This window comes from Chrysemys picta, chromosome 15, assembly GCF_011386835.1.
Source record: "Chrysemys picta bellii isolate R12L10 chromosome 15, ASM1138683v2, whole genome shotgun sequence".
NCBI classification, from domain to species: Eukaryota; Metazoa; Chordata; order Testudines; family Emydidae; genus Chrysemys; species Chrysemys picta.
Genome location: NC_088805.1, coordinates 29,680,883 through 29,905,673, shown reverse-complemented (window position 1 = coordinate 29,905,673; position 224,791 = coordinate 29,680,883). Strand labels below are relative to the sequence as shown.

General features: G+C 48.3%; 1 protein-coding gene across 1 annotated transcript; it reads right to left on the bottom strand.

Moving 5' to 3' along the window:
* Positions 1–50,083: 50,083 nt before the first annotated feature.
* On the bottom strand, positions 50,084–189,306 carry WSCD2 (WSC domain containing 2). The gene is made up of 9 exons (XM_005298579.5): positions 188,740–189,306; positions 129,423–130,510; positions 105,967–106,081; positions 101,733–101,917; positions 87,470–87,591; positions 82,761–82,935; positions 76,635–76,799; positions 66,347–66,547; positions 50,084–53,504 (listed from the first exon to the last, which is right to left on the bottom strand). The coding sequence occupies exons 2-9, from the start codon at positions 129,802–129,804 to the stop codon at positions 53,152–53,154; spliced, it is 1,698 nt and encodes a 565-aa protein (XP_005298636.1). The 5' UTR covers positions 129,805–130,510; positions 188,740–189,306; the 3' UTR covers positions 50,084–53,151.
* Positions 189,307–224,791: the final 35,485 nt, after the last annotated feature.

Here is a 224,791-nt window from a genome sequence, read left to right as displayed (position 1 = left end):
ATATGTTTTTAAAGTGTCAATCGGTAGCATAAACTCAAGAATTAAAGGGACAGTCTAAGGTTGAATCCATCCCAGCATTTAAACTGTATGAAAACAAGCTTTAATAACCTAAGACCCATGGGAAATTGTTCCATGCACACTTAAGAAAAGAGTCTATAATAATAACAGCTATTTTCTAAAGCCAAGAGTTGTCTCTGTCTGTGAAACTGACCAGAAACAGAAGGATAGTACAGTATGGATAAGGACTCCGGAGTCTATTCCCTATCCCGCCACAAACTACTTGTGTGACCCTGTCCAAGGCAATTAGTCTTTCGCTGTGCCTCAGTTCCCCATCTATAAAAATGGGGATCATCATGTTGTCATCCCCTCCTTCCCCCTCCGTCTTACTGCACAGCAGTATGATGGCTTGGATCCTATGACAGTCCCTGAATGATCATCGTCTATGATGTGTTTAATTTCCCTCACCTCCGCCTATATAGCCCCATATTGCACCGATGGTAAAAACATAGCGTTGCTATTCGTGGCATAGACGGAGTCGAAAGCAAAGGTTCGGCCCCTGTGGGATGCAGGGTTAGATAGAGAAAGGGGATTTTGCTGATTAAGGCTCTCATCCAGGACTCGGGTCTCCTAGCAAGGAGCCTGGGGCTGCCCCAGCCCATCAGACTGCAGGACTGGCCCCTAATTCTTCATTCCCCAGATACTAATTCTAGACTCAGTTGTGCAGGGGTGTGGGAGCCTCTGGCAAGGCTCTTGAGCATGGCGGCTTGTTACCGTCGGCTACAGTGGGGTAGGCAGAGGGGCGCAGGCTGCCAGGCCAGGGAGAACCCTGTGTTCTGCATACGCACCATTAGCAGCTGTCTGGGGGAGAGGCTTTCTCGTGGGAATTGGTGGGATGTTCCCTTCCCATCTCCATGGCTGGTCCTCATGCCCGGCCTCCATCTGTTCTCACTTTCTCCGAATAGCAGCTTCTTTTTCAATTGCTTTGGTCAAGCAAAAATCCTTCCCGGGTGGCAGCAGGTCTTAGCCTTCGCATTCCCCGGGTGGCATTTAGACAAGTCGACACTTCCTCTGTCCTCATCACGCCCTCTTCCTTCTCCCTGTCAGTCTGCTCAGGCCTGGGAGTTGGCTCTCGTTGCTAAGCAGCGCGTTCATGTTTGTCCGGGCCTTGGCGAGGTGCTGGGCCTTTGAGCCTGGACGCTGTCTTGGGATTGGGACACGCTCCTGCTCTGCTTTCCCCACATCTATCCAGCCCCAGCGGTGTCCATTGCAGCGTGCTGAGGAGAGACCTGCCATTCTGTCACCTCCGCACCTGGGCCGCAGCCTGACTTACTGGACCCTTTGACTATCGGGCTAGGTCCAGGGGGCTTTTTGCACCAAGGGAGGACAGGCAGAGCTCTGCCATCGTGTCGTGGGCTCTTTAAAAGAAATCAGTGTAAAATAGCTGCATCTGCTAAAGGGGAGAGGACAGGAAGGGGGATATCGCAAAGTGCGTGCGAAAGGGACTAGCAGGCTTCTGAGAGGCTTTGCCCACATCGGGGAATGAAAGACAAACAGGAAAGGGGTTTAAGCCATGTTTGAAATTAGTTCTTGATTAGGGCTGTTGTTTAGATTTACAAGGCTGGAGGTTTTAAAGCACTGGCCTCGGATCAAGACACGTGCTCTGATGCATATCCATTCGGGATTCCGCAGTGAATAGTGTTTAGTGTTTCAGTCCATACTGTGGAAACCACAAAGCAGCTGACGCTCATCGGATCCGTTTCCTTCCAAGCCAGGTGCTCGCCCCTTCCCGCTTCTCCCATTATGCTTGGGTGCAATGGGCCATCTGGACTGGGGAGAGGCCGGCGCTGTCACTGTCACAGCATGGGGAGCCGGGCTGCAGAGGGGTGGATTCCCTCACAAGTCCGTGGTTGGCAACATGTGGAAGCTTCAACTGGGATCGTTCTCCTGGTTGTATACAGACGATCAGGCGAGTTTGCACACGCACACAGGGGGGCAGAGCAGGAACTGCCATCGTGCACTAGGAATCTTCTGGCCTGGGGACGTATCTTGAGGCACTACAATTTGTTCCACACACACTGTGCGCAGATTCTCCCACCTCTCATATTTCCGTCACCTCTTGCCTAACTCCCCACTGCAGATCTCGCCCCGTTCCCAGTCAAGTGAGAGCACGGCTTGGGCTTAGCACCTATTTTTGCTTACAGCGGGCAGGTTTCCTGTTCCCTGACTCACCCCAAGTTGTGTGTTTTTGGAGGTCAAAGGGATCTTGCAGGTTAAAAATTCTACATTTTACAACCACCACGTTGGGCCCCTCTTTGCTGTTCGCCCATCTTAGACAACGAAATAGACTGATGGAGGGGTCCCCTGTGTTTCTCGGCAGTTTTGCTTTCCATATCTGATCCATTAGTCTGACTCTGCAGCGTTGGGCCAGGAACGCATTGATACAGCATTTGCGCTGAAGGACCTCAAAGTGCTTTTAAAGAATGAAGTAAGCCCCTAAATCCTCTCCAAGATAGCTCCTTAGCTAACCCATTTTGCAGTGTTATTAGTAAGAGTAGTAACATCTTATCATTGTTTCTAAAATGTTAAATACTGTGGTGTATACAAATTCCAGTTAAACTTTACATGATATTGGCATAGAAACTACGCTTATTAAGTTTGCAGATGATACCAAACTGGGAGGGATTGCAACTGCTTTGGAGAATAGGGACAAAATTCAAAATGATCTGGACAAATTGGAGAAATGGTCTGAGGTAAACAGGATGAAGTTTAATAAAGACAAATGCAAAGTGCTCCACTTAGGAAGGAACAATCAGTTTCACACATACAGAATGGGAGGAAACTGTCTAGGAAGGAGTACGGCAGAAAGGGATCTAGGGGTTATAGTGGACCACAAACTAAATATGAGTCAACAGTGTGATGCTGTTGCAAAAAAAGCAAACATGATTCTGGGATGTATTAACAGGTGTGTTGTGAGCAAGACACGAGAAGTCATTCTTCCGCTCTACTCTGTGCTGGTTAGGCTGCAGCTGGAGTATTGTGTCCAGTTCTGGGCACCGCATTTCAAGAAAGACGTGGAGAAATTGGAGAGGGTCTAGAGAAGAGCAACAAGAACGATTAAAGGTCTAGAGAACATGACCTATGAAGGAAGGCTGAAAGAAATGGGTTTGTTTAGTTTGGAAAAGAGAAGACTGAGAGGGGACATGATAGCAGTTTTCAGGTATCTAAAAGGGTGTCATAAGGAGGAGGGAGAAAACTTGTTCACCTTAGCCTCTAAGGATAGAACAAGAAGCAATGGGCTTAAACTGCAGCAAGGGAGGTTTAGGTTGGACATTAGGAAAAACTAACTGTCAGGGTGGTTAAACACTGGAATAAACTGCCTAGGGAGGTTGTGGAATCCCCATCTCTGGAGATATTTAAGAGTAGGTTAGATAAATGTCTATCAGGAATGATCTAGACAGTATTTGGTCCTGCCATGCGGGCAGGGGACTGGACTCGATGACCTCTCGAGGTCCCTTCTAGTCCTAGAGTCTATGAATCTATGACTTCCACACCAAAGCACAGATCTCCACAGTTTACACAAAAGGGGCAGACTGCAGTAGCAGACTGCAGTAGCAGGTTACGCTAGCTGTGGACCAGCCACTAGAGGGGGGCGTGACGTATTTTACATGCGTGTCTCACGCACATTGCAAAAAAATGTTTAAATCAGAAGTTCCAGCCCTGCTGGAGCCACTCCTGAGGTATCTTCCTCCCACTCGCAGGCTGTTAACACAGAAAGGCCTGCTGCTGTTGTTTTTTAAAGGACTGACACCATAAGCCTCTCTCTGTTCGGTGCCAAGCAGAGACAGGCCGACAGGGGAGCAAGAGAAGCAGGTGTCAGGACAGCCCTGAGGATGCTTTGGACAACCAAGGAAGAAGTTAAACCACGGATGGGCCGATTTGTGCCCAGTGGGGAAAAAAAAGCACCAAAGGGCAAGGATATTTGGGAAAAATCTCTCTCCCGTTGGGTTACCCACAGCACCTTTCATTGGGGCATGTAAGCTGGGGGTGTAGTGTGGTGCACTGGAAGGCCTGCTTTCTCTCCCCAGCTCTGCTCCTGACCTGTTGTGTGACCTTGGGCAAGTCACTTCACCCCCCAGTGCCTGTTTCCCCTTCCACACTTTGTCTGTGTAGATTATTAGGGGCAGAGACTCTCTCGCACTATGTGTTCATGCAGCGCCCAGCACAACGTGGGCCTGATCTCAGCTGAGGTTCCAGGCGCTATTAATAATATCTAACTACTCAAGGGTTTTCTAAGGCAGAATCCAAGCTCTTAGCCTGCAGTGTTATTTTGAAGATGCCGAGAAGCCCTTGTAAACACCGAAGGGGGAATAGAATAAATACATAAAACCGTATACAGTGATTGACATGAAAAAAATCCCACTCCAGGAGTTTTTGCCAAAATCAAATATCTGTGATGAAAGTAAATAAAACTGCCTCTTCTGCTTGAAATATAAAGTGAAAGGTGTGTTACTAATAGGAAAGCTGCATCGGTAGATAAAGCCTTTTATCTGATGCAAGCACCTTGCATTGATACACAGGGGCACGCTGAGTCCTAGGAATTCTGGAAATCACAATCAGCTAAGAAGGAGATAGACGACAATCGCAATAAAATACCACTTCAGGTAAGGTAGAGGCACTTCAAATCAGCACCCTGTTTATCCGGCATCAGGGAAACATCTCAGCCCCGTGCCGATAAGTGAAAACAGGGACCATCTTCTTCTGCAGCAAGCAAGCTTGCTGGGTAACACCCTAATCTCTGCATTCACACCCCTCATTGCTAGAAAATGCACTTTCAAACAGCATCATGTGGCAGTCTGGGAGGGAGAGGCTAGCGCTGCTCAGCTATTCAGCTCCGCTGGCGTAGGGCCTCACAATTAGAGGTGAGAGTTAAGGAGAGAGGGTGTTTTTTCTTTGGCCGGGGTTGGGGGGGAGGGGAAGGGGAGGCGAGACCAGAAGGGTAATCTGACCTATTCTTTTGTGGTGTTGTCAACCTAAAGAGCACAAGCATGGGAACCAGGAAATGAAACTGACAATATATGTAGATATATATATAGATCTATATATAAACAGACAGAGAGAGAGTGTGTGTAGGTAACCAAACAAGATGAAGAGAAGGAAACATAATGTGAATAGCTGCTACATTGTCTGCAGGGCAGCTTTCATGAAATACAAGACAGGATGGATGAACCACCTGGAGTTGGCAGGGGGAGGCGAGAGTCAAGCCTCTCTGATTATTTTAGGTGGGTTGCAAAACTCGTTCAGGTACATAACCCTTAAACCCGGGGTTGGTTTCCAAGGATGTTTCAATGTTTTTTTAAAAAATCGATCTCGCTAAAGGCAGCCTGTTCTATGTATCTGGGGTAGGCCCAACCCCCCACAGCTGGGCTGGTCCAAGCGAGTGCCATACTTAGGGGATCCCGAGACACGTTACCTTCGATGTTTGCGCTCTCCCTGTCCCATGCACCTTTCCTTGCAGTCTCCTTCTGGGTTGGTTTTTCATTGGGTCCCACTCCCTGTGCCATTCCAAACCCTCTTTTCCAGTCCTCCTTAGCACAGGTCATGAACCCAATAACATTGATTTTGCATTTTCAACCCCACGGATGCTTAAATGGGCTTGAAATTAGCCACAGGACTTCTCCCTTGAGTACTCTCAAAGCTGGGCCCCTGCTCAGCCAGTGCCGAGGACTGGATATTCGTTATCACTGCTGATCTGTTTGCATCAGTCCTACAATAGCTACAATTGCTCCTGGCATCTTCCCAGGACACATGTATCAAGGTGCAGTGCCAATCCTGGCAAATGAGCCCAAGTAAGCAGAAAAAACCTGCTTAAATGCGAGTCAGAGCTCAATCAACTCAGAATGCCCATCCAGCCTAGAGCTGCTGGTTGCCAGGACACAGTGAGAACATGAGATCTTTATTCGGGTTACTCTCAGGCATTTAAGAATGGGAGGGTCAGGGGGATTTGTACTGAAAATCAAATTTGGTCAGCCTGAACCAAGAAGGAGGGTAATGAATATTGTACCAGACAGGACTATCAAGCAAATTAATAGAAGATAGGCTACTGCCACCTGTTGGACACTTTCCCCAATAACACTGATGGGCTAAAAGCATTTCTATTAAGGCGAGGACGGGAGATTTTTAAAAAGGGGTTTTTAGAAGAAGAGCGGCTTCCCCTAAACCTTCTTCTTTGCATGCAGTTGGAAATGCAAAGGCCTGATTTTTGACACCAGTCTCCCATTTAGTGGGCAGACGTACAGGCTGAGCCCAGAAATGAGACTAGGGTCTCAGCCCAGCCCTGGCATCTTCTGTTCATAGCACTCACTGTGCAACGGAGCTGCGGAACCTGGCTCGGGGTGGGACTGGAGGCTGCGATTCCCTTTAAAAACCATGCTGCAGTGGCAATCTTCACAGTGCATTTTCCTTCCAATGTTGGTGTGTTTACAGAACAATTCCTCCAGGAGAGGCAGGCGGGCAGGAAACTCCTAGAGCTTCTGCCTCTAGTGTGCCTGTTCTGGGGAGAAACAGAAGGATAGATAACAGAACATTCCAGGATAGTTCACCAACACTTCACTCTCTAAGAAAGAACCCCAAATTCACTAAATTTCCCCTCAAAAGAGCAGTTAGGTTATTATCTAAAGCAGTGGTCAAATTAGTGCTCAGGCTTACCCAGAAGAGCTGCAGTCGTGTGAATTCATTGTTTCATTTACTATAGTACTATTCACATTTAAACAATCGGATGGGGAAATATTTAGTTTTTATATGTATATATATTATTCTCAAAGCAAATAAGTTAATAACTTAGTGCAAGTTGACAACTTACGTGGTTAATAACACAGTAAAAGCATCCTGATTGGTTAATGGCTGTAAAAGCAGGTGCTGCAAAGAGCCGCAGGAGACACATTAAAGCCGCAGTCTGAGTGTCACTGATCTAAAGCGAGATCCAGGTATTTGACTCCTACCATTGGCATTAACCAGCTGAGGGCTGGACATTATATTGTGTTTGATGCATTGTGATGCCTCCAAAAGCAAACGGGAGTGCAATGGTATTTATTTTCAACAGCGACACCCTAGAGCTCATCCGTTGTTAATCCCCTCCCTGTACAAAGTAAGGCACAATTTACAGAGAGACCTCTTCATTGTTGGGGTTAGTCAGCTCATTGATGTATTGCTGCAAACTGGAACCTAGGCATGTCTTGCCATGTAGTAATGTGCACGCAGAGGGTGCACGTCTGATTACAACAGGAGCGCTTGTGTATCGGAATCCTGGCAGATCCAGGAGGCTCCACTCAGCAATCCGCTTTTGTAGGAATAATATCCCTTAGCTTGACATTTCAAGTGAACCCTAGTCAGTTTTGTCTTCCCCTTTAGGTCACTATTTCATATCAAGCCCAAATCATTGCAGCAACGCAGAGTCATTGGCACAGGATAGCTTTTTGGCAGTAGGATTTTCCTGTTCCCCCTCCACTCTGCTACGGGGTGTCAGAACCCTGTTGGGAGTTGCAGGTTAATTACAGCTGATTCATGGGGCAGGTGGGCTTATTCAAATGGGCATCACCCTTACCAGAGAGGGAGTTTGGGGTCTGAGCCAGCCCTCTCTCTCTCTGGGACTGCTGTGTTATTTTGCACTGACCGTTTGATGAGTAAATTGGCTGTTTAGCTCTCTGAATAGCATGCTGTGTATGGGCTAGCAGTAGGGTAGGGACTCTACCACCTAACAGGTGACTTTTTGGCCCCAGCCTAGATCCTAGCAGAAAGAGTTTATGGAAATGACTAATGTCCTGGCCAGCCAATCAGCTAGGACATTCTAAAAGCAGCACAAGATGACACACAGAATCACTGGCCAATCAGAACCAGTGACACCCCAACATTCCAAAGCACTCTGGACCTTTGGTTGGTCATATGAGTGCAGGAAACGATTGACCGCTGAGCATAGTTGCGCAAAACAGCCTGCGTTCATGTGCAGAACCTGATTTTTATGCTTATTGTATGTCCTGGGCTGTTCAAAAGGTCATGGACGAAATCTCTCCATTCAGGAAACATTGGGCTGTTAACATTAATAACTGATCATGGAAATCTGTCAGTGTCATTTATATACTTTCTTCTGTCTCCTAAAACCTCCGCTAGTTAAATGCCCTAAGGAGTAAGCTGCTCAGAGGCTCTGTGAGGCTGTGCTTACATGTTGTCATCCATTGCTTGTATTTTGTTTGGAAACACCTTCCTGTTCTTCCATCGCAGGGGAAAAATGTGTGTTTTTTTGACAGCTGGGAGAAGTCTTTGTTTGCCCACTTTCTACTGTACATAATATTTAATTAAATGCTAAAAGGTATGCTTCTGGAATCCTATTAGCTGAACACGAATAGAGGTCGAAAGCGTCTTTAAATCATGCATCAAGAACAGAAGGTTTTTATAGCTGGTAGGAGAAATAGTTCCTCAGCCTAGCACTGTAAATGTCAATCACAAATATGCATGTCATGTCAGGATTGATGGCCACCTTGTAAAGCTGGAAAAGAAATGAATAATTAGCAGGAGCAAAATATTCACCCAGTGCATGTCGGCACGTGGCAGAGTTTCAAGGGGATGATGAGAAAACAGGTTATGCCAAACCCCTGACTTTCTGGTGGTATTTCAGGCAAGCTGCTTCCAATCCCTGATTCAAAGAAGTCTTTGAGCACATGGTTAAGTCCATCCCTGTTCAGGAAAGTCAGTCAGGCTGCAATACATCCGCAGAGTTAAGCACATGCCTAAACGCTTTCCTGAATTGGGCTGTCAGAGTTCTGAGAAATGTGGAGACTAGAAACGGGTCTGAGCAGCAATGTCAGGATCCAGATCCATATTTCCTTAAAGGTGGAACGGTGCCAGGCTCCAGGGATGAGTGCGGGCCTACAGGGAGCCCAGATGTGCAAAAACACCAAATAAATGGAAGGCAATAAGTTACCCAGACGGCTTGGTACCGGCCTTGCTCTGGCTCAGGTTGGGGGTTGAAGCTATTTTTGGATTAACATGGGATTTGCTGGCTCCCCAGTTCCTTTTTCTATTTTAATTCTTTGTAAAGGTGTGAGAAAACATTGGGTGTTTAACATAACACTGTGGGTCTGCCAAGGTGCCTGGGCGCAGTCCCCTCTGTCTCCTGCTTGTGTCCATTGGGAGACATCCTCTCCACTCCTTCTGTGTCTTTGGGCTTCATCTTCACCCACTGAAGGCAATAGCAGAGCTTCCATTGTCTTCAGTGGGGGGTAGGTTCAGGACCTCTGCAGGTGTTTGGAGGGGCAGCTGGGGTGGAGAAATCTACTCTCCAACCCTACTCTCTGGAATATCAGACCATCTGTACTGATTGTATGGAACACACTGAATCCATGTAAAAGTGGATATGGGGCCTCTCCTCTGATCCTGCCCCATGACCCAGTTCGGTGGCGGCTTCTCACATTGGTCTACATGAAACCAACAAGGAGGCCCTTTGTGTGATGTGTAGGGGCCGGGGGAACCTTCATGCAGTCCTTATGCTGGGCTGCACAGCCGTGCACTGATCATCTGACCAATGGGTGAATTGCACTCTGTATGTGTGTTTGCTCTCTTCTTGGAGTTAGATGCAGTCCCCCTCCTCGGCAGCAAAGCACCAGCATGGCTGTGAGCCCCTAGAGCTGCACATGGTTTCCGTTAGGCTGTTGTTTGTTTTATAATGTGACCCTCCCGGAGGAGAAGTTAACGTGGGGAGAATCCTCACTAATTTTCACAGTTGGCTTTTTCAGCCCCATCTATCATTACTGCAAACAGCTTTCCCATAATTCTGACTTGGTACATAACCTTGGCTTAAATCATCATGATAATGACAGCTTTGGAAACCTAATATTTGATTTTGTCTTTGTAGCTGTTTGCCTATTTAATATAAAAAGTCTGTTTTACATACAAATACGGCATATCTGTGCGAAAGCTCCATGCAGAGAGAAGGAAGTTTGGAGGTTTTCAGTAGGCTGCTGTTTTATAATGCTCTCATGGATGTTTCTATTTCTAAAATACAAATGATTCATTAAAAATTAAGGGCCAGATCCTCAGCAGCTATAAATCAACATAGTCCCCTTGACTTCAACAGACACAGGCCAATTTACACCAGCTGAGGATCCAATCCTGAGGTTGCCAATCCACATCAAGGCAATATCTTACTAAATAATCATTTTAGGAGTATTGTTTGCAGTAAAATTGCTTGAATAGTGCTGCGACCTTGAGTAGAGTTGAGAGGATATTGCATAAAGACTGTCTGAATATTTATTGGAACGTTTAAATGCATATGCCTGTGCTAAATGCCGATATTCTAGCAAGTGAGTTTGCTTGAACTGAATGTTCACCAAGGGCCCAATCCAAATCCTAATTAAGTTCATGGGAGTCTCTTTATTCACTTCACTGGGCTTTGGAGTGGCCCCCAAAACAGCACGTTTTAAGTGAATGTTGGAGAATATTACCAATAAGTAAAATGCAGATAGTCACAGTTCAGGGCAACTGCACCCATATTCCCCTCTCTATGGTCCAGGCAGGGCACCCACTCTAGGCTCCTGGTTCCTCAACCATAGGCCTTCTTGGGTGGAAACCTGCGTCTCACTCCTGCCTGACTGGGGTATTTCCAGACTGCCCAGCTCCCATAAGAACACAAGAACGGCCATACTGGGTCAGACCAAAGGTCCATCTAGCCTAGTATCCTATCTTCCGACAGTGGCCAATGCCAGGTGCCCCAGACAGAGTGAACAGAATAGGTAATCATCAAGTGATCCATCCCGTTGCCCATTCCCAGCTTCTGACAAACAGAGGCTAGGGACACCATCCCTGCCCAATCTGGCTAATACCAATTGATGGACCTATCCTCCAGGAACTTATCTAGTTCTTTTTTGAACCCTGTTATAGTCTTGGCCTTCACAACATCCTCTGGCAAGGAGTTCCATAGGTTGACTGTGCGTTGTGTGAAAAAATACTTCCTTTTGTTTGTTTTAAACCTGCTGCCTATTAATTTCATTTGGTGGCCCCTAGTTCTTGTGTTAGAGAAGGAGTAAATAACACTTCCTTATTTACTTTATCCACACCAGTCATGATTTTATAGACCTCTATCATATCCCCCCTTAGTCGTCTCTTTTCCAAGATGAAAAGTCCCAGTCTTATTAATCTCTCCTCATATGGCAGCCGTTCCATACCCCTGATCATTTTTGTTGCCCCTTTCTGAACCTTGTCCAATTCCAATATACTGTATCTTTTTTGAGATGGGGCAACCAGATCTGCATGCAGTATTCAAGATGTGGGTGTACCATGGATTTATATAGAGGCAATCTGATATTTCCTGTCTTATTATCTATCACTTTCTTAATCATTCTCAACATTCTGTTCACTTTTTTGACTGCAGCTGCACATTGAGTGGATGTTTTCCGGGAACTGTCCACAATGACTCCAAGGTCTCTTTCTTGAGTGGTAACAGCTAATTTAGACCCCATCATTTTATATGCCTAGTTGGGATTATGTTTCCCAATGTGCATTACTTTGCATTTATCAACATTGAATTTCATCTGCCATTTTGTTGCCCAGTCACCCTGTTTTGAGAACTCCTTTTGTAGCTCTTGGCGGTCTGCCTGGGAAGAGACTATCTTGAGTAGTTTTGTATCATCTGCAAATTTTGCCACCTCACTGTTTACCCTTTTCCAGATCATTTATGAATATGTTGAACATCACTGGGCCCAGTACAGATCCCTGAAGGACACCACTATTTACCTCTCTCCATTCTGAAAACTGACCATTTATTTCTAACCTTTGTTTCCTATCTTTTAACCAGTTACCAATCCATGAGAGGACCTTACCTCTTATCCCATGACCATAGGTGTGGGAACTAGGGGTGTGTGTGTGTGTGGGAGAGTGCTGCAGCATCCCTGGGCTCCCAGCTGCCAGTCCCGTGTCCGGGGTCTCAGTTGCCAGCCCTGCACACCCGGGGTCTTGGCTGCCGCCCTGCTCCCAAGGCTCTGCTGCTGCTCCGTGCCTGGGGCTTTTGGTCCCAGCCTCAGCTCTGGGTGGGGGGAAAAGGGGGACATCTGGGTAAGGGGGTTGGCTTTCAGCACTCCCACTATTAAAATCACTTCCACACCACTGCCCATGACAGCTTACTTTGCTTAAGAGCCTTTGGTGAGGGACCTTGTCAAAGGCTTTCTGAAAATCTAAATACACTATATCCACTGGATCCCCCTTGTCCACATGCTTGTTGACCCCCTCAAAGAATTCTAGTAGATTGGTGAGACACGATTTCCCTTTACAAAAACCGTGTTGACTATTCCCCAACAAATTATGTTCATCTATGTGTCTGACAATTTTGTTCTTTACTATACTTTCAACAAGTTTGCCCGGTACTGAGGTCAGGCTTACCGGCCTATAATTGCCAGGGTCACCTCTGGAGCCCTTTTAAAAAATTGGCGTCACATTAGCTATCCTCCAGTCATTTGGTACAGAAGCTGATTTAAATGAGTTAGTAGTCCTGCAATTTCACATTTGAGTTCCTTCAGAATCTTGGGTGAATCCCATCTGGTCCTGGTGACTTATTGCTGTTTAGTTATCAATTTGTTCCAAAACCTCCTCTACTGACCTCAGTCTGGGACAGTTCCTCAGATTTGTCACCTAAAAAGAATGGTTCAGGGTTGGGAATCTCCCTCACATCCTCAGCCGTGAAGACCGATGCAAAGAATTCATGTAGTTTCTCCGCAATGGCCTTATCGTCCTTGAGTGCTCCTTCAGCATCTTGATCATCCAGTGGCCCCACTGGTTGTTTAGCAGGCTTCCTGCTTCTGATGTACTTAAAAAAAATTTGCTATTACTTTTTGAGTCTTTGGCTAGCTGTTCCTCAAATTCTTTTTTGGCCTTCCTAATTATATTTTTACACTTCATTTGCCCGAGTTTATGCTCCTTTCTATTTTCCTCATTAGGATTTAACTTCCACTTTTTAAAGGATGCCTTTTTGCCTCTCATGACTTCTTTTACTTTGTTGTTTAGCCACGGTGGCTCTTTTTTGGTTCTCTTACTATGTTTTTTAATTTGGGGGATACATTTAAGTTGAGCCTCTATTATGATATCTTTAAAAGTTTCCTTACAGCTTGCAGGGATTTTACTTTTGGTGCTGTGCCTTTTAATTTCTGTTTCACTAACCTCCTCATTTTTGTGTAGTTCCTCTTTCTGAAATTAAATGCTACAGTGTTGGGCCGCTGTGGTGTTTTCTCCACCACAAGGATGTAAAATTTAATTATATTATGGTCAGTATTACCAAGCAGTCCGGCTATATTCACATCTTGGACCAGATCCTGTGCTCCACTTAGAACTAAATCAAGAATTGCCTCTCCTCTGGTGGCTTCCAGGACCAGATGCTCCAAGAAGCAGTCATTTAAGGTGTCAAGAAACTTTATCTCTGCATCCCTTCCTGACGTGATATGTACCCAGTCAATATGGGGGACAGTTGAAATCCCCCATTATTATTGAGGTTTTTATTTTAATAGCCTCTCTAATCTCCCTGAGCATTTCTCAGTCACTATCACCATCCTGGTCAGGTGGTCTGTAATATCTCCCTACTGCTATATTATTATTCAAGCCTGGAATTACTATCCATAGAGATTCTATGGTACAGTTTGGTTCATTTAAGATTTTTACTTCATTTGATTCTACACTTTCTTTCACATATAGTGCCATTCCCCCACCAGCATGACCTGTTCTGTCCTTCTGATATATTTTGTACCCTAGTATTACTGTGTCCCATTGATTATCCTCATTCCACCAAGTTTCTGTGATGTCTATTATATCAATATCCTCATTCAACACAAGACACTCTAGTTCACACATCTTAGTATTTAGACTTCTAGCACTTTAAATACTTGTCACTTTTTAGCTGTCTGCCATTACGTGACATAATTGAATGGGACTTTTTTCTTTTGATTATTTCTCATCAGATCCTACCTGTATTTTATCATCTTCCATCCTCTCCTCCATACTAGGACATAGAGAATCTCCATTAATAGATCATCCCCTAAGGGATATTGCTGTCCGAACCATGTGCTTCTCCGCCCTTGTTGGCTTTCCCAGTTTAAAAACTGCTCTACGACCTTTTTTAATTTTAAGTGCCAGCAATCTGATTCCATTTTGGGTTAGATGGATCCCATCCTTCCTGTATAGGCTCCTCCTTTCCCAAAAGTTTTCCCATTTCCTAATAAATCTAAACCCCTCCTCCCTACACCATCGTCTCATCCACGCATTGAGACCCTGCAGTTCTGCCTGTCTAACTGGTCCTGCGCATGGAACTGGAAGCATTTCAGAGAATGCTACCATGGAGGTCCTGGACTTCAACCTCTTACCTAGCAGACTAAATTTGGCCTCCAGGACCCCTCTCCTATCCTTCCCTATGTCATTGGTACCTACATGTACCACGACCACTGGATCCTCCCCAGCACTACATATAAGTCTATTTAGATGTCTTGATAGATCCGCAACCTTCGGACCAGGCAGGCAAGTCACCATGCGGTTCTCCTGGTCATTGCAAACCCAGCTATCTATGTTTCTAATGATCGAATCGCCCATTAATAATACTTGTCTCTTCCTAATAACTGGAGTTCCCTCCCCCAGAGAGGTATCCTCAGTGCGAGAGGACATCACAACATCATCTGGAAGGAGGGTCCCAACTATGGGATCGTTTCCCTCTGCTCCAGTTGGATGTTCTCCTTTCCTGAGACTTTCATCCTCCTCAACAGCACAGAGGCTGTCAGACCGGGGGTGGGACTGTTCTCCTGTGTCCTGGAAAGTCTCATCTATGTACCTCTCTGTCTCCCTTAGCTCCTCCAGCTCTGCCACTCTGGTCTCCAAACCTGTACATGGGCTGTGAGGGCCAGGAGCTCCTTGCACCGAGTGCACACATACGCCACCTGCCCCTAGGGCAGGAATCAGACATGCTGCCTTGGGTGCAATAAACTGGGTAGCCCCCACTGTGTTGCTGGACTTCTGCCTGCATTCTCTTTTTACTCCTGCAGCTGGTTCCTTTGGTCTTGTTTTGTTTTTATCAGGGGGTGTTTTTGGCTTGAAGTTTAAGGAAGTTTAAGGACCCACACGGTCAGCACACAGTCCCCCAAATAAACACACCACATGGTATATTTCAGTCCGGCAGCAAGCACACCACAACAAACACAAACACAAACCCTGCCTACACTGTGACCTTCCCAGCCAACCCACTTTACTTTTCTCCTCAGTGATGGTAAACTGTGTAACAGCCACAGTTAAGCTGCCACCCAACTCTTCGTAAGCAAGCACATGTATTGAGAGGGTAAAAGCATTACAGAGACAGAGCATTACAGACTCCCATGGGCTTCAGAGAGAGTGTCTTTTTAAAATAAGCAGGATCCTTTGTTTTGTGTCCACAAGCTGGGGTCTCCTCTCCTTACCAAACTCACCTTGTGAGCCCAGCAGGGGCTGGAGATAGCCCTGCAAGGAGAACAGTGTTGGTAGATGGCTGGCTACCTGAGACCTGGGAACGCGTGAGTCACTCCTGCAGGACCTGAACTGCTTGTCACCTCATGGCAGAACACATCCAACTAATCAAAACACAGAGGTGCAACACATAGGATTCATAAACTGCTCTCTCCCACATTCTTCACGGGGCCAGAATAGGGAAAGGTCACCCTTAGCTTTTGGGAATTTCCCCATGACTGAGTGAGAGAAGCACGGGAAATGGACATTTCAGTTTTAGAATCTCAGTAACCAAAAAGCAAGCGATACTCTGCTGAACCTCTGGCAAGGGATCCTCTCCAACATCATTTGTCACTGCATGTCGCCAAATAATTATGCATTAATAATTGATTAATCTCAGAGCTTTTTTTCCCTTTTCTTCAGTGAGATTTGCATCTCAAGACTCTAAAAGGCCTTGCTGATATGGGAATGGTTTTATTCTGTTCTGTGGGTCGTGTTCTGCTTTCACTTACACCAACGGAGCTCACAGATGTTAATTAGAGCTTAGCCTTTCCAAGAAACAAAGGAGAGGCTGCAGGTAGCATTCATCACTGTAACAGCTGCTGCAGAACGCCTAGCCCCAGGAAATCAGGATCAACGGGGTGGTTTAGAAGCAGCAAAGGGTTGAGACTATGTGAGGCGAGAAGAGCATTTTGAGTTTTGTTTTGTCTTAGAGATACTACGTGGAATAAAGCTGCAGCGAGGACCAGGATGATGTCTTTCTTTTGCCAGTGCTTTCAGATCCTGGGGTTTCCAAGCCGTTCAGTGACTGTTCAGCCACGGGAAGATTAAGAGAGCAAGGCAGAGAGAGACCCCCTGACAACTGCCGAGCCCAAATCCCTGGGGAGGAAGAGCTTCAAAGTATAATATGTCTGTGTGCTATCTTGCTAACCTCAAGATGGCCCTGGGGATTCTTTCCTCTAGTCTTCAGACATTAACGGAGCTAGGAAAATAAAAGAAAAAGACTGAGGAAGAGATGTAGCATAGTAACAAAGCTGCTGATAACCCAGAGTGGGTCAGCACACTCTGTAGAGGAGAGGGGGCTTTGTTCCTTTCCTTAGTTTGTCTCCGAAGGAAAGGCTCCAAGACGCACATTAGGATGATGAGCACATCCTTAATAACAGAATTCCTTCTTGCATATCTGCTGCACGGTGCACAACTCTCCCCTGGAAGCAGAGAATAAAGGCTACGCACAGGAAAACGGCGTCCATTTTGCTCAGCAGCCTCGAAAACTCCTGGGATGAGAGAAGCTCTTTCCCCCCCACTCCAAACAGACAGCAGAAACGTTTAATTTTTGGCCTTTCTTTGATTTGATTTAATTTTCTTCTCTTCCTGGCTTCGCTCTTCCCGCTGCTTCTTCCCCACCACCAATACTCTCCAAGCACATGCGCATGATGTCAAGGAGCAGAAGTTTGTGACTTTGAGAGAGGAACAGGCAACGTGATCCTATCTAGACGCTCTGGGGCAGGGACTGGCTTTCCTGTTGGTTGTCTGTACAGTTCCCAGTGCAATGGGGCCCCGATCCTCGATTGTGATTCTGTAGTGATAATAGGGCAGGAGCGCTCGGACAATGGGCTACAGACAGTCACACAGGGCATCACGTTTAGGCATCACTGTCTCTCACTAAGCCACGCAAGTAGTAACTGAAAGTCTTTACCACCTCATCCCTGTTCAGTGGCCTACGCGAAAGGAATTGGTGGTCTCAGCCCAGTTCCCATTGGAGAGAGGTTCACTGCACTAATCTGTACCCTTGTTTTAGTCTCGCCAGCCTGTGAAGGCCACACAGACCTAAGTGCTCTCCCAGACCTGGTGGTGGTTCTGCCTAGACAGGCTGAGACGCTGAGGCAGGCAGCCCTTCCAAGGAGAACTTCCATGTTTTGCAGTAATCGTTATCCTAAGCACTGATCCTGGTTGAGGAGCACACAGGGCAGTGGAGAAGTGGGGAGGGGGCGATGCAAAGAGGACGTTAGATGCCTTGGGGCTCCCCTAATTCTGGGCCGGCTCTGCACCAGGCTAGTTCCCCAGAGTAACTCGGAGCAGCCTAAAGGCTGTACTAGTTTATGCCAGCTGCCCAGAGCCTTACCAAGCAGTGTCGGTCTGGCCACACACCCGTTCTTTGGCCATGGCCCCCTGCACAGAGGAGAAGAGCCATTATGTGGGTTCTACAACACGGAGGCTCACCCTGTGCTGGGTTGATACTCCCGATGCTCTTTAAGGTGACATAGGTGCAAAGTGTCCCAGTTGAGGGTGGGGGTGGGGAGAATCTGGACCTATATCTCAGACTCACGATACTGCGGAGTGCTTGGGTGATCACTGTGGGGTTTTGATTTGGATAGGGGAGTATGGGATTGTGCTGTACATTTCCCATGAGCGTCTTGGGCCTGCCATCTTCCAGGCTGTCACTTCAAGCCCTCTGTTAACGTTAATGCAGGCATTTAACAAACCCCAAACCTTGCAAAAGATCTGCCAGTATCCTGTGTCTACAACTCCTTTCTGAACCGGAGGCTCTCCCAAATGTTCCGCAAGGAGTCAGTGGATTTTTTAAGCACAGATGATTAATGGCTGAACAGCTCTGTTTGGATCCCATACACAAGTCCTGCTCCGCTCTTGAGACCAGCCCGTCTCCAAGTGAGCTGAGCCAATTGCAATAGAAATCAAAGAGAAAGATGCGGCGGCTCAGAGCGAAGAAACTGCTGAGAGCCAGGACTCTACATATAACTCTTCTTGGAGCTAATCTGCTCTCAGGGGAAGCCTGTTGTAAATCCTGTGATCAGCGCTTCCTTTTTGGAAGGAGGGAGTTGAACCTTGAACTTGGTCCAGTTTAGTGGGGAACGTCCCTCCGGCTAAAGTGCAGTAGCTAGTGTGAAAATGCCGGTGTCAGCTGTGTCTACACAATGTCCTGCAACATCTCAAAAGGCATCAGAGTTTTCGGTCTCTGTTAAAGGGGATCAATGCACGTTACGGGCCGATGTATGTTGTTTACTAATGCCGACCATTTCCCCCTCCACCTTTGATAAACCCGCCTGTCGCCCATGTACGTTGGTGCTTCTAATGTGCAGCATTGAAGCCCCTGTAATGAGAGTTATTACCTCATTTTAAAGAGGCTGTTGGATCCCTCTCATAGCTGCGCTGTTGTTTATTGTCAGAACATAGCAGCTGCCTACCAGGCCCGTGCAAATCCATTGTCCCCGTAGCCTGGTGTCCGGGTCTGACAGGGCCCATGACTGCTATTTCACAAGGCCGAACTCACCCCTCTGCCTCTCACCCACCCCCGGACTTAACTCCGCAGTTCTATCCCAGGGAGGGGGTGTGGAGAATTTTCTCCACCTCTCCCCCCAGGATCATCTTCTATCCTGCAATCTGAAAGCTGGTCACCCTTTGAACTTGTAGCTCAGCTGATGTCACTGTTCTTCCTTACTTCAGGTGGGAGCTGGTGAGCTCCCTAGACATGCCAATAATGTTTAGAAAAGCCTGACTCGTTTGATAAAGGTACTGCACTGTCATCTCAACCCTTGCCTGTCCCTCTCTGAGAAATATTATCTCCAGGGTGAAATGCAGCCCCTACGCAAAAGCTCTTCTAGTGCAAAATATAGCTTGAAGGTGTAGACCTCATGCCGGTGCTCTGCACTGGGGTGAATTTGCTCAAGAGAGAGCTGAAGCATTGATCACGGGCCAGTCCATTTCCAGTTCGCCCTGCCCTGAAACTGCTCTCATTCCTTCCACGTTCTGCCCCCTGCAAAGGACAGACGTGGGTCTGCCTACCTGTGTCTAACTGCATGGGTCCCATATATGTATTTTCTGCCTTGTCTGAAAGGCAGACATGTTTTCTGCTGCCCCGTGGAGGAACATGATGTAGGGCTATCACGGTGATGCTCCCTACACACAGATCCCATGGGTTGAGGCTGTTCCTCTCCCCTGCCCAATTCATTAATCCATGCATTGAGTGGTCTACAATATGTTTCTTTGTATTCATGTCAACATGATATGTTCTCTGTCCGATACGATCTGGCAAATGTTCTGTTATGCTTATTTGAAAAAGAATTATTAATGACAGCGCTGAGATTGGTATCTGGTTCGGAACAATTTACATCTTGCTCTGTTCTCACAGTATCAGAGTTGGCGACATTTCCCTCCATGCTGGGTTCGCAGGCATTGGGAGAGTTTTCGTCACTGTCTGACTCCATGCCGTGAAAGTGATTTGGCATGTTTCAAATGACCTTTCCGCTGTTTTACGGCATTGTTTCCCATTCTGGGGTTGGAATGATGGGCCATCTGACTTACTGTTCCATGTGTTCAAATGTAGACAAAAATCTGTTTCTCTCCACTGCTTCTCATTCTAATCACTGGCTACCAAATCTAAGTGTCCATTAGAGCAGACTTAACCAGTAACTAGAAGACCAACCATCCCCTTTGCTTAAGGCACTAAACTGGGAGTCAGGAGCTCTGCCACAGACTCTGAATGACCTTGGGCAGGTCACTTAATCTCCATGTTCTGGGCACTGTGGAGGCATGTAGAAGAGACGCCCCTCCCCCTGAGGAGCATACAGTCTAAATAGACTAGGCACACAAAGGGTGGAAGAAAGGCAGGATTATTATCTCCATTTTACATCTCAGATCCAGGCTGTAGTTCCTAGCTAGTGATGGAAATGTTTGCTAGCAGGAGCTAGAAGTGATTCCGGATCCAATGGACAGTTCTCTCTCCCAAAGCCTGATTACCCACTGAAATTAAGAGAGCAACGCAGAGAGACCCCCTGACACCCCAAGTGTTCACCAAAAATCACAAGATTGGCTTTAAAATCCTGAGATGATGTAAAATAATAGCATTGGGGTTCTTTTTATTTGCCTTCTGCTTTCTGAGCCTTTCAGGTGCACTGGGGTCACATTTGGAAGCTTTCTCCACAGCCACGGGGGCTAGAAACTTCAATTGTCTTTAAGAACGAAGGCTGAAATCCGCACATCTCCACTTGACTCCAGGAGCTGGGGCTTTAAGGAAAACAATAATTATCATGAGACTCATAACAAAATCATGAGAGCTGGCACCACTGCACATGTCTGGTGATAGGAGGAGCCCAAAGATGGGTGGAAGCGCGCCTGCTCCTCCTGCTTCTGTCAACAGAGGGAGAACAGGGAGACTTCCTGGTACAACAGCTGCTTTCAGTCCAAAGTATTTGTTCGTCTTGCTGGAATAACTATCAAGCACTTTAATAACGAAGGGAGAATGCTTAAAATACGTCAGTGCCCAGGGTTTGTTGCAGCTTCAGCCAGCAGCTGGGTTATACAGCCGCCATCTCTGGGGGAATGGCAAAGTTAAATGCATTGCAGTTATTCAGCCCCTTTCCCCAAGGGGTCTCCCAGCACTTTGCAAACACTAATAATGAATCCTCAACTCCCCTGGAAAGTAGGGGCATGTTATCCTCATTTTACAGCTGGGCAAACTGAGGCACAGTGACTTGTCCAAGGTCACACAGCAAGTCAGTGGCCCTGCCAGGAAGAGAACCCAGGAGTTCTGAGGTGTTGCGCTAACAACCACATCACTTCTCTGCCGTTGTTGTTTCTTTCCATATTTAGGACAGAGATAGTTATGGGGATGGATTGGGCAGACAATACTGAAGGCCGCAGCAAACCAATTTGGAAAGAACGTTGCGCAAAACATGAAGGCAAGCATCTACCCAGAACTTTTCCTCTGAGGGCTTCTGCTCTTCAGCTAACATTTTAGAAACTCGCTCATATGCCTTTGACCTTCCTCACTAGAAAGCAGGAGAAATACTAAAATACCCCAAGGAACAGCTAATCTTGTTTTCTATCCATCCTGACTGTTCAAGCAGGACTAGAAAGCTAGCAGGGAAATCCTGATTTCACATTATTACTAGTCCGGTTTTCAGATCAAAGAAGTTCAGCGAAGTGGGATAGACTCTGCGTGCTCATTCCAAACCCAGCGGAATCTCAGTATTAACTGAGCTCCCTTTCATCCCAAAGGAAGTCGGATGAAACACACGGTACCATTGATACCCTAGGAAACCGTACAAAATATAAAGTGAAATGAAGGGCCAGCCCACCCAAACATTCTACTGCTCCTGGCCCCAGCATCGGTCCAGTGGTCATCAATGAGATGTCAGCATTTGTTAACAGTTACCAAACAACGGTATCTGAGACAACAGTGTGCTTAAAATAGGAAATTGGGGTTGTCACCACGTGGTATGCATTGGCAAATATTGGATTTTTAATGGCCACCACTTTAACTTATGAAATATCAAAGGTGTCCAAAATGTGAGTATTGCATTTGTCAGGGCAGCCCAAGGCCTTCCTCCACTTCAATACACAGGTGCAGCCCCTGGGCAGCAAAGATCCCAGCAGGCAATGCTCCAGCTTTGTCCAAGCAGTCGATGCCGGCAGTCTGCTCCATTTTATTCGAATTAGGTGTGGCCCTCAGTTTGCTGCCACTCTTGCCAACATAACCTTCGGGTTGGACAAGGTCTGGTTCCCCTCCCGCATCCTTTGAGTGAGCCGCATTCGCGATAAGAATCGGCACCTGCCCTTCCATCCCTGTCAACTTCCCACCAATCACGCCTTCCCTTATCAGCATCCATCAGTCTCTGAGTACTGCATCCCTTTCATCTTCCAGGACTGACAGAGAGCATTAGCCGCTAATTACATTTCCACTATCCCAATAGTGGACAAGATTTATTCTTCTGAAGCTCGTTGCTGCAAATTACAATCAGAGAGAACAGAGGGGTTGGCTGCAGAATGAGGTCTGGTCTATACTACAGACCTATATCGGTATAATGACATCCACACCCTTGAGCGACGTAGTTATACTGAGCTAACGAGCTATGCCGGCGAGAGAGCTGCCATGAATTAGGGTCACAGGGAAATAATACAAATGCTTTCCAGTGAAGTGTATTACAAGCTAAGGCTGTAGCCTACAGGTGTTTGCTATGTAAGGCATAAATATAGGTTAAGGCAGTAACACAAGGAGCCTACAAGCCTCCAGGCCTGTACGACAATATCTTAGCATAAGCGGCTAACCAGGAGTAACCCTAGCTCATAAGATAGCACAAGAGGGAATGCTGTAATGAGCAGTTACGACAAAATTGCTGACAGGTACCCCCAAGACGCCAGCTTTTTAGGTATTTTAAGTCGGAACATCCACAGGTGTCCAGCCACAAGAATGCCATGGTAACCAGTTGATGCACATGCTAATGAATTTGAGGCAAAAGGCCTTGTAACCTATGGGAGAAGGGCACCCTCTACGTGAATGGGGTGTGGAAGTCCAAATAATGAACATGCATTAGGCATAGTGGGCATCAGCATAGAGTCTTAAGTGTTCAGTATAATTAATGCACAACCAGCAGATCAGGCAACAGGGTAGTGCGTAGACAGCTTGGTCAAGCTAAGAGCATTTACAAACTTTACCTTCACACAAAAGAAAAAAAGAGAAGAGAATCTGAGTAATAAAACGTCCGTAAATAGAAACACTCCGGAGTTAGACAGCTTCCTAATCTAACTTCTGAGTGAGCAATGGAGGGCAGCCGGGATCCAAATGCTTTGTATACCTATCTTTTTTGTTAGGCTAATATTTTTTCCCGTGGCTAAAATGTCCTGTATTTTGATAGGCTTGCCCATTGCAGAAATTCCTGCAGCCAATAGCACCTATCTGGGATGTTGAACGTGCATCATTTCAGTCACCTTTCAGATGAGACATTAAAGCTACATCCCTTTCTGTGTCTATTGCAAAGAGGGGGATAAAAATGTTTTATGGAACTCTTAAAAGTACAGGGAAGGTGGGAATAGTTATGGCTGTGGACAGTGGCATGAATTCTCCAGTATTTCTTCTGAACAAAATTCTTTTCCAAATTTTGGTATGATTTCCACAGAAGATCCGACCAACTCCTGGAGAATTCTAACCGACCACAGTGCCACTAGTTAGTGTCATTTTGCCTGTACTGTTAATGGTAATGTAAAAGCTTTTTCTCTCCCCTGGTGGAAGCATTTGTCAATTTGATCAAGCTCTGGAAGCTTGCCACTGAGAAGGACTGCCTAGCAATGCAGGATTTAAATGAGCTACTTTGGAGCAGAAGGTCTAATATATTAGCGCATTAATCCTCCAAGTCACCACGCTGACCCCAAATCAGCCAATTTCATTTATCTTATCATCACGGAGAGTCTAAAAATGTAAGTTACAAGCTGGCCCTTTGTAGGAGTTAATTCTGTCCATTGAATAAATCATGTCAAGCGGGTTAATGGAACTGGAGCGAAACCTAAAAGCAAAAATATCATCAGCGTTCAGCCGAACGCCCTTGTTCCAATGACACCGAAGAGATTTAGCACTTTGGGGGCAAAATCCGGATTTGAGCTCGATCTGACCCAAAAGGAACTGAGCAGACTTTAGAATTGTCCTAATCCTTGGTGATGAAACTCCCATTGACAAGGAGCATTTCTGGGATTTACTAGCCTCTGGCAGGATTGAGCGCCATGCCCATGTTGTGAAGGTTTGTAAGTTATGGAGAGGGCAAGAGCTTCAGGATTAGGCCCCTAGGGTTGGGTACCATCCTGTGCAGTGGGCCATTGCAAGCCCATGCATTGCTCAGACCCACTTATAATATATGGAGATAAACCTAATTCACAGAGCTAGAAGGTCATCAGGTCCTGCCCCCTGCCTTCACTAGCAGGACCAAGTACTGATTTTTGCCCCCTGATCCCTAAGTAGCCCCCTCAAGGATTGAGCTCACAACCCTGGGTTTAGCAGACCAATGCTCAAACCACTGAGCTATCCCTCCCCCTCAAAAGCTATCCCTCCCCTTCGAAAGAGGACTTTTGGCACCGGCATCCCTAGTGGTGCCATCTGCTAGTGGTTCTGAAGACCTTACTCAGGCAAAAGCCTCATTGAAATCAATGATGTGAGAATACAACTGGGACCTGAATTTCACAGGTACCAGTGGCCAGAATTACTGGGATTCCAAACCCAATCTACCCTGTGTGATGCCCAGCGTTAAGCTGTTCGAACGTAGCTTTTAGAAATGGCAGGAATGACTGTGACTAGGATAAACGAGTCACCAACTTGTTAGGACGCTTGGGAGAAAAGACTTCTCCTCACTGTCAGACCCCAGTGGATGCAGAACCATGATAACCATCCTTGACTGTGTTTCAAAGTCTGGCGTACCCTGCTTATTGGATGCTGGAAACACCAAAGGACCGATGCAATGGTGAAGACCATGTCTGCTAGGCCCTTTACAACATGCATGCAGGAAATAAAGATCCCATATTTGTTATGTCACCTTCTATTTTTGAGATCCCAAATAACTTAACAGAGTGGAGCACTTGTTCACTCCCCCGCCACTGGAATGTAACCATCTTCGGAGCTCTACGTGCTATTCCTCCCAAGCCAGAAGCACTAGGCAACAGTTTAAGACAGGAAGTGAAGAAGGTTCTTGTATCCAGTTCAATGAGGTTGATGGACTGGAACAACTATCCAAAGTGGAATTGCGCCAGGACACATATCCTTGCAAAAAGTGCCACGGACCCTTTTAATGATGATAGGTAACTCATCTCACAGGAAAGATGGCACTTCCATTCACACGATACCCCATACCCAATATTTGGTCACTACTGTCCAAGAGAGAGGAGCACTGTGTACTGAATCACTTCCTGTAGCACTGGTCTGTTCCAGCCCTGACTTCTGAGATACGGTGGGGTCGCAGCCCGAGGTGACTCAGCTGCAGATGGGACCTTGATTTTAATGTCTCATCCCAAGGACTGTTAAAGAGACACATGTGACCCCTCTAGCTGCCAGAATTCCAGAACCGAGCGCCCTCTAATAGGGTCTGGTTGGCTTCTGTTCCCCTTCCTGTAATTACAAGCAATTCTCCATATCCCTGCAACTTTTGGGTTGCTCTCATTTCACGCAAGTATTTGGAAAATTAACTCCAGAATACACAAAAACATCATTTCTGTTTAACACAATGACTGTTCTTTCCAGGGAGCTGTCAGGCGCTCGACAGAAAGCTGTGCTTTGCTTCCCTGGTAAATCACCCCTTTTGTTTGGAACTGGATTGAAGAAAAAGAAGCAATATTTTTAGCCTGTCTCCTTCCTCCATACCAGGCTGGTTGGAGCCACATTTAAAAGATCTCTGCCGCATTCTGGCAGATTGTCAACTGTAAATTTTACGGAAAATAGTAAAAGCGATAAACAAACATGTTTTTTTTTTGGTAGGGGAAGGATATGATCGCTATTCAGATTTATAACTCTCATCTCCCCTGCATTTCATTGCTTTTATAAAAATGGAGTTGGCGGCGTCTGTATTACACTGGCAAGATTTTTTCCCCTTTTCTCATTTAAGTATCAGCACGAACTGGGTCCACAATTTGAAGGAACATGGAGGGATTTTTTTTCTCTGTTGCCTCTTAATTAGGGCAGCTCCATTTGCAATACGGCGGATTTTCTCCTTTTTTACAAGGGTGTTTTGATGCTGGTGACCAATTGGTGGCATTTAGTGGTAGCCAAAGTCTGCTGCTCTCCATAGGCCAGGCAAAGCATGGGCAGTGGCAGGACAAGCTTCCATCAGCGCTGAGGTGTGAAAAGACCAGTGTAGGGGGTCCTGAGAACCTGCCGGGGAACTTCCTGTAGCAGCTTACTATCAAGGCCTGTCAGCATCATGGACACAGCCAAAACCCCACTCCCTGCAGCTGCAGCTCCCTGCAGAGGAAGCCTGTACGCTGAGCAGACAAGGCGAGAATGATTGGGGATGTGAGGGGACCCTGCCCAGACTTGCCTTGCATCAACTTGCATGGTTTGAGGACATAATTTGATCAATACAGGAGGCAGGACTCTCCCCTCTTGTATATGTCATTGCAGAATGTTGGGGTGGAATATTAAATACTCCTTAGAGATTCCCATCCAGAGGTTTCAAAGCAGTTTTGCAGAGGAAGCGAAGTATTGTTATCCCTGTTTTCAAATTGGGGAAACTGAGGCACGGAGCTCTTGCTGTGATTTGCCAAAAGGTCAAACGCGTCAGATGTAGCTTAGGTTTCCTGACTCTGAGTCCAGTGCCCTACCTATGCTGCCTCCTCCCTGCCAGGGGCAGGACGCTTGACCGGATGACTCAATGTTCTCCCATATGAATCCTGTGTTCTCATGTTCATATCCCTTCTGACCCTCACCTCCGTTGGATTGTTCAGAATACAAAGTAGTAGCCCACTTTTAAAATGATCTCTGAAAAGTGGAGATGGGTTCGGGTCACCAACTTCAGACCCCGAGGCAAAGTTGCTTAAATGTGGGCGAGTTTAGATGTAAGGTTCTGGCTGTGGCCCCTCTCTGCCCAGGGTGAAATGTCCGCGTCAGTCCCACTTAAACCCTTTGAATGATTCTACTATCACAGGTAGATCCGGAAGCCGGAGGCAGCTGGCAATGCTGACCCCAGTAGCTGTTTCAGTAAATAACACAAATCCCCACAAAGTCTCTCTTTATTAAAAAATACCCAAAGGCAGGTTGAAACCATGTCTCTTCAGTGTGAAGAGCTGAGTGCTAGAGGAAGTCATTGGCAGACATCAGCTGATCCCTTGTGAGGTGTGGGTGGGGCCCTCTGCTTTTGGTGGTCTGTCATCCAGGGTGTGAAGGTGAAATCTAATGCGTGGCCAGCCATGTGGCTGGCGCACAAACCAGCCAGGAGAAACCCGTGATGAGTTCTTGGCCTAGCAATGCATCCTCGGCTTTGTCAGTCTGCAGAGTGAAGTCTCCCAGTGCAAGGGACCTTGACGAGACTACTCCCAAGTCTGGTAGCTGGTCTGTTCATTTTGGTATGGTAGGAAGTTGGGTCCTTTACTTGTGGTATGGGGGAGTTATCCACAGAGAGCATTGCCTGTATTTTTCCCATCCCTTGTCTCACGTACAAGGTCAGTCAGGTTATACTCCACCTCCCACCCTGTCCATTTTAATATCTTCTTTTCTCAGGTGATCCATGCCAGGCCATTTCATTAACCCCGTCGAGCGAGCAAATGACAAGGTTTAAATTGTGGGTTAATCTGAAGTTAAACAAGGAGGTGATAATCCTCCTTAAGAAAATCCAGGTTTTTAAAGGCACTGCCTGAGCTTTTGTTCAGCTGTTCCAAAGATGGATTTACCGCTCGCGGTCACTGTCAGGAAAATACTTCTCACCAGAGACAACGCTGGTTTTGTTACCTCTGATTTACAACTGGCTGCAGTGCCGATGGCGCGCTGGGCTAGTGCCAGGAGCCTGGGACTTTGATAGGAACTTCCCTTGCTGCGATTCTCATTATTTCCCTAACCCTGCAAGCCCTTACTCGTCCTTACTCTTCATGCCCAGTGGCCCTGTTGATTTCAATGGGTCTGTTTTGCATCCCAGGTGATCCATAACTCTGTCACGGCACGCTGCCGGGGCTGGGTATCAGCACGGAGGGGATTTCGTTACATTGGCTCTGGGGTACCTGATGCATCTGTGTGTTGCTAGTGTACTTTTCAAAGACTGTCAGTTCGACAGTCCTTTTACTGTGGGGCCGTGGAAAGCCAGATCAATGCATATATAAGGTAGGAGAAGGTGGGCTGCTCCTCCGAGTCAAACTCTTCCGACTCAGAGCCATTTGATTTTTCAGAGAACAGTCTCAAGGGGCTGGCGACAGGGTGACCTGGAAAGGTTTGGAGAGTCAGCTCCGAATACTTGAATGGGGATCACGACCCATTCCGGGCCCGGAGCGGGCTAGAAATGTATTCACACAAACATCTGGAAAACAATGAATTCTCTGGGACCATGTGTCGAGGAAACTGCAGCATGCAGCTCGGCTGGTACTCGCAGGAGGGCAGATTTGGATGCAGGGCACTTGATAGGCTTTAGTCAGCCACAATTTATTGGGCTCACTGCAGGAGCAACTGGGTGAGATTCTCTGGCCTGGGTTAGGCAGGAGGCCACCGTAGACGATCGAATGGTTCCTTGTGGCCTTAAAGTCTGTAAATCTAGGATGAAACCACTGGGCAAAAGATGGCTGAGTTTGCAGCAAGCACAGCCAGTTCCAATCCCTTTTGCAAGAGCAGGCGAGGGCGGATTGGGACCGTCCCCATTATTCTGATGAAGTCACATCTGATCTCCTGCATCATTTTCTTCTATCTAAAGAAACTAGCCCACTAAGTACAGAAATTGCACAAAATTGGGGGAAATACGGTGAGAGTTTTAATATAGACACTGTTGCTAGGGCAACTGCTTGGTAACCTATCTAGCCTGCTTTGCCTGTGACTCCTGGAGAGAGACCTTGAGAGTATTCTGCCAGCCACAAAATTAGGGAAAACAGTAAAACTAAAAGCCTTAGCACTGACAATAAGTGTGAAAACATCCCTGAAAGCAGGAAGGAAAGGGTACTCACTGCTTTGTGCAGAGACCAGGACTGCCAAGGCCTCAGCATGCTCATAACACTTGTAGTTCTTTTTTACGATAATGACTAGAATCTAATCTCATGCTTCAGGGCTTCAGCCAAGTGACCTGCAGGAGTCAGGAAGGAATTATTTTTCCTAATAAACATTTGTAATCTGTTTTTCCCCGCTGCCTTGCTTTGAAGCAGAGAGCTCTGCCACAGCTGGAGGCAGGATATTGGTTGTGGGAGACTGGTGTGCCGAGGTGCTACAGAGAATCCTTTGTCTTAGATGCCTGGCTGGTTGGGTCTTGCTCACATGCTCTGGGTCTAACTCATCACCAAATTTGGGGCCAGGACGGAATTTTCCCCTGGTCAGATTGGCTGGGACATTGGTTTTTTTTTTACTTTCTTCGGCAGCATGGGGTGTGGATCACCTGCTAGGATTATCTAGGCATGTGTCACCTCATCAATTCCCTACTGGCGCAGGGACCTCCAGCTCTGGGACCCCCTCGGTCACTCCTGTCCTCTGTCTGGGGCACACAAGATTCTCCTCAGGACTGGAATGCTTTATTCTAATGGAAGCCCTTGGGCTCAGGGTAGGGACATTTGGCAGGTCAGGCTAGATGCTCTAATTGTCCATTCTGGACTATGAAAGTCTGAAAAAAGAAGATCCTATGGCGGAATGGAGGATTGATCTATATGTGTCATGGATCCAGTCCCCAGAACTATCCTTTCCCTCCTTATCCTCTTACCTAGTTAAAATACCATCACTACGTGCTCCTTGGCTTAACACCAGCTCTGTCTGTCCCCACCGCGCTCGGTCTTCTACCTGTCTGACCAGGGTACCAATGAGCGGCGCGCTGAGCTCCTCAGCTTTATAATGCTATGAAGGGAAAGGCCTGGCCGGGAGTTAGATCAATGGAAGGCCTCTATGAAGAACAATAGCCAGGTCCTTGAAGGAAAGTGTTGCTAGCATTGCTCTCTCTGAGCCAGGCTTGAAGCAAAGCTTAGCAGCATGGCTGCTTTGCCCTCCGACTCAGCACCGAATCGTACCCTGAGCATGTTGCTGGAGACCCCACCTTTCTGAACAGACGGAAAACCCAGCACCTGCCACCGTTAACAAGCAGCTGACCCTTTTGATCAGAGCAGCAGAGAGGGAGAAAAGCAAGGCCACGTGCCCCAGACTCTGAGCCCCTGCGTTCACTCTCCAAGCTGCCCTCCTTCTGAGTCCGTCTCCCTGTTGCAATCCATCCGCGAGACGAGGCTGGTTGTGAGAGACATCCCCCCGCGGGATGGGTCGCGCTGTACAGGTCGGATGTCAGACCCAGCAGGGGCTCGTTGCAAAAATGCCGCTCGCCCTCCCGGAGCAACAAATTCCACTTTGAGCAGCTTAAATGCTGACAAGTTCTGGTGCAAATCCTTCCCCGCAGGGCGTTTGAGAAACCAGTCTGGAGGCAAAACAAACCCACATGCCCTCGCTTCAGGTTAGTGGTCTGCAGTGGGATTCTTTTCAGTCCGCAGATGAACAGCGCTGACACTAAACCCTTAAGGCACCTCTCGCTTCCCAACTCGCTTCAGCTTAAAGCCTGCTGCCCCTTGCACAGCGGGCATGGTAGCCAGGGTGCTTGCGTGCTCTGCCTAAATGAGAGGAGTTAATGGGCGACGGTGAAACTCATCACGCGCCTAAGAGTAATTGTGCTAATGAGAGGCCCGCGTGGGTCTCCGGATTAGTAAATTGTAAGTAACTGAGCCATGGGGTATCCATCCTCTTGCTGACTGCATCATGCACTGAGCTCCAGCTAACAGAATCCAGGGATCCTGGTTATCAATCCCCTGCTCTCAAGCATAGAGCCGGGTAGCAGCATTTCCGGCTTCTCCTATGCAGCCCTGGAAGGTGTCCTGAAGGCCTGGCCTCTGCGCCCATTTAACCCTTACTCTTGCCCTCTCTGCTGAGATTCCCCTGAAGGGTTCCCTGTTCCTAGTGTGGTGGCTGTTGAGATGAGGGTACCTGCCTGCCAGCTACGGAATGAGACAAAACATTTCACATAGGTCACTCAACGGCTGTTAAATGAGGATAACGTTCTGACCCAGGCTGGATCAAGCCCTTGTGCCTTTAACAATGCTTGGAGCCATGCACATGTCTCTGTCCCAGGGAGTGAGATCTCACCTCGCATCTCCTGCTCTGGTCACAGTGGCACCTGTCATGGGTTTTCTGGCGTCTGCTGCGTCGACTTCAAGATCCTTGTCTTCCTGTTCCGTGACTGGCATGATCTCCTGCTCACCCACACTGCTGCTCGCCGTTCCTCCTACTCCCCTTCTCACTCCGTGTGCTCTCCCCGGTCCTCTCACGGTCTGGCTTTCCTGTGCTCAAACCAGGGCTGGCTTTTGTGCTATATGGGGATCCGCTGGCCTCTCTCCTATGCCAAGAAGCCCCCTTCCTTTCCTGTCCGTCATAGGTTCCCAGGCCAAAAGGGACCATTGGGATCATTTAGTCCAGAGGTTCACAAACTTCATTGCGCCGTGACCCCCTTCTGACAACAACAATTACTACATGTCCCCAGGAGGGGGCACTGAAGGCTGAGCCCCGCGAGTCCCCCCTCCCCAGGTAGGGGGAGTGGGGGTGGAAGCCCAAAGCCGAAGTCCAAGGGCTTCAGCTTCATCCCCGGACCCCAGCAAATCTAACACCAGCTCTGGTGACCCCATTAAAATGCAGTAGCGACCTACTTTGGAGTCCTGACCAACAGTTTGAGAACCGCTGCTCTAGTCTGACGTCCCCCAGAACTTCCTCAAAACCCACTCCTTCCACAAATCCTTCCTCGCTGGCTCCCCCCTCCCCCTGGCCCCTGGGTTTACCGCTGGCAAGCACCGTGCAGATCAGCGGCGCCACATCTGCTTAACGGTGATAAGAAATAGCCCTAAAGATCTGAGCCGGCAGTGAAGGAGAGAACCTGCTCTGCTGAGAAGTGGGTGGGGCAGGTCTCCTCTTGGCGTGATAAGAGGGAAAGTCAGTCACCTGGATATGTGGCTCAGGTGACTGGAGTGCGCAGCTGGCCAGGGGGGAGCACAGTCGGAGAGGAAAATAATTGCTCCCTGAGCAGTGTTGTTTGTGCTGAATGGGGAAGCGGAAGCCGGGGTCAGGCTAATTTAGAAGCAGAGGGTTTGCCAGTCTGGCTCAGACGTGGGAGCGGCCTTGATTGATGCTTCACAGGAAGGCAAAGGCACTCGAATGCACCTGGCCATTTGTACAATGTGTTCATGTCCAATTCCTTCTGGAACCCAGGCAGGGAGCACTGCCCGCCTTGAGGCACGAGAGCTGATTCCCGCTAGCTTAGCCTGCATGACTGCCATGGAATAACCGCTCAGGCCCAGCCAAACGGAGTAACAGGCCTCACTCAGTGCAGGCTAGTGGAACTTTTCAAGCATCTTGACTTTCCTCTGCCTCCTTTGCTTTGCCCAGGGGGTGCCGCTGGCTCTGGAGGGGGGTTCAGTAGCACAAACGGTTGGTGCATTGACCTCCTCTCGTCTGTGAAATTTAATAAAAATGGGGGGAGGGGTTTTGTAGCAATTGGGGAGGTCTCTGGGAACTTCCCCAAAGGTCCTGATATCCTTTCCCAGCTTTAGGGATAATAGGTCCAGGTTGCCAACTTACCAAGGGATGCGGTAAATTCTCCATCACTGGCTATTTTAAAATCAAGATTGGATGTTTTTTCTAAAAGATCTGCCCTAGTTCAAAGAGGGATTAATTCAGAGCTATGCACGTGGTCTGACTTGGTGCTCATAATGGTCCTTTCAGGCCCAGTAATCTGTGCATCACGGGTCTTGCAATAGTTGGTGTTTTTCTTAAATCTCCAGCTCCTGGTTTCATGTGATTAGAGGAAAATCTCCGTTTTCATTCAAAAACAAAATAGTACGTTTTTAGCCCTCATGTTTATGGGCAAAAAACTTGACCCCGGAGTGCTCTTTAGAGCTTCAGAAGCCAGAACATGAATAAAGAGAACCCCAAATTCATCCTTTTTTTAAAAAGCTCATTATTTTTAAGCCAATTTCCTGATATTTTGGGGACCGGACTCAGGATTTTTGAATGCATGGGGTTAACAATCACTTACTCTCTCCCTTACCCTGATCAGCTCCCTGATTCAATGCTAGCAGACAGTGACTCTCCCTGTGACGATCATCGGAATTGACCCTCTTGTAACCTGCGTTGGAGGAAAAGAAAATACCATAATGCAGCCCCCGGCAGATGGAATAAGCTTCCCGCTGTCCCTGTGCACCGGGATCCCCTCGCTCAGGTGCTGTCCAGCCATCCCCGTCCTCTGCCAACCCCTCTGATGCTGCCTGCGCTTTGAGAGAAAGCCTTCATTTTCGGCTGGTCTTGCAAGCCTCTCTCTTGCTCTCCCCGCATGCTGCGATCTTGTTAAGCCTCGCTGACTTAATGACAGTAGTAGACGATAATGTCATAGAAATCTGCTGAACATACATTTTGTGATCTTAATGAAATTACGTCCAGCCTCGGCTAACCACGCTTCCAGTGGGATTGCTGGAGATTGGCACAAATCCGCTGAAAGCAGATAGATAATCTGATGTCAAGTCTTGCCGAGAGCAGCCTGATTGTGCACTAGCTGCAGCAGTGGCTTGCCCTCTCAAGGCCTTTCCTCACATCCAGATACCACTGGGGAATCTTAAACAGCTGGATTGATGGGATCCAGGGTTCAGCTGGTTTGCCTGAGCAATTAGGGTAATTGTGGCGAGCCAGCCGCAGTGTTGGGACTGCTGTGGGGCACACCACAAAGGTTGGGGCTTGTGGCTAAGCTGGGGCAGGTTTTTGCTGGACACGTTGAACAGCAAGACGCCGATGAGAAGCAGAGGGTGAGACGAGACAGATCACCAGCACCGGAGGTGCTCTACACCCAGAACACATAGAGCAAAGTCAGCTGCATTCTCCTAGATCCTCCCGCCCCTCCTCCCCCACACTGCATTCAACCTCTTCTCCACAGGCCCCCTCTCCAGAGCTGGGAATTCAGTTCCCACGGCCTGGGGGCTCTCTGGGAGCAATCAGGTTTCAGAGGGAGGTGGGGCGGGTATGTAGAATGGGGTGGAGGACCACTAAAGCATAGCATGGAGGCTACTGGAGAGCCACCAGCCTAGGGCAGCCTCTGCCTGGCAAACCTGCTTCCTCTCCCTGGTACTGTGGGAAGGAAAAGGCTGGGAATCCCATCGTCTGAGAGTTTAAGGACAAACTGGATGAGCACGAGCCCCATCGGCACATTTGCTCCGCAGCCACCAGCCCCTCCGGACTCGCTGTGAGTGGGGCGAGCCTCCCTGCCTCACAGTTATGGTCTGTGACATCAGCGCTGCCTAGCGGTAAGAGGCTGAGGTGACAGTGCCGTCTAGTGGTGCAGGGATAGGGGAAGCCCAGGATCTTCCACTCCCATGGTTTCCAACCCAGGGGCCCTCTGGGCACCGGAAGGCCGGAGTCCACTACCTGTAGGCCGGCGAGCACGCTCCCCTAGGTCTCTTCCGATTGATCTGCCCTGCTTGGGGCGCGTTGTAGCTGGCGGTTGTCTCTGGTCCATGGGTCTCAGCAGGTGAGTCCCAGCTCTGTGCAGGGGACCCCGTCCCCCCAAGCCCTGGGAATGCCTTCCTGGCATTGTCCCTTTGCAGCAGTGAGCACACCTCTGCCTCTCTCTGCATGCTGCCCTGCTGTGAGGAAGAGATTCCCTTTTAAGTCCATGCCCAGCAGGCCTGGGGGGGCAGGGGCTTCCCGGCTCCAGCGCTGTCCTGCAGCCAGCACTCTCCTGCCCCCAGCACACTCACTCAGACCGTGAGCTGGATGCATCGGGCCCGTGGATAGACGCACTCTCCCCACCCTGACAGTGACGTAGCTTATGGTGTCACTGCCCAAAACGATGTAAAACAACCTCAGGATACATAACGCGGGTTGGCTGCCGCCCTCACTGTAAAATATAGGGGAGACCAACGGCAGGCAGTTCTCACCGTGATGTAGCTCTCTCTCCTTCTCCTTCTCCTTCTCCGTCTCCTTCTTCTCCTTCGCTGTCTTCTTCTCCTTCTCCGTCTTCTTCTTCAGATGGTGTGTAGCAGCCCATTGTGCTAGGTGCACAAACACCAAGTAGCCGACAGGCCACGCCCCCAAGAACCAACCATCTAAACACACATGGGAAGAGAAGCAGAAGCACAGAGCAGGGAAGAGATTTACCCAAGGTCACCCAGCAGATCAGTGGCAGAGCTTGGAGTAAATCCCAGTCCAGTGCCTGGCAAAGCCACTACCTCCTCTTATTTTACCGGAGCCATCCCTGGGAGCTATCTGCTATGTGTGGAATGGGAGTCCTGGCCCATCAGGAAGTGGGAGAGACGCAGAGGAAGCACACGACAGCCATGACAGATTCTGCAAGGAGCTCTAATCATGGGGAACTGTTCGAGGCTTTGATTACCTGTCCCTGTCCTTTTGCAAGTGGCTGCAGGGGAAGTCAGGGACGATGACACATCTCTATGCAGAGTGTTGCCAGAAACCAGGCGTCTATATTTGCCTCCCAGATCAAATCGGAAATCGGTTTGAAAACGAAAGGAGAAGACTGCAGCTTTCAGGTAGAGGCTTGCTTACCACGTAAGAGCTGGCATAAGTTTTGCTATAGATGGGGGGATGGGAGCAGCAGTATAGCGAGTCCACATGTTAAATAGCGTTATTATTTGCACAGCTTCTTTCCTCTGGAAGGACCTCAAAACGCTTTATAAGCTGTGTCCACAGCGAGTCATCGCTGAAATGCAGCCACCTCTGGGGTGGACCACGCAGTGGGTCTACACTAGCAATGCTGCATAATGGATTTCTGGGAGGGAAAGTGAATAGCTTCTTTGCCCTGGCAGGAGGACCTCGCATGGTAATCGCCCACCATGGAATGCTGGCGCATTGGCTGAGTAGCGAGAGAAGCATCTATGCCTATTGTATCCCCAGCACTGTGCCCTGCAGCCCTGGGATTTTTCTTTGGAGGTCTCCCCTCAACATTTTTCTCACCTCCGTCCGTCCTTCTGGCTGGGGCAGAAGATTTGCAATAATTTTTTGTTCTGTGTTTGTACAGCACCTAGCACAGTGGGGCGCTGGGCCACGGCTGGGCTCCCAGACACAATGATCATACAAGTAATAAATAATACTAATAATTGCATTGACATAGCTGCTACCGTCGCCTAACAATGGGTGAAAGGAAAGTGCACAGCTCCCAGGAGATTTCCTGCCATGGTTACCGTGACCGGCTGTGCTGTTCTCGGCAGGTGAAATTCACTGTTGGCTCTAGTAGGATGTAAGTGGTGCATCTCCTCTATGAGTGTGGCACGGCACCTTAGTTAACCCTTTGCTGCAGGCAGAAGACTATCGGCTGTTTAGAAGAAGCTGTCTTTTCCCGTTCACGCTCGAATCTCTTCCTCTGTTTCATCCTCTCACCTCATCCTAATCGCGCAGATGCTCCGCTTCCTGCCTGGAGAAGTCAGCCAGGGTTGGATTCAGTGCAATAACCTCAGCATGGTATTGAACTGACAGCGTTCACCCAAGCCCAGACCGGGTTTCCTGGATTGGGGAGCACTGAGAAGGCTTTTTTCTTTTTTTTTTCTTGTTGTTGTTGTCAGAACTGGGGAGCGAGCGCAGCGGCAAACAGCCATCAAATTAGTTATGTTCTGCTTTTGTGACTAGAGCACACTTCAAAGTTCCTTTTATTTCCAGCTAACTAGCCTTCAGACTTGCATTCTCCTGCACTGCCAATATTTCATGAGAAAATTCTATTGTGAGCTTTCCCTGCGTACTGTATCCTGCAGAGCCGGGCCAGGCCCAGCAGGCCTGACCCCAGACCCCAGGGTGTGTCTAGAACACCGCAGGGGGTGTTGATCTACCTTGTCCCCCACCCGCAAGAAAGCAGCTTGGGGGCATGTGCCCAACGTGGACTAAACACCTGGCGTGGCGGCCTAGGCTTGGAGCCACTCAGCGTTCAGCACCACGGCCAGTGGATGGGGAGAGCAGCAAAACCCCATAAATACAAGGGGGCTGGGAGGGAGACGAGAAATGGTTCTTCTGGGTGCTGGGCACTTTCTCTCCTGAAGGATTCCTCTTCCTCCTGGGCAAAGTCAGTCCCCTGCAGCTGGATCAGCCAGACTGGGACCCGGCGAGGAACAGCCTGCAGATGGGTTGGTTTTGTCCACTGCACGCAGGTTGCTTTGCGTGGGTGGGGGTGGATGTTGTTTATGTGCATACTACTGCAAAGAGGGACACACCGTCCCTGCCCAAGGAGCTTATGGGCCAAGTACTGATAAACTTGTAGCTGTATCAAAAGAGAGAGAAAGGGCACAGACTCCCCAGCCCACATGCAGCCCTGGGCTGAACAGCTGCAGTGAGCTTGGGTCAGGGCTGAATTTGGCCCTTCGCTGCTGACGGCACACAGGTAGAGGTCCAAAGACAGTTTCCTACGGAATGGGCAACTTAATGGCGGGACCATCAGGTGGCACCAGGTTGCACCATGGCACACGTAGGGGTCCCCAGTCACAGATGCAGCAGCTGTGTTGTTCAGAATTAAAAGGGGGAGAGATCACATGTTTTCTGAGAGGAAAGATGCCTGGCAAGAAAAATACAGTCGGCGCAGTACAATAAAATGCTGCTTTGCAAAATACAGCAGCAGGGAAAGCACTTGGCTGGGAGAATACCGGTTGCTTCTTTCAGCCCAAGTAAGGATGGTTGGAGCCGTAGGGCTGGTATAAATCACCCTCAAGCTATTGAAACCAAAGGGGCTATCCTAATTGACACCAGCCCAAGATTTTAACTGAACCAGGCAGAGAGAAGAACGTAGGTGATTGCACCTTTCATGTGAGCTAGAGATGGATTTCTGAGCAATGACGTCAGACAGCCATCCCTTAGGCATATAGCGCTCTCCCATGGAAACCACAGTCATCTTCCCGTATTCTTTCCCGAGATGGGTAGGATTTAATTTCACTATTGAACAGATGCATTTTCACTCCCAAGAGCAGTTGAGAGCGATTATTGTTTTCAAGTGACAATTTCAGGGTAGTTTATTTATAGGATTTGCTCCTTGTGCGTTATGTAACCCGCAGTTGATGCGAAAAATTGGGGGGCAAAAAGTCTGTAGGCTTCCTTTGCAAGAACTGGTATCTTGATGACCCACTCGGAGTCCTTGTGCGTCTGCATTTCTCTGCCTGTGCAAATGTTTTATTAATCCAGGTTACCGAGGTGCTGGGGGAGCTGCAGATCTGTCAGGGAAGAGTCGGAGGCAGCAATCGAGAGCTCAAACTTCTCCACTCGCACTTCTGTGACAAACCCATCTGGAAACACAATGAGTTTTGCTAGCTTTGGAGTCTCTAATAGAGTCAGTGCATTGCAGGGTGGGAGCAGGGGAGTGTTTCGTTTCAGAGGCATGCAGGTTCCTATTTGTATGGAGAGGATACAAGAGGCATGGAATGGCATTTGGGATCCGTTGGGAGAAATGAACGAATCTTCTTGTGTATAGCTATCGTTTTATGTCCCTGCAGAAGCAGCCTGCCTTTTCAGCTTTAATCCTCGGCGTTTCTCTTTAAGCTTCTTTTTATCTCTTGCTTTTTAATATTTCTGCAATGCTATTTTTTGTTGGTGGTCTTTTATGCTTCCTAGATGGAATGTCAAAATACCACATGGCCCTTCACTAGCTGTTGGAAAAAGCATCCTAGCCCCCAAGGGCTTATCAGATGTTCACAGAGGCGCTACTTTGCCTTTAGAGACAACCAGCTACTTAGCAGCCTAATCCTGCGTCGCTGGCAAAGCGCGTGTAAGGGGGCTGCTCCACTTGAGGATAACAACCTACTATTGATACTGCTTCTTTAGCTCAAGTGATCAAGGTCTGTGCCACAAACTGAATGTGCCTGGTTCAAACCCTGGTCACAATCCATGGGAGGAGGTCGTTATACAGGGTGCCTTAACGCACCCTAAAGCAGGCAGAATCCCTCCACATTTGGCTCCTTGTGCCCATGCTGCTAAGGATGAGAAAATCGGTCTCCAAGCTGAGCTCAAATTTGTGTTTTAGGGGTGATTCCTTTTTCTCTCAGGATAATGTGTTGCATTTTACCCCTTCCTGTTTTGAACTTTGGGTGGAAACAGAAGAAACAAAAACACCACCAGAGGGCGGTGTTCCTGCTGGAATCCCAGTCTGGATCTGGAGTCAGGGGGAGCAGAAATCCAGTGAGAGTATTCCCAGCCCTGTTTACAGACCAGACAGGGTCAAGTGGTTTCAATTAGTAACTGAACTTTTGGTTGTTTAGCTGGGCTGATCCTTTTGAGGGCTCCAGTCATTGTTCTGCAACAGGCCTGGCTCTGAAATGTACAAATGTGCAGATACCTTCAAGGGCAGCTCAGGACAAGGAAACTCAGAATTGCAAGGAACTTACTGTGCCTGTAACATCCAGAAGACAAACTCCCCGGACCACTGGCAGGACGCTGGAGCAAGCCAAGAAAAGCAAGATTTCTGGGTCTTACACTGAGCCCCGTGTAGGCAGCGCCAGGCTTGGAGAGTCTCGTCTGTCCTGCCTGCGTCCATACCTAGTGCAGTGAAAACAGGGTCAGTGAAGTCCAGTCACGCACGTCACTGCTGCGACTCCTTGCCGTGAGCTCCTCTAACCTCTCGGACACGACCCGGCCTGGGTCTGCTTGGCTGATAACTTCGCACTCCGTGGTTTCTGCTACTTATCTTATTTATATAGCTCCTGAAAACAGACTAGTCAGTTTCCCGGTCCCTGGCCCAAAGATCTGACCCTAGCAGGTCAACATGCAGTCAGTCAGCAGGGTGGGGATGCTGCACAGAGCTATTTAAAATTAGATCATGGTCAGAAAATTGTCTAAGTAAAAATGGCCCCTCCTTACATACAGGATCTGCTCCCCGGGAGTCTCCAAGTCAGAGCCGTCACCTTACTAATAACTAACAGATTTTCACTATGTTTAGCCCCTGCTGAGCTAACCGGCAGCATAGGGGTAGTTTGTGGCCAATTAGCAAAAGCCAGCCCCGGGCACAGCCTGCAGCCGCCCACATGAAGAGTCAGTCACTGCTTTGCTGCCTGGTAGTGTTTTGCTGACCTAGGCAATCGCTTGTTCTGCCGGTAGGGCAGAGTTGGCCGTGGTCCTGCATCCGTGGGCCACGGACCCTCATGATTCAACACCATATAGCCGCCAATTGCAGAATCTCCATTACTAGCGCGGACGGAAGAGAATCCAAGTCCCAGTTTGTGGCTCTGGCTGTTAGGAAAAAAACCATCTCTCCACTTGCAGTTTGGAGCCAATCTGACACAGAATCAGTGGAGTGGGAGCAAATGGGCAGCCCTGGAAGAAGCCTAATAGAGCATCTGGGGATATTCAGACCGCACAGAGGGGCACCCAGGGGAGCTCACAGAGTCTGCAGGGCCGTATGTTGAACATCTACACAATCTGCTGTCAGCAGAGTCTCATTTTGGGGACTTGCTTGGATGGAGCTTATTTTGTGGGTGGAGCTTGAAAGAGGACCACCTCTTTTCCCCCCTCCAGTTTGACCCCTGAGTCTCTTTGCAGAGTTGCATTGTAGGTAACATCTGAAGCGGTGGACCTTATGGTCTCCTACCGCATGGAAAGAGGGGTGGTAGATACTTTGGGAGACGATCCCACAAAAAGGTGAATCGGAATGTGCTGACACAGCTCTTCCTGGGAACATCTGTAAGGCACCGATATATGGAAGCCGTGTATGTGCAATCAAATGTTCAACGGGCAATTACCAGGAGGTAATGACTTAAATTGCTCCATTTCATTGCAAAAAGCAATTGCGGTGAAATAAATGAATTAAGCTTCTGTGATCCTTAAAGCCACAAAAAAAAAAAAAAAAAAAAAGGCAGATGATATTGTTAGCATTCGGAGGATTTCCTCTGCCATTGTGAAGGCTTTAAGGTTTGGTTTTCTCTGTCATCTGGAAATATACCTGATCTGCTTCTGAAATGCCTCTTTCATCCAAGGCTAGGCTCTGTCTGGATAGGCACCATTTAAAAAACTGTGGCACTAACTCCAAAGTTTTACAGAACAAGAGAAAACAATCTTTAGGACCAATCCTGTTCCCATCTCAACAGCTTATCACCATGTTGTGCCTACATTGTCCTAGGGTGATTCCCGTGGTGCCATGCAACATACACAACAATGAAGAAGCCCGCAAATTACAAATATTTCCAAGTTTCCGAAGTAAAATCGTCAAACACCAAGGTAGTATTTTGAGAGGAAGGATGGCCCAGGGGTTAGAGCACTAACCTAGGACTTGGAGACTCGAGTGCACATTTCTGCTTTGGGGCAGACCTCCTGTGTGACTCTTGGCAAGTCATTTAGCTGCTCTGTGCCTCAGTTTCCCCATCTGTAAAACAGGCTTAATAGCACTGCCCTACCTCCCAGGGGTGTTATGTGGATAGATACATTAAAGACTGTGAGGCCCTCAGAAACTATGGTGATGGGAGTCATATAAGTACTTACAATAGAGACCATTATACACCTTGCCACGCTCTGATTAGTTTAGAATAGTTGGGTTGGCTCCACATTACATACAGCATAAATGCTTCTGTAATTCAAAATCGATCGGCGCTGCTAGCGGGAGACAGCACGCTGTGTGCGGGGATCTCTTGTGTTTTGCCGAAAGGAAATAACACCAGATTGCGTCACAAATACAAGCAACCGTGTAACGTGTGTGATACTCGCTCCAGAGAAGGCTGAGGACAGCAAGATGTTAAATACCTCAGGAAAACTGTAACTTGGCCAAATATTTGCAGACAACCTCCTTAGAAAGGCTGGGATGGAACAAAGATCAAAATCCTCCATAGTGGGACAAACTGTGCAATCCCTGCAGGTTAGTGTAGGTCTCTGGGAGTCAGAATTCCTGGGGCCCGTTTCTGGCTGTGCCCCTGCTACGTTATAGGGTGGGTGTTCTCAAACTTTGTCATAGCATGTAGACCATGTCTTAATGGGGTGCTTGTATAGCCATGTCCCCTCTTATTTGTGATCACAGGACATTCCTGCAGCGCTTACAGCAACTCTTCTCATGGAAGAGTGATGTCAGGAAAGGAGCTAGTGCATTTTTTGCTCTCTCCAGGGAATTACTGGCTTTCTTCCTTCTTGCTCAGACTATCTGCTTTTGTTCATTTCAGTTCTGCCCCCCACTTATCGTCCTCTCTGCTGGTAACAGGGAAGAGAACCAGCACCTCTGTTGTATGACCTTGGGCAAGTCACTTACCCCCTCTGCCTCAGTTTCCTCAGCAGTGAAATGACCTTCACATGCATCTAACCTCACAAGGTGTTTTGAGCACGAACTCTTTTTGGTGCCGCATTTTGAAGATGTTTGTATAAAAGGGGATAATTTATTTATGGATTCACAGATTTTGAAGGCCAGAAAAGAACCATTATGATTCTCTGGTCTGACCTCCTGCATAATAGAGGTCATAGATTTCCAGTGATTCCTGCTTCAAGGCTATCACTTCTGGCTGAGCCACAGAGTATGTTTCAGAAAGACATCCCGTCTCAATTTAAAGACGTCAAGTGATAGAGAAATCACTGTGTGCCGAGGTCAGTGTTTCCAATGGTTTATATTTACCTTCACTCTTAAAAAATTGTTCCTTATTTATACAGTGATTTAGACTGTGTAAACCAAGTGGGGCTGCGTTATGTACTTTTAAACAAACAGAGCATGGCTCTGCAAAGAGACAGTAGTCGCCTGTTTGATTCCACGGTGCCAGCGTCTCATCTTGTAGACAGACGTCTCATTAAAGATGGTTACCGTACAAGGTGCTACAGTGTATCAGAAGTCCCTTCCTTGACTGCCAAGATCTACAGAGATCCGGTGTGGTGATGCTAGGTGGCACAGAGGTTGCGTTGGGTCATAGAGTCAGAGAGAGCAGCGGGGTTTATTCAAGTCCCTTGGCCTTAATGAAGTATCCCCTTTGTATTCATTACAACTGAGCCCTTTCTCTTCTCGGCCATGAAGGTCACTCCAGGTTCTGCTTTTGGGCTTTCAGAAAATGCGGCCTGTGAAGCATGATATATCTTGTTTCTTAAAAATATTTTGAAACGAACATTCAAATGGTATCTCAGTGTGTTATCAATTTCCTCTGATTTCCGCTCACCGGGGATGCAGACTATGTGCGATCTGATTTCTCTTTCCTGATAGCTGCTTACCTAAGCTCAGGGTGTGATGTGAAAGGCACATCAGAGCCTGGTGAGCACAAGCACACAGCCTGATCTAAGCCTGAGTGAGATCTGGCGAAACCAGAGACACAGGCATCAAAGCAGTCTACAGCACGGGGTGAACCTCAGAAGGTTTCAACTTCAGGTTCATTGCGGGTAGGAACTTGCGAGGTTTGAATGCGACCAGATCCTCTTGGGTCTGGTAACCTTATGAAACAATATGCTGATGCTTCCCAGCTCTGCCTTGCTCAAATGCAGGCCATGTCCCATGCCCGAGTGATAGACATATGCGGATGAAAAGGAGATGACTGAGGCTCCCTCAGGGAGAATTGAAGTGATGGAAGGGGGAAGTCAGATGCTACAGTGGATAATTTGGCCAATGCTGGTCCCTTTTGAAAATCTCACCCATTGTGCCCAGATTCGAAGGTGCCGGGAGTATTTAAATCCCAATGGCGAGAGCGGTACAAATCCAGACTCACAGCACGATGCAATTTTTTAACGATAAGCTTAATCAACCATTGGAACAATTTACCTAGTGTGACAGATCCAGACCAGTGGGGTACAGGAGTCTGGTAGAGGGCAAATATACTGGTCACTGGATGAGTAGTTTTCTGTTCCCTGAGTGACCAGAGCAGGGGCTGCACTAGAGTAATCAGGAACCTGCTAGAACCAGTTAAGGCAGGCAGGCTAATTAGGACACCTGGAGCCAATTAAGAAGAAGCTGCTAGAATCAATTAAGGCAGGCTAATCAGGGCACCTGGGTTTTAAAAAGGAGCTCACTTCAGTTTGTAGTGCGAGAGTGTGAGGAGCTGGGAGCAAGAGGCACAAGGAGCTGAGAGGGTGTGCTGCTGGAGGACTGAGGAACACAAGCGTTATCAGACACCAGGAGGAAGGTCCTGTGGTGAGAATAAGGAAGGTGTTTGGAGGAGGCCATGGGGAAGTAGCCCAGGGAGTTGTAGCTGTCATGCAGCTGTTACAGGAGGCACTATAGACAGCTGCAATCCACAGGGCCCTGGGCTGGAACCCGGAGTAGAGGGCGGGTCTGGGTTCCCCCCAAACCTCCCAATTGACCTGGACTGTGGGTTCTTCCAGAGGGGAAGGTCTCTGAGCTGTTCCCCAACCCACATGGTGAATCTCTGAGGCAAGAAAATCCGCCAATAAGCGCAGGATCCACCAAGATAGAGGAGGAACTTTGTCACACTAGCAACGGGGGTAAATCCTCCATCACTTGGAAGTCTTTAAACGGAGTCTGAGTGTCTTTGTAAAGGTCTGTTCTGATTCAACGAGAAGTTATGGTCTTGAAGCGAGAATCTCTGGGAGAAATGCTCTGGCCTGTGTTACACAGGAAGTCAGACTAGATGATCATTATGGTCCCTTCTGGCCTTGGAATCTATGAACCCATGAACCTTATGGGCCTCCTGGACTCATCTCTGATCCTTGACACCCAAATGACAGTGGTAGCTATTAATGTCTTTTAAAGGTTGCACCCTTTCCTTCCAGGGGCTAGCCACGCCTTGGTCAGCTGCAGGCTGCACCGTGGCAGTGTTCTGCATGCGGGACTGCAGGCAAAGCCGGCACGAAAGTTGCCACAGCCCATTGCTGGGTACTGTAAACTGACAAGCACACATCGGGCCAGGACTCTGCCCTCTGCCCCGGCTCCCCATCCAGTTCCAGCTCTCTTCTGAGGTCCTTGTGCTGCTCTTTAAAGCCACAGCAGGGCTGGGCCCAGCTGTCTCAGGGATGGCTTCCTGCTCCAGGATCCACAGGGCAGCTGCAAGCAGTGGCAGTAGCCTCTCCGCTACTGGCAGAGCCCAGAGCAGGTTTCCAGGTGACTTCTTCACTACTGGAAATCTGTCACTCTTCACGTTCGTCTGCACAGGGATAAAAAACCCCAAAACATTTGGCCTAGGTCGGCTGCCTCAAGCTCGCATGGCTCTGGCTCCAGGACTGAAAATTGCCATGTAGACAGGTTGGAGCCCGAGCTCTGGGATCCTGTGAGGGTCCCAACCTGAATGTCTACCCAGCAATTTTTAGCCCCTCGACCCAGGCCAGCCATGCCCGTGCTCCGGGTCTTTTATCCCTGTGTAGATGGACCCCTAGAGAGCAGGGTAAGCACTTGGCATGAGCGTCCCATCAGTGATGTCAGCTGAAGGAGGCCTGGTGGCATTCGTCATGGAGACAAAGCAAGAAAACCCTACTGAAGAAAGCAGCGTAACTGTTGGAGTGGTGAAGACGGGGCCCCCTGTTACACAGAGCTGAGGGTTCGAATGTGTATGTAAAGGGCTGGGATTTCCAAAAGGGGTCAACACTGGCCTAACTCTGCCGCCACTGAACGCAAGGGGAGTTTTAGCATTGGCCTCAATGGGAGCAAAGTCGGCCAAGGCCAACGGCTTTGGAAAATGCTGCCCATTGTGATGTTAGTGACGGCAGTGCTGAAAATACAATAGAGAGAGAGCTAGAATTGTATCCATTTACCAATCCCCTATGTTTCTAATCAAAGGGGATTATAAGGTTTAGATTGAAAACTAAGCACAGAGTATGTTTTATGCATGGGATATTGACTCTTAATTCTTTTATCTCTGAGATTAGCTTCCTTTCTCTGTTTTAATTATTTCCAGTGGGGTTTATTGGAATTTTATCTGTTGCAGGATGATAGTGTCAGAATAAGCCACACACTGCATATATTTTTATTGTGGTGAATGCATCACTAAAAATAATAATTTAAAGAATTGAAAATGAGAGGGCGACCGACAAAGAGAAAAGAAATAAATTCCACCAAGTCCAGAACTTTATTTCATGGAAATAATTATACAGAGAATGGAAATCATGTTCTTAGTGAATCAGTTGGCTTTAAACTTAGAGGATGCAACAGAATAGCTCTTGCTTTAAGGATATTCCAGAGGTAATAAAAATAGCATGAAGGAGCTATTTATGTTTATAATGTGTTGTTATTACCAAAAAGAACAGGAGTACTTGTGGCACCTTAGAGACTAACAAATTTATTAGAGCATAAGCTTTCGTGGACTACAGCCCACTTCTTTGGATGCATATGCACGAAAGCTTATGCTCTAATAAATTTGTTAGTCTCTAAGGTGCCACAAGTACTCCTGTTCTTTTTGCGGATACAGACTAACACGGCTGCTACTCTGAAACTTGTTATTACCAGTGGCTTATATCGAGGAACAATAATACAAGAAACCCTCTATGTAAAGAATTTGTCCTGAGAAGTTATTTTCCCCAAGAAGATCCATAGATTGGAGGGGGAAAGTGCCTTGACTCCTGGCCAGCTCCTACCACCAGGACAGACAGCACAAGAGGACTGGTGGGAGGGTGATAGGTCACTGGTGACCTCATCCCGTAGAAGACACCAGCAGCGAGAAAAGTGGGAGCCGGGGTTCTCTGTGAGAAGGAGTTGTGGGGTTACTTGCATCTTCCCCTGGCATCCCGGAGAGGGAGATGGGGATCTGTCATTTAAAACTCAAACTTAATTTGTGAATCCTAAAATGTTTGGAGGGCGGGGAATAGTCAGAGGAGCTGGTAAAACCTCCTACTTGGAGCCTTCACTCTCCCGAATTCTCATTCCATCTTGCAAGCTCTGCCATACAGCATAATGCCCCACTGTCTGCGGGCAAAGGCATTTCGCTCTGACAAAGCAGACCATTGAGAACGTTGCTGTTGGGCATAAAGAACCTGTGTCCTTCGGGCCTATGCTGTGGTTCTTTCCGGGCGAGCCCAATGAAACCCCATTCATGTGGCTACAAGGATGGCTGCGTGTTCCTTGAAACTCTTGCTGTTGGCACAGCTGAGTTGCAGGCATTGCTGATGTGGGACGACACAGGCCCGGCCCAGGTAACAGACCATAGGCCTGTGAACTCCTCTGCCAGTCACGAAGGGGCTGTCTGAAGTGTTAACCTGGCTTGACTTTCTCGCCAAGCTGTAATTAAATGATTAGCTCAGTAATTTTCTCAATTTCACTCGAGGCACCACCGAGTCTGATTCCCATTGTAAACTGCCGGCTCGTGTGTAGGGCCATTAATAGCTTTCACTGTGCAGCGTGAGGAGCTCTGTATAGTTGGGTCTTGGGGTTTTCACTCCGTTTCCAAGAACATCAGTGGAAAGGATTTTATTACAGGGTGGGCCAGTACCAAGAGGGCCTGGGTTGCAGGCCAAGAACTCTGGTGGCGGCCGTCAGGGGGAACAGGGAGTTTAGAAGGGTCATGCGATACAGTATGGACAGAGAGAACTTTGTGGCTGACCTAATGTGTTGTGCTAACCTTCTCTGCTTGTTCAAAGACCTGTGGCACTGAAGTCTGTAAAACTTAACTCTTCTTTTGCTCAGCACTCTCAGCTATCACAAACTGGACAATATTTTGTGCCAAAAATAAAAACCGGCATATTTTGTCAGGAAAAAGGGGTGGTGTATCTCTCGAGCCAATGAGTTTTATACACTCGTAATGCACCCATCCTTGAATCTAGGCAACGTTTCATCCACCGATTAAAGCTCAGCAGAACTTTTGTGGTGCAATTGGACATCACACAAAACTCGCCTGAATTAGGGTTTTGATGCAAATCTGAGTTTGGAGGTGCAAGGTGTCAAAGTAATGCAAGGAAAGGCTGTTCTTATGGTATTTTCAGCCGAACAAGAAACAAGGAGGACCAAAAACGTGACCCGAAAGCTGATTCTCATGAGTTTCCTGGTGCAATTTGTCTACTCTAGAAGCTGTTCATCACAACTCTTGAGAGCTTCTCCAAGCCCAAGGGGCTTGTGAGGTTCAAGTAATTAGTTGTTATAATTTTGATGATGTTGATGCTCATCTACCACAGGAATCTACAAACACGGGTGTGCAGGACTACTCGGGAGAGGGTGAGGTGGGGAACGTTGGTGTCCACCTTGTATGCAGGATGACCTTTTAGATGATGCTTTCCCCCCTACTATAGTGCCTTATGTATTACTAGTAGCTTGGATGCCATGTCTCCAGCAGCCACGGCAGCTAAGTTATCTCTGTCCATAGAACTCAACAGAAGCCCGCTGGTGAGTTACTAGATTGCGCAAACTCTGGAAGCATTGGAATATTGTTTTCCAGTGAGTTAGAATGATCCTGGTATCGCAAGTAGCGTCTCAAGTGTACCAGTCACTCCTGCTGCTCCAGAAATTCAGTGACTACCAGCACTTAGCCTTTCACTCAGGCTTTGTCTATACTACCAAGTTTTGTCACCCAGAACTGCCTTTTGGCAACAGGACAGTGGGAGCGTACACACTGCAATGAGACTTTTGTCAGGAAAAACACCCGGGTTTGGCGACAAAAAACTTCCACCCCTCCGAGAGACTTTTTTCTTTCCCCCTCCCTTTATTGTAGACAAAGAACCAATGCAGACTCTGCTACTTGTTTTGTCGACAGAACTGGCTTCCCCCAGTATCCCACAATGCCTGCCGTGACCGCTCTGCTCACTGGTTTGATCTCTGCTGCCCTGCAGCCATCACCCCTCCCCTTTCCGAGTTTCGGGAAGTATCTGACAGCTGAGTGCGCTGCTCCCTTTGGGGAACAAAGAGCAAATCATGGAAGGCTCCTGTTGTGCCCTGCACGGGAGCACAGCGGCAGGCAGACTGCGGCTGCAGGGAGGCGGAGGAGGGACTGCTGCGCTGCGTTGACAATCCTCAGCACGGAGCGCTCCCAGAGCTACTCAGGATGCTGCTCCCGGCAGCTGAGGAGGCTGTGGGAGAATTCGGAGGGAATCCTCCCCAGATGCGCAGCAATCCGCTCCGCCTTCCCCCAACACTGCATTGTGGGATACATACCCACAGTGCATTGCTCACACTGGCGATGATGGTGCCCCCAACGTGGCCGTGATCTGCCGACAGAGGGAGCAAGTGCGAACACCCTTTGGCGATTTTTGTTTTGTCGACTTTCGGGTGTTGACATCTGCCTTTACCTGGCTCTGTATGGAGCGACTGTCTACAGATTTCCTTCCGGTCAGCCTGGAGACGCTTTCTCTGGCTGCCAACTTAGGGCTATGCTGTCAGCTCTCCAGCTTGTCCTTTTTTTCTCTTTTCCAACTACACATGCGGGCTTCGATGCTAGATGCCAGCCTGGCATTTTTGCTCTGTTTTTAGTCTATAGGGAGGTGTTACTTTTGCTTTCACGCTGCCTTCTCCTGGCTGCCCCTCTTCGAATTCGTTGCTCCGGCAGTTTGTTCTGAGCAGCATCTGCTCATGGCAGCAGAACTGATGTGCACTAGGCAAGGCTGCTCTTGGACTTGGCCCGTTGTGTCCATAACGAAGGGCAGAACGCTCCCGTGGGAGAAAGGGATTGTTCTGTTTGCATCGCCACCCGAGGAGCAGGGTGCTTGCCCCAAGGCTGGCAAAACTGGGGAGATTCTGGGTCTGGGTCCCACTAAGGTAACGCCTCCTTGAACTTCACCAGATGGTTTGTGTTTGCACGGGAAAACTCAAGGGGCCTGTCTTTGGGGGCTTTTAACCTGCAGTGTGTGTGTGTGTGTGTGTGTGTGTGTGTGTGTGTGTGAATTTTTCTCCCAGTCCCATGCCTTTGCCCCTTGCACATGTAATATCCTGACCAATCCCTCCCTTTTTTTTCTCATTCAGAGCCTTCCTAAAGCGCCACTTATTTTGTGTCTCCCGCAAGAGGCATAAATATAGCAATAACATTGTGATTTCCCCAGGATTCTATAGGCAAGGGAGCGCACGCCTGTAACCCTGGCCCGTTGCTCCCTGCTTTCCCCCGGTTGCTGCATCCCCTCCTCTTCGCTGCTTTCGTCACCGATGGGATTGTCAGCTCTTTGGTCAGGAAACCATGTCACGTCTGTGGATTTGCTCTGGGAAGCACCTAGCCCGTTTTGGGGGCAATATCGTCCATGCCTGACAGCTGCCTTTGAGCTGTCTTGGTGGGTGACATCTCTGTGTCCCTGGGCTCGAGTCTGTGTGTGTGTCGAGCTGCTCTGCGAAACACATGCCAGCACACTGCAGAATATCAACAAAACTCTCGTTTAATAGGCGTTAACCTGAGGATTGCTCTGACAGAGGTTGGCAGCCCCGGGACTGCCACAAACGAAGGAAAGGGAAACCAGATTGCTTTCTCTATCAGGACACAGGCGTCTGATCTCCTAGAAAACCTCAAATGATTGGCTAAAGAAAGAATTAAAAACACGGTAGCTACTCCTTACAAAATACATTCAGAGATGAGACCCGGCCTGTACGCTAAGGCTTCTGCTTGCACCTAGATGACTAAACAGCCAAAGAAAAGAGAAATCAGGAAGGAAAAAAAAACCCCAATGAAAGCAAACCCCGCAGCCCTGGTGTTGCTGTAATTTTCCATTTGGCTATGTCTTTTCCTCAGACATGTTAAAAAAATATATTTATTTAATTTTTTCCTCTTCTCAATGTAGTTTGCTTTGCTTTCCTGGAATATAGAGATATCTATAGAACTGTGCACTTATTTCTATCAAGATCAAGATAGAAGCCAACTGTCAAGTAACTAACTATAGAAAAAGGCTGAGTACAATATATGGCTTTTGCATCTACACCCAAAGGGGACTCGCAGCTGATGTTGGCGGGGTGGGGGAACTGGACTGCGGTGAAGCATTGATCCGGGAATGAACCGGCAGTTTAGAATTTGCTGTGGGACCACAGGCAGCTCCTAGGAACGTCGGCTTTGCAAAATGATCCCTTACTGAAATACACACAAATCCTTTGGGTTTTGACTCCTTTTTTTCGCAGCAAGAACTCAGAGGCTACAGAGTGTCTGTCACCGCCCCCTCTTGGTGTGGGCATGGGTGAGTGTCTGAGTGGGGGTGGAGGCGGGTTGCGGGGAGTGGTCCTGAATTGTTTCCAGCTGGAGTAATTCATTCCTGATTTTAGCCATCTAAACAGCTCCGCCTTGGGATTCTCTCCCTAAACCCCTGCAGCCCTCGCCTCGTTCTCTTGTGCACAAGGGCAGGGTAACGGCCGATGGAAAACGGGGCAACATCCTTGTTGCAGAACAAATGACAGGTTGGAGGAGCAACAGCCAACTCCTTTCCGAGGTGGGTGTTCAGCCCTTCTCCGCAGAGCAGCAGGGTTGGGGAGGAGTGGGAGCGAAGGAGGGTCAAGCAGGCTGAGTAAGAACGGCTGCTCTTATCCCGTTGATGCCGAAAGCCTCCTTGTTGCCTCTCCAGAGACAAAGGGCTTTTTAAAAGGCTGCGAACGGCTAGAGTAGGAGCTACTCAGCTGCAAGATTTTCAGCAACCATTCAGCTAACTAAGGGCCGCGTCCCATCTGCTGTTGCTATGCTGTGGAGCCCGAGCCAGATGGGTACCTGATGCATGATAAGCGTAGATGTGCCCAATCCAGACACCGGGGCCTGAACCATCCCTCCCCCTTGAATTTCGAGGGAGTTTGGATTCAGAGCTAGATCCAGACTTGGACACACTTAACTGGCACCTCAAATCTGGGGACCCCCGACTCTGGTCGACATGAGGCTCAGATCCAAATTCAACAGCTCTCTAGCACTTGGTGCCCAGCCCCAAAACCATTCGCTCATTTGTAATCCTCCAAAGGACGGTGACGTTAACCCGGCTTCATGGCTTACGTGCTTTGGAGGGCAGGGATGGAGGACCCAGCCCTCCACCTCTCCCTCTTGAGCATCGTTTTTTCCTCTCCTTCTTTTTGTTCCAATTTTCAGAGGCAACGAATGTCAAGTGAGCAAGCAGGGGGATCTAATCAGCCTGACAGCTTCAGTGCTATGCGGCCCCTGCAACGACTTCCCCGCCCGTGGGTGATTGTCAGCACCAGGGGATGGGTCAGCTGTGAGTGCTTGAGGGAGACCTTGGCATGCCAGAGGAGAGAGCTGGCATCTGCGAGGAGGGCAAATGGAAGCGGCTTCTGGTGACCTTGCACCGATGAAGCAGCAAATATTTGTCTAAAGATAATGACCCCGTCTGGGATTCTGTGACAAGCATGTCGGCAGCCAGAGCAGGAGCCTGTCCAGGCCCGGCCGCATCTGCTGCCAAAGCCAGTGATGGGAGAGATGATCAGCATCAGCCGGGACGTGCAAGGCCTTAGGCAGGAGCAGGTGGGGAGGACAATACAGCTGGGATGTAGGTGGGGGATGGGGCACGTTGGCTCGTCTTTAAGCCAGTGTAACTCCAGTGTTGTTCCTCAGATTTAGACTCATGTAACCGCGTCCCTGATCCAGCAAAGCGCTTAGGCACGTGCTTAACTTTGAGCACGGGAGTAGTGGAGTAGACCCAATGGGACTGCTCCTGTGTTTACAGTTAAGCAGGTGCCTGAAGTCCGTGGTTCTCAGCCTCTTCCATACTCCTCTCCCCCCCGATGCCCATCCCATTCGGTCAGGACTTCCCTCCTACTTAGTGATCTAAGAAAATCAAGGAGGTTGTGACCCCTGACACTCAGGGTTCAGGACCCCCAGGTTAAGAAGCCATGCTTCAGCTAAATATGTGCTAAAGCGCCTTGCTGGGTCAGGGCCTGCGAGCTGAATTAGGCCCAGGAAATGCACAGTGAGTTTTACTGTTAATCTCCAGCACTAGCATTAGCCCCAAGCCCCAAGGAAGGTTATAAATAAAGAGTTACGTTATTAGGAATGAATGGATCACCGTAAATAACATCAGATCAAATTTTAAATGCCATGTCTCTGTTCAGCCCCGTTTCAGACTGGAAATCGGAGCCTGCTTCTCCTTCCCGCCATTTCTGAGCATTGTTCACCACTTTGTAAAGTCTGACCGAGAACGGAAAACGCACCCCACACGACAGGAGAGAGAAAACGGTAAAGACAGCAGCGGTGAAGGTTTTCATGTCGCAAACGCCAATTCACAACGGCACAATCCCCAAAGAATTTAGACTCGTTGATGTGTTTGCCAAGGCATCTTCTCAGCAATGACTGGTGACCATTCTTTTTTCTCATGCAGGGAATTCATTAACAGCTAATAGCAGCAGATGGATAATTCAAAGAAAGCCACCCACTGGGTGGAACTAGGTACTGGCTGGGAAAACCAAGCCTTTCTGTTCTGGTTAGAGTCAGTTCCCCCGAGTGTCATCTTCATCATCTTGGATAATAGTCATCTGGGACCCCTGTGAGGTTTCGGAGTTTCAGAGCCATGTCCACAGTTTTAATGTAAGTGCTGATCGTTTTTCTCATCTCGGGCGTGTAGGGGTCATATTCCAGTTTCCTCAGCCCGGAGCGCTTAAAGTTTCCGTCTTTTTGGCCCTCGACACACAAGAGTCTGTCCTCAAACACCCTGGTGCCCAGGAGGCTCACCATCCTCTTCAGTTGGACAAAGAGATCTCGCTTCAGGTCCTCAAAGTGCACCACAAGGACGTTTTTGCCATACTTCAACCAGTCCAGGGTGTGAGTGGCCCACCAGGGGGCGTAATTTTTGACGAACTCTGGCCATTCTGCAAGAAGCAAAGGAAATCCATTAACAACAGTATCAGTCACAGCATGTGTGAAGGCACTAGAAACAATGTAGATCTCTTGTTTACCAATCTATCTATTAGTAATATCATTAATAATGTGGCGGCACTTTGCAAGAGTAACAATTCCCCTATCAGAACAAAGAATTCAGTCCCTGACCCAATGAGATTACAAAGCAAAGGTCAAATCCTGATCTGTTGGATGTCACAGAGACCTCTCAAGCAGGGCTGGACTGATGCATAGGCAAACTAAGCAGGTGCCTATGCCCCAAATTTGGGGGGAAAAGACCAAACCTGAGTGGCGCTGTGACCCCTGTGGTTGCCTAGGGCCCAGTGATGGGTCAATCCAGCCCAGCCCTCAAGCAAGGAAGGCATGCAGGACTTGGTCTAAGTGTCCAAACAGGAAGGGTGCAATTCATGTACGTGGGAGCTACGACATCAGGACTTCATTACAGGGTGAGGTCTTTAGGAAGTGGGGGGAAGCACTGGCACTCACATTGACTGGGTCTGGGAGCCTGTTCCAATCCTGGGGGTAGTGAGGAGGAGGTCCTGGAGCCAGCAGCAAGGGAAAGAATTGGAGGGGGCTAAGGCTTATGCCAAGGGGATGGGGCAGAAATATCTGGAAGGCTGGAGATAAACATATCAACGCGGTGTTATGGACTACACTGTGTCCTTGACCCTGACCCAGGCTGACGAAGGGACATATGGTCTTAGACCTGTGCACTGGGACGTTTCCCCCAGCCCTGTCTGAAATGCGTCGGCTTCTCTTCCCCAACAAGCATAAGGAGGAGGGACAAGTGTGAGAGAGGATCTGACAGGAAATGTAGGTATCAAATAACCTGGCTTGTTTTCTCCCTTCCTGCAGTCAGTTTGTGTTCCTTTCGTTTTCCCAGAAGGACACACAGAAGCTCCCCTGTACAGGACAGACTCTTTGAAATGTTACCTCCCTTCGAGCCTTAACGTGAGACCAGCAGTGGCGCCACGGTATGGCTTGCTCACTGTGTAAGCTTGGGCCAGTGACCTGCCTTCTCTGTGTCTCACAGCCCATTCTGCAAAAAGGGGATATGAATCATACTGGTTATACTTGCCCAGCTCACTAGGGTGTAACAAGGCATAATTAATGACCACTCCGATGTGGGGCAAAACTCTGATCCATGCTATGGCTGAGATTTCCATACCCAATTCGCATTCATTTGAATGGCGATCGGGCATCCAAATCCTTATCCAGTTTGAAAATCTTGGCATATGCATATAGGAAAATCCTCCGTACCTGACCCCACTGTAAAATACAGTGAGATCTTCAACAAAAGGCAGGAGAAGTGTGCAAATTATGATGAAGGTGATATAAAATTTGCAGATGACACCGAGCTGGGAGGGGAGGGTGGGTTGAAAGCACCGTGGAGGGCAGGATTCAAATTTAAAATGACCGTGATAAATTGGAGAATTGATTTGAAAACAATAAGATGAAATTCAGTGAAGATAAGTGCAAAGTGCTTCACTTAGGAAGGAAAAATCAAATGCAGAGCTACAAATTGGGGAATAATTAGCTAGGTGGTGGTACTGCTGAAAAGGATCTGGGGGTTATAGCGGATCACAAACTGAATATGAGGCAGCAGTGTGATGCAGTTGTGAAAAAGGCTAATGCCATTCTGGAGTGTATGAACAGGGGTGTCGTATGTAAGACACGGGAGGTAGTTGTCCTGCTCTACTCAGCATCAATGTTCCCTCTAATTTTTTACATCCATGTGCAGAATTAATTTTGTTATGTGCACCAATATGGAGGTGATGGGTGGGGGAACTTAGCTCAGCACTGGTGAGGCCTCAGCTGGAGTTCTGTGTCCAATTCTGGTTGCCGCACTTTAGGAAAGATGTGGACAAACTGGAGAGAGTCCAGAGGAGAGCAACAAAAATGACCACAGGTTTAGAAACCCTGACCTGCGAGGAAAGGTTAAACAAACCAGGCATGTTGAGTCTTGAGAAAAGAAGACTGAGGGGGGACCTGATATGTCTTCAAATACATTAAGCGCTGTTATAAAGAGGAGTGTGATCAGTTGTTCTCCATGTCCACTGAAGGTAGGACAAGTAGTAATGGGCTAAATCTGTAGCAAGGGAGATTTAGGTTAGATATTTGGGAAAACTCTAACTATAAGGGTAGTTAAGCTCTGGAATAAGCTTCCAAAGGAGGTTGTAGAATCCCCATTATGGGAGGTGTTTAAGAACAGGTTGAACAAACACCTGTCAGGGATAGTCTAGGTTTATTCAGTCCTGCCTCAGCGCAGATGGCTGAATTTGATGACTCTCCAGGTCTCTTCCAGCCCCACATTTCTATAATTTGGTGTGATTTTTACTGCTGTAAGAGCTGTAGTATTTTTAACGAGGGCGGGGGTGCTCTTTTGATCATGTCTCTGACAGCTCTGGACGGTCATGTTTCTAAACTTAACGGCCCTCCTTACAGAACTAAACTGATCCCACATTCCTACCCTGTCCAAATTGTGTTTTCTTGCTGTTAATGGCCTCGTGTTTTTCCAGTCATGGTTGAGTCACTCTCTGCAGCCCATCTGCTGAGGAGGAGTCTTTCCATACAGCATTCAAACCTCATGCATGTCATATGCATCACGTAACCTTGCTGACCTTGCCAGATCGATCTTTACCAACATCTCCTAAAACTGGCTTTAAGTCTGATACTTTTCTTCTGTATCCCAGTATCTTTCCCCCTTGTAGCTTCCCTCAACTCTGCTGAGATGCTGCTTGCTTCTAAAGTCAATGGGGCTGACTCACTTTCTGTACACAGAACTGGTATGATTTCCATGACAACAATGTCATGTGAGCTGGAAATCTCAGCTACTGAGGCAAGGTAATGCCTGCCTTCTTTTCACTTTTACTGTCAGTGGCAACCACTGCAAGTCTCCCCCCACCTCCGCCTTCCCCCCGGGCATTTAATCAGCCTAGACTCTGCATTTCTTCATGCTACTTGGGCTCTCTGAGTTTAATCAAGGTGGCTATTACCACCTGTCACTCCTGAAATTGAATACGAACAGTCTGTCTAATTACAGCACTGAGTTTTGAGGTTGACTTTATAGTTTCAATTTTTCCCTTGGACAACTGTAAATGAAAATGGGCCGTGTGTGTGTGTGTGTGTGTGTGTGTGTGTGTGTGTGTAGAGAGAGAGAGAGAGTTACCAAATGTGGTGTTTGCTGATCTTCAACACCAGGAGTAGTTCAGCAAAATGGCTCTGAAAGAAATGACAATGGGCCCTGTCGATAAAGTTCCACAAAGGTCTTTGGCTGGTGATTGATAATATCCCCAGTGAGCTCAACTAGCCATCTGGTCCCTAGGCTGACTACACGTGCTCCCTCCTAAAAATCTTTCAATTATTCCCAAGGTCTCTTGCTAATTGATCCCCACATTAAAATCAGGTGATAAAAAGGATGATGAAACACCAATAATAAGCTATGATTCTGCTGAAACTGTAATACACATGTATCTTATGATGCATAAAAGCTCTGGGTATGTGCTCCTTCCTCTTGTCCTCCTTGAGCAACCAATGCCTGATTAATAGCTTCGCTGTATTTAATTCCCCAAAGAATCATTACAGACAGTATCTGTTTCATTAAACAGATACAGGACAATTCACCTTGTGTAATCATATCACATAAAACTTTGCTTTGGAACCACTCCAGGGATATCATAAAATTAATGTCATGGAACAAAATACTGATTTTAAAGAGCCTTCAGCCCAGGCTGGTGAAAAGCACGGCTGCAACCAGGAGGGAAAGAAAGGATCAGCAGCTGTATTCAACAGCGGCAGCATCCAGGAGAAGCCAAGCAAGGTCTCGTCCCCCTCACACGCAGTAGCTCAGATCATTCCAATAGTGCCTCACACGCCCACTGCGTTTGCTCAGCCAGGGAGCTGCCGGGCTTCCATTTTGGCAAGTTGCGTTAGTATTCTAGTCACAGCGATAAGCTGCCTTTAGACGGGTGGATATAGATTCCTCTGCCACTCACACCGTGAGCAGGGTCACTCCAGTTCCACGGTGCGGTGTGACCGAGGTCACAGGCTGGCCCATTCGATTCAACGGGCATAGAAGTCGCTTGCTGAGTGAGAGGTTCATAGATTGTAAAGCCAGAGAGGAGCACTGCAATCATCTAGTCTGACCTCCTGCATAACAGAGGCCGTAGGACTTCCCTGAATTAATTCCTGTTCGAGCTAGAGTCGATCTTTTAGAAAACCACCCAATCTCGAAAAGAACCCACCTCAACCCTGGTAAATTGTACCAACCATTAATTACTCCCACCGTTAAAAACATGTGCACCTTATTTCTAGTCCGAATATGTCTAGCTTCGACTTCCAGCCATTGGATCTCATTATACCTTTGTCTGCTAGATTGACATGCCCATTCTCAGATGTTTGTTCCCCATGTAGGAACCGATACAGTCTGCTCAAGTCACCCCTTACCCTTCTCAGTGTTCCAAGAGTGATTGAAAATCACCATTATGGTCCAGCAAGCCCTTCCAGACCATCGCAGGTTCTAGCCCACTCAGACATACCTCCACAGGGGCGGCCCAAGCACCTTCTCAGGGCAGAGCACGGCCTTGGTCAAATCCCATTGTTGGCAGAGGGGAATTTGTACGTCAAAGCTTGAAACAGCAGAGGGGCTTTCACAGAGATTTCGGCTGTACAAAACGTCACCCTGTATTGCTGTGAAATACAGATTCACCTAATTCAGAGCTAGGTGGAAACCCCCCCATCGTTGGCACGATGGCACTGATTCAGGAAAGCACTTAAGCTCACTTCATGCAGGTCCTGAAATGCCCTTCCTGAGCTGGGGCCTAAAATGCCCTCCCTGTTGGCACTCGCAGCCTTTAGAACTGGATTGGCCCTGGGGAGTGAGCTCCTCTTTCAGCCATTGAGAGGGGTTCCCTCCTTGGGGCCGACGGTGAACCACGTTGGCGAGGGAAGTTGCACTGTCTGAGGCCTGCATCGTGGCTGTTTATGCAGTAGAGTGACACACAGAAAACAAGAGGAATCCAGTCACCAGGGTCTGTCTGCGCTGACCGGTGCCTAGATAGAGCATACAATGTTTGGCTAGAGCAGTGGATAGAGCATACAATGCTTGGAAATGATGCAGAGATCCTTATGGGAAAAGTAAAAACCAAGAAGATCCTGTTTCTATTGGTCATTTTCATATCCAGCCAGATAGGCCTTTCCTTTGTTTGCTTTTAATGATAAGGGAACAAGGTACCAGTTGCAGTTCCTGATCTGCCACTACATAGAGAGACACATGATTGGGATGCATAAATGTAGCCCCATGGGGAAGGGTTAAATGTAGGCTTTCCTGGGGGCTGGCTCAGAGGGCAAATGCCAAGGAGGATGGTGTGCCCTTGGTACCCTGCTGGAGATTAAAGTCATGTCTGACATGAAATAAGTTGGGTGTCCTTAACTCACTGGCAAGAGAAAGGCCAATAGCTCGGTCAGGAAAGAAAAACAACCAATGCCCTGTGTGTGGCCAAACTGACAGTCATTGCTGAGGAAAGGCCATGGATTAAGCTAGCAAAGAAAATTTAATCATCTCTCTCTTGCCACGAAGAGTCGCTCCCTCTTCCTTAGGCCCGGAGGTCACGGCTGTGGGAAGAATGAGCAATGCTACAGCTGTGTGTGCCGCACAGGAGGCTGCGTTGATAGGGGACTCCCTCATGCCTTCGGGACTTACGGGGAAATAACGAAATGCCAGCTCGGCCTTTTGTTTTAATCTTTGGCTCTGTAGCATTCCAGACAAAAGGCCTCTTAGAAGGGTGAGCGGTGTCTTCCTCCACCTTTCATCTTAGGGACTTATCTGGCCCCCTTCACTGCAGTATCTGAGTGCCTCATAATCGTTACTGTATTTATTGCACAAGATCCCTGTGAGGCAGAGCCAGGCTTTTTGACCCATTGCACAGAGGGGGACCTGAGGCACATACAGGCTAAGTGAGTTGCCCATGGTCACATAGGCAGTGTTGCCCAGTGGATAGCAGACTGGACTAGGACCCATGAGCCCTGGGTTCTATTCCTGGTTCTGCCATTGGCCTGGTGGCAAGTCACGTCTCCTCTCTATGCCTCAGTTTTCCCATCCCTAGAATGGGGATAATCGGATTGACCCTCCCTTGTAATGCACTTTGAGATCCATGGATGAAAAGTGCTCGATAAGAGCAAGGTATTATTGTTATTAGTCTATCGCAGAGCAGGGACTTGCACCAAGGTTCAAAGGTTGTTATCCTCAAGGAGCTGGCCCACATTCAGGATAACAGCCCTACCACTGCTACCAACATATGGAGTTACTCCTTTCATGTGGTAGAGGCTTGTGCTTTGATGGTTGACCAGAGTGGTGGGCCCCGCAAGGGGAAACGGGCTTCAGCCCCACCTGTGACAAGAGCCACTCACCTCCCCAGGTAGGGAAAATGGAGGTTGTGTGACCTGTAGTTCATGTGAAAATCAGGCTTGGGGTATATAAAAGAGAGGCCTGTGTGGGGAACTCCCGGTTGAAAAGGGACCCTGGCGGCTCCAGTCAGCACCGCTGACCAGGCCGTTAAAAGTCCGGTCGGTGGCGCAGCAAGGCTAAGGCAGGCTCCCTCCCCGCCATGGCCCCGCACGGCTCCCAGAAGAAGCGGCATGTCCCCCCTCTGGCTCCTCCATGCAGGGGCAGCCAGGGGCTCCGCATGCTGCTTGAGGTAAGCGCCACCTGGAGCCTGCACCCCGACCCACTCCCATCGCCCAACCCCCCTCCCCAGCCCTGGTCCCCTCCCGTCCTCTGAACCCCTCAGTCCCAGCCTGGAGCACCCTCCTACACCCCAAATCCCTCATCCCCAGCCCTACCCCAGAGCCCACACCCCCAGCTGGAGTCCTCACCCATCCCACACCCCAACCCCCTGCCCCAGCTCTGATCCCCCTCCTGCTATCCGAACCCCTTGGTCCCAGCCTGGAGCACCCTCCTACACCCCAAACCCCTCATCCCCAGAGTCTGCACCCCCAGCCAGAGCCCTCACACTGCCCCCCGCACCCCAACCCACAGCCCTCGGCCACAGCTCCCTCCTGAGTGGGCAGCCGTATAATTTATGGGGACCTAATGGTACCAAGCAGGAGATCGGGGAGGCAGGAGGGAGTTTTCACCACTCTCATTCCATTGCTGGAGAGGGAGAGTGGGCTGGAATGTGAGCTGCCAAGTGAGAACTGGACCACAAAAGCGCACGGCCCCAAACACGCCTACAGCTGACCTTGGCCGATTCTGCAGTTAGAATAGTTTGGAGAACTAGCTGGTATATTTCTCGCCAGCCTTTCCCCCTCAACCCTGAGGGGGAAAAAATCACATGTAGTAAAAAAGAAAAATTTGCGCTAGTGCCCTGACTCCAATTCCCTCTCCGCCTCTCTCCTTTCCACTGCAGCAATCCTGAGCAGAGATTAATAGAACACACATGAATGCCAATTGCAATGAAAGCAGCCTTTCTTCGCTGCACTGTTTCATAGTTATTGACAGAACCATAACTCTGCAATATTAGGTCCTGGGTTTCTAAACCTGCTAGGGCACTACGACATATTTCCCATTTTTACTGGGCTCACTTGTAGTCTGGCACTTGCAATCAGCAGTGGGACTGCTTGGCTAGTCCCTCATTGAATGGGGAATGCTTCGGGACAGGTATCCAGGAGTGGGCAGAGTTGAGTGAATGATTTCCAGTAGATAATTCCGAGGACATATTTTGTCTTCTTTTCAGTTTGCACCATTGTTAAATTGCTTCTCTATTCAGATTTATCAGTGAATTTCTGCAGAGAATAATTTTTGCTCTGCAGGTTATTTGTTAAGAGTTTACTGCAAATATTCAGAATGGGCAGAGGCCACTTATTTCCCACGTCAGCCCTCAAACAAGGGCTTAAGTAATGCCGAGGCACTGTGTGCTGCCCCCTCTGCAGACGGATATAGCGCATCTGGTTTGCACTGTGTGGACTATTCACTATGAATTCTGCTTTTGTCCTCTGCTGGGATGAGTCAGGTAACTAAGCAACACAGCGCTAGTCGCAAATTCCACAAACAGGACAGTCCAGTAGGAAATGTTGCTCTTCGTGAGTATTCCTGCTGGTGAAGATGAAGTGCTTGAACTTTCCTGGAAAGTGAACTTGAAAGGTTTGCGGTGCTATAGAGTCACAGATTTCCAGGCCAGAAGAGATCACTGTGATCACCTAGTCTGACTTCCTGCATAACACAGGCGAAAGGTTTCGCCCTCCATTTCCTGCATTGGACCCACATCTTGTCATTGATCCATTGCGTACTCTTTAGAAAGCCATCCGTTCTTGATGTAAAGACATCGAGTGATGATGGGGACTTCACCACATCCCTTGGCAAGTTGTTCCACCAGTTAATTACCCTCGCTGTTAAAAATATGTCTTATTTAGAGCACATGGTGGTATATTTTGACTTAAATCCAAATCAAAATTAGTTTTTGCGTTGGAGAGAATATTTGTGGACAGATTTTTCCCACCTTCTCCTCAGCTTTGTGTGTTGATTGTTCTAACACCTCAGATGAGCTTCTCTGAGGTTTCCTCTCTCCACATTCTCTGTGCAGCATAATTATTGCTACTACTATCGGCAGGGCCGGCTCCAGGCACCAGCTTGGGGCGGCCACTTCAGAGAGGGGCAGCACGTCCAGCTGTTCGGCGGCAATTTGGCGGATGGTCCCTCACTCCTGCTCGGAGTGAAGGCCCTCCCGCCGAATTGCCACCGCGATTGCGGCTTTTTTGTTTGTTTGTTTGTTTTTTGTTTGGCTGCTTGGGGCGGCCAAAACCCTGGAGCCGGCCCTGACGATCGGTGAAGCATGCCGAGTGCTCTATCCAACTGGCACAAACTTACACAGAGAAATGTCTGGAGCTGTTGGCTATCCCAGACCAGTATGTTAAAGGAAAAGGTTTCAGGTGTGGGTACAGTGGGGGGAGGCATGAAAATATGCACATGCTCACTGGACCTGAAAACCTGCCCACGTGTGCGTAGTGAAACCTGCAAATGACCCCATTGGTGCAGATCGGGGAATGGCCTGCCTGGCCACCTATTGACATTTGCCCTTCCCTGAGCTACAAAAACTGAGCAGGGCTTTGCGGGAATTTTGTTCCCTGAACATCAACAGTAGATGGAGACATGGACAACTGCCTTTGTCCTGTATCCTTTTTAAGGAGCCATCAAGTATTGATTGGTGTGATTCTGATCTCACTTGCATGGATGTAAGTCCAAGAGAACCCCAGTGACTTCAGTGGAGTAGCTCTGGATAATTGAAAATAAAATCCAGCCTGCTATCTCTGACAGTCATTTGAAGGAGATCAGCAGATGGGGCTGCCTGGATGGATATCCAAAAAACCTACCACTCGCTGTTCCAGATAGCACTGTCGTCAGCACCCTCAGCACAGGGACACATACTCCAAAGAAAGACTCAGCACCCTCTCCTGCCTGAATTCCCTCAGCCTTCACATCAGTCCTAGAGAGGGGCCTAAACTGCTCAAATGTAACCCCAGAGGTGAGCACAAGATGGGCTGTTATTTTAGAAGATCTGCTGTAGTTCAAACAGGCATTAATGCTGGGAAGCTCTATGGCCTCTGTCATGCAGGTCAGGCTAGATGACCAATATAGTCTTTTCTGAACCTATGAACTGCCCCAGACTGAGGGCTAGATAGTGACTTGGTTCATGTGCCCGCAGCGAGGGATATGGCAGAGCACAACCCCCCCCTTACACACCCTCATGGGCTACCCAGACCTTGCTTCCAAGACTCACAAACCCCAGCTACTCCCCACTGGCACAAATGGGTGAGTGGGCGGAGACAAGGCTCCACTCCTTCCACCTCCCAGGCACAGATGAGCTGGTGTGAAAGGGTGTTGTGATTTGTTACTGGCCTAAGTCAACAGCAAATCGCTGCTGCCCCAGAGCCAATGGGGAAGCAATTCCTCCTGGGACGGTGCCCCTGATGCACCACCTTGTGCTCAGAGCTGTGTTGAAAAAGGCAGAATCTTTCCCCAAGTTTGGATTGCAGTCAGAACTGGGGTTTTGCTCTGGGCATGTCTCTGGTATTGGTGGCATTGCAAAGAGGAGAGAGAGAGAGAGAGAGAGCATTTCAGTGCACGTGGCAATAATGAAATCCAGGCACATACCAACAACACAAGAAGAGATCCCCTTAAATAAACTCTGAATTAAGGGTAGCAGATGTTCAATCAAGCTAAATATTTTAACTCTTTCCAATGAAGTCAATTTCACAACAGCAATTTGTAAATTGCTGTAATTAACAAGCATCCACAATATGTGTCTGTGCGTGGCTGGGAAAGGTGCTTCCTCCGGAGCAGCAGGGTGTGCAGAATTAAAAGGCTGCGACTGATTTGTCTAGAGGGGAGGATTCTCTCCTGCTGGGGCTCCTACATGAAATGTCCGGTCACTCAGAGGGAAAGATCATCAAGTCGGAAGACGTGTCAGGGCCAGGTATTTTATGGCCTCATCCTGAAGCAATGCTCTGATAATAGTGATTTCTGCTAGGAGGCCAGGCCCCTTTCTGAGAGCAGCTCTGGCTTCAGCGGGGAAAACCCTGGAGGATTTCTCCTTCATTCCACCAAGCAGAGATTCAGCGCCATGTCGGAGCTTATCTGAGGCCTCCCAATGGGCTCTTACAAGCATTTAAGTCCCACGGGTTGGTAGAGTAGGGAAGTCAGGCTGGGCTTGTGTAGAAGCACTGGATGGTACCTGGAGGAAGGTGCTTTTGCTACTTGTTTTGGTTGAACACCACAGGGGAAGGCAGCCCTTGCAGGGGCATTCTCTGAGTCACAGGTTTCCTGTTTTCGCTCAGCACATAGGAAGGCTGAACTGAATAGTCCAATGGGAGTGATGGTGTCACCCTCTGCTAACACCACTGTTTAAGGGATAAGGTTCCAAATGGAGGAGGAATAAACGGCTTCAATGGGTGTTTGAGAACCAACTGCAAAAGCTGCGTGTTCCAACCCTGCTGCAGCTCAGTGGGTGTTATCTCTATTGTACGCTGAGTTAAAACGGGGGTCTCAAACACGCGGCCTGGGGGGTTGTTTTCTGCGGCCCGCAAGCTCCTTGTGGCCCTCCCAGCGTTTACCTAGAGCGGCTCCAGCCCAACGCACACTGGGGGAAGGGCAGACTCCCTGCCTGCCCTGCCCCCCGCGCCGCTCCGGGAAGCGGCTGGAACGTGGGGAAGGGAGGCACAGGGGTCTGTGTGTTGCTCTTGCTTCAGGCAGCGCCCCCAGCAGCTCCCATTGGCCGCAGTTCCCCATTCCAGGAGCCTGCCCCCCGAACCTCTCCTGCAGCCGAACCCCCTGCCCTGAGTCCCCGCCACACCCCCACACCCCTCCTGCACCTCCTGGGAACAGGAAGGGGGCAGAGTTGGGGTGGGGATTTCGGGGAAGGGGTTGGAATGGGTGCGGGGCCGAGGGCAGTGGGGGGGAGGTGTCAGTAATGCGGCCCTCGGGCCAATGTACTAGTCCTCATGTGGCCCTCGTGGTCATTTGAGTTTGAGACCCCCTGAGTTAAAAGAAGATAGGGACAATCAATCCCAGCATCCTCTCTGTCTGCCTCTGCCAGCTAAACCAACCAAACTCTATGCATCAGAGCTGGGCAAAACATCTTTTTCTTGAATGTTTGCCCAGATTAAAGGCTGAATTCCCTTTCTCCATATCTAGTGCCCTTTTGAGTTTGCTCTCTTGGTGAAATTCCCCTCTGTGCAAAATATGAGCACAAAGTCTCTGATCTAGTGGTAAAAGCCATGGAATGGAAATCAGACCTCCGGGAGAGAGAGACCTGTGAGAATAGTGGATTTTTCAGTTTGCTGGTAATTCTGAAAAATGAGGAAAAAAATTGAACCAAACATAAATGGTTTTGAAATTTTCAGTGAATCAAAAAGTTTAAAAAAGAGAGAGAGAGAGAGAGAGAGAGAGAGAGAGAAATCATTCTGGGTCGAATGAAATCCTGAAGTGAAATGTTTCATTTCTACATCAAGCGTTATTTTAAAATGTGTCTGAACGCATTAAAAGAAATTTGATGAAAATTTCAGAACAAAAAGTCGTTTCAATCCAAAAAATCAAAACATTTCATTTTGAAAATATTGAAACAAAATCATAAGACTTTTTGAATCTTGGGGTTTTTTTTCTCAACCCAAACCAGTCAGTGAAACCGGCACAAATAAACAAAGCGTTTTGGTGTCCCCAAATCTGCATTTTTTTACTGAAAAAAGGTTTGTTTAAAAAATGTCACTTAACTCTACTCCTGGATTCTAGTCCCAGGTCAATCACAGGCTGACCACCTGCAGTGGGCTGGTCACCTCAGTGGTCTGTGCCTTAATGTAGAAATCTGTAATAGGGGGGTGATTATGCCTCTGTACTAAGTAAGGGCAAATACTATTATTATACATTAAGCTGCTGGCTATGAGAAGTCATTAGTTCCCTTGCAATCCTGTAATGTCCTCTGCCCTCATGTACTGTACACGGGTGTTACAACTGTCAACTGTCCTGTAGCACAGCTCTGAAAAACACACGCAAAAGGAGCATTGTGTATGTTAGCCTCAGTCTTTTCTTCATACCTCCAGCTACTAGAGGGCAGTGGCATGCATAGCCAGCCTGCATACAAGTTACTGTGCACGTTTGAAGGACCTTTCGGAACAAAAAGTCGTTTCAATCCAAACAATCAACACATTTCATTTGGAAAATGCTGACACAAAACACCGAGACTTGTTCCGAATGGGTGGGTTTTTTCCCTCCAACCCAAACCAGCGAGTGGCACTGGTACAAAAAGTATCGAGGTGACTAGCATACCTTTGCCTTTCCAATGTGCGTGAGAAGCGAATCCGATGTGACCGCCGTACTTGCGATTGAATTCAGCCATCAGGGCTTTGTATGGGTTCCGGATGAGCAGTATGGCTGAATCAAAGGCCTCGATTTCCTTCTGGCCACTTTCGTGGGTTTTGATGCAGATTGTCCTTCCACTTCGCCAGTGATCCCTTTCACCTTTGAACCCTTCCCAGAAAAATAAACAGACACAAAAGAATAAGGAAATGCAAAAATAATAATAATAAAAAAAAGACCAAAGAAAAGAAAACAGCAAGCAGGGCGAAATGAGACTGCAAAATATATTTGGATGAAAGCAGCTGGCAATTTAAAATAGATTTGCATCCTCGTTACAGATGGAAATAATTTATTTGCTTGGATACTGAGCAATTCATGTTTTACTTAGCACAGTGCCTGGTTACCCAGGGCAATGATCCGGTGGCTCAGTACACAACCTCAGCTTCAGTCCTAGTGACAGTGGTCAGAGAGTGGGGCCTAATGGTCACAGAAGGGGACGGGGAATCAGGAATCCAGGTTTTATTCCCAACTGTTTTGGACAAATCACTTTGGGCCAGATTGAGGTCTTGTAGCGACGTAAATCAAGAGTAACTCCCCTGGAATCTCTGGAGCTGGGCAAATTGGGCGACTCGTCTCTCCGTGCCTGAGCCTCTCCCAGCTGTGAAATGGGATGATGATGCCTGTACTTTACTAGACGGCACAGGCGCTGTGAGATTTAGGTTACTGACGCTTATAAAGCCCTTGGAGATCCCCAGGAGGCAGGTGCTGTAGAAGTGCCAAGTGTCTCTAATGACAGCAGCCCTGGAGGGACTGTGGTGCGTTGTCCCCAGCTGCCCCACTCTGTGTCGGTCTCAGCCTGTGAGCGCCGGGGTCCCACAGCTCGCTGACGTGAAAGCATGGGGCGGCAGAGGCCGTGTTCTCAGGGCATTCCCGGGGGCTTCGTGGGAACATGCTGCCCATGTCTGGATTAGCCGAGGCCAGTTGTTGGAGGCGTGCTAGGCAAAGGGCCAGGTGAGGAGGTGAACTGTCCCTCTAACTCGCCTCGCCCGGGGCTGAACCATGCACACCACAACTGCAGCGACTCTCAGCGAGATCTGGAGCCTCCTCATTGGTCAATGCCATGTCTAAAGAAGGGGCACCGAAATCCCCCATCATTCCCAGGGCTCTCTGGGAGACTCCCCCACTCCAGTCAACCAGGGCGGGATGTGTCTGGATTTCATGTCCCCAACAAGGCTCCAGATCTAGACTCCTGTTCTTTTTTTGGCTCCTTCACTGACGCACATGGCTACCCAGGCAAATAACTTCCCCTCCGTTTCCTCAGGTATAAAAGGAGGATAGCGATACTTAGCCAGGTCTTTGCATCCTGTGCACAGGTACACACCAGGTGGTTTGGTGCCAAGGATTCTCCGGTGCCTCTGGCTTTGTGCCGGTGCAGTGAATTTCACCCCTTGTCAGCAGAGCTATCTGCAAACAGACTGATTTCCCAAACCTCCGCTTTCCTTGAGGCCCCAGTGGCAAACACGCCGGCATTCACGAGCCTTTGCGGGCTATTTACAGCAATAACCGACATACCTGAGCCCTGGTCTGAATCGGAGGGTCAAGAGCACTTTTTTTTTAATATAATCGTCCTGGCCCTGGTGTTTACACTCGCCCTGTAACTCGGCGGTGACTCGTAACGTGAGAAATGACACTTGACAGCCTGTTATGGGAGCGCTCAGAGTGCCCATTAATGTCACCGGCCTCTGCTGTTGTCTGTAAATTGGTTTCACGCGTCCGACTTTTAAAGCTGTTTGTTTATATAGATCAAAAATTCAGCTCGACCATGTCCCCTGTGCACAGCCAATGAGGCACCACCTGTGTTCAGTCAGGGGCAGGGTGGGATTTATAATATTCCCCCCCCCCCATATCTCTGACTGAAGATCTCAACCCTGCACGCTGAGGAGAGCAAAGACATGCTCACCAGGCCGGCTGGTTGAACTCCTGTTTGGCCAAGCCTAGAGGTGGCCATCGTGACACTACCGCTGGGGAGTCCAGCGCTGAAATCCATCCCCGGGCAGCAGACCAACATGAGACTCCTGCACCGCTTACTTTAGCCTGGTTTGGGGGCGTTAAGCAGTGTAAAAGTGTTAGGCTGGTTCTCGGCACAGGCCTCAGTTTTACCCATGGCTCATATGATGTCTGGCCGGGGCTTTCACCCAACACCACGTCGCCCAACACCTGGCATCTGTTACTGATCCAAGGTGACTCGGCAGAGCTCCTATAAGGAATAATTTGTCTTAAATACACTTGAAGGGAGCGGATGTCTCTGGGCATTGGGGCTAGGCTACCGCTCTTCACCTCCAGGTTGTGAGCCTGATCTTGGCTGAGTCATTATACTGCCTATGGGAGGAGAGTCACTGGAGCCAGTCCACTTCCTGCTGGCCAGGTGTCCAGAGCAGAATTGGTGCTAACTTACAGTCTGGGTAGGGCAGGAGTGCTTGGGGGTTCCTGCGGAGTAGAAGCAATGGCCCAATGTGTGGTTGCCGAAATCACTTTGCTGTGCATCCCGTGCCATTTCCTAGGGCTAAGATTACAATAGCAAAAACCACCAGCAAACTCATTTTGGGAAGACACAGGTTTCCCTCTCCCCGCTGCTCCGAACTCGATGTATTTTGTTGCTGAGCACACAGGGCGGTGGCCTCACTTTCTTAGTTCACCAGCTGCAAATCCAACTGAGCGGCCAACCAGCTTGCACTCAACATGCTGAATAGCCTCATCTCAATGACCCGCGGGCCTAGCGGTATGAAAAATACACACACCACGTCTAAATAAACAAAACAAAAAAACATGTCAGCAGATGATTCAAGCCAGGGGGAGACAGAAGATGTAAGTAGATGTATTACATCAATTATAGATGTGTCATTTGCTTTCCTCCGTTAGGCTGTACAACATAGCTACATGGTAGCTAATCTACTAGTTGCTTGGATACATTCTAGCCCAGTCAGATGAGTAGAAAGCCCAGAATAAACATAAAATACTCTTTGATTTTTAGCCAGCAGAACAAAATGTTTTGTATCATTAGTGCGTAGATTCTGTTGTGTGTGTTTTGTTTGTTTTTTAAACTCAGTGGGATAAAGACGTTTAAATAAATTGCTCTAATGGACAAACATCCTCAAGAACCATTGTGCAAAGGAGAATGAGGGGATGGGCATTGGTTGATATAAGTGAATGTGTCGAGTGCCAACTCTATCATGCTGTATCAGCTACAACTATTGCAATGCCATGTCAAATGGGTTCCATAGAATTAAACTAAGCTCAGCGTTTCGATACTGAAATCGTAGAGAATCTTGGAATGTATTTGAAATAGACTTCTCATGGACTTGCTTTGAGCAAGGATTGGTAAGGTAAAGCCTACCAGGGAAACATGGTCTCCTCTAATCCTGGGAGTGACCAGTTCTAGGCATGAGACTAGACTCCCTGTAGTTACAGGTTTAATTCCCCACAGGGTCAGCTTAGCCAGTCATCCTTCAGAGGCACAAAAACTGAGTGCCGTGCCGTTTGCTGGGCATGAGTCTTTCAGATATCATCAGGATCCGTGGATGTGAAAGAATCCTGGAGGTTTGAGCAACATTTCCAGTGCTGATCCATTTGCACATATACTTGAGGAATAATTTATTCATTGACTATTTTACTCACCAAAAAAAAGTTCTTAAAATTATTCACCCGGTTCTAGTGGCAAACACAGCTTAATCAAATTTCACATATGTATTCAAATGACTATCTATGATAACCATTTGCACTGTTAGGCCAGCTCCGATACAGATAGCATAAGGAGGAGAGATTTTGTCTGAGAGTTTGTTAAAAAAAGAAAAGAAAAGAAAACGTTGGGATCTATAAATAAAGGTATTGAAAATAAATATAAAATATGATCATCGTTATTCCTCTTATCACAAGACTGAACGCTATTGAAAGACCATTTCTTGAGCACTAATCTAGATTGTAAACTCTCTGGGTCTTTCTAGTCGGTGTTTGTAGAGCAAAATGGTGTCCTCAGAGGCAGGGCCAGCTCCAGGCACCAGCCTGGCAAGCAGGTGCTTGGGGCGGCCGCTCCGGAGATGGGCGGCACGTCCAGCTATTCGGCGGCAATTTGGCGGATGGTCCCTCACTCCCGCTCGGAGCAAAGGACCTCCCGCCGAATTGCCGCCGCAGATCGCGATCGCGATTTTTTTTTTTTTTTTTTTGGCTGCTTGGGGCGGCCAAAACCCTGGAGCCGGCCCTGCTCAGAGTAGCACATTCTGTGGAGCAAAATGGCGTCCTCAACACAGCGTGACCTAGTACATACCGTGCATATGAGATTACGCTGCCTGCAGGACGCCATTTTAAAATGGCATCCTCCATGCTGTCTGGGAGGCAAAACATGGGAAACAATACATCTGAAAATGGCATCATGCAGGGGGAAAGTTTGGGAACTGCATGCAATGGGGCCCTAAACCCTGCCTGGGGTTCCACAGCACTACTGCAATACAAAGAATAAATAATAATAATTTAATTTTCTTCTGGAGCTTCATTAGAACATAAAAATTACCAGACTAGATCAGGCCAGCGGTCCATTAAGTCCAGTATCCTGTTAGCCACACTGGTCAGCAATACCTGCTTTAGAGGCAGGTGCAAGAAATCCTGCAGAAGGAACTAACCAAATAACCTTTTCACAGAGAAGTTTATTCCTGACCCCCATGAGAGGTTGTCTTATGCCCTGGAGCATGAGGGTTTATAACCCTTCCAAAAGTCTTCTTTTGTAACAAATAACCATATTATTTCACTTTGGATACTACTGTTAGCCATATAAATGACCGGGCCTTCAATGAATTCTACTAATGTCTTTGACTCAATTATATCCTATGGCAAAAAGTGCCACGGCTAATTGCATAAGTTCATGAAAACTGTTCTTCCTTGTGTTACCCTCACTGTGTTCTATGGCTTGTCCCATAAGCTATTGCTCCGTCCGTTTCAGACCTCCCCTGCGCTGAGCACAGTAGTAGCTCTTTAAAGCTCTAGCCAAGTCATCCTGTCATCTTTTACATCCTCAGGGCAGCGTTGCTATTGTCCCTCCGGGGGCTTTAGAGGCAGAGTGAGGGAAGAACTCTTTCCCTGTAAAATATTAACTCAGTAAATAATTTCTGCATGTCCACAGGAACAAAAGATGGATATCCGCAAAATCATTACGCCCAAGGAGAAACATGCTTTGTGAGTCAACCAGCAGCAGTGAGCAGACTGGCAGTCTAACGTTTTTCTGTTAAGCCATCCTGCATGCCCTAAGCAATAACATTTACTCTGAAATAGTCTAATTTGTAACTGAAAGATTGGCCTCTCCCATCCTAGGGTGAGGGGATTTACTGCATTTCAAAAGCAGATAGATTCTTATTTGGAGGAGTGAGCGCTGTTGTGGAACAGGGGGAGCCGGGCCTGACAAAAAGCAAAGTGATCTGACCCCACACTCACATCTCAGTCTGAACCAAAACATTTTTTTGCTATGGGGGAGGGGGAGTGGATAACTTGTTCTCAAATGACTTGCTCTTTTCACGATTTCCCAAGTTATGAGGATGAGAAACAGAAAGAGAATGAATGGGGCTGGTTAAATTATCCAGTGTGAGTGCTATTCAAAAGGAACTGACCCCCTCTCTCTGTTTGCAAATCATCCATGAGCCCGTCGACCGTTTTCAAATGCAAACATTATTCTTTGTGATTTGTATTCCTGTAGGAGCCCCAGCCAGCGACGTGATTCATTATTTATTTGTTTTTTTTGGTGTAGCTGAGCGGCCCAAATCCAGGACCCCGTTATTCTAGGTGCTATCTAAACCCACAGTCAGAGTCCTGAAGAGCCTGCAGTCTAAACAGACGAGATCAAGAAAACGATCTAAAGAAAGGAAATATTATTATCCCTGTTTTACAAAGGGGAACTGAGGTCCAGAGAACTTAAAGTCACGATTCAGCAGAGAACTTTAGCCCGTGTTTAATCTGAAGCATGTGCTAATGTTCCTCTCTGTTCTGCAGAGCTCATAAAGGATCCTGGGAGATTCTCCATCACTGGTAATTTTTAAATCAAGATGGGCTGTTTCCTAGACGATCTGCTCTAGGGATTATTGTGGGGCAGTTCTCTGGCCAGTGTTATCCAGGAGGCCAGGCTACATGCTCACCGTGGTCCCTTCTGGCTTTGGAATCTTTGCCGCTATGTATCAAGCACGTGTTTAGCTTCAAGCACATGCTTAAATGCCACTAAAAAGGACAAGCGCTCGGCCCTTTCTTAAAATCACCAGTAGTGTGGTGCTCAAAACCACTTGTCCCGTCAGAAAGTCCTGCCCGTGGTGGCTCCAGGTGGAATGGGCTTAGGTGTGGATTGTGCAGGGCTGCTACAGTCTCTCTCGAGGTGTTACCGTACCAGGAGAGGCGAATCGACTTGATGCTGTTCAATTTTGTCAGGCTGCGGGCCTGCTAGCCACAGGGAGGCTCCATTGGGTGACCTCCAGATTGCCTCTGTTTTGGCCCTTCTCACTAGGGGTCTGTGATGTTTTTGGTTAGCAATTTGGGCACCCTGGAGCAAGACTGTCAAATCCACGAAAGCCAACCCTTTCTAGTCCCTCTACCCGACTGTTAACGCAGGACATCAGCGTTTTACAGTCATGGCCAGCCAGCGTGCAGCCTTGCTTTGCTGTATCATTAAGTTAACTCTCAGCAGTTTTCCTCTTTGCCTGGGAGATTATCTAAGACTGATTGATGTAACGGTGATTTCTTTGTTATTGTTGCGTTTGGTTGCTGAATTCTTCTTGTGCTCTCTCAGAGGATGGCGATTGTTAACTGAACTGACTTAGTCTCTCACAGAAATTATTTAAAAAAAAATCCCTAATGAAATGTGAGTTTAAAGGCAGATTTGATGGTCTCGGGGTGACCCACACGAATCCAGTTTAGTACTGACATATTACAAAATGGGTATCATAAACAGGGGACAAGGCAGGGTAGGAATAACAGGGTAAAATACCCAGTTGAGGGTGGGGGAGAGGAGTCTGTTATAAGACCCCCAATAGTTTTTATAATGCAAAACAAAATGGGAGTTTGCCCCCTGGCATTTGATCCAGACACTCTGCAGTAGGCTGAGCCTGGAGCTGGTCAAAAATGAGTGGCTTCTTTTCTTTTCTTTTTTTTTTTTTTTGGTGCAAAAATGTGGAATTTGTAAATTTGTGACAAATTCCGAGCCGCGCCAGCCAAGACCTTTTATGGGAAGTTTCAGTCCCCAGCATGGACCACAAGTGACAGCCGCAACACAAACATGACAATTCTACATAGAATTTTTCCACGCCAAAGTGAATGTACCGTCCAAGGGCCCAGTCGTGGCATGGCCTTGAACCCCAAGCAACAGGCAGTGTGAGTGACTCAGAATCTGTCTCCCAGGTTCCCACTACTCCCAGGGGGAAGTACTCTGTCAGGTCCACACCGGGTGTGGCATGCATCACCCAGGAGGCTGCCATAGCAACTGTAGCTGGTACAATGGGATAGTGGGAGCCAACACGCTGCACGCTCTCCACCCACTTCCCACTTCCTCCTCCCCATTGGTCCCACAGAGACTGTTCTTCCTGCTTCCCACAATCCAAGTAGGTGGTGCAAGGGAGTTACCCCCTTACTCGCTTGGGAGGTCACGCAAGGCAGCCCACAATCTGGCCCTCAAGAAGGTGCGTGTGGATATGCAGGGGGTGGGGGGGGGTGAATTCAGATTGTCCTCAGTTGAGCTAAATGGTGCCATGCCCCACGCAGGGCTCCGTGGAACTGGTACAGTCCGGCTCGCGGGCCGTTTCCGAGGAGGTGATGATAGATGGACCATGCAAATAGAACTGTACAGCAGGTACAGAAAGGAGTGACACGTAACCTCCCAAAGTGTGGAGATCACACCGTGAGCCTGGGGCAAGAATTGGCCCAAAGCCTGAAGTCTTTCCTCAGGCAAAATTCCTACTGGAGCCAAAGGAAGTGTTGGCTGAATAAGGACTGCTGGGTGTGGGGCCCTTTGAAATGCACCCAGTGAATCCTTAGTAACAAATCTACCAAGATATTGTGATGGCTTGAAAGACTCAAAACTGTGTTTCAGAGCAGTGAGGACAAGAAGGGGAAACAGAATCAGCTGGATATGCTGGTATTTGAACAGGCAGCTACATTTCTCAAGGGCCTTCCATGAACTGCGGTTTTCAGGTCCCTGTTACTTTATGTTTACAGCTATTGCTTCTTCATTGACAAGACAAGTCAGTGGCTGTGAGGGCTGGCTGCATCCCAGCTCTGCTGTTTGAAATGAGGTACCTTTAGACCTGTGGCTCTTAACCTTTCCAGACTCCTGGAGTCTGCTTTGTCTTGTGAACCCCCAAGTTCCACCTCACTTAAAAAACGACTTCCTTAAAAAATCAGACATAAAAATACAAAAGTGTCACATTACACTGTTACTGAAAAATGGGTGACTTTCTCATTTGTACCACATAATTATAAAATAAATCAACGAGTATAAATATTGTACTTACAGTTCAGTGTATAGTATATAGAGCAGTATACAGGCCCCCGCCTCCCTCCAAGTGCCGCCCGAAGCCCCCGCCCCCCCTCCGAGCACCACGCCTCCCGAAGCCCCCGTCCCCCCTCCGAGCACCAAGCCGCCCGAAGCCCCGCCCCCCTCCGAGCACCACGCCTCCCGAAGCCCCCGCCCCCCCTCCGAGCACCACGCCTCCCGAAGCCCCCGTCCCCCCTCCGAGCACCAAGCCGCCCGAAGCCCCGCCCCCCTCCGAGCACCACGCCTCCCGAAGCCCCCGCCCCCCTCCGAACGCTGCGCTGCCGAATCCAAAAAATAAAAATAAAAAATAAAAAAGCGACCACCGCCCTGCCCCAAGGTGCCGCCCCAAGCACGTGCTTGGTCGGCTGGTGCCTGGAGCCGGCTCTGGCAGTGTAAAGTCATTGTCTGTATGAAACTTTAGTTTGTACTGACTTTGCTAGTGGTTTTTATGTAGCCTGTTTTAAAACTAGGCAAATATCTAGATGCGTTGATGTACCCCCAGGCAGACCTCTGCCTACCCCCAGGGGTATGTGTAACCCTGATTGAGAACCACTGCTTTAGACCATCCCCGACATGCGTCAGTTTTGGGGAGAAGGGGTAAATCAGGAGTAATTATATTGACGTGAATGGACTTCTACCCACCTATCTATCAATGAGTTTTCATTGCAGGGAGGAGCATTTGGCCTGTGCACCCTGTGGAGACGCTGACTCCGTGGGTGCTCTGGGGCTGGAGCCCCCACAGGGAAAAAATGGTGGGAGCTGAGTACCCACCAAAAGCCCCCCTATCAGCACCTCCCCCTGCCCCCAGTGCCTCCTGCCTGCCGGCAGGCCCCACCAATCAGCACCTCCCCCTCCCTTTCCATGCCTCCCGCCCGCCCCAATCAGCTGTTTCGTGGCGTGCAGGAGGCTGGGGGGGGGAGAGGGGAGGAGTGAGGATGCAGCACGCTTGTGGGAGGGAGCGGACCAGGGTGGGAAGAGGTGGGGTGGGGGAGGGGAAGGGGTGTGGCCTTGAGGCAAGGGGTGGAGTGGGGCGGGGTCTGGGGCAGAGCCGGCGGTCAAGCACAATGGAAAGTCAGCGCTGGTGGCCCCCTTTATGTTCTTTTGCTCATCAATAAAGCACATTTCCTTCCCTAGTCACAGTAGTGTATTTCTAATTCAAATCTCCTCTCCTGCCTTTCTTCTGAAACCCTCAAAGTTGTCCAGTTCCTGAGATCCTCGTTGATAGGCCGTCTGAAGTCACAGCGATAGCAAAGCTGCTGGTGACGCCTGTGGCCTTCCATTTTAAACGTTTCCAATGAGCATTAAATTGTTAAAGCTAAGAATGCAGTAAACCAAGCTTAGTGTTCAGGTCTGAGCCTCCAAGTCAGTTACAAACAATTGAATTCGGTAGAGGACCTTGGATGATACTTTGAATGATAGAACCCCATTTTATTAAGAGGGAAATGATTAGTAAGCAAACAGGCATGCAATTATCATTTACACTATATATGTCCTGCTAAAACCAGTTATAACCAAACATAGCCACACCATAGTCCCTGTCCTTGCTAACTTCAATGTTCACATCTGACTGACTCCAACTTCTATTTTTAACTTTTGCTCACATTAACAAACTCAAATTCTCATACTCCTCTATACTTAGGCCAAAGCCTAATTTCTACTTATTTCTTAACCTAGCACATTTTAAAGGCTACAGGCCCCTCTCACCTTTGTTGTAGAGCGATCCATCGAAGTAATAGCTCCCAGTGTAGAAACCCGTAGCGAGCTCGATGAGATGGCGCGCCCAAGTGTTGCCCGCCCCGGGAAAGCTTGCCAGAGCTATAAACTGTTTCGACCGTGCTGGTAAAAACCTTCTATCCATACAACGATTGTCTAGAAAGAGAATAAATGGAAGATGTGTCAAGGCGCAATACATAAGATTCCACCACTGAGATGAGGGGAAGAGAGGTTTTCAGATCTCAAGGAACATACTAACGGAGATGTGGAAATGCTCATTCAGTGAACCTTGTTCGTAATGGCCAGCAGGGGAGAGTCTCTTTTGTTGCCCCAGGAGCTGAAGCAGCGTCTGGCTTGTTTTTTTGGCTAAAGCACCAGGTATCATCCAAACTCCCCTCCATTGTGGCCGTCTCAAGGTTTATTGCCATATTCTGGATCTATGGACAGTGTGTCAAGAAACGCTCCTGCTACTTTGCTGCAACCTCCTCAGCCTCATGTTTGTGGATGACGCATCCCAAACTAAGCACTTTTCCATCCGTCCCTGTGTCCATTGGGGCCTTTTCAGTCACACAGCGAGTGTCTTGCCAGTTCCTGGTTCCACTTTGGCAGCAGGGCATCTGAACCACATAGCTCCGGCAGTGAGGACAAGAAGGGGAAAGAGAAGGAAAATCAGCTGTTCATGCTGGTATTTGAAGAGGTGACTACACTCCTCAAGGGCCTTGAGTAAAGTGCGGTTTTCAGGTCCCTGTTACTTTATGTTTTACAGCTATTGCTTCTTCATTGACAACACACGTCTGCAGCTGTGATGGCTGCTGGATCCCAAGTGGGCTGCTTTGAAATGAGGAACCTTCAGACCATCCCTGACAGGCATTGCGGGGGGTTGGATGAGGGGAGGGGGATGGGAAGACTTGCAGGGAGCATCACTTGGATGGGTTTCACTGTACAAACATGAAAGGAAAAGATCATTTCCCACAGGATCTCCCACAGAGTTCAAGGCCTTCATCTAAAGCAAGAATGGCCAACAGGAAGACACACAGATCCATCCCCAAAAGGCAGTCAGTCAGGACACATATGCTGAGTGGCACAAGAATTGTTATGGCCAAGCCAGGCACACACTGACAGTCCCATTTCTTCTGCTACCCAGCTCCGCCATTGTACTGCAACCCCTTCTGAAGGCAGATGGACTACAGCAAAGGATACTATGTGTGCTAATAACAGTGTGTTATGTCCTTGAAGCAGACCTGGGCTGCAGTTCAAACTTTGGCCCCAATGGCCCTGGGATGTTTAGATCAGGGACTTGGGTTTGGCCCATTATAACGACGGGGATCTGAGGTGAATTTTTTGGGTACGGAGCTGGACCATCCATTTCAAAGGTGGTTTTGCTTCTAGGACATGTGTGCGTGATAGTCTGAGTGTAATGGTGGATGTATATCTAATGTGTAGGTACTGTGGGTGTGTGCACACAATGTGTGTGTGCATTCATGGTTGAGTGTATACCTGGAATAAGCATTCCCATTATGGCTATTCTCTACGGCCTGGTGACTTGGCCCTTGGACTGAAAATCCCAAGGCCATTCCCTTCTAGGAAATCATTCTGCAGCCTGGCTGGGCTCCAGGAGTAAATATTGTTAGAGATGGGAAAATCCTAACCACCTTTCATCCTTAGCCTCAGAATGAGTCCCAGTTTAACTTTCCCCTGACATTGCCCCTCGGTATCCCCTTGCTTAGTGGGAGGTTGGGTTTTATTAGAGGGCTGTCCCTGGAGAAAGCGTTAACAGAATATTCCAAGGGACAGAAAGTCGCGCCTAGGATTTCCCCGCTGTTTGGAAGCACACTGGCTCTCCTGTTTTATTCTACTTGTGTCTTTCTTCATCCTAATTGATAAAGATGCAAAACAATGTATCACTGGCTCTACTATAGAGAAAACGAGTCAACTCCGTATGGCTTGCTGTAGTCTCCTGGAGCAGACAGAAGCAGTACACAGTTAGACGGCTGCATTAGGGGAAAGCCTCACTCACTGTAGAAACACTGAAAAGTGCTAGCCACTAAGCTATTCTAACTGGGTACAACTGCTCTACTTCAAAATTCTGCTGCTTTCGAGGAGCAGCTGGCCAACTCAGATAGGTGACAGAATCACAAAATGCTCAGGAACTGAACCTTGTAGATGTAGGTGGATGGATCTCCCATCCTGGTACTGACCAGACTTAATGCTGCTTTGCATCGAGATCACTGTGCAAGGCGGAAGGGGTTTACGTTAGGGACGGAAGGATAGCTCAGAGGTCTGAGCATTAGCCTGCTAAACCTAGGGTTGTAAGTTCAATCCTTGAGGGGGCCAGTTAAGGATCTGGGGCAAAAATCTGTCTGGGGATTGGTCCTGCTTTGGGCAGGGGGTTGGACTAGATGACCTCCTGAGGTCCCTTCCAACCCTGATATTCTTTGTGTTATTTGTTTTCTGACGGTGATGTTATTGACCTCGCACAGAATTTGGCAGTTCAACCTGCGGGCATTTTGGAGGTAACATGCTCTAAGAGTTCCTCCCCTGGTTGCTTCTCTCAGAGATGAGTTATTGCTATTGTTCCTAGCCCATGTCCTCCTCCGCTCAGCAGAGTCGCCAAATAAAATAAAAGGAACAACATTATCCTGGCCAAACATCTCCTCCAATGACTGGATCATGAAAGGCAATGCTGAGGAGCTGCAACGTTTGCCTACAGATGGACGGAGGAGTGGCTTTTAAGTGACCATAATAGATTCTCTGCTCCCACCTGCTAGGCTTTCAGCTGCTGAAGTGGGCGCAACATTTTATCTTCCCAGCACTGATCCCCTGTGCTGAATGCAGCTTATCACCTTCCAGAGCTGGGGATGCCAGCCCAATACTGCATGTCCAGGACTGGTGTCAATCTTATGTAGCATAACATAGATATATGTATATTGCCTAAGCCGCATAAGTATAAATGCATCCTGCTCTTTTATGCTGATTAATGCAAAAGCATTTTTCAAATGACCACAGAGAAGAGGAGAACTGGAGGAATACTGTACATTAAATCCCTGTGCATACTTGTTTGACTTTTGAAGCCAGTTCTCCTGGGCTGGTTGGCATCTCTTTTCTGTTCCCATCCCATGAACCTGCCAGTGAACACGAATTGCAAGAATGTTGGGCAAAAGAGCGAAGGCTAAAGAGAATTTTACAGATTATTGGACAGTAAGATGGGGAGCACGTGACTTACCTGCCTCCCGGGGAGCTCTGAAGTTTAATGGACAATTAATGTTTGCAGAGAGCACTGAGCTCCTTGGATATCTCCATGCTAAATGTTATTAACAGGAGACATTCTACCCTTTTTATTTTCTAGCAAAAGCTAAAACTGCTTGAGAAAGTCCCCACAGGAGCTTTTGTACAGAACAAAAGTAACCATGTTACAGCAAAAAAATGTTGGATTACAGATGTCCTTGAAGTCTTTGCTTACTTTGGGCCCTAATGAAATTGATAAAAAAAGAATCTCCTTGAATGCATACCAGAGATTTCATTGTTATTTACTTAACTTTTTTGGAACAATCTTGATGGAATTGACCTTGAATGGGGGCTGGGAGAAGTCGCCTCTAACGAAAAGCCTTTGGGTTTTCTGTTTAGGATTCCTTCCTCTACTTTCCTGGACTGGCTTTTCCTTTTCTCCTTCCTTGACCCACAGTCTTTTATCCTGCGTTGTAACTGTAGGGATCTACTCGCCGCCTTGCCACTGTGAAATGCTAACAGAGCTCAGGAGACAAAGGCACCTCTCTCACTCACTCACTCACTCACTCACTCACTCACCAGGAGGAAGCATATTCTCTTGCTGCTGAGTAATTTCATGTATGTATCTACTTTGCATTGCAACGGGGCAAGTGTGCAAAGTCAAAATGGTCTCGGGGGTTTGAGTATATTTCTTTCTATGACAGTAATTCCCCAAGCCCCTTTCTGTAACATTTTTCAAGCACTGATGTCTTCAAACATGATATTGCTGGGCTTTCCTCCTTCATTGAGGCCACATTTTCACAGGGTATTAATTTTTTGTACTCATACAGGGATTCCAAAGCGCTTGACAAGCATGGGTCGATTTATAAAACCTCATCACCCCCCTGTGCGGAATGTTAGTGGCATTTTATGGATGGGGAAACCGAGGCACAAAGCGATTACGTGACATGCACAGCAAGTCAATGGCAGTGCCAGGACCTGCACCCAGAAATGCTAATGTTCAGCCTCTGCTATGATCACCAGACACAGGCTTCCAACTAGGTGCAAGAAAAAAGCAGCTAGTCCCACAGATCTGAATGAAGCTGAACCCTAAATTCTTTTTGGTTGGCTAGTGAGAGATCTGAAAAGCACTGCCACATGCGGGGCCTACAGGCGTTCAGAAGGGACTGATCTGCATGATCCCATGTGATGAAAATCATGACCACCCAAACAAGAAGAAAATGCCAGAGCGAATGGAAATGAACAGCCTCGCTGGGACACTGCGTGCTGCTTTGGAAAGGAGACTGGATTTGTCACATTTTGCTTTCAAGCAGCCTGCACAGCCTCCTATACGCTTCCCCCAGGGCAGCGTTGGACAGCAGGTGCATGGGGGTGTCAGGAGGGCTCTGTGACAGAAGATCAGAGACCCATTATTAACCAGTGATTGGTTATTCTGGCCTGTAACTTATTGACGGTGACAAGGAAAAAAAAAAAAAAAAAAAGTCTGCTGAAGGCAGATGGCAAACTGTTATTTCCTGTGTCTGATCTAAGCAGTAATTAAAGTCGCATGTTCAAAGGAGGATTTATTTCCTGGGAAATTGAAATAAATGGTAATTTTAATGAACGCCGAATGGATATTTGGAAACCCGGGTTATTTTATGCGGGGTGACAGAACGCTCAGAGCTCCGTGTATTCTGTGGCCAGTTTGGACATGGGTGGTAAAGCTGAAATCTGCAGCAGAGACATGTGACCATCTGATCAGTTAGTGTGTCCTTCCTCCCACCCCTTACTCCAATGCCCAGGTGAGAAAGAAAGGAAAAGCTACACCGGAAACACAGCTGGGGCAGAGGAACCAGTTGTCGGTGTAATGTTCAGGGCAGCTCCACCCTGTGACCCAGATTAGGACCATTAAACAATGGAAGTAGAGTCTGCCCCCATAGAATTCCTCCAAGAGCCCCACCAGAGGCTAGCACCGGGCAATTGGGGTGGGGGGTGGGGGTTAGTCTAGCTCTGTAGAGCCCACCTGCCAGGCTGAATGTAGATTCACAAAGTCCTGGGGTCTCAGTAAAGGTGGCCACCATCAGGTGACCTTCCCGTCCTGGGAGGTCTGCAGACTGAGATAGCTGGAGAACCATTGTCCCAGGCTGCGCTCCAAGCAGGCACCTCTGATTTAATGGTGCTCGTTGTCCTTTGCTAGGGAGCGGGGCTAGGGTGACCAGATGTCCTGATTTTATAGGGACAGTCCCGATTTTTGGGTCTTTTTCTTATATAGGCTCCTATTACCCCCCATCCCTGTCCTGATTTTTCACACTTGCTGTCTGGTTACCCTAAGCGGGGCTCACATCAAAGCCCTATAATCAAAACATTCTCCTTGCTGACTTTGAAGGGAAATGAACATGCTCAATATATGGCAGAGTATTCCCGCCAGTGCACGGGCCCTTTGTAACAAAGACTGCTGTGAACATGCATTGTACTGCATGTCCAATCAGCCCAACCCCAAGTAGAGGGTGCACCGATGAATGGGAGGTGGGCAATGGCGGGCCACCAAGGATCAGCATTCGGCTAGGCAGCGGGGAGTCAAAAACCACTGAGCAAAACTCTTTGTGAGTCAGAGAGGGAATGGCCCTATTCTCAGCGGAGGGGGTGGAGCCCAGATAGCGTGTCTCCGGTCAGCCACCTGGCTGGAGTATCGCGCGAGCATGCACCAGCTCTCCAGCCCCTCTGCAGGGAAGAAGACACCACAGGCAAGTAGCAATAACTATCCAGCATTCGCTGAACTCCAGCTGAGCAGCCGCGCTCCGGGGTTCCCGGAGTCATTGCTCTTGCTGAAAGAGGAGAGTTAGACACCTCTCCCGCTGCCTCCCCAGCAGACACACGCTGTCAGAGCAAAGAGCCCGGCGCGACGCTCTCTACCTTGCACCTGCGTCTGGTACACGATGAAGTACTCGGCGGTCCCGCAGCTCTCGAACTCCTCGCCACCACACTTCTGGGCGCACAGCTGCTCGTCCTCGCGCTCGTGGAGGGTGAAGAACGTTGTGGGGAAGCCGCAGTGGCAGGAGGCCCCCCCCAGGGCTGCCAGCGGGTATTCCTGGGGGGAGCAAGGGACAGAGCTGCTCAGCAGGCCAGGAGGCTGGGATGTGCAGCCCGTTGCCGCCTGCCCGCTGCCACCCGCGCCCACCGGCTTCCTGATCCCCACCCACTCAGCCCCAGACATAGGGCCCATTTCTGCTGCCATCAGAGTTCAGGGCAAAGCTCCCATCATCTGCAGGGGCAGCACGGTCAGGCCCGTGCTTATTAACGCTGGGTCAGTGATTGAGTACAGCGGCCTGGGCAAGTGGTTCCTTTCGTTCTCCCAAGTTCAGTGGTTATCGAAGGGTCTGTCTACACTGTAGCTACACTCCAGCCTCCCGGCCCGTGTCGACTCACACTAGCTCAGCTGGGGTGTGAGTTTGGGGGGCTCACGCCAGCCACACGGCTGTTTAGTGCGCTAGCTGGAGTCCTGCTAGTGCCGGGCTGGGAGGCTGCCTGACAGCCCTGGAGGCTGGAGTCTCTCCACAGTCACTTCGGAGGATCAGAATCCGGAGCTGGGTTTAGCAGCTGAGCTGCGGCTGTACTTGTCCAGAAGCTGCCCCACCCCTCCCAGTAAAACAGGAATAACGGCATGGGTGTTTGGGGGCAGTTCACAAGTCTTTGGGGTGACAGTAGCTCTTCCCCCTCTCTCTCTCATGACTCCTTTCTGGGTCAGGAGCTGGAAAAGTGCTGTGCATTACAAGAGTGACCACTTCTAGCTAAATCCCAAGGGGGTAGGTTTACTCTTAGGCCCTGATTCTGCCCTGCGATCTGCACAGGCAGACTGCTCTCTATCTATCCATGGTACTTCGGTGGCCCCCATCACCGGAGCGCCTCACAATCTTTAATGCCTGCTATTGTTCCCATTGTACAGATGGGGAACAGAGGCACAGCGAGACTAAGGCCTAGATGCACAAAAGGAGTTGGGCACCCCAGTTTTGGCACCACTGCAATGTACAACCTCCCCCCCCCCCCCCCCCCGGCCCATCTGACCCTGTAGGTGTCTAAACTCACTAGGCATTTACATTTCCATGTTAAAAGGTCCGTAAGCGCCTTTGCTGGTGCCACTGGGTGGGCCTTAGGAGACACCCCTCTCCTTGGCATCTCCCATTGGCTATCTTGGCACACACCCCTCTCCACGCAGCGAGGGCTAATTCGGTTCAGGGCACACACTGCTTTGTAAATGAAATGTTCTGTGGGCCAAATTCCATTGTCAGCTGCACTCCTGCAAACCAGCAGTCACTCCACTGCAGCCATGAGCTCTGTAACCAGGCCTGGAGTGGAGCCGGGCGAGGGGAGAGGTGTTATTACTCCTTGCGAGCCCGTCACAGCACTGCATTGCTGGCAACGGCAGCTTGGCTTTGACAAAAACCAACCCAACCAGAGTTCTAGCATGTCCAGCGCCTCCTCACCCCGCTGTGGCCCTGCATTCCAAACCACGGGGCTGGAAATTGCCGAGCTCTTTGCTAGTGCAGGGTGTAATATAGCGGGAGCTATGATCCTCCTCTTAGAATCATGGCCTGATGCTGCTCTGGTAATTTGTGAGTTTGTCACCCAGAGTAAGGTTACTAAAAGCCCACAGACTGCATCTTCTGTGACCTCATTTGGATTTTAAAGTGCAGAGTTATGAGGGAACATTCAGAGCCTGACAGGCAATTTAACACCCAGGGCTGTGGCGGCGCCGGGTTAATCAAGGGGCTCGGTGCTCAGGATTTTATTTACACCTCCGAGAGCCAAGCTCTCAGGGGAGCAAGAACAAAGCAGGGCTGTGGTGGGAGCTGCTGCTCTTGTACAGAGCGCAGGGAATCTAATGGCTTTTAGTGGGGCTGTCTGGTCTGTCGAGCAGCTGAGGGAGCATGTTCACTGGGGTAGAGATGGAGACACAGCCAGGGAAAGCTGCGGAGTCTAGATAGGCTGTTTTCAAATCCCTTTCTTAGCCTCCCATTTGCCAGGCATCTGTTTGAGCTACGTCCGTCTATGCCACTGAAATGTGACAGCAGGGAGACCTCCAGTGTCAGCGGATGCAGGACGGGAGGGCCTCATTAGAGGACAGCCATTTAAGCATATGTTTGGGCATCCTTAGAGCTCATAGCAACTGAGTCCCAGGAAGCCAGACAATGGAGTTTCATTGGTTCGTAACAGCATATTATAAGGAACTCCCCATGCACGGCTCCCTGTTTTGGGGGTGGCGATGTAGCCCTATGTAAGCTATAGGGATTGTTTGGTGATGAACTCCCTGCTGCAGATGGTTCGACCTTTACATGATTAACATCTGCAGTTATATGAGCCATCAGAAAAATGAACAATCCTGATGCATCAGGACATAAACTGTGACCACAGCTGGGGTCAGGAAGGAAACTACCTTCCCCCATTACTATGGTATGGAATCTGCAGTGTCCTCTAACACATTCTACATTTTCCCATGTGGGGGTCAGGTTCTTGGCCACCAGTCTACTGCTGGAGGTGAAGCATTAATCTGTTATTTCTGCTCAGAGATCCACCAGTAAGTTTGCTTGTTTGCTTGTTTTCTTTCTTTCATTTTTTAAAAATTAACATTCAAATCCAATAGATTAAACCCTGGTAAAACTCTCACGGCACATGTTAACATTTGCCTGCTCCAGTGTAGTAAAAGTCTGGCATGGAAGAGACCCTATGGAGTCATCTATATGGATTAAAGCATCAAGATAGGTAGTTGACCTTGTAACTGGCTGGCATAATGCTGCTACTTTCCCACCCAGATGTTTCACTGCTCAGCAAAACACTTGACTGGTGTGCAGTCTGGGCCAGAGAGACCCTACCCCAGGGGCCAACTCTCAGCTGGTGTCAATGGGGGTAGCCCCATTGACACCAAGGGAGCTACACTGAAGTAGAAGTCGATTCTCCCTCCCCCGAGGAGCAGAGTTGGGAGAAGGCGCCAAATTATCCCAAAGATGCAAGTTCAACCAATTCACCCTGCAGGCGCTAGGAACCCTGCAATTCCCAAGTCAGAACTGTGTCTGCGCAGGTTGGAAAAAGGCCTTGACAACGTGGCAGGGAGCCGCCTAAGCAGGAGCTGTCCTTGCCCATGTTTTCAGGGCATTAAGGGAAAGAAAACAAGCTTTTTGTCCAGCCCCACTCCTCCTTCCCTTCTTAGGCAGCTGCTGATGGTCCTGAGGGATGGGTTTGTTGCGGGTGATAGCAAGGAAATCTCCTTCATGCAGGGCTGAGGTGTAGCACCAGACAGAACGTCGACTGCCCAGAGGGCAGTATTCAGCTCACCCTCTGTAGCACTCTGGGTGAACATCCTCCCTCCGCCATCAAGCCCGTTTACTTGTTTGAATAAAATAAGAACCAACAAGGGTGAAATCTGGCCCTGGGTTACCAGTGTGACCAAACTCATGAAGCCTAATGGCTCTTGGGTCATGGGGTGGGCTCATGGTCACCCAAAGGCTCTTGGGTAGCCTATGTCCAATGCCTAGACCATGGGGTCTCCAGGATTATCAACCCCAGCCTTTGTTGGCAGTGTCAGCAGAGGGGCCAAGGACTGAAGAATAAGCTGCGTGACTCTTCAGTGATCTCATGGAGCTATGGGACCATTCAAATTCCCCCTCAAGGTTAAGCAGAGTTACAATTTGTTCTCTTGAAAGTCCTATGCCCCATCCTCCTCTCTTTGGGCCTCTTTCCCAAGGCCGCATTTTTTATTCAAGAGCCCCTTTCTTTTTCTAGATCTTCTTTCTCTTGCCCATGCACTTTCACCTCCCCCATCCCACAATTTCTCTGGCCCCACTCCTCCGTCCCCTCTCCTTCCCACCGCAGCCTCCCCCATGGTCCTCCAGGCTCATTGTTTTCTCTGCTCTCTTCCCCTCGGGACACACATTCCAAGGTCGGGAATACACACTTTTCCTATTCCCCTCTCCAGTCCAGTGAGAAGAAACTTGCCCACCAACCTCAAGAACATGGGTAGGAACTGACCCTGACCCCGACCCTCAGCTGGTGTAAATCAGTCTTGCTGCATTCGCTTCAGTGGAGTGATGGCCACCACAGCAGCTAAGAATCTGTCCCACCATTTTAAAACGGGAAGCAGTGACTTGTTGTTTAGAAACAGTGGCGTCAAATCCTGACACTGCCGGGCCAACCGCATACAAATCTCCCAGAAAGTCCACGCATAGGATTTGTACAGATAAAGCTTCCACCAGGGGATAAAACCCTGGCAGGTTACAGATTAAGCGAAAGGAGAAATTTAGAGATCCTCAGCATGGCCTTCTCCTGGGATTTAGAACCTACTTTTTGTAGGGCAAAGATACAAGCTGTAAATTTCACCTCTTGTAGTTTGGACACAAGCAATTATTACATTACGCTGGATTAAAATGGATTGAGTATGATTTTTAACATAACTATTCTGAAGCAAATGCAGAGCTCTGGAAGGACTCTTCGCTTGATCCTTCCCCACTTGCACCCGTGTTACACCAGTCACTTCCTTGGCTCTGGTGAGGTTATTCCTGATTTACATCATTGCAAACTGGAGGTGTGTGCGGGGTCCTTCGCTTAGAGCCCCATTCGCTTCTCCTACTTACCTTTTCAGTGCAGAAGTCCACACACTTGTCCACAGACATGTTCAGCATCACCCCAGTCACAGGCAAAGCTAAGGAGACGTTGTCCGGCCGGTGGAAGCATCCGCGGAATATCGCGCTGCCATCTGGAACAGAGAGAGCTGGTTAGTAAAGGTCCATGTGACACGGAAGATGGAAAGTCTGGTTCACTGGCAACAATAGCTGTAGTGCAAAGCGACATGAATCGAGACTCTCTGAGAGCCTTTCATGGTCTTCTCCACCTGCTGCCACCCATCCCACCACGAAACCTGGGCAGTCAATCCACCCAAACCCAGTCCTTCTGGCTGCAAACGCTATCCTCAGCGACACGTAATCTGACCCTCCTCCCAACTGAACAAACCCTCCTGACTGATGCAAAGAGCCTCCACTCCAAATCCTCTTCCAGACAAAGGCATGAGATAGGTTATAGACCCTTGCCACGCCTGCCGGTTCCATGCAGTTCCCTACCACCTCGAGCTAGTTCCATGAAGAGAGGGCCAATACGAATGAGTCTGCAACCACCTACATATCTCTAACAGACCAATGAACAGTGACTGGCTGGTAAGAGGGCTGGCTACCATTGAACTCATCACGATCTGAATCCATGGGGAAAGGCTCCAATCCCTCGGGCAATCTCGTCTCTTCACTACGGCGGATTTATCGAGGACCCTTCCCCTTATTCTCAGGAAACGATCCAACTTTCATGACAATTTTAAGTTAAAGAAGCCTCTGGTACAGTAAAGGAGCCAATTCGAACTGAATGCCATTAGCTGTACTCTGAGAAAGCACCTAGAACATTACCCGGAAAAATACTCTTTGCTGCCTTGAATAAAAATGCACCAGATGACATGCAAACGCCTCATGTTTGTACTGAGAGGTTATCCGGAAAACAAACAATGCATAGAACAGAGGATAAGGAATTAAACAGCAAAGAAAGTCTCATTGAGTTTGTGCTGCTGTTTCTTTGTCTCTTGCTCTACAAGGAGAGTATTGAGCAGCCTGATTAAGGATTATTGCTTCCGGCCACCAGAGCCCCTCACTCAGCTACTCTGTGCTTTTCTCCAGCCAGCCTAGAAAGGGTGTCAATTGGAATGCCATGCTGGAGGAGGAAGACGTATCTCCCCGGGCTCTGAGCTGCTTGAGTGCACCCACTGGCATACACTTACATGTTTATTCATAGATTCATAGATTCTAGGACTGGAAGGGACCTCGAGAGGTCATCGAGTCCAGTCCCCTGCCCGCATGGTAGGACCAAATACGGTCCAGACCATCCCTGATAGACATTTATCTAACCTACTCTTAAATATCTCCAGAGATGGAGATTCCACAACCTCCCTAGGCAATTTATTCCAGTGTTTAACCACCCTGACAGTTAGGAACTTTTTCCTAATGTCCAACCTAGACCTCTCTTGCTGCAGTTTAAGCCCATTGCTTCTGGTTCTATCCTTAGAGACTAAGGTGAACAAGTTTTCTCCCTCCTCCTTATGACACCCTTTTAGATACCTGAAAACTGCTATCATGTCCCCTCTCAGTCTTCTCTTTTCCAAACTAAACAAACCCAATTCTTTCAGCCTTCCTTCATAGGTCATGTTCTCAAGACCTTTAATCATTCTTGTTGCTCTTCTCTGGACCCTCTCTAATTTCTCCACATCTTTCTTTAAATGCGGTGCCCAGAACTGGACACAATACTCCAGCTGAGGCCTAACCAGCGCAGAGTAGAGCGGAAGAATGACTTCTCATATCTTGCTCACAACACACCTGTTAATACATCCCAGAATCAGGTTTGCTTTTTTGCAACCGCATCACACTGTTGACTCATAGTGACTCATAGTGTTAGCCTGGCACTTTGTGTCTAATCTCCATCATTTCATGAAGGCAGGGTGAATCTTGGAAAGTCTCTGGCCTGATTTGCCTGAAGCCAGAGACGACCCGTGACTGTCAATAATGGGGGGGGAGGGGCAGAGTGAGGGCAGCCGGCTTCAGTGATGGTACTGAGCATGCTCAGTACAAGGCAAACAGCAAATCTGGGGGCGATGACATGACCCTGCATGCCCGCCCCCACGCATCACCGTCATTTGAAGCCCTGCTCCTCCCATGGGTACTCAACATACTTGGCTGAGTTCCTTTTTTTTCTCTCCCTTGTCATCCTCCATCACTTGCTGGCCACTTTTAACCCTCTCTCCGGCTCTTTGTTTATTAATATCTCTATCAGCAAAATGATGCTGTTGGGTTGCTGGGATTTTGAAAGCCCAAGTGACGTTGCCAGTTCTGTAAAGAGGCAAGAAACCTTTACCCCAGAAATAGGATTCAGAGTGCTGCTTGCGATAGGAATATCTGTCCTTAAACATGCCTTTAAAAATACTCTGGCACTGGGTTGTGGGCATGGGGCTAGATTAGAAATTGAACAGAAGCAATTGTCTCCTGGGAAAACATGCATCAGGCAACTCATGGTTGCCATGGACCTCTCTCCTCCTGTTTCTAGCTTTCTGGGTTGAACTCCTGCATGATGACAATCTAACCCAATAAGTGAATCCATTTGTACAGATCTTTGAAAGAACAACAGCTCCTTTCAACTGAGGTTTCAGAAGCAAAGTGCATTTTGTAGTGTCCTGTATGAAAGGTCAGGGTGTTCTGCTGTCTGAGTGTTCTGTTTATTCTGATGCGTTTTTAGAACAAACATCTGCAGTGGTCATCCCTAAAAAATCAACATTTGCCCCCAGTGACCATAGTGTGGTAGCTTATATACCCCAGTATGAACATATATGTGGCAGAGAAAATGGCTCTGGTGTCTCAGATATTGTTTGTTATGAATTTCCACACACAAAAACCAACCAACCAGTTTCAAAGTTGAGCTGGGCGAAATTGTTTGACCAAAACTTTTTTCAACAAGAAACGCAGATTCGGTGCCACTGAACATTTTGTGAATTCATGTCAGTTTTGCTGAATTGTTTCAATCAGAATAAAAAAAACCCTACAAAAATAAATTCTGGAAACAGCATAACATTTCATTTCAATGTTTTCAAAATGAAACGTTCTGATTTTTCAATTTGAAGTGACTTTTTGTTTAGAGATTTCCTTTGTTTAGTTTAATACATTCAAAAACTTCTTCACATGCTCAAATTTGATGCGAAACATTTCATTCAACTGTATATGAACTTTTCCCCAACTTTTTAATTTGCCAAAAAAAAATTTTTTTAATGCAATTTTGGTTTGACCCGAAGTGATTTTTTCCCCCTGTTTTTGAATTGCCAGTAAACCAAAAAATTATAGGGGCTGAACCTAGCTGTTCTGGGAGTGTGGAAGACCTCCTGGCTTGAAGTGGTTTCCAGTTTGGTACTATAGCTCTCAGCTCAGCACCGCCACTATACCCATTGGTCCAGCACCCATGCAAAAAATCCATTATTCATACACTTTTACTTACAACTAAAGTGGCTGCTAGTTTAGATTAAGGAAAAACTCGGTGAGTGAATAAAAATAAACAAGAGAAACAGAGCGAGCACAGTGTATGTGCCTCATGGTAACAGGCTGCAGCAACTCTGAGAACAAAATGGCTGATGTTTTGGAAATATAAAGAAGCAGTACATAGAAACGAAGTCATCCCAGGTACATGGTTGCCTACGCCACACGACAGTGGGGTAACTGTTGATTAAAACTGACTTTATAATGGAAACCTGCTGTAGGTCTGTATCAACAATGGCTTTGCAGCGAAGAGTCTTACCTTCCCAGAGTATGCTGGCAGCAAAGCACGGCTTGGAGTACTCCACTCCCTTCTGGTCTCAGAGCAATGCCAGTGCCATGAACAATTTGTGAGTGTTCATTTGCATTTTTCTAATTCGATTTCTGCTGGCTTTCCTGTGGGACAGCCTGGCAAAAACCCCAAACCATTCCTCCCGGAGATCTTAGACACATCCAAGTATCACCGTAAATGATCATTCACCTGACTGGATAGATTCTCTCTCTCCCTTTGACATTTAAGTACTTGCTAATGAGCCCCACAAGTCTAGGGTTTAAAGATGAAGGGAGGCTGAATACAATGAATACGAAATTACAGGCAAGATTCAGAAAAGCCTTAAAAAGTCAGAAAGAGATCAAAAACCCATTTCTGACTCATTAAAGAAACACTCTGCATTCACAGATGCCTCTGCCTTTCTGTCTCTCTCTTCTTTCCCTCTCCTTTGGCTGTTTTACAGTTCATCCGCCTGTCCAAATCACTTAATAAGGTTACACCCCTTCCATTCACAACCCTGGCTCCGTTTATGCAAAGTGGGTCGTTATTATCTCAAAGGGAGGTTATGGGTTTTCCAGGCAGCAAAAGTGATCTGCTGAAGTCACCTTGCACTTAGAACATGCACCGGTGAATTACTTTCCTGAAATGGGGAAATTTCCCTCAAGGAACAGTCAGTATTTTGGACAAAGTCTGGTGTTTAGAGCAGCAGTGAACTGGAAGGCAGGACTCCTGGGTTTCAAGTCCAGCATCTGCCACAGATTTACTGTGCAACCTTGGTCAAGTCACTAGGTGTAAAATTGCCACCATCACTGATCACCAGGAGATAGCTACACCCACCTAGGAAATGTGAGTTTCAAGTTGATGGCATCCCTTTAACAGCCGGTTAACACCCAACAAACAATATAAGACCAAACCGAACAGCCATTGCGCCTCCAGAACCTTCACGCTGGTTTCTGATCATTTGTTTCTACTGCCGCCTTTTAAGGCACAACCCAAGCTCGACTGTACCTGCCCAGCACAGATGTAGGTAGGAAGCTGGGATTTAACCCCAAACCATCACACCTTTTTTTCTGGGCTCAGCATGACCTTCCTCTAGGGAAGTCACTGCGATGCAGGAGTATCACAAGGGGGTCCCCTCCAGAGGGCACCAAAGGACCTACCCTACACGGTGACACCCCTGAAAACAAGCAAGACATATACATTTACTGAACTACATTATTAGATAGTTGGGCCAAAGACAGCAGATGCATTCCTTTAGATGTCAAGTGACTAGCTAATTATAAGACAGGCAGGGCCTCTAATCCAGATCTGAGGCTGCTATCAGTCAACCTGTGGAACTCCTTGCTACAGGATGTTGTGAAGGCCAAGACTATAACAGGGTTCAAAAAAGAACTAGATAAATTCATGGAGGATAGGTCCATCAATGGCTATTAGCCAGGATGGAAAGGGATGGTGTCCCTAGCCTCTGTTTGCCAGAAGCTGGGAATGGGCGACAGGGGATGGATCACTTGGTCTACACTGGGGGCGAGGGGAGGGATCGAGCTAAGATACGCAACTTCAGCTACGAGAATAGCGTTGCTGAAGTTGACGTAACTTAGATCGACTTAGAATCACTTACTTCGCGTCCTCGCGGCGCGGGATCGATGGCTGCCGCTCCCCCGTCGACTCTGCTTCTGCCTCTCGCCGTGGTGGAGTTCCGGAGTCAACGGCAGAGCGATCGGGGATCAATTTATTGCGTCTACACTAGACACGATAAATCGATCCCCGATAAATCGATCACTACCCGCCAATCCGGTGGGTACCCTTGATGATTACCTGTTCTGTTTATTCCCTCTGGGGCCCCTGGCATTGGCCAAGACAGGATACTGGGCTAGATGGTCCTTTGGTCTGACCCAGTATGGCCATTCTTATGTTCCTACGTTCTTATATAAAACCTACCACATCGGGAAATCCCTGTAATAACTAGTCCTCATCAACAAAAACATGGGAGAACGAATCCTTTGTGATATTAAAAAATGGACATCCCTTGAGTAATTAAATACATTTCTGCTCCTTTAGAGACGGTCGGCGGGGAAAGAGGGCATTGATCAGCAAGCTGTTACAGGCTACCTGGGCCCAGAGGTACGCTCAATGAATTGAAAGGGTCTAACTTCCTGTGGACCGATCAGCTGGTTCTTTTCGTGACTATTGGCTACTCTCATAATCAGCTAATTCCATACTGTGTCTGGATTCCTGTGCGGCACCCAGGTGTACAAAGCTTGTATTACATATGGAATCAGAATGCAAGTCTCAAATAGTTTCAATGCAGTGTCACTTGCAAATTGCAAATTCTGCCCTTCCTATTGATGGTTATTATGGTAGGTGCCTCCGAGCCCCAGTCAAAACATCAGGGTCCCATTGTGCCAAACAAATAAAGGCAGGCCCTGCCCCAGAGAGAAGTATCAGGCAGGACACAACAGATGGATCAAGCAATCAGACAGGGTGGGGAGACTGAAAGACTAGGTACCTTTACTGACTAGTGGAGCGAACAATCAGTGTGCCCGCCAGGTTATGATTTAGCACAGGCCACCTGCACCGCCGAGTGACGGGGCGAGGAACTGCACCTTAACAGGGCATCGAAATCCCCCTCAGAGCCTGTGCTTCCAATTGTTCCTGGGGGCTCAGCTACCTCGGTGGCTGGCACAGTAGAGAAGACAGAGCGCATCACCAATGTCCCGATAGCACATGGGTCTCTCGTAGGAATCTCGCCACCACTCACGCCTGCTTCCCAGATGAGTGCATCCTGCGACCTCCTTGTCTGCTCTGGCACATGATCTCCCAGCTGGCTGGAGAAGCCAGACACTGCTTGGTAGTGGGCTGAGATTCCAGCTCAATTTTCCAGCCAGCTGGACCTGGCCTCCCTCCTCCTCACGGAGACGACCTGGCTTTTGACCGCTCTCCTGAATCGGCCACGACGTCTCTCCAGAGCCACCTCCAGCCTTTGCTCTTTCATGAGCATTTCTTTTTCCTGAGATCTAAACCACCCTCTGGAGTGAGCTCATCGGACTGAAGTTCTTTGCAGTGGAGGTGACCAGAATTGCGCATCCCTCTGGATGCGCATCCCTCTGGAAGCTCATCGACCAACCTCATTAGTCAAGTGGCTGATGCATGGCCACTCGGTTAATACTTCCTTTCCAAGCATGGTAGGCCTTCTCCATGGGAGACTGCTGACGTGAAGGACTCTTAAAGGACACTGAGAACATTCTGCCAGAGAGAGATTCCTGTCCGTTGTCAAAGGCAGGAGGGTGAAGTGGGGAGCCAAGCCCTTTAATTCATGGCATTTCACCAAGGAGACACTTACTGCAGAAGAAAACTTCATACTTCCATAGCCCCTTTCATCTCATTACGGCTCTTCTGGTACCTCCTAGAGGGCCCAGTTGAGATCCCAATGTGCTAGGTCCTGTCCATACCCTTAGAGCGAGAGAGTCTTTGTCCCAAAGGACTTTCAATCTAAACAGACAGACAAAGGAAGTACAGTCACCCCCACGTTATGGGTGGGGCACTGAAACACACACAGATTAAGCAACTTGTCCAAGGTCACACAGGGAGTCTGTGGCAGAGCCAGGGACTAAACCTAGATCACTTGAATCCCAGGTTGTCTCTTAACCAAAAGAACGTCCTTCCTCTCTGCTGCATCCTTACAGCACTTTATAGCCCTGTGCATGAGGGGAACAGCCCACCTGGAAGATAGGTAGAATTATCCCCATTGTGAGGGGGGGAAACAAAGGCAAAGAAAAGTTACAAAGCCACATTTTCACTGAAGGGTTCAGTCTATCAGCAGTGTTTCCTTCGCCATTTCAGTCCACAGATAGGGATCAATTCCTACACATTCTCTTCCATCTACTTCCCCTCCCCCACAAACCCCTCAGATTCTGTGCGCCCGGAGAGCATTTTCTGTGTCCTATTATGATAACGATCTGCTGTCGCCTAATGGCTGTGAAGCTAGATTTGCTAATGGCATTTGAATGAGTCATTTTGAGCTACGACAAAACAAGGGCAAAAGCAATTTGCCGGAATGAGCTTCGTTCCTTCTGCGTGAGGCTTTCCAGTGAAACTCACATTGCTGCATTTTGCTGGTTGCTTATGACACAAAACAGGAGCGAAAGCCCAGGAGCAAAGTCTGTCTCTATTTTTATCCTCCCCTGGGATACCCACCGCGTTGTGCCTGGGGACAGTGGGGCAAGAAGCACTTCAGTTTCCATTTCTTCTCCTGGACCTGCCCTGACCCTTTGTCAGGGAAACAGGTGATCCTTGTTCATCCGAATGTCACCCTTTGCGTGTGGGGAGCTTGTTGCCTGAGGAGCAAAGAGATTTCCAGGGCTCCCCCCCTCCCTCCCGGCAGCCAACTGACAGTCCATGTCTCATGTGGTTCTCCCAGTCCATGTTATAAATGCTCAGGAGTTGATCAGGGACTAATGTAAATGCCATCACCCCTGCAGTAGAAGAGAAGCTATATTTGCTCTCCAAGGCTGATGGGGCAAAGGCCAACAGGGATGCCAAGAGAAAGCTGTTGATTCAGAATGGAGACCAGAGGGGGTCTCCAGTTGGTGAAAACGGCAACGTTTTCACAGAGAATCACTCTCCTAAAGGGGCTGGAGCAGCAGGTGACCTTCTCATCGGAGCAACCTGCTGAATTGGATCCTCAGAGCCGGAGACCAGGTGGATTCACTGTCTGGGCATCCCAACATCTTTGGCCAGCACAGTCCAGCTCTGATAGTTACAGACTGGCAGTCTTTGAGAAAGTTCGCCTCTACAGCTCTAAGTTCCCAAAAGATTCAGGTTTGCTGGACAGACAGACATTCAAGCTGGTTCTTATATTATTCAAATGGATGCTCCAATCTCTAATAGAAGTAATAATGCAGAAAAGGCAGGAGAGTTCAGTTAACAGTTCTGTTTTGTAATAGGGAAAAAACAGACAATGTCACCATATTATCATATGATGATTAAATACTTTCCCTTCTACCAGTAACTAAAGACGATATTCAGCAGCAGCTCCTGAAATTAAACATTCCCCGGGCATCCAATAGCTTTAAAAGAGACTGCCAAGGAACTGTTTGAATCATCAGTGTTGTTTCGATAAGTCTTAGAACGCCGGGGAAGTTCCAGAAGTCTGGAAGAAAGCTAACGTTGTGCCAATATTTAAAACGGGTAGACAGGATGACCTGGGTAATTATAGGCCTATCAGCCTGACATAGATCCCAGGCGAACTAATGGAATGGCTGATATGGGACTGACTAAAAAGAATTAAAGGAGAGTACTGTAATTAATGACCATCAACATGCGTTTATGGAAAATAGACCTTGTCAAACTAACTTGATATCTTTTTTGATGAGATTACACATTTGGCTCTAAAGGTGTTGATGGAATACACTTAGGCCTTGTCTACACTAATGAGTTTTGTCGGCAAAAGTTATGCCACTTTAATTAAAGCGCTTTAATTAAAACCGCTGTTGCATGTCCACACTAGCTCCTTGTGTCGGCAGGGTGCATCCACACTAACAGCTCTTGCATGGACATAGACAGCAGTGCATTGTGGTAGCTATCCCACTGTGCAACTGGCCGCAGGGTGCTTTGGGAAGGGTTTGCAATGCCTCATGGGGCAGGTATAGCGTCACATGATGCAGGTTTCTCCTCCCATCCTTCCAGGGGCATCCAAGTAGATTGTCAGCCGCTTTTCAACTGAAATTGGGGGGGGGGAGAGTGCTGTGTCTGGGGCGGGGGAGACAGCAGGCTGACTGATCTATCCTGAGGCAGGGTGAGGGGGACACCCACCCACCCCCACATCAGCCCCTGGCTCTCCTTGGCACACTGGTCTCTCCTGAAGCAGCCCGCTCTGCCTGCCTGTGATTCTGTGATTGGTTCTGTGATTCCCTCCGAGTTCTCCCACAGCCGCCTCATCTGCGGGGAGCAGCATCCAGAGCGGCTCTGGGAGCTCTCCGTGCTGAGGAATGTCAGAGCATTGCAGCAGTCCCGTCCCTCCCCCCCTCCGCCTCCCTGCAGCCGCAGTCTGCCTGCCGCTGTGCTCCCGTGCAGGGCACAACAGGAGCCTTCCATGATTTGCTCTTTGTTCCCCAAAGGGAGCAGCGCACTCAGCTGTCAGATACTTCCCGGAACTCGGAAAGGGGAGGGGCGCATGGCTGCAGGGCAGCAGAGATCAAACCAGTGAGCAGAGTGGTCACGGCAGGCATTGTGGGATACTGGGGGAAGCCAGTTCTGTCGACAAAACAAACAGCAGAGACGGCACTGACGCTCTGTTGCTTTAACTTTGCTGCAAAAGGCTTTATGCCTCTTGTGGTGATGGTTTTATTTTGTCGGCAAAAGTAGCTTTGTAGTGTGTGCACCTCCCCTGTTCGTAGTGTAGTGCAGACAAGGCCTCAGACTTCTGTAAGGCGTTTGACTTGCTACCATGTGACATTTTCATTAAGAAACCAGAACGGGCCAAAATAAACATGACACACATCCAATGGATTCAAAACTGGATGACTGATAGGCCTCAAAGAGTAACTCGAAAAGGGGGATGACTTTGTTGCCCGTGGGGTCCTGCAGAAATCAGGAATGATCATTCTGAGAGGGCTTAGGAGTCTTAATTCAGTAGTACTTGAAAACGATCTGAGATCACCAGATGGAAAGTGCTATAGGACACTTCTGTGCTGTAACCGCTGTCTATCATACAGACCAATATTATTTCATTGTTTCCATCTGCTCCACTGTCCGTCTGTTTCCATCTGTTGTCTCTTGTCTCACGCTCAGATTGGAAGCTCTTTGCAGCAGGAACTGGCTTTCTGTGCTGTGTTTGTACAGGGCCTACCACAATGGGGGCCTGGCCGATGCCTGGGGCCGCTAGGTACCACAGTAGCACAAATAGTCAATAGTATAGACAACTTGTAGGGCCACCTCAAATAATAAGTAGTAACATCGAAGTGGAATCCATTATCTATTATTATCTGTTGCTAAACCAGTCTGACTTGCAGACGCAAGTCATTTGAGATCCGTATGCTCCATGCTGCTCACATTCCAGCCAGGCACTGTCTGCCCCAAACAAGAACGATTATGCCTCTGTTTTCAATCCGAGAAATCAAATCATTTGGCATATTTACCAAGCAATCACTCAGGAAGGCTTTGGTCCGCCTGGCAGGAATGAACTAATTAGCCAGGCTCACTGCATAGCTGGTGCTGGCTTCATTATGAAAGTCCTGTAAGTATGCAATGCGATTCAGACAGTCCATTTCACAGCTCTTTTGTAATACTGCAACTAATCCTGACATCGGCAACTCAGCATTAAGGTTAATGAGGTCTGACAGGTCCATGCTGACACACCTTTCACTGTAAATTAATAACACAGCTTCTCTGAGAGAACGTCAGCTCCCCAAGACTCTCTCTCTCTCTCTCTCTCTCCCCACTCTTCTGTTTCTGGCAAACGCTAATGCCAGCTCACTGCAAGGGAAAGGCCCTTTGATTATAAGAAGTGTCCTATAGGTTTGTAACATCTTTAACGTTTCAGGACAGCTGCTGAGGGGGGATGCGCCGATGCTGCAGTTTTAATGGAGAGCATTTCACCACTTACAACGGACGACACAAACGAGCACAAGGTTGCTGCGGACTTTGCTTTGGACAACAACAGTGGGATGCGCCGAAACAAGCAAAGTGCACATCACTGGGCAATGCAGGCATTCCCCCATGTTTTCACTGGGCGGACCACATTTCGACACTCAGATTGTCTCATAGACACTTTCCCTCTCATCCACCGCCCCATAACATCCCTGTGACAACCGCGTGCCTGTCAACCTGAAAACATCACAGTAGGGAAACAGTGAATGGATTTTGAGTTTCTTTTAATGCAGGTTAGCCGCTGGGAGACAGCACCATGTGACCAGCTGGTTCTCCGAGTGCTCTGCTGTCCATAGTTCCACACTTTGAGAACCTCTGTTGTGAATCGAATGGGCTGCTCCCTTGGGCAAGTGACTTGGCCTTTTTTGATCTCAGCCAAGCCAGGCAGAGAACTGGGGAAAAATCAGGCCCTGCCTGGAAACACAATGAGAGGCAACAGAGTGCCAGGGAGTGGGCACTGGAGTGGTGTTCAGGAGACCTACATTCTGTTCCCACCTCTGCTGCTGACCTGAGCAAGTCTCTCACCATTTGGCTGTCTTGCCTAAGGTGCATTAGAGATCATTTTGCACTTGTTCTGAGGCCAGGGCCCTTGCCTCCTCTCATAGACCAAAAGCGACCACCAGATCATCTCAGCTGACCTCCGATCACAGCCCACCAACACCGCCCTCCCAACACCTGCACACTAAAGCCAACACCCAAAATGAGATGAAAGTTTTACCGCTCTTCAGATTTCTGCTTCTACAACTGCCCCATGGTACTTGATATTAATATGGAATCTTGTTCTCCTGTAGTTCAAACCCCAGGGCTTCCCAGTGCCCAGATTTACATGTTAACCATGTACTGCCTTGTATCTTTGTAAAGGAAAAAAATCTGGCATATAGTTCATCACAGAAAGCACACGGCATCGAGTTTTCTTCTTTTCATTATTTGTTGCTAAATTATGCCAGTGAAGTCAATCCATCCTTATTAAAATGATTATGGCAAGACCCCAGTTGGAGTAATTTGACGGCTGCTGCACACTTTACCATCACAACGACACCGTTCTTGGCAGCTTCCGCCAAAGAGTGTCAGAAAAAAGGCTTAGAATGGGGGGTAATTACAGTATTATTCAACTTAACTGGAAGCCAAAAGGAGTCCCTTTAAGAGAGAGCAGGAGAGAGCATGTGTTCAAAGGAGAGCGGAATGGAAGTCCACTCATTCCTTTCTGGAGCCCGTGTATATTCTTCATCTCCTAGAGGAACAGCAAGTACCCACGTTCAGTTCTGATGCCCACCCACAGCTCCGCAGGCATCATTTCTGCAGGACAAATGGAACAACATGACATTCCTAATTCAAAGGTCTCTCCCTCCTTGCGGGATGAAGAGGAATTAAAGGGCCTGTGTCCAGATTTTGACTTCAGGCCAGGTTAAATCCTGAGTAACTCCCCTCAAGTTACTCCAGATACACATCAGTGTATCTGAGCTCAGAATCTAGGACCAGCAATGAGAGCCCCTCCTTATCTTTCCTTGTGAAGAATGACAAGAGCCGGTAAGAGCAGAGCTCCCCAGTGGCAAACCACTCGATCCATCACCCTTTCCAGACTCCTGAATGACAGAAGATAATAATAACACTTTGCTCTTCTATAGTGCTCGTCCTCTGTGGATCTCCAAGCACTTTACAAAGGAAGGTGAATATCTTTAACTCCAGTTTACTGATGGGGAGCAGAAAAATTAAGAGATTTACCTCAGGTCAGCAGCATGAACAGAACCCAGGTCCCCTGATTCCCAGTCTAGTGCACTATGCACTGGACTAGAAGATTAACTGGGGCTTTAGGAAAGCCAGTAAGGGGGGGGGGTTCCAGGGCTCATCAAACCCCCCCCCCATCTCCTCTTTTCCCCGGTTTATGGCTCAAAGTTGCCCAGCACTCGTACAAGGAACGTGGGGGGAGGCAAAGCTTGGAAAAGAGAAAGAGGCCAGGCAAAGTTGATGGGAAGAATATAAAGTTCCCCTTTCTTTATAGCAGAAGGACACAGAATGGCTGCTTGAAGTGGCCCTACATTTACCGTATAGTGCACCACAGGACCTAGAGGGTGTGAGTCTAAAGCCAAGCTATTGTCCCGTCATAGTTCACTCTTACTGCAGGAGACGGCTTCCCCTGTCTCAGAGAGGGGGTGTGGGCAGTATGGGGGTTGTCCTTAACACTGGAGCCTAAGTCTGGCCACCTTGAGGGCACAATGTGTGCCACGCCTCTTGGCACAAGCGTTCCCCCAAATAAACCCCAGCAATTTCTCTGGAAACAATCCCAGTTAAGAGAACAGGAATACTTGTGGCACCTTAGAGACTAACAAGTACTCCTGTTCTTTTTGCGGATACAGACTAACACGGCTTCTACTCTGAAACCAGTTAAGAGAGCAGCCTGGGATGCCCCTTCCGGAGCATCTCTCCTCATTGAACTCCTCCCTGCAGCCAGAAGCAAGAGGTGCTGGAGCTCTTGCCAAAGAGCTCGTAGTCATCCACAGCTGGGGAAGTCCGGATAGTTCAGAGACACCTCTGAACATTGCAGGAAAGCATCAGAGCCCAGCCAAAGCCAAGCTCTCAGACTCGTGAGGTACATTGGCTCCCCAGCCTGGGTCTCACTATTCACTTTGGGCTACAGGCATCAGCATGAATTGAGCATGAGAAGAGGAGAGCGCACTGTTCCCAGGTGCTGTGATCACCAGGGATGAAATGCACCCTCCAGGTAAGCCCACGGAGTGCGTTTCACCCAAAGAAGTGGGCACGAAGCTCTGGGAAATGCAAATGCTTCCAGCCAGGCACTTTCCCTGTTTCCATGTTGTACCTGCCCATCCATTTTCATTAACTTCCGTTTCCGACAGCGGCGCAGTTATTACTTACATCTCCTGGCGGACTCCTGGGCCAGCTCCAGCCGGTAAATGGAGAGACGGTTCACCCCTCCGCAGATGTTGCTCTTCTCTCCCTTGCACTCCATGTTACATTCAGACTCGCTCACATTTAAGGCCTGGATTTTGTGTCCACAGTAACATTCTGCACCGAACTCCAACCCGGCGTACAAGTAACCCCTGGAGGTAGAAACCACAGTCAGAGCAGCATCCTTTACACAGTGAAACAACAGAGCCTGGCCCAGGTAAACCTACTGGAAGTCAGTAGAGCTACTGGGGATCTGACCCCCTGAGTTCTTGCACCTGCCAGAGGGGACGGTTCAAAACCCTAATGAGATCAGTGGTGGGCGAGCAGTTCAAGGCGCTGGGAATGTCAGTGTTCCCCAGTGCGGGACGTGTTTAATCTGGAAAGGGTTGAGGTTCCTCAGAGCCCACCGCACGAGACAGACGTGGTGGAAAGTCTCTCCTGCATAAATTCTCCCCTCCGCTCCACACAGTGGGTTGCAACTCTGATCCCTGGCTCTTGCTATCGGCCGAATCCTGAGTGGCGCTGACCTCTCCTGCTCACATTAGCAGGTCTCAAGATTTGGCCCTGTGTGTGCAGATTTCCCACGACTATCTGCAGCAGCCCTGGTTATGCACAGAGAGTTTCATGTGCAGATCTGCAAGGGGAATTTCGCTCAATAGCTGGTGGATTTTCCTTCCAAGTACTCTTGGCTCTTCCCCGACACAGACCACAGGGGGAAGAGAAATGTGCCCATCACAGGCACATCCCATTCCCGGTGGCCCTGGGGAGCTCACTGCCCTGGCAGGTCAATGCTTGTCAAATCAAGAGGAGCTGCACTCAAAATAGGTGATGCAAAAACAGTTGCACATTTTGGAAACCTCTATTAAGGCCAGTTTGACTTTCCTAAGCCTGGTCCTAACCTCTCTGATTTCAATGCGCTTTGGATCAGGCCCTCAATGGTGAACAACAGGTGCTGGGGAGAACACCCTGGATAATCTCTACCAGGAAGCCCCAAGTCACATCTGTTAACTCAGGCATCCAGATTGCACCAGGTGAGCCATTTAAACTGACCAGTGCACTATTTATCCAGTATTTAGCGAAACCAGGCATGATTCTGATTTCACTTCAACAGGTGCAAATCAGGAGTAATTCCTTTAAGGAAACAGAGTTACACCAGCGTCAACTGGGGGTGAGATCAGAATCAGCCCCGTTGAATCAGAAGCAGGCCAGCCTGGAATCCATTGCTTGGCTGTTGCGTCAGTTAAGCTGGTACACTGATTAAGATACTGATAAGAACATAAGAACGGCCACGCTGGGTGAGACCAATGTTCCATCTAGCCCAGTGTCCTGTCGTCCAACAGTGGCCAATGCCAGGTACCCCAGAGGGAATGAACAGAACAGGGTAATTATCGAGTGATCCATCCCCTGTCGTCCAATCCCGGCTTGTGGCATTACCTGGATTCTGCTGCATTTAGAATTCTCCATAACAATTCAGCCACTCTAGAGTCAATCTAAATTGCTCCAAGTACTGGGCACAATGGGAGATCAGCTTGCCGCAAGCCATTTCAGGGTTCTGGTTGCCACAGCAGTCATGTTACAGCTAAAGTTCTCTGAACAAGAGTGTGTTTGATTTTTTTGGATGTGTGTGTCCATTGCTGATGATTTACTAGACACCAGCTGGAAGGAGCATCACTTTAAAAGAAAAAGTGCTTAGTGCATCTTATAGATCATAAAGCAAGAGACAGCAACATTACTTACAGGCAAAAAGGACATTATATGTGTTGCGGGTGAAATAACAAGACTTTCCAGGGCCTCAGAGTCAGAAAGCTCCGCTAGTTGATACCGATTGGGTTTGAAAAGAAGAGATTGCAACATTATCTGAACCAGGGGTGGGCTTGAAAAGTGAACATAGAGATGAACCCCCTTTGCCTTTAGAGACAAGGGTCAGAGCTTGCCACGGAAAATCGACTAGCACGAGGGGTGACACGGGTTCTCCAGGCAGATGCCAGTCATGCCGCAATTCTGCTGAGTAAGAGAGCTGCTGGGCAAACTCTCAGATTATTTTATTATTATCATTAGTTGTTGAATAGCAGGGCTGAGCTCAATGCTGTGTACAACACGGACCAGAGGAGATCCCCGCACCTGGGACTTTACAATCCAAATAATCTTGTGGTGTATTGTGTGGCAACTCAGTCAAGATACACACTTTCACTTATCCAGTCACGTTGGTGCTTAGCAGTCAGCCAGCAGCTGCACATATGCAAAATTGCATGCACACGAACCTGCAGCTGCATTTGTCATCTGCAAACACCTGTGCGTGTACCAACGCTGCATGCATCTTTTCAATTGTCTAACGGCTGCCCGGGAGTAAACCTTCGCATTTGCACCCACGAACCCAACAGGAGGCAATGTTCCTTTCTAAGGTGCAGATGCTAACACTTGTGGACTCCCAGGCTGTGTAAAGGGCACACAGAAGCATTAGATGTTTTAGCAGGTGTTTGCCCCTGCAAAGGGCAGGCACAAGTCTGTGCCCATCCAGCCGGGTACTCGCACAACAGGCAGTGAGCTAGAGGTCCAGCTGCAACTTTATCCCTGCATGTCCAATATAGTTTGGACCAATGGGTGATCATTCAGTTCCTATTCTGTCTCCCGCCCTGCTGATGTGGCCGTTGCAAGGAAAGATTGCAGGGAGGAGCCGGGGATCAGCGAGCAGGACTCCACTTGCTGTATCAATGGCTGCACTAATGGAAAAGCTCAAGAATGTCACAGGCATAGGTAGGCTCCGCGTGCTGGGCTTTGGCCTCTCGACTTTACAGAAGACACAGGAGTGAGAATGTCTGCTCTGGAGCCTAGAGGAGGGATTATCTGGCAATACACAGGCCCTCTTCAGTGCATTTCAAAGGCCCAGCAATGGAGGAGCTGGTGCGTGGAACGCTGAGTGGCTGGTGGAATGTTTAGAAGCAGCAAATTGTTTCCAAATGCCTTTCCTCGCTCTGTGTTAATGCATCCCTCCAGCTTTACATTCAGACAGGCACCTAGACACCGCTTAGCTTAAAGTTCTGGTCAAAGGCATCACGGAAGGCGCCCCTGTGTCTGCTGATACTCGGATGTGAGCGATTAGGGTTCAATCCCCCCATTTCCCCATTATAGACTCCCTGGGTGACCTTGAATAAGGTCAGATTTGTAAAGCAATGCAAGCGTTTAAAGATGAAGATAGGTCCCTAGTGGGATTTCAATAACTGGTTTCAATGGGCATTAGGTGCCTACTCTCTGTATCTTTAGATGCTCCAATTCCTTTAAAAATCTGGCACTTAAGATCTCTGGGCCTCAGTTGCCATCTGAAAAATGGGGCTAATGACACTTCCTTACCTCATCAGGGTGCTGGGAGGGTAAATATGTGTGAGATGCGCAGATATTATGGTAATCGAGGCAACAGAATCACATTATATGTCTGGGACGATGCTCGGGGCGGAAGAGCTTTTCCAGGCCACATATGTAATAAAAGGTTTCAGACGTTCATTCACCCGCAGATCACTGTATTTTCCCCACCCTCTCCCCAAAACAAAAAGGGATTCAGGGGTGAGCGGCAATTACTGCTATTCAAAGGCCACACCGAGCATCCTGGAAAGATGCCGGCTGTCTCATGTGAAACCACGTCACTAGCCTGTGTCTTGTGACTTGCAGCTTGGCCCACAGTGCAGTCGTTGCACTAAAGGTGTATTCTCCAGGCCTGGAGATTGGGTCCCGGTTGGTTCTCGTGCTGTGTAAAGGGGAACCCTGTGCAGAGGGCCAACGCGCGGCCTGTACAGCACTATACCCTGGGCTGAGGGCGTATGTGGCATTGAAGTGCCTGCTGCACAGGGTGAATTTCATCCAAAGCAAATGGGCCTAAAACCAGGGTAGTTTGGGGAGGCTGGAAAATCTGGTCAGTGGGTTTTGGTTTTGTCAGTGGGTGGTGCTCAGCGAAAGGGCCTCAGGCTCCCCTCTAATCAGGACAGCATTTTCATCCCAAATGAGAAACATCAACTGCCCTGGCCTTTTCCTGGTGAGAAAAATAGGATCTTTCAAAACATCCCAGGGGGCGGGAGGGGGGGTTAAGGATGGGGGTGGGGGAGAGACAGAAGGAAAATGGCCAAGAAACTGGAGTGCTTGAGCCAACAAGAGAGAGACACTGCTGATGTGCTGACATTAATGAAGACGCTGTGTTCATTTACCACCCTACCGTTCGGCACAGTTGTCCTGGCAACGGAACACTGTCATCTTTTTGTAGTCGAAGAAGGACACGCCACGCAGCGCCCGTCGGCGAGTGTTGTCCACGTAGCAACCAATGTATTTTGCTGGGGAAAAGAAAGAGAAGAAGAATTCGGCTTGTTACGAGACTCCCAATGTCTCCCTCTCTCTCCGAATCCGAGCCTCTGGCTAAATATTATTTTTCACCTCTTCAACATGAGTTAGTTCAGCTGGCCTAGAAATGCAAGTCAAGGGGAGGGAGAGGGGGAGCAGGAATCCATCAGCGAAGCACCCCTGTAGGTGCAAGGAATGAATACACAGGCAAATAAAGCAGGTTCCCGAGAAGGAAGGGAAACAAAATGAGTTTTTCAGAACCCTGGAAGGCCGAATGCTTAACTCATTCGCTTGTTTAACTCCAGTCGCTGCACGTCCGCAAAGGAACCATCACTAAAGAAACAGCCCATATTTCAGTGGGAGGTTCTGCTCGCCTCAGCAGCATTGGGCTCAGGGAAGGGGCTAAGGGGGTTGAATTTGGGGAGGTAATTTGCAACGTTGGGAAGCTGAGAATGCAGCGGCTAGAAACACAGTCCAGACGGGGCCTGGTTCATGGCTGCGTTACTCTGGTTCCCGGCCGGCAGAACGCCATGGCTGTTCGAGCCCACCCAGCTGTGCAATCAGAACTTCTAAGCTGGGTTCTGGAGACAAACCTCCGTGCACAACCCAGAATCCTGCTACTTGCTGTGCGTCCTGGCTCCATCCAGGGATGGGCCCAGGGGGCTAAACATCCCAAGCCCGGTGCTGGTTCTCTCGATGCCATCCCACCCTGGGCATCCCCACAACCATTGCCACATGCAAAGTTCTCTCCGCGGGTCTGATCCAGAGCCCTGGAATTCAGTGGAAAGATTTGCTTTGCCTTCAGTGGGCTTGGGATCAGGTCCTGTATCATCATGTTGTGACTAGGGGCCAGACTGGGGCAGAATAACTCCCAAGACTGTCCAGTGTGCATAGGGAGTGCACCCCTGCTCCCCTCTCCACAGACGTGGCCAAGCTGCACCCACCAAACCTTCTCCTTGCTTCTATGAGGGCAGGAAACATGACTGGGGCTTAGGGTTGCCAGCTGTCCGGTTTTTGATTGGAAAGTCCAGTCGAAAGGGAACCTATACAGTGTCCAGTCAGATGTACTGACCGGACACCGAAAGTCTGGTTACCGCGGGTGGGGGCGCACTGGGTCATCAACCCGTACCAGCCCCTGCTCAGCTGGGACGGCCCCCTACCTGCATCTCGTGGGTAGGCAGGCTGTGTGTCAGGGGCTGCAGCTCCCATCCCAGCCCCGGAGCAGAGGGAGGCCAACCGGCGAGGGGAGGGAGGTGGAGAGGATCGAGTGACGAGGAAGGGTGAGAGGGGAGAGCAGCGAGTGATGGGGAGGAATGGAGAGAAGTGAGCAGGGGCATGGCCTTGGGGAAGAGGCAAATCAGGGGCAGGGCTTCGGGAAGAGGCGGGACCAGGGGAGGTTCTGGCGCTCCTGCTGTGTCCAGTTTTCAGAAATTAGAAAGTTGGCAACCCTACTGGAGCTGCTCCTTATAAGTGGAGGATGTAGGAAGACTCCTTATCCCTCCCCCTACACACACACACACACACACACACGACACACACACAAACCACGGACCAGGCGCAGTGCAACCCTAAATGGTTACCTGCTGTTTGTTTCAATAGAGATGATTCCACTGCTAATGGGGTGACGGGCACTACACTAGATGGGTAGCACAGAGAACTGCAGGCGTTGCCATTTCACAGCCGTTGGCTTCTCTTTCTGAACGGACTTTTCTTCCCTTTGAGGTTTTGGGGACAAGTTCCCCTTTCCATCTGCAGAATCCCAGCCCTGTGCATGGTCATTAGCATCTCGGCTGCTTTCTCTGCCGTTGTTCAGCGCTGGGTTTTCCCCTCTCATTCTCTTTCAGGGATCAGCTTCTGGGGGGGGGGAGGGAGGCAAAGGGCAATTGACTGGCAGGCTCTGCTGCTTGGCTGCTGTGATTTGCGCTGCTCAGGATTGCCAAGAAATGAGATGTCTTCACACACTGCCCGACATGAGCCGCGTAGCTCTGTCCATCTTTTCCCTTGTTCGGAAGTTCTCCTCGCTGTCCTCTCCTCTTCCCTGCTCCTATCAGGTCAGGAATTACCTTGCTCACAGAGTTTAATGACAGAACATTGCCTGGCTCCAAATCACTCAGCGGGTTTTCCTTCCTCTGATTATGTAGCTCAGTGCTTTGCCAGCCAGCTGAAGGTGCACCCTGCAGGCAAAGGGAAAGGGGTCTACCTCCAAGACGCACCACGGAAATAGGTGAGGGTGTGATAATAGTAGGCCTCATTCCACCCCCCCCCTCAAGTGTGCTCGTGTAAACCAGGAGTAGCTCCATTATCGTCCATGGAAGTACTAGTGTACGTGAGAGGAGAATCAGGCTACGGCCTGTGTCCCAGGACGAACCACAGAAACAGGGCCAGTGGCAGGTGGATGCAACGCCTGGGATGTGTAACTCACGATGCAGAACAGGAATAGGCAGGGGACATGAACACAGAGTGGGCAGTCCCAGCTGAGCTACACTTGGTGCAAGAACAGAGAGGCAGCAAAGGCAGCTTCATACATTGTGGCACCTCCCTCTGTCCTTGGCCTGGCCCCCAGCATAAGTTAGATCAGCCTCAAGGCTGCTCTAAATTACACTCAGCTTCAACAGCCCCTATTCTATTATATTCTATATCTAAGCTTGGAAGGATTCAATTTTTATTGGTCAATGTCAGTCAACGCTGATTTTACCAAGCACACGCAAACCGATGCAAAATATCTCCATTGATAATCATCGACATTTACAGAGAGGCAAAGTAAAAAAAAAAATGCTGCTTGAGAACTTTTGAGTTTGATTTAAGGACTTTTACTTGGTATATTTTGACAGGGGATGTTGACAATTTGTGTTTTAATTGTTCTACAGCTTTAACTTTTTCAATTTCCATGTCTGTTGTCATTAAATAATTATTGTCTGACCCACCCCCAATTTCCCGTGAAAATTTAAATAGATCAAAATTGTATGTGCAACTGTTAATATTTAAATGGATAAAAAAGCCTTACAAATAAACATCAATATTATACTTTGAAATTATATTTAAATGGAATCTATAGAGGTTCTTGTACTGCATTCACCTCTGTAGTGTCTGAGAGCCGGCCAGTAGAAAATACCTTGCAGCAGCTGAGACTAGTCAAAGCAGAGAAGTGCTCCAGCGATAGCCCCTTGGGCAGAGGGTAAAGAGGAGGACAATGTCAGGCTGGCTATGTAAATTGGACACAACCTGAGCAAGCCCTACGCTCAGGTATTTCCCAATGGAAAGCCCCTTTGGATTAATGCTGCCGGAATGGTGTGAAGGGGCCAAAGGGCTACACACAATTGAGCTTTGGTTCCTTATTTCAGGCACAACGGGAGGATGGGTGTGAAGACAGGTCCTGTATCCCAAGGTTCGGCATGGGGCACATAGCCAGGTGCTGTCTCTTCCTTGTGGGTTCGCAGATCATGCCACAGCTATACAGGTAGAGCAGGACACTTTCCAGTATTTGCATTCTCTCTCCTCTGTTTCCCCCCATTTTCACCCATTTCTATGGGCAAGCCTGTGGCTACGGGATTCAATTCTGGCTCTGAACAGTAAGTGTGAATTTTGGAGAGTCTAGGGCAAGCCCTTTGCCTGAAGAGGGCACTTCCAGTAGCTGCAGGCTCGAGCTAATTGTGGGTGTTTTGGCTCACCTTATCGTTACTGCTCCCCGCTCTTTACTCTCTCTAGCAGCCTGATAGCACTATCTATCAGGGGACGAATTCTCTTTTTACCTATCAGCTAACAATATCCCAGGTCATTCCGAGCAAAGGCTCCTTGTATTTGCAGAGTGAACAGTTGTTTCAGGGCTAATTCATACAAACCATAAGCTATATAGTATATAATTAGCACAGTCCTTTCAAGGACTTGCCTTACATTAAAAAAAAAAATACAGCAGCCAAGGCCAGGAAGATGGCTCAATCCATCATGTTTAGCACCAGTCAGTTGATTCTCCGCATCCCAGAGTGAGGCAGAATACCTAGCACTTCAAGTGAGAGAGCCGAGACAACCCGGCAGAGATGCTTAGGAAATTAGTGCCAGCAGGCACAGCGAATACTTGGAATCAGATGGTGAGGCTGGGGCGGGTCCCCCACCTACTGTGCACAAGTCCCATCAGCACCACAGAGCTACAGCAGATAAATCACAGAGTGCAGGTGTAACCCTCTGGTGAGCATGTGTCAAAGGACCCCCACCGTGCCGCTCGGCAGAAGAAATGCATCGTTACAGCCCCAATGGCTGCAACAAGCCTGGCTTTTTTAGCTCAGGCTTTTAGCACTGGAGGTTGCCAGTTCAATTCCCGGCCTGTCAGCTAAGATGGCAGCCGTCACACATGCTTGGGCAAAGACGTCTTTGGAACAAAGTCATCAGTGCTAACAACGAAAGACCTCCCCCCACCAACTCCCCCCCACTGATGGCAGCAGGCTTGGCATTAAACCCAGGTTTTACCCCATCAAAGTCAAACGAAGTCTTTGCCTCAGCAAGGACTGAGTAAAAACCCACTCGGGTCTTCGGGATTTGGCCCTGCCTGTTGGTTTCAAATGCTGCGCTGTGCAACTTAAATCTTGCACCTACAAAAAGATCCGTCCATTGGTTTTCGATGTGCATGTAAAAACTACATGATTTCCCTGATGGAAAAGCAGCAATTCTTAAAATTACAGCAAAGTCATCATATTTTTTCATAAGTTTATGCATAAACCACGGCTAACTTTAGAACGGAAGTCTCACTAGTAGAAAAAATGCTCTTACCAGAAGGGCTTGGAAGAAGAAAAACGGGACAAGAGGATAGAATGGTGGTGAATCAAATGAATTTTAAAATACTGAAGAAAGGTCAGATTCTGAACAAGGATATAAATCAGCACCGGCCTATTGACGTTCGTGCAGCTGTGCTGAGCTACATCAACCGAGGATCTGGCCCCGACTGTCGGAAGCAGCTTCCACATCAAGGGCTGAGCTGGCAATACATTGCGAGGAGAAACTGAGGCACCTCTCGGTCTTTGCTTTTTATTTTTATTGGTGCGTTTGATTGTCACCAGATCTGCTGGCTCAGCCTCTCGAGGAGGACGTTGTGCGCTGGGCAAAAGGGTGAAATTAACCTGATTGCTGGGTGACGTTTCCTGTAAGGGGGCATTTGCTTCCTAGTCTTTTTTACCTTGAGTTAACGGATTGCCGCTTAGCTCAGGGCCGTTTGCGCCTTGGTAGAAGCAGCTGTGGACACTCTCCAGACGTTTGTTCCAGGATACAAACGTGTGTGTTTTACACGGGGCTTGGGGAGGGAACAGGGAAAGGCAACGTGCTTGGCGCTCCATCTTGCACGCCGTAGAGAATCACAGAGATGCTCGAGGGCTTAATGCACAAGGAAGGAAGCCCACTCCGTCTTTCACTCTGCAACATGGAGCTCTTCAGAAACGGGGCCTGGAGCCCAGGAGTTTCTAAAGTGTAAGGAAGTCAGGCCCGGAATTCTGTTAGGTGGGGCTTTCTGTTCTCATGCATCCCTACAACAATCTCTAGGCAACAAGATATATCCTGAAGTGTGAGGTCTGATTCCCCCTAGCCTAGCATGCACAAGGACAAATGCTAGCAATGGACATAAAGTTACCTAGGCCTTCTTAAAATACAGCCACAGCATTTGTCTCTGACCTCCTGTGGCTGGAGATGTATTTGCTTTTCTTTGTTCTAAAGGCAAGAAGTGGCTTGGGCAGGTGGAGAAGCTGGAGGCAGCTGGACCAGGCAGATAGGAAAGGTCAGAACTGTTGGACAATGCAAAAGGAAGTGGGAGACACACGGGGCCAGGGAGAGAGAAAGGAGAGCAGGAGCAAATCTGCAGTAGGCAGAGTAATCTCTGTGCTAGCAGCAACATGCACATCCTGTTCTCGCTGCATCATGCAGTGACAATCCAGGGCTTATGATGCTCTTAAAGGAATGTCAGGTTGGTCAAGCCCAACAAAGGAAATTTGCTCCCGGCTACAAGCCATTGTTCGTGAGCAAATATTTCCCCCCTCCAAGACTTTAATTAAATGTTTACATTGGTTTTAAGTTATGATGAGCAGAAAAGCATTAGATACTTTATGTATCTTGTGCATCATCCTGCAAACCCGGATTCATATGAAGAACTTTACTCATGAATGAAGCCAATAGGCTACTCATCTGAGTAAAGTTATGCAGGACTGGGGCCTGGATGATATTGTACAAAGGCAACATGTTCCAGTTGGGCAGGGCACTATCCCTAGTGTGAACAAGGGGACAAGTTTCCAAAGGGATGTTATTCCAACCTCTCATTCTACAGCCAGGGGTTTGGTTCACAATTATTTTTTACAGCCAACTCTGCACATGGAATCCTGTGTGCAAGTGTATTTCGTTAAGTCACTGTAGGCGTCATCAAAGGAAGACAGTTTCTGTCCCAGGCACTAGACACCTTTTATGAAAAGCTACGTGGCACACAGCACATTTGTGAAGGTGGCTGGGTATTGTCACATCTATCCTTACAAACACGGGCATGCTTCAGTGGAAGTGGAGGGGCATTTGATCAAGCCCACAGGCTTGCAGCATTTAATCAAGAAGTCCTAGTTACTCTTCCATCTGTGTAAAGGTTGGTACTTCCAGCTCAGGATTTATATGGGTCATGAATAATGCATTGTGGGGACCATTACACTTGCCTGCACACCTCATAGATTCCAAATAATGAGGCTGCCGAAGGTCTGGGTGTCTCTCTCGGGGTTGCATATCTGCTGCATTAATCACCAAAGAGAAGCCCACGGCGTAGCTTTATGTAGCACCATGGAAAGGGAGGGAGGAACGAGAGCATGAGCTAGTGGCCGTCACAAACACGGGGGAGCTCTGGATTCCACAGGGAAGGTGGGTAGAGTATGACAATCCGGCCATTAAGTGGGTTGCCAGCTGCCATATCCTTTAGGAAATAAAGCTGGATTCTGCAAAGGGGCCTAAAGGCATGAGACGCCCAACTCCTGTTGAGTTCTTGAGCTGGTGCCTAACTCCCTTGGGACCCTTGGAGAACCCCCCCTCAGAAACTCTGCTCCCCACAAGCAGAGCTGTCTCCAAGTTGGAAACAAGGAGGAGGAGGAATTTGTATGATAGTAACATCTAGAGGGCTCAACTGAGCTCCGTGCTTACATATCATGCGAGGGAGTCGCTGCCCCGAAGAGCTTACATCTGAAGAGACAAGACACAGACAAAGAACAGGAGGGGAAAGCGAAGTGAAGCCATTTGCCCAAGGGCCATGCATCCGAGCAAGGAACAGAAGACAGGTGTCCTGACTTCCAGCCCAGTGCCCCTCCACTGGACCACGCTGCCCCCCACAGGAAAAGTGATAATCTGTCAGCGCTGGTCACGCCGGACAATAAAACATGGCCGACTTTGGAGGAGGCCCAGCGTGTAGACGCCTGGGTAGCTCACAGGCAGCATCCGTGCAGGTGCTTCAGTGAAAAGCCAGACTGCTCGGCATGCAAACTAGCATATAACGTAGTGCCTGATGTCTGGGCCACCATCAGACTCCTGACAAATGTCAATCATTCCCCACACTGACTAGGCAACTGGCGAAGGAATAATGGAGTCGGAAGGAGCTTAATGTGGCTCAAGTACACATGGGAGAGCGGCGAGAGGCAATACAGCTCGGAGAACATCTGCACACTGCACCTGCAGCGCCGTTGCTTTCTCTTTTAAGTCGAGCTGTTCAGCAAAACATCCTGTTTGTTTGTTTGCTTTTTAAATATATGCTCTGAGTATAACGTGCCTCAGACACGATGGTGCAGAGAGCTGCAAGCCGTCTAGGAGAGGGACTTAAAGCAGAAGAAGAATCAATACAGATAGCAGACAAGATGTGGGAGCCTTACACCGAGGAGGTTTTCTTTCCCCTACCAAAGGGATTAAACTGAAGTCCTTTCTGTTCTGCTTCTCGATTCTTCACTAAGATCTATAGGGCAGTATTTGTCAAGAAGGCCTTTAATACAGGAGCAGAAGAGATACCATATGTGCATGTAGTCTTGCCTCAGTAATGGCCAATATCCAGAGGACAGCAAAAAAAGAAAGTGTATCTGACGATGTTCAGTGCTGTGTTTGGTTGTTGTTTGGGGGGGGGAGGCAAGGGCGGGCGAATTGCATCCTGGCTTCCACACCCCATCTGCTGTGAAGTGTGCCAGGGATCAAACACACAATCATGGCTGCACGCAGGAGCTGAAAATGTTAAGGGTGGTCTTGAAATTAACCAGACCAGCTTTGACGAACTCCTTCGCCGGGAAGTCCACACACTGACTACCTGCTGTCTATTGAAACCTGTTTCTGCTTGTTTTGAATGTACTGCTCTTTAACGTCAGGCCAGGCTAGAAGGGGCTTTCAGGTTCTCAGCAGATGTCCTTTGTCTGAGTCCATGAAATCTCTCCATGCTACCTTTCAATGGGAGAGGCCAGCACCTCTCACAGTTACCCACGCTTTTTGTGTTTCCCTTTTCTTTCCTCTAGAGAGTTGTTGATTTGCATTTGAAACCTGTTCATGAATCAAATAACAGTGCAAGCAGCTGCTATTGGCAAAAATAGAAAGATGTGCCTACAGATGTATTTTATTTGGCAGTGAGGTCAACACAAACCTCATCCCACTATAAAAGTGCACAAGGGATAGCTTTCTCCTTTGTCTGGTGCATGTCGGTGTGGAGAAAGGGACCGGGTTGTCAGACTGAAGTCCTCTGTTTATTCACCAAAAAGGTACATCAACAAAGCAAGCTTTTCCCCGTGCTGTCCTCCTAATATACTGATTCCTGGCCCTGGGGAAAGGGTGGATTTCAGTCTGAATGGCCCATTCAAGTCCTTGACTTCTCTGTGGGCCTATTTTGTACCAAATGAGGGGGTAATTTTTGTGGTCATCTGCCTATAAGGAACTTAATGGACATAATACAACTCCTTTCCCCTGGGTCAGAAAACAGACTGGATAATAGCTTCTGATCATTACAGACCACGGTCACATTCAAACCTGCAATGTGGAAGTTAGACTTCTTATGCCAATACAGATCCACGGAGCCAGGAAGTCACCCAGAACGTACAGATCCGCTGAGCCAGGAAGTCACCCAGAACATACTATCTTTTAAAAAACAATAAGGCAGCTAGCATGCCATGTGTCTTTCTTTCTGTCATGCATTTTTATGCAGCTGAAGAACTGAGCGGGAGTTAATTTCGGTTCCGTCCATAGGAAATTATAGTTACAATACCAGTAAGTTGGGGGGAAAGTCTGCAAAGCAGGGACAAAACCGACACTGAGCTAATTTTAACAGGCAGAAAATGAGGCTGCAGCACTGGGACAATTACCATTTGGTTTGAAGCTCAGCAGAGACCTTGGTGCCTTCGCCTCGTCTGTCTGGCAGCCATGAGTGCTGCATGCTGAACCCATCACGATACAGTTTCATTGCAGACCCAATGCTGCATTCCGCCAACTCCGAGCATCTCAGTGTGAGCCGCTTGTTCACGGCAGCGTGTCATGGGGAAAGCTGCTTGAAATGGCGGATGGGACAATACGCAGTTCCCTAACACAGTCATTGCAGACTCAGGGAGCTCACATAGAGTTGCTAGAGCTGGGTCATAGATTGGTGTATCCTCAACGATCTGCCAGAAGTGTATTTTCTGTCGCTACGCCATCTCTCCTGTCGAAAGGCAGAGTGAAATAGGACGGCACTATCACAGCATGACCTCTGCCTTCTGAGATGAACAGCCGTGCTCCCACGCACATAGACAGGGCCCTGGGTGTAATGAACACTAAATTCCGTCTGGATACAGACTGCATTCGGGGAGCATCTCCTGCTTCCGGTATTGTTGGAACGGTTGAAAACTGCTTGGGGAAAGCATTGCTTTGAGTCGCTGTAGAAGTGATAGAGTCAATCTTCTATTAGGCCTGAACTGGCTGTGGGGAAATCTGTAAGAGACTTGGCACCTGCAAACACTTACTTCAAAGAAATGATCTTTTAGCTCTCTCTTTTTATTTTATTGATGTATTTCACAAAACCTTTACTTTCCCAAGGCTGGCGAATCAATATATTTCATGGAAATGTACCAATTGTCCCAGATCTTTGTCTAATAATAACGGATGGATTCACATATTTTAAATTAAGTTGAAAGAGAAACCTTTATTTGAAAGGAACAAAAAGTTTTAATGGCCAAAATGTAAATTTGTCTGTCACTTTAATGGAGGTGGAGGTCCTGAGATGGTGTAGATAGAAAACCACATTTCATGTCCAAAGCATGATATAGGGGAGAAAATAGGCTGCAATACGGCAGACAGTTTTAACGGTGAGAGTAATGAACCATTGGAACAATTTACCAAGGGTCGTGGTGGATTCTCCATCACTGGCCATTTTTAAATCAAGACTGGATGTTCTTCTAAAAGATCTACTCTGGGAATTATTTTGGGCAGTTCTCTGGTCTGTGTTACACAGAAGATCAGATGGGATGATCACAACGGTCCCTTCTGGCCTTGGAAATCTACAAATCTTGCACTCAATCATGTAAATTGCCAGTAGGATCAGAATCAGGCCAGCCTAGGTGATGGAGTGATATCTGCAAAATCGCACTTGCATCAGAACTGCTATGGCGATGCCAGGAAGGCCCCAGTATCAGGGGATCGTGCAGGTGCCTTAAAGTAACCTTTCTGCTCTGTTCCTGAGATGCAGCTATTTCTCCTTGACCGCAGGTCAGCATCTGGTCCTGCGTGTCTCTAAGGTGAGTTACACCGCAGGTTGCAATTCAAACATGCCTTAGAAAGCTTTTCAAAGAAGGGTTCTCACCCCCAACATTTTTTATATTTAAAAGACACAGTATCCTACAAGAATGGACCCTACAGCTTGTGATGTTGTTACCATAGTGGTCTGAGTCATGACCGTACAGCACTAAAGTATTTTTTTTCTATCCCCAGACAAAGATGAGATTAAGATAGTGTGAAAAGGTTAAAAGTATGTATCCGTAAAGTCAGCGTGAACATGTGCCAAGGATGTTGAAATAGTCTCAAAACGAAGTATTACAAACTCAGGACATTTAGAGTGCAAGAAATCCAAGCATGTAAGGAAAACCCAGTTAAAGCACCCAAACAACCTTAACTCTGCCCCATAATGAGGCCATGTGGGGAGAAACAGCATGAAAAAAAATCTAGTGTGCCTTTAAAAATCTGGAACCACATATACTAAAATGCCTTTATCATCACTGTGTGGTTACTGCATTGGGTCAGTACAGGGCAGAGTTAAGATTGTTCTAGGACAAAGAACAGTACTTGTGGAACGTGTCAGTAGGTGGGGATAGAGTTGAATACATAATTCATAAGAAATGGTTTATTAGACAAATTTAGCCTTTTTCAAAGTGATCTGCAAGCAAATAAGAATTGCCTTAAACATATTCATTATTGGAAATGATCTAACATTTTGAAAACTCTGTGGATTGATTATGAACAGGCTTCTGATGGTATTCAATATGCACCCTATAAGCTAGTCATGTTGGCTAGTCATGATTGGTCAGATAAGTCAAGTCACATATATTGCTTATGGTCCCTGATTGGATGCTTCTTGGTTGTGACAGGTGTATTTTTTCTGTTCCCTGATTGGATGAGCTGTGTGCTAACATGCACACCTGAGAAATTAGGTTTCCAGGAACAGCCACGCATGGAAACTTGACACCTGTTTCCCGCACGCATTCATGCCTGCAAAACTCGGTCTCTCCGTTGTTAGTGGGACTGGGAAAGAGTACGCAGAACAGGGCGAACGGGGCTGGGGTGGATTCATTTAAACATTCAGAGGAATAGTCAGGGAAAATATACTGCACTATTCAGCCAGCTCTAATTATGAATGAGAATATTGTTGAAGACTAGGGAAGCTCTGGTACTCAGGTAATACATTGTGCACCAGTTACCCGAGCCAGTCAAAATTAAAGCAGGCAGGTACCCATGCTAGAAGCTTTGTCTGGGGTATTGTATCACCACTAATAAGTGTGGCCGACATAATTCTCATTGCCTTCGACTTTTCTTTTCTAATCAGAGACAAAATACATGCTCTGCTGAAAAGCTACATTGCAGATGAGAGTCACGTGACATGTTTGTTCAGCGAACTGAACCTACAGTCATTTCTTGGGCCGATTTTTTTTTTTAAAGGAAGAAAAAAGCAATTTCCCAAGTGCTGGGTGGGTAGTCAGCTATTTGGTAATCTGTTAATGTAACGTTTATTAATCTGTTTTGACGGGCGATGTGCAGTTTACTGATTAGGACAGGAGTCGCCCGAGGCACACAACTCTGAACGTATCTCCGATTTGCTCTTGAATGTGCAGAAGTCAAATGGTTTCTTTAAAACACGTTCCTGAATCCTACAGGGGTCAAGTCCCTTTTATCTCTGGATTTGTTTAGTTACCCCTTATTTCACGGCAACGGCGTCAGAGCCCCGTCTTGGGCCTAGACCTAGAGCAAACCTGTTAGCTTCAGGTGAGCAGGGGCCCTAGTTGTCCATCAGCAGGGATGTGGCCACAAGCACTGGGATTCAAAGACACACAGACAAATACCATTTACGTTCAGTGTCTCCTTTCAAGTGGAGCCCTTGACCTTGCTTATAGCCTAGACTCAACCTCCTCCTAACTATGGATTCCCAGCTGTAGCTTTGACATGGGAATCCTGCTGTGGTGAGATCATCCCAAGTCCAGGCCGGTCGTTAGAACCTATTTGGAATTACTCTGGATTTGTTCCTGTGACACTGAGATGAGAATCTGGCCAAGTAATGATAGTATTCATGTATTTATTGGCTGCCAGGGATAATCGGGATGATTTACAGGGCAAATTACAAGTCAAGAAGCCTATGTCTGATCTCGGACTGGTTTTAAACCAGTGCTGTCTTCACTGGAGTTACTCTGAATTAACTGATCCAAATCTAGCCCCACTCCTGAGGCGCTTGAAGCATAGTGTCACAGACAACAGACCCATCAGACTAGAGCCTCAGAGGGTGCAAATTAGTGTAACTCAGCTGAAGTTAATGGCCTGGATCTGGCCCGGAGAATGTGGAGCCAACTGGGGGCAAATCACAGAAGGGGACCCAGTTCTTTTTATACATTTTTCCCCAATGGGAGCAGTGGAGGCACACACCCTAAGTAGTCTGAAGATGGAGCCTGATACATTTATGAACAGAATAATCTGACCTCTTTGCCTGTGTTCCTGTATACTTCCATAGTGATTTGGCCCATCGTTCCCATGCACCAAGCACATATTTTTATTGACTTCAGTAGGCATTGGATCAGACCTATAGAACAGCTTCATTATGGGCTCACTCTGGCTTGGAAAGAATTCTGCACGTTGCAATGCACAATTATAACGATTTGGGCCTTTCATTCTCTCTTTCTTCATCTGTCTAGATTCATACGCCAAATCCATCACCTTGGTATCAGATGCAGCAGCAAAGGAACTTGCTAATACCAAGCCGTCCCGTGCTCCTGACGGATAACATTCTTCAGCTCCTGCTTGGAGTCTGCAACCATCACAGCTACCTAAGCCAAAATCCATACTCTCCACACCCCACTGCATGGGTGCCATCCAAACCACAGTGCATCCCAGGGACAACACCGACTGTGTTTGTTTTTTGGGGTTCAACTTGAACAGTTAAAGGTTGTCGGATCCTCTTAGACCTCTTAAAAGATCCTCTTAGAAACTCTTAAAAGACTTTTGGAGGATGAGGAGAAGACGGGAGGAAGATTGATGGAAATGTGCCCTGATAACATTAACCACAGAATAGTAATAGCTCATTGCTTCCAATTATTTTCAGCATAACTTGGCATTTCCACAATGCTGAACAGGTTTCAGAAGGTCAACTAATTTTGTTCATGATAAATCCAACTGATATTGGATTACTCCAGTAATTTTTAACGGGCCAGTGACTGATGTGCGTTATGTTTAGTACACTGCTCTTGACATAGATGAACTGCAACTTATTAGGAAGGCTACTGAATAATTAGGGAAATGCAAGGGTAATGAGTTAATGAGGGGCTAAGAGGGGCATGATGAGCATAGTACAGCCCAGTTGGAATAGCAGAAGCTAAGAGTTAATAACAGAGCTACTATGATATAATCCTGATAAATAATGCATTTGGACAAATTCAGACCTGGTGTAACTCTATCGATGTCAATGGAACAGAAGTGAATTTGGACCATGTTGACTTGCTGGAAAACAGCCATCCAGCAAATATGTATTATTTCTCATCTGATGGCTTTGTTAGTAGTTAAGTGGCATTAGCGTTGTAAATACAATGGCAATATTCATAGTAAATGTAGTTTTGTCTAGATTGTGCCTTTCATCCCAAAGAATCCCAAAGCACTTTACAGGCCATGCAGCAAATACACTTTGTCCCCCACTGAAATGCAGCCACCTCTGCAGTGAAATATAGCAGCTGATCATGTAGTGTAGAATCAGGGCCAATGTCTTTTTTGCATGTGGCCAGACACGAGAACTGGCTTTGCCAACGCTTGGAGTCCCACCTCCAATGGCCACGACTGGCTGTGCGTAGACATCTGTTCAGTCAAGGAAGCCAAAAAAGAGACTCATCTAGTTGGTCGGAACTTTACTGAGTTGTCCTTAGCTGGAACCACAGTCTTTGCATATCTTATCACTTGCACAAAATCTCGCTGCTGCTTCCATCCACCTCCAGCACCCACGGAAAATGGCATTTTGCTTTGCACTGAAAGCAGCAGATGTAGGGATGTTCGTTCTTCAGCGAAGAGTGGATACACTGCAGCTAGCTTGTCCAAGGAACAGAGAGATCTCCCTGGGTACATTCCGGGGTAGGAAAGTTGAAGACGAGGCGATCACAAGAACAAGCACGATTGTCTTAAATAAATAAATAAAAAGTGCCCCAACGTGTGCACTTGTGCTTTACAAGCACCGAATCATTATTACACCGTTGTGAACGTCGCCCTTTTTAGCCTGTTCGGATGGTCCATAAACCGATCCTGACTTCCGTGGGTGTGTTCATTGACCAAGCACTTCAAACTTGAGGATCAAATTCCCTGCGGGTGCAATTCCCTTGAAGTCAACTGAATTAGGCCAACGGAGTATTGGGACCGGGGAGCCTCATATTGGGGCCCCTTTGTTGTCAGTGGGAGCTGTGGGGGCTCAGCACATATGGGAACCAGGTCACTTATTTAGGAGCCTCTATGGATTTGGGGAAGAAGGGATTAAGAAGCAAAGGTAGCATCCAGCTCTCATTCACTTCAAGTCCCTTTGAGAATGTGACTGTAATACAAATAACGATACCGATACGGTGATTTTCATCCGCCTGGAATAACTCTCCCTGGTGCCGCCACCTGGGTTACATCCCGTAACAGAGGGATCTGAGAGGCTGATGTGGAAAGAGCCTGCTCTCCACAAGCCGCTCCTCTCCCTGCCCCAGAGAGCCATCGATCACCTGGAGGGGACAGCTGTGTCAGCGGCTAGGGACGGATATTGAGAGCCTCTCTGCATGGGGACGGTGCCTTAGAGGGGCCTTTGATTTACAATACCAAGCGCGGAGTAAAACCCTCCCCTCACACCAATAGCCAGCCTGGTCATTTTTGCGGCAGAGCTCAAGCAGCACATGGTCTCACTCGGACTTCGACACACTCCCGTGCTCTCCTCAGGACGGAAGGTGAACCTGACCGCCTGCTGTCATTCGGATTGCGAGGTGGAGTCTCAACCCCCCAGGCTCTTCCTATCTGGCTGCTGCCCCTAGAGGCTTTTCTGCTGCGCCAAGGAAGGGCTTGCAGCAGGCAAGGCTTTTCGGCCCAGATTCTCAAAGGTATTTAGGTGCCTAACTCCCATGGGAAAGGAAACACCTAAATAGCTTTGAGCCTCTGGGCCTAGCTACTTGGCATCTGGACATAACAACAAGTGACACCATCTCCGCTAAAACAAACTCGCGATGTCCAGGAATGCGTTCAGTGGGATTGACTCCAGCGGAGTCAGACAGTTCTCTTGGCCTAGGGATCCTGACACTGGGAATGGAACCGGTTCCTAGTGGTTAGAGCAGGGGACCTGCAGTCAGGACTCCTGGGTTCTATAACCACACCCAGGAAGTAGAGTAATGTAGTGACTGAAAGAAGAAGCGAAACTGTATGAGTCAAGGTTGCTGACTGGCATACCCTGCTCTGGGTGGGGTGTGCAGTTTAGTGGGTAGAGTGTTAGGGGATGAGGGGGAGGGGCTGGGCAGCAAGATTCATTTGTTCCAATCTCAGCTCTGCTACTGACTTTCAGCGTGACCCTGGATTGGTCACTTAACCTCTCGAGGCCTCACTTTCCCCACCTGTATAATGGGGTTGATGATATTCCACTACTTCCGGGAAGGATCATGGGGCTAGTTCACTAATGTTTACAAAGTACTTTGAGATCCCCAGACAGCTGATGCTAAGGAAGTGCAAGGCGTGGATGCTGCCGAGGTCTGCTCTGCAGAGCGAGAGCCTACTGCCTGTAGCTCTTTCGGAGCTGGCAGAAGTCACTCGGCTGCGCTGGCTTCTGCGTCTGCTCCTCCACGTTCTCTGCTGGCTCACGGGGCATTAACTGTTCGTTAAAAGCAGGATGAAAGAATTTCTCAGGGCTTAGCTTTAGGGTGGCGTTAAAATAAATATCTACCCTTATCCTGAAGGCTGCAGATCAAAGGCCTTGAGTGTTTGGTATGCACAGTTTCTCCAGCCTAAATACAGTTCTGTTCTAAAGGGTTTACACACTAGTTGCTGTATGCAATGCTATTAGGTTTGCGCCCGACGGCTCTGGGGTAGCAGAAAGCCTCCAGCAATGGAGCAGGAGGACGGACTGGTATTTGTGATTTTAGCAGGAGTGTCGCCAAGTTACAGCCTGGGGACATACGCCAGGGGTGCGTTTAGCCAGCTTGTTAAGGATGTTTCTCCTTTCCTAAGGTCATGGTTAGTGTCATCAGCAATTCACAGCTGGAGAAATTCACCTCTGTGGGGAGGTCCACACAAGGACTAGGCACCGCATAACCCTACAGAATTGGTCTGAGGTGAGGCCTGGGCCTTGTGCTGTCACCTCTGCCCAGCAGAGAATTTTGCCAAGAGTGTTATAAAGGTATAGGGTTTAAGGCCAGAAGGGATCACCAGATCACCGAGTCCAAGCTCCCAAACATCACAAGCAACTGACCCCCCACCCAACCACCCCCCAAATGCCAAACAGACACAGCAAAGAGACAACCCCTGAATGAGGTGCTCGCAGGAGAGCACGTGCTCGGACCCTCAGACTGTGACATACGTTACAGGAACACAGCTCGCTTCTCTGAAAAGCCGCACAGCTGGGCAGTGAATGGCTGAAGAACAGAGGGACACATTTCCAATGGAGGGCACAAAGGAAGCATAGAATCATAGCACTGGAAGGGACAAGAGGTCATCTAGTCCAGTCCCCTGCACTCACAGCACGATTGAGTATTATCTAGACCAGCCCTGACAAGTGTTTGTCTAACCTGCTCTTAAAAATCTCCAATGATGGAGACGCCACAACCTCCCTAGGCAATTTATTCTGGTGCTTAACCACCCTGAGAGTTAGGAACTTTTTCCTAATGTCCAACCTAAACCTCCCTTGCTGCAATTTAAGCCCATTGCTTCTTGTCCTGTCCTCAGAAGTTAAGAACAACAATTTTTCTCCCTCCTCCTTGTAACAACCTTTTATGTACTTGGAGACTCTAGGGGGATGTCCACAGTGCCACTGGAGGTTTCCTTTCCAGCTCGGCTAGACATACACACGCTAACTTTGACCAAGCTTGCACACTAAAAACAGCAGCATGGGCTAACAGTTCGAGTATAATCCCATCCAAGACCCGAGGTGCATACTTGGGCAGCTAGTCCATGCCGCTGCGCATTGCGACGCAGACCTTCTGATCAAAGCTAGCACAGGTATGTCAACCCAAGCTGGAAGAAGGAGCGCTCGCAGGTTAGGCAGTAGAGCCTTGATTAAGAAGGGAGCATGGGCACACACACTGGGCCCAATTCTGTCCTCCCTTACACCGGTTTCACCCTGTGGAAGGCCCTTGAGTAGGGTGTGGTTACTGCCAGTCCATACTGGTGAATCCACCCAACGGTCTCTATTTGGTCTACTCAGATCTCGTTCAGGCTCCATTTGCTCACAAGCATCTCACTCGGGCCTCGCTGGCTCTCGCTTACTCTTGTTAATTACGGCCATAGCTGTTTATACCCGGTCCGAGCATCCGAGCACTGAGCATTATAAAACAAACAAACAAGGAACGTGCTAATAAATACAGTAGCGTGTACAATATCTGCACTTCAAAATGCAGGGAAACTTATGCAGATGAGGCTTTACCAGAACGTACTGAATACAGCCCCAAAGTCTCCTTCTGTCTCACATGCAGCCCCGTCTCGGATTGGGCTGTTTCTCTACTGGTGATTTAGTAGAAAGCCGGCAGAGGTTCCTTACGGATGAACTGGCTTTACTGAACTCAAAGATTCTTCTGAATACTATTTGGGCCGGTCACTTGCTGGGAACTAAGGTATAAACTGAGTGGTAGCAGCATCTGCTTTCCCTCTGCACACAAAGTAGCCCCTTTTCTAGGAGTCGCTGACGCAAGTGTGGAGTCCAACTCTTGTCGCTCATGGCCAGCACCACTGTGCATTGATAACGATAGCATCTCCCTGCGTCAATCCCCGTCTCCATCGTTAGAAATTAGAAGCCATTTTATCAGCAGTTAATTGCAGTGGACACATTACATATGGCCAGGAACAGGAATGCTGCATGGTTTTTTATGGTGACAGACAGCTGATTCTCGCTAACCATCTGGTAGAGATTCTCTGCGTGTCAATCCAAATTAATCTAATGAACACAACCAAATGCGTTTCAGAAGAGGGTTTCCACAGATTCCTCGGTTGTAAGTGTAAGAACACCACAAGGCTGGAGGGGAAAGGGCAGATTATTGATTTGGGCATTATATTTCCTGTCTCCTGTTATGTGACATGAAAGTCACTTGGCTGGAGGGAATTTACTTTTTTCCAGCTTTGGAAAAGCTTCTTTAGTAGGGGATTGGAGCCACCTGAAATGACTTAGCTGCCCCTTTAGAGCATTGCAATGAACTGTCTAAAGAGTATTTGCATCATTGTCCTCTACTAGATTAAATAAGAACCATTCAACTGTGATTCATAGGCCCTATACTGCTAATTGCCAATGGTGATCCAACTTGAGCTAAAGAGGCTGGTGGATGTGATTTTGGAAACCGAGGACCTGAGAGGCAGATCCGTGGTACACAGCATAGGGAGAGCTGTGAAATTCCTAGCTTGCCACAGATTTATGACAGCATTTCCCCCCTCCTCCCCGAGAAATACATACTCAGCCTCTCAGTGGAACATTTCCACATAAGGTTACTTCTGTGGAAAATTAAATGTTTCACTGGTTACTCATCTGGCATATTAATGTGAAATGCCAACTAACTGGGGGTATGTTGTCATCTCCATACTCACTGTCCCTGGGAGTTATACATGCAGATTCCCATGCACACTGGTGAGATCCTATTCCTGTCTGCACACCTGGCAAGATGAAAGGTGGCGGGGGCAGCATGCTCAGCGAATGGCACCAGCTTGCGAGGGGAGTTGTGCGCATCCATCATCTCTTTGCCGTGGCTTTGGGTGTGGACATTTTACACAAGCTCCTTGTCGCATGAGTGACAGTTGCTATTCTAAAGCAAATGCCAAATGCAGGGGAATTCCAAACGGAACACAAAATATCAGCCAATTAACAATCATTTCTGCCCCCACGGTGCAGAGGTGAGTTCCTGGCTGGTTCACTGCTGCAGCCATTCGAACACACAGCATACAACACCTAGGAGTATTGTTTCGGGCCTAATCCTGTTTGGTGCAGAGCATTTGCTGAGGGGCTGCTGCGCACCACAATTCCCACCACACCACTGGGAGCTGAGGGTGGAAGTTAATCGGAATTGGCCTGTAACATTTATTGTCCCTCGATGCTCAGATTCTGTACAAAGGGGCTGATGCTGCAATACGTCCAGGGACTCAGAGGTAAAGCAAATACACAGGGATCATCTTCTGTGAACAGATTAAGAGAAGCCATCACCTCTTGGGGATCTTGCACATCCCACCTCTTTATGTCTTTTCCAGTCCTCCTTTGCACCTCCACAGCCCAGAACCCCCAACATGGATCCCTGCAACCAGAGCTGCACGAAACAGCCGCTGTGAATGAATTAAATCCTTTGATCTGTTTGCCAATTGTTGCTGAGCCTTTTTCGCAGCTTGTATGGGCCAGATGCCAGGCTATGACCTAGAGGGGAAACGCCTGGGAATAGATTACCGGCTTGTAACCAACGGACTCAACTAGTAGAGCTCGTTTTCCAAATGACGAGAAAAGCGTTGCTAACTGCAGGACACTCGCCCATTAATGCTAAATCAAGCAGGACGCTCACAGAACTATCTCGGGGAACAGAGAGAGAGACACTGAATTAGTTCACAACAGGGGGACGTGTGACTGCTACCAATGTTCCTTCACATGCTCTGCTTCCTAATGCCTCACTACGGGTTTGTCTGGTTTTGCAGGAGGTCTCGTCGTTCCTGTGGACGCGGCACATTTTTAACTCTGTGTTTTTGCAACAGAACAGAACGATGTGTTTTTGCAATAACTCCTGGTCCACATAAGCCTTCCCTGGGAAAAGCTATGGAAAAAATCATCTTCAAAAATATAATCTGCTGCTGGAGCCATCACCAGTAGTTACCGCTGCTATTTGGTATTTCATTTTGGGTTCCCATAATGGATAATACTGCAGCTATTTCCCTAAATACCAAGGCAATCTATTATGCTGCTGTCACAGGTGCACTGTACTGTAGCAATATGCTATATTGCTTCTTCTCACCAGCCCACTTTATTAATGACAACAAATTGTAACAGCATTTACACTCAACCGAAGATGCAAGTTAGTGCTTCACGGGGGAAAAAACAGTAGATTGAGAACTCAAGGCAAAGTGTATTTGCAGAGTCTAACTGCCTTGTAAATGTACCGTTCCCGTTCATCTTCAGATCTGGGAACACTGATTGCAGGTAATTTTGTGTCACCATTGAGTACTCTCCTGACACCTCATCCTGTTGCTGTCGTCTGATATTTAATGCCATCAGCATAGGTAGGACAATTTTCTAAAGGGAGGCTTATCCCGGGTATGAAGCATTAACTCTGGCAGACGGGACGGGATTTTCAAAAGTGGCCACTAGTTTTGTGTGCCTAACTTGAGCCATTTGGGGCCTGATTTCCCAAGGTACCGAACAGCCCCCGCTCTCCTGGAGTAGGCCCCAAAACGGAGCGAGCCAGATGCAGCGAGCGCTTCCTTAAATGCAGCCTTAGAGCACGTCAGTGAGTGCGTGTTTGTCTGCGTTTACTCATCCGACGGGTAAATAAGTGAGCTTTTAAAAACCAACGGGAACTACTAAATGAGCGTATCCTGGGTCATTAACAACATTTTAGCCGATCCACAATAAATTGTATGTTATTTACCTACAGAGAGAAGGACAGTTGGTATATCAGGACATCTAGACATCAAATCTGAGAGCCTACTGCAAATGGCATGGGCTGTACTTTAATTTCCCATTACTTTAGAAGGAATTTGCATCCACCCCTTCACCCAGAATGCCCACGTTAAGCATGTGCGGCGTACCAGAAATATTAATAACAATAAATATTGGTAAGGTGTCTTCATGATCAAAGGCATGTCAGTGTCTTTCTGGGCTGGCAGTCGGGCAAATGTTTCAGGGTAAGCAACGAGACCAGTATAACTACAGCACCGGAGCGAGGTGATCCATTCGTCTCACAGTTCGTACCGATGGCACGGCTGCTTTTAGAAACTCCTTGTGGAGCAGCGGGAATGTTCAGAACAGGCGGAGGACATCAGGTAGCTCCTGAAGTAGGTTTTGAGTTTATTTGGCTCTTGCCGTCTGCTCCGCGCAGCAAACACCCATGCAGGGCAGCGTTAAGCAAAAAGATGCAGGATGCCTTTTCTTGCTAAAGAAATGGATGACGTGCTGCCTCTCTGTGACACCCTCTGGCACGAATGGAAATAATGACTGGGAATAGACAAAGCCGGCTAAGCCACCCTGCTCGGTAAAGAAACAGAACCTATGATTGCTCTGCATCCCTCATAAAATAACTGTCCTGTCAAGTCCTGTAAATTAGGTTCTCAGAGATGATAAGCACATCAGAAGCCGCGCAATAAGTCACCACACAAAAGACGCTGTCAGCTGAGGGGAAAATCAGTAGCAGGTTTCATTTAAAACTCAGATAATATATGTTTAAAAGGGGATTAGGAGGGACTGACGGGTGTTGGTCTGTCCCCAGTGCCCTCTCGGTCCCCTGTCATGGTGCCAAAGCTGAACAGCACAGGGATGTATAGTTCATATAGACACAAAGAGATTGAGGATGCTGATTTTGGTGCAAGCTCTTTGGCTGGCTTAGAAACATCACTGATCCACTGCAGTGCTGCCTTATCAGCTCCAATCTACAGAACGCTCGGGAAACAGAAACTCACTTGAATGTGTGGGTTTCGGTCTTCCTCAGCCGTTTAATTAGGCATCCAGCGGGACCATTAAAAATGAGTGGATTTCAACGCACCCCCAGGGGAGAAGCTCAGGTTGTTTTCAGATTAGTGTTCCTGCAGGCTGGCGCCAGTAAAAATACAGGGCAAGATGAAGACCCTTGCTAATCTCAGTTACACCAATGTACATTGTGAGTAACCCCACCAAAGCCAATGGAGACATAAGATAGTGTAACTGAGATCAGAATCTGGCTCCAGGTGTGCCTAGCAAATGAGACTCGCTCAATGCAGGAGACACAAGAGCATATTCAAATCCATGGGGCCAATGGGACATAAATTGGACCTAAGATTCAACTTGTGTTTCTCTTCTCTTAGCAGTTAGCCTCTTGAAAGTTCCCTGAGGGTCCGTCGGATGTTTGCAAGCACCACTTATAAACACCCTAGGGGAGGCGGATTGTTTGGGTCTGAGGCCCTTGGACTAGGACTTATTACGGGATGAAAATGAGCAAAGGAAACCTCAGGCGGAATATCTGGGGGGGAAATTCTCCTGGCTGGAGGCATCATTTCCGAAAGGAAGTGGGGGAAGCTGGGTTGGGTGAATTATCAAAAACCAGAACCGCTAAAGCCCTAGAAAATGCCCTACAAGGGGATGGAGGAGCAAATATCAGGGACAAAACTCCCCTTGACTCCTGCGGGGCCAGGATTTTGCCCGGGAGGTTTGCTATGAGTCTGTGCCTCTTCCCTGCTGTGAATATACACTGCTATTCAGCCTCTCTTCCCACAGCCCCATCCGAATCTTACCTCTGTCCTCCTCTTTCTCACGGACCTTCCTCCCTTTGAGAGCTCTGCTCCAGGCCCCGCCATAGTCCCCCATTTTGTTCCTCTCGGGCGTATCCTTGGAAACGCTCTTGAACCACGGCCCATACCTCCGGACAGAATTCCGAGCCTCCGGGGTCTCCTTGAACCCCCTCCCGAGCTGAACCACCCCCAGGTACTGAAATGCTGCCCCTTCGCTGGTGCCATCCAGGGGGTTGGGTTCATTCTCTGAGATGGTGGGCTCCCCCGCAAACCCAGAGTGCAGAAACACCAGGCTCCCGGCCGTCAGGTACAGCGCGATCAGAGTGAAGAAGCGCACGGGTTTCCGCCTAAAATAACGCTGGAACTTTACCAGTAATTTGGCCATAGCGCCTTCATTACTCGCCTTGTGTTGGGTGGGAAGTCGCAGAGCAAAGACAGCAACTCTAGTCTCGCCACTCTCTCTTCAAGTGCACAAGATTGGGTCAAAACCAGCTGATATAAGATAAGTGGGAAAGGGAGGACAATGGCCTTTTGTCAGCCGTCCTGCTGCGCTGGTTCAGCTGCTGAAGTATTCTCCCCTGGTATTATTTTGGGATCAATAAGTAGCCACTAAAGCAGAACGGGACTGCATACTGAACTCATACAAAAATATTTTAGAATTCTATAAAGTCCAAAGGGGCTGGGGTAGGGGATGGAAAGTCTATTTTTCAGTCCCCGTTTTGTGCTAAGAAAACGAGGTATTTCTCAAAGCAAATCACAATACCATTTGGCTCCATTTTATTCTTTTCCTGTTAACGTTCCTAAGGCGTGCTCTGGAGACTCCATTGATGGCGGGATCATGTTAAGAAAAATGAGTGTTTGAAGGCGATTTGAAAGCTGATCAGCTGACACGGCTCCCCTCTCTGGCTTTCTCCGCTTTCAGCTCTTCAGCGCTGGTTCTTGCAGGCATTTCTGTAATGGAAATGGCACCGTCTCCCTTTCAGCGAAAGAATGAAAGGTCCCTGGATGCGTCTCCAGGTACGGAATACTGACTGGAGCCCTTTGTTTAATGAATCTCCATTCATTTCGGTCTCAGGACAAGAAATCTCCACCTGCAAGTCAAAAGGAATGACAATCATTAGAAAAGTATTCGGAAGGCTTTAGCAGGGACAGATTTATAGCATTTGAAGCGGCATACCCTCCCCCAGACAGATCCCAGTCAAGATAAAACACAAATCCTCTTCTTTCCTTTTGAAGCTTAGCAGTCTGGGATATTTGCAAATTAACCTAGTATTAGAAGAAATCCAGGACTGTCCAGGCATGTCACAGTTGTCACTGTGTCGTGCACTGCGGCCACTTGGAATTTCCTGGATTCAAACAGGATAGAACTCAGGGATTCTCCCTTAGCTAGCAGGGATCTGTGCTTTCGTAGCAAGAGAATCTATTAGCTATCAGCAGTATAGGGCCTATGTCATACAGATGAGTTATGATGCCATCAAGTGGAGAATAGTGAGACTCTCTCTCTCTCTCTACCTACCTACTTACCTACTTCATCACAATATAATATGAATACCACTGTGCCACTAAGTTGTCTGCAGATTCTCCGAATAATTTGAATCCTTAGAATCGGATCAGAATGTTTGACACTTTTCTATATAAGTATTTGGAGCAGGATTTCCGATGTTTCCAGCCTGTTGACCAGCCTTTCTCGCATTGCGTTACATTTTAATTACCTTTCCCTCCACTCCAAAGCCTCTACAGATGCTAAATCTTTCAATCAGCTGGCAGAGGATTGCCGCATTTCATACAAAGCGCATCTTTGTGCATCGCCTTCCTGCCATGGTGTGTGGAAAGCCACATCCCCACACAACTGCCTGCATCTGTTCCCGTCCCAGTTTGAGCAAAGGCAGACTTCTCGGAGAACATCCAGCCAACCGGTCGATGGGACTGGGTTCCAAGCACATGTGTCTGATTGTTCCTACAAACTCCCTGTTGGCCTGGCATATGGTTCCACACGGAGGAATGATTACCTGTTTACATTTTCACCAACATTGCCTTGGTAAAGGGACAGCTAAACCTTAAACTGTGCACATTGTGAGCAGAAGGGATGGTAAGGGCTCTCCAGCTGAACCTGAGGTGCAGCGTGAGGGGTTGCTGTGAAACAGGCAAGAGCTTTTAAACCAGCTCTGATTTTCAGTCTCTGGAGAGCATGTGTGAGCCTTTTGTGGCTGAAGACTGGACTTCAAGCCCGGTCAGGTCATTATGAAGCTGGTAGGCTGCTCGTCCTATGCAGATCAGAGCGAATCTCCATGCACAGCGGGGAATTCCTGCACAAGAGAGTCAAAGGAGAATGGCAGAGCCCAGTGTCCTAGAGCCCAGTCAAAACTGAGGGTTATTGGCAGAGTCAGGAGGAAGGCGCTCCTGGCTGGCATAGCAGGGGGAGGGGCATCAGCAGCAGAGCCGGTGCAGGGAACATCCCAGGGCTACAATGGCGGGGGAGGCTGCAAATGTACTGGCAGAACTAAAAGGAGAAGCTTGCACAGCGCCTGCCTGCACCTTGTTTGGATCCAACCTTTGCTATCAGGCCACTCAGTTCTTGAGGATCCACTTCCCTCAAAAATGTGTCACCGCAAAGCCCCCGATCCCCTCAGAGAAGTCCCTGCTGACTCAGAGGGATTGTCTTGTATCTCAGCCCCTGACTGCCCCCCTCACCCAAGGCGAGAGGCCTCTAGGGCAGAGCAACACTGGAATTTCCCAGTTCTTAGAGCACAACAGCTGGAAGCAACCAGGGCTGACTCTTCTGATGAAATTCTCATGCACTTGATGATAAAACCCCCACTGATGGCAGGACGCCTCTTTGCTGAGAAAGAGCCTAGAGCCGGGGGAGTAATTTAGTAACCAATAGCAGCGACCCGGCTCTGATTCTATCCAAAGGGGCCGGTCCATGGTCAGGTGACCATAATGCAAATGACTTTTTATGCTGCAGGCTCCCAAGGCACTTTTGAAAATCGCTCTCTTCATATTAACACCCTGCTTCTTGAATGCCCCCCGCAGCGGTCAGAGAACCTCAAGATTTTACCTCTGCTAGGGTGACCAGATGTCCCGATTTTATAGGGACAGTCCCGATTTTTGGGTCTTTTTCTTATATAGGCTCCTATTACCCCCCACCCCCTGTCCCAATTTTTCACGTTTGCTGTCTGGTCACCCTACCTCTGCCACAACTCCCATCAGCACAGGCCCTCCTGCTCTCCCCAGGATCATGTGGTGGCATTATAGAATCATAGAATACCAGGGTTGGAAGGGATCTCAGGAGGTCATCTAGTCCAACCCCCTGCTCAGAGCAGGACCAATCCCCAGACAGATTTTTGCCCCAGATCCCTAAATGGCCCCCTCAAGGATTGAACTCACAACCCTGGGTTTAGCAGGCCAATGCTCAAACCACTGACCTATCCCTTCCCCCATTGGTTCATAGTGGCTTAGTTCAATTGGTCCCAGACTACCACCCACTGAACCCCAACCTGAGCTTTCATTGGAAGTCTCCCATCTAAGCATTGCTCAGCCTGGATTCTCCTTCGCTTGCTAAATCAGACATGATCATAAGCCACGGTGGCCGTGCTACAGGTACCCGTTCAGCTCCCTCATAATGACAAAAGAGACTCTCTGTTTTCCATACCAGAGTTGAGGAGGTGGCGACAAAACCATCCCCCAGAGAATGTACCGGTTCTTTTGTGACTAACGTCAGGTCTACGCTCCAGACCTGCAACAGTAGTATTACGTCACTCATGGGCATGAAAAATCCACACCCCGAGCGACAGAGTTACCGATCTAAGCCCTGGTGTAGACAGTGCTATGTTGGCGGGAGAGTTTCTCCCGTTGACACAGCTACCGCCTCTCGGGGAGGTCGATGAACTACACCAACGGGAGACGCTCTACCAACAGCGTAGTAGTGTCTTCACTAAAGCACTACAGTGGCACAGCTGAGAACTCTGCACTGTAGCGCTGTACGTGAAGACAAGCCCCGAGATGCGCTTAGAGGGGAAAACGAGAGGTGAAATTCCGGGCAGAGCGGAGCACCTGCACTAGGCTCTTTGCACACACCGGGTTTAAGTGCTGCATAGGGGGCATGCAGGTCATGCGCACAGCCTGCATAAGCACAGAAAAAGGAGAGTCGGACCACAAGCGAAGAGTGTAACCTGAACAGCTCAACCTGGCTTCTTCTCCTTGTGCAAACGCCATACTCGCTGCTGGGCTCCAGACAGGAGGTTCTGACAAAATGGGCCAGATCCTCAGCTGGGCTAAATCTGCACAGCTGTCTGTGCTTCATGGGTCTTCCCTTCCCTTATACCAGCTGGAGATCTGGCCCTATGTAGGGATGCACTGGCTAGTTCACTGAAAAGCAGAAGGGACCCAAACCTCTGTCTAAAGCTTTCCCTGAACCCAACCCGGCGGTGGGGGGTGGGGGGGTATTACAGTTCCGATAACTTTCCCCCCATTATTTCTTTACTGAATGTGTCTCTCGGCCCCTCGCTTCATTGAAGACTAGAAATATTAAGGACCAACATGTAGTTGGCTCAGCTGTTCTCCTGGTGTTTCTAATCCAATGCAACCCAGAAATAGATTATTTCCAGACCAAAAAACACCCGGGCCTGGACAGCCCCATGAAGCTCTCTTTAAATGTGGTCGTTCTCTTGCATTTTCCAGGCCGTTCTGCATGACAGATGAGAAGCAGCCATCAGAAACCCCTCCACCACAAAGCCATCCAGCATCGGCAACAAACTCCTCATTGCAGCCTGCCTAATAGAGCACACATCTGAGTGCAGAGGGAGGTTCGGTCACGGTCATTGTTTCCAATTAATGCTCTCCAACAAACAGATGTTCCTTGGTTATGTGCACTTAGAAAAAGGATGGATTTTACATTCATATTTCCCTCCCTAATCAAAGTAACACGCCATAGACAAGTTGTGCTTCCAGGGTTCCTGCTATCTGAAAATCTCAACAGGCTTCACCAGTATAAGCCTCATAAACCCCGGTCAGATAGGTTGGTGTTATTAGATGGAGAAACTGAGGCACAGTGAAAGTAAGTGATAGAACTCGGCTCTCCTGATTGCTGCTCCACAAAACTGGCCTTTCTCTCAGGAATAGCCAACCCAGCCATTGTTCCGCTCCTGCCTGTCAAACTGCCCTAGCTATGTGTCTATTGCTCTGTTGTGCAAAGATACCTGTGTGAATTCCTTCAATGCCCGGGCCCCTTTCCTAGCGACTTGCTCCCACGGGAGGTCAGGTTTTCAAATGAGCTCAGCCCCCACAAACGAGGCCAGATTTTCAAACTGGCTCCGCTCCCAGCAACTCCCACAGTGACACTTACAGCTCGATTTTCAGCACATGGGGGCTACGTAGGCTTTGCTAAAAGCCTGGCTCTTAGCCTTGGTATCTCTGCTGCCTCAGCTACCACCTCTATGCTGACGAGAAAGTAGCCTTCTCCAGCCCCTGTCCTGGCTCCTCTCCGGCCACACACGATCCGTCTGGACCCCAGACACGTCTGGCACCCTCTCAACTTCCTTGGGCTACACGTCCCAAAAGGCACAAGTTCTTATGGTGGGCAAGAGGAATGTACCCAAGAGCAGCTTGTGCCAGGAAAATTACCCCTGGAAATGGCACCATCAAGCCACAGAACCCCGAGGAGTCGGTGTGATTTGGAAAGGTCTAATTACATTGCAGCCCTTTGCCTTGCTGGGGGTGAGAGAGAGAGAGACTATCTGTGTGCAGAGGCTACTGCGTGTCTCTAGCTAGGCCTTCCAGACCCCTCTGCAGCTCTGGGTTCCTCGCTGGGGTTTGCACTACTATTTAGCAGCCTTTACAATGGGGTGAGAAAGATTTTTAAGATGCGAATGAGACAATTAGTAGCAGACAGAAAACGTGGCGAGAAGACTCATGAACCCTGAACTGCTCCCGCGAAGGACAACGGTTCAAAACTGACTGCTAGCCTCCCGGGAGTGTCTCGGGAGCTCCCCCTAGAGTCAGGGCGGCAGGCCACTGTGATCTCTTTCCTTTTCCAGCCTTTCTTTCTGTTCATTCAATTCATTCCCTCTTCATCACACCGAGGGCCAGGCAGCAGGCACGGGCGCGTGGATTTATGCTAATTATCATTGCATTTAACGTACTCTAATGCTCTAATCAATGTCTATCCGCTGCTCTCAGCCTATTCACCCCAGATCTGAATGAGCTCTTATTACTAATTTAGTAATACTAATTACTTACTTAGGGATGGGCCAATAACTCACAACAGATAACTGATCACTTTTTCTGCTGAGTGTCCCCAAGCAAATCACAGTTTCCTCTTGCGCGTTTGTTACTGAATATGTCCCTTTTGAATTTTATTTTAAACTGCACAGGTTGCTCACAAACAATTATCTGAACGTAGCCAATCCCGAGTAGCTAAGAGTGGTCAGATCAGTCACATGGCATTGTTCTTGTTCCCTGATTGGATGAGTGAGCAAGTATGACTACTTCCTTGTGTGGATTTAAAATTCAGCTCCTCCAGGTGGCATTGAAATTCACTTTACAGAAGCCTTCGGGCTAGTGAAACCCACCTACAGGATGGACACAGGCATGGCTGAAACCAATTTATTTTTATAGAATATCAAGTTTGGAAGGGACCTCAGGAGGTCATCTAGTCCAATCCCTGCTCAAAGCAGGACCAATCCCCAGAGAGATTTTTGCCTGAGATCCCTAAGTGGCCCCCTCAAGGACTGAACTCACAACCCTGGGTTTAGCAGGCCAATGCTCAAACCTCTGAGTCCGGTCGGCAGCACAGAGGGGCTAAAGCAGGCTCACTATGGCTCCCGGAAGCAGTGGCATGTCCCCCCTCCGGCTCCTAAGCGTAGGGGCAGCCTTGGGGCTCCGCACGCTGCCCCCACAGCACCCATTGTCCGGAAGTGGCACCTGCAGAAGGGACAGCGCAGAGAGCTGCTGGTCGCGCCTCCGCACAGAAGCCAGAGGCGGGACATGCCGCTGCTTCCGGGAGCTGCTTGAGGTAAGCGCCACCCAGAGCCTGCACCCTGCCCCTCTCCCATGCCCCAACCCTCTGCCCCAGCCCTGATCCACCTCCGGACCCCATTGGTCCCAGCCCGGAGCACCTCCCTACACCCCAAATCCCTCATCCCCAGCCCCACACCCCTAGCAAGAGCCCTCACCCCCATTCACTCCAAGCCCCTGCCCCAGCCCTGAGCCCTCTCCTGCACCCAAAATCTTCATCCCCAGCCCCACCCCAGAGCGTCTCTCACAAGATTCTTATTTCCCTGTGTTCTGCAGTAGGTACTAGTGATGGGTGGCATCAGGTCAGGGGTACCACAGGATATTCCACCTAACTAAGCATACTTGACTGTCTATGTCTCTGTTCAAGGGGTAACCAAGCACTCAAAATCCATATTCTGTTGCTTGTGGCTATGGTTCATTGAGGAAGCAAAATTAGAGGCCTTTATAAAAAGGCCATACTGTGTATCAGGCATGACCACTAAACGCTGCAGTTATGCTAGCTAGGATACAAACCACAAGTGTGATCCATCCACATGCTTCAGGCCAGAAGCTGATTTCCAGATTGGGGTCAGGAAGGAATTGTCACCACTTTTTAAAAAGTGACCAGGTAAGTGGCCAAAAGCAATTAACCATCTGAATTACAAGGGCAATGGAATGTTAGCTGCAGGTTGCCAGTTTCATGAATGAGCTGATTAGCAGGTGTATCTGCAACATAAAAGTTTCCAAGGCCAATGTGGCCTCTGGGGACATGAGCCAGCCAGGTAAGGGCTGAGACATGTGCCGTGCTACTGACTGCCTTGACAGCCCCAGGGTGTGTTACGGGACTAGAAGGGCTTTATGCCTGGTAATAAGGGTGACAAGTTAGAGTGACAACATTTGTTTTTTAATGCCATTCGATTGCTAGGGAAGTTCCACTGAATTTTTCTAGCAAGAATAGAATAACCCTCTCATGCAGCGATATACACAGTCACACACACACACTGATATACACACAGCCATACGCACACAGACACACATCAGTAGCTGCCCGGTGTACAACATATATGTACGTACATTTTCAGCATCCATTTTCACTCTTTTCCCCTCCACTCCGTTGTGCCACACTCCGTGCACATTTGCTATTCACTCTGCTGCAGTAGGGTCTGTCTTTCAACCGTTTTCCCTTCTCCTCTCCTGTTCTCCCCCTTCCCCTCCCCATCTTTCCAAAGCCCCGACACAAATGCGATAATGGCCTGGACATTCGGCTGGGTTTGAAATGAAGCAAAGAGTTTCCCATCCCTGGTAGGCAACAAGGCCTAGGCAGACTGATCTCTAGGGTAGCCGTTTGCACCGTCCCGTTAATCACAGCCCTTCGAGACTGTCATGCTTCAGGCCAGGCTCCCACAAACGAATGAAAAGCAAATTTACAGCCAAGTCGTCAAAGGGGCTTCAGTCATTCCCCAGCAGCAACCCCTCTTCTGATTGGCTGTTAATTCAGATTCCTATTTAATGAGCCGGCAGCTATTCAATCACAAAGGTGCTGAAGGGAAAAGGTCACCGTTAATCATGGCCTTGTCGGAACGAATGGGAGAAATCGATGAAAACCCTCGAATTCAGGGGGTACTTTGGTTTCACTTTAACTTTTTGTAAATTGCATCTTTGCTGCTGGGAAGTGGCTGAGTTCTAAATATTCGATTCCCAGCCTTCCAAAGGCCAATTTCCAAGGATTTCCCGTAGAGGAGAATGGCTGCATGCCACTAGGGTGGCGAATATGAATGAATTCACCTGCTCCTGATGTCTGCAGCAACGCATTATGAAGGAGAATTCAGCCCCCCTGCCCCAAATATTTAAGGCGGCCTAAGGGAGAGCACCAAGCAAGTCTAAAGCAGGAGTCTCTTTTCTGACTGTCACAAGAACCAGAACCACCTTATACGCCATTTCCCCTGTTATTTCACCAGTCAGGCGAGCGCTACATAATCACAAGCACTCCGCCTGGATAATGGCGGTGGCAGAATCCGCCTGCCCCGTTGCCTATCCAAGTCAAAGAGCCACTGAAAGGGTACCAAACTGCGCGTACAAAGCAGGTAATGGCTCGTCTGTGCACACCCAGGCAGTGGCTTGCAGGCATCCAACCTTCCTGTGCATCCTCAGGGATACACCCATTGTGCCCACATATGAAAATCTGCCCCACATGCCATTAGGACATGGCCCGAACACGCTGCCTATTCTGCTGGTGCCCCGCTTGCTGACCTGAAAATGATTGGCTGGTACATGAGCGTCTGTTCTCCACTTTTTGCCCTGCTCTGGGTCGGTGGGAAGAATAAACAGGAGTCGGAGGTGTTGAAAAGGGTCACAAATAAGACAGGCCTTTGCCCTTCAATGATCCGAGGATGCTCAGTTTCTAATGGCGCCCGTGTCGCCCCTCTCGCCCAAAGAGAATGCCACGTAGTGTGCAATGCAGACGGGTCAGCACGGACATACACACAAATACACAAGCATACACCTTCATAGGCCTGGACCAAGCTCTTGGCATGAGCAGATTGTATGCTGATACTGTCTAGCGGGCATTCCCATGAACAGGCAGGGCGGTTACGCTAGCTCGGATACAATCAATCCTCATGCCTCAGGGCAGAAGTTCATTTCCAACTCGGGGTCAGGAGGGAATTCTCCCCATCACCCATGTTACAGCATTGCACGAGCAGTTCTGGAGGAGGGCACGAGAATTGCTTCTCAGTCTGACTCACTAGCAGATTTTCCAGCCTCCTCTTTATGTGATGTGGAAAATGGCTTTGCTCGTCAATAAATGGGATCAGATCGTGTAATGTCCCCCTCCCTCCCTCCCACCTGTGTTTCAGATCAGCTGCAAATTCCACACTGCTTATGTTCTTGGCTACATACCACAGCTTTTTAGCATTCTGCTGACTAGAGGAGGAGGGGAAAGTGGAGGGTTTGGGGGATTTTAGGGGGACTGTGCATGAGTCTCCCTTATTTCCCCAAGTTTGCAGACAGCACAAACCTTAGATCTTGCAGGACAATATCTTTGGGGCATTGCAGCAAGGCAAGAACAGTCCTCTTGACTCAGCTCTGGCTGACGGTACAATAATATGTCAAGCCTGTTGGAGCGAGAGGCATAGCAGTAGCTGTGGCCATTAACTCTTTCTTTAATACCATTGTCAGCATATTGGAGAGCACTGTGCAGTGCTGGGAATGGGGAGATCAGGCTCCGGGATAGACACAGAGCCCATTGAAAACGCTCGGCTATTTCAGATTGCCTTCACCACGTTCCGTTGGGGCGGCCGCTTGGGATGGGATGAAATTCAACCCCTGATCAGGCATGGAAGATAGCACTGTGCTAGCCTCAGTTTCCCAGACATCCCTAGCAACTCTTCTTCGAGAGCTCAACAGAGGGAAGGGGAATTACAGTGACTATAAACCACGATCGTACGGGGATGCTCACCTGATATCACCAGCTCGGAAGCATGCACGTAAGGACGTTTCACACTTGAAATCAGCGCTCCCCAAATGACTCGGAGCTGGTGCAAGTGCTGGATGGAGGTTCAAGTCGGTTTGCCCATTCCTAGTATACATGCACGCGGACACTACTGCGCTTGTAGAAGGTGTTTATATATTCAACAGAACCCGCCTCTGAGTTTCAGCAAGCATCAGGGCGAGTTCCCGCCTGGGTTTTACTTCTGCATCAGTACAGTTCTTATTTTCTCCAAACTGGTTCCCCATCTCTATTGCAGATGAACCTCACGGTTCCTTAATCGGAGTGAACACACTGTGGGAAAGAAAGAAATAATGCGGGGCCGGTGGCAGGGCCAGGCAGAGCCCCTGTAAGAATCAGGGTTTGGGCCCGGTAGAGGGGATGATAAGACCCAGCTGGGCAGGGGTCAGGCGACTGCCTGATGAGCACCTGGATCTCATAAAGGCTGATAGAGTTCAGTGAAGGAGGAGAGCTTGAGGGGGGTAGGTGGGTTTCTCTGGCAGGGGAAAGGCCGAGGCCTATAGGAGGGGTGGGGAAGAGATGCCAGGAGCAGGGAGGTCTGTGCCATGGTGGCTGTTGGAGTTATGTTGAACTGGTTTATGGGGTTTGCCGGAGATTGTAGGTGGGTGGTCAATGGTGTGCTGGAGAAAGGGTCTGAGCAGACTCTGGGGTGTGGAGTTTAGGGTTCCCCGGGTTGGGAGACAAGCCAGGAGCCTACAGGGTCCTGACGTGAATTTGGGCAGGAATCAGTGGAAGATTTTCCTGAGTAATGACCACAGGACTTGAAATAACAATGATTGACTCCAGGGGTTCACTTGTGATGAGCCCTCTAGTTACTGACATGGTTCTCGCCACCACGGCGCCTGAACACTGCCAGTCAGGAATGGATTTTATCCTGGGAGGCCGGGCAGTCTGATCCTCCTGTACAGAGGGGGACCAAGGCACAGGGTGGAACAAGTGACTTGTCCAAGGTCACAGGGAGATGTGTGGCAGCGCAGGGAACTTTTGCTTCTCAGTGCAACACTCAGCCCACCGTCCTGCCTCATGAAACCTCGGCAGCTGGACAAAATCACCAGGCCGGTGGCTCTTGCAGCATTGAAGAGGTCTAGTTTTTAGCTGCCGTTTTTGCATATGGCATGTTCTTACCCTGTAGAGCTCCTTTTGCTTGGGACTGAATTAGGAAGGGGATGGGGTTTGACTTGACTTCACAAGCAGAAAGGCATTTCATTTGTCCAGGGTTATCGCACTAGATTAGAACCACACAGTGTAAAATGCTGGTTAAGGCTCAGCAAGGCCAGGTGTCTCCAGACAGGCAAACAGACTAACTGGCTGCTGGGGGCGGGGAGAGAGATTAGAGATGTCTCACTTCAGATCCAGCCTAGGATTTGCCTCCCACCTGATGGCTGTTCAGTGCTCTCATGGCAGCTGTTTTTCTATCATGCTCCTCACCAGGTGGCATCTATCCACTCACTTCTTAAAGGAAAAGTGGGCCCATCATGACTGGCCCCTTGGTTTGCAGAAATAGCAGAGACTGACGGGGCCCATGCAGCCTCAACTCACTAGCCATTCGGGCTGGTCCCTCCAAGTAAGGACTGGGGCATGAGAGAACCTAGCTAGAGGACTCATACCCCAGGGCTTTTGGGTGTAGAGCAGAGCTAAGTTCTGCAAGCCATGCCCACTTGGTGTGGTGCTCTGTCCCCCTCTAGTAGTGACCGCGTCATAGCTAGACGTTGAGCCTGCTACCGCCCAGCTGGGCTAATACAACTGGGTTGCAGTTCAAACAGGAGGGGCTTGTGCCTTAAGATCCAGAGGTCACCGGCTCAATCCCTGCTACCAGCAACCCCCTTAGCGAAGAAAATTCGGAATGGAACGATCATACTCCAGGACACTCACTAGTTTTCCCCGTACGCTGTTGATAAGCAGCAGATATAGTTCATTCACATCACCAAGATTCACTGGTCCATTGAGCCTCTAGCAAGTGAACAGATTACAGGGATACGAGAGATGCCGTCTATGAAAATCCAGTCGGTGCTGCTGTCCGGTTGGCACACGCTGGAGTGCTGGGCTGATAGCGAAGATGCCTGGGGAGTATTCATATTATTATTGTTGTTCGTATCACAGTAGCACCTAGAGGCCCCAACTGAAATCAGAGCCCCGTTATGCTAGGTGCTGCACAGATGCATAAGAAGGGCCCCTGGCCTGAAGAACTTGCAGTCTAAATAGACCAGGGCGACAGAGAAGAGAGGTGAAGTAACTTGCCCAAGGTCACAGGGTGAGTCAGTAGCAGAGCTGGGAACAGCGCCTCCTCTGCTAGCCCACACTGCCTCTCAATGCTACCTACTTAGAAACACTCAATAGGAATAGTGGCATTACTATTTTAGTATTGCCATTGTTTACCAAAGCTGATGCCAATCTTCCGTTCACTGTTCACAGCTGACTCTCTGGCTAATACCCCCTCCGTCATTAGACAGGTGTAGCTGGTGTTCCCCAAGGAAGAAGATGTTACAGGATGTGCTGTGTCGTCCATATTCATGAACGCCGTGTAATCGGAGCGCTTTGCTTTCCCTTATTACAACCAATATCTTTCCCCTGTAGAAACTGCTTTGTAGCTGTGTGAGGTACTTACGACATGAGGTGCTAGAAATCAATTTTATCCAGCCGGCTGCTTTGATACTCAGCTTATTTTGATATGGGTAAAAATCCCATCTCTAGCCTAAATTGTTAGTGTAATAACAATCCCCAGTAGAGTGCAACAGGGCATGGTATATGGTTAGCTCAGGTGCCAGATGAATGAACAGTTGTGGGGAAATGGGGGGGGCGGGGAAGGGATATCAACAAGCAAAAGAAATTTCCTAGTGGCCTCAAAAGCAAAATTACAAGTACAGCTTCAATCATCCCACCCCAAAATATCTCAGTCTTCCCTTCCGGGAGCTCCCCACAACGCTGCTCACACAACACAGCAGAGGGGAGGGAGCCCAGAACTAAATAAACACCGAACTCTCCCGCTGCTGAGAAATGGACCGGCAAGAGGAAACATTGACCGGGACTGGCAGCAATGACCCACCCAGCTCTGGGAAGGAGAAGCTGTGGGTGGAGGAGATGTAGCAGGACCTCGGTGGGGAAGGGAGAGGAATATGGGCCATGGGGAGGAAGGTGGTGCATGGTTGTGGGAACTGGGTGGGGGGTGGAAGAAGCTACCAGATTCCATCAGAACCTAAAGCAGATTGTGAGGCTTGAGCAGCAAGACTTGACTCGTCTGCGTTTTTGGTGTCGTCAGGCTGCTGGGAAGTTCAGGCTCAGACAAGAAAATGCCTGTTTTTCATATTTCACTGAGCAGTTGTGAGGGAGAGACGAGAGTTGCTCTGGGCCACCGATGAGAGAGGCAGCGTGGCTCTGGGTTTATTTCATCTGCCCTTGTCTGTTGCGGGAGCTACCGGACCAAAAACGTACCTTTGCTTGGGACGTATCCGTGGTACTTTGCAATACCACAGAAGGCTCAGAAAGAGAGAGAGAAACCACCCCTAGTGAGTGTATGTGACAGAGCAGGGCTACCGAGAGAAAACCGCAGATCTCTGCAGTGCCAACACACACCAGAGTCCAATGAGACCAGGGCACTACAGCCTGCTTCTCAACCATCCCACCCCAGCAACCAGGTCACAATCTCGTCTTGACCAGTCAGGCTTCACAATATCCCTGGGAGGTAGCTACTATCATGATCCCCCCCCCCCACACACACACACCCATTTTAATGAGGGGGACCCTTAGGCACAGAAAGGTGAGTCCGTAGTCAAGGTCACGCAGTAGCAGAGCTGGGATTTGAACTCAGGGCCTCCTGTCTCCCAGTGTTCTACTTAAAGAGCCAAGTGGGTGTGGGAATAACTTCTGCTCCTGAGATAGCCCCACCGAGCTTTTCTTCGCTCGTTTCTGCAGACACCAGCGAAGCGCTCGTGGCTGCCTGAATTTGGTCCAAATCTGCATATTTATTGCCAGGTGCCCCTGTTGATCGGAGAGGCAGATGCGTAATCACCTTCCACGTCTTATCCTCATTTGTTAGATTAGGCCGTTTAAAGCCCTTTCTAAATTAATTGTGCAGCTAAAACGGACAGAAGCTGTTTTGATTCACCCTGGGCAATAGACCAGCAGCACCAGAGCCCCTTATTGCAGAGGAGTTTGCGAGGAAATGGAGAGCGGCTTCATTCAGCGAGACCAGGTAGCTCCGTCCCATACAGCCGTGCAGGAGAGCACCTGAAACAGCCTCCTTCTCAACAGGCTGCTGCAACTTATCTTCAGAGGAGGCGAATCTGGCTCCAGCTGCCACAGGGAAGAGATTCAGAGATTTCAAGGCCAGGAGTGGCCATGGTGACCCTCTGCTCTGACTGCCTGGGTAGCACAGGTCAGAGACCTGCCCCGCAGTCATCCCTGGAGCAGAACTTTTAGAAAAACATCCAGCTGCTGCCTCCCAGGCGATTGTCAGTGATGGAAAATCCACCACGACCCTCGGTAAATGGTTCTGGTGGTTAATTCTAGATCACTCTGCATCAGGGACTCAAACCTGGGTGTCCCATGTCCCGGCCCATCCTCAAACCCCCAAGCCACAGAGCAAGGACCTGCCTGGGTCTCCTGCTTTCCCCGCCCCAGACCCAGAAACCGATAAGTCTCTGCAAAACATTTTGGCTTTCACAAAAAACCATATTTTAATGAACACATTCCGACTGGCTCTGGTTAGGAGGCCCTCTCTGGTAAGGGCCTAATCTTTGTCATGTGACTGAGCCCTGCTCCTCCCAGGCTGGAGATGGGTATCTCCCATTGAAACCAGCTGCCCATCCCCTCCTTCCCGACACAGACCGACATGCTGGCCAACTGGGGCCCATAGGTTACATCCATGCATAGGTTTAGCAGCACCTCTCTTTTGGAGCTCTAGGAGGAACTGTCTGCTTGGGCCATGCATCTCCACCCCGCCGCTGATGTTGGGCCGGGCCTGGAAAGCACGGCTTTGCCTGTGTGCCCCCGCCACCTAGTCAGTGTGCTAGCCGGACTCTCCTGTTAGCGCCTGACCAGAAAGATAAACCGTTTACTGCTGACCAGGGGGCCAATCCCTGCTAATGGGGCGTCTTTGAAAAGCGTCTCTTTGTCCACCTAGGCTTAGAGTTCTTCCTATGCTTCTGCAAACGGTGGGGACTAATATCTAGTGCAGCTCCTTGGGGGCACCGGGCAGAATGGGGTGCCAACATCCCTCTGTAGCACGATCCCTCCCCCCAGAACCCAACGGGCAGTTCTCTGCTGGGGTTATCCCTTGATGTGACTTGGGGTCTGGAGCAGGGTACCAGCTGCTCCCCGGGGCATCACCCCAACCCGACAGCCTATTGGGGTTCTCCTAATGCCCAGCCGGGGGGGGCACCATCTCTCCCAGTAAGAGAGGCAGCTTGGGGTGTCACGTGATGCTGACAGAATGTCAGGGCGGCCCGGAGCGCATTATCACAACGTATTTGCTGCAGAAACATTCTAAATGATTTAATCTGTGCAAAGCGCTGGATCTCCGCACACCCTCCAGACCGGCTCGCTGACAGGCACACAGCCCCTTTCTGCATGCACACTGGCTCATTTCCCATCGCAATGTACGTTTTAGTCAATCTCAGCTTTCAAAAAACACATAACAGACTGTCTGCAGCTCTCGCCCGGCTTTTCCCCCGCCTCTTCCTTCCTAAATTCAAGTAGACAAGCTGAGCTATTACTTTTTTTTTTTTTAAGCACACTGTAAATGTTTTCCAGATTCTCTCTCACTCAAATGTCTCTCCGAGCCCACGGGACATTTCCTACCCTCCGATTTGAAAAGCAGCAAAGATTACTGCGGCTCTGAAGAGCTAATAAATGTGCCAGCCTTCCCCACAAAAGAGCTCAGTGACAGGTCAGTCGGCGCCTCTCTTTCGTGGCTTGATGACCTGTGAGTATCAAAAGTTTGAAGGACTGTTACTTCCTGGGGACGGCTCAGCATTCCCTCCAGTAGCGGTGTAAGAAGAGAGCCTGCCGGTGGGGGCTAGCTGGCTATGGGGGATTGGTAATGGCTTATGGAGAATTTCACCTCCAGGCTGCTGGGTTTGAATCCAGCCCAAGCAAACAAAGGTCCAGTGGCACCTTACAGCGGTTTGATGGCCTCTGCGATATGGCTGATGGTCTCAATCCAGTGGCTGATGGAAAGGTGATTGTTCCAACAGGCCCCACTGCGGGTGGACTCAGCAGAGCGGCCAAGGACTGATTGATCCCTAGAGACCAACAGGTGGTTTTGCCAAGCAGTGAGTTGACTTTACATCTCACGGATGTGAGAAGATGTTTCCGCTGCCTGGTCTGAAAGTACCATGAGGCCATCTCTGATTCGCACAGTTGATGCCGTGCTGGCCAAGGCTCTCTTCCCGGCTGCTGCTATAGCCCAGTGTTCTTGGGTGGCCCTGGCACCCGGTGGCCCTGGCACGCCGGTAGATTGTGTACCAGGTGCTCAGCGTGGTGAAAGGCATGTTGAGTTCTGTGCTGCAAGAGGGGACTATTGATGGCACCAACAAGGAGTTGGGAAGTTTTGGTAAAGTCCGATCCTGACAGATGCTGAGCACCCATCCAAGGAGGCAATCACTTGTCAGGGGTGGTCTAGTTATTACATAGTCCTGCCTTGAGTGCAGGTGTCTGGACTAGAGGACATACTGAGGTCCCTTCCAGTCCCATGAGTCTATGATTCTAAGCACCAGCGGAATGGGGTATTGGAGGGGGAGTGGAAAGGAGGGAGATCCCACCCTGATAGTTAGGAAGATTTTCCTAATGTCCAACGTAAACCTCCCTTGCTGCAATTTAAACCCATTGCTTCTTGTCCTGTCCTCAGAAGTTAAGGAGAATCATTTTTCTCCCTCCTCCTTGTAACAACCTTTTATGTACTTGAAAACTGTTCTCATGTCCCCCTTTAGTCTTCTCTTCTCCAGACTAAACAAACCCAATTTTTTTAATCTTCACTCATAGGTCATGATTTTCTAGACTTTAATCATTTTTGTTGCTCTTCTCTGCACTTTCTCCAATTTGGCCACATCTTTCTTGACATGCGGCACCCAGAACTGGACACAACACTCCAGTTGAGGCCTAATCAGTGCAGAAGAATTACTTCTCGTGTCTTGCTTAAAACACTCCTGCTAATACATCCCAGAATGAGGTTCACTTTTTGTTGTTGTTGTTGTTTACACTGTTAACTCATATTTAGCTTGTGATTCTCTATAACCCCCAGATCCCTTTCCGCAGTACGGAAAGGTCATTTCCCATTTTGTATGTGTGCAACTGACTGTTCCTTGCAAGCGGAGTACTTTGCATTTGTCCTTATTACATCTTTCATGTGAGCATCTCTGTTGCCTTCAGTCAGCGGCGTAGCTGCAACGCTGACCTTCAAGCTACCCCGCTGAGGAGTACTGTAACAGCTGGCCGTGCAGGGCTTCCTTGGCCTGCAGATAGACAGCCCTGGGAAGGTGGGGGGAGGGAGGTTCTTTCATTTCAGGAAGTGTCTCTGTTCTTCCCGCCACTGGGAGAAAAGGAAATTGTGTGGTGACAGCAACCCATGCAGCCTGGAGGGAGCTGCTCCCATGCCCTTTCAGGGATAAACAGCCCCTGAACTTTGGTTCGCTGAACTTGGGGCTACACCGTTATTCTGGGGGCTATGTCTGCTGGTGCAACCCGTGGCCGAGTAGCTGGTGAGTCTGCATAACGGTGCAATTGGTCTGATTCTGACCTCGCCCCATTTCTACACCGGAGGAACACCATGGGCTTCCGGGGGAGATACCCCAGCTGACACCAGAGAAAGTGAGAGCAGAATCTGGCTCAAAGGGGCAAAGGTCAGCGCTCCGGATGGCCCAGCCAGCTCGCCCAGGGAGAAGGCTGCCTTTTAACTCCGAATCACCCTACTCCCAGTGGAGCGATTGCCACCGATTCAAAAGGGGGGTCAGTCCTTCCCACTCCGATCTGGCAGTGAGTAACTGATTCGCCTCTGAAATCCAGACAGTAGTAACCTCACTGAACTCAACCGAGCTAAGAGAGACGGCTCTCGCCCAGCGGTTCCAGCCACCAGGGGTTGTCAGCACAGACCACTGATTTAGGGAAGTGTGGGAAACCAAAGACACTGTGGGCTCTGTCATCCGGCTGATGTGCAAGAGAATTATTCACGGAACTTCCTGCAACATTTGCAGGGCTTGTCTCTTCCCCTGCTGCCTCTCAGAAAGGCTGCTCCCAACAAGCCCCAGAGGCTGGGGGCCTGGGAGTTGCAGACTGAAGGTTTTAATTTCTGCTTTAAGAACAGCAATAGATTATTGCAAATGTTAACACCTCCAAGAGCTGTTGATCCAACTGTGAAGCATTTTCATCTTGAACGTGTGCTAACAGAGTGGGGGGACGGGAGGCTGGGCTTTCTGAATGCAACAGGAACTATAAAGAAAACCCTTTTGATTGCTGCCTTTCATCACATTTTCTTTTTAATAAACTACTTTTCTTCCCCTCCCGCTCCCTTTCAGAGTGAATTTTCATGCAGCTGAACTAGGTCCGGTTGACAGGCCCGGAGAGTGAAGTCGGCTTTGTATGCACAGAACAGACAGCAACAATGCGCAGCCGAGTAGTTTACCCTTCTGAATCCCGGGAACAAGAAAGCAGCCCAGACAATCGGGACGTTGCAAGCACTCGCTGCATTGTCTCTTTCAATAAATGGGGTGTTTGCAGCACAAATTTCTTAACACGCCAGCCCTTAAATAAGCAGGGTGAAGGTTTGTGCAGAAGCTGTTGCCATAGGCTTAGTGGATTGTGTCTTGGGGGGTTGGGAGCGAGCTGGCAATCAGTCACTGCGGTGCCTTAAAATGGTCTGGGGTGGAACATTCAAAAATGCCCACATGATTTAGGAGCCCATGACTTTCAGCGGGGCATCACAACAGCACAAACTGCTTAACAAACCAGCCCACTGACTTTCACCAGAACTCGGCTCCCGAGTCACCCAGGCCCCAGGTCCTCAAAGCAGGGCCGGCTCCAGGCACCAGCCCACCAAGCATGTGCTTGGGGCGGCACCTGGAGGGGGGTGGCGCGGCGCTCCGGCCCGAGAGCGGGGCCGCGACTGGGCTCGCCGCCCTCCCCGCGGCACTCCGGCCGCTGGGGAGAGCGGAGCTGCGGCTGGGCTCACCGCCCTCCCCATTGCGCTCTGGCCGGTCGGCGAGAGCGGAGCCCCGGCTGGGCTCTCCGCCCTCCTCCCAGCACTCTGGCCGCTGGGGAGAGCGGAGCCCCGGCCGGGCCTCCACCCTCCTCCTGGCGCTCTGGCCGCCGGGGAGAGTGGAGCCACGGCCGGGCTCACCGCCCTCCCTCCGGCACTCTGGCCGCCAGGGAGAGCGGGGCCCCGGCCAGGCTCGGCGCCCTCCCCTGCCGCGCTCCCCGCCAGGTGCGGTGGGCGGCAGGAGGCTTTTTTGCCTGGGACAGCAAAAAAGCCAGAGCTGGCCCTGCCTCAAAGGAGGAATGTTGATTTCAATGGGAGTTAGGCACTAAATACATCGACGGGTTTGGACTTTAGGGGTTTTGAAAATTCCACCCTACAGGCTTGTCTCTGGCACTCAAGTGTGAAACTGTCGGTCTACGTAAAGCCTGCTGGGAATTTTCTGATGAAACAATTTTTCATTGTAAAATGCTGATTCAGTGAAACCAAGAAGTTTTGATTGGTGTTTTGACCAACCTGATCTGATTTTTTTTCCAGCTGATCAGTCTGTGAAAAATTTTGAGATTTCAACCTTTTCTCCCAGGTTGGAACAGGACAAAAGTTTGAAATCTCAAAAACTCTTGCGGGAGAAGAAAACCGTTTCCTGCCCAGCATTATCCTAAAGAGATAAACGACAGCACCGCAGAGCTCAAGGCTAAATGGAACTAATCTCTATTGTGCAGCCTGAATCTGGAAACCTGGTATTCTTCTCCAGTATGGTGTCCCAGGCTGGCCAAAATTAGAGAAGAGAGCTTCAAATATAATTCAAATGCTGTACAATAATTCAGTTCCTTTGCTGAAATGCTACACAATATCTGTGCTGCAGGCACATTCATTCCCACACCAGCAAGAGTCCTGCATCGCCACTGGAGGATGAAAGAGCACGCTGAGTTAAAGACACTTTTGTATAATCCATGCATGAGTATTACCTCACACGTGTATTATCCTGCACACATGGCTTCACACTGTTTCACACAAGCTTCCTCAGCAAAGTCCCCCCAAGGTGTCTTAATCCTGCCCTGTCCTGATTACCTCCCAGCCAAGAAGAGAGCGCCAATCACTACCCAATCTCTTCGTTGACACTGGAGTGTCATTTGTGGTGCGGCTTGGTCAGTAGGAACTGGACTGTGAGCGCCAATGTTCCTCAGAGGATGGTCATAATGTCAACTGACTGAGGATGGATGACAGCTGGGGACCGATGGCTCCAGAGTAGAGTACTGATCCCAGAGCCATCCACTGCCTTTTGCTAATGAATGACTAACGGCTTCATTCTGACCTCACATTGGTTTAACCCAGGAGAAACTCTTCTGAAGTCAGTGGGGTTAAGCCAGTGTGAAACTGGTGTCAGCAAGACTGGGATCCAGCTCTGTTAACTGCAGGCAAAACTGTCGCTCCTTTCCCTGGTTCCCCCCTAGCTCCACTTGGCCTTTCAGAGATCAAAGCTCGCTGACGTCATTCCATTTCATTTATCCACCTCATTTTTTTCCAAAGGAGAAGAAAATAAATGGAAAAACTAAGTGCCATTAGTTTAATGGCCTCTAATGTTCTGCCATCTGTCTTTAGTTGATTAAATACAAAATATTGGTGGAACATATGGTGTGAATTATAAATAAATATTTTAATTCTGCTTCCCAGAGTAATTATTCAAACACCTCTTGCTCTATAAGTGTGAACTTTATTGCAATTAGCATCAGGATGCAAATGAGGGAGGAGCATCAGCTCAAGAATCGACCTGACACTAGTTCAGAGGCTTCATCCTGGGCCTGCGTCTGAGGTCCTTACTCTGTGTTTACTCTGTCCTTTACTCCATTTGAGTAAACACTGAGTAGGTCCCTCAGGATTGGCACCGTTGGCTTTAATGACAGTGGCAGGTGCCAAGCACCTCTCAGCGAGCCGTAGCCTGAAGTCCCTACTCAAGCAAATTGTCCGGGGCTCAATGGGAATTTTGCCTGAGTAAGGACTGAGTAAACACTGAGAAAAGATTTCAAGAGATGTTCCAGCACTTGGTTCTTGTTCCCCCTCCTCCCACAAGGACCCCTTGTCAGCCTGACCTATCGCCCTGTTAGAGAATGTGTAATGCATTATGTTTGTCATATATATATATCAATGTTAGAGAAATGAATAGTCCATAGTGTATTATAAGAAAATATAAAGGAATTTTTGCTTTTCATGTGTGTCTTTGCTGATGCAGCATTTCAGAACTTAGCTAGAACAGCTTCAGGGTTGGGTAAACCAGGAAACTGGTTTGTGGGTCTTATCTGTAAAATGTGTGGTCTGTGCAAACAGCAGGGTGAAGATGGAGAGATGGGGAGAACGCAGCAGGGACCACGGATTTGAAAAGAGTTACCTAGTCCCCCGGGCAGGTAACTTGATCATGTATTTTTCTTGCCTTATCTGGTTTTGCATGCATCTATAATTCATAGGTGATAATAATGGTGTCTTAAAACTGGCTAAAAAAAACCTGGTTAAGCCTAAATTGGGGTGGATGTTATTTTTCACCCAACAACGCCAGTCAAAGAGGGCTGACGCTCCTGATCTCATCCGCCCCAATCCGGGTAAGCTAGAGCAGGATACGGAGAGGGTGCTGCCTGCGGCTCCCTCCAGGGGCAGAGCATGCTGTCTCCTTTCATTCCTACATGGGCTACTCACACATTCCCCTTTGGAGAAGGTGGCTCTCCCCTCAGATACAGGCCAGAGAGCTTGCCAGCTGCCCAAACCAGCGACAGCCTGAGATTCTCCTTTTAACCATTCCCCTCGCTTGCTATAACTCCTAAGGAGTTTTTTTTCAGGGGAAGCGGGGTACATAGGTCCAGCAAGCTTTGGGGAGGAGGAATCAGGTGCCAGCAATCACATTATGGGGGGTGGGGACGGGACACAGGAGGAGAGACACATCAGCCAGATAATAAAAAGTTTGGGGACATGCCCGTACACTCCCCCCGCCCCGCCCATTGTCCTGATTCTGGAGGCTGGGTTTAACAGCTAAATGTTCCTGAGATTAAAGGACTAGACAGGAGACATAAGTGTAGAGACAGCCGCCGACAGGAGGGTTTTTTTTTAAATGATCTCATTCCAAACTTTCTTGGAAAAATGCTGTGGTTTGGTTCAAGTTCTGAGCAGGAGGTGGTGTTTTACACACCCTGTTTGAACCCAACACTGAATCCATCCTCCCAGGGTGGAAACAAAAGGTAAATGACCAGAGTAAATAAAATAGATGGTATCTTCTCAAGCAACATAATGACTTGAGCGCCACATCCCTCTGCTGGATGGAATTAGAATTGCTTAACTGTGTGTCATAGGCCCTATGCTACTAAAAACAATGGAGTGTCAGGGCTGGTCTACACTGGGGGGGAGGGGTCGATCCAAGATACGCAACTTCAGCTACATGAATAGCATAGCTGAAGTCGAAGTATCTTGGATCGAATTACCTGGGGTCCACACGGCGCGGAATCGATGGCCGCGGCTCCCCCGTCAACTGCGCTACCGCCGCTCGCTCTGGTGGAGTTCCGGAGTCGACGGTGAGCGCGTTCGGGGATCGATATATCGCGTCTCGTTAAGACGCGATATTTCAATCCCGGATAAATCGATTGCTACCCGCCAATACGGCGGGTAGTGAAGACGTACCCTGTGGCAGGGGCTTGGGCTGTTTGGAGCAGGGGGAGCTGGGGTCTATCCCCACTGTACCTCCAAAGCAACAAGTGGTGCATGGGTGTGTCACAACAATCTCCAGCCGCACTCCTCCCAGGGTGGAATGCAGCCTGGCTTTTCTTATTTCTTTTGTGGCTCTGACACTATAAAGAAAGGGCTTAAATTACTCTCATTAAGCCATCTGGAGCTCATCCTTCTCCATTGTGAACTGAAGTCTCAGGTCAATTATTGCACATTTGCATATATTCCATTAATACTTCTGCTAATTGTCTTGAGGAGATCATGTCCTCCTCTTATTGTTCCCCAGCCAGGGGGATGTTTACAAACAGTCTGAAGGGGAGGCAGCGCTTTTCTGCATCGGTCCCTTTCTTTGCAGCTTTGGATGAACAGATAATTGATTAAAAGGAGGAGGAGGAAACCCCCTCTCTGTTCTCCCTCTTCCCCAGCCAGCACACACAAAATAGCCATGGTGATTCCAATTACATGTTCACAAGCCATGAGCTCCGCTTTATGCGGTTGCCAGGGGTAACTGGGGCACCTTTCAACTTTGATTCCTGCCGCTAAACATCCTCTAAAGTGTGAAAAATTGACAGAAATGTAAAACAAGTGCTGAATCAGGCCTGTGTGCTGGAGGTCACTCGCTCCGAGATGCAATTATCTGCATTCTCTGCAGCAGCTGAGAGAGGATGGGAAAAAACATACCCCAGGACAGAGTCTAGGCAGAGTTCTTTCTTCTGGAACAAAGTCATGGTGACCCCAGATTCTCCTACTCCAAAAAAGAGCTCACGGTGAGGTCCACATTGCAACTTTGGGTGCAACTCACGGGAGATGTCTTAGTGCCTACAAGCCTTAGGACAGCTCCAGAAAAGTTCAAGCTGTCTCTGGAGAAGTCCACCAGCTCATGGGAGGGCTACTGAGGGGCGAAGCTCTCAACAGTCAGGAACAGAACCAGTTCAAGGCTCTTGCAAAAGAATTATCGATCCTCCTCCTCCACCTCTGCTGAGTTGCAATAACTTTCAGTCTGGACCTGCCTCTAAGGCCCAGATCTAAAAATGCACTTAAGCACAAGCTTGATTTTAAGCACCTGAGAAGACCCGTTGAAATCAACAGCCTAGCCTCCAGCCACTAGAGGGCAAAACTTTTGTACAGCTTCTGAATAGTTTGCCAGCAAAACTCTTTGCGGACTGACTGCCGAGCCCGTAGTCCAGTGGTTCTCAAGCCTCGGCCCAATCAGCACACAGCTGCGGCCCATGTGACATCCTCAGGCCCATAAGGTAGTATATATATTGTGTGGAGGCAGCCCACATAACACAGAGCTGCATATGCAGCCCACGGTGGTAAATAGGTTGAGAACCACTGCCCTAGTCTAACGTGGAAGGAAAGCAGACAGATGGGCTGGTTTAACAAGGGGTTGTGTGACATGTCACCAAAACACAGTACTTTAGTAAGACGCCACAACAGGATCAACAAAATCCTGCCAAGGCCTCACCCTGTCCAGTGGTGAAGCCTAACACGTCACATCCTTCCAGCCGGTTCTCTGTCTGCAACAATAATACCAAGAGTAAGAACAATATTGGTGCAATGCCAACGCTGCGCCATTTCCCCACCTCCAGTGCAATTGCTGTCAGCTCAGGCTGAACAGGACGAGTGCAGAACCAGTGGGGCCCTCTGGTAGCACCGAAATCGCTCAGAGAATTTCACTGGAGTGTGAGCAGGTTTAATCACAGATGAAGAAGGCAATCCCCAGTGGGAGGGGCTTACAGCACCATAACCTTCATTAAAGGAGTTCTGCAATGCTAACTTTCAGGCAGGATAAAAAGAAAAAAACCACCAGAAGCAAAAGATCCAAGTTAACTCTAGTGAGGGTAAATAGTCTCTGGACAGGAACGTCGGCTCTCTCTCTCCTTAGCCGGAAACACCAAGTACCGTCAGGGAGATAGAAACTCCTATTTGGAGCATTCTCTTTCTGCATCGCCTGGATGCTGAATACGCTACCCCCATGGTTCTTCCTTCTAACGATGCAACGCTGCTGTTCCTCATTACCGGTCACTGTTCCATCAAAGCTGGGATTAATAACCCAGCCAAAGTCACCCGCCAGCTCTTTGCGCTGCTATGTAACAAGTGTGCGGTGGTGGCTGGGGCGCTTGTGGGTGGATGCCACAACGCATCCTGTCGCGCATGGCTAACTGTCAGACCGAACCTGCTGTGGAATTTGCCTTGTGATCATTTCAAGGCAGGGGGAGAGAGATTGACTACGGCTGGTAGGCCTTAGTAAAGCGACTGGAGGTGTTTTTGACTTCATGGCCTTTCAAGAAATTCCCTATTCAACCCAAAGTGATTTCATTTTTGAGCTTTGTCTTGTGTGGGGTCCGCACTGCAGACACTACAGAAATGGTCTCTGTAGTCTCAGTTCACCTTCCAGTGGACAAGTGCCAGCCTCCTAAATCCACCCCCACAGCTGGCACTGGTTGGCAAACTCAGCCAGGAGGCTGTGAAGACTGAGCCATGAAGACTCACCTACCCTCCGTGCCAGGTTTAAGGCACACCAGTAGGGGCAAGAAGTCCATGCTGGACTGGTTCAGTGGATGAACAGTGCACTACATTTGTCAGGAGCTGCCAGTCTGGCACGTTCCAGGGCCTCTCCGTTCCCATCGTTTCTTTTATAGAGTAGGAAGCCTGAGTGCTTTTAGATGTCAGAATCGTACTTGGCTCTCCTAGATCCCTACTACCGATGTCAAAGACGACATACGCTGTCACTTACGGTTATTCTGCACCAAGGTGTCCGCTCGCTCCCCTCTGGGATCTCCAGCTCTCTCTGCCAGGTACGAGGGAGAGCGTGCGTATGTGTGTTTGTACGCACACGCAAGTGCTCTTAAATAATATGTCATCAGAATGACAAGTGTACGGGACTTAATCTGATAACTAAAGTCAAACGGCATTCCCAGCAGTGGAAGGCAGCCCTCTGCATTGGAGATGAGTGCTCATCGGAAGAGCTACGTGAGAAATACCTCGGGAGCCTGGGACTTGAAGAAGGCTTTATCTTCATCGTACAGGGAAAGCCGCTTCAGAACACACTGCTGCCCAAGCGTCCCTTATTTGGAAGCGGAGTTAATAAGCGCCAGCCAGATCAGCATTTCAGCCAGAGGACAGTTTGTCACATGCTTTACCAGTCAAAATAATGGAGCTAAAAGCAAGAGGAATTAATCAGACATTTCAATGCAGTGGGCAGGGTTGGAAAAGTCAGATTTTAGAGCAGTGGCTTTCATCAGTTGTTCTGGGCTATGCTCCACAAATGCCCTTATTAAAAATCTCAGAATCACCTGGGTTGGAGGGTTGGCTGGTCTCACCCATCTCCTGCATTTGGAGAGGAATCATCATTGATTTTTATTATGCCTAGACCATCCCTTGTTTATTGTCTAGCCTGGAGTATCTGCAGTGCCAGCTAGTCCATAACTTTCTTTGGCATTTGGTTCCATTTTAGGGTTAGGGCCAGATTCTGCTGTCAGCTCCCACCTCTGCTAACGTTAATGGATTCATATGGGTGGAAACAAGCAGAATTTGGCCCAAATATGATTTATTTCCTTCCTAATGCTCAGCCTAACCTCTCCCTCCTGCAGCTTAAGCCCAGTGCTTGTTAATTCTCCATTGGCTAATGAGAATAATTGATCTCCAAGGCTGTCTGAGCAGACACATGGTGTTAGCAGTGGCAACAGCAGCTGCTTTCCCCCATCGTGAGCGGTTCCATCCTAGAAGGAAAGACGGGGCTCTGGGGTAGTAGTAGTCCACCAGCTCATGCTGCTATAATACTGCACAGCAGTGCAGGCTAAGAACCGGAGTTCCTCCTCTCACTGCCCTGTACCATATGCAGTTATTTGCACCTGTGCAAAGTAGGCATAAAATGCTAGCAAATCCGAATAGTGATGGGCCTGGTTCCCCACTGCCTGGTTTCTTTCCTAGTCATTCACACTTGCGCAAAGTGTGTATGAAATGTTCTCCTGGAGGTGCGTGTGGGAATTCTGATTTGCTAGCGTTTTACACCCACTTCTCACCCTGTGCAAAGCAGGTGAGATCAGGCTCTCTTCATTTTAGGGTCCTTTGCTCCTTTTCGCTGAAGAGGAAACCTTCATCAGAAAGTTCAAAGTGATTTAGTGCAGGGGACTGGACTACATGACCTCTTGAGGTCCCTTCCAGTCCTACGACTCTATGATTTCTTCCCTTTCCAAACTAATGCCCTTGTCTAGGTAGCCAGACACATGTCCTGATGGGAATTGTTTTTGTGCTATAAAAATTGTCTCAGTAACTGCTTGTGACCAGGATGAATGAAGCGCCCATAAATTATACATTTGAGTCGTGTCTCCAAATTGCTCTGCAATTATTGAGCAACAAGGTTCAGTTGCCTTCAAGCACCGCCTAGCACGTGACCACTGCAAAACACACTGACGTGCTCACATGGCTTCCCTGGGATGTGCAGAACAATCAGGCCATTAAAAACAGCAAATTAGCCAACACAAGAGTTCCATTAGGAGAAGAAAGGCAATTGAACTATCCAGTTGCATCGTATCAGTACCACTTCTTATCAGGGCCTAGGACAGAGTAAGAGAAAAGGTCTTTAAAAACAGAGATGGCTAGACTGTAGTCTAGTGTTTAAAATGTGGAAACAGGCTACCTGCTCAGGAGACTCTGCCGGGAACAATCATTAATTCTTGGTTTCCTTAACTGTCAAACAGGAATCATGATCTGGCCATGCGCTAACCGGATGGTATGGCATGTGTATATGTCCTACTGACTGCCCCCTCCTGGATGGAGTTAGACTGTTCAAAAATGTTCCATAGTCTGTGTACTGCTAACAGCTAATGGCAAATCTCCTGTAGGGGGTTGTGCTTTGGGGAAGCAGGAGCATCTGGGTCCTATCCCCCACCCCCGCTACCGTGAAGTTTCCCAAGTGGTTGTGATGTGAAGCATCGTGACAGTTGTGAAGTCCTAGAGAACCATAGGTGTGTCACTTATCTACTTCACATGAGGACAAAAAAGTGTTGTGAGATCTTCCTGTGGAAGATACCGTAGCTGCAATGCACAGAGGCAAATTCTGCTCTCACTTTTAGTTCCTGGCACTAATAGCCGGAATGAAGAACTCATCTGGCGTTTCCAAGAGGAAGTACGTGTTTGCACTGATTACATCAGCAACAGTCAGATCTGGTTCATCCACACTCAGTTTAACCAGATGCCTGGATAGCTAAAAGCTGTTGTGTGCAATCAGTCTTATAGCATGCATTTCTGAGCTGGTCTCTCTCTGTCAAAAAAAAAAAAAAAATCAACCCACAGCTTTTAAATCGGATGCTGCCTCACCATATTGATTACCATCTAGTAATTTGGCAATTCAAAATCTCTTGATGTTGGATGATCATGTTGTCTTATGTATATATTCTGCAGCTTTCCTAGCAAGGCCGGCCCCAGGCACCAGCCCACCAAGCTTGTGCTTGGGGCGGCACCTGGAGGGGGGCGGCGCGGTGCTCCGGCTCCAGCCGCCGGGGAGAGCGGGGCCACGGCCGGGGCTCGCCGCCCTCCCCCCGGCGCTCTGGCCGCCAGGGAGAGAGGAGCCCCTACCGGGACTCGCCACCCTCCCCCCCGGCGCTCTGGCTGCCGGGGACAGCGGAGCCCCGGGCGGGCTCGCCGCCCTCCCCCCAGCGCTCTGGCCGCCGGGGAGAGCGGAGCCCCGGCCGCCCTCCCCTGCCGCGCTGGGGGGGGGGGGCGGCCGGAGGCTTTTTTGCCTGGGGCGGCAAAAAAGCCAGAGCCGGCCCTGTTTCCTAGCCTCACTTACAAAAGATACATGGGGCACCATTGGCAGATGCTGCAATCAAGTTGTTCCTGTGAATAAGAATTTACACTGTCACAATTCTTGGGGAAGCCAGGAGTCCTGATTCCCAGCTTCTGCTCCATCCACTAGACTAAAAAAGGCCTGGGGTTGCAATAGGGATCATTGCAGATAACAGGGGGAGGGGGGAGTGCAGTGGCTATGTTAGGAGCTTGCAAATCATCTGTCTTAGATCTAGTCAGTGCTAGGAGTCCTTCACTCCCATGAGCACTTTCTGAAAATATGAGTCTGGTTATCAAACTAGACATATGTTAGGTGTATCTCCGTGCTGACATGAAATGCGGACTTCACGCTGCTAAAATCAGAATGGGCTCTTCGGTAAATCATGCAGCTGTAGACCTGTCAGTGAAAAGGTATTTCTCCTTCTCCCCGTCCCCCCAAACCCCCCACCAGACAAAACAAAGCCAGAACCAGAAAATGAGATGCATCCAACTAGAGTTAAATAATATTACAGCTGGGAGAGAAACTGAGCAAAGCCAGGACAGTACAAATTAAGGTTTCCATTCTGTCCTTCAGTCAAACTCAGCCATGCAAGGACCATTCGATGCCCAATCCCTTGAGCCACTAATACACTGGGGTTGTGAATGCCACGGGAGATGAGAAGAACATGTTGTGCACTTGGCTGCTTTTAAATCAAAGCTAAAATTCTGGGCTTTGATGACATTTTGTTGCTTGTTATCTTCTTTTGTTGGGAAGCAATCTGGTCAGATGTGCGAGGGGAAAACCACATTAAGGGCCATATATATATAAAGGGATTGGTTTTGTGTATCAATGGATGGAACATGTTTTTTCCCCACCCAATGAAAACGGCACACACTGGACCAGTTCATGCTTTCCTGGCCCTGCTCCTATTCCAGTTGATGGAAAGCAAGATCAAGCCCTCACACCGGCGTGGACTCAGAGTAATTCCATTGGCGTCAGAATAAATGACATCAGAAGCTAGCAGAGAGTCTTTTCCTGGAAGGAATGCCCGTTAGCCACATTGCTTTTTAGAAGAACTCTTTTGGCAGGGCTGGCCTCCTTTTGCTCTGGTAGCAATAAGAGATGATGCCTTGGCACTAATCATTCAGGATTTTCACGAGAACACAACTAATTTCAGAGGGACATTTCGAAAAGACCTCTTGCACTGGCTGCGCTGACTAGTGTATAGTAGTCGCGGTAGTGGGGATTATAGTATTAGGGCATCAGTGTATGTATTAGTGTAAAGATTTGTGTCTTCCCAAACAGCCGGGAATTTCCTTTGTTCATTTCAGATTCTGGACCTAACTCCCTTTGCAAGGATGCCACTGGAACTCAGTGGCACAACTCCTGATTTTACACCAGGAAAATTGTGTTGGATTGTTTTTCTGCAGCAGGAACGCTGTTTTGCCAGTGTGTTTTGTTATCTTCTCTGCACAACAGCCTCCCTCTCTTCTGAGATTTCCTCTCTGCAGGCAGCCTCACCCCATGCTGGGTTTACATAAAAACACATTTTAAAAGTGTTTTGTTTTTACATGTCGTTCCGCGTAAATTCTATTAGACTTTGGTGGCAATGGTTACTGGAGTAACAATTTCTGGGAGATGAATGAAATCTCATTTGAAAGGGCTGGGACTTTAATAGAATGATTTGATCAACAGGAACATTATTTATTTAATTGGTCTTTTCTAAGGCACCTTTCTCCATCTACGTGTGTTAACCATGGAGTTTCAAAACTAAAAATAACAATCGGAGTGCAAGAAATTCCCCAGTCTACAGACACACAAGCAAATCTGTCAGATGGGGATTGATGTCGATTTAAATTGTTTTGTTTGGTGGAGACGCTGAAAAGAGTTAGAGGGCTAGAATGAGACCATGCATCAGTTAAGTAAAGAACAAGAAGTCTGGTGGCACCTTAAAGACTAACAGTTTTATTTGGGCATAAGCTTTCGTGGGTAAAAACCTCACTTCTATACATCTGAAGAAGTGAGGTTTTTACCCACGAAAGCTTATGCCCAAATAAATCTGTTAGTCTTTAAGGTGCCACCAGACTCCTTGTTGTTTTTGTAGATACAGACTAACACGGCTACCCCCTGATACTTAAGTGAAGAGACAGGACATCCTGGTTTTACTGGGACAGTCCCATGATTCCCTGAATTCTGTCAGGGCTCATGAAATGTCCAGGTTTTTCATTGCACCAGTCTAAACACTTGAGTTTTTTATAACCGCGGAATATTTTTTCCAGGCGTACCTGCTTTGCCCACAGCCCTGGGTCGCATCACGCAGTGAACGTGTTTCACGACAGCCACTGTGCTGGGTCAAAGCTTGTCACAGCTTCCTAGGCAACAACATTGCAAGACGAGTCGATGACCCACTCTAGTCGATGCAAAACCCCAGCTGTGACCCCCTCGGAGGAGAGGGGTCCACGTGCACCTGGTGGTCTCTCTCCCCCTCACTTCCCTGCACTCTATGAGGAACACAGGGAGACGAGGTAGAATTTAGCCTTTTTTCAATCTACGTCATCCAGGCAGGGCTGATCGCAGAAAGGAACCAGAGCGGGAGCCCTTGGGCATGTCATAAGTCTAAGTCTAAGGGTCTCACTTTCTGGTTTTGAAAATAGGGTCAACAGTTAAGTCCCACTTAAGCCCGTGTGCAGATTCTGTGCCCAAGAGTGAATTGAATCCTCAGCCGTCGACCTGCGGCATTCCTGATTGGCCAAGAGGACTGCAGTGTGAAGGAGCATCTCTTTAAATAGTCGGTGAGCCCTCTTGCGGTGCTCACTGCGTTCTGTGTTTAGAAACCAGTCACAGGTGCGGTGTGTATACATATATAATTAGGCCTTCCGTGTTGGGTATATTTAGTAAACACGGGTATCTGGACCCCATCACACCCATGTGGTTTTATTGATGCAAAAGCCTCAAGAAGGACAGACTTATATCCTGTGCTCCAGCCAATCAGATACCATCAGCCTGTTCCTAACAGACCGCGCTCACAGAATTATACTATTGGCTGTTATGAATAAACTGCATTCTGATTAGGTGGCATTACTGGTTCCTGTTGTGTTTCTTTCCTATTGATTAGTAATGGTCACAATTCAATGCTCTGAATGCCTGGCCAAGATTCCAATTAGTATAATTTCAAATTCAATAGAAGATGTTGGCTCAAACTACGAAGAACTCCCGTAGCTCCCTTCTACAATGCTCCAGGCATTATCACTGAACGACAAGAGACTCACCGCATCCCTTCCTCTTACCTGGGCTAAAGGAGTCCAAAGCTGATAATGATGCTGTGCATAGGCAAAAATGGCCCTTAAAAAAGTCCTTTAATTCAAGTGCAGCCGGATTTCCCGCTGCATGGCTTAAGCGCTCTTTTTTCCCAGCTCGGCGCTGCTATTAGAGAAAAGAGCAAAGCACTCACAGTGCAAGGAGCAGCAAAGCCCACCAAGTATTTAGAACAGTGAAGGCCCCATCAGAGCTACAGTTTCCAGAGATCAGGGGGGTGGCTCATTACTGTCAGTCTTGTCCTTAAAAGCTAATTTAAGTATGTGGGAGGTAGAATGTGTGTTTCATCTTCTCCCTGGGAAAATCAGAAAACCCAACAGCAAAGCTCGGAGTGACTAAGAAGTGAAAAGACCAGCAGGAATTTTTTTTCTGCCAGGAAATGGCATTCAGGGTGCTGGATTGAGCACAAGTTCTGTCGGAGTTTTAATCCTTTACTGTTATTTTTTTTATTTTTGGGGGGGGAGGAGGGATTTAAGTTGAAAACCATATGATTAAACTCATGCCATGCAATTAGTTAGCATTGCAAAGTCAGGCTGGGGGTGGGGGGGTGCACATTGATTGCAATTCATAGATTCCCAGGCCAGAAGGGATCACTGTGATCATCTAGTCCAGGGGTCGGCAACCTTTCAGAAGCGGTGTGCCAAGTCTTCATTTATTCACTCTAATTTAAGGTTTCGCGTGCCAGTAATACATTTTAGCATTTTTAGAAGGTCCTTTTCTATTAGTCTATAATATATAACTAAACTATTGTTGTATGTAAAGTAAATAAGGTTTGTAAAATGTTTAAGAAGCTTCATTTAAAATTAAATTAAAATGCAGAGCCCCCGGACCAGTGGCCAGGACCCGGGCAGTGTGAGTGCCACTGAAAATCAGCTCACGTGCTGCCTTCGGCACCCGTGCCATAGGTTGCCTACCCCTGATCTAGTCTGATCTGCTGTATCACACAGGCCAGAGACCTGCCCCAAAAGAATTCCTGGAGCAGATCTTGTAGAAAAACATCCAATCTTGTTTGAAAAATTGTCAGTGATGGAGCTCCAAGCCAGCATGTGTGTGTGTGTTTGTCTAGATCTATTGTCAACCTATATTTCAATTCATTGGTTAGGTTTTCAAAAGTGACACTTCCAAGTGTCTTCATTTTGCAGAGGGGAGGTGCTCATCCCTTTCTGCAAATCAGACCTCAAAGTATGTAGATTATCAGCTCCTCAGGAGCTGATATCAGCTTGAGGAGAGGCTGAGGGAACTAGGATTATTTAGTCTGCAGAAGAGAAGAATGAGGGGGGATTTGATAGCTGCTTTCAACTACCTGAAAGGGGGTTCCAAAGAGGATGGAGCTCGGCTGTTCTCAGTGGTGGCAGATGACAGAACAAGGAGTAATGGTCTCAAGTTGCAGTGGGAGAGGTTTTTAAGGTCAGGCTTGACAAAGCCCTGGCTGGGATGATTTAGGGCACGTCTTCACTACCCGCTGAATCGGCGGGTAGCAATCGATCTATTGGGGATCGACTTATCGCGTCTAGTGAAGATGCGATAAAATCGATCCCCGATGGCTCTTCCGTCGACTCCGGAAATCCATCGCGGCAAGAGGCGGAAGCGGAGTCGACGGCAGCGAGGCAGCGGTCGACTCGCCGCCATCCTCACAGCCAGGTAAATCGACCTAAAATACGCCACTTCAGCTACGCTATTCACGTAGCTGAAGTTGCGTATCTTAGGTCGACCCCCCCGTAGTGTAGACCTAGCCTTAGTTGGGGTTGGGCCTGCTTTCAGCAGGAGGTTGGACTAGATGACTTCCTGAGGTCCCTTCCAACCCTGATATTCTATGATTCTATGATTCCTTGGGGCAGGGACTGTCTTTTTGGTCTCTGTCTGTACAGCGCCTAACACAATGGAGGCCCGGTCCAGGACAAGGGCTCCTCCGTGCTAGGGTAATGCCAATAATAAATAATAAGTTGGGCACCAAAAAAGTGAGGCACCCAAAATCACAAGTCACGTTTGAAAATTTACACTATCGAGGCAAGATCCTCAGCTGGTATAAATGATGTAGCATCATTGACTTCAATGGAGCAATGGCAGTTCACCCCAGCTGTAGATTTGGCCCTATCTCTATATAGTGATAGTAGGAAGGGAATAGTTTCTATCACAATAAATATTCCAAGAGGAGTGGCTGTAAATATAGATACAAATTATATAGCCATAATACGTGGGCAGATTTGTAGCCGTCAAGCACAGCAATTTAAGTAACCCGTTCTGAAGGCAGGGTGTGGGGCTTGGAGGGGAGAAAGCCCATTGGTCTCATCCACACCACAAACAGACGTCAGCCCACACCAGAAAAACACGCTCCACATATCCATTCCAGGGATGCTGCCAAGCTAAATATACCACCTGAAATTTTAGAGGCAGTTAAAACAAATCTAACTTTATTTTTTTGTAATGTTTTATTTGACTTGGCTTGGGTTCAGAGTCTGTTGGCAACACCCTTTGCCCAATATAGCACTATTTTCTGCTAGGCGGTGGCAGTTTCTGTTTTCCATCTGTCTGAGGTTTGTGCAGTATAACTTAGTTCATCTCATAGTTCCTACTTCAGGTCTCTAGCTAGTTTCCATTTCTTGTGTGACTCTAAACGGGGTCAAAGTTCTGTATAAGTCCATCAGTTCCCTACAGGAGGTGCCATCTGTCTCTAGACCTGGATCAAAACTTTCTCTGTGTTTAGATCTGGCGGGTTGGATCAGTCCATTATTGAGTGGGGTCAGGTCCAAAGTGTGGCTCTAGATCGAAACTTCTCAGCTATTTAGGGGTGTCTGGATCTGGGATTATGGGTCGTCGCCTCTGCTCACCACTCGAGCTGGATGACATTTTTCAACTGAAACTTTTGTCAGCGAAAAATGCAGATTGGGGTTGACCGAAACATTTCGAAAATTCAGGTCCTTGTTGCTGAATTGTGCGTCAGAAAAATAAACATTTTATTTTGACATTTTTCTAAATGATTTTTTGTTTTGAAATGTCCTTCAATTATAGGTGAATAAAAAGTTAAAAATTGCTCAAAATTAAAACAACATGCTCCATTTGACCCCCAACTTTTTTTTCCTCTTTGATTCACTGAGCATTTTAAAGACTGTCATTTTGGGGTTGACCCGAAACCATTTCTTGTTTCAGAATTGTCAGCTCTCTCCATCACCGGGCTTCAAGATGCTTTTGTGACAATGGCTTATAAATTCCTCATATAACTCCGTTCAGCCAAGAATCTCAAAACTCCTTCCACCGATGAATGAATATAGTCTCACAGCACTCATGTAGGACGCTATATAGAAGTATGCCAGTTTTGTACATGGGTAAACCGTAACACAGCGAAGTTAATTCAGAGGCCCAGATTCATGTCAGGAGTCAGTCGGTGGTATTCTTAGGAACAGAACCCAGGAGCCTTGCCCCTGCCCTCCAGTCTCCTACTATAACCACTAAAGTTCACTCTCCCAACGTGACGGACACAGGAGATGGGCAATCTGGTTTGGATTAATGATGAGTTTAATCCTTCCCTGGTCCGTGAAACCAAAACGTTTGATAATTAAAAAGTATGGGTCAGATTTGGCACTCGTCTCCATTGCTCTCTGGAGCTCTCTTCTCTTCTGTGTTTGTATATCCATCAGCACAATGGGGCCTGGACCCTGGCCAGGATCTTTGGATGCCCCAGTGCTACAAATAAAGAACGATGCCAATGGATGTAAATCCAGAGCATGCCATTGACTTCAGTGAAGTTACTGCGGATTTTCATTGGTGTATCTGAGAGCTAAATCTGACCTGGCCCAGGAGAGCCTGTTCTCAGGATAAATGTAGACAAGCATCCAAATCTTGGAAGGCTTTCCCCTTTTCTGTAGTGCAACCCCCTAGAGCTGTGTGACATGTGATGATTTTGATTAACAGTGACCATGAGATCCTTTCCCCTTCTGCATCTCAAGGGTTCCCACCCCTTGGAGTTTCAACTTGGAATGAATGCAAAAATTCAAGGTGAAACACAGTCCAAAACACCACATTCCAGGTTAAAAAATGTGCTAGGTTTCCTCCCAAAGCCAAGCATCAGCTCCAACCTTCAGGACCCCAGCCTCCTTCAACTCAAGTTTGCTAAGAAGTTTTAGATCTCTTTGCAGTTCTCACGGGTCATGCTCTACCCAGGTATATCCTGTCCTTTAAGAGTCAGTGTGACATCACTGCAGCACCTCTCCTATTGTTCGTCAGCTGTCGGTGTCTAGCTACCCACGCTTCCTGAATAAACATAGGCAACGGCATGCACCAGTGGAGGTGCCCATAAGAGCTGCAGGGGCATTTAAATGCCAACCCCCTTCCTGATTAAACCTCGGCGATTTTCCATTCAGCCCCCCATGGAAATATGGTCCATATGGTTTTCACTGGGCCTCTGACTTTGACTTTTTGCTGGCTGCGAATAGAGCTAGGTCTAGGATGGAGACCCACCTAGTCCAAACCAGAGAGAGACCCACCCCAAGAACAGCCAAAAGCCCAGCGGCGATGGGACCCACTTGGGATGTGAGACACCCAGGTTCAAGTCCTGATTTGAAGCAGGGACTGGAACCCAGGTTTCCTACATGCAGGTGAGCGCCCTCATCACTGGGCCATTGGTTATTGCAGGATAGGGAAGTTTCTCTCCCTCCCATTTTTTTCACACACACAAAAAAAAATTCAAAAAGGTCTCATTTTTGTTGCATATTGGAACAAAAAAACAAATGTCAAAGCTTCTGAATTTTTGGTGAAACGGAATTATTTCCCATCAAGCCCTAGGCATGAGCACAATTTCCCAAGTTTAAATATTATGAGAGGGCCACAGCTTGTATCCTCTGATGTAGCTCTGAACTGCTTTATCTGAGAAGTAATGACATTCAGATTAGTATTCCTATCTCTGTATATCCGCTATTCACAGCTGTTCCTCCAGACTAGGTGCCAGGGCAGCTGAAGGGTGGTCGGACTCAACAGCAACCTTGTACCAGGTTCGCAGCAGAAGTGAAGTTCCTGAGCCCTCTTATGCAGCTCTTCAAAGACAGAAGAGTTCTCCACAGACTGAGATCCTCGGCTTCCAACCAGACAGGTGCTGTCACTCTTTGGATTACCGTCCACACGCCGTCTCCTTCAACAGCTCCCATTCTCCTGAGACGGGTGCCCAGAGCAGTGACTCCAGAATGCCTGGCGGGTCTTCTTCGCTGATCTCCGTGTCAACATGAGCGGGTGCAAAGCAGAAAACCCAGGCAGTCTCCCCACCACAGCACCTAGCCAATTAGTATCAGAATGAGAAAGATTGGCCCCAGCACCTCTAGCTCTAAGGCAGTGGGGGAGATCATTGAAGATGGAAGAGTAGCGTGTCAGTTAGAGATGGGGCCTGATCCAAAGCCCACTGAAGTCAAAGGGAGCTTTTCCAATGAAACAGGGTGGGGGGAGGGATAGCTCAGTGGTTTGAGCATTGGCCTGCTAAACCCAGGGTTGTGAATTCAATCCTTGAGGGGGGCATTTAGGGATCTGGGGCAAAAATCTGGGGATTGGTCCTGCTTTGAGCAGGGGGTTGGACTAGATGACCTCCTGAGGTCCCTCCCATCCCTGATATTCTATGATTCTATGAGACTGCATTCCAACTCTTAGTCATGCCTCTAGACACATACCCGAGGCTGCCGCCGACCTCAGCAGAGGTCAGGCATGTGCATTCGAGAGCATATCATGTAGCTGTTGGGAAGGCATTCCAGGTGGGCGGCCATCAGTATCTTACCTGACCCTGTCCAGGAAGAATCACGTCATGAAAGTGTAGGCAGGGCAGGGTTAGGAGCACCAGTGTGTCGGTGTGAGTGAAGAAGCACAACTACATGGGGGTTGTTAACTGGGAAACAGGTCAATAGATATAGAAGGCCAGATCCTCAACTGGTGCAGATCAGTGTAGCATACCTGATTGCAATGTCAGAGCTAGCCAATGGACACCAGCTGAGGATCTGGGCCCACCAGTCCAGACAGTGGGTGGAGGAGTTTTACTGGAGAGGGAACAGTTGGAAGAGTAAGATCTGTAAATAGAAATATCGGCAAGCGGATTGCCCTCGGTTCTGTATGTTTGGTGACACTGCAGCGTGAGGGTTGCTCAGGTTACAGTGCTTTCCTGAACAATACACAAAAATCAGGTACAGAATTTTCTCATCCAGCCATTTTCATGGAAACTATATGCCTGGTGGCTTGGGCTGCAGAGTCCCTGGTTAGTAGTTGAGTCCCTTCTCTGGCCCAAGTGCAAAAAGATTTGCAATGGAAAAACCTCTTATTTGGGATTTATTGGCTTGATTTGTAAATCCAAAGGAGGATTTGTCCATCTGCTCATAGATTTTTGCAGGATTTCCAAATCTGTTTTAAGGTTTATAAATCTATTTCCTTGCTGTAAATCAACGGAAGGCTTTAGATTGAAATGAGACAGCAGACGCCAGTGCGAACAGGGATGGGGGAGGAAAGGAATTTGTAAATATTCTTTATAAGATTTACTGATGATCTGTATGGCTTACGACTCCGATAGAGGAGACTGGCTGTTGTGTTGTTCTGGGTATGGTGGGGAGCAGCTGGGGCTAGCTGCTTGGTGAGGAAGGAACCGAAAAGAGGGTTGCCTCACAATATTTTGGGTGTTCAGCTGAACCCTCCTGGGGAACGCATGCAAGGCTGGTGCAAGGCTTCACTAACTCATGTCCGTCATGTGCTTTGAGATACAAGGTGCTGTACTGTTGTTGCTAATTATCATGATTTTATTCCCGCATGTTACCCTTCCTTTGTTTCTCTCGCTTTCACGAGGCCTGATGCTACCATACACAACCCCGGCTTTCCAAGTCAGTTATAAATAAACTCTGAAATGCTGGACCAGGTCCTCAGCAGATATAAACCAGTGCCGCTCCCATGGCACTATGCCAGCTTCCACCAGCTGAGGGTCTGACCTGATATTCCTACACAGAACAACCTAGAGATGATTTTCCGCTGCCCGTCCACATTGATTAGTTCCACCGACGGATACCTGCCGGAAATGTGTCTCCTCTGCTGTACACAACAGCCTGTGTCAGCGTAAGTCCTCTGACAGCTGCCCAGACAATATTTCAGTGCACGGCTGAAATCACCTCGACATGCTCTGTAACGAATTGAGGGGAGTTCTTTTATTTAACTGAGCGGATGTCTTAAGTTTTAAATGTAACTGACATTGGGAGTTCAGTTGTAGCGGATTAAAAATTCAACAGGCTAGCCAATGGACACCAGCTGAGGCTCTGGGCCCCAGTCGTAGGCTCTCTAGATGTGCTGGCCTGAGCCACTGGGTTGGGCTTGTGAAGGGATCAGATAGTCACGGCTTTGGAACATCGGCCATGGAAACGGTGGCACAAACTCTGCTGTCAAAATAATAGCGCTGTTAATGATTCGGTCAGAAGTAGATGCTCCCAAACTGCAGTGGGGGGCATGAATTTCTCCCAGGCCCCTCTGAAAGCAAACACAGCACAGAGGATTTCTACTGTGAGCCCTGTTTGAAAGGCAGAAGAAAAATGCACGTTACTCCACACTGCAAAGGAAAAGCGCGTAAGTGTGATGGCACAGAAAATATTCCCAAGATACTGAATTCTTAAATCCATTAGAATGCCAGGGCGCTTTTTGACTGGAAAGACGTCCCAGACTGAAAACAAATCGCAGCCGGACTTTTTCATGACAGGTTTGCAGCAATAACGTCCTTTGTATTGGAAGCAGTGCAAAAACCATTCGTGAAAGGGATCTCATCTAGGGAGAAAGAAATCAGGGCCTGCAGCAGGGTTACATCTTGCATTCGAGACAGGGAACAACATCATTATTGTTTGTACTGCAATAGTGCTTAGAGACCCCCCCAGTGTGTTCGGTGCTGTACAAACACACAACAGAAGATTGCCCCTGCCCCAGAGAGCTGACAGCCTAAATAAACATGAGTTTCTGCCTCTGTTACTTAGGGGAGAGGGGATGCATTCTTTGAGTGCCTAGAGCAGAGGTCCCCAAACTGTGGAGCATGCCCCCCCCCAGGGGGGGCACAGAGGAATGCTCAGGGGGGCTCAGCTGGGGCCCGGGCCAGTCCCCACATGGGGCAGGAAGGGAGCACCACCCAGCTCTGCTCCTGGCCCCGGCCCTGGCTGCTGACCCCTGCTGCCAGCCCCACACCCAGGGCTCCCCATCTCCAAGGGGTGGGGGGGTGCAGACAGGGGTAAGGGGGGGTGCAAGGTAGAAAGTTTCGGGACCACTGGCCTAGAGCACCATAGCGAATGCTTCCCCTCTGGCTGCTACATGCCAAAAGATCTATTCACATGACCTTTTCCCATAAGATATGTACAGTCCCTGCACCTTGACACCAGAATTACACAATATCTGTACCAAACCAACTCCCCCCTTTTAGCAGGAGAGATGGAATGTTTCATAGCGTCGGCATTTTCCATAGTCTCCCAGGTACGAGTTTTGTGCAATAGAATATTCGTCGCACACAGTATGCTTGGGGAAAGCACATGCGCCTACACGCACTTAGGTAGAAAGTGGCTTTCGGAAAAGAAATGGCCCATCTTTCTTCTCCCTAAATGAATACACAGGTGGGTGACTACGGGTGACTCGGTTCATACAACTTGTAGCATAAAGGCTCTTTGTGCTTTCGTTTGTCTTGTTGTGCCTGCAGAATATCAGCTTGCAATGCAAAGAATGCAACCGAGTTTGCTAGTAGGATGTTATTACATTCCTACACCCATAGTAGCAACCTGACACCTAACTGGGCGGCTTAATTTAGCAGACAAGCAAAGTCCAGTGTCGGACACGCACCACCAATGCATAATGAACCAAATTCAGAAAGCTGCTGCACGTTCACACCAGCAATCAGGACGTGACCCTAGGAGAGAGCGAACCATTTTTTTTAATGTCACTGAACTAGCCCCTCTGTTTAATTCCAATACTTGACACATTCTCTGCTTGATTCTGCAATAGCTTTACCTTAAATGTGATGCTCACTCACATGCTACTGAGCAACACCCCCAAAAACTACAAAGACAGACACCTTTGTAAAACCAGCCGGCCAAGTAGGGCTCATAATCAGTTACACCAAAACAAACATCCTTGAATCCCGGTCACCAAGCAGTAACATCCCGTTAAAAGGCAAAACCATCAAGAAAGTAGAACAGTTCGTTTACCCGGGCAACATCACACTAGCCAGGGGAGACCTCAAGAAAGATGTGGCATCGAGGCTAGGAAAGGCGTCCACAGCATTCACTAAACTCAACAACGGATGGCAATCAAACCTGAGCATTTTCAACTCAGTCCTAACATGCAGCTGCGAGGGCTGGAGATCTAGTAGATGTTAGATAGGAAACTAGATGCCTTTGAAAATAAGACATTGGAAGGAGAGACTATCACCAATGAAGAGACCTGAGAAATTACCTCCACAAGAATTGGACGGAAGCATTGGGCACATTTGGGGCATGTACTGCGGATGCCAGCACACAGACACCCACATGAAGCTCTCAAGTAGAAACCAACTGGTGTGAAGAGACAAGGATGCCCAAGAGAAATCTTCAGAAGACCCCCTAGCAGGGTGGGCAGAACAATCAAGCTCAACCCCGGATCACAGATGGAAGCAGCAGCCAATGACAAAGAGAGATGGAAGAGATTCGTTTCACTGCTGTGCTCCACCATTGGCGGGAGATGCTTACTTAAAAGGAAGATCTGCCCTGAATTAGCCACCAAGTGAATCCAAGCCTGGCGCTGTAAGAGTACTTTGCTCGCGAGGTGCCCAACCTCGGAAGGTTCCAGGTTTACTTTGAAGACGTACCCTAACACTCAAATACTTTCTCTGAGCCTGTGCAGTCTGGAACTGTGGGATTTTAGTTCTGATGTCAGCCATAGCAAGGACACACAACAAGGACGTGTGAAATATGGGATGAAATGCAGGGCGGACATAGGAAATAGATGGTGAAATTCGACATGTGCGAAGAAACCGTTCCATTTGAATCAGTCCCATGCTATTGAATTTCTCCAGTAACCCAATGCCCCTCTTGTGCACAGCACGAGACACTGGCTGTGGGTATGTCTACGGACCAGTTAACCTGGGCTCCTACCTGGTTTTTAGCCCAAACCCACTACCATCCACACAGACAAACTTGTATGCTGGGTTTGTAGGTGCTTGAAGCCCAGGCTAGCTGACCTGGCTGGGGGTATGGGTTAGAACCCAGGCTCCCATTTAACTCGGGCTGGAACCCGCCCTCTTTGAACTTAGCACGCAGGCTAAGTCACCCAAATGCTGATCGCCCTCCTATGCCTTGCTCCGATTCCCTCCGAGGACACACAAGTTTTCCCACAGTTGTCTGGGAAGGAATCCTAGAGCGTCTCAGCCCAAAGAACCCTGGGATATGCCCCCAGACCTCCAAGGGGAAGCGCAGAAACAGCGAGGACATAGTAGACATAAGTAGGGCCTTGTTGGGGAGGGAGAGGGGGATGCTCCCAACTGGGCGAGGCTAACCCGGCGCTGGCTAACTGCAGTGAGAGACACAGTAGGGTGCCACGGTGCAGGCTGAGGACAATGGACCTCCAGCTGTTACTCATTCACTCAGGAAGCAGCAGGAGAGGTTTGCTTGCCATGGCTGGTGGGGAGGGATGCAAAAGCAGCATCTGCTTCGAAAGCTTCCAGGCACCTTTGTTGTGCAGGTTAATTGAATTTTTCACACGGCCCCCTGCTCTCTAGTTTGGGCCAGGACTGGAGGGGAGGTGCTGGTCTGCTACAAGGCTTGTTCTCAGGAGATCCAGCTCTGTAGGCGCCAAGGGTCCCATTAAGGATCCAAGTTCAGCTATGACACATTAACTAAAACGACTTGCCGACCTTCTGATGTGCAGCCCTAGTTAGGACATAGCCCCACTGACCTACGTATCCAGTCGGAGAAAGGAAATTGAAATATAAAGGGCCAGATTCTCCATGCTGCTCCAGCTGATCTGTGCCACTGTGGCAGCAGCAAGAAGCCACACAGCTGGATTCCCCTTGGGATGGAAGGTTGATGTAGTGGCTCTGTGCAAACCTATCTCAGTGCTCTGTGTAGGGGGGGTTGCCAGAGGTTGTGGGGGGAGGTCCCTACACTCCAGCAATTCCCAGTAAACTCCAGAACATCCCTTGGGTGCTGCTGGCAGCTAGCACAACTGTGAGTGTTGGGGGATTGGTCTTTGCACACGCGACGCTTCTTTGAGCTAAACTGAGCATAGGGCCCGTAGAGTGCATGCCGATCTCCCTTTCCATGCATTCTCATTTGCTTTGCAATGGGCTGAACTTCATCAAACTACAGTACCTACCTGCCCGAATGTCTGGGTTTGTATCAAGTGTCAGAGGGGTAGTCGTGTTAGTCTGAATCTGTAAAAAGCAACAGAGCGTCCTGTGGCACCTTTAAGACTAACAGAATTTTGTATGGGTTTGTATTGTGTTCTGTTCCATTGCCCGCAATTCCATGCAAGCACATTGCATCCTGCCCTACGATGAATGCACCCTGCAAGTGCAAAGGTAGCTCATAAAGGAAAAAAGAAAACAGCCAGGTATTTCCAGATCTGTATACGGGCTACAATGTATTCCGATCAGACGGTTTAAAACAGCCAGGGTAACGGTGACGCTGAAATCACTGTAATAACATAAATAAGATTGCGTTCATTTACAATTCAAGCCAGGGCACCAGGTAACTGTAGCCAGCCCATTGTGATGTACCAATATGTTACTGTATTTCTATTTTAATTACCCAGTAACAACCACAAGCTGGTGTTATCTGACACTTTCCATTAGTGTTATCTTAGCTTACAGGACTTGGGTTTCCTTTAACAGGGCCTGAAAATGTTTCTGGAAAGAGCAGAGATGCTCTATCATTTTCTAAGAAAGGCTAATTGCATTAAACTAGCAATCTTCCATTGTGCTGCAGTGAACAGCGTATTAGATCAATGTTTGTTTTCACTAATGTAAATGAATAACCATAATACTAATATGTTATTAGCATGTTGGAATATGAAATTACAACTAGGACAAGTCTCTCTATCACATTAGCTGAAGATCAGCCTTCCTGCTTTCTCCAGCAAGCAGCAGAACAGAGCTTCATGTGTCCAAACTCTCCCCTATCGGAGAGGGCAGTGCGCAGGTCTATGTTCCCCAGGCCTGTTTCCAGTTGCCCACACAGCAGATGCCTAGCTGTGTCAGCTCCCCCAGCAAGCCTGCTCAGGAGTGAGGTGCACACTGGGATGCAAGTGGAGAAGGGCTGTTTGTTATCTCCCTGTGATGGCATATGCTTCCCTGCAAGGGGGCTGCTTAGACCCAAATGGGAGCTCCTCAAATGAGGCAGCTATTCAATCGGACAGGCTGTCCGTCTGCATCTTTACAGGCTCCGTGGTTGTCGTGGTATCTACTCTGTAGACCCTTTAGAATTTGCATGCACGCTGCATTACAGCTGGATCTCAATTGGTAGAGACTGTTGCTGGTTGAAGGATAAAGACAAAAATAGCATTTTGCAGACTTGCCCCTAGTATTTCTTCAGCTTTCTCTTGTCAGCAACGGTTTCCTTTACACAAGCTAAAAACTCCTTGGGTGGAATCCTGGTCCCATCCAAGTTAATGGGAGTTTTGCCACTGACTTCAATGGGGCCAGGATTTCAGCCCTATATAGATACAAATCCTATAACTGACCAATGGAAAAACAGCGTGTGGGACTTTCTCTACAGTGTGGAATCAGCCCGGTAACCGGGTGACTCGCCCCTTTAGGGCTGGGGCGAGCCAGCCGATTGCAGAACAAGCCATCCTGGGAGTGATCTGGGTGATGGCCCTACAAAACACAGCAGAAGGCTGCAATGAAGGGGGAAAGCCCCGCTGCGGTTTGCAGAGTGAGGAAAAGACCCCAGGACCAGGGGAGTTGCCCAGGCAGGGAGGATGGGGAGAGACCATGACTAACAAAGGAGGGACTGCAAAGCTCTCCAGGCAGGGAGGTCTGGGAGATACCTGTTGTATTAATTTAGATGGAATAAATGGTCCAACAAATAACCCAGTCACAGTCCAACATTAAACAATGTTTTAGGGGATTGGTATCCAGAGCCCCCAGCCTGCTTAGCACCATAGAGTCGTCCCATATCTCCCAAAGAGCAGGGCTCATCTCTGTATTGTTAGCAGATGTCCGGTTATATTGACGGTAGATATCAGTGCAACTGAATTTCCACGCTGCCAAAAGGGAATAGATTCTATCTAGATGTAGGTACTTAGGTTGCCTCATCACCTGAGCACCTCCCAATTATTAATGTATTTATCTTCACAACGCCCCTGGGATCCCCATTTTATGGCCAGATTACTGAGGCATAGGGTAGACTAGGGCCTGGAATACACTAACAATTTAGATTGACAAATTCACACCCCTGAGCACCGTAGCCTGGTTGAACTAACCCCTGGTGTAGACGCAGCTCGGCCCATGGAAGCATTCTAGCTACCGCCGCCCAGAGAGGTGGGTAGCTGCAGGAATGGAAAAACCCCGTCCATCGCTGTAGGATGCATCTATGCTATGGGTTTGCTGCAGCATAGCGACGGCACTTCAACAGCCCCCATAGTGTAGACAAGCCCTAACTGACTTGCCAAGGGCACAAAGGAAATCGGTGACTAAGCCAGGAATTGGACCCTGGTCTCTTGAGCTCTAGGCCAATGCCCTGCCAATACGACCTAGATGGAGACACGGGCCCAGACCCTCAAAGGTGCCACGCCCATTGATTTCCATGGGAGTTAGGGGCCTAAATAACTTTGAGGATCTGGAGCCCGGTCTCACACTTAGCCAGTGCATTAGGCCCAGCAGTGGAATTATTGCCTGGGTCTCCAAGCAGCTAGTGAGCACAAATAACTCATGAGCTCCCACCTCTAGCCTCCTCAACACCCAGGCTACAGCACAAGTCTTGGCTTTGGAGTGGCTAGGTTCCATGTGTATTAATCAGACACCTACGCATATTTCAGCTGTTTACTGTAGACGGATGGTTCAGAGAACACCAGGCAGGCGGCGTTCAAACTGCCAGGGGGAGATCAGAGCGGCAGCCCTCCTCCCCGACGGACTGACAGTCACAGCAATGGAACCTCAGCGGCTATCCCAGGGAGCCCATGGCATGTAAGATGATATGGTGAAATTCCTGGCTGCTGCAGTCCCAGCGACCTCTTCGGCTGTCTTTCAAGGAGAGGATGAGCAGAGGCGTCCCTGTTTAAAGCTGATGTAAAGGTCTCAGGGCGAGAAGTATGGATGCGGAACGGCAAGCCGTGTTGCATCAAAGAGAGAATTTAGATTGCGGCAAGCAGTGGGCAGAGAGAATGCTGGACCCTTGTGCAAGAAGTCAAGGCACAAGAGCGAATTCCTACCCTGAAATGAGGCAATCAGCACGCAGCAGTTAGGCATGCAGGCAAGTGAGAAGGAGCGGAGGTCTACCTGTGTGAGATCTCACAGCCAGATCCACTCGGAGAAGAGAAGGCAAAAGCCTGAGGGGAGCTGGCAACCTGAGAGACGCCTCTGGCCAGATTCCTTTGGAGAGGCAGTGAACATTGCATGCTGGAGGGGTCTGAGTCACTCAGTCTTCCCTCAGCAGCCAAGGAAAAGAAACACTGGAAAAATCAGCGGAAAGGACAAGGGGCTGGCAGAAAACTGTGGCGAGAGACCAGGAAAAGAGCTGCCCTCACCCAGCAATCATTGCCATGAACGAGGGGTGAGCCCAGGAACCAGAGGACGCTGGGAGGTTACATTAGTGGCTGAGTCATCACTGACTCTCGGAGAGCTCCAGCACTCAGAGGGGTGCGTCTCTGCCTGTTGGCCTGGGCCACGAGGGGCAGAGTAGCGTGTGCAGGAGAGTATGTTACCACGAGGCTAACTCACAAGCAAGCCTCTCACACCGGGAGCCAGGACTGTGGTGGGCACAAGGTTAAACATGCTCTTTACTGTGCTAAGCACCCAAAGCAAGGCCCGTATAACGGGCTCTGGTGGACTGGAAGCAAGAGGATTAAAGAGAGAAGAGCTGGCATCTCCCCGACACAACGCCAGAGCCAGCCAGGCCGAAAAGAACATGGCAGCTGCATCAGAGCCCACAGCAGGCAGGGCCAGGCCACCGGCTAGCGGAGAAGGAGGAGAGCACTTTGGGGCAGCGACAGCACCAGCAGCCAACCCACTGATAGCAGCAGGGTGGGCCGGAGCCCAGCCATCAAACAGATCGTACAGCACCATATGCCTCTATATCGTTGTGTGGTAGGCCCCAGATACCAGCTGGCTTGGTTGTTGGCATAGTCCTAGTATGCCAAGGCCGGCAGTAATGTCTCGGATATCTGGCCTCTAGCACTCAGGTTTGGCTAAGCGGGTGTGGGACTGGCTAGCCCCGGGTTCCCTGCAGTCTGGCTTTGTCATGATAGCACATCCTGGAGGCCTTTACACATCATTTCATTGTGTCATCCCCGGGACGGAGATTGGCAGACATGGGCTCCCCTGGTGGGATACTCAGGGGTACACACCACGGGCAAAGAGTGATTGTACTGTGTCTCCTCAGCCTCGAAGTGAAAGAAGCAGCCATAGAGATACAGACTAGATCCCACTGCCCATTGAAAACAGGGGGAGGATCTGGGCCCCTTCGGCTAGGGAGTTGCATTGCCCATGGCCATGGGCAGGCTACCTGGCTTTGAACGGCCTGCAGACCCCGAAGGTGGGTTACTCTTCAGTGCCAGACAGCTCGAGGTTTTCAAGCCTTCTTGCTACAGTTTGTGAGGGATGAGTTGTTCACTGAGCTGGCTCTGCTGGGAGACAGGCTACAAGAGCAGAAACAGCTGACATCAGACTGCTCCCCGGGCTGCAGCACAGACAGATCCTTTGGTTAGATGTGTTAGAAGAGTTGAAAGCTAGAAGGGAACTGTCATTGTCATTACTGAAAACTCCCCAGGACACATTTTTCTAGGAAGAGATGGCAGCTCTCCCAGGGTATGCTTGACTATGCTCAATTCCAATTTCAGATATCTGAGCAGTTACAAAAAGATAATTCTGTCCTTGTCAGTTCATCAGGGTCAAGTTTCTAGAGGAAGAACTGATTGTGCTATGGAGATCACACTGTTCAAGAGTATTGCCAGCTGGAAGGACATGATGGTGTCCTTGATTTCTATGTGGTGAAACTCAAGCATGTCAAATGTGGGCAAGACATTGATGGTAGACTTTCTGCTCGCTCCTTCAGTGCTGCTGAATGAACCTCAGCCTTTAGCTGCAGCAACGCTGAACACCTCCAACCAGTCAGAGAAATCAGGGATGTGAGGTCAGGGTATTTTCTCAGTGTCGATTGGTTATTGTACACTGTATACACCCGTCTTTGAACAGAGGTGGTGACCAATGGCATGCAGGCAAACCTGTCAGCCCAAACAACAGTGCTCAGTTCTGCCCCAGGAATTGACTTTAGTTAGAGAGATTAAGGCAGAGAATAAACTCCCTTGCAGTTTGCAGCCACGTCCCCAAAAATCCACATCCCCACATTAGCAGCACAACATTTCTTCGAAGACTGAACATTTGCTCACACAGTAAGAAAAAGAACATGTCAAATTATGTGTAAGAGTGCCCCCGGTGACTCCTCGCCATGACACTAGAATTGGGGGAGGGACAAAAAGTGGCTTCAAAAGACATCTTTGCCCCTGCCACCTTGGACCACATGCTCCTTGGGTACAGCATAGAATCAGGACCATAAAGTAGTGTAATACCGTGTGTATTAGAAGGAATGAGGCAAAACTGCATTCTCTAAGAACATAACAATGGCCATACTGGGTCAGAGCAATGATCCATCTAGCCCAGTATCCTTTCTACAGTGGCCAGTGCCAGATGCTTCAGAGGGAATGAAAAGAACGGGGCAATTATTGAGTGATCCATCTCCTGTTGTCCAGTCCCAGCATCCGGCAGTCAGAGGCTTAGGGACACCCAGAGCATGGGGGTTGCATCCCTGACCATCTTAGATAATAGCCACTGATGGACGTATCCTCCATGAACATATCTAGTTCTTTTTTTAACCCAGTTCTACTTTTGGCCTTCACAACATCCCCTGGCAATGAGTTCCACAGGTTGACTGTGTGCTGTGTGAAGAAGTACTTCCTTTTGTTTGTTTTAAACCTATTCATTTCATTGGGTGACCCCTGGTTCTTGTGTTATGTGAAGGAGTAAATAACACTTCCTTATTCACTTTCCCCACACCAGTCATGATTTTATAGACTTCTGTCATCTCCCCCCTTAGTCGCCTCTTTTCCAAGCGGAACAGTCCCAGTCTTATTAATCTCTGCTCATACAGAAGCTGGTCCATACCCCTATTCACTTTTGTTGCCCTTCTCTGAACCTTTTCCAATTCTAATATATCTTTTTTGAGATGGGGCGACCAGAACTCCATGCAGTATATGCGTACGGTGGATTTATACAGTGGCATTATGATATTTACTGTCTTATTTATTATTTGCTGCCTAAATACTCTGGTTTCTCTTCAGATCATATACCTCTTTCACCATATTGTCTAAATAGCCAACAAAACTTGAACGCAGCCAGAGCCCTCATTCAGGAGCACCTACCTCCCCCACAGCTGGATATAGGTGGCCCCACTTCCCAAAAAACCACTTGTTTCGGTTCTTTTCCCCAGCCTCTCTCTTAAACCACACACACCTGTGACCCAGCTGACCAGGGTCACAGGGGACCTATGCAGCGTTGCCAACTCTTGCTGTTTGATCGCAAGTCTCGCGCGTGAGTGGATGTTTTTCTGAAAGCCCCAGTTCCTAGATTCATGTGACTAGGTGAGACTCTCAGCTGTCGTTCCTAGTCCAGGGAAGCTTTAAAACTTGACTCGGGTGCATCCTAAAGGGTGAGAAATCAGAAAAGGAATAAAGTAAGCCCCAATTTTTTTTTAAATTCCTCATTTTTAAGTCAATTTCATGATTTTTGGAGGCCTGACTCATGGTTTTTTAATGCTTGGAGTTGGCAATACTGCAGCTACAGGGTCACCCAATGAAATGAATAGGTTTAAAACAAGCAAAAGGAAGTACTTCTTTACACAGCACACAGTCAACCTGTGGAACTCATTGCCAGGGGATGTTGTGAAGGCCATTCAGAACAGTTTGGACTTGGACTATCAAATATTGAATGCTTGTAATAATAATACCTAGCTCTTATGTAACACCGACAGACCCCGGTCGCCTGTAGGCGGGATTCAACTTGGGATCTCTGGAGCTAAATACATGAGCCTCTTCTGCATGAGCCAAAAACCACATGGCTCTTAGCTAAGGCTGTAGCAGACTCTTTAATCTCTAAGTGGTCTCGGTGCCACTAGAGGAGACAGAACACCACACCCAAGAGGTGTGTGGGTTGTGTGGGTTACACTTGCATAGGCCTTTTGAGCTGTCAATCTCAAAGTGCTTTACAACGGAGGTCAGTATCATTTTATAGGTGGGGACACTGAGGCACGGAGACAGGACATGACTTGTCCAAGGTCACGCAGCAAGCTAGCAACAGAACCCCGCAATTCTGCTCTCACCACTAGGCCACACTGCCTCATGGCAAACTGCCGGCAAACCAGCTACAGACCAAGTCCTCTTCCCAGATACTATTTTCAAATAACAAATACATTCAAGATCTGGTCTGATCTTCTCTTGACCAAAAAAAAAGGCACTTGAAAAAAAATCCATCTTGAATTAGTCCCCTCCATTGCGACACATCTCTAGCCTGCAGTATACTTAGGCTGCAATGACTTGCCCAAGGCTGTCGGACCAACTCTGCCATTGGATTCGTTAGTTAATGACTGATCTCTTTCAGGGGGGTGCAGCTCACTGGCTGTTCTTAACCTAGCATAAGGCGGCATTACAGTGCCAGGCTTTCTGGGAATGATGCTTTCCTCTGCTGCGGCCTGGCTGATCAGAGACACTGGCTGAAGCAACTTCAGTCCCACCTGACAGTAATTCAGCCTTAAAGAAAATGTGAGGGGGAGGGAACCCCAGCACCCCCCAGTCCTCTTGGTCAATCTGATCAGCTGTTAACATGTTGGGTGGGGTGGGGGACAGATGCCTAGATCAATGCTCTACAGACTAGGAGTACTTGTGGCACCTTAGAGACTAACACATTTATTAGAGCATAAGCTTTCGTGGGCTACAGCCCACTTCTTTGGATGCTCTACAGACTGTCTCCTGGGCCTTTTATGAACAAAGTTCCAGTCATCATCCAGGAGCGTTTGAGTGGCAGAGACTTCAAAGCAGCTGCTCGTGGTTCCCAGACAACAGGGTCAGTGCTACATCTCAGGACTGCTCTGAAGTACACCAGCCGGCTACGGCTGGGAACCACCAGAGCACGGTGGCCCTCTGCCCTCTGCCCTGACCCAACTCTCAGGCCAGCAGCTGGAAGGGCAGGACACCAAAGGAATCCCCAGCTAGGACGATCTGACTGCTTGCTGATCCCCTTGCTTGCATCACCAGAATGGCTCCAGCGGTGGAGTGAATCTGACCCTCAAAGTGGAAGTGACACCTGGTCATAGCAAGCAAGTTGAAGACAAAGATGTACTGCTAGCATCACCGGGGTGGAGGAAATAGATTTGTTTTTCAACTAGGAGCCAGGGCCCATTGCTCCCGTGGCATTTTTTTTTGCTGGGTCAGCAGCCTGCTTGCATTTAGCAGGCTGCAGAAGAGAGAGAGAGAGAGAGAGTGGCCTTTACCTTTAACTGAGGGTAGGTAATGTAGAAATACAGGCAAATAGAGCTGAAAAATGGAGGTCATTGTAGCCTGGCTTGTTATCCCTTTTTCTGGGTTAATGGACACATTGCTGGATTCTGAGCCATTGCACCATTCCTCTTGCAAATCTCTTGCTTTCTGGCTTAAAATATCCAGATAGAATTCTGGAGTTTTCCAAATTCCTTCCTCCCTACAGGAAGAGAACAATTTGGGGGGTTATTTTTGCAGGACCTCAGTGTTATTTGATGCAATTCACCCCCACAGGGCACACGAACCCCCTTAATGCTCCAGGTTTGTAAATACAAATACCAGCAGTTGTCCTAATGATGAAAAAAATGACAAAGTCAAGGACAGATTCTTATAAAATACACCTGGATTCATCGAATATCAGGGTTGGAAGAGACCTCAGGAGGTCATCTAGTCCAACCCCCTGCTCAAAGCAGGACCAATCCCCAACTAAATCATCCCAGCCAGGGCTTTGTCAAGCCTGACCTTAAAAAACTCTAAGGAAGGAGATTCCACCACCTCCCTAGGTAACCCATTCCAGTGCTTCACCACTCTCCTAGTGAAAAAGTTTTTCCTAATATCCAACCTAAACCTCCCCCACTGCAACTTGAGACAATTATTCATTGTTCTGTCATCTGGTACCACTGAGAACAGTCTAGATCCATCCTCTTTGGAACCCCTTTCAGGTAGCTGAAAGCAGCTATCAAATCCCCCCTCATTCTTCTCTTCTGCAAACTAAATAATCCCAGTTCCCTCAGCCTCTCCTCATAAGTCATGTGCTCCAGACCCCTAATCATTTTTGTTGCCCTCTGCTGGACTGTTTCCAATTTTTCCACATCCTTCTTATAGTGTGGGGCCCAAAACTGGACACAGTGCTCCAGATGAGGCCTCACCAATGCCAAATAGAGGGGAATTATCACATCCCTTGATCTGCTGGCAATGCCCCTACTTATACAGCCCAAAATGCCATTAGCCTTCTTGGCAACAAGGGCACACTGTTGACTCACATGCATCTTCTTGTCCACTGTAACCCCTAGGTCCTTTTATGCAGAACTATTGCCTAACCACTCGGTCCCTAGTCTGTAGCAGTGCATGGGATTCTTCCATCCTAAGTGCAGGACTCTGCACTTCTCCTTGTTGAACCTCAACATATTTCTTTTGGCCCAATCCTCTAATTTGTCTAGGTCCCTTTGTATCCTATCCCTACCCTCAGCGTATTCCTATAACACATACCTGAACACTTGGTTCTATTTTATATAGGTAATATGGGGGATACATATGCAGCCAGCCCCTCAGCTGCTGTCAATGGTCATAGGCCCATCAATTGACCTATGACCATTTATACCAGCTGCAGATCACACACGTGCTGTATAGACATCAAGAATCCAAGGAGCAGCACCCTAATATGAAACTGACGACAAAATACTAGTCTAATTTGTGGTACTCACTTTAAGACCCAATGCTGGTCTTAGTCAACATTTGAAATCAAGCCACTAATGTGTATCTAAAAATAACATTGTTTTATTGAGTATCAGAGGGGTAGCCGTGTTAGTCTGAATCTGTAAAAAGCAACAGAGGGTCCTGTGGCACCTTTGAGACTAACAGAAGTATTGGGAGCATAAGCTTTCGTGGGTAACAACCTCACTTCTTATGATGCACTGCATCTTGCATCTGAAGAAGTGAGGTTCTGACCCACGAAAGCTTATGCTCCCAATACTTCTGTTAGTCTCAAAGGTGCCACAGGACCCTCTATTGTTTTATTGAGCAGACGTTGGGCAAGTTGGAGTATTGGACTTTATTACTAAGGGAGGGGAGTAAGCCATTTAATGGAAGTTCCAGTAGGAGATTTTGGAAGGTTAATTCAGCTTCCTACCAGGTAGTACATGATAAATCCCTTTCAGTAATCATTGAAATGTTCCTCCTTAAGACTGCATGTGGAGGTCAAATGGGTGGTGTCTCCAATTAATCCCCAAGCATCTCGCAGTGTAAAGGAGACAAAACTAATCTCACCTATAAAACCACACTTCTCCAGTTCTTAGACGCAGAGTCTTTCCCCGGATTTCAGTAATCTAGGATTATGCACAGGACTGTGCAAGCAAAAATACCATTCCAAGCAGGAGACGTTATTTTTATCAGTGTATTTAAAACTAAAGTAATCAGAAGAAGAGTTTCTGACAGAATAGATTTTTCTTTAAAAAAAAAAAGAGTATTTTGGCTACAACTGGAGTGTAACAGACCTAACACCGTGTCAAGTTGCCATCAGTTTAAGGACAGCTGTAAGTGAGAGTCTAGTTTATATCCCTTATTTTTGTTGTTAGAAGAGATTCATGATAGTGATGAATCAGAAGATTTGATGGTGCATGACCCTGAAAGGAAAAGCCATCACTCACAATGACATATTGATAAGTGGTCTAATTGGATTCTTTTGCTAATGAATGTACAATTTAAAATATATTTAATTGAGATACAACATGAAGAGAGTGTGTGCACAAAAAAATAAATTTGTTATTAAATATATTGCAAGAAATCTGCGGCCACCACAGAGCCTTATATTCATCACTGTGCTTCACACCAGGGATCGAACTCCTCCAAAAGTACATGGCCCTGCTATCTGAAATAACAGGGACCTAGGGGAGCAGTTCTGATTGCCTCCAATAGAGGGCTCCTGCATGTTAGAACATTGATCACCTTCTTTTCTTGGTAAGCAAAGCACCTGAAATCCAGTGGAGTTCAAATCTCATCTCTAACACCATTCCAAAAACTCTGGCGACACCTTTCAGATGGCTTCTAAATGAGCCCTATTTTTGCACTAAAAGGTTGCACACTGTAGCGATGGTATGGAATTGGGCCTCTTTGCTAATGGGGAGAGAAGGAGATCCAGTTTTGGAGGAAATCTGTGTTTTGTACAACTAAGTTTGGATTTCCATCTCATCTAAAATACAACAACTCTGACAGCACAGTGCCAGCTAATACCACATTCGGGCTTTTGTCAGACACATCCTGGATAATACGTGGGATTTTCCTAGAGGTCTCCTATCCAAGCATTAACCAATCCACCCCTACATAGCCTAGAAGATTTACCAAGATTAAAGTTTTCAGTGATAAGACAGCAGGATCTCGGGCCACCTTTCCCTATGGAGTGAGGTGGGGTATCTCCAACGCCTGGTGACTAAAGCTTTATAGCGCCCCAGGCTGGCACTACCGTAACATGCATCATCCTTTATTAAATCTAGATATGAGGCCAGATTCACTGCCTGGGTTCCATCAGCACTGAAGGCCTCTGGTAGTGGAAACTGCATTTGGAAGGGAGTCGCAGTAACCCCTCTTTTGTGGGGGCCCTGAAGCTGACTTATGCAATGCCCAGAGCAGCCATGGTACCACAGAGTCAGTTAGGTCCTCAGCAGCTTCCATCAGGTGGGTCCAGCTGGAACTGAAAACTGCTCTCCCCCAGCAGAAGGCAACAGAGAGATTGTGGCCGGGCTCCCCCAGGGAGTGAATTCCCCTTGTCTGCAGCTGCTCTTCAGATACACAGAGGTGCAAATTTGCACCCACAGGGGGTCCTCAAGCCCTGCTTGTGTCTGAGCCACCGGAGAGTTGCTGTGAATCCTTTGCAGCAGGATGTGATGTGCTGGCGGGATGCGACCCAGAGGGGCGCTTAGCAACTGACAGTTTCTTCTCCTGATTTGTTTATTTAAGCAAAGCAAATTCGTTCTAATTAGAAATCTTTATGCCAAGGTGTTGCTCTGTATCTTGGGCTGCCTGTTTCCCGATGCACTTAATCAAATTATACCTGGGCTTTCAGCGTCCGTGAGTTTATTCAGCAATTCCTATTAAATTGGGGCTTCTTGCAAAGAGGAGCTGGAAGAATGGAATGGGAGAGAGCAGCGGCGTGCCGAGTGCATTAGAGAATCGCTTCGAGTAGTTCCCGTGCAGCACTGTCCAAAATTAACTAGCTGAAAAAACACCACTTTAGAGCATTTGTCAATTACAGTCAGGCAGCAAGTGATGCACAGGCTGCGTGGATTATTCACTCTGGAAAATGAGTATGTCCAGGAATGCTAAGCCACAAGGCTTCACCAGCACCAGCTGATGGCTTTGCATGACACACACATGGACACAAGACCACCAGGCGGCAGACTGTACGTATCACATATGCAGCCCCCTCTATATCTGTCCAGGGGTTTCACTGAGTTTATATACATTTGTCCCAGGGACAGGCCCAAACGAAAATCTGAGCTCAGACGCCTCTAATCCCTGGAGAAGTTCAGATTCAGTCTGGAGCATCGTGCTTCTGTCTCTACAGTGGGGCAAACCAGAACCAAACCTGCAATTTGGGGACACAGACCTGGATCCAAACGTAGTCGCTCAGGCTCACCTCCAGCACTGTCCAAATTGTGCCAGAAGTTTTCTCTCCTCACTGACAAGTGACTTTAACTTTAACAAGCCAATGTGAACAGCTGGGCTGGGGGCCAGGCCCTGAACTGCCATGGAAGCAAGGGGTGTATCTAGCCATACAAAATGTATGCACGTACCAGCCAATCTACCCCCTTCCCACTCCCTGCACCATGCCCCAAAGTAACACGCTAATGCACCCTACCTGGGCATTAACACAGCAGCTGACGGTTATTAAAGAGGAGTGCAGGGCTGATTCTGATATCTCATCTGCACCAGCGTTCCATTCACTTCCGAGGAGTTACTCAAGATAGACACCAGGCTGAGATCAGAATCGGGCCCCTAATGTGTTAATAAAAGGCCTGATGAAGACCAAAACAGTTTGTTCGCCATGAGAAAGGTCGCACCCATGAAAAGTGAAATTGCATGTCCCTGCCTGTGGGCCCTCCCTCTGCCTCCGCCCATGTCACAGACTGGCACCCTGGACTTCTGCAGGTGGCATTCTCCCTCCCCATCTCATGTCTGCTCACTACAACACAGGAGGAGACTAGCTGCCTTCCTACTGAATGAGAGAGCTGGGATCCCAGCTCCGGCTGTAGCACATGGGTAAGTGGTGAAATAGCGATAGCAAATGACAGAGAACGTGGACCCCCTTGATCCCTATTTGGCAGTAATTGATTAAGGCTAAAAATGTCCAGGTGGATCATACACACAGGACCTGAAGCCCATTCTCTGCGGGGAGATCAATTGTAACACCACAGAGTCGGTCTCAGAACATGCAGCCCCAACCATCAGACCTTGCCTTAGTGTTTCTTGGACCAGCCACAGCTTCAGGGGTAACTCCTGCAGTCCTTACGTAGGCAAACCTCCTCTTGAAGCCAATGGGAAGATTGCCTGGATATGGCTCGAGCAGAAACGGTGGCAGTTCACCTTTAGGGAGAAGATGGCCCCGTGCCCCATGCCCATGCTGGGAGTGAAGAGGACAAGGGGGGTTCATGTGTGATTTCCGGGGGACCTTCAATGCAGAATGCAAGTGGTTGGGACCTTTACAACTGTACTGGAGACATATAGAGACAACAGGGACAACCCTGCGGTTTGCAGGGGGGAAACTAGATGCTTTTCTATCTCCAAGGCTATATTTTTTGTCTCCCTAGGCTCAGACAGACATAACGCTCTAACCTTACATATCAGCATAGCTTCCCGGTGTTTTGCCCAAAACTTGGAGGAGACTGTTCTTTCCCGGCACAGTTCTTGCCCTCTCCTGAGCACTGAACTGCATTTGCCATAAATAATAATAACCATCAGTGAAAATCCAGACGGAAAGGAGGCGAAATTCAGGGATGGCAGATGAATGGAGGGCCAGCCAGTCATTTGCAATGTAGCGTGTCAATACAAGGGGCTAATCACACAAAAGGGGCTGCCTATTAAAACCATACCTCAGCAAAACTCTAGTGGAACTTAGAGGGAAAGATTCTTCCATTTGCAATAAGAGCAAAGGGATTAATTTGGGGATGATGCTTCCAGACAGGCGGTCCCTGTACAACCCCGTTCATGTTTTGTTAAAATAATCTGAGCAGAGTAAACCAGCAAGTGGAGAACCAGTGGTGCAATAAGGAACAATCTGGACTGGAAGGGTCACTGAAGTGTATCAGACATCTCACACTTCCAAGGGCTCCAGCCGGCTTTTTAAACCTCTCTGCTCTCTGCCCTAGCACCTACTACCCTCTCCCCTCCCCTCAGTCGCGTCCCTTCTCCAAAGTTTGCCACTCCACATATTTCAGTTCAAACCCTTGGTGGGCTTACTGCATTTGCAGAGAAAGTTTATGAAATCGTGCCCTGTTGGGAGAAGCAGAGACTTCCTTTTATTTATTTATTTTCTAATCTTAGGCTCAAGGTAACCTTCATATTATTATTTAACTCTCCTGCTCACTCTCACCCTTTTTCTTAACATAGATATTTAAAAAATGCTAAGAAGTTAGCCTGGATGCAGAATGAATCAGGAAAGTTCATTTGAAAGGATTACCAGCTTTTTCCAATTTCCCATGCTGCAAATGTTCCTGCACAAAGTCTAAGGAGAGAGATTCCCCCCCCCCCTCCCCTTCTCCTTTTTAAACCAGCAGAATATGGTGAGAAATCACGCTCAGTAATAGAATTATTAACACCTCCCTGCAAAGGAGTTTTAACCCCTTCCGAGCCAGGAAGCTCTCACATATTGATTTAAAACTTCATTACACAGACAGCATAAAACACTCATTATAGATGAACAAAAGATTTGTCTCCTCTCCTTTCCCCACTCCCAGCTTTGAGAAGCCAAAACAGACACTCGGGTCATTTCCAGTGTGGGGGTTTTTTGTTTTAAATGGGGACAAGTGTGAGTGGAAATGCAATTGTCTGTCCATCATTTGTCACGCTCTGCATTTTTAAAAGGTCCTGAAAGCGTCTCCCATACGGCTAAATGCAGATGGGGGAAGATAACAGAGCAGATTCCCGTTCCAAAGAGCAGGTTTATTGGCAGCCCAAAGTGAAACTTTGTCAGTAACCCTCTGGCCTCTGGGAATCCCCGTAACCCGTCCTCTCCTGCTTCCCCCCAGTAGCCTTATATACATTTTGGGGGGCAAAGAATCTGCTGTTAATGCTTTCAACATTAAAAATAATACAATACGCCACCTCTCCATCAGCCCCAGCATAACCAGCCCCCAGCACCTGCTCACTTTACTCCCCTTACCTGAGCACTGTGCAGTCCCTTCACAACTCCACAGAGGTCAGTTGCCAGGGCACCAGCTCCTCCCCGGCTGCTTTGTGTGCTCCCTGGGTCCTTCCAACAGCATTGTACAGTCTCTGCCTTTCCTACCAGGACCCTCTCCTCCAGCAGCTCTCCTTCCACTCGCCGCCCTGCTCAGAAGGGCATTCGCTTTGCGTTCCACCAAGGCACCAGCAAAGTAAGCATGTGCAGGAGGGAGAGGACGTCCCCCCAAATGCAGCAGCCCCAGCCTGTGCGTGTGTGTGTCTCAGAGTCCTCGTCTCCAGGAAGGATGGCAGTGCTGAAGTCGCTGTCACTGCAATTCCCCCTCATGCAACCCAGAATCTCTGTCCATCCTGCGACTCCGGCTTTCCCCTCAGGATGCTTTTCATGCCAACCGCTGCCTGTAAAGGGGGGGGAAGAGGGGAAAGCCTGGCCCTGTAGCTAGGATTCCAGCTACTGATGCGGTTGAGGCTCTCTGAGCTCCGTTACTTAACATCTCTATCCAGCTCTCCTTGCTGCAGCTCCACTCTGCTGCTCGCTGCCATTCGCAGGCCTATAGCACTGCCTACTGCTTAACTCCTTAACTGCCATCTTTCCACTTTTTTAATGGGGTGTCTGTTGCTTCTAGATTTCTCCCCCCCCTTTTCTGTTTATTCACGCTCCTCCGCCCCCAGAAGAAGCACGCCCAGGCAGCCAGCGTTAAAAAGGTCACTTGGAATGCACAGTCACAGAGGGGAAATGCTCCCTAGAACGGAGCAATGCACACGCACAAACAGCCAGCGCGTAGCCGGGATGGCTCAAAGGGGCCCAAAATGGGTTGGAGTCAGCAGCAGCAGCCTGCAATGGTTGTTATTATTTATTATTTGTATTGCTGTAGTGCTTGGGGGGCCCTAATGATAGGCCAGGAGCCCACTGTGCTCGGTGCTGTACAAATGTAGAACAAAAGATGGGGCCTGCCCCCACAAGCTTACAATCACTGCCATTAAATTTTGGCAACATAACACCCAATATTATGTGCAACTATATCAGATTCCACTAAATACGTATTTTCCCTTATGCATAACGTATCGCCCTATATTTCCCTCTTAGGGTGCTTGCTTTCATCCCACCAGTGATTGTTTTGTTGTGTTTTGGGGTTTTGTTTGTTTGTTTATTGGGTTGTTGTTTTTTGTGGGAGTGATGTTTCATTTACATCTAGCAAAAAAAGAACAAACTTCCAGTGCAGGGAGCATGGGGCCATGGCGCCCCCTTCATCCTCCCCCCCCGCCTCCCTGCGTCTGCGTATGGTGGGGGACAGCAATGCAAGGGGCACAGCGTAGCTAGTGGGGTTCAGGGGAAGCGGCCACTTCCCCTGACCCCACATTCCTCTCCCCAAAAGTGGCGCTCTGGGTGGCCAGCGGAACGGGGCGGCGGGCTGGCCGGCTCCCCGCGCTCCGGCCGGCGTAATGGGGCCATGGGCTGGCTGGCTCCCGGCGCTCCGGCCGGCAGAATGGGGCCACGGGCTGGCCGGCTCCCGGTGCTCCGGCCGGGACTTCAGCCCTGAGAGCATTGCCAGGGGTCTCGGTGCCCCGGACAGCGCTCTGGATGGGGAAGCAGGGCAGCCCTGCGCATGCGCCGCTCCATCTTTCGGCGGCATTTCGGCACATGCGCAGGGCCACCGAAATGCCACCGAAGGACCGGAACCTTTTTTCGCCGCCGCTCCTCCTCGGCTGCAACCCTGGCTACGCCACTGGCAGGAACTTGCCATCACGAACGGTAGCTGCTGAAGGGGAGGGAACAAGCTCCTAGCTGCCCCCCCTGGATGCTCAGGGGTAGTTCCAGCTCTGGCCCTTCCCCTCAGCGTTCCTCAGGATTAGGTTCGACCTACTTCCAACAGCCCCGCAGAGCAAAGATGGCAGGATTCATGGACATGGGTCTAATGGGAGCCCACCAGCCGTGCGCTCACGATGCATTAAATGGCCCCCTAGTTGGGATGAGGTCCAGGGAACTCGGGAAGAAACAATACTGTGAGACAGGTTTGGGGGGGAGCTTTTTCTCAATCACTCGCTTTTCTTCCCCCAGTAACTTTCCAGCAAGCGGTTCCTTGACTCAGAGCAGCCTCTCAGCTTCGGCCCTCGGGTTATTATTAGTTGTAATGGCTGAAGGGAGGTACTTTGTTCCTGCTGGGTAAAGGCAGACAGGGCCCCCTTCTCAAGGGTCTCAGGAGCAGAGCTCAGCAAATCATTTCCACTGACCTCGTTTACGTGGGGAATTTAGCCCTTTGTCTGGCTACCAAAGTACTGTTACGGCCTCCATTATCGTAGTCTCAGCACCGCTCAATCTTTACTGTATTTATCCTCGCAACACACCTGGAAGGCAGGGCAGGGCTGTTATATCCATTCACAAATGGGGAAGTGAGGCCCAGAGGGACTAAGGCCATGATTTTTAAAGGTATTTAGGCCGTTCATAACTGACTTTGGCTTTGACAAGGGTGTGACTTGCCGAGTGCACCAACGTGTTTCGATTTCACTACCTTGTGCAGCCGCTGCTGACGCGAACCAGAAAGTACCAAGTCCTATTGATTTTCCTTATCTTTAAATATAGGAAATCTGGCACAGAGCAGCAAACTCCCTGCATCCTAGCGCCCTGAGCACTGGAGTATCCTTCTCCTAAGGAATTTCCCTGTGTCCAAAGTGTTCAATTTTTTAGGAATTTATTTACGCTTCCAAATTTTCTGACGAATGTTTTGTGCAAACGAATTTCATGTCATAAAACTGCTTGGTGCAGCTCCTGTTTCAAGGATTGGATATTTGCAGAACACGCTCTTTTGATTCGCTACGTTCTCTTAAATCCCCTTTGTGCGAACGTCCCCACTAGCAAACCCACTGACCGGAGAGACAAGAGCATTCCTAGAAGGGGCATCAGCCGAGGTGAGGGAAATCAGCTTAAGAATTCAAACACATGCTTGTGGGTTTTTGCAGTGTTCACTCAGGCATAGTAAGAAGCATCTGGCCCGGAGTCTGGTCCATCTCGAATGGATCAGCAATTTTTAGCCAATTCAATTTACAGGCAGGAGCACTTAAAGCACTTGAACCTGTAAGAAGAAGTTGTCTTAACTTTCTGGGCTAACACAGGATTGCTAGCTCTGATCTCATCACAGTTATACAACATCTTGAGACAAATCGAATAGCCGTTCCCTCATTCAAAACTATTTAACATTCAAAAAAATAACTAAGATAAAAATAAACTGTCAAGATAAAAATAACGTCTTTAACCCCCTACTAACACGTTAAACGCTAGGTTGTGCAGGAAGGCCCAGTTCAGCAAAGCACTTACTTGTGGACTTAACTTTAACCATTGATGTTTCCGGAGCTTAAACTTAAGCTCCTGGTTTGCCGAGTAGGGATGGACTTTAAGCACATGCATAAAGTTAAGCATGTGTTTAAGCCCATTGTGGAATTGGGGCCAAAATACACAGCCCCATATTAGGGGGCAGTACAAAGACACTGGTTGCCGGGTGGGGATGTAATTTGTGACATCCCCGGCCAGAACGTGGAGAGTTGGAGGTGGCAGGGAATAGAGACGTGGCTCTGCCTACACCCTACCCATCCTCAGTTTCTTTTTGGCAAGTTGCTCCAAGGCAGAGGAACAGCGTAGAAGCAAACCCGGCACTCCCTTGAGTTGTACAGAGTAGGTGGAATCCCCTCGCTCTGCAATATAAAGCAAGTCGCAAGCTCTCTGTACTGGGAGAATGTAATAAACTAATTCACTTTACACTGTCCATGCAATTTGTTTACTCGCTGCACTTCACTCATTCAGACAAAGCCAGTTAGTTACCCTTTCTGCTTAGAATCAGTTTCACTTGCTGCTTCTCAGCACGGAGAATGTTTCTTTTTAAAAACAAAGAGGGGGGGGGGGAGGAAACCCTGTTTTCATCAAACTTTTAACACTGTAATGAACATCCCTCTTAGTTATATTCAATTTTTTTAAAATCCTAAATCACTGGCCAAAAACTAAGGACTGTTTAAACAAACCTCTCAAGCGAACAAAACCTGTGCGATTAACTTGCGTCATTTCACAGAGGTGACTTTTGTTGCATAAATGTTCTTTGTGGATCAACCCTGAAATGCACTGACTTCTGTCCCATGATAAGAATCCCTCTCCTCACATGTTCCTAGGCTCAAATTCAGTGAACCAGTTCCTTTCTTAGGAACAAGATAATATAGAAGAGAAGAACAGGAGTACTTGTGGCACCTTAGAGACTAACAAATTTATTAGAGCATAAGCTTTCGTGGACTACAGCCCACTTCTTCGGATGTAGTCCACGAAAGCTTATGCTCTAATAAATGTGTTAGTCTCTAAGGTGCCACAAGTACTCCTGTTCTTTTTGCGGATACAGACTAACACGGCTTCTACTCTGAAACCTATCATAGAAGAGAAGAGCGTCTAACAGAATCTATGCTGCCTCTCTCCACAATATGATCTAGTTGTAGCATTAATTTATGGGAATTTTCAAAAACTTCCAATTACCAAGGTTGTCTCGAGAGGACGCGCCAGTGGGAGGGGGGTGAAATAGGATGCAGTGCCTTCTAATAAAAAGGCTTTATAAAAATCTCATTTTGAGGATTATGAAGTGCCAGTATGAAAAAGCTGTAAACAGGATGTCTGAAAAGATCTTAAGCGTAAAGGTCATAATCTACAATTTAAATGGGGCGCTTGTTGCTTTCGTGTGATGTGCCACTAATGAGCTTGGGTGTAGAAAAATTAAGTTTGTCTCTGAAGCAACATTCGGTCCTTTTGTGATTCGAAATGTCAACTTTTTATACGCAATTTTTTACCCAGGGTGTGGGGGGTGCCGCGTATACAGCTTAAAGTGCTTCTTCCCTGCTGGCTTCTCAATCATCTGATTGTCTCTGGGCCAGGGCAGCTGGCGTGCAGAAGAACAGCCTTGTACAGAAATAGGTGGAAGCAAAGAGGGGATGAGCCCGTGTGAGAACATTTCAAACCTACCTGAACCCCGTGGCTTTGACATTTGCTCCTCGCTGAATGGGTCCGTGCATTTGGCTGTCATATTGTTTCCATCAGCTTGGTGCGACAAACTGAAGCAGAAAACCTCACCGTGGTTGACAGATTAATAGCATGGGAGGACATTACCGGCAGTGCTATAACCGGCACTGGGGGGCAGAAGCATTTGAAAGAAAAATAGCAAAATGAGAGTGGCTGGTTAGAAGCTTGGAGAGGGGGGTGGAAGCCTAGAGGAGAGAGGCCTAGCAAGAGGGGAAAGACAATTGAAGATTTGAGGGGGCAAGGGAGAGGGAGGTGGGAGAGCCCTGGGGTAGAGAAACTGGCTCTAAAAGAACAGGGAAGCAGAAGGATGGCAACCAGGTATGAGCGAGAGAGAGAGAACCCTGGGCCAGATTGTGAAGTTCTGACCCACAATTACACACATGGACCCAATGGAGTCAATGCGAGTATGAGCCAGGAACCTCTTGGACCCAACTGGCCAGGGGCACAGAATGGGGTGCAAAGGAATTACAGGGATCTCCTGAATCTCGTATTTACTTTCTAGCTCACCAAAGAGCGGCATGGTAGGTCTTTAATAAAAGCCTGTGTCACTCTGGTCATCAATATCACTGTGAAATGTATGTACAGTTACTGTGTGAGGAGTTATGCCTAGGCACTGAAAATATGCTCTTAAAGCCTGTGTCTAGAGACCGGTCACCAGCCACGGTGAAGAACAGGTTTTCTGTCAGACGAGAAATGTTTATCTATCTGACTGTTTAAATGTCAATGAAGTATTTTATGGTTCACACTAGGTCGCCACCACTCACTAGTCTGAACCAAAATGAAGCATCGTGAGAACTTCAAAGAAAGAAACTATTAGGAATAAAAAACAATATGGTGGGGGGGAGGGAACCATAGCTTGAAGTGCACATCAAAGGTTTGCTTTACTATATTTGAGGGGAAAAAGAAGACACCCTAGACCCCTCACTGAGGAAGTAAACAGACAGCGAGTTTGCTTTATGAAAAAGGGTCTCAACTTGGCTCGGTTGAAAAGGCTGGAGCGAACTTTGGGTGAGATAAGCTTCTTTAGATAGGAGGTTAACCTGTTAAGTTTAGTCTCTAGAAAGCGTGTTATGATTTTGTTTTGTATGTAATCGTTTGTCTCCAGTATTCTCACTCACTGCCACTTGAGTCTCTGTTCCATATCCTTTTTTTCACTATAAATATATCTCAGGGCTGCGGTGTTTCTCAAAGTGCTGGTCTTTAGTTGAATCTCACAAGCTGGTGGGTTTTGTTCCTGTGGAGGCCTGCAAGGCAGTGCTTGTGTTGCAACAGGCACTGACAAGACTTCCTGATGCTAAGAGCAGGTGGTGGTGAAGTGCCTCACAACCCTGGGTACCCCTGGGGAGCCCCAAATGCTTCCCAACATGAGGAAGAGTCTCAAAAGAAGGTCTCTTACCAGCAAAGAGAAAGACAGAGGCAATGAGCTGGAGTAGAGAGAGAATCCCAAAGAGACAGAATCAACGTCCATCCCTGGGAAGGTATCCAGATATATCAGCTGAGCGTTCTCTTGGGCTTATCAACGATGGGTCACCCTTGGAAGGTTCAGATGTTCAGTACATTCTGAATGGATGCTTCTCTGGAGCTTATCTGCACCTCTTGGGTCTTCAGGATTGGGTTGGGCAACTCCTGAACTGGATCCCAATGTGATTCAAGATACTTGTTGCATCCCTTCAAGCCATAAAACCCATCGAAACGGGGTATTTAAGCACCTCCATTTCTGGTCCCTGTTGGAACAGGGAGGTGCAGAGAGGCACAAAAATGAACAATAATGGACACAAAAGTCCCACCCGCTTATTGTGAACATTGCAAAGGTGCATTTGAAGTTTGGGCTGAAGATTTGGGTTAGTTCTTGTTTAAGAGAACCTGGGTTGGCCCTACCTACCTTCATAATTCATAGCTACGAGTGAGGAAGGCTATCTCAGTGGTTAGAGCTCTAGCCTGGGACTCCAGGTCCAATTCCCTGCTCTGCATTAGATTCCTTGGATGAATAACTTCAGTCCTCTGTGCTTCGCTGCTTGCCCGTCTGTACAATGGGAGTAATAGCGTTGTCCTACCTCTCAGGTTGTAAGGATAAATATATCAAAGATTATAAGGGTTCAGAGACTGCGTGACAGCAGCTGTTTAAATACAGAGGATAAATATCTGGTTTCTTTTATTTTGATCAAACCAATTGAAGGCATTTTTATTTAACCATTTGGGTCCAAATTCAGACCTGCCCTCCCAGAATGCCCTCTGAAATGCTGGGGAGAACTAGCTTTTTTGAAACAGAAAGTCAGTTTTGTTCAGTAGTACATGAAATCTTGAGGATGCAGAATTCTGACAAGCAGGTGTACTTGCATTGATGTCCATAGCTAGTATCAGAGCTGACTTCAATGGATATTCAAGCTGATGTTCATTTATGCCAGCGGAGGATCTGTATTCATCTGTGATGGTGTGTGTACCCCGGCATAGGCCTTGACTGAGTCAGTGTGGACCCGGAAGGCCAATTATGTTTCCTGGCTGCACCTGGAGGGAGAACCAGGCTTAACTGGCCATGAAGCCCAGCTGGGCAGGAGCAGACTGGTTAGTATAAAGCCAGGAAGTTGAGAGCAGAAGAGGGCTGTAGGGAGAGTCTGCAGTCCTTCTCTGGGGAAAGCAGAGGTAGGAAATGGTCCAGGGAGGAAGCAAGGAGTGTGAGGGAGGAGACCTCAGCTGCCAGCAGCATGGTCTCTGGGCTGGAACCCAGAGTAGTGGGAGGATCTGGCGTCCCCGTCCAAGAAAGGTGGAGTGAAACTGCCTGAGATCAGGAATGTAAGGAGCATGGAGCCCAGAGGCAGATGGAAGATCTGCTGTAAGGTCATTGGACTATAGGTTGGACTCTCTGATACCCTGGTAAGGGTGGACTGAAGCGTGAGCTGGTCAGAGGGCCAAATTGCGCCCTGAGAGATCACCGCAGCAAGGGAGCGACCATTGGCGGGGGCGCCACAGGGAGAGACAGCTGCTACAACATGACTGGCCACAAAGAGGTGCGCCTGTGGTGAGTGAACCCCTCTGCATCGTCAATATTTACTGCACCTGGCTTCCAAATCTTTGCTTATTTAAGACATTTCAGAAACGTGTGTGTGTGTGTGTGTGTGTGTGTGTGTTTGTATGTGTGTCGTACATAGACAAAAAAGTTTCTCAGACTGTTTCAAGCTCAAGGACTTTGAAGCGCCAAGTAACAATCCTTAGCAGCAGACTTCCCAGCTCCCCCCTTCTGGTAACTATCCTCAGCAAAAACTTGTATTTGCCTTGTAGAAGGAGTATGAATAGATTTGGGGTCTTTGGAGGAGCAACAGATTAAAAGTCAATTTTCAACCAATCTCGCTGCTGTAAGCACTTGGCTTTACCTTGGTCAAGAGGATTTGTGTGGGCTGGGAAAAAAATCCAACTGGAAATAACCAACCTTGCAAGCTAATGAGCCTTTGTTGGCAACGCGGATGAAGTTTTTAAATTTCCATTTTGCATTGCTTCAGCTTTGGCAAGGATGAGCAGACGTAGCTGAAAAGTGAGCGACGCGAGTTGGTACTGGCGGTTTGTGATTACTTGTCAGGGACAACGCTCTTTGAATTCCCCAGGGTTTAGAAGGGAAGGAAAGATGCTAAGTGGCAGTTCACCACCTCCCTTGAATGTCCCTCATTAGTTGGGATACCCACCGGCGGCATTTCAGAGGCCTTGTCTTCATTGCAAAATGAACCTCAGTGTCACCCTTAACTAAAATCCCAACCACATACACGCCCCATTCACTGAAATGTGGTGGTGCTTTTCATTCAAGATGGCTGCTCCAACGGGGGCATAGGCTCTGGCACAACTTGTCAACTGCTAACATGACTGCTGTAGTGTGGACGCAGGTTAGCTCCCCTCGGTGCCACTAGTCCTGCAACACCTTCCCACAATTCCCCCCCTGTGTGCCCAGAAAGGACAGACAAGTTCTCCCACAATTCACTGGGGAAAGCTTCCTAGAGCAGCTCAGCTTATTGCAGCTCAAAGGACCATGGGATGTGCCCCCAGAAGTCCTAGCGACACACGCGATTGAGCGTCGCCCCCCTTGGAACACAGCATGGCTGTTCCCACCTGAGCTCGGCCAATGAGAGCACACATAACTCAGGTTAATTCAGCGGGGAAGCCAGACCCAAATTGAAATGACCCTCTAGGTCATATGCGCCTCTCGTGTTTCTATTGCTGCAAAATTATCACCAAGGGCCAGTGGATGGCTGGGGAGAGCCGAGGGCAAACCTGAAAGCTGCTGTTATACCTGCAGCCTGGGCAGGGGGGATCTTTCTGAGCCAGCAGCTCTTTACAGGGGTATAGACAATAATGCCCATGCTCTGCCCTGGTTATGCCCCAACCACCTGCCCAGGCTGGCTCGGTAAGTGTGGCCAGCCCTCCTCCAGACAGCAGGTAGTCTGATCCTGGCTAGATGCAATCTGGGGCAGGGGGAGGGGGCCTCCCTGTGCCCATTCTCCTCTATCTCAGCTACACTGCCACAGACAGGCCCCAAGATGCCCAATGTATTTCTGTGCCAGATGGGCCCAGGTAAGGATTCCAATTGCAGGTCGCCATCAAGGTTAGGCTTCTGCTTGGATTCAAGGGGGCCAGTATGTCACCTGCTGGTCTTCTGAGACTTTACCTCGGCTGACCCCAAACCCAAACCAGCGGGGCAGGTTTGGCTGCTGGGACTTGCTCTCAGCACCCCCCAACCCCTGCTGACATTTGGAAGTGGTTCAGATTTGAGGCTCCAGTCTCGGGTCTTGGATTCAAATCCCTTCGCTCTGTGGTAGCTGATCCATGGTGATGTACTCTGTTGTCTTTTAAGGACCAGAAGGCATCGGAACATGAGCTCGGGGAGGGAAATCAAAGGGTTAAATAAAAGCACGTCGGAGATTTGGAGTAACAATTATAGGGCATAGACTGTGAAGTCTAATGAATTCCTTTCCTTTTAAACACCACTTCCATTTCCCCAACCACCGCTCTCCCAGCTTAAGTGCCGAGCTGCTGTCTTATTTCCACATATCAAATGGCCTTCCTTTTCCATCTATCTGCTCCTCGGTGCTGACAGACAATGAGGATTCACTGTGGGGACACTTTGCATTTGGATGTAATATACGTTCTGAGCTCCCCTTTCCTCTTTATTTGCTATCTCTTCCCTGAGTCCCGTGACATTTACCAGGTTTGTAAGATACTTGGTTTTTTAACAAACGTTCCTGCTGCTTGACTCGCGACGTGGCCGGCCTGGCCTGGCTTTGTGAAACACAGCCAAGATCAGCTCGTGTTTCCAACCTTGTCATGAAATAGTCTCATCGTGCAAAACCATCTGTCACGTCCACCTTTTAGCCAAGAGCCCGAATCAGACCCCTACAGCAGGGCTATGTGGTTTTATCATATACGTTTCATGGGTGACATTTTGTTCTGTAACTTTTGTCCCAGCTGTTTTCCTGAGTGCAACTTGGCAGGTGGAAACCCAAATTCAGGATCCCAGTTCATTGGTAGGCAAGAATGGGGACAAAATATCCGGATGCAGTATATAGACCAGATCTGACTGAATCTTTCTGAGCAAGAAACAACTAAACATGGATCAAATCGGCATGTTCTAGTGTCTAGGACATAGACTAGCCGCCCGGAGACCTGTTCTCTCCTCTGCCTCTGACCTGCTTGGGGAAATCACTTCTCTTCGTTTTGCCTCTGTTTTCCCTCCCACTCTGTCTTGATTATTTAAAATCTAAGCTCTTATGGGCAGATATGGTCTCTTAATATGTCTTTATACAGCACCTGGCACACAGAGACACTGATCTCAATTGGCTTTGACTCTGGTTTTGCTGCTCCTCAGTCATTTGCAATACGTAATCATTATAATAATGGATATAAATTATACTCATGACAGTGATCTTGACTTCAATGGGAGCTTTCCTGAGCACGGACCTCAGCATTTGGCCCTGTGTAGGTGGCCAAAAGTCGCACCACCGCAGACTGTGAGCTTGCCAGATCTTATAAGTGAAGCATTGTTGGGCCAGGTCAGTATTTGAGGTCCTCATATCTGAAATCAAGATTGATGCAGAAAGGGGTTGTGATAGTTCGGTAGGTGGCTCACTCCACCAACAGTGAAGCAGTACCTGAGCATGGCAGTAGGGGTGCTCTTGGTCTAGGGATCCAGTCTTTCAGATGAGACAAAAATCTCGTATCCAGACCACTTGTGGTCCATACAAATCCAATGGCATTTTATGCAAGTGTAGGGGTGATGACAGCAAGCCCTGGCCAATTTCCAATGCAGGTAATTACATTCTCCCTGTCTAAAATCTCCCCTGCCACTTACAGTATTCCTCTGAATTCCCTTTACCTAAATTCTTGTGTGTAATCGCTGTACACTGTTAAACAGCTGCTGCATCCTAGCTCAGAGGTGGCAGTACTCCAGTGGCAGGTGAAATGATTTCGCTATAAGCACACGGTGTTTGTAAAAGCAATTCGGGATCTCCCGGCAAGAAAGCTGCTAGATGTATTGTACTAATGATTTATTATTATTTGTGTCATTATTTTATTATGCCTGTAAAATAGACCGCCCTCCGGAGCCATTATTACAGAACGGGTGCTCCCCACCAGCTGTTTTATGTGCTTTGCGTTCATCACCCCACATCTTCCTCTGGCCTGTTTCACTGATGTACAGTTTAGCTTTCCTCTGACTGTTAAATGTACAGGGTAGCGGGGGTCAGGAGGAGACTCAAGGACACAAGCTGCATATAGCAGGCCGCTCCTTTAAAAAGCCCAGGGACTGACATCCCGGCTGAGAATTTCAATTAGTGTCCTGAACCCTCCCCCCGATGAAGAAACGGGACATTCCCAGGCCTCCTATATGCACCCGCGCTGATATTTCACAGTGGATCAGCTCTAAACGGCATTGGGTAACAGGTGTTTTTCAAACACGCAGCTCCAGGGTCAAGTGCCGGCGAAGCAGACTAATGCCCTATCCCACGTTCAGCAAGATCCGCTGATTCAGCGCTTTAGGCTGGCTAACGATTTTAGTCTTTCCCCTTTCCCATGAAAGCGAATGTAGTGCTTGCTGAAAGGTGCCCAATGTGGCGCTTCCGCTCCTTATTCCACATGAGTGCCTGCGCCTCTTGCTGTAACAAATCGTTTTACCTTTAAAAGCCATTCGCTCCCTTTTACGGGGCTTTTCTAGAGACGTTACACGGTGACTTTAGGTCAAGTGATTTTCTGCTTTGAATCCTGGATCTTATCTTTTCTATTCAGCCCAGCTCCAAGTGAGGTAAGGAGGGTGACCAAGACAATATCGACCCTCTAACTGGAGTGTCATTCACCATTGGTCACCCGAGTTCACAATGTAGGTGGTGTCAGATGCCCTGTTGCTTATGACAGTTCTATGTAGGAGCAGGCAGGCAGACAGCAGTATTCCATCTATGTCTGGCTAGACGAGCATGCCCTTTTCACTTGGTCAGGGAGCTTGCTGTTGTCATCCACGCCTATGTCTCCTTGGAGTATAAGGTCTGGCAGTGTGATGTACATGGAGTGCAAACCTGGGAACCGACATAGATGTGGCATGAAACAGTTTGTTTTTTAAGCAGCAAATCCTGGCACCAGGACGTAAAACCGGTGCTCTGGGATCTGCAGGAGCTGCCCATTGGTTCCTGGGTGGAATTGAAGGTGTTGCTTTTGATTTATACAGACTTAAATTCATCAGAGTCCTAGATTCCAAGGCCGGAAAGGACCATTGTGATCATCTAGTCTGACCTCCTGGATAATGCAGGCCAAAGAACTGCCCCACAATCATTTCTAGAGCAGAGCTTTTAGAAAAACAACCCATTTTGATTTTAAGATTGCCGAAGACGGAGAATCCAGCACACTCCTTGAGACATATACGCTGATTTCTTTGTTCCATCTCCCTCCTCGCCAACAGGACGTTGTTGCTCTCTCTGCGTGCGTTCACCCACTGTCCTGCCAATGACCTTGGCTGCTATCCCACGGGGTCTGCTGGGCCCCAAGGAGAGAAGTAGTGTGAGATCCCCACACCAGGTCAGTCCCAGCTGGGCCTGGCCGTGAGGACTGACACAAGTGCGCCTCGGTGATCTCACGTGGGCCCTGCAGACAAGGTGATACGTGTGTAGGGAAGATGTGTGAGGCTGGGTGGACCCGCAGGATGCTGTAGTGAAAGTGGAGCAGGGCGACCTAGTATCAGGAGGGAGTGCTAAGAGTATCTAAGAGCCTCAGCAGTTAAGCTCATGTCTCCCCTGCACTCATTCTCTGCCCACCCCCATCCCTTTGTCACCCTGAGTAATGGAACAGGGCTTTGGAGTCACATCACTCAGCACAGGGAGACTAGCACTTCAGCTGACTTGTCCCCGGCCCCATCGCACCATGACCATGCAAGAGCCGAGCCTCGGGGTCTCCACCTGCCCCTAGTCCCAGGAGCGGCAAGCGAGAGCTTGATTCCCTCACGCCTCCATCCAGTCGGGCCCATCACAGAAGTGCTAAGAGCAGTAGGTTATAAAGCAGGCACCGGATGCCAAGACAAAGGACGAATCCAGACAGTAACAGGCACTTGAAAGCAGGGTACCTTGCATCTCATCTACAGTATTTGCATATTTTGATTGGCTCCCCTGTTCATCATCTGGTGCCACAGGAAATACATGTATTGCCACCGGCCCCAAGAGGCAAACCAAACCCTCTCCTGCAGACCACATCTTAAATTAACTTTTCCCTGAGGGCTCATACCTCACTTGCCCTAATTCTTCTTAATGAACTCATTAAACCGCCTGAAATGGCGATGTAACTCTCCCGGGAAAGATCTTTGTTGCGAACCTTTCCTGGAGAGCCGCATGATTCACTGGCAGATGCCCCTTCCTTTGTTCTCATTTTCCTGTGGCAGAGATGGTTTAATGTTACAATATTTAGTATTTCCCTGGAGCAAGAAAGTTTTTCCTCCTTTTCCCACTTGCACCCTTTTTCATGCTGAGTAGGCGAAATTCCATTTCACTGGCAGAGCCAGAAATCCCCCATTTATAGGCCTGGTTTTCAATTCCCACTGGCTTCATTTGGAGCTGTGGGTGCGTAGCGCATCTGAAAACCAGGCCCAGGATAGTGTCCTTCCTGCCAGCTCTATCTAGGGCGACCAGACAGCAAATGTGAAAAATCGGGACAGGGGTAGGGGGTAATAGGAGCCTATATAAAAAAAAAAGATCCTAAAATCAGGACTGTCCCTATAAAATTGGGACATCTGGTCACCCTAGCTCTATCCCAAGTGGCTTTTCACGTTTAAGTAATACAGTTACAGGGTGATATAAACAATGGCAACAAAGCGAGAGAGAGAGAGAACGATTAAGAGGTAAAGTAAAGGCGGAGGAGAAAAGAAATGTTTTCAGATGAGGAATAGAAAGAGGTGCAGGATCACTGAGACACCAGCTCTGCCGTGGAGAGGACTCCTGTGCCAAAAGTGGTGAGACTGTGAAAGGACAGCGAGGAAACCAGCCCTAAAGGGGAGCAACGAGAGAGAGGAAAACCGTGCTGCAGATTAGAGTAATCCCGAAAAGAAATAGGTGCCAAAGAGATGCAGAAAGGTGAAGGGACTCCCTCCAGGCCATGTGGCAGGTCACTGGCAGACCTGGGAATGAAACCTAGATTTCCTGAGTCCCACTGTCCTCCGCAGTGGGTCACCCTGTCTCCCCGAGCTTCAATCTGTTACAACGCTGGCAATCTGACAAGTTTAAATAAATAGAGATTTAAATCCCCACTAAGCTGCAACTCTCTGGCTCATTCTTTAAAAGTTTGGATGACTCATGAAATTGGCTCAAAGATGGCTCAGTGCAAACAGGTATGAAAGGAGCCTCCCCTGGGAACTAGATGAATTATTCATAGCAAACGCTTTTTCCCCCCATAGAAATTTGCCTATTTTTGACCCTGCCAAATGCCCCCAAACTGAAGCAATTTTACAGATTTTTGAAACTGTTCAGTAAAATTTTGTGCAAAATATTTTTCACAAACTGGGATGTTTGTGGAATAAGCCAAAAGTCATTTAGTTCCATAATTCATATGTCCATATGGACAAATCTCATCTCATAATGCAGATTTATACAAATCCACACAAGGGGATAGACTGAAATGCCTATAGATTTATTTCACTTGCGTTCCTGAATCTATGCCTAATTGCAAATAGTGAAAGGCCCATGTGTTAACCTGCTCTGCAGAAATCTGCATAGAACTTGGAGGAACATGGAACTTGGAAGGAGGAGCACAGGTTGCGGGAGGGAAGAGTTTGAACGAAGCACTAGGAAGTCAGTCTGTATGCACATGGCTTCAGTGTACCTGGTGTTTCAGCACTTCTGTAAATAGTTCTCTCAATAAAGAGCCAGTTTAGTTTTACAAGCATGGAGTCGTCTCAAGTCATTACCCAGCACACCAGACATGAAACCCTCCCCATACACCCACTTGAATGCAGTAACGTAGCTAAAGTGCTTCTTCTTTCCAGCAGAGTTGATTATGTCTCCGCATGAAACATCTCAAAAATAACTTTGCTCCCAAGGAGAAATGTCATAACAAAACCATCTAAATGGCAGCTTATTAAAAAGACAAGTCCCGTTGCAAATGGAAACAAGTAACATGCAGAAAGGAGTGAGCTGGGATTTTTTACTCCGGAAGTTAAATCAGAATTAGGCACCGCGATCTCCATTTTCAAAAGAGTTCTGCTTCCATTTAGGCACTGAAATGAGTGGCCAGATTTTCAGAAGATCTGAAGCCAGTGGGATGGATGCTGAGATGGTTTGAACATCTGGTCTCAGACAACTCCCCACGCTTGACACAGCCCTGATCCAAATCGGCAGGCTAACCCTTCTGAAAACAATCTTCGTTTAGCTTCTTTCTGAATAACGCTCTCTCTCTCAAGTCACACAACATTACATTCTCTCCCATTAACTTAAACTGGAGCAGGAACTAGGCCCTTAGCTACGTTACTGGTGCTGGCAATTAAATGTAGAGACATCTCTCGTCTCAGACAAACTCAGGCTCTGTTCTCCCCCCAGGGTAGAATCTCAGTTGCACTGCTGACTTCACTGGAACCACTCTTATATCCTGCGGGGGTGAGGTGGGGAATAGACCCCTGTCTATTCAGTGCATTCAGGTACCAGCCTCTGCTAGAGGCAGGCCTCCCAATGGGATGGTCCATTGGTCCTTGAGTAGCTTGCTAACTCCTGCGTTCCTACCTGCTTACTGGGGGGCTTGGTTATCTTACAGGCCAAGGGCTAAATCATCCCTTCCCATGGAGTTTTCTGTATCAGGGGAGCTTTGCTCAGGAAACCTCACACCATGGGGAGTTCCCAGCATATCGTCTTCTGGTGGGAGAGGAGTTGAGGGCCCACAGAGGGGGAAGGGAGCATAACCTGTCGTGTCGATAGCGATCAGCAGGCAATCACACCCACCTCCAGTCAGGGCTTGCTTACTGCACGGTCATTTGTTCCCTCTCCACTCCTGAGAGCAATGCTGCCTCTGTGGGAATTTCCTACCCATGTTCTGCTGGGTGGCAGGTGGACAGTGTCACGTACAGAGCTCTGGCCGGCCACTCCTCTGCTAAGCCCCTGATGAGTGTTGCTGATGTGAAGGGGCATCCCTGGGGACATGCTTCTTCCATCCCCTCTATGCAGGAGACAATCTCACCCACAGAGCTGGGGTGACGGTTCAGTTAAGCTCAGATAAGCTCTCAAAAGATCTCCAAAAACAGGCTGTTCCCATGGCCGTTTAGGCCTGTTGAGACGAAGGAAACACTGCACATCTTGCGTGGACCTGAGCTCCCCAAAAATATCCAAACATCAGGGTGCCTGGTTGAGGGGAACCTCCCGTGGTTCTGAGTTTCACACCTCCCTGTGTCCAGTCTGTGCTAAACACACCAAAAGCTCAAAAGAAACCGAGTTGGCTTTATTTACAGTTTTAACTCAGCAGTGGCTACAGCCTCTGCAAAACCTCCACTTTCATGGCTGGGTTTGCAACCTTGTTGCGTATGAACACACTGACTATGCAGTTGAGTTTAATTAATACCCCGTGTTCCCAAAGCAAGCAGTCTGCAGGCTCCTGGCAGCTGGCCATTAAAAATGGGATACACTTGCCAGTTGGCATTGGGGATTTCCATGGCCAATGGCCAACTGGTGCTATTTGGTTATTTGCCCTGAAATAGGAAACAAGCATTGGAGGAGGAACCTTTGCGATTTGCTCCAGGAATAAATGAATTAATCCTTTGTTAAATGTCGTTCACACACTGTCAAATGCACATCTGTCCGGGGTTGGAGGGGCAAGTTGGGAGCCAGTTGTCAATAGGTCTTTTGCATTTGAAGGGACGATTGACTGCCAATTTGTTATGCATAGTGACTATTGAATAAATCATCCAACATTCACACCCGCTGTGCCTTTTATCTGCTTCTCTCCAATACATCCTTTCCCTTATCAATTTTGACTTCCCTCTTTGGCAGCTACGGATTTTTCTTTTCTTTCATTTCTGATCTACCTAGAAATGAACAATTTATTTCAAATGACCCCTCTTAGTGTTGGGGACGCAGCACGGCTGGCCTCAGGAAACAGGATGGTTGATTAAAGTGTATTGTAGAACCAGCAGGGAGAGCACAAGGGCAGAAGATATTGTCTGAACTTTGCCTGCTGCCTTCCCAGGCAAAACCCCCCTTGCTGTTCAGTGGACACTGAATAACAACAGTGTCTCCCCACAGGAGGGCTAGAAAGAGCTGCATATTCCCTGGCCTTAGTCACATGACACAGGACCCACTGACATCAGGAGGTACAATATAAACAGTGGTAGCTTTTTCTTTCATGTTTCTAGCCCATAGTAGCAATTTCCCCCCAGGACATTAAAATTGGGCCCTCAGTTTTCATTCAGTCAGCTGCTCCTCAACTCCTTTTGGGTGAGTGAAAGCGGAGGAGCCCAGTTTACCAGGAGCAAGGTTTCCTAGACTAAGCGCTTCGGGGTGGGGACTGTCTCTTTTATTACATGTTTGTACGGCGCCTGGTGTAGTCAGATGCACGGAACTGGAAAAAGCGAACCAAGTTTCAGGAAGGACCTAGTTTGATGGAACACCAGCAAATCAGGACGACAGACTGGGGCCAGGCTGCTCACGCACAAGCTCTAGTGTTGCAGAATGTAACCCTGGCCTCTCCGCGTGCTTAATAAAGATCTGCAACTCTGCCATCTCGCTTATTGCTAAGGAAATACTTAGTACAATGGGGCCCAGATCCATCGGCACTGCTGCAGCACAAATAAATCGTAATAATAATTGTAGCCAAACGCCAGTTAAGAAAGGAATTAAATGTGTCTTCCCACTGCTTTATGCCAGCTGCCCTATATGCCTGTGTGAGGGCAGGGCAGCATGTGGCATACCCTGGGACAGGAAGAGGGTCCTTCCAACGCTGGTGCGTTTGCAGAGTGTCCAAAGAACACTGAAGAATCCCTGAAAAATGTGAATAAAGTTCATTCACAACATCGTAATCAATTACTCAGTGATGCAGCATAAACAGCATTAAAAATACCCCCGTCCTGGTAATAAATTCCCCAGTTAAATTTAGTCCGGTGATGCCTGCCACCCGGTCCACACAAGTGTGCCATTGGGCCCACTCAGCGCCCCTATTGAAGCAACCTGGCCCTGCACAGTAACAAAGGTGCTCCTGCCTGGGTCCGCTGCAGGATCCGTGCATTGGGCAAGAAGCCAAAGAGGGGCCTTTTCCTATTCCACGAAGAAATGTGTGCTGCAAAAAATAAAAAAAAGTTTGCAAATATTGTAATTCTGAGACATTCCCTATACAAAGGGGTTTACTTGATAAACTGCACCTGGACAAGGAGAGATTAAAAAAGAACGTTAGTTGGTTTAGGCATCAGTGTGTGTGTTGCGGGAAAGCAGCTGCCTGACTCGGGCTAACCCAGCTCTTAGAATGATTGTTGCTTTCTTCCGCATATTGATATTGTTTTTGTGATTATTTGGAGTGGACCATGTGGATTAAAGCTGGAAGCAAGAGGATTAAAAGATTAAAGGGGGGAAAAAGTGCAGAGAATGCAGATCTGATGGATATTTCCCTCTTTTTTTTTTTTAAGATGCTGATAAGCTCTTTAAAAAATTCATGAGGTTTCTGTTTCTCTACTTATTTATTTGTTCCCCAGGATAAACACCTGAAATACAGCATCTCATTTTTCAACATGTCCTGGGGGAGCCAGTCCAGAGCACTACATTATAAAATGTCAGCATATTCTATCCAAAAAAGCTAACCCCTCCACAGCTTTGGGCCTTGTTAAATAGAGAGGAAAACTCACCCGAACACTTTGGCTTCCACCAGGATAGAAAACGTGTGGAACTTCTTTAAAGTTTGGAGTTGTCTTACGTGGCTCGGGGAGAAGAAAACATTGGGTTATGGTCTTCGCCGGTGTAAACAGGCTCAGTTGCACTGAATTCAATGACATTTCGGTGGTTTACACCAGGAGACACTCTGACCCATCCACAGGACACTCAGGGCCAGGCTTTGATACTTTCCTCACAATGCGTCGTGTCTTCCCCCAGTGAAGACAGTCAAACAATGAGTTTGCCTTTGAATCGAAAAACAAAAGCCAACTATGGAAATGCCATTAAATTGGCTTACACCACAGTTCTAGTCTGAAAGGTGATTTTGCAAAAATCGGTTCATATTTATTCTCTCTCACTGACTCCAGTCCAAAGTGCTCCATGGCCGATTACAGCTCTTTCAATTAGAGCTTGGTTACGTTTTTCAGCTGACATCTTTTTCGGTGAACAGTGCAGATTCAGTATCTTTTTGGGGTCCCCCGCATCATCGCCATGAACAAAGATTCAGCAGGCCAAAATCTGCTCCCACTCCCAGCGGTGCAACCCCATTTCCTTCTAACTCTGACGTCAACTTGTCCCTGCAATCAGACCTTCAATCACAATTCTGTGGCAGATGCATGAGAAGGACTAGAATCCAGCTTGTTCTCCTGAAGTTTCTCGGGGCTCAGAAGGTACCGCAGTTACGGTGTAGAGCTGTCACTGTGACTCTGACTGCACTGGCAGTGGATGAGTAAGAAGGCGCTCTTGTTGCACGTTCAAGAAGAGCACCGCATTTTCCTACTGCCACGCATTTCCAGCGGGCAAATGGTTGTATGTTTTTGAACGTTAAGGAGCAAAGGAAAGTGACACTAATGACATTGAGCTCTTGTACAGCGCTTTCCATCTGTAAATCTCAAGGCAGATCACAAAGGAAGTTAAGCATTGGGATCCCCATTTTATAGGTGGAGAAACTGAGGCACAGAAAGGGGAAGAAACTTGCCCAAAGTCCCAGATCAGAGCTGGGAATAACACCCAAGTCTCCTGACTCCCAGCCCAGCGCCTTACCCAAAAGACCACAGTACTGCCCCATAGTACAGTCTGAATAGCCTTTGTAAAAGGGCTGAATTCTTAGTAGCCTGAGATCTCACCACAGCACTCGGCTATTAAATCCTGGGTGATAATGATCAGATTAATGGATTAGCAAAGCAGGAATGGATGAGGTTCCACTGTGTGTATTTGCCATATCTATATTCGAATGCTTTTTCGCTGGACAGACTCTCAGTTCCAAATACCAGACATTCACAAGCTCAGGAATATGCTTCCTGAGTAAAGCGGTCTCTAACGTTCTATAAATCATTGGATACGTTGTGGGGAGCACGTAAAGCCATTTTCAATGAAGCCTTGGTTTGAGGCTACGGCTTCGGATCATTTGTCAGGGTTGCCACTGAATCCCTCCAAGGACTGCATTGTGCCAGCCCACCTCAAGCACTGGTGGGCAGAACCTTCCTCATTTGGAAATGGAATTAAATAGCCTGTGGCTCTGGACTGGAGTACAATAAGTGGGCGGGGCGGGGGGGGGGATTGGTGCAGTGCTATTCTGTTCTCTGATGAGACATTAAGTTCCAACAGCACTCTGGGAAGCAAGCCGCTCTCGGTACAATACACACCCTTTCACCATTTACGCCAGGATCTTTTTCCATTAGAAGCCAAAGAATCCCTGATCGGACCCAAAAGATAATACCTGCTCCACCTCCGGATCCCCACTCAAGATGTTCTTCTTTCTCGATGCCGACAGGAAGTTGACTAGCTATTAATGCTTAGACTGAAGGGCTGTTTGATATGGTTGATGCATATTTATTTCAGTTACAACAAGGTGCACAATCTAAAATTGTACATCTCCAGCTGTATCCCTCCCCATCCTTCTCATGTGGCTTGTCTTGAGGGCAACAAAATAAATTCCATGGTACTAAGAGGACATGCCTGGATTCAACCAGATCACTTTCCTCCTGTGTGATATCCCAGCCACCCTCCCTTTGTCTGTGTTCGCCTTGTTAGATTGGAAGCTCCTTGGGGCAGGGGCTGTCCTTAGCTATGTTTATACAGCACCTGACCCAACTGGGCCGAGTCCTGATTGAGGCCCGGGGGTCCTACTGCAATCATATAATAAAAAAAAATGAATCAGAGCCACATTGGATGTCATCTGTAGATAGCAACGCCCCCGTCTGGGTATATAAACAGATCCACGTCTGTGCTGAGACGTAAGGATGACTATCCCAAGAGAAGTGGTTAAAATGGCTCCAAATTCATAGGAGTCGAGACTCAATCTGTGCTGGTAGTCAGAGAGGCATGGACCGGATGACTACTAAGTTATTTCCTTTTCTACTTTCTATGCTCCCTGGAACTTGCTTGGGGACTTTGTGTGTGTATCTACAGTAATACCTACAATTGCTCAAAGACACTGGATGGGTATCCAGCAGGTCTCACTTGCAGGATCCCAGTCTAATTGGTCTTTGTCGCTATGAATCATTGGCAGCTGTATTCAGCAGATTGCTGGGATCTACTGAATGGTCTGCATGGACCTGCAGAGATTGGATCCAACAGCCAAAGTAAGGTTAGTGTAATTGTTTTACCAGGACCCAAGAGACATGCTGGTCACCCCAGATCCTCAAGCTCCCATGTCACTGCTCCATATGTACTCATCAGCACTATGACAACATTGCTACTGCGATAGAGTGGAGAGCGTCGGCAGATATCTGAGCCGCTCGTTCTTACAAACCACGGCAGTGTCCTAGCTGCTTTGAAGCTATCTTAGTGGAACGGGGCAGGGTGGGAATCGGATATCCCCACCATGGAATCAGGCCAGTACAAATTGCAAACGTAAGTGCCTCCTCTGGCTACACGAGACACGAGCAGCTAGGGAATGTCTCTCCTGGGCCCTCCTGTTGATCAAGGCAAGCCCCTCGGAAGTAAGGGGCGAAAGCAGCTTGTGTATCCCTGACTCCAACAGGTGAAACGGCTGTTTTGGATAGCTGGACCGATAGCAGTGAAAACACGCAGCAGAATAGGAACCCCTGTGGCATTAGCATTTGGGTTAGAGACTCCCAAAGAATGGGTCTGGTTTGGGTCGTGTAGGAGCTGGAAACTGATGGGGAGATTTTCAAAGGCACAAATGGGAGCGAGGTGCCCAACTCCCATTGACCTGCAATGGGCACTAGGCACCTTCCTGCCTTTGAATATCGCCCCCTAGATTAGAGGAAATGAGACGGTTCCAAACGGAAACTGAATCTCATCGGGAAAGTCTCACAGCCCCCGCTAAGCTGAGCTGGCACAAGGTGAGGTAGCACCGAGGGCAGGGGGAGGAAGGCTGCGTGTTTCAGATGATCTTGCTCCCCAGCGTTCGCAGCAGTGATATTCAATTACGATAATACACAATGTAGACCCATGACGCCCCCCGACGCATGCCAATTGCATTTCTCTCAGGCAAGGCTCCAGAGAACCCATTTTGCTGTTCTTTGTGGTGCCTCTGGCAACCGGCTGATGTCGCCACAGCAGAGGAGAGAGTGTTTTATAGCCAGACACACGGCTTTGCATTGCAGATATGGGCAGGAACAGGGGACAGCCATATCTCCCGCTAGTTAGAGTTCCCTTGCAGAGTGAGAAGGCAACTATGTGGTTCTGGCAGAAATCTGACATTGCCGTCCACAGATCAGCACCTAGTGAGAAAATGGGAGTGTGGTTTTGACTAGTAATGTAGGTCCATTCCAAGCTCTCTGCGTATCTGTATGGGGGGAGGATAAGGGTTGGGTGTTTCTGGGGCCATCCCACACTTATACAAAAATAAACCCCTCCTAGCAGTGCAGCTGCATTGGACAGCAGCAGGACTCACCAGCATTATCCCAACACCAGATCAGAACAATGAGCCACCCCCACTGGCAGTAGGCCAGTCCCTAATGCTTCAGCGGGAGGGTAAATAACACCCTGAGACACATGGACAATTGTGAAAAACTCCATAGCAGGGCGATGTGAGGGAATTCCTTATAGACGCATGCACTGGATGTTGTCTCTAATAGCTGTTGCCAATGTGTGTAATATAATTCCAAGGTGCATTGGCATGATCATAGAATCATAGCACTGGAAGGGACCTCGAGAGGTCATCTAGTCCAGTCCTCTTCGCTCACAGCAGGACTAAGTATTATCTAGACCATCCCTGACAGGTGTTTGTCTAACCTGCTCTTAAAAATCTCCAGAGATGGAGATTCCACCACCTCCCTAGGCAGTTTATTCCAACTGTTCCCTGACAGTTAGGATGTTTTTCCTAATGTCCAACCTAAACCTCCCTTGAAGCAGTTTAAGCTCATTGCTTCTTGTCCGATCCTCAGAGGTTAAGAAGAACAATTTTTCTCCTTCCTCCTTGTAATAACCTTTTATGGCTTGAAAACTATTCTCATGTTCCTCTCAGTCTTCTCTTTTTCAGACTAAACAAATTCAGTTTTTTCAATCTTCCCTCATAGGTCATGTTTTCTAGACCTTTAATCAGTTTTGTTGCTCTTCTCTGGACTTTCTCCAATTTGTCCACATCTTTCCTGAAATGCGGCGCCCCGAACTTGACACAATACTCCAGCTGAGGCCGTATCAGCGCAGAGTAGAGCGGAAGAATTACGTCTCGTGTCTTGCTTACAACACTCCTGCTAATACATCCCAGAATGATGTTTGCTTTTTTTGCAACAGTGTTACACGATTGACTCATATTTATCCTGTGGTCCACTATGACTCCCAGATCCCTTTCCACAGTACTCCTTCCTAGGCAGTCATTTCCCATTTTGTATGTGTGCAACTGATTGTTCCTTCCTAAGTGGAGTACTTTACATTTGTCCTTATTTAATTTCATTCTATTTACTTCAGACCATTTCTCCAGTTTGTCCAGATCATTTTGAATTTTAATCCTACCCTTCAAAGCACTTGCAGCCTCTCCCAGCTTCGTGTCATCCACAAACCTTATAAGTGTACTCTCTCTGTCATTATCTAAATCATTGATGAAGATATTGATCAGAACCGGACCCAGAACTGATCCCTGCGGGACCCCACCCGTTATGCCCTTCTAGCATGACTGTGAACCACTGATAACTACTCTCTTGGAATGGTTTTCCAACCAGTTTTGCATCACCTTATAGTAGCTCCATCTAGGTTGCATTTCCGTAGTTTGTTTATGAGAAGGTTATGCAGGACAGTATCAAAAGCTTTACTAAAGTCAAGATATACCACATCTACCACTTCCCCCCTACCCACAAGGCTTGTTACCCTGTCAAAGAAAGCTATCAGGCTGGTCTGACATGATTTGTTCTTGACAAATCCATGCTGATCTTGCTCAGCTGCGCATGATCTTTCACTGTTGTAACTCCGGTTGTTCACTACCAATCTCCCCTCCCCGCATTCTTTATCTTTGTTGTACTAGATTCGCTCTCTCTGCCAATCTGCCTATGGTATTTATATAGCACCAGAGTAGACTTCGAGTGAGAGCTGCTCGGGGCAAAAACATGCAATTTTCACATGCCACCATTCATGTCTAGCACATTGTCTAAATAGTGAATATAATAAGATACAAGGTACTGTATAGCTCCACTTCTGTGCCAACAGCTCCTGATTACATACTGTCTCTCTTTAACTCCCATTTATAGCATTTTAATTAAAGCTGCATATTAACAGTGATGTGCAAGGATTGAACTGCTTTGTAATCTGCCATTTAAAAAACAAATATAGCCAAATGCTCGGCTACATGGGGAAACTGACCAATAGAAATATAAAAGTAACTTGGTTTTCAGTATATCCTGTGTCATTTTGAAAGCAGTTGAAGCTATCCCGGAAAAAGTCACTTTTATTCTGGGCTAGAGTGTCCACATGGGGAGTAACACCGGCATAGCTACAATAGTATAATTACACCGCTGTCGGCCTGCTGGCCAATTTCCCCATGTAGACATGCCCTACATCTTTCTCTGGTGCTGGCATTTCCACCCCAAGTGCAGGAACTAGCTCAGAGTTCACCAGTGGGACCTATTTCTCCATAACACTCTGTTTTGCTTTAAAAATATTAATATTTTGTTTATTTAGCAGTATAACCAGAAATTAGATCATTGGATTAGGAGCCAAGTCTGTGAGATGCTTAGATACTGTGGTGACAGGGACTGCGAAGTACTTTGATACATAGACATTGATGATTCTGCCACTGACTCAGCATGTGGCCTTGGGTAGATCCCTTAACCTTAATCCGACGGAGTGGGCATTCACCCACGAAAGCTTAACTCTCTGTTGCTTTTTACAGATCCAGACTAACACGGCTACCCCTCTGATGTTTATAACCTGTATACAGAAATATTTGCCTACATCTCACGGGCATTCTGAGGCTTAATTAATGTTGGTAAAATGTTCTGAGATCCTTGGATGAAACATCCATAGGGTTAAGGCCAGAAGGGATCACTCTGATCATCTAGTCTGACCTGAATAACACAGGCCATAGAATTTCCCTGACTAATTCCTAGTTGAATTAAAGACGATCTTTTAGAAAAATAATCCAATCTTGCTTTTAAAATCGACAGTGATAGAAATCCATCACAACCTTTGGCAAATTGTTCCCATAATGAATTACCCTCGCTGCGAAAAATGTACATCTTATTTCCCTTATGTAAAGATGGTCCAGCTGCACACATTTTCGTTACATTTTATACAATAATATAGTGTTGAAACTAGATATTAAGATCCCATTTTACGCATTGGCTTTTTTATCTTGTGACACTTCTCTTTGAATTATTTTCTTTGTATAAAAGTTAATCACTGTTCTGTGGGTCTCTACCCATCGATTCTCTGCTGATCAACATCAACTCTGAAGTTTAATACAGTTTCTTTTACAGCACGTGAATCAGGGCATTCCCTGCCAATGTCTACACGTAAAGGAGTCCTGTTACAGCAGCCTCTGGCGTGTGAATGGCACAAATATGCCTCCTCTGAGGCCGAGCAGTTTTGGGAGGAGTAAGTGGTTCTACTCCACATCAACAGCTGGAACCCATTAATAAGCCCAATGGTTCTTTCCTTGGGAGAGATAAAATGGCTCCTTGGTCCTGTGCTTTTCCACAATGTTCGTTGAACCTAATTATTATATTTTCTGATGAAAGGGTGATTTTAGGTTGCTAGTTTTGGAATGGCACTTGGTTTTACAGTGCCCTTGTTCATTTCTGATTAAAGGTGGGTGGATTCCCCTTTTTGTGCTGCTCACTTAATATAATGGGCCAGATTCCCCCTTGGTGTAATTCCAAACACAGGCTCATATAAAATTCCATGGCACTTGCCTGGTAAAGCTCGTCGCTGCTACTTAGCCCCTTTCCTTACGAGAAACTAGTGCCTTTCTCTCCCGCGCTCTTCCTCGGTCATTCCTCAAGCCGTCACTGGTGGCTTAGTCCCATTCTAAAAGGGACAGTACCATACACTGGCTAATCTAGGACTCAGATGCTGATTGCTGCATACCCATGTTTGAACAAGGGGTCTGGGTCTGGTGGTATCTCTCTGGTTGGCTTCCAGCATCAGTTTTCCATGTGTTTTCCACGTAAGACCTCTTGGCAAGCTTTACTACTTCATCCACTGCCCTGGATTAGCCTATGATGTTGGGAGATGTTAGAGACTTCGGGTGAAATTTGCACGATCTAGGCCAGGGATCGGCAACCTTTGGCAAGCAGCCCGCCAGGGTAAGCACCCTGGTTTGTTTGCCTGCCGCGTCCGCAGGTTCGGCCGATCGCGGCTCCCACTGGCCGTGGTTCGCCGCTCCAGGCCAATGGGGGCTGCGGGAAGCGGCGCGGGCTGAGGGATGTGCTAGCCACCGCTTCCCGCTGCCCACATTGGCCTGGAGCAGCGAACCGCGGCCAGTGGGAGCAGCGATCGGCCGAACCTGCGGACGCGGCAGGTAAACAAACCAGCCCGACCCGCCAGGGTGCTTACTCTGGTGAGCCGCGTGCCAAAGGTTGCCGATCCCTAGTCTAGGTGCTGCTCATATTCCACGAAAACCCTGCTTTGAGGCCCATGCAGTGGCGGATTAGCCAATGGGCCAATGGGGCCCATGCCCAGGGGGCTCAGTCAATTGTGGGAGGCCCGGAAAATGGGCGCTCCCACGCCCTGACCCGCTCTGCCCAGTGCTTCTGCCGGGGAGCAGGGGAAGCCCCCACTTGCTCTGGCCCAAGGCCTCACAACCCCTTAATCCGCCTCTGGGTCCATGCACCTTGTGCTGACCCTCCATACAAGGGAGAATTACACCTTCAGTGACTTGTTTAGTCTTCCAAAATGTCCCTGACATCCCTTGAGCCTGCCAGGGTTCAGCAGCTGCTCAGCATGTCTCAGGATCCAGGCCTTAAACTGTCCTGTCCTGTAGGGCTGGGGGATGTGCTAGGGCCGCAGGAAGAGAAGACAAGTCAAGGCTTCAGGCTGTTGGCGGCTGCTGGAGCGTCTTGCTTATTAGAACTGTGCTGGCGAGCGAGGGGGAATCCAGGCAGTGTCTTGTCACTGAGGCGAAGGTCTCCCACGTACTGCTCCCTGGGGGTGGTTCTTTCCTAAAGGGTGGGGTTGAATTAGCTGCTTCCCACAAATCTCTGCATTGAAGGCCCAAAACACCGAGCAGCCTGCGCTGCTGGGATCTCTCTTTTGTGCCTCTTGCCACTTTCTCTACACAAAGGGCTGTCCTGTCACGGCTGCACAAAGGAAGGCAACAAAGCCCTAGTATGAGGACGACAGTACCTGCAGCCCCTTAAAGGCCCAAAGAACTGAACTGGGGTTTCACAGAGCTTCTCATCCCATGGGGATGCCCATTTCCAATGGAGGGGCACAGGCCTCTCGTGGCATGAGGATAAGAGACGACAAAGTTGGAGAAGAGAAACAAGGTCAGAGGGGCCAGATGTGCCCCAGGATACCTGCACACGGGGCATTCCTGGGCATATTGTTATGTTTATATCCTACTACTACAATTTAATGGCAGAATCTGGCCCACAGAAGTTGGATAGGAAAAAGTATATGTCCCTGCCAGTGTATTGTGTTAGCACTTCTCTCGGTCATCCCATGTTTGATTGGACAAAGACCTATTAGGACTTTTAATATTAAAACAAAGTGTTGAACTTGTAAACAGGGAAGCTCTATTTGATTATCATCGCGAGGTTAATAACAAGGCAGGAGTGAGGCTAGTTTATTTTTTCCAGTCTCTGACATTGTCTTCTGACACCTTCAGTGTCACAAACGATCCTGCTCTTCCGCTGCCTGCAGGAGGCCAAGAATTGCCAACTTGAATTACAAGCTTTGCCCCCAGATCCACTGAACAATTTCTTCACGGTGAGAATTTCTTCCTGGCCTGGGAACTTTCAGGCTTCAGGGCAGCGCTGCTCAAGGGAACAAGCTTTCTTGTCAAACTGCCATCGCAAGGAATGGCAGTCCATAGAGGAATGCATATAGTCAGAGGCTCATTCAGAGAGCTGAAAAATTACATCTGGAAACGAGCTCTGCTCTCTACTCTCTCAGGCAAAGGGTATGACAATAACACAACAACTGCAGGAGCAGCAGCTACGCAGGGGAATAAATCACCAGTGTTGAGCCAAGTCTCAGTACATCCTCAGGCACTGCATATTTTATCACCAGCCAGGTCACGCCTGATTAAATATTTGTTAGGCAATGATCTATATTGAGAAAGGCCTCCTGAAAGGAATGCAAAGTGGAATCCGTCCCCAGTGACAGGACTCAGCCCAGACTTTAAGCAAAGGGTAGTTTCACAGATGGTAAATCACAGATGGCTAGAGCATATGACAGTGTTATAAACATGCAAGAATCATTTGCCTACTACTGGCAATGGATCTGTTGCCCACTCTGAAGCAGGCATGCCCAGCAAATATGCCACTGCTCCACCTATATCTCTTGGGCTACGAGATATGGGTGGAGCAGTGGCATATTTGCAACAAGATGCTGCTTTTTGTTCTGTCTAGTCCCTGCTGTCCCTCTGGCTGGGGCTCAGTAGTAAAGCTGGACATCGATTGTGTAACAAACCCTGAACGCAGACAAAAGTAATCGTACCTAAGGGCCCAGCACAAATGGACCCCCGTCGTTATGGTGCTGCACAGCCCCAGAAAAGCAGACTCTGCCCCAAAGAGCTTCCAGGCTCACTAGACCAGACTCGGGGTGAGGGAAGGGGTCGAACACCCAGCAGAGTGAACAATGGGATGGTGGCAGATGTGATGTTAGTTCCTTGTTTATTTGTTAATTGTGGGGGGGAGCCGCTAAATGGGGAAAAAGAAAGGGAGAGGTCTATCAATGGCTATTAGCCAAGATGGTGAGGGACACAACCTCATGCTGGGATGACATTAAACCAGCAGCCAGGAGGCTGCCGTGTTCTGTACACTCCCCCTGAAGCTCTGGTACTGGCCAGCGTCAAAGGGGATACTGGGCTAGATGGATCATTGGTCTCTTCCGGTGTGGCAGCTCTGATGTTCTTATAGATTAATGTTAGCAGAACAAGTGCTGCAGTCCTCACTCGAGCACAATTCCCATCGACGCCAATGAGAGGCTAACCGCCCCGCGGTGCTTGCCTGAAACACCCTCCCCCACAGACCTGTGAGCAGCAGTTGGAGCTGCTGCAAAGTGTTTTGCTGATGCTTTGAGGTCATTGGCTTGTTCCCCCGCCCCCCAGATCCAAGGGGCGCGGGACGGTTCTTGTCTAGCACAGCGAGTTTAGCTGAAGCTAGGACTGCAGAACTTGATCTCATAATCATGTTTATATCGGCATGTAAATTAAGAAGCAAATTGAAAGGTTAAATAATTTAACTCTATTTTGTTTCCTGATTTCAACATCTCCATTTAGCATTTACTGATTAATTAACTAGACACTCACTGATCGTCTGCTAATCAATGCAAATTGTTAGTTTATCCAAATGAACATGGTGGAAAGCTACATATACTGCATTATTCTCCTTATGTGGCATGTCTCAGGAATGCAAAGCAAAGGCTAGATACAATTCCCAAAGACCTTTCCGTTGTGGGGTTGCATTCAGCTCTGCTTTCCCGTCTAATGCAGGCACTCGTGTACGACAGACTCAGATTTATGGGCTGGTTCACCCATTGATCATTATAAGAAACAGGCTTACCCATCCATAAATTTAAGGTAAGCCTATTGCTCTGCAGAACTGCACAGATCAAGCTCATCCACTGAATTGTATAGTTTCAGAGTTGATGGGATCGGCTTCCATTAAGGCTTAATCCCATTCATATATCAAGCCTAGAAACTCAAATGAAAAACGTCAGAAATCCCCACTCCGTGGCACTTGAACGTGTTTCCAGATCTTCCCTCTGGCCTCTCCTGTGACATCTCAAATGCAGGAGGCTTAAGAGCTAAGGGTATAAGAACTGTTTTCTTCTGCTTCCAGCCCATACAACTAAAAGCTAATGAGAACGTGGAGCCCACTGGCATGTATGTGTCGCAGCTCCCCCTCTGTGCTGATTCCCAGAGGTTCTGCGTTGTTACAGCCCCGAGTTACTGAACCTCGGCTCCTTAGTTCAAGTGGGAGCAGCTTGTGCTTGTAGCTCCGGGGGTCTTCAGTTCACTCCCAGTGCATCAGTGGTTACAAAAGAACAAGGCGTTTTGTGTCGTGTTGCACAATACACTGAAGAGTTAGCAACTTTAGTGGGGGGTTTTTTTTAGAATAATTGCATGTTTATTTGCAGTTTTCAATGCATCACCTTGAATCAGTTCATCCGTTTCCTTTGTGCGTAACATGACCGCTCGCTCTGCCAGTACAAGATGCATGAAAATATAATAAAGCCTTGCTTGTTTGTTCCTATTTTTCACATGCTCTCTGTGTAATCAACAGAGGTGCTTTACAGCATTATGAATCATGGAGAGTTTTATAGGCTTGGTTTTTTTCACTAGAGATCTTCAGTGCAAGTATAAAAATGATGGGACCAGTATAACTTGGAGCAAGAGTCTCGGCCTGCTCCCAGCCCCAGGTAGCTCTGTGTTCGGTGGGAGGTACTGTGGTTCTTGTCCCGAAGGCCTGATCTGCAAAACCCTTACTCACGTGAGAAGCTGCTTCACCCACACCAGGAATCCCATTCAGCCAATGGATGGGCCTGATTCTAGCTTCACATCTAGTGTCACATCAGCGTAACTTACTCCCAGTTCACACCAGTGTGAGATCAGGCAGGACCAATAGGACCATATGCTTAAGCTGGGTTCCTAATGGAAACACCTATTGTATATCGTGAGTGTCCTTCTTTCTGGTCAATGCCTCTCTCTTTGCTAGGTTAACTCAATACACACAGCGACCGGTAAACTCCCAACTTGCTGTGTATGGACTGAGAGTTGCACACAGTACGTCTGTTTTAGGAGTCTCTAAGGTAGCAGACAATTCTGTGCATCGTGAAGCAACAGAATCCCTTGATGTAACTAGACCTTTACCAGGTGATTGCTAAACAGTTTGTGTTTAATATTGCGGAAGATAGAGAGGTGCAGTAGTTCACATCACTATACATGGGTGGCACAAACTTGCTCCCCATTCATGGAGCACAACTGCTCCTGTATTTTTTTCTGCAATCCACCAAGCTGAACATCCTTTGCGTATCCACCAGCACTGCCCCTTGGCAAAGAGAGCCCGTTCTGGGGCTGATCCATCCAGCCTCATTCTCCATGGGAAGGGGCTGTCCTTAACTCTGTTTATACAGCACCTGCCACAATTGGGCCCAGTCCTGATTGAGGCCCTGGGGTCCTACTCCATGATGGGAGTCACCCCCTCTTGGCAGCCAAGGGCATTTTTAGCCAGGCTGAAATGAAAACAAACGGTGAAGTGTGCAGGAGCCTGGGCTGTTTGGCTCCATTTACACCCTTTGGAGGCTGTTGCTCTGGAAGGAGATGGCCTCACACATATTATTACCGGAAATCTATGTTCGGACAAGTCGAATCCACCTTAAAGATAATAAAGCAAGGACATCCAGATTTAAGGCTTCCATTTGTCCTTCACCTGCCTCCTTCTCCTCTGTTACTTTCTGCACTGTCAAGACCTACTTAAGGAGCTTCAGTCCATAGCTAATGAACACAATAAATAATCATTATGGCCCTTGGTGACAATGGGAGCTCTGTGTGAGCTGGTGTACTTAAAGCAAAACGCACAGTACAGTCTGCACCACTATAGGGCCCAGGGATGGTAATGCTAGGAACGCAAAGCCTAGGGACGAAAGTAGTTACCATGCTTCTACGCTGGCCATATAAGAAACCGAAAACACAAAATACCTGTCAAGTATCAGGGGGTAGCCGTGTTAGTCTGAATCTGTAAAAAGGAACAGAGGGTCCTGTGGCACCTTTGAGACTAACAGAAGTATTGGGAGTATAAGCTTTCGTGGGTAAGAACCTCACTTCTTCAGATGAAGTGAGGTTCTTACCCACGAAAGCTTATGCTCCCAATACTTCTGTTAGTCTCAAAGGTGCCACAGGACCCTCTGTTGCTTTTTACAAAATACCTGAAGGTTCTTGATTGACATTAAAGTAACAGAACAAGGCGTTGATTAATTTAATGGTTAAATCCTGACATTTTCCTGTTTTCAGGTTCTGATGTTTAAAAAAAACCCATGCGCACACACTCAGTCAGAGCAATGTAAACCAAACCTAATGGCAGCAATACATGTCTCCTGGGATGGAGAATTTACATGCAAAGGTTCAGCCCAGAGTACGGGCACGTCTTCACTACCTGCCAGATCGGCGGGTAGCAATCGATCTATTGGGGATCGACTTATTGCGTCTAGTGAACACGCGATAAAATCGATCCCTGATCGCTCTGCCATCGATTCCGGAAATCCACCGCAGCAAGAGGCGGCAGCGGAGTCGACGGCGGCGCGACAGTGGTCGACTTGCCGCCGTCCTCACAGCCAGGTAAGTCGACCTAAAATACGCAACTTCAGCTACGCTATTCACGTAGCTGAAGTTGCGTATCTTAGGTCGACCCCCCGCTGTAGTGTAGACCTAGCCTACATGTTGAGATCTACAAGTACCTGAAAAGAAGGGTTTGTAATAGACACGGCTAATTGCAGCTGTCCAATAAGCTTGTTACACAGAAAGAAAGTGGCGAGAGAAGCCCATCTTGTGGCGAATGATGCTCTCCATTGAATAAGCTAAGAAAGTGACATTCAAATCAACCGCAAGGTAAAAAGAGCCATTGATTCCTAGACAGGTTCATGCCCATTTCATGCAGGTGCAAACTATCAGTCATTTTACATCTGATAACGCTGGCCATAGGACCAGAGAGGGCTGATGCAGGAGCCAGAACAAGCTATTCCAGGGGGAATTGGGAAAGTAACAACACTGATCTGTATATATGTGTGGTGAAACTTTGCATTGGAGGACCTTAAACTTATGAATGAACACTCCCCAGTAAGGTATTAGTATCGTCTCGTTACAGCGGGGGCATCTGCTTAAAGGACTTGCCAAAGTCACACAGTGAGTCAGTGTCGGAGACAGGACTAACAGCCAGGAGTCATGCGCCCAGTCCTGTGCTCTAATCACTAGCCCGCACTCCTCCTTAGCATGTGAACTTGCAACGTGACCCCACAAGGTCAATTTTACAGAGTCGCTTTTCCAGCTAGAATGGCACACTGGGCCAAATTCATCCTGGGTGTAAACAGATGCGGCTCCATTCACTGCTGTGCAGCTGCCCCTACTTTCCCGGGGGGCTGAGTATGTTTACGTTCATCTGAACAGTGGGTGTTGGGGGGGGGGCTATTATTATTACTCACTTGGAATGAGCAATGGAGCCCTACCGTAATGCTGCGTGAGAGCAGCTCTCTTGCAGATGACGCCTGGGAGAGTTATGCAGATAACTCCTGCTAATGGTAATGCATCGGGGGAGAATAAAACCTGTAACGTCTAGAGCCACTTATTCCTGTCTTTTAAAAAATGAATATTTCAGCCGTTCTCCAACACGACAAAAGCCTACGGTGCATTGCAAATGAACAGCCAGTAAAATTCCACTTGGTTAATAAATGAAGACACCATTTCCAATAGGAATTGCAAAACGGTACCCAAAACTACGACATTGCAGCCCCTCGCTCATTTGTACAACAAGGCAAGCGATCTGGGAAGGTGGGGTTAAGACAGTAAATGGCAGGAGTGCTAGCAGGCTCCCCCGTCCTTATGACCAGCCGGGCTGGTCATCTTCATTCTAATTAGATGCCTGAAGAGATCCATTATCTTTTTCACTTTCTCTCTCTCTCTCTCATTCACACACACACATGAATTTCTCTCTAATGAAATGTAATCCTGGGAAATGTTTTCCCCTACCTCTGCATGACAGCCCAACCCAGCACTCTACAGCAGAGCAAGGTGTCCTGTTTATCCATTTTTGTTTCTTTGCCTAAATCACGTGGCAGAGTGGTCCAGTGGGTAGGGCCCTAGACCAGGAGCAAGGAAATCTGGATTCCATTCCCGGTGCTGCCAGGTGTCTTTGGCAAGTCACAGTCCCTGCTCTGTGCCTCAGTTTCCCCTGCTGTGAAAGCACTTTGAGACCTATGCTAGACGAGAGCTCAGCTTTATTTCAATTGTAGCTATCTACCTAAAATGTCACCATGTTTTAAAAGCAACCAACCGCCAAACGTCAGCCCATAAGTCCGTGACACTCTGCAGTTCATTTGCTTTGTTCTGAAGCTGGAAACGAGCCCTCAAAGGGCTGCTACACCATAAAAGACAGGAAGCTGCTGGCATATCTGAAGAAGTCAGGAAATATGTGTCAGTCGGGTTTCTCCTGGCGTTTTCACCTGCTGCACCCTTGAACTGCAGTAACAATGTCTACTGCACCTACTGACCTCCTCTCTCTTCAAACCCCCCAGCCATAGAAGTCCAAGACTGTCCTTATGCTGAAGGACATGTCTCTCCTTTTCCAAGTTTGGTGTGTGGGGTGTGTTCAGTGTTACGTAACTGCCATAGTGCGCGCTAAAAATCAATACCCTATTGTTAACCCAAGTGCAGCATTAGCAGTTGGCCGGTCCATGTGCCGCTTCATCACAGCCTCTGGCCCGCGGCAAGGTTAGAGATGCCAGTACTTCCTCTGACAGGGAAAATACAAATATTCTAATGTAGGTCTGACTGGGAAGTCTGGGGATGACGTGGCTGGGAGCTGTAGCTGATGGATGCAATGCAGGTCGGAGAGGGAAGAGCAAGGGAGAACTCCGAGCCCCTTTCACTTCCTAAAATCAAAACCTTCCTTGGCTTAAAAGGGGGAAATGCAAGTTAATGAACACGGGATCTTGACATTTGTAGTGTCTCTGTGAGCCATGAACAGCTGCTTAGTTCCACCCAAGAGCTAGCCACATTTCGATGATGGGTGAAATGATTAATGTATATTGGACCAAATCCTGAGATCTTCACTCTGATTTTTCTCAGTTGTTATTCGAGCAAAATCCCCATTGACTTTAATTCATCTTCTGCATGTGTAAGGACTGCAGGCTGATAAGAAGTGAAGGGCTTTGTGTTCCCTCTGGATGAACGGTGCTATATATACCAGCCCCACTGAAGTCAATGGGAGTTTTGCTACTGAATTCAATGGAGTCAGAACTGAACCCCTTTAGAGCAGCATTATTGTCATCAACTCCTATAGACTCCAGATACCGAATCACTGGAG

What these genes read in the sequence shown, in the direction of transcription:
- WSCD2 (XM_005298579.5), bottom strand. Translation starts at nt 129,804, where the DNA reads ATGGCCAAATTACTGGTAAAGTTCCAGCGTTATTTTAGGCGGAAACCC. An exon ending in CAGGACAACTGTGCCGAACG is followed by an intron (nt 101,918 to 105,966) that starts GTAGGGTGGTAA and finishes TTCTACCTCCAG; the next exon opens with GGGTTACTTGTACGCCGGGT. An exon ending in TGGACTTCTGCACTGAAAAG is followed by an intron (nt 82,936 to 87,469) that starts GTAAGTAGGAGA and finishes TGCTCCCCCCAG; the next exon opens with GAATACCCGCTGGCAGCCCT.